This window comes from Hippichthys cyanospilos, chromosome 15, assembly GCF_059441005.1.
Source record: "Hippichthys cyanospilos isolate Australia breed blue-spotted pipefish chromosome 15, RoL_Hcya_1.0, whole genome shotgun sequence".
Classification (NCBI taxonomy): Eukaryota; Metazoa; Chordata; class Actinopteri; order Syngnathiformes; family Syngnathidae; genus Hippichthys; species Hippichthys cyanospilos.
Window position 1 is genome coordinate 1,292,044 of NC_142383.1, and position 288,358 is coordinate 1,580,401.

Below are 288,358 nucleotides of genomic sequence, written 5' to 3' on the forward strand. Positions count from 1 at the left end.
GCCGTTAGCTGCAACTCGCACTGGCTGCTCAACAGCCAACTAACATCCACCCTTTAGCTTGTCCTGTTACGGAAATAATTGTAAGGACAAATACGACCAATACAAAAATGCACATGTGTAGGTCTAAACTCGGCTTATGTGGCTGACAGATCAATTTTTAAAAAATCTTAATTTTTAAATTATCGTTGATAGGACGCACCCATGCTAGGCTCTTCAGTTTTGGGGAAAAAAAGTCTCTTATTTTTGGGGAATTTTGGTATTGATTGAAACGTTGCTGTTTACTTGACCAACTTGGTGCAAAATCTCTCCTGCCAAAACCCTGGACTGAAAACAAGTTAAAAAAAAAAAAAAAAGGGAAAAAAAAAACTTGGATAATATAGGCATGTATTTACACTTGCACAAGCGGTATGAGGGCAGTGTAGAGGCGGTAAGAGCTACCAGAAGTGGGCAGTCAGTCTCTCCGTTGCCACCAGTTGCTCATTTTGCCAACGAACTAACAAACCAGAAAAAGAACTTTAGGAAGTGTTTTTCATCTGTCATTGTAATTTTCAAGAGACATTTCTTCAGATGCCCGTCAGTCCGACGCCCACCTTTGCTGACGGAAATACGAGCCAATCATTTTTGTTTGTCATGATGCTTGCTTCCATTGGCTATGAACTGGAATTGCTTAATAGTCTTTGAGATTATAATCACATAATGCCACCACCAAGAAGTGACGTATGTCCAGTTAGGTGAATAAACTGCCCTGGTTCAGTACACTACTCATTCACAGATTTAACACAGCCAGCATGACTGATTCATGGTTTCATGAACCAAAATGCATGCTGTAAACAGTCTTGCTCAGCTGGATTTTGGACAGACTAACATATTAAAATACTTAGAATTAAGCGTTAAGTGATTATTTGTGTTATTTCACTTTTTAAATGTCATTTACTTAATACTTGCCGATAGTTGAGCAAAGCATTCTGTGATGCCTTTCTGCAGGCAAAGAAGTGATATCGTTCTAGTGACAAAGGGCAAATATCAAAGTGACAAGCTCACTCTGTTTTTAAATTCTCTAATGAAAGTTATTGTTTAGTAAATTCAAACTCAGCAATACCTTTCTTCTAGTTGATGTGAAAATATAAAATTTCAACATGTGACATTTTTTTAATGGAACCTGTAATGGTTGCTCAAGTGGTTAAAATTGAATGGCTTGAACATCCCGCACAGATTATATATTATGTAAAGCAGTGGTTCTCAAATGGGGGTACGGGTACCTTGGGGTACTTGAAGGAACTCGAGGCGGTTCTCAAGATTTTAAATAAAACAAACTAACAAACATGCAAAAATCCTTTAAAAATAAGTTGTTATAAAATGAGTTAATTTAATGTTTCAGGAAAATATAAGTTCATAAAATAAATTTTATGTTCTGTAGCTTATTAAATTTCATTATTTTTAAAACCCAGATATTCCCCTATACTAGAATGGTTCGACCCAACTTGGCACGTGCCAACACTCACCTGTTAATGATTTATTTTTTACTATGATCCCAAAAGAGCACGCTTTAATTGAATAATTTTCTGTGGACAAATATTTATTATATAATCATTTCTTTTTGAGAACAGGTCTGACACCTTATGTTGATTATTTACTCTGGACAAATATTTATTATTAATTTACTATTTTCTTTTTGATAACAGATCTCTTCCCTGATCCAAAAGAGGACACTTTATGTTGATTATTCTTTTAAGTTCAAAGGGTTCTAAAGTTGAATAACTCAAACACTGATGGAATGTTTTAAGTTTTCTTTTTTTTTTTTTTAAACTCAAAAATGCTTTGCACTGATTAAGGGGTACTTGGATGAAAACCAGTGATAAATTGCAGGGCCAGCAAAGTTTTTTTCATTTTTTATATTTTTTTGTAATTTCATTTTTTTCATATTCCATTAGTGTTAAAGAAAGAAAATGATCGTGCATATGATCTTGTTAAAACTTGTATGCTTCTGGTGGACTTCATAAAACTTTGTGGACAAATAACTTTAAATTATTATTTATTTATTTATTTTATTTATTATTTTAGGTTTATAGTTGTTTAAATGCGCCGGAAAATAGCCTGTATAGCCCAGGAATGCTTCTGAAGGGTCGAATCACTGAAGGCCTAAGTGTGAAACGCACTGACCGCCACTGACGAAAACATATTTAACAGGGGATACATCACTGAAAAAAGGTTGATAACCACTGATGTAAAGCAGGATGATTCCTCCCAGTGGACAATGAATGTTAATTGCAGTCTAGTCCTTTCAGCACACATGCAATTCAGTAGACGTGAGGTTTTATTGCAGCTTACTGTGAAGCGGCTTGGTTTGTTTTGACTCGTTGGCTTACTGAAGTTGCTAAATTTATATTTTTCAAATTACTACTACGAAATTTAAGGTCACTCCAATCCTATAATTACAGACAGATTACATTAGTGTAATGTGTTAATAGAACAACAGAGTTTAAAAAAGTTTTTATTGGGGGGGGGGGGCTATTTAGCGAGTTGATGTAGGAAGCTCACAATGACCGGGAGTAGTCTGACGGACTGAGGATTACAATTTTTGCCATGAAAAAAATATTGGACTGACGATGAAGGAAAGGGAGGGGGGCAGTCGACTGTCAGATCAGCAAAAAAATGTAAGATGTTTAATTTAAGATGTTTAAGTAAAATAAATGTCAGCTTTTAGAGAATAATAGGAAGCCCACACTATGAAGACATTTACAGTTTTAAATCTTTATTTTTTTGACGGTCTTTTTTCCTGTCTCAATTAATCACTTTTTTTTAAGTCTTAAGTTTATTCTGTTTGACACAATAAACCAAAAGCATAGTTTCTGATTGCTTATTTTTTGTTGTTCTTGTTGCGGTTGTTTTGTTTAAAAAACAGAAATCTGTTTTTTTGGGGGTGGTCAGAAGCATTACAAAGCTTTATGTTATTGCCTTTCTCCCATTTTATCAACTTCATCCGGTCAAATCTTGACCAATTTTCCTATCTTTTTTATTAGGTATCTCTCAGTGATGCGCATACTTCAGAGGACCTACAGAATGGAACCAGCTGGAAGCCAAGGCGTATGGGGCCTTGATGACTTCCAGTTTCTACCATTCATTTGGGGGAGTTCACAATTTGTTGGTATCAAGATTTTTAACTATTATATTATAACTAAAAAAATATTGCATTTTCCTCGGGTCAACCTAAAAAAAATGTCTTTTTGTTTATTTTATTTATATGAACAGTTAATAGCTTCAAACAGGAATTCTGTAGCTGGACTGTTAGGCACTTGTTATTCTTTCCTTACATCCCTTGATACTCTTAGCTAAGATGTTTACATAATTAAAGAATAAGTATACAATTGATCTGAGTGCAAACTCACAAAAAATCAGTCTTAAGAAGAAAATTTTTAAAATGGTCAGTGTTAATCAAAATCATAATTTTCATAACCTTGAAACCCCAACAGCATGGCTGCAAAGTCATTAATTACAGGCATGGGTTCATGCAATAAAATGCACACATATACTAACCCCCCCCCCCCCCCCCCCCCCCCCCCACACACACACACACACACACACACTCGTTTTACTAGCAGTAATTAATTTAAGTAAACAGTAAATGTTTAGAACTGTGAAGAATGAATGAGAATAGACTTGGTAGATGTATGTGCACCTTAGGTACTCAAAGAGCTATATACTGACTACCTACTTACCTACTCATTACACAGCATCATGAGCAACTGGGGATTCAGTTCTTGATCCAGGACACTTAAACGATGTCACATTGGTCAGGGGATCAAACTCATAATCTCTCGTTTTGGAACCACTCTACCACCGAGCCAGATTAATTTGCTGTTAAGATATAATGTGGTAAAAATAGCCATTGATGGCAGTACACAAAATGGCGTTGCTGTCAATAATGATCCCTCTGATTGGCTGTTAGCTAGTGAATCCGTTCATGAAATAGAATGAACTATAAACTAACTAACCGAGAGACAGTGTCTCTAGTGTCTGCGATCAGTGGGACATGCCTGGAAGACCTCACTAGGGAGGCGTCCAGGAGGCATCCCGAGCCATTTCAGCTGGCTCCTTTGTTGTAGAGGTGTGTCAACCGGAACAGCCTTTCAACATCCAGACCCTTTAGGAACTCTGAGAGGATTTCATCTACCCCCCCTGGGGCCTTGCTACCAACGGTATTCTTGACCACCTCGGTGACTTACGCCCCAGAGATAATAGAACCCTCTTTGGAGTTTCCAGACTCTCCTTCCGTAAAGTAAGACGTGTCGGTGGAATTTAGGAGGTCTTCAAAGTATTCTGCCCACTGGCTCATGATGTCCTGAGTTAGGTCAGCAGCACCACATCTCCACAATACACTGCATATTGTGTAATCAATCAAACCTTATAGAAGCAACTGAGTCACCTTATTTTGTGGATCTGCTCATGCTGAATACCTATTTGATGTTTTGGCAATGTATTAAGAACAGAATCAATAAATAAAATACCCATTTTTTTAATGTAATTTACAATGGACCCCTTGTGTTACAACGTCCCTGACTTACGTTATTTTCATGTTGCGACCTGAAATACTGAGTTTTTTCATCCCCTCTTTATGACATTAAGCCGGATTTGCGCCCAAAACAACTCATGACCCTAGGCGCTTGGCTGTATTTGTGTTGTTTTGTCTCCATCTGCAGACGTTTTTAGGTAATTACACCTTTTTTCAGTTGCTGTCCCTGCAACGCGTCACTACAATTCTGGTCTGCTATTTGTCGGAGTCTCCTCACGGAGATGGTGGTCTGCTATTGGTCAGCCTCATTTGTTTCAAAATGGCGGAACGGGAAAGCTTTGTTCGATTGTGAGCAATGTTCCCTCTAATTTTCAATGCGCCTGAGCATTCACACAAACTCCCTGAGCAGGCTTTGTACCACGGTGAGCACCTTCTGACATGCACACAGTGAGTCAACGTGCACATATTTGATGCTCCTAAAATGAGCGATATCACATAATTCACATTTTTTCATTCATGAGCAAGGAAGGAGGGGAGCTCTGAGTAATGTGCTTTTGGTTACTTATCCCGTCGTTTATGAAGGGGTAGCTGAGGTGAAAAGCGTTGTCCAGGACCAATAAGGGAGAACGATGCATCTGTGATTGTCATGTTTGTAGGAGCCAATTCACAGCATTTCACTTAACAGAGTTACTTTAAATTTCATTTTTTTGAGCTAGAAAGTTATTTATTTGTTTGTGGGTTGTTTTGTCTCACTGCCCAATGGACATTTATGTTACTGCCCCTTTAAGGCAGAGGGAAAGGTGCATAATACTGGCCCTTTAAGAGCCTTCAGCATCACAGGGGCAGTTGAGATTGATCGCAGATTAGAGAACACGGTTTCTTTACCGTAATGTTTACCTTTTATTTAAAGTATTTTTGTTTAAAGAGCTTTGGAACTACTATGGAATTACATTTATTATTTTATTGAATCAAAGATAGACCTGTGGATTCTTTTTTAAATTTTATTTATTGTATTTGAACCTGGGCAAGCATACAAGTAAACCAGGCAGCCAGAAGTCTCAACCCACACAATGTTGCTTAACAAATCACAACTATTTTTGTTTGTTTTCAACACGTTTGTAATTAATATTATTTTTTTTATCTTGAGCAATAAGTGTTTTAGACATGACAGTGTGATGTATATAGCACTTGTCCCCATGGCAATAAACGAGCCACGTTGTAAAAAAGAAAAAAAATCTCACTCACTTTCACCGCTTCTTCTTCTATTTGCATATACTGTACTCCAACAGTCATTCCGTCTTAAAAGAAGCGCACTTCTTTTTTACTTTCGCTGAATGAGTGGATGTGTCGCTGCTCGTTCGTTTCGCAAAGAAAAGAGGTTAGCATGTGCATCTCTTAATTCCGCACTGCTTTCTAGCTAACTTGCACTGGGTGTATATGCAGGGAACGTTTCTGTCCATGCGTTTGATTGAATGAATAGTGTAAGTGAAATTTATCGTATCATTGGCTGGCCACTTGTCACTCGTTGTCACGATGCAAAATGGTACAGAAAACAATATTATTGGTCTAATTAATCAGATAAGATGAGGTCTAATATTAGATATCACTTAATATGTTTATATTGCATTTTGTTTTATGCGCAGCATAGCTTTTCTTGTGCGCTGAGAACATGCGAGCAGTGCGCAATTTCGCACGCGCGCAGCTTAGAGGGAACACTGATTGTGAGTGTTTATAAAACCGTATTTATAGTTCATTTTACTGCTTAATTCAAAGTTGAAAGGGTTAGCCATGGGTCCCAAGATTGCTAGGGATGTTAAAGAGAGAAGTAAGAAGATGATTTTTATGGAAACGATGCTGGAGATAACACTTACTAGGGAATATGGGCATAACAAGCAGCATTCATAGGTAAATAATTCCTTTCTATATGTTTTTTATTTATGATGTTTTCTGATTGTATTCATTTATATTATATATATGTAGCTCTTACTATACTAATTTGGTACCAGTTTTAATATGTATACAATTTTGATGTTTTTACCTGGGGTTCTAAACGCTTCTAAATATAGGTTTGGCTTGCCCGCCATACGGTGAATTCGTCTTACGACCCCAACCGCGGAACGGATTAAGCCTGTAACACAGGGGCCCACTGTATTTAGTTTTGTCTATTTGTGACGATGTAGAAGTTTAAATCAATTCAACGTAAAATAATTAATAAACACTGTATTTTGCTGTTTCCAGATAGGTTGCCATATCACATATATGCCCTTAAAATTTAAACAATAAAAAAAAAAAAAGTAATACAAAAAAATATTTTTCTAACACTGATCTTTTTCCCTCGATTTCCATCAGTTAAAGGATATGATCGACCTGATTTCCGATAATGTGATTAGGATCTGGACATCCCTGGAAGCAACAGTGTTTATTCCAGTGTCACATCATTGATGGCGAATTTTTTTAAATTGCAGTTCTTTCTCCCATAGATCACCCAAGCCTTGAACCTCGGCACTTTGTTGACGAGTGTGTTGTAAACGAACATCATAAAGACTACATGTTTCTGGAATGCATCAAGTTCATTAATGAGGTGAGACGATTAAATGTTTTACATTTGCACAAATATGCATTTGGGAAAACACATCACGTACATTTATCACGATAGATACACGATCAATATTGATAGAAATAACACTTGGCATGGCGGCATGGCTCGGTGGTAGAGTGGTCTTCTCCCAGCCAAAAGGCTGTGGGTTCGATCCCCCGACCATCAAGACCATGTCTGAGTGTCCTTGAGCAAGACACTGAACCCCCAGTTACTCCTGATGCTGCGTCATCAGTAGGTAAATGACTAGTTAGTGTAAAGCTTGTACCTAAGGTAGAAAAGCGCTCAAAGTGAAAGTCCATTTACCACTCAAAATAATATAGACAATTAAAACAAAAATACAAAAAAGTCTGACTCCATCATGTGTGTGCTGTAGGCCGAGCACATGATGTCAGATTTATGCCAGATTTATGCCACAATATGCCGACCTGGCCCGAGAGTATTAGCGCAATGAATTCACTTGATTTGCAGGCCCAACACGATTTTTTTTTTTTTTTGAGGACTTAAGCGTCTGTGGCACCACACTCATATGTCGTTTAAATTTCCCTGACTTTCGTTTATTTGTAACTTATTTGTGCTCCATATCGTAATAGCGGGTCGAAAATATATAATGCATGCCAATGAAAAATATTAAAAAGACAGCAGCGCCACGCCTTCACCCTGCTTGGCTCCACACTCATACCGTTGCATGTTTGTCGTTTAAATTCCTCTGATGTCCGTTTATTTCTAACTTCTTTGTGCTCTATATCGTAATAGCGGGTCAAAAATATATAATGCACGCCGAGGCAAAAATGAAAAATACAGCGGTGCCAGCCGACACCCGCGCTTGGCTCCAAACCCTTACCGTTGCATGTTTGTCGTTTAAATTTCCTTGACTTTCATTTATTCCTAACGTCTTTGTGCTCCATAGAAATAGCGGGTCAAAAATATATAATGCACGCCAAGGAAAAAATGAAAAAGACAGCAGCACCATGCCTTCACCCGGCTTGGCTCCAAACTCATACCGTTGCATGTTTGTCGTTTAAATTTCCCTGACTTTCGTTTATTTGTAACTTCTCTGTGCTCCATAACAAAACAGCTGGTCAAAAATATATAATGCACGCCGAGGGAATATCAAAAGGATTGCGGTTGCAGCGCTCACAAGTGCATGGTTTCATCTGGGTCTATTCTGCGCTCTGCGGCTCCTGTTTAGTAGTTAAATAGCAATTAATAATAAAGCAATCTCTGTTTTATCAGATTTTTTTTTAATAACAAATATTTCTTAGTATAATATCCATCCAACACTTATATTGTATGAATAAAGTTTATATTCTATTAATAAAGTTTGATGACTTTGCTGATTGATTTTTAATACATTCCCTTTAGTGAAGCAACATCTAGTGGCTGCATAACGCAACTCTATCTAGTGGATGCATAATGCAACCCCAGCCAGTACTGTGATTTCAACTCTATATGCACCTTATAATCCGGTGCGCCTTATATATGGTGTTTTTTTTTTTTTTTAGAAATTTGGCCATTCATTGATGGTGCGCCTTATAATCCGGTGTGCCTTATAGTGTGAAAAATACAGTACATTACATATGACACTTGTTAACATTTTCACTACAGCTGTGAGATTAAGCTGTGATGTAATTATTGTGAGAAATCAATAACACAATCAGGGTCTTCACATAAACCGGTAGCCCTTCGTATTACTCAATACCAAAGAAGTAGCTCTTGGTTTCAAAAAGGTTGGTGACCCCTGCTTTAAAGTGGGGAAGTTCGAAATCTCAACAATGAAATTGGGCCAAAATAGGGATTTGGCCTCAACCCCAAAACAACTTTCCCGTTAAGCTTACAATTCTTTACCTGAGGCATCATCTGTTTACTTGTTTTACTGTTGCCACCTGTTTGCTTTACCGTTGTTTACCTGTGTGTGTTTTTCTTACAGCTTTGATGTTTTATCATGGATATTATATCTCCAACAGTTTTGCTTTTATTTGATTTTTCTCTACATTATAGACAACAGTATTCAATAATTATGAGTCAGTACAAATATGCACTGATTGCATTAGGGCGGGGAACTGGTTTTGTATTATGAGATTAATCCATTCCGCGGCTAGGCTCGTAAGGCGAATTCACCGTATAGCGGGCAATGCAAACTTAAGTTAAATAGCTAATGCATTAAGAACCCCAGGTAAAAACATCAAAATTGTACATACATATTAAAAATTGGTACCAAAATAGTATATAGTAAGTGCTACGTATATATAATATAAATGTATACAATCAAAAAACATCATAAATGAAAAATATAGAAAGGATTTATTTACCTTTGAGTGCTGCTTGTTATGCCCATATTCCCTAGTAAGGGTAGCCTAGGCTAGGCTATTTAGGTATTTCTTCATTATCTCCAGAATCGTTTCCATATAAATCATCTTCTTACTTCTCTCTTTAACATCACTAGCTAATCTTGGGACCTATGGCTATCCCATTCAAGTTTGATTTAAGCAGTAAAATGCACTCTAAATACGGTTTTGTAACCACTCACAATAGAACAAAGCTTTACCGTTCTGCCATTTGAAACGAGTGAGGCCGGCCAGTAGGAGACCACCATATCCGTGAGGAGACACCGACCAATAGCAGACCAGCATTGTAGTGAGGCGTTGCATGGATGCATTGACGGCAACAGAAAATAAGTGCAATTACCTAAAAATGCCTCAAAACAACACAAATACAGCCAAACCCCTAGGGCCATGACAGTTGTTTTTGTCGCAAAACCAGGAAAATGCCATAAAGAGGGGATGAAAAAACTCAGTATTCCACATCGCAACATGAAAAAAATGTAAGCCAAGGACTCTGTAACACGGGGGACCACTGTATGTTTATCTTCAGGTTTCATATTTTGTAGATAAAAGAGTTATATTTGATTCGTTTTAAGCATGTCAGTGGAAATGTGTGGTTTTAGCTCACTGTGTTGAAGACTGATTTGTCAATGACGTAGGCCTATGTGATGTCATCATGAGCATGATGTCATTGTGAAGCAATCAAAACATTACATTATTTAGGTGTAATAAAACTCTGTGCCATGGACGAGAATCCTCATCTTTTAAAATACGTGTGCCACCGAAGAGAATTCTCGTCAAATACTTTTTTTTTATATGAAAGGATAGCTGACACTCTTGAATAGTGTTTATTTTGATATTAAGCACTGTAGTGATGAACTGTGGCCATTGGGTGGCAGTGTTGCTCACATTGGGGAAGAAATCCATATGTACTACACACAAATTACATACTTGTAATTCGAAATAAGAAATGGAAATCAATCTTTCATATGAGACCACCCACGTTTACATTTACATAGCACACAATCTTCTGTCGGCCTTAAAAGATGGGTGAAAATGCTAAAAATTGTCTGGCACTCCAGGGCAATGGTTCTTAACCTTGTTGGAGGCACTGAACCCCACCATTTTCATATGCTCATTCACCGAACCCTTCTTTAGTAAAAAAATAAAATATGATTATTTTTACTGGAGCACGAAATGAATTGTGCATTAATATCACCTTGTTCAAATAACAAAACCAACACAGTAGGCAAAAGTACGCGCTCGGGAGATAAAAGGCTAATTCCGGTGTGTGGTCCCGACTGAGAAGGAGGTCTCACTCTGCTGCTTACCCAGCGCTCTCAAAGCGGACTGGCAGGGAGTCTCACTCAGACACATATACAGCCGGTCTGATAGGGAGGTCTCACTCTGCTGCATAAAACAGCAGCCTCAAATCGGAGCAGTCGGAAATCTCAGGGCAGGACGCTTTCAATGACTGTGCCCACTAAATGCAGACTAGAATGAGGGGTGGACCTCTGCGGCGGGGGCTCCACCGAACCCCTGAGACCGGCTCGTCGAACCCTAGTTGATCGAACCCAGGTTAAGAACCACTGCTCCAGGGGTTGCCTTTTCCGATAACGCTTGGCACTGAAAGAGTTAAATTTTTGGGGTACATGATTTTTCAGAAGGCATTTCAAAATGTTGACTTTTTTTTTTTAATTTGTTCTCTAATTTCTTACTCGTCTGACTTGCTGTTCTCTCTGTGGGAGGGACAATTGCTCTCATGTTATCAAGACATTGAATGCCATTGTGACAACTGCTTTACCTGACTCAAAGTAATAATTAAACGTAGAAATAGACTCATTCATCAAAGAGACCTCAGAACTGACGATTAATTAAATTTGGATTATTCAACAAAATTCGGATGCTTTGATGATCTGCCATGAGGTAAGGCAGCGTATACAGTATGTAGCATAAATATACAGCCGTGTTGGTATTCTAAATGCCTGTACGTGCGCCTAGCTTCTGTTTGATGCCTTGCTAATGTGTCACATCATGATGGTTTTGACTTATATTGCTTGCTATGTCCACATGGACACGCTAGCTTGGTTGACAGAAAAAAATACATTAATAACGGTGTCCATATTCTAGTAAGCCCTTATTTTCTTACACTTTGTTACAATTTCCACCTTTTGGCTGCTGGGAAATTATACGTGAGCTCTTAAGAGGTAGTTTTTGTCAAAATCTCGACATGGACATCACTGTACAAAATTCATATTTTCATCTGTAACTCAAAACTAATCTCTGTGACATACGTCTGAATTTGCGAAAACACATAAATTATAAAACATATGAATTATCCAGCTCCTGTTTTGTTTTGTGTGTTTTGTGCGTTTGTTATTAACTCTTTGCGTGCCATGGATGAACATTCTCGTCTTTTAAAATACTTACATTGTGTGCCAATGACAAGAACTCTCGTCAAATACCTGTTTTTATGAACAGGTAGCTGATACCCTTGACTAGTTCTTGTTTTATTGTTAAGACAATTGTAGTGATGAACTGTGACCATTAGATGGCAGTGTTGCTATATACAGTTGATTAAAATAACTATTTATTGTGCATTTTAGTGCTTATTTCAAACTTGAATGGGTTAGCCATGGGTCCCAAGATTGCTAGTGATGTTAAAGAGAGAAGTAAGAAGATTATTTATATGGAAACAAAGGTGGAGACATTCAAAATACGAAGAAAGCTAAAATAGCCTAGCCTAGGCTACCCTCACTAGGGATTATTGCCATAACAAGCTCGTCACATAAAGGTCAATACATCTTTTCTATATGTTTTATTCATGATGTTTATTTATTATGTTGTTTAATTTTATACATGTATATTATACATACTAGTACGTAGTACTTACTATACTATACTATACTATACTATTTTGGTACCAATTTGTAATATGTTTATAAAATTTTGATGTTTTTACCTGGGGTTTTACTTGGATTAGCGAATTAACATAGGTTTGGATTGCCTGCCATATGACAAATTCGCCTTATGAGCCCAACCGCGGAATGGATTAATCTCATAAACAGGGGGCCCACTGTATACACCACACACATTACATACTCGTAATTCTAACTAAGGCATGCTAATCAATCTTCCATATGATACCATCCTTATTTACAGTGGCGGCCGTGACTTTCACACGTACGCCTTCTGTGATGTCATACTCTCGAATACATAGCCCCCATGCACACACTTACGCATTACTGGGCTACACAGGCTATTTTCCGGAGCTTTAAAAGTCAATAAACCCGCATCAGCCATTAAAACTTGTCATTATATGTGATGTTGTCAAAACTTTAAAAAAATTAATCATTTGAAAAAAAATAAATATCCATGAAATTTTATGAAGTCCAAATTACAAATTGCAGTTAAATATAAAAAGTGAAATAGTTGATGAAAAGGTGTGTTTTATGACCGGTCACAACAATGTAATTACTCATTGTGCAAACACACCTAACCAATTTGAGTAAGTGCAAATGCATATATCAACTTAAAGATCATGTGTACGAAAAATCTTTGTTCATTTTAACATAGTTTACTAACCTTTCTTGTTCCAGCAAATGCGTCAATGGAAACCCAGACTTAGGCCAGTTTTCTTTTTCGTTTATTTTTTTTCTTTCGAGCATCGTTGGTAAGTAAGACCCGCTGTCTTTTACATGGGGATTATAATGTATAGAGGACCCTTTTCGTTATGTTGTTTTGTGGTTAAGTTATGCCATTTACCTTTCTTATCAAGGCTCATTAATTAATACATTATGTAATTTGTATTCCATCACTGTCTCAGCCTTTTGACTTATTTTGACTTTTAGAATGACAACATGTCAAAATTCAGGATAATATTTGAAGTTGGTGCAAATACCTTGTAGCTCAATGGCTAAATAAGATATTCAGGAAAAAGCAGACAGTTATTTAGGAAAAAGCAGTTGGATTCTGTTTCATGTCAGAGCAGGAATTGTACACTTTGTTTTTGTTTTGTGGAGGAAAAGGAGGGCAGGGAATTAGAGGGGAGGGTTGTTGGTAGAGCATGCTCCATCCTTTTCCTTCTTCCCACGCAGACACACTGCCTACTTCCCTCGTTCTTTTCCTCCCTGTTTCACCTATTCCGCCTTCCTCGCATTTCTGAAAGGATGCTGCTGGTGTGTCGAAGTAGCCTCCAAGTTACGCTATTGACTTACTACCTTTCATTGATCAGCCATACATCACAGAGATAATTCCAGAACACATTTTTGTGTTTTGTTCTGGTGACACAATCGTCTTACAATTTCAACAAGAACCGTCCTGCTGTCACAGGCTGAGGTAGTTGTGTGAGAAATACGTTTACTTGTAGTACTGTAATATCTTGACTTGCTCATTTTATTGATCATGAGAGGGAAATTGGTGCGAAGTTTAGAAGTTTAGTGCAATTTAAGCCCAATTATATGTCTGTATTTATTTATTCATTCATTCATCCATTCATTTGACAGCAATAACGTATCAGAGACTTGTAGCAGAAAATGTGAACGAAGCCTGTCAGTCATTGCTGTGCTGGCTCGCACAAACTGAGTCTACCATACACTGCATCATTGCGCTTAGTTTTCTAATTAGCAGATTTCTTTCCACAATGTTTAACGAATGTCTCAAACATCACTGTTCTCACCCTGTCTTTGCCTCTCCTATCCAGTGCCTTAGGAAAGTATTAGCCGCCTTTTAGCTTTTTGACCTTTTGCCACATTTCAGGCTTTCAATTATCTTCCATTTATCGTGACCGCTTTACCTGACTGGTGTCATGGGCATGCTGAGATTCAGACAAGAAAACATAAACTTGAATTTTATATTTTGTGACAAATTAGCAAGTGGCTCAATATGGTCAAATGCAACAGAATAGAACCTTTTGGGTTTTTTTTTTTTTTTTTCAAAAAAAATAAAAAAAAACAGGACATGAGAAACATTTCACCCCCTTTTCTTTCTGTGCAGTAAACTAACAATACAAGCAATACACGGAATATTTGCTATGTTGTTTAACACCCGCAAAGGTTTCATGTGGGAATATGTCTGTAGAGCAAATATTAGTCACACACTGCACAAATCTAGCATTTATGGTAGTGTGGCAAGACATAAGCCATTTCTCAAAGCAAAACATCAAATGTCCATTTTGAAATTCCCCAATAATTACCTAATAGAGCCAGCAGATGCAGAAGATGCTTTCGTCAGATGAGACCAAAATTGAACTTTTCAGCTAAAAATAAAATGTTATACTTGGCATAAAAGTCATACTCCCCAACAGCCTGGAAACACCATCACTGCTGTCAAGCATTGTAGTGGCATCAGGGTCTGGGGCTGCTTTTCTCCAGCCGGTACTGGAAAGCTAGTATTAATTGGGAACATGGAAGAAGCCAAATACGGGGTGATATTGAAAGAAAGCAATGAAATCTCGAGTTCTGAACATCCCTTTTTACAAACAATCCGCACAAAATATTAGGCAAAAAAAAAAAATCCTCTTTGTGTTCTATTTTCTACATACAAACAGTCTTGGGCGAGTGAATAAAGCTATGGTATCATGCACAACATTGCTATAAACTGAAAACTAGTCTTATACCTCCGCAGAATAAGGTGGAAACCCATTGCTTATGTAATGAATACCACTTTTATCATCCAATAATAAAAGTAATGGTGATTGTGTTTGTAAATAACCTGTTGGAAACAGTCAGGAAATCATATTATTTTGTCAAAAAATAAATAAAACTATATATAAACTATATCAACTATATAAATAAAATGAATACTGTATGTGACTTCTTGAACTGTTGTTTTTCTTAATAAAGAAAATGGTCTGGTTATGGTGAAATTGCAACAAAATAGCCGTAGAATGTTATCTCCAGGCGGAAGTTCGACCAAAAATTCACAATCAAAAATTAACAATAAAAAATGCCAGGAGAAGTTGCTTTTTGTGAATAACAGTGGAATTAGATCATATTTTGACATGTTGAACTTCTGTCAGGTTAGTACATCAAAGCCAATTCCTCCCCCAAAAAAGCAAAATTAACAAAAACTGTCCAAAAAATATGTACCGAATGAATCTCTTAAAATGGGGCATCAGATTAATAACTTCTGACCAATTAATTACAGTCATAAATGAAGTGTTTTTTTTGTTTGTTAGTTTTTTTTCATAATATTAATCAAATTTTTAATCTCAAACTTTATGCTTCCTGTATGCGGACTAGATTCGTTTTTATGTATCGGGATTCTTGTGCTTGAATTGTTAGGGGTTGGAAAACAAAGGTCAATTCCACCCTGAAGTGGGCACTGATTGGCTGTCATTTTTTATGGCATAACCTAACAGGCTCCTTTTGGGGATGGGAAGGAAAATTCAGAAGGGGAAGACTTGAAAAATGAAAAAGCATGGACTTATCATCCAGTGAATCGTAAATTTAGCTTTCATTTTTAAAACTTCAATTTACCATCGCCCTGGCTGCACCTTAGATGAAGGTAGAGTTACTGTATATGCATTTTTTGTAACAAGGAGCTTGCTTAACACAGAAGCAGCACACCACATAAATGCAAAGCACCCAGCTTTAACTGCAGCCCCAACTAATTATAACAGAGATGCTACTGTAGCATTTCTTAATTGTTTGGCGATTGACAAAAGAAAACAGCACCATTGCCCTTGCGCTTGGGACTAATTTCAAATATAGCACAGTTTTGACCTGCATCTGTTTAAGCCTGTTAAAGTAGATAAAAGACTGAAGCCGTTTTTTGTTGTTGTTGTTGCTGTTCTTGTTTTTGTCTGTCAGTTTTGTGATCTGCCACAATTACACAGTTTCAATATTAAATTTTTTATATGTCATTTAATTTTTTTTTAATTGTCTGCCAACAGCAACATCATCTCTTTACCAGACTGAACTTGCCTGCATGTTTAGTCCCAACATATTTATAGAAAATGGATGGATGGATATTTTCGGCACTGACAGAATACTGTTAGTTAAATAGCAGTTAAAAATCGAAATCAATATTTCAATAGCATTTTTTTATCTCCCTTTGTTTGATAGATAATTTTATTGAACATAAAAACACATTGCACACAATTCATATATACAACCATAAATACATAAATAAAATAATATATACTGTTTACTGTATATAAAATGTACACGTCACAAATTTACCCCAAATTTTATCCATTCTCTCATTTATTTGAGACATTTTTTATTTTTAATAATATATTTTTAAATCTCTTTTGGAGCACAGCCATTGATTCACATCTTTTCTGTTCGATTTCATAGTTGTTCCATAAATTGAAACCTCGAACAGATACACACATTTGTTTGCTGGTGGCTAGCAAAAAAATAAAAAACAACAGCTAAGCCGCACTGGACTATAAGCTGCAGGGCTCAAATCATGAGATAAAAGTCGCGGCTTATAGTCCGAAAAATATGGTGGTATGTCTTTTACAAGGCTTAAAACAATTATATACACATTTAATTCAATATAGTATGCATCCATTTTGGCGTGTTTGCTCTTTCAAATGCACCTTCGTCAAGCGCCGCCGTATTGCCTATTTGTTGTCAACAACGAGGCTGTGTTTATCATTTTCCCGGAGGACTTTGCCCATTATGAAAAGGGAAATACGGCTTAATTTGTTCGTTCAGAGTAAAAATGCTAGAGCGATGGCATGGCAGGCGTAGAGCAACCAAGAAACACAGCTAAGAGCAACTGATCTGATCGCTTCACGGTCAGCCCTTGGTTAAGAAATCTTTAGCAAAGCATTTCTGGAGAGCTTCATTTAATACAAATTGAATGGGCCGAACATGAATACCCGTGAAAGAGTAATATTGTGCGATGTTTGCGCAAATGACGAGCATTAAAGAGAGGACCAGGATTTAAATGGGGGGAGCTATTTGGCGTGTCAGATAGTGATGATGACTTAGATCTTTTCGACATTCATATTCAGCTGTCTAAAAAAAAACAAAGCATTGAAACTTCAAATCGTTTTATTGTTGTAGCATTAGTTTCAGCATTTGCATCTATGCAAGGCATTCATTGCCTTTAACTTGTCCCGTTTCTGCCCCACCCTCTCATCTCCAAAACCACAACAGATGTGTCTAAAATTACTGTAATTTTGTCATTTTAATAACCAACAATGATATGTGTAGCCACTAAATGTCATGACAGGCCATTGTGAGGAAAGAGGGGGACCCAAAAATGCAGGGAAGCCGAGAAGAAATAACCAAAAAACTGAGGTTTGATAACAAAATGAAAAGGGAGCAACAAATAACAAAAAACAGGACAAAGTAATAAACAAACAAGAATCTAACCATAACTCAGGAGAAACAACAGGGGGACAGCGACTGCACGACGAGGGAATATTTATAGCCAGGAACTAAAACACAGTGAGGTAAAATGCATGACAGCAAGGAAAAAAACAAGCAATGACCCGACAAGAAGTGAATGCAAACTGGGGACTTAAATAAACTTCACACTGAACGAGGAAACACGAAACAGCTGGAGACAGACAAAAGGTAGGGGAAACTGATTAGATGAGGAGGGCAAGTAAACAGACAGGTGGAAATGTTCAAACTAAAGAGACACAGACAGGAAAGGCAGGCGTAAGGGAACACAAGGATGAACTTAAGAACATGAACAAAAACCCACAAAACCAAAAATCCAACCAAACATGACACTAAATTCAGACTTGTACATGTGTTTTTGTAAAATTCACCCAAATTGAAATAAAAATTTGGGGGCTCAACACACGGAGAAATATGGTAATTAGATAAATTAGCATTTGTAATTAATATGTTGACATCTACTTTTAAATGAGTGTCAGCCCTTTTTTTTGTTTGACAGACATGTTTCTGTTAACCATAACTTGGGATAACAGGATAATTGGACACCCACGAGGCTCAGAGTCTCTCAGTTCCAACACGAGGTTTATTAACAAAAGACACACGCATTGTGTGTGTGTGTGTGTGTGTGTGTGTGTGTGTGTGTGTGTGTGTGTGTGTGTGTGTGTGTGTGTGTAGGGGGGGGGGGGGTTAAAATACTAAAAGTCGAAAGTACAACAGAAAAATGCACTCACTATAAAAGTACAACAAAGAGACACAGTGGTAATGAGTCTAGGTGATCACATCTAACATGGGAGAGGGGAGCGAAGCCAGACAGGAAAACGATGCAAAGTAGAAACGGAAGAATCCACAAAATCACTCAAAATAGAAGAGTAACAACTAAGGAAAAAAACTCAGGAGGGCACTTTCATAAGTCTCAGGATAAAATAAAGGCACAAAGTCACAGAGTCACAAAAATGGCCTAACACAGTTAGGCGGGAACATGACAGTTACCCTAAATCGACATGTAAAAAATAACAAAAAAAAATTTGAAAAGAAACAAACACAACATGAAAAACAGTTGCCCATAGTTAGTGGATAAAAGCAATAAATCTTTTTGTTTATTTTAAATTATTTTTCAATTTCCTTATAGTAGTGTCTTAGTTTACAAACGTGAGCCAACAAGTTTGTAACCTGACGGGTCCATTACAACAGCAAATATTTCTTCTGGTTAAAAAAATATTACCTGAATTAAAAACACTGCCCAAGTACTTGACAACATAACACATTTGATGTTGATTTCCAAATGTTAAATCTGTCTTTAAATGTGTAATAGGGAGACTTTGAATGTCCCCTCTCTCTTTCTTTGATTTTACTGTCCATCACATTATGTGGACTGTTATCATACAAATTCCATATGTGTACAGCTGTGTGTTCCTGTTTTTTACACATGTGGATACTTCAACACAAACTCAGATTTTGAATTCACACACAAGGATATGTGTGTGTGTGAGCATGCATCAGTCTAAACATGAGTCACTTCCTTCCCCACATGCTGCTGTGAATCATTCCTTCCTCCAGGGAATATGGGCTCTCTCCACCCCCTTTCCTCCTTCTTCCATGCCCCTCCTCCCTAATGTTCTCATGCGAGCCCATGGAAAGTCTCTAGTGCGGTGGGGGTGGAATGGAAAAAAGGAGGGGGTAGTTAGATTGATGCCCCCAGGGTCTGGGTTTGGGTTCCTTTGCTCTTGGGTAAGATATTTGCAAAACAGTATAGAACTTCATTCATGAATTTCCTTTTTTTCCTGCTTATTGAGATTTCCATTTTTACTGAAAGTGCTGTTACCCTTTGTTTTCTGTGTTTACACTTGCCTAAATCCTTCTGATACCCACCTTCTCAGCATATTTTAAAAATTTAGTGAGATGACTAACAGGTTCGCATAGTGTATGCGTGCTCTAGTGGTTAAGAGCCTAGACTGAAGTACGTATACACTATACAGTATGTCACCTGCTCGTCTGTACTTGCCTGCGCTGAAAAGTCAAGTTCCTTTGTTGTGAGCTGTTTTACAGGTAACACTGCAATTCTGTACTAGTGTACTACTTGTATTATATGTCAGTTGTAAAAAAATAATATGTCAGTTGTAAAAAAAATAAAATAAAAAAAAATCCCCCTTCATGAGCAGTAACCTTACCATGGTGGAGGAGGGGTTTGTGTGTCCCAATGATCCTATGAGCAAAGTTTTCTCGGGCTTTAAGCCCCTGGTAGGGTTACTCATGGCAAGCAGGTCCTAGGTGAGGCACTAAACTAAGCACGGCTCACAGACCCTTATGATGAGCAAAATTATTAGATCTGGTTTTCCCTTGCCCGGGCACAGGTCATTGGGCTCGTTGGCGAGTGCCTGGTGGCTGGGCCTGCACCCTTGGGTCCCGGCCAGGCTCAACCCGAAAGGTCCCCCTTCCCATAGGCTCACCACCTGTGGGAGGCATGCTCATTTTAGAGTTTACACAACTCTTTCCATACATTTTGGGCCATCAGTGAAATGTCATCAGACCCACAGAACACACATTTGTCAGCCTGGTTTGATAAAAAGTGGTGATTAAAAACAGCAACCATGTCAAAATATCTACATCAGAGTTTGCAAAAGTAATTTGCATCAATTTAACTGCCTCTGAAACATAATCTGACTGCTGTTTGGGGCACTGCTAGTTTGTGGCTAACTTATGCTAGACGGTGCGATAAACTGGCACCCTCCATTATCTCTACCACTTATCTTCACTAAGGTAGCGGCGGCAACAAGCTTGATACATTAAAATGTCATTGTCAATGTCGGTTGTTTTATAGTGCCCTGGATTGGTGAATGAACTTGATTTCAAAATAACTTTGTTTAAATCGGAAGTCGCAACTCACTCCATGAGAACAGTTGGTGCAGTAGGAGGAGTGAAGTTAATCATTGTCATGTTTCTGGCAAAAACCAAAAAGACAATTGTATCCATACATTATTTAGTAAGCTAAGGGTTATTTTGAAGCGATGGCTGGCCTTCTCACCACGTTTTTGGTGTGTTTAACTGCCATGCCAAACATTACCAAGCAAAAAAAAAAAGATCTTGTGCCGTGCATTGACAGGAAATCTCACGCCGTTCTATTCTCGCAAGATATTGTCAAATTAATAAAAAAATGAAGATGCCCCAATCAAAATCTGTGGTTGTATAACTTTTGCAACTACAGTGGGCCCCCGTGTTATGAGATTAATCCGTTCCGTGATTGGGTTCATAAAACGAATTCACAGTATGGCGGGCAATCCAAACCTATGTTACTGTAAATAGCTAATGTGTTTAGAACCCCAGGTAAAAATATCAAAATTGTACAAACATATTCAAAATTGGTGTTACGACTAATTCGTTCCACGGTTGGGGTCGTAAGGCGTATTCGTCGTATGACGGGCAATCCAAACCTATGTTAAATAGGTAATGCGTTTAGAACCCCAAGTAAAAACATCAAAATTGTACATACATATTAAAAATTGGTACCAAAATAGTATAGTAAGTGCTACGTATATATAATATACATGTATACAATCAGAAAACATCATAAATAAAAATGTAGAAAAAATTTATTTTTTGAGTGTCGCTTGTTTTGCTCATATTCCCTAATAAAGGTTATCTCCAGCATCGTTTCCATGTAAATCATCTTCTTACTCCTCTCGTTTACATTACTAGCAATCTTGGGACCCATGGCTAACCCTTTCAGCTTTGAAAGAAGCAGTAAAATGCACTACAAATACGGTTTTGTAACCACTCACAATCGAACAAAGCTTTACCATTCAAGCAAAACAACACAAATTCAGCCAACCCTCTAGGGGATTGTTTTGTCGCAAATCCGGGAAAATGTCATAAAGAGGGGATGAAAAAACTCACAACACGAAAATAACATAAATCAGGGAAGTTGTAACACGCGGGTCCACTGTTTTACCTTTGAGTGGTGCTTGTTATGCCCATATTCCCTTGTAAACTTCGTATTTCTTGATTGTCTCCAGCTTTGTTTCCTTATGAATCATCTTTTTACTTCTCTCTTTAACATCACTAGTAATCTTGGGACCCATGGCTAACCCTTTCAAGTTTGAATTAAGCAGTAAAATCCACTATAAATAGGGTTTTGTAACCACTCAGAATCAAATAAAGCTTTACCATTCCGCTAATTTGAAACAAGTGAGGCCGACCAATAGCAGACCAGCATCAATGGAAAATAAGTGCCATTCCCTAAAAACGCCAGCAGATGGTGGCAAAACAACACAAATACAGCCAGCCCCCTAGGGTCATGAGGGGAAGAAAAAACTCAGTACAGTGATCCCTTTTTTTTCGCGGTTAATTGGGACTGGAACCCCCCCCAATTCTGGACAAAAAAAAACATTCAAGAAGTCACGACATCTTATCAAATACATTGCCGCTATGTGTTAACTGCTGAGCCACAAATAAAGTATACAGTATTTCAAAAGAAATACAACACTTTTTTTTTTTTTAATAACAACAGGGATCAAAGCTGAATGTTTGGTAATGGCCCGGAATGTGACCCCCTGCCCATTGGGAATCTCTTCAGGACAATGAAAGGATTTTACCTGCGCTTAGCAGTACTACAATGAAGATGCCGATGCTAACATGAATGTTCCATTTTTTCACGAAAGTGATCAGCAATCTATTTGGCACAAGCATGGGAGCTGGTCATTTTGGCGTAAGTTGCAGATGCTGTTAAAGTAAGAATTTCTGCGTATTGTAACGTTCGTTGTTAAGAACGTCTGAGGATGAGGACTGAGTCAGCTGTTATTGAGGACCAGCGTGAGTTGCGACTGGCGACGCACTTGTTAACCGTTTTTTCTAGTTTTCTTTCAGTAAAAGTCATTTGACAGAACCACGACAGAGTGAATCCTTTAACACACAAAAGGGCATTACAGTACTATTGACAGCAGACTAATGTGTTCGGTCCTGTTTGTTTTTTGTTTTGTTTTTTTCCTCAGTGCTTAGCGGAATTATCTTGCGGACTAGAATGAACCCCCTTCGGCCCGCTGGTCGCACATATGACACTCCTGGTTTAGAGCAATTAACTTTTATTTACTGAAGTCAAACTAGTAGATTAGTGATGCACATTGCAGCTTTTTACGTGGCCGGTGCTGGTTCATATGCTGGGAAACTATTCGTTTGTATTGCTCCAATACCAGGTCCATGTTCAAGTAATGGAGAATCCACTTCAATCAGGGGTGATTTTTACAAGCTCTTTTTTGAGAAGCCCAAGGACCCCCGCTACTTGAAATATTACAATTAAACTATATCAACTGTAAAGTAAGGTGGCAGAGCTGCACATGCTATATGTTATGTTTTGTCTTTCATTTTTTATTTAATTTCTAGATGAAGACTGGTCCATTTGCTGAACACTCCAACCAGTTGTGGAACATCAGTGCTGTTCATTCATGGTCCAAAGTCAACCAAGGTCTGATTAGAATGTACAAAGCTGAGGTGAGTTTGCTATTTTTACTCTCCGGTTCTCCTAGATAATTAACTCTGAATTAAATGAATCCATCATGTTTCATTGAAATGTAGTTTAAGTTTAGTTATGTAATTTACTGATCCAAGCCACACTGATGAGAACAGAATGGAACATCAACACCTGATGGAAACACGGATTACTCATTGAGTCAGGTGGGAGGGTACATACAACACTTGAATTTAGGCTTATTAAAAAAACATGGACAGTTTTCATTTCATTACTAATATTTATTGGAAAAACAAAGCATGCTTTTTAAAAATAACACTGTCACGCTCAGATTCTTATTGTGTCATGCCAGTATATACAGGTACTACACTGAACTGAACTTGAGTTTGTTGGAAGCATAGGCAAAAGGTGTAATCAAGAGTTCTTGCTGGATTATCATTTGCTTGATATTTCAAAGGAAGGTTTTTAACCGTCTTCACATGTCTAATGTGTGTCTCTGAATATGCACTTGTGCTAACTTCCAGCCCACTTAACATGTCTGATTTTTTTAGACCAGAGTGGGATCACATTCACTGTTAACTTTGACTTGCTTTTCTGGTAGCTGTATAAGCACTGCTCCACTCTGTTCTTCTCTCTTCTGTCTGCTTCCTCCTCCCTCTTGGTTTCACCCACAGCATTAATGGGTTGCCCTCTTAAAGGAGCCACCCTTCTCTTTCAGTATTACTGTGTTTGGACTTGTCTATAATCTTTACAAAAAAAAAAAAAGGCAGTTTTCTGGTTCAAACCACAGGTTTCTTATGCAAGAATTGAAGGTATAGAAATAAATTTGATCAATTGCCAGGTATTAAGTTGTTTGTAATGTAAAAAATGCATGGAAAAATATTAATTTTTCATAATATAACTAAAATAAAAGATCATTATTATTATTATTATTAATATTTCTTTTTTGGTACCAAAATTAATTTCATCAATCCAGATTGTGTTTTACCCCGTGTCAAGCACAATTTGTATGAGACCAAACGCCCAGGTAAACATTCCGCCTCTATTACCTAGGCCGTCAGTGTGTGCATGTATGTGCTTACATGCATGAAGAGCAGTTGGTCAGTGGTTTTCACTTTGATACTTGAGGCGTTTTTTTCCCCCTTTTACTTTAGTGGGGGGAACGTGTTCTAGTTTATTTTATTTTTGTTCATTTTAAATTCAGTTTGTTGTGTTTAATTTTATGTTGTTTTACCTTTGTAGTTGTTTTAAAATTTTTAGATCATGATCCTAAGTCTCAAGTGGTCTATTGCCATTCGTTGTTTTGTCTCGTCTGTTGCCAAGTAGACTTTAATTTGAAATTAAACTCACAAGACTGCTGAAGAGAGTTCATTGAAACTTGACAAAAATGTGTAGCACCTGGCCCTGATCAAGTGTTATGAGCACTGTATGTACGTTTGATTACAGTTTTATGCTCTGACACAGACACAAAGAAATTATAATAAGAATAATAAAAGTACAGTGGGTCCCCGTGTTACGAACTTAATCCGTTCAGCGGCTATGCTCGTAACTCGAATTGCTCGTATGACGGGCAATCCAAACTATGTTAATTAGTGAATGCGTGCAACGCGTGCAAAAACGTTAGGTAAAAACATCACGACTTTACACACATATTAAAAATTAGTAACATAATCTACTGTACAGTTAAATTAAATAACATAACTATACAAAGGGAAAATGACATTTATCTTTGGGGTGACGAGACTTGAGCTGGGTGGAGGCGGAGGGGAGCAGAGACCAACCCGCAGAATTTTTTATTTATTTTCTTAAACAAGAACTTTTCTCAAACGAGAACATGTCACCGGCGATTTCCTTCTCTTTAATCCATAATAGAAGAAGCCTCTCCATTTTGTTGTTGACCGAGGTCCGTCCCCTGGCAAGGAAAGTCTTGCCCTTAGAAGATTGCCGAGCGGTTACGGCCATAATCACTAGCAAGGTTAACTATGTGTGCGCCTCCTTCGTATTTTTTTATTATCTCCTGCTTCGTTTCTATTGTCATCATCCTCTTACTTCTTCTTCTTCTTTACCGCCACTTGCAATTTTAGAAGCCATGTCTAACAGATAAAGTTTGCAAAGTCTTCACAACACACCGACCAGCTGTGCCATCAAGCTAGATGAAGGCGTTCGGCCAATAGCATATCGGCATTTCTGTGATTGACGTGACGCCGGCCAATAGCATATTGGCATCTCCGTGACTGAGACCGTGACTGTGACCTTAATCGACCAATAGCATCTCGGCATGTCCGTGACTGAGACCGTGACTGTGACCTTATAAGACCAATAGCATATAGTCGTTTCCGTGACATGTGAGTATAGTTATTTTTGTTGATGCAGCAAAGCGGAAAAAATAATGCGGACACACTGACCGGCATGTTGGATTGTTCGTAGGACGAAAGGTTTGTGCGTAAGAGAGCGACAAAAAACGCTGCGGTCCACGTTCGTCGGATGAAAAATTTGTAAAACAGGGAGTTCAGAAACCGGGGGCTCACTGTACAGTGTTCCCTCGCTACATCTTTCGAGCTTATAGTGCTTCGGTGTTGTTTTTTTCATTTAAGAAAAAAATATATATTGTGGAGAGGAGAGAAGTGCTGTGAAGGTTTCCTGCATGCAACACAGAAGAGTTAACTGTCAATGCACATGCCACGGGCACACCTACAAGACTCATCATTGGCTCCCAGCACAACATCGACTAATGAGGGCAGGAGTGAATTACAGCTGGGCAAGATTGGATTACACCTTCTGCCTTCATTATTTGATGCCACGCCAGGAGCCAATAACGTGTCTTGTAGGAGTGAGCTCATTGCATTGACTGATTGCCTCCATAGTCAAGTTGGTCTTGTACCTCAAGCAGCAGTCTCAGGGTGAAGCTTACACCCTGAGTGTGTACATACGGCAGAAGGAGTACGTTGAGAATGAAAGAGAGTGTTGAGAAGATGTTACATAGAGTGCTTTCGTAATGAAATGGAATTTTGAGTGGAAACTTTGCTTTCCAGTTGTCATGTTGGGTCAGCCACCTGCTTCACTCTAGGTCGACGTCAGAGGGGCGTTACTCTGAGGGCAACTCTAGTCCTCCTTGTTCACCAACTACGGCCAAGAGATGGAAGGGATAGCAATACAGTTAATGTGTAAGGTTTAATAATTAAGGATTTAGTAAATATGTCTCAAATATGTAAAGTATAAATACTTTTCACATTTAAAAAATTCTAGTACCCACATACACATGCATGAAAATTCCTGAGGGGGGACTTTTACTTCACAGATTTCACTTTTCGGTAGGGTTTTTGGTCCTCATTAACTGCAAAAAACAAGGGAAAACTGCATGTTCTTTATGATACCTTCCTGTATTTACTCAGATGGAGTACATTTCACAAAGCAACAAAACAAGGCTTTTCAGCCTGAAAATAAGGGAATGAAAAAGTATGCATTTTTGCAGTGTTTATTAAAAAATTATTGTCAGAGAGAGATTTATTTGTCAGGTATATCTCAGCATTTATCCTTTTTTAGTCAGTAAAGCAAAAGCAAAACAGGTGACCTGTGACCATTATTTGGTTTTGGATTTAGTTTAATGTTAAATTGATTTTTACTGCCAAAAATAGAGAATGATTCTGTGAATTCTTGTCATACTGTATTTTTTGATATTGTGTCTCATTGGTTGTTTCATTAGAAGTATTTCCAATTTGTGTTCCTTGGAAGAAAAAAAAGAACAATTTAGGTATCTGCTTTTCATTCAGTTTCATTAAGGAAGCTGTATTTTCTTGTAACTTTGTAAGAAAAAAAATAAAGACAACTGAAGATCTTTACTATCAGCAAGCAAGAGAAGAGCTATGAAAGGGTTAAGAGAGGAATAAAGAGAATGGAATTGTGTGTGTCCGTGTATGTGTGGGCGGTCTCGGGGGGTGGGGTATGGGGGAGATGTCTAAGCCTTCTCCTGCCTGCATGCCCACATCCTGTGTTTTCCAGAACACATGAGTCTTCCCAAAGAGCTGAGGGGACAAGCTGTCTGCCCCCCCTTCTCCACTGCCATTCCCTTCATTAAATCCACCCCTCCCGCTCTCCCGACCTTCCTCCAAGCCTGGAGCAACCATCAGCAGACTTGCATTCCTCACTCCCTCTTGCTGGCCCCACACAAGGTTTCAGGCAGACTTCTATTCGGCCTGGAGAAAGCAGGATCTAGCACTTTCTCTTTCTGAAAGGGCTGAATGTTTCCAAAGCCATGAAATGACACATTTGGGTTGAGATAGTTTCAAGCTTTGGATTCATTTGTGAGCTCTGATATTTTCATCTCAAATGTTACTTAGGAATTAGTGCCTCTTTCTCCCAGTTTACTGTATTTCTGAAATTGCAAGTGATACAGCATATAAAAAAAAAAAAAGTTTCACTGAGTCCAGCCATTATAAAAGTAACACTTTTGTGATTAAATGTCGTCAGAACCTTACAGTAATCCCGATCCCATCGTGTAAATTCCGGTGATTGGTATAGAGTGAAAAAGATGTTTTCCTATCAATCTTTATTTTTAGAGATTATGTATATGACTGTGTGATGGCATAAAAATCGGAACTCCACATGGATTCAACCAAAATCCTTGTCATTATTCAAGATGCAACTTTTAAGACTAGTTTTACAGAACCTATTCATACAATACCAAACCAAACCAAAAAGGAGACCAAATTTTACCTAGCATTACGGTTTGAGTTGATGGATTAAGTGGACTAGCCATAGAAAACTGGATCTGGGAATAAACTTGGAAGACACGTGTTACAGTTTGTGAGCTTGACGTTCTGACAAGGTGTCACTGACTAGGTTTACATGTCGTCATATTCGGGTTAATGTCATAATGTGTGTTTCTGAAACATTCGTGATATTTATTAAAACGATTGAGCAAACAAGGTTACTAGTTTAGCTCAACTGAACCCACGGCGTACGGATAACGTCATCATGCAAAAATAGTATAAAGTTAGAAGTGGAAATTATGTCTATTTGCGTAGTAAGTTATCTGTGCATAGTTTTAAAAACCCCAAATATGACCTTATACTGGTTATTGCATTTGTATACATGGATTGAAAAACCTGAATATTGCTGTTTGGGTTATTGACTGAATTTTAATGAAATTAATGAAAACCTAGAGGTAAAGACTCTCAGACATCAATCCTGCTTGACACTAAGCAAAGGAAAGGAACATAGCAACTGCATTGCAACTGATACATGAAGGAACAACCCTGTCATAATTAGTAACTACAGGTCCCTATATGATAAAGGCGACAAATACTTAAAAATGACAATGGGGACAAATACTTGACCATTATAACAGTAGACACAAAATACATGACCATAGCAATTTTGAAGAAACTGATATCAGAACGAAGAGCTTTGTTTGCAACTGCGCTCAGTTATAAATGGGATATTTTGCAGATTTTGAATTAACAAAGAATTTTTACTTTGTTTACATCAATCTTTAGCATTGCACAGCTATGTCATGAAAGATATTGCTTTTTTTTGGTTTGAACTACATTGACTAAAATTAAAGCCATATAAAAATGTATCTTGACTAAAATTAAAGCCACACAAAAATGTATCATTTCATGCATACTAAAATATATTAAAAAAAGGAAGCCATTTGAGCCCATTTGTAAATGCGCTTTTGCTTTCTTAATGTATAGGATAAAAGATCATATTTTTCAAAATTGAGCGAATTTGAATGATTATAGTGCAAATAAATGAGATCTGTACATTCCTGGTACCTTTACATGATGATGAGATCGTAAAGACCTTTATTGTGCAAAATCAATGAAGAGCACTACCATAGTCTGAATGTCTTGCCATTTGTTGGCTATATCACTTTGTAAGGAAACACCAATTGCTTGTTCTCCAAGGACTTGTCCAAAAAGTAAGTGTATCCGCTGGCTGCAAAAGCACTGCCATAAATATACACTCCTGGTGGTGTTTGGAGTGTTATCAAACTTGGGCCACGCTTACGCCAATGCCAGAAAAATTGTTCTCTTTTGAGCCCCTGTGTACTTGACAATGATATTTTTTGGTGTATACATCTAGAAATCAGTCTTTTATTGCAATTCTTGCCAATATTATCTCCTCAAACACTGAAAGCTGCAAAGCAAACAGCTCCAAAACAACGTGTATGTACAAAACATCACATTCATTCAAACAATTAGCTTGATAACACTTCTCCACCAAAAGGATACATTACTCCCATTGTGCAAATTCTCCATGCGCTGAGACTAGACTATTAAAAATTCTCTCTTTTAGTAGACTGAGGATAAGCTCTTGGCGCATGTATACTTCCTTCAGGCACAGCATGCTAATGACAGTTTCTACAGCCATTTTTAGTGCACCATATAAATACAAAATATTTTTGATATCAATAAACATCTGTATGAAGACACTATTTAGATCATACACGTATGTTTGGCAGAACTAAAAACATGCTGTCAGAGAATTTTTTTTCCTTCCCCTTTTTTAAGATGCATCTACAGTTGACCCCCAGTTTACGACTTCCCTGGCTTGCGTTTTTTTTCACCTTACATTGTCGACCGCGGCATTTTTTGTCCCCTCTTTACGCCATTATTTCTGCATTACAACAAAAACTCCCCAAACATGGCGGTCGGTGTGCGTGCATGACTGCAAGTCGCTTCACGCTCATACGTCGATACACGCGTCGCCTCCTAGGTCACTAGAACGCTGGTCTGTTATTGGTCGGCGTCACGACTTCCAAAGATACTAGTTTGCTATTGGTCGGCGTCATGGAAGCACTAAGATGCTGGTCTGCTATTGGTCGGCGTCATGGTTTCCAAAATGGTGGAACGTTAAAACTTTGTTCGCCTGTGCTTACAAAAATGTATTAATAGTGCATTTTAGTGCTTAATTCAAACTTGAATTGGTCAGCCATGGGTCCCAACATTGTTAGTGATGTTAAAGGCAGAAGTAAGAAGATGATATCTATGGAAACCAAGCTGGAGCTAATCAAGAAGTATGAAGAAAGCTAAGATAGCCTAGCCTAGCCATAACAATTGTCACTCAAAGGTAAATAAATCCTTTATATATTTTTTATTTGTGATGTTCTTTAATTGTATGCATGTGTATTATATATATAAGTAGCACTTACTATACTATTTTGATACCAGTTTTTATTATGTATATCCAATTTTTATGTTTTTACCTGGGGTTTTACATGTATTAGCTAATTAGCATAGGTTTGAATTTGCGTTACGATACCAACCGCAGAACGGATTAATCTCGTAAACCGGGGGCCCATTGTACTTAATATTTTTTTACAGTATGTTGTCTGTGTTCATTCTCTATAGCAATGGTCCCCAACCCCCGGTCCCCGGACCGGTACTGGTACATGGATCAACTGGTACCGGGCCGCGTGGGCTGCACCCGAAATAATGTTTTGGAGATGATTTAGTTTAATGGTACGCGCACACCGAACGCGAACGAGACGAAATTGTATTGTAGTCAACGGAGTTCACGTGACTGGGCGCGAAAGCACGTTGGGCGACGCGATGGACGCGAATGGAGCGACGCGAATGGCCGCACGCGGTCACGAGAAGCGAAATTTCGCCTTTCGCGTGAAGTTAATTTTTTTTTTTTTTTACTTGTTCCACATTTCGCATCGCGACAGCCAATCGACTTCAGGAACATTCAACGGCTCTCGCAGGGGACAGGAATGAATCATAGCGGCCGCTTTGCGGTCGCCGGGAGCGATCCAACACGGCCAGCTGAGCTTTCAATACAAAACAGAGCCAAGCAGGAGCACTCACCTGGCTTGTAGAAAGGCGGAAGTGAGAACTTGGGACAACTGGTATTGCTTCACTAAACAGCTGTTGAACCCTAGTTACTGTGCTAAGATAACGATAGCGCAGCATTGTCAGCACAATATTTAGCCCGGTCTCGGCCACTGTGAGAGTGCGACATTGCAAACTTTTGGTGCCGCCTCTGGCCGCTGTTGATATTACATATATTACATACATAGTGAGAAGGATGATATGGCTTTTAACCCCCCCCCCCCCCCCCCCCCCCCCCCTCCATAATATAAATGTAAGGTGTTGACCCGTCCATGGTGATCAAAAGGTTGGGACCATATATAGTACGATTTTACATGTAGGTGGCAATAATTCTACTGGCTTTGGGCTTTTATTCCAGAATTTAAACAATAACCCTACAATCCTCCCCCGTCTAGATATGGACAGGATGTGTGAGGAAAAGTATCGGGTGTATAAACTGATAACCAAATCATGTGAATGAGTCATTGCAGTTACATACCTTTGTTTCCATATAAATTATCTTCTTTAACACAACCAATACAACCAACCCCACACGTCATGACAATTGTTGTTAATTGTAAAGCGGGATAAATGCCTTATAGAGGGGACGAAAAAACTCTGTATTCCACATCGTAACATGAAAAAAACGTAAGCCAGAGAAGCCGTGAACCGGGGGTCCACTGTATACTTGTTTTACGTTTCTGTTAACATTTGTCTATCTGCAACCATTTTTAGTGTTTGGAGAAGTTTCCTGTGATCCAGCACTTCAAATTTGGAAGCCTTCTGTCCATCCAACCATCAAAGCCTTGACAATCATGGATGAATTAAAGGAACAAAAGTGGAAAGGCTACAATTCCCGTTCATCAGATCGCCTGTTTTCCCTCTATCAAAAATCCACTCATAGATTTACAGCTCTGTCCGATCTGGAGACAAATTGTCATGCCCCCAAATGTGATCAAGAAGACTATTTGGACCTGTCGTGTTCCAAGCTAACCAAATTGGAAGGAAAAGGGTGTGAAGGTCCTTCACGGGCATGCTCTCAACCACATCCAAGTCCAAGTCAACAGCTGTCCATCTTGCTTGCTTTCATGTAGAAGCTGCAAGTAAATTGCCTGTGAACCCAAGTTGTGTATTAAATGTGAACAGGATTCAACTATCCATCTCTTGTAGATTTGTTATTTCCGGATAATATTTCTACCATTGTTATTGTATTTACTGTACATCCTGGATAAACTTTGGGTCAGACTCCGCTCTGGAGGTGATGAAATGTTTTTTGTTTTTAATCAATTTTTGTTGCCTTCAGATTTGCGTCCTTAAGAGCAGGTTGACATTGAAAAAGACGTAATTGAGGCCGACCCTTTCATTGGCCGGCTGATTAATTCGACCTACGATGGAATTTGAGTGTCAATCAAATGCACAATCCTTGCTATATTTTTTTTATTTTCAGTTTTTATCTGTATGCTTTCATGCTATCATTTACACAGTTGCACAAGGTAATACTATTTTCATTCTTACACATCTGTACAACCTTTTAATCTTAAATATAAGTAATGAAATTTGTTGACAAATGTCATTCAATAAATGTCACCTCTTACCCAAAACCATTTTTTCACAAGCAATGTTTTAAGTGAAAAAGTAAAGAATTGAAAATCCAACTAAAAACACATTTATATTCAAAAGCATTTAGTTAATTGAGCCTGTCTGCAGCTTTCTTCTTTTTTCCTTTTTCCTGCCCCCCTCTTCCGGCTAGGAGAGGGGGCTAGCTAGATGCTGAGGGTTGACTGGACCGCCTCCATTTGGTCCTGCGCTGATCGACCATCGCGGGTTTGGAGATCGGCCGTCTGTGGTCCACGTGGTTGGAATGTGGGATGGTTCCTGCGCCAATGGCTTTGCCTGCTGTCAAGACATCACTGCACTATATAGCACAATATGTTTTCTGTAATCTATATTGTTTATGTGTATCTATTTGTCTGTATTTGGTACATGCAGCATCCACTTCAACATGTGGGCCTGGAAGGGGGCTCCTCCCACCTGTGGTCCTTTCTGGAGGTTTCTGATTTTCCCCTAATTGGGGTTTTTTGAGTTTTTCCTTCCCCTTCTGGGAGCTTTGACAGGGGATACTGTTGTGTACCCTACACAGAGAGGATGTCTCTGTATGACTTCTTTTTTCGAAAGAAGTCTGCACATGACCTCTTTTCATCTGCGAAGCCCTTTGAGACTTCGGTGATTTAGGGCTATGCAAATAAAATTTGATTTGATTTGTTGACCTGGTGGTCATATACACACACACACACACACACATATATATATATATACTGTATATATATATATATATATATACACACACACGTTCTTAAAATTTAATGCATTGTGCCATGCAGTGTCTTCTGGGAATTTTTTCCATGACTTTACAGTTTGCCCCCACTATCAATAGAAAATAGTGACCAAGCTGCCATGGATAGCATAGCATGATATTGCACTCAACTCAAGACTCTTGACAAGGACAAGAAAGTTCGATCATATTACTCGGATACTTGCTGACATGCATTGGCTTCCAATATAACTGAGATGTGATTTTAAGGTGTTAATTACTTACAAAATTTTACATGGTTTAGCTCCTTCCTATCTCGTTGACTTAATATCAATATATGTTCCGTCCCGACAACTTTGGTCACAAAATGCCGGTTTGCCCGCGGGATCAAGGGCTTTTTCCATCTGCGCTAGTTCTCTGGAATGCCCTACCTATGGAAGTTTGCGCAGCCACCTCAGTAGAAATCTTTAAATCCCAACTAAAAACATACTCGCAAGCCTTTAGTTAATGGATCTGTCTGCAGCTTTGTTCTTCTTTTTCCCGGATAGATGGCGAAAGATGATTTGAACACCCTCTTTTGGCCCTACGCTGATCGACCATTGCGGGTTATGAGATCGACCACCTGCAGTCCACCTGCCCTTTTCTGTGGGGAGTTTCCTGCCGAATGGTTTCGCCTGCTGTCAAGACATCTTTGCACTGGGCATCTCCTGCCTAATATGGCACAATATGTTTTCTGTAATCTGTATTGTGTATCTGTATTTGTATTGTGTATCTGTATTCGTCTGTATTAGGTACACACAGTTTCTACTTCAACCTGTTGAGCCTGGAAGGGGACTCCTGTCACCTGTGGTCTTTTCTTGAAGGTTTCTGATTTTCCCCAAATTGGGGTTTTTGAGTTGTTCCTTCCCCTTCTGGGAGCTTTGATAGGGGATGCTGTTGTGTACTTTACACTGAAAAGATGTCTCTGTATGACTTCTTTTTTCAAAAAGCCCTTTGAGACTTTGGTGAGTCAGGGCTCTACAAATAAATCATTCAAATTTTATTTGTTAAAGTTACTGTGACTTTTAGGGGTTCAGACATTTAAGCTGAGCAAGATTTTTTTTTTTTTTTTTGGTCTCATCCGGAAGAATTTTAGGAATGGGGTAGCTGTGTTTACATATAAGAACATGTCAGGTCATGAAATTCTGACATAAGTGGCGGAAGCTTGTGAAATAGAAAACCAAAGCAAACAAGATGTTGAAGAGAAGTAACTGTGATAGACACCCTGTGAACATTTATTCAATTTGTCATTGACTTTTTTGCAAAGTGTAGCAATATGTCTTTTGCCTTCGATGCAACGGTCTTTAATGCTTGGCTAAGATATACTGTACATTTCAGTAAAACCTGTTCAAAAGGGGGACTGGTAACAAAAAAACACTTGTTTCCTCAAAAATATAAAATAAAAAAATAGAAGTTGACGAGCAAAGTTGATATTTTACTCAGAAACTTGAAAGTCATCATTAGCATTTTGCGGGCCACATAGTAGGATGTGGCAAGCCGGATATGGCCCCCAGGCCTTGAGTTTGACATGATGCTCAACATGCCTTTTCTGAAAGAGTTAAGCAGTGTAGTTAAAAAAAAAAAAAATCAAAACAATTATCTTCAAATTCAGGGTTGCCAGTTCAAGGTCATTTTCCTGATACCATCAATTTTAGTCATCCCCCAAAGAGCGATTCAGTTTTCAGACTAACAATAATAATATCAAGGAAACACACGTCGATTAATTTTCATGTCTGGCATTTGACCAAAATATGTAAAGATTTGCTGAAATGAAAATTGCATTTTCTGCATTTTCTGAAATCAGGGTTTTGAGGACAAATTGTCCCTTGTATTTTTTTGTATTATTGTAAAACAACTCACAAATTAGGAGAAAAAAACCCACCTTCCCAATTCCCGATAATTTTCCGACCTCTTTTTTAATCAGTTTTATAATTCGGCCTTAACAATACAGGTGTAAAAATTAGAAATGCTTTCAAAACCCTCTATAAAGTGACTCATCAACAATAGTTAGCTCTCCTTTATGTCACTTTTCCTGCTAATTGTGCCCTTGTTCTGGGCATAGTTCTCCTTCCGCCAAGAGGGGGCGGAGTCACCGGCTGAAGACCTGACGGCAATTATCATCAAAGGCTTTTTAAGTGTGGTCGGTGCAAGACGACAACGCCAGTTATTCCTTTGCCACTCCCTGAAAAGTCCCGTGAAGCATCCAACGTTCTGTTCCTGAGTTTTCCTCCCTTGAGCATTTTTAGTTTGTACTTTGCCTTTTGCACTCTTGTTGGCTATTTTTGTTGAACTTTGTTTTTCAGTCGTCCTCCTGCGGACTCTGCTCCCTTGTTTCCCTGCATTTACTTGGACTCTTGTATTCATTGTATACATGTCTCTATGTGGTTGCACTTTGTAATTTTGTTTGAAGTTTGACGCTTTTTGGATTTTTTGGTTCCACGCATGCCGTGCGCTTTTTGTTAATAAACATTTTGTACATTGAACTCTTGTGTGTGTCTGGCTGGGATCCTCATCCCACTTGTGTCCTGCAGTTTGTCGTAACACTTTAATTCCAGTTCACCAATGTTCACCATGCCTTATGTAGGGTGGTTTTACCAATTGGTGCAAATATTTTTATATTTCTTTAATATTTGATCATTTTAATGATCTCAGACAGACATTAAAAGTTGCTGCATTGTCGTGAAATATTATCCATTATCGTCATGAAATGCTAAAAAGCATACTCTATGAAATTATGCAAATAACCTTGGCCTAATTTTTGAAATCTCTTTGGGGGTGTGTCAGACTCTTAATGAATATTCAACAACATGCAGCGTGTAGGTGTATTATCCTTTTTTTTTTTTTTTTTTTAACCATGAATCTATGACTCCACCTTCAAAATGCCCTAGCATCCCAATCAACGTTATACTTTCCTTTTTTATGTTTATGTATTGGATTTCATAAGCTACTGATTATGGTGACATTAGGCCTCTTATTTGGTGGAGAAATTGCAAATTTCTATGCAAATGAGCTTCATTGATAAACAACCCAAATAGCTTAGATCTGGTGTAAAAGTAGCGCTCCTGCAGTGGAAACTCACATTACGTCAGGGGACATCTTGAAGTGAAAAAAGTGCATCATTGGTTAATGTCAGAAAACAACGACTAATCGTTTTGAAATATGCCTACATCACTCTCTAAAAATACAACACTGCATCAATAGTTTTTGATCAATAGACATTAAATGAACACATTAATTAATATAAAAAGTGGTTGCAGCAACAACGTTTGTCCATGAACTCCAAATGTCTTGAAAGGACCCAAACGTTGCATATTGACAATTTATCCATCCAAAAAATATGATAACAACAATAATAATCATAATATTAATATTTACAATAATAACAGTCATAATAGTATCACATTTTATTTAAAAGTGCCTTCATTGGCACTCAACACACCATAGAACATCTAAAATTTGCAAAATATAATTGAAAACCACTGGCCTAAAGCAAGCATTTTACTTTGCCTTGGATAGTAATCAGTGGGTGTGTTTGCACTTGTCTGTCATCAACACAATAATCTTTGCAAATCGATCCTTAGGATGTAGCAAAGTGCAGGTTCAAATGAAGAGCAATTAAAGGTGCACTTCGGGTATTGGGTGCGATATTTCTGTTTGTGGATTTGGCCCACAATTGTTAACCCTGCCAAGCCTAAGCAACACAAAAAGAAGCACTGACATACATTCACAACTTTTCACAACAATTCAAATATTTGCTGAATTAAAATGTATTTTAACTGTCTTGTAATTTTATTTTGGATTGCCATATGCATGGAATCTGCCCAGGGCCTTCAGATTCAGTCGCGCTGTCTAAAATAACTATATAAAACCATGGTTGTCATTGACAGTGCTTTACAAAGCACAACACTATCACACAATAAGACCAGCGGTGGTAAACTACGTTGCGTAGCCACAGCTGCCCTGGGGCAGACTGACAGAGGCGAGGCTGCCATTCCACGCCATACGGCCCCCCCGACCAACCACTGGAGGCAAGGTGGGGGAAGTGTCTTGCCCAAGGACACAACAGCACGTGACTCTGACAAAGCGGGGATTGAACAGCCGACCCTTCGGTAACTGGACGACCCCCTGTACTGCCTGAGCCATGGCTGCCCATTGCGTCTGAAAGATATTTTATTTTGAAAAACCTTTTATTTTGATAACTGGCAGGATTCTCTTAGATTCGTTTGGGTCACTTGAGCACCAACATTTCACTCACAAATAAGTTAATGAGTAACAAACAGACGTCCTGTTAAGAGACAGGTGACGAGCCTTCAACTTTACAGAAAAAGAAAGCTTTTAACAGGCAATACCAGGAGTGCTACATAAAATAATGACTTCTTTGTTGTAAGGAGCGCTACTTCGTAGCCAAAAAGGACCCACAAATCGACAAGGAATGGATTCTTTACATTTTTGTTAACGAACCAGATAAGCTCGCAAATGACGGCAGCCTCAATATTTGAATAGTTTTGGTGATTTTCATAATTGTGGTGATGTAGTGTTAATAATGTCCAGGCAAGAAATGCACCACTCACTAGTTATTGGTGATGAATACACATTAATATAGGACTGCTTAGTTTTTTTTGGTATATTCAATCACACAAAGCCATGATACCATGTTAAGATGGCGGATGTAACTGTTTTCTTTCAATTGCTGAGGTGATGTCATCCACGCTGTAGTTCCCAGTGCTGCCACCTACAGGATTGGGAACTCATTTAATTGATCAGTATTTCCAACAGTTTTGTCAGATAAATTATATGTGTTTGCATAAATTATGTGTGTGTGTTTTTTGGATGCCTTTACATACAGAATTACTGCATCTCTTGGAGTGACCAATTTTATTTTCATGAGACAGGCTCTGGTTTGTATCACATCCCTCAGACTGATGACCTGTGCGATCTCTGCTGCCACAGACTCCCCCCTCCTAGTGCACCTATTCCGTGTAGTCCCCGTCCACACATACACACACGCCCTCCTTCTGCTGTCACATGTGGTCTCTGCAACCCCCAACATATCTACCCTCTCTCCTAACAAAGCATCTCCCTCCTCTGCTGCTCTTGCTATGCCCCACCCCCACCCCACCCCTCCCGACTCTGCCTGTTCTCTTGCCTTCCCCTCCTCCCGGGCCCACCCGTTCCACACACAGCACAACACGCACAGTCACTCTCACACTCAAAACAACGCACCCCCCATCATTTCACCACCTAGTATTGTCCTTTGTCATCAGAGGATAAATAAATAAATATATATAAATATATATACAGTATGTATATATATATATATATATATATATATATATATATATATATATATATATATATATATATATATATATATACAGTATATATATATATATATATATATATATATATATATATATATATATATATATATATATATATATATATATATATATATATATATATATATATATTTTTTTTTATACATATACAGGTCAAGACCATAGGTGAAGCCAGGAATGTAGATCGCCTGGTAAATCAAGAGCTTCGCCTTTTGGCTAAGTTCTTTCTTCACCACAATGGACCTGTACAGCATCTGCAACACAGCAGACACTGCACCGATCCGTCTGTCGATTTCCTGTTCTAGCCTACTCTCACTCGAGAACTAGACCCCAAGATAGTTAAACTCCTTTACTTGGGGCAGGACCTCATCCCAGACCCGAGGAGGGCACTACACCCTTTTCTGACTGACGACCATGCTCTTGGATTCATCCCAGTCACTTCACACTCAGCTGTGAACCACTCAAGTGAGAGTTGAAGGTCACGACATAAGGAGGCCAACAGCACAACATCATCCAAAATGGCAGTGATGAAATGCTGACACTCCCAAACTGGATCCCCTCAAAGCTTCAGCTGCACCTACAATTTCTGTACATAAAAGTATTTAGGCAGCCTTGGCGAAGTCCAACCCTCACCTGGAGAGGAGGGTCTGTCAGGAAGTAAAACCTCTGATTCAGGAGAATCAGTGTGGTTTTTGTCCCTGCTGTGGAACAGTGGACCAGCTCTACACCCTTGGCAGGATCCTCGAGTTTGCCCAAGCAGTCTACATATGCTTTGTGGGCTTGTAGAATTTGGGGGGTGTTTTGAGAGTAAGGGGGGTACCAGATGCCCTGATACAGGCAGTTTGGTCCCTGTATGACCAATGTCAGAATTTGGTCTAAATTTTCGGCGGTAAGTCAAATTAGTTTCCAATGATGGTTTGACTCTGCCAAGGCTACCCTATGTCACCGATTCTGTTCAACCAAAAATAGTTTATTTCAAATCAATCATTGTTAAAAATGTTGTTGTGCTGTATTTTTATAGTTATTTTATACTCATACAATATTTTAGTTTAAAATAGGATGTGTTCAATCAGAAATGCTAAATGAACTTTCACTTATACAGCACTTTTCTACCTTAGGTACTCAAAGCGCTTTACACTAACCAGTAATTTACCTACCGATGACGCAGCATCAGGAGCAACTGGGGGTTCAGTGTCTTGCTCAAGGACACTTAGACATGATCTTGATGGTCGGGGGACCAAACTCACTGCCTTTCGGCTGTAAGACGACCACTCTACCACCGAGCCATGCCGCCAACCAGCATCAGAAAGAATTTTATTCATGGGCAAAACCCGTTTTGTTCACTGAAAGTTTGTTTTGATTTTATTTACATTTTTTTGAAATTTTGCATGGTAAATATTTGTTATTGTAACATGCTGTTTTATAATGTGTTTTATTTAAAAATAAAACTGTTTTTATAATGTAGAAAATTGATATTTTTCAAAAGACGTTTTAAAATATATTTTAGAGCTGAAATTTCTATACCGTGACACCGTGATACTGTGATATTTTCTCTCAAGGTTATTATACTGTGAGAATCGTCCTTGCTTCCTTGTGACACTTCACAGACATGTCAGTGACCAATATTGTACGCAACATTATAGTGCTAAGAAATTTCCAATTTTATACACATTTATTTGGTACAAAATGTAAACTAAATGCGAGGAATGAACTGTGAAACCTATGATAAAAAGATGATCATGTTTTTCATTTCAAATCCTGTCTCCCTGAGCACTGATGCAAGCAGCTATTTAGAGAGACTTTCCACATGAGATGCGGCAGGGAGGGTGAGGTCATGGAACGTTGTGGACCCAAAATGCAGGGAAGCAGGGAGGCAGGTTACACTCAGAAAAAATACTAATTTTACTTTAAGATAACAAAGGGAAAACAATGTCAACAACTGCATATAAAATAACAAACAAAAAACTCAGAAATAAACTAACTACAAAAAGAGTATAGACTCGAGAATTTTCAGAAAACACTCACTCGCTTGGACGGCGACAGTTAGACGATGACCCAATGAGAACTGAAAGGAAACTGGAAACTAAATACACTCACAACAAATGAGACAACACGGAGCTCCTGGAGAAAAAACAATTGGAAGAAGGAACTGATTGGCCAAAACAAGGGAAGCAGGTTTAGCATACAGGTGGACACAATCACAATGACGAAGTCAGACACTCGGGGAACAAAATATAACAAAAGACAAAACAACCAATAACAAGAAGGAACAAAAAACGTGACACTATCCAAACCACAAACAGAACACCACAAAACTTATACATCCTCACTTCCTCCAAGGCAAAGCGCCCAGACGTCCCAGAAAAAAAACAAACCAAAAAAAAACACACATACACAAGCAGGCAGGGTGGAAGGGTGCCTGGAGGAGGGAGATGCCAAAAGGCAAATCAGAAGGGTGTCCAGGGCGTGGATGAGATGCGCCCAGTGGGGAGACTTAGAAGGGTATCCGGGGCGTCATCACAACATCTAGCTCTCGCTCGCTCGAGTTGTCTCCCCTCTGTCTGCAGACGCGTTACGAATGTGGCACAAAACGAGCCAATCAGAGCTAGTAAAAGTATATTGATTGACTGATTGGTCTCCAATTGAGATTGCTTGTTGTGTTCACCTGGAAAGAGCAAATGAGATCGCGTCACATTGACTTGGGCAGGAGAAGGTGGACTTCTTTGGAAACAATGTATGAGCATTATTTTTAATATTACTATTATTACTGTATTGTCTTATTTGATAGAACTAGCTAGTTAGGTTTTGTACTTAAATTATATAAGTCCACCTTCTCCCATCCAACTCCATGTGATGCAATCTTGTTTGCTTTTGTCTGTGTGAACTTAACAAGCAATCTAATTGGAGACCAAGCAATCAATTAATTTACTTTTACTAGCTCTGATTGGCTAGTTTTGTGGCACATTTGTAACGTGTTTGCCGAATTGAGCGCGCAGAGGGGACACAACTCGAGCGAGTGAGCGCTAGATGTTGAATGAGGGAGGGCTATCGTGAGCGAGGAATCACTGTGTTCCCCGACTTTATGTACCGCTAATTTGATTTAGTATGTAGTACAGTAGTTTCAGAGTATTTGCAAATAACATTGCAAGAATACATTTTCATCAAGCACCGCCAAATTGCTTCTTTGTTGTCAACAACAATGCATGGCTATTTTTTTTTTATGGCGGATTTTGATGCATTATAAAATGGAAAAGACAGCTTGACCTGACTTGACTTGACATGGATGTCGGCAGGTGGGGGGAGAAACAGCGAAAGGCTGATCTCACAACTGTCGTCACTTGGGTTAAGACCAACCCAAATAAGATAATCAGCAAATCATCTCTAAAAGACCTTAATTTCAAACGAATTGGACGGGTCTGAAGATGACTACCCTCGAAGGAAGAAGAGGATGCCTGTAAGTAAAATGGGAGGAGCTATTTGGCGTGTCAGATAGGCATGAGGGCTTTTCGAGGGCTGTGTGAAAAAAAATAAAGCATTGAAAATTCAAATCATTTTATTGTTGCAACATTAGTTACGGCATTGGTGTCTATGTGCATGTGCACATTTATTGCACATGCCTTGTACATTGCCTTGTCTCGTTTCCGCCCCCTTCCCCCTCCATTACCGCACTAGTATGTTACTCAATATATGATGTAGAAATGCCTCTGAAATTACTGTAATTCCATCGTTTTATTAACGCACACCATGTGTTTTAATTGGACAGTCATGATCTACGGAACCACTAACTTCAGGGATAGACTGATAATTGAGTTTTTGTAAAATTCACCCAAATTGCAGTTCAAAAAGGGGAGTCAACTTAGAAGCGAGGTCGACTTGTACTCGGAGAAATACGGTATATCACTTACCGGTACTTTATTGTCATGAGCACATTTCAAATTTAATCTGTCAAGAAAAAATACAAATTAGGTCCTTTCCCTCACTCCCACTGCTCCACAAACATAGAAAAGAGGAAGCTAATGCTGTCAGGGCGTGCACAAGTAGGTGTCAGTCCTCTTCGAACCAGATGGAGGAGCAACTGTGTGTGAGCTACCAAACAAAACATGGTCCACTCATTAATAGTACAGTACACAGGATGACAAGTTTGAAGCATTAGTTGCCCATTATTATCTAGGCTCCATACATCAATCCATGACAAGAAAAAGCCCCAGCCTTTCCATGATGACCCTGTATTATTTTTATTGTTGTTATTAATATTGTTATTATGTTTTGCCGGGGAAAAACGACACAGCTCAGGGATCAAAGTGCAACACGTGACATGTTGCGGTAGAAGCAAGCATCCTCGTTTGAGCAGAACAAGCAGCCAAGAGGAGGTGGGAGGATAAGTGTAGCAAAAGGAGGAGTAGAGGTGTAGATTAGGAGGCTGAGATTTAGGGAGGGCCTGACAGAGGTGCCTCTTTGCATACAGAGCCCTCGTGATCAGCATTCATTGATTTTAAAGAACACCACCAAGTGGCACATTGCAGAAAAAACAGGACTCCAAGATTTGTCAAACGAAATTTCTTCTACTTGTTTACATTTCATGCATATATTTACTCTTGTATGTAGAAACACACATTGGGCAAAAGTCTGGTAATGCAATTTATGCACGAAATGAGAAGGCATGAAAAATTGTCTGTGTTCAAAATGAAAATAACAAATACATTTGCTTCCACATTTGAATGTGTTGTTGAGTTGATTATTACAGAAACACACTTTTTTTTTCTTTCAGTTTTTTTTTTGGGGGGGGGGGTGTTCATATTCAAAACTGTATACACAATGTTTGTTTTCATCTCTTCTGAGTGTTGACTCCCCACGCTTCAGCTTTTATCATGATAATCATGTGACCCAAGTGTGGAAAAATACTAAATCAAGGAAATTACATACTACTGATAATCCATTGCAGAGGACGGCAACTCATTTTAAAGGTCAAGATCACCGCTTCACATTTTAGTTATTTTTCATAGATGATTATTTTAGCTACCACCAGTAATACAGCAAATACATGTTGCTGTATTTCTGGTGGTCAATCACAAAAAGGTGTCTTATCAGGGTCAATGCAGTCATGAAAATGTAAAAGAATACTGCACCTGGCATCATGTCTAATTTTTTTCTTCATATTCTACATTTTCTTCTTAAATTTGGTATAATTTGTTTTACAATATCCCACAAATTGCTGTGCTACTGCCAGTGTTGGACAAGTTACTTCAAAACTGTAATGCATTATTTATGTATTTATATATTTCAAAGTAAGTAGTTACATTACAATATTACTGTATTTGCAATGCAATGTATTACACTACAGTACTATTGTATTAGGGTTATATTATACTCACCAACCTAACTGGAAATATGGATTTGCCATTCTAAATGTAGCTCAGTACGCTCATTACACATCCAGGCGAAAGTTGTCTTAAGCCTAAATACTGTCCAAATCATTTGATCTGTATTGTATTGTAAACCTTAATCGACGTAATCGACGAGATACAGAATCATTTTTTGTATTTTATCCCTTTGTTACTTAGCTTCACAGCAAAGTGATGCATTGTTTATGATTTAGGCAAAAACAGTTAGTGCATTCCACAATTTCAATGTTAATATTCAAATTTAAGTACAGACAAAGACAGACGTTTCAAAAATAGATTATTTCGGTGGGGCTAACGTTAACAGCTAGCCTACATCATCGTTCTTCTCTTAAACGTACTGTTTAATAAGAGTTTTTGTATCCTTCATCTTCATGCATATTAACCAGAACTACAGCGAAAATTAGCGTTAGCTTATCTTGTCATTATTGCTACTTGCGACAGGGCTCTTGCTGACAAGCTTTCCAAATGCTGGTCAATCCACTGTGGAAAGCGGCAGCATATCTCCTAACAAATCTTTTAACCTCTTGATGTCAAAATGTCATCCCTCAGTGAGAGAGCGCAATCATCTGCGTGTTTTATTGTTTTTATTTTTGCTAACTTCATGTTAGTATAGCACCGCGCTAAATGATTTGTCAAATTACTGGTCCTAATTCGCTAAGTGGACAGCTTTTAGGTGTCACGCATAAAATGTACCAATGATTATATTTTTCTTGTCTTTATCTCTGACAAACTGAAAGTAATGGTCGCATGTCCAACTTGTGTACATATTGTCCATATTCAACCTGCTGTTTCATCTCAGCTGTAGTAGATCAGCAAGTAAACATTTTGCCCCGGACTTTTCTCCTTCGATCTTGTGGTGAATTTGGCGAATTTGGAGGGAAAAAAACACAACTATCAGTCTAGAAGTGCATTGTAATGCATTACTTTACTCTCATTTGTAAAGAGTATAATACAGTGGGCCCCCGTGTTACGAGATTAATCCGTTCCGCAGTTGGGGTCGTAAGGCGGATTCGCCGTATGACGGGCAATTCAAACCTATGTTAAATAGCTAATACGTTTAGAACCCCCAGGTAAAAACATCAAAATTTTACATTCATATTAAAAATTGGTTCCAAAATAGTTTAGTAAGTGCTACATATATAATATACATGTATACAATCAGAAAACATCATAAATACAAAATATAGAAAGGATTCATTTACCTTTGAGTGCCGCTTGTTGTGCCCATAAGGGTAATCTCCAGCATTGTTTCCATATAAATCATCTTTTTACTTCTCTCTTTACCATCACGAGTCATCTTGGGACCCATGGCTAACCCTTTCAACTTTGAATTAAGCAGTAAAATGCACTTTAAATACGGTTTCGTAACCACTCACAATCGAACAAAGCTTTACCATTTCTCCATTTTGAAACAAGTGACGCTGACCAATAGCAGATCACCACCTCCATAAGGAGACGCCCAAAAATAGCAGACCAGAATTGTAGTGACGACTGCAGATGGAGACAAAACAACACGAATACAGCCAAGTCCAAACGGTCATGAGTTGTTCAAGGCAGTTTCAGAATGCACTTTTGCACTTATTTTCAGCTAAATTTGTGTATAGTTGAGCGTTGTCGAGGTCATTTATATAGTCATTACTCGTCACAGGGTCTCAAAAGTGAACGAAATCACAAAAAACATCAAGAATTCACAATGGATTCCCCTTGAATAAAGCTCCCAGAAGGGCAAGGAAACCCTCAAAAGCCATCTGGGTAAAAATAAGTAACCTTGAGAAATTACTTCAGTTGGGAGGAGCCCCCTTTCAGGCTCAACAGGCTGCAACAGATAACACATTGTGCCATATTCAGCAATAAGTGTCCATTGTGAAGGTGACACGATGTAAACACTTTCTGGTAAGGTCCTCCTCATAATCAGGTGTGTTCGGTCCATCCCCGCAGAAGCGCTTTTGTAGGGGTGGCTCACCTGCAAACTGGCTCCAGCCGGTCAGCGCAGATCTGCATTTGTTCAATTTGTTCGCCTACTAACCTCCAAGCCAATTGTAAAACTTAATATGTCCACATAGTCTTCATAAAAAAATTGATATCAAACCCTTTCGGAAATGTGACATACAGTATTTGTTTAACAGTTGCCTGAATCTTTGTACTTCGTGACGGTCCACCATTTGCTAAATGCTAACATTAACCATAAATGCCTACCCCGTCATTGTCAACCCTGTTAGCATTATCGCATATGATAAGATAGGCAAAACACATGTTCATTGCCTTCTTGCTTTTCAGTTGGAAACAAAAAACAGCATGATATAGCCGCATCTACATGTTATACAGAGCATTAAGTTCAATGGAACATCTCAATTTTGGGGAGAGAAATCGGAACCTCTCAAAGGTATGTTATTCTGCAGACAATTTGACCCTTTGGCCCTCCTCAAAGCTGTTTTTAAATACAAACTTTTTAAATCATTGTCTTTGTTGACTCACCTAAGTAAATTTCTACAGTCTTGCAGTGTATTAGAACACACAATTTGTGATTATGATCATAATTATGAGTGACAAGGCCCTGCAATAAACCTCTTTTCCTTATAATATTCATTTTTCAAACCATGTACTAAGAATGAAGCTGTACTGGGGCTATCCCAGCTGTCTTAGGGCGAGTTGAAGGAGTGATAGTTTGGATGAATATTGATCACACTAATATATCCAATATGTGTAACAAAACAGGCCTTACAGTCACAACTGAGATTAAGGTTTTTATTATTAAGATTATACTTTTCTTCTGTTTTTACAAATACTTTCTGCAATGGTTTAACTCAGCAATATACTTTTTTTGTTTTGCACAAAAATCAAATAGCAACAAAATATGCAGAGAATGGCAGAATACTCTCTTTATTTTGGTACACATAGTGCTCATAAAACTAATGCATGTATTTTCAGGTTATGGCTAAATGATGAGTTTGCCTTTTTAAAACAAAAGGACTAACTTTATTCTTTCACAAAACAAAATAAAATTGACAGAACCAAGGCAATTTGGAATCACATATGACCTTGAATGCTTAAAATAACTGTAATAATAAAGATGACACTCCCAGTATAACGGTTTCCTATCAGGATTTGATTGTTGGCACTGGATCACAGTCTATGTACCTCAAGAAGAGTTTAGAGTGAGACGTTCCACGTGATAATGAAACTGCCAGGTCCATTTCAAAACCAATGTGTGAACAGCAGACATTCAGTCGTACTCATTGAACTTGCCATTTTTGACAACTGCAAGTAATAGTGTGCATTTATTTTAAGGCAACAGAAGTCAAACTGCCATCAGACTCACCCACATGCGTGTATCTCCCAATAGGAAGACATGAAGCCCTGCACGCCAGAATGTATATGACATCACTCCTACACGGATAAATTTCTACAAAAATAAAGTCATTTCCACTGACTTCGTCTGGGAAACTGCGCTCATTTACCACTGATCAGAAAAAGTGCCAGCGATGTCATTCAGTAGACATTGAAGAAAACGAGGTATAATTCTTCATCCCTTGTATTCAATACGCTGATGGTATTTGGCATTTTGTGTATTTGGCAGGTGTTGATGCCCGTTAGCCATAGTTTTGGTGGGATTCACTTTTAACCACACGTACCTCCCTTTAACTAACAAGTCACTATGCACGCATCATGTAGTGCATAAAACACATCCTAACAATATATGGAACACTATGCAGTATGGTTTCCATGAAGTTCTTCAACCTTCACAGTCATTTACGGTTTTGTTGAAGGTTGTAGATAACTCTCCATCACAATGATGTCAATATGACGCCTGTCCTTTTAAAATGTCTCCATCTACAGAACATTTGTAGAACCAACCCGCATGTGTTTTTGTCACCAGAAGTCCCTTGGGATCATTGCGCTGCTCACATTTGGGACCTTTCAATGTCGCTAAATAAATAAGCATATTTCTTCATTAGCGATGTGTTGAGAACGCGTTAGAACACACCTAGTGGGTACAGTCGAGCCCGATCTCCCCTGAAACAAAGTACTGTATTGGATTCAAAACGCCACAATGGCTCTAGTCCACGCTCCTAGACAGGCCAATGCCTGTTTGCTACAAATCTGCTCCAAGTCCGTCTGCCTGCTCAGCAGTCCCGTGAACCCCGAGCCGAAAATCGAAATCAGGTTGAAGATGTTAGAAGCGTCCGTGTTGTCCGGGTTGCAGTATGCGTACTCGTCGCGTTTTGCCCGTTTACGCGCAAGCGAAATATCCGACACCTCGTCAACGTCGCAAAAGCAGCATCCAAAGTCAACCTTTCGTTTCTTGCCCGGGGACTGCGCACCTTGTCCGCTTTGGAGCGCGTCGCAGCAGCAGTCCTGGTGGAGGTAGCCGTTTTCCACCGTGGTGACTACGTGCGTATCTAAGTCCAGTACAGTGGTTTTGTTGCAGTACGTGTTGTTGTTTACGGGGAACTGCTGACAATGTGGCACGTTGGAGACCTCCATGCAGCAGCTCCTGTAATAGGAGACCTCCGGTTCTTTGCAGGCATCCCCGAAAGAGGCGCAGCCGGAGAGCGAGCCCGCCGGACGGCCGATGACAGTCGCTTCTTCTACGCAGGAGGAAGCCCGCGTCAGCTCCTTGTTCTCGGAGTCCTCAGCGTCCACATCCAACGGGTTGAGCTCCTGGATCTCGTTGCAGACCGTCATCACCTCCTCGTATTGCTGCATCCTGCAAATCTCCGCGTATTTCTCCTTGATATAAAGCTGCCTGGCGTTTCTCAGCACGTAGGAGACCAGCAGGTTTTTGTGCAGCTTGATACCGCCTCTTTGAGTCCTGGAGTTGTGGATCTTCATGAGGGAAATAGAGATCAAGCTCTGCGCGTCAACGGCGCGATCCATGGTGTTAATCATAATTATGTTCCTTCAACGGACTCCGACTTCCAACCACCTCGGGAAGCTTCTCTTCGACTGAGGAGAAAGGTTCGAGTCAGCTCCGTGAAGAAACATTGAATGCGAGGGCCCTCTTTGGAGACTAAGCTGGAAATCATTTGCAGATGCTGAGAAACCGCAAAATATATAGCTGCGCACATGTCCCGCCCCCCGCATGCGAGCGAATCAGATGCCAGGCGACAGTTGAGTGACATGACTCAAAGCTGGAACGATGTCGCTCCCCACCAATCGGCTTCTGGCGGTTCCTCTGTACCATTCAAATTCCACACAAGCTGTTTAACAGGAATGTCCTCATTTCAGCGGCCCGGTAACTGAAACTTCCAAGAAGCGGTCGCTTCCTCGTCGTTGGATATGTATGAACCGGCTGTTCCGGGTTGACGTGTCGTAATACATCCAACCACGACCAAGGTTTATATGGTTTTAGGAGATAAACGCAGGTCGTTTTTCGACACAGACAATGGAATATTTACTATTTGGAAACCTTTATTTGTATGAAGATATTAGTGCAGGGGTAGGAAATTCCGGTTCCTCGAGATATTTGTGAAGAATCTCACATTACGACACACTTAAAATGACCAGGGTCGTCATCAGTTCTCCACAGAGCTGATTATCTGAAGCAGAGGTGAAAGGCGAGGAAGACATCGAAAATAGGCAGGGTATGGCTCTTGAGGAACCGGGACCGGATCTGAGATTTCCTCCCCTGCACTTGTGAGAAATTGGATTTCGTTGTCATAGCCACATTTATTACTAGTGTGAGCGTCTGTCTGTCTATCTATCTATCTATCTATCTATCTATCTATCTATCTATCTATCTATCTATCTATCTATCTATCTATCTATCTATCTATCTATCTATCTATCTATCTATCTATCTATCTATCTATCTATCTATCTATCTATCTATCTATCTATCTATCTATCTATCTATCTATCTATCTATCTATCTCGTATTGCTGCATCCTGTAAATCTACCTAGTGACAGTATATAGTATATAGCTATCTTAATTAGATATATGTTAGAAGGAAAAGTCACATTTACACTACTGAAAAATTAATTCAAACTTATGTAAAATTAAAATAAAAAGGCATTGCAGTATACCCCTTCAAAGTGAGTCATACTATATCGACTCAAATCATGATCAAATCATGTGTTTAAATGAATGGAATTGTTCCACTTTTGGATCAAACTGTCCTCGAATTAATTTTGCATTTGGCATATCAAAATTCAACAAATAATAGATTGATAAATTATTTTAAAATGGTTACTGCAGTTATATTTGCTTTCTGTACCTTTAATTTGTTTTACTTATTTGATGCCTGTTGTGAGAAATCTAAAGCGATTTGCATATGTCACAACGCCAAATGTAAATAGTTTATTTGTTTTATGTGTCGTGCATATGAACATAGTATAAAATACCTTGTTCAAGTTATGTCCAAGGTTCCAGTCATTTTTGATCACTTTGTTCAACACCTGTATTTTGCAGGAAAGGAATACATTTCTCAAAGAATCTCAAAGAAAGCTAATAGAACAGTCCTTGAATCAAAATTTTATTTTGATGGTTTTTACACCAATTCCAGGGTTTTACTGATACAGGCATCAGAGAAAATAGTGCAAGCATTAGAAAACATGTGATTGATGGTGATTAATTATAGAAAATAATTGTTGAAAATGTGAATCGCTTGACAAGATTCAAGAGTTTTTATTGTCATATGTATTGTATTATTATACCAAACTGAAATTCTTATTCCGTTCACTCCCCGAGTTGCGGACTACATTCCATGTTCGGGCAATAAATAAATTGATAAGTAATAAAACAAACAATGATACAATAATAAAACAAAAACAGAAACAATGGTGATAATAACTGTAAATATTATGTAGCGCAAAATATTAGTGCAAAATATTTATGCATGTAGAAATAGGCAGATTAGTGCGTGAGAGATTTGTTGAGAATTCGGATGGCTTGTGGGTAGAGGCATTTGCCAGCTTGCCAGTCCTGGCCCTCAGACTTCTGTACCGTCTACCTGATGACAGCATTTCGAACAGAGTTTTGTGGGTGTGTCTTGTCCTCAATGAGGTTGCATGTCCTCCGCAGAACCTTGGTGTAGTAAATGTCCTGCAGTGAAGGTAAGGCTGCTCCACAGATGCGTTGTGAGGCCTTGATCACACGCTGGAGAGTCTTCCTGTGTTTTGCTGTGCAGGTGCCGTACCAGACTGTGATAGAGGTGGAGAGGACCCTTTGGATTGTACATCTGTAGAAGTTGTTGAGAATATTTGCTGACCAAATTTCTTCAGTCTCCGCAGAAAGTACAGCCTTTGTTGGGACTTCTTGACAATCTGTCCAGTGTTGTGGGACCTGGTGAGATCCTCGCAGATGTAGGTACAAAAGAATTTGAAGGCTGTCACTCACTTTACCTCTGTCCCATTGATGAATAGTGGTGGTTTGGAACTGAGGTGGAGAGGGTGAGAACCTTCAATTTCTTCAGCACCAAGAATGAATGTATAAATTTTGCATATAATAAAAATATAAGATTGCACAATACAATCAATGAGATCAGAAGGCCATGGCAGAAAACGTTAGATTATATGTGTATGATGCAAAGAAGCCACAATGGTATGCAGGAGTGCAGAAAGGAACATTTTTTCTTCTTATGCAGCTAAATTAGATTTGTCACTGCCCTTAATGAGTTGCGCTGCTCTATCATATAGTCCATTTTGGCAGTGCTAAAACACACTTAAAAGGAATCCTTGCTCGACTAAATATGTCTTTCTTTCTTTCTTTCTTTCTTTCTTTCTTTCTTTCTTTCTTCCTTTGTCTTTCTTTCTTTCTTTCTTTCTTTCTTTCTTTCTTTCTTTCTTTCTTTCTTTCCCATGGATGGCATGGATGCTGCGAATGTGGTACGCTAAGGACACGCTATTGTCAGTCTAATCAATGTGATACAGACAGAAGCACGGGAGTGCCCCACATGGCCAGATGGTGACCTGGAGGGCTGGTGTCTTGGTGGGAGGAGTCATATTGCAATTCCAGTCTAGTTTGCCTCTTTTGCGTTTTTGTATAAATCGCAAGTTTTATAATTCCAACAATAGAGGTTACCTTGACTGTTAAATCAGCTCAATTAACGTTTTAGAAACACAGGCTACACGTTATGATTTAAACGTTATTTACTGTTGAATGACTTTTACAATATATTGATGATATTTTACATTTGCGACAGTTGTGTATTAAATACTTGACAGTAATTTGTTTTGTACACATCAAGTGCGATTTTTTTTACAGTGCGTTGAGCTTCTTTGTCACCATTTCATTATAACCATACAAGACAAAACAAAAAAAACGCATGCTAGACAACTCATACTAGTGCCATGAAAAGCCCGTCTTATTTTGTTTCATTAGCATTCTGACATACAACATTCAATTCAATATAAGCCGACTCCAAAGATAAAATGACCTAAGTTCCTCCCTTGCAAGTAATATAAATGACTTCTCAGATCAGTAAACAGATTTAGCTGATTGACCATGCATGATTCTATGTTTGTCAATGAGATACTGCTTATAGAAACTACTCAAAGGAAAAAAAAATAGTTGTGCGGAAGAGAATCCACAATGACTGAACGATCCAGTCAGCCGCACAGAGCCTAAAAACAGCATTGCAGTGGCCTTTCAAGATCAATCATAGCTTGAACTCTTTGCCAAATGAGTGCAATAACCTGTGTTGAACCTGTAGAGGCCAGTGCAGCTCTAGTTTTCTGCAGTGTGATTAGCATTTTGTGACCGTTCCTAAATTCTCCCCTTGAGGAGAAAGTGACTTTACACCCTGCAGAGCCCGCCCCAACATTTCTTTTCATACAGGATGAAGGGAGGAAAGCGTAGCAGCTCTATGAGCAACTTTGAGACACACGGTTGTCATTTTTCCTCTGGATGATGAGGATATGATGCAGACGGGGACTTACCAAATGGAAGCTCGTGAAAACGAAGGGGCTGATGCAACATGAAATGATCCCGAGAGACATATTTATATACATACATACTTCCAGTATGTGGCATGTTCAGTGAATAAAGCAAAGCTCCATTAAGCTCCATTAACTTACAACATTGAGGATGTCAGACAGTGAGACAGTTATCAAATATTAAAACAGATTTAAACTGCAATATTTAATTATAAAATGACGTACAGTATTTATAGTTTGAACTCATTTCACTCATATGGACCACAGAATGACTGGAACTGCATCCTTGTCGTTACCATGGCAACTGAGCTTTCCCTATATTTTGCTGTCTATAAAAGTGATGAACAACCCCATCCAACATGGGTTTGTGGTAATGATAAAATTGTACAGTGTTTTTACAAACTTTACCAACTGATGTTGTTAATGTTTGGAATGTACAGCAGGGGTGCCCAAACTTTTTTGACCTGAGATTTCCCAGTAGCTCACCTGCGATCCACCACTATTGTTGATGTGTTAAATTAATATCTCCTCTTTCGCAATAATATCACCATTGTTAGTAAACACCATGAATGGAGATACACATCTGGGTTGTGTCATTGATGTGTTCAGATTTGACCAGCTGCAGTGAGAGACAGTCTGACTCAGCTAATTGAGCGTGTCAATGTATTCATTCCTGAGCTTATCAGGAGCCTAATCAGTCACAATTCACAAGCCACAATATATTCCAGTCACAAGTTGGGTTACAGCGTCCCTGGGTCCCTGGCTTACATTTTTTTTCATTGATTAAATGATTTATGTTTTTTTTTATTGAACATATATATAATAAGCACATTAAAATAAAATGTGAGAACAAAATAAACAAAGAAAAAGCAAATAAAAGAATTGTCAGTATATGCTCAGTTCATTGAAATTTGCTATATATGTTCAAAAGGAGGAAGGAAGAAGGATGAAACTTACCTGATCCTACTCCTTGTATTCTATTATTGAGACATTGATATATTGTTTCACATCACAAAAACATTCATATAAATAAGCTAATGTAGTTCATTCATACAGTTATATTTCTAGATTAATATATATGCTTATATTGTATGTATATAAATATATAAAGATGCATACACATATATACATAAATACTAACACAAACATACTGCATATCTTATGTTTCACATGTAACAAACTTTTACACAAGATCTGACTCAGTTCATTCATAATCTTTGTACTTTTCCAAGACAATATTTTTAAAGCTCTTATGAACACAGCCATAGATGTGTATGTTTTCAGTTCCGTTTCATAGCCATTCCATAAATTGACACCTTTAACAGATACACACATTTGCTTTGTATTTGTTCTTATTTTCAATTTTTTTAAATCACCGGTAGCCCTTAAATCACAGGTAAGTTGTCTTTAACTTTTAAACATTTGGGGGAAGAAAAACAAACAATTTCTTATTCTCCAAATCTCTTTTGAACAGTTTTTGCCGGCTTCTGATATCAAATCTTGGTAAATGAGTGATCAACACACTTAAAATGTATTTCAATTCACAGTCATTCCAGCCCTCTGACAGAAACTATCACTATAATGCGGCCCAAAATAAAAATTTGTTTGATACCACTGCCTTAAATCATAAGCAGACCCTTTGCTAATTTTGAACAGCTTCTGTATATTGTTGCAAAGTTGGTTATTAAATGCTTTATACATTAATTTAGCTGTTTTAGCTTCAACTATATCATAAAATTTGAGAGCATTTAATTTGATAAACAATTTGTTGGTAGATTATGCATATTTTGACCGGTTGATTATTCGTATTGCTTTTGTCTGGAGTTTATGGACAGACTGTTTGTTTTATAGGTATTTCCCCCATATTTCCAAGCAATAAGTCACATAGAGCAATATAACGTATATAACTACTTTTGGTTTAAAAGTTATGTGGTTTTAAAGAGGATGCCTATAGATTTAGAAATCATTCTTTTAACATTATCTCTATGCCCCTTCCAGCATAATTTTGAATCAAGTATGACACCTATACATTTTATCTCATTTACTCTTTCTTTTTCTGTTGATTGTATTATAACTTCGACTGGAATTTTGCATTGTCAATTACCAAAAATAATAAATTTTGACATAGAGTATTTTAAAAAAATTTTTACAAGCACAGCAGATGTCGTTAATATAATTTGGGACCAAGCATAGACTCTTGAGGGACTCCATGAGTTGTTTTCAGCAGCTCTAATTTTCCATTATTAAATTGTACATACTGATTCCTACCATGTAGGTAACTCTTTATCTAATTTATCCCACACCTCGTATACCATACCGAGCTCATTTGTCCATTAATATCTTATGATCAATAGTGTTTAAAGCTTTTTTTTAAGTCAATTAAAATCCCTATCGTAAATTCATTCTTCTAGTTCCAATACAGCCAGGGTGGTCAATCTTTTTTCTGTGAAGCCGTATTGGTAGTCACTTAAGAGACTGCAGTATATTTCTCTATAAAATGATCAAGTGTGTGTGAAAAAAAAAAAAAATTCTAGAATTTTTGAGAACTGTGGAAGCAGTGATAGTGGCCGGTAGTTTGAAAGTGTTTGTTTCCACCTTTGTGGATTGGAGTTACTTTTGCAGTTTTCATTTGCGATGGGAAAGTGCCAGTTTGGAAAGACAAGTTACAGATATATGTAAATGGTTGTACTACATGCTCAATGATATCTTTTATGAATGTCATATCAATGTTAAAACAAGCTGTGGATTTTTTATTTTTTTTAATGTTTTGAGAATATTTAAGATTTGTGTGTCTTGTTAAATTCATTTGTTATGTCTGTTATTTTGTCAATTGTTATATTATTTTCATTTATGAATTATTCAGGATGATTAGTTATTTTATTGCTATTATTGATTATATAATTTACTATTCTCCATGTCTCCTGCATATTATTCCTGTTCTGTTCTAATAATGAATGGTAATAGTCTTTCTTAGTTTTCCTTTTAATATTTACTAGTTTGTTTTTGTACTTCAGACTTTTCTGTTCTTGATTTAAAAAAATGTTTATATAATACATTTTTCTTTTTACAAGCATTTTCTATCCCTTTCGTCATCCAAGGTTTGTTTGAAACTTGATGCTTCCTATTACTTGTTTTAAGTGGACAGTGTTTATCGTATAGAGAAAGTATGATTTAAAAAAATTCTTGATATGCGAAGTTAATGCCATCTTTTGAGTACACCTCTGACCAATTTTGTTTTTCCAGATCTTGTTTGAAGGCAACAATGGCACTTCGTGTTCTTATTTATTTTTTTTATGATGTACAATTTAGTTGTTTTACCTTTATGCTGTGGCAATTTTGAATGATTACAAAGATCGGCAAGTGATCGCTTACATTATGTATTAAAACTCTACTTGCTAATCCATACTCAATTTTGTTATTAATGTGGCTGTTTCTGTTGTTATTCTAGTAGGCATCATGATAACTGGAATAAGGCCATTGCCATGAATAATATTAATGAAATCTGTTGTTTTTTGATGGTACATTGGGTTCAACAAATCAATGTTAAAATCCCCACAAAGTATTCTTTTTTTTTTTTGTTTATCATTATGATGATTAAGCATATTGGCTAGGGTATCATTAAAAATATCCAGACGAGCTCCTGGAGTTCTGTATACATAGCCTATGATTATGTTTGGTGCTCTTTCAATGTGTATTTCTACTTTTAAACATTCCATAATATTATCCATAGCAAAGGTCGACCCAACAATATCACTACCTCTTAATGATTTATCCACATATAGTGCAACTCTTCCTCCTGTCTTGTTTGTCGTGTTCATTATAAAGCGTGAGCCTTCAATTTCCACTTTTCTTGTCTTGTCGGTATCTAGCCATGTTTCTGATATTGCTATTATTTGAAATCTTTTCATCTCACATAAGAGTTCTTTAACATTAAAAATATATTTTTACAGATACTTCTGCTGTTAAAGTGTATGATTGAGAATGCTTTATCCATGCTTATTTGATCGCTAAATTGATCATTTGTGTAATACTCACAGCCAAAATTAGTTATATTTTTATAGTAGTAACAGTCTGCATCAAAATCATTTTACGGATCAAAAGTCTTGTGTTCAGTAAGTTGGAATATTTGTGTAAGATAAATTAGTAATAAACTGGCTGTTGCACTGGTGCAGCAGCATTGTGCCGGCTCCCTATTGTCTATGCATAGCCATGGGGATGTGTGATTTGTAAACAATGTTCAAAGGGGCGACCGGAACCTGCCATTTGCTCAATAGCCATTTGGTGCCACAGGTCGAAACATGAGGCCCGCCACGACCCAGCAACAACTTTTCAATAAAAGGCTGCAGCCCGAGAGCTCGTGGAGAAAGACTTTGCAACGAGGCTGACACACAGTCACGCTCTCCTTCGAGCTCTCCCCACTGCAGTGGTAAAACTAAATCTCTGACTCCTGTGTTATTATTTACACCTCTCCTTGGGTCATTTGTGGGGTATCGAGCCCACTTCAAACCCAACATTTCGACTCTTCGGTTTGCATGTTCGCCATGTTGTATGTTCACCAAGGGGTTTGGTTAATTTTTTGACCATGTGTGGTATCTGACCTCACTGTTTGTTGCTTGTTTGTGCTGGGAATTTTGGAGCTGTTGGTGTGATAGTACGGAGTGAATTATGAGTTTATCATAACGGAAAAATGCAGTCTCTCCTCTATTGTGTATTTGTGGAAGGAGTGCTTTCCTTTTTTGGCGAATTGCTTCTGTAAAGTCCTCATTGATATGTATGTATGTTGGATCCCTTGAGGTGTTTTGTTCTCTGTAAAATCCTTTTTTTATCTTTGTATTTTTCAAGTCTCACTACGATTTGCATGGGTCTGGCCCTTTCAGGTTCAGATTTTCCAATGCGGTGAACTCGCTCAAACTCAAATTTATCTTGCAGCTGTAATTTTTCTTTAAACAATTTTGATACTTTATGTTTATGTTGTGATGTGGAATACTGAGCTTTTTCCTCCCTCTTTAAGGTATTTTCCCAGCTTTCTGACAAAAACAACTGTCATGACCCTAGGGGGTTGGCTGTATTTGTGTTGTTTTGTCTCCATCTGCAGGCGTTTTTAGTCAAGTGAAGTCAAAGTCAAGTTTATTGTCAATTTCTTCACATGTGCTTAACATACAAAGGAATCAAAATTGCGTTTCTCACTATCCTCTGCGTTTTACATATACAATAACAAAGTGCAGGTGCGCAAGACGAGACAATCCTAAAAACTAGATTCTTATCTATAGTAATAGTGTAAAGTGCAGTATATTTGATCTACTTTGCCTAGTGTTGCTAAACTAATAACTAAAACTAAAAACTAAATACAAAAAAAAACAGGTATGGCAAGATTACCCCAAGACAACACATGAGTAGCAGCATATGACAAGACAGTCCAACAGTACGAGACAAAGCAAGACAACTCTGACTGTGGTTGTCCCAGTTGTGTGCATTTGAAGTAGTTGTTATAGTTCTAAGTGTAATCACTAGTGCAATAGAAGTACAATGATAAATAAATATGGCAGCAGCAAGTCTGTACAAATTTTGCAAGTGCATGAGCAAAGTTTGAGTTTAGGTGGGGGGCCAGCTAGGTGTTTCTTCTGGCTGGGGCTGAATGTGGGAGAGAGGAGGGGAGAGAGAGAGAGAGAGTTCAGCAGTTTCACGGGTGGGAAGGGGGGAGAGTCCAGCAGTCTCACGGCCCGGTGGATGAAGCTGTTCCTGAGTCGGGTGGTGCGGGAGCGGAGGCTCCTGTACCTCTTTCCGGAGGGCAGGAGGCTGAACAGACTATGTGCAGGGTGGCTTGTATCGGTGACAATCATAACAGCTTTGTGGCTGAGGTGGGTGGTGTACAGCTCTTGCAATGAGGGGAGTGGAGCACTAATATTCCTCTCAGCTGTCCTCACGATGCGTTGTAGAGCCTTCCTGTTGTAGTCAGTGCAGCTCCCGCCCCACACGGTGATGCAGCTGTTGAGGATGCTTTCGATGGTTCCTCTGTAGAATGTGGTCATGATGGGTGGCGCGGCACTTGCCCGCTTCAGTTTGTGCAGGAAGTAGAGACGCCGCTGTGCTTTCTTGGCCAGAGATGCAGTGTTGGTGGTCCAGGAGAGGGCATCGCTGATGTGCACCCCCAGGAACTGGGGTGCTGCTCACCCTCTTTACTGCAGCACCATCAATGGTCAGTGGGGGGTGTTGGGTGCGGCCTCTCTGGAAGCTGACAACCATCTCTTTGGTTTTGCTGATGTTTAGCAGGAGGTTGTTGTCTTTGCTTGAATTTTCCTTCCCTTCAACCTCCTACTTGCACTGTGATTTGTATGTAAAAGAGACATAAGCTCCAGTGTTTACTGCACAGTTCCAGTCAACAACCGAGACAACAATTACATTGACAACAATTCAAGGACAGACATTTAGTATGTCTTGAAGTTAGCGCAAACAAAGTGAATGGAATGATAGAGTAAAACATCGCAGTTGTGAAAGCAAGTGCATGAATTGGAAATGTACAAAGGGAGAGGTAGGGATAATGAGAAGACAAATGCACCTGAAATTGATAACTTTTAATTTTGTCAGTCTGAAATATTTCTGCCTATTATTTTCATCACAACAAAAGAAATAATGATTTAGTGAGGCTATATTCAAATCTTGACAGTAGCTTAAAAACTGCAAATGATCTTATTTTTCAAACATATTTTACAAGATCTCAGTTTAAAAAACACTAGAGCTATTTCAAATATTTGGTTCCCTCAACCAACTCAATGAGGAAGTATTTAAATAGATGACCAATTCCGTTATTTTATGTAAGGATAAATTCAAATGGAAAAACTGCTATGGCCATTTTTGGTGATCCCAAATTGCATTTAATGTCTGTATGAAGAAGCAAATTGTAATTTTGATGAGCGACTGCTTCTGTTGAGATTCAATATTTTGTTACAATGTGGTTGATCTTTTTCAGAGGTGGGCAATTTACATGGCTTGATGGAAGAGTGGTCGTCTCCCAGCTGAAAGGACATGGGTTCGATCCCCCGACCATCAACACCATGTCTAAGTGTCCTTGAGCAAGACACTGAACCCCCAGTTGCTCCTGATGCTCCTGATGCTGCATCATCAGTAGGTAAATGACTAGTGACTAGTTAGTGTCAAGCGCTCTCCCTACCGGCTCCAACATCCCAAATTCAGATTTGCAGCACTGTATCACCACAACACACAGTGTTGTCCCTCCTGAGACGCCGAATGGTGGACTCCTCAAAATCATTCGGAAGTCGTTTTTCATGGCCCGTCATCTGCCTCTGGAGTCCCACAGGCCAAAAAGGCCAAAAAACACTCCTTCTTCAGCTTGACAGTATACTTATGCATCAAGGGTTGATGCTAAAACAGGTACTGACCACAGCAGACCCTCACAATATGTTTGGGTCTGCCAGGTTGGGCCCGCATCCTCCTCCACAATCAAAGCGCACAGACCATCAGCTCTGCCCCTCTCTTTACCCAAGTGTCTAAAATATGCGGCTGCAAATTTGCATGTTGCTTGCAATTTTGTTCCACTGTTCACTATTAGGCACAATCTGAGTTGGCTATTGAGGAAATTCCTTCTATGTTTACATTTTCACGCTAGATCGATCATTTTGTTGCTGTCTTTTCTCCCTTTCTTTGTCCTGGTTTGAGGTTTCTTGGTAATAAGAGCATTCTGGGTGCGTTTCCACTGCTAAGCGGTCACGCTTTCAAGTAACCAATGAATGCAGAACATATTTCCATTCTTTTTCTGATTGACTTCTGGCCAGGAAATCAAAGCTAGAAGTTTTTTAATTCCCTAATCTAAGACTTTTTGTTTGTTTGTTTGTTTTTTAAGTAATTCCAACCTCAGCAATACTTTGTTTTGCCTGTACTGTATGTAAGATGAAATTTAATAATGAAACCGTCTTCTATAGTCTTCTTCTGTAGGGCAGGCAGGTATAAATGAGAACTGACATCCACCATTTAAGTGTCATGTAAAGCATGATAATGCCATTCAGTGGACATGATTGCTAATTGCACTCTCGTCCCTCAGATGCGGGATAGTAAGCATTATGGTGTTTTATAGCCAAGGGGTAATCTCCTTAGCTGGCTTTATTTTCATGTTACACTTATATTACAGTGTTGTGTTTCAATTGCAGTGTAACTGTAGACCCACAGACATGGTGTTAACTTTGAGTGTAAGTACTAAAACAGAAAAAAGAATTATTCGAGTGCTGACAGAAGTAGACCATCGCCTGACGAATTGCGAATCATTAAAAAAAAAAAAAGCCAAATTTCGTACTCTAATGGTGGCAGAATGTTGGGCAAAAATACACCGATGGAATGATAATTACAATTGCGTCTGTCTTGAAAAATGATGGACCGATGATGACGGAAAGGGGGTTGCTGACGAATGTCGAACCAGCATAAAAATGTAAGTTGCCCACCTCTGCAGAAAACAAAATATTGAAAATTCATACTTGTCTGTTTACTGTAAACACTCTGTGAAATAGCTGAGGCAGTGCAGACAGTAACTCGTTAAGAGTGCCTTATTCTTTTTTTTTTTTTTTTAAACAGCACTTCATAAATGTATATGTTGGAGCACATTTGGTAAAGGTAATGACAAGGCAAACTTTGCTAAGAGAAAATACAGTCCTGGTGGAGCAGCCTGTGCTCCCTCTCACCCTCCCCACCATTCTGTACTTTTGCTGGATCTGATTTCATTCCACACTCCTCCCCCGTTGCTCCTCCATCCCTCCATCTTTCCTCTAAAGAATAGGGGTCATTGCACAAATGATTACTCAGACCTCTGTCGCCATGGCAATGCTGCTGAGTAACAGACGACAGGCATGCATTGACCACGGCAAAGACGGCGATCAGTAAGCTGGCGATGGAGAGAGCAAACGATGCCTTTGTGTATCCCTGTTTTGCCTCCATTTTTTAAGGTTGTCTTTTTCTGCGTGTCTCCAGATAACTCGGAGGGGAGGGGAGCTATGCAACAGAAAGAAACCCAGCAAACATTCTGCTCGCAGCCTTCCAGCTTTGTCCAATTCTGGCTTGTCTTATGTGTCTGAATGAGAACTGCTGTTGGATGCTTTCAACAACTGTTCAAAAACTGTTTTAACGGTTCTGTTTGAATTTCATCCAAGCTGAGCTTCAATTTACAGTTAGCGTTTTCACCAAGACTCTGAACCGAAAATCATTCGTTCAGCAAAAATAATAACTGCTTCAGCAAGCACGAAGTTTACTTTGGGCCTATACTCGCCTTTTGATCAATCTATGTCTAAGTAAAACAATAGGAAGTGGTACTGGTTCCACTTAAGTACATCAAGACTAAATGTGAAACAAGTATTAAAAAAAAAGTTCATTATTACAAATGAATCTTAATCAGAATGTCATGCAAAGAGGAACAGTAGTAATACTGAAAATCAGTACACATAATACAGTTATAAATGAAACGCTTTGGGATCCTAAGAAATATTTTTAATGCCCTTCTTCTTGCGACATTACATGCTTTAGTGCATGAATACATTACTATATTTTACGTTTTTTTTCTCATGATTTGAGCCCTGCTTTTTATTTATTTATTTATTTTCTCGCTAGCCAGCAGGAGACAATCCATGGCCAGCATGTGTCATATATGCATAAGTGTTAGTAAAATACCAAGAAAATCACAACATTCTATCATCTGTAAACCTTTTTGCAGAAAAAGTCTGTGGTCTACACATTGGTGACACCTGATCCATGTGTGTGTCTCTTCAAGCTGTCAATTCATGGAATGGCTATGGAATAGATAAAAAAAAAAGATGTAAAAATTGAAAGAAAGGAAAAAAAAAAAAAAATATATATATATATATATATATATATATATATATATATATATATATATAGTTCATCTCTGTGTTCATCTCTCAGTTCAGGGAGTCCCTTTGCCTACTGCTTTCCTGCCAGCAAGCCTGTGACCCTTGTGAGGATAAGGCTCTAGAAAATGGAATGTATGGAAAATGGAATATATATATATATATATATATATATATATATATATATATATATATATATATATATATATATATATATATATATATATAAGAATTATAAGATATATAAGAATATATAATATATAATATATAAGAATAAGAATTGTATAAACTTATGATTGTACATAGGAATTATTTGCAATGTCTAAAATCATCAATCAAAAAAAGACAGACAAAACAAGACGCTATGGAAGTAGTGATTTTGAGTTTGAACTGCTATTTAACTGCTGTATCCTGTTGGTGTTATGTTGGAAATATCCATCCATCAATCCATTATCTTCAAATCTGTTGCTGCTAAACATGCAGGCATGCTCAGTTTGTTGAAGATAAGATGTTGCTGTATGCAGGCAATTTTAAAAAATGTAAAAAAAAAAAAAAAAAAAAACAACAAAACCTTCCATACACCATTTTTCTGCGATGTTATAACCTGCAGCTTATAGTCCAGTATGTCTTATCTCTGACAAAAATTGCACAATTTCTGCTGCTGCGGCTTATAGTCTGTAAGTAAGAAATCTCAAACTCAATATTTTTGTCCACATGATCAGTATTTGTCATTGACACAAAACTCCGTTAGCCAGATATAGAACAGTGCTATTGACCATGCTTTGTTTAAGCAGCATGTGTTACAGCCTGGATAAGAATGAAACAAATGAACACACGAACACAGATGCCTCCTCTTTCGTGGCTCAAACAAGAATCACTTTTATCCACTGGATATAAGAATTGTTACAAAACAAACTTCAGTACACAGAATACAAACACAAAACTAAACAGTATTAACCTGGGCAACCTACTGTATCTTTAAAGGAACAATATTTTAGATAATAAACATCAATCTGACTTCAACTTTCTGTTCACAAAATGTCCGTTCACACGTTATGGTCGCCGAGGGCGATTTTGGCCGACATGGCGCCAAGTACAAAAAAACGATTCGAACACACTCAAAACGTTGCTGTAATTCAAAACGAACTTTTTCTTTCTCTTCTCTCCACGCTTCTTCATGTCAATGAATGTTTTCAAAGATAGTTTCATACCTGGATAAGAATGAAACAAATGAACACACGAACACAGATGCCTCCTCTTTCGTGGCTCAAACAAGAATGAGGCATCTGGCCGTGAGTTTCCGCGTTCTTCCGGTCCAGCAGACATGAACAATCGATCAGTCAGAGACCACACTAGTTGATCGTCAAACCCATTGATTGGGACTAATACAACTCAATTATTCTTACACATGCACAGTTGTACATAAATAATCATTCTAATACAACTCAATTATTATTGCACTTGCACAGTTGTACATAAATAATCATTCATTACACATGCAGAGCATAATTTGAATATAATGGCAATGAAATAAATTGTGGAGTTTGCTTGTACTCCCTGAGCCCACATGGGTTCTCTTTGGGCTTCCTCCCACACTCCAAAAACATACATGGCAGGTCATTGGACATACTAAATTATCCATAAGTGTGATTGAGTGTGTGAATGGTTGTTCATCTCTGTGTGCCCTGCAATTGGCTGGCAACCATTTCAGGGTGTCTCCTGCCTACTGCCCAAAGCCAGCAAGGATAGGCACCAACAAGCCTATGACCCTTGTGAGGATAAGGCTCTCGAAAATGGATTGATGGACGAAATAAATTGTCTATAATTATTTAGAGAAATTTTGGATGGGGAAAAAGGCAGAACCAGAGTGAGGGATTTGATTGTTAATCCATCCATCCATGTTTTCAACCACTTGTCCTCATAAGGGCCATGGGCTTCGTGAAGCCTATCCCAGTTGTCTTTGGGCAACAAGTGAAGTACACTCTGAACTGGTTGCCAGCCAATTGCAGGGCAAACAGACACAAATGACCATACATACTGACAAACACACCCAGGGATCATTTGGAGTGTCCTGTATGCCAACAATAAATATTTTTGGGAATGTGGAAGGAAACCAAAGTACTATGTAATACGCACTCTCCACTCAGGAAGGCTGTAGCTGAAATCGAACCTGTAACCTCTGAACTGTGAGGCAAATGTGCTAACCAGTTTCCCATGCTTGCTGTGCATGTCATGATCACTCAGAAATTGTGATAAAGCACCCAGGACAACTACTGTATATGTTACAGTCCACCACATGATATAAACTTAACACAAGCGCATTGAGCTGCATTGGAATTTCTGAAGTTGTGAAAATTGTGAAAAACCTAATTGATCTCAGTTTGGTGGCGGAGCCTCAAGATGTTGGATAATTGTCACCGCATCCCAGCAACCAAAGATGTAGCTAAGTACAAGGAACGTTTTGGATTTATAACTCAGCCGTACTCTCCATTCTGCTTAATGGCTTGAAAACATGGCCCCTTAGCAGCACTCTGGCTGCAAGAATCGATGGCTTTGATAGCCGTGCTCTCAGAACCATCAAGAACATCAGGTGGCCCCAGTGAGTCTCCACTGAAGTGCTTAGATCCCGTACGTGCTCTGGTAACTTCCCTGGTCGCACAATACCCCTAGACCAGTGGTTCTTAATCTGGGTTTGATCTTTGGTAAGTAGGTCTCAGGGGTTTGATAGAGCCTTCCAACTCATCTTGTCAATCCATTATTACACGGGCCGCTTTTTCACTAGTTGCAGATTATCATGTTCCATTACTTGGCTCATCAAGTAATGAATTTAGTGTGTAATTCAGTATTGAAGTCAACACTGATGTGGGAGTGTGTCATGTGATATCTGTGTTAATGTTTTCGTCCATACGAACTACATTGAGCAAAAAACACAAGTGGTGAAAGTGACGAAAATGTCAAACATGGGTTCTGCATGATTCTGCATGATTTGCAATCCCAAGTTGAGCCAGTAAAAACAGTAAAAAAAAAAAAAATCCTATGCCTTGAATTAAAAAAAATATGTTTTTAATTTTGCACTCAAAAAGAGTTTGATGAATATGCACATAAAAATGGTGGTGTTCATTAGCCCCTAAAAAGTAGAGAACCACTTCCCCAGACCATCCAACAACAGCCATTCTCCAGTTCGACTCAAAGGCCGCAGGTCGGAGATAACCATAAGCCAAAGTGGGCCAGATTTGGTGTGTTAAAAATGTAAGGGGGCCAACCTTGGCAGGCGTTCTTTACATATAACAACAATTAAATACATTTCAGCGAAACCTCTGTGTTTAACGTGCTTTTTTAATTTCAGCTATCTTAAGCATGTGTTTTGGTTAATTTGAAACATGCATATAAAAAATGAATAGACATTAAATATTGAAATTGAATATTGACCACTTTTTTTAACACTTTAACTTTTTTTGTAACAGTTGAACAGAAGTAATTGTACTCTTAGGTGCAAATTACATTTGAAACATAAAAAAATATCTCACCATGGCAGTTTAATATTTATAGAATTTTTAAACACAATAATAGAGAAATGAACAAGTAAATCATCATATCAACAGGTATGATTAGTGAAATTAGTAACTATAAATATTGACTGGATTTTTAAATGGTTATCATTCTGGAGCAAAAAATTAAAGAACAACGTTTTCAAACTTATCGTAAATGAAAAATGACTTGTCCGCATGAGTGTGATTGGTGAAACTGAGATCTGGAGTGCAGGACAAAGGCCAGGTGTGGCTCTTTGACAGTAGTATGGATGTGCAAGATGTCTCGTAAGTGAGAGTCCATAGCATTTTCTTACCAAATGCTCGAATCTCTCGGAAACTTGTCCTTATCCAGCCGTCAGTAAAAGTTGGCGATATAAAGCTGCTGGTGCTGACCGCAGCTCACTGCGTCACACTGCAGCTCAACTTTCCTCCTTTTGTTGATTGTCACCATTTTAGAAAATTAGGGGCTCATACAATCTATTACTCATATACTAATTTGCTCTTCCTAAATTAGCCTATAGATAGCAGCATTTAGCACACGCAGGTAACAGTGCTGCTGCCCAATGTAATAATTCTCCATGCGGGCCAGACGTTATTGATTTTATGACGGAGGCTGCGAGCCGGATGGAAATTGACCATGGGCCACATTTGGCCCCCGTGCCGGACTTTGGACATGTCTGCCATAAGGGAAGTCCCACACACAATGGCTGGACATCGTTGCGGCCAACAACATTGTGGAGGAAGCAGAGCAGCAGGCACAAGATTGCCAGTACTGGAAGTCCCTCAACTGATCAGCTCAGACAACTCGACACCCGCTGGAGCCTTAAAGAGAGAAAAGAAAGAAGCTATGGTAGATTCCGGTACTAACAATAAATTGAACATTCTCAGTTTATTGGTGAGACTAGATGACCTTGGCCTACTGTCCCTGTATCCCAGCAACCAAAAGATATAGCTGGGTAAAAAACTTGCATCCACTTTCAGAGGACCCTATGAGATTGAAGCACTGGTGATGCACATAATGGAATGACGTAATATACATTTCAGATAATACAGTTTACTCTTTTCCAGTTTTCCCAATATTTCACCCATTTATTTACTCATATACCTTGTTTTGCATTAAAAATCGGGGCGTTGGGAAGCGCACACCGATTTCATTGCACAAGACTCACTTGTCGCTGCATGACATATTGGCGCATGTTCACACGACTGCATTGCCTTGTGGATGATGGCTATGCATGTGACGTGCAGCTAGAGAGCATATTACAACCACAGCTGTGCGAAGCACGATCCAGCGAACCACCTACTTCTCCCCTACACCTCCAATTCCGATGTTATAGTAAATCCAATTTTTTTTGTGTTCAAATTTTCAAATATATGCAACCTGTACATGACCCGTGTTTTACCTCGAAACAGCCCAAAAATTCAGATACAGGGTGGATAGTGGCAAAACAATTAGAATTGGGTTATTCAGGTTGCAGTGTGAATCTAGTCCAACTCCTGGATTTCACATACTGCCTTGTGGCTCCTTTCCACTGCGTCATGCGCAGCACTACGAATGTTATGCTATGTTCACATGCTACGCTGATTCGGTAGGCTTTCGGTTGCCAGCTATTAACTGCAGGTATTTAGCTTGTTCACATATTTGTGCTAGGGGTGGGGGGGTGAGCTTGTTGTGTACTTTACAGTGGATATGGACAGGAGAGCACTGCTTAGAACTTTCACTTCTTTTCTGGACTGTTTAAAGCCAATGTTTTCTCCTACAGCACCTTCATTCTTCATTTTTTGAGTTGCGCGTCTCCGTTGCGCATTACTCACTTTGCGGCAATACTCATCTGACAGAAAAACATGGCAATCAAGTGGCCGATACTGTGCGAAATACTGTGCAGTCAATGTTGCCCCATCGCTATCTTGGCACAGTAACTACTGTTCAATAACTGTTAAAAAAGGAAGTACATGCTGCACATACCTGTTACCCCAAGTTACTCCTCCACCATTATACAAGTCAGGTGAGTATGAAGTATAGAAAACTTCGTTTTTTTTCAATTGCGCGAGTTAGTAGTCGCCGCGTAAGCACAGTATGACCTTCTACGGACTCTGTGATGCAGCGCAGCGGAGCACAGATGCATGGAGTAGGCAGGTTTGTGCGTTGTCGTTGTGGTGGCGCTACGCAGCAGAGCGGAGATGCAATGCAGTATGTGGAATCCAGGAGTAACAATTAATAATTGGGAGGGTAACACTGTGACTTTAACATGCATCACTTTACAGCCACTCTGCTTGTTTCGGTCAAGGCCCTGGTGATTTTTCTGTCGGGCTCTTTGTAAAGCAAAAAGGTACAGCGTACTCGCTAAATTGTCTTCAACATGTAGATAAATCTTTTGTTTTCCATCACCGGTAAGGGCGTATATCTTTGCCTTCAATAAGGACAGGCTGATTAAATTTCCTCCGTTGTTTGTATTCATGTGGCCAGCCTCACAAGCTTGCTCCAAAGGATACTGCATGGTGACATCATGACACAGCACCTCTCAGATATAGTACGGAAGCCAACAGAAAGTGGATTCATATTTATAATATTAATTTGGGGACATTTTAAATTGATTCTGAATCGTAGAAATGAGAATCCTGTCACAACTTGACATGGTAGTGTAAGGAGCTGTGGGATGTGGGAAAGGTGGAACCACCAAAAAATGCAGGGCTTAGAGGGATGAGGCTCAATAAATTGCGGGTTTAATGCAAAAACATGAGAGAGAACATGTGAGAGAAGGAACCAAAAAATGCAAAGTAAAACCTAAACGCTAGACAAAAACTCAACTTACGGGGGGCTACGAGGAACGGGAGGCAACACGTGATTGTTGCGTGTCCGGGAAGTGCGACAGCGAGGGAAGACATACAACACAGGTGTCAAAGTCAAGGCCCGGGGGCCAGATCCAGCCCACCACCTCCCTTTTTGTGGCCCTTGAAATGCTGATTTGACTTCAGGTTTCTGACTAAAATACCAAAATTGCAAGTTGTCTTTAACTTTTTAAAATTTGGGGGAAGAAAAACAAACATTTTCTTATTCTCCAAATCTCTTTTGAACAGGTTTTGCTGGCTTCTGATATCAAATCTTGGTAAATGTGTGATCAACACACTTAAAATGTATTTGAATTCACAGTCATTCCGGCCCTCTGACAGAAACTGTCACTACAATGCGGCCCAAAATAAAAATTTGTTTGACACCACTGACATACAATGACCCGACAAGAACTAAATCCAAACTGGGCACTTAAATAGACTACACACATAACGAGAAGACACAACACAGCTGGGGAGAGACAAAAGGCAGGGGAAGTTGATTGGATGACAAGGAGGGCAGTTATACAGTCAGGTGGAAACAAATCATGCAAACAAGGCTCGACGCAAGGGAAACCAAATGAGAGCAAGACACAAGAACAAAAAAGAAACCCACAGCTTGAGAATACCAAAATCCCCCAAAACAGAAAACCCAACCCGAAATCACAACAGATACATGACAAATCCAGGTTCTTACGTGAATCCATTTTTTAATTACTACAATATATTATTACACTATACTATAAACCAGGAATCAATTAGAAATTAATTTGTCTTTTGAATAAAACAGGTTAGACTATAACTTTCCATACAAAAAATGTGTATACTGTACCAATATACTGTACCAATAATAGCTTTGACATCTCAGGTATCTGAAACATTAAAAAACACTGCATACCTTACCTCATTCCTATTCTCATATATATGCAAACTTAAGATAATTAATTATATTTGAGAAAAGGATTTGCCATTATTGGAAACGTACAGTACCAAAATATCATTCCGATAACAAAGATAATTGAAAGATAAATGAGCGGCATGTTCAGTGTTCCTTCAAGAATCTCATGCACAGCTTTTTCCACATTTGCTGTTCACACTGGCGTGTTTGTGAATGCTTCTGTCAGATTTTCCCCAGAACGACACCCCTCCTGCTTTTTCCTATATATTTTTTTTCTTTTCCAAGGGAGGAGAGAGAGGCTGGAGCCAGGAGTCTGGAACAAGCATGACAGAATTTGAATTATAGAAGCAGCAGAGCAAGGGAGGAAGCGTAGGGGGTGGGGTATGTCTTTATATATGGCGTTATAGTTGTGCCACAATTACGCACGCGCGGAAAAAAAAATTGAGCGGAGAAAATCAAACTGAGCGAGCGAAAACAGATTTTGAGAGCAAGAAAAAAACTATTGAGTATGGCGTTATATTTGTGCCACAATTACGCACGCGCGGGAAAAAAAATTGAGCGGAGAAAATCAAACTGAGTGAGCGAAAACAGATTTTGAGAGCAAGAAAAAAACTATTGAGCGCGTAATGATAAGAGTTTGAGCGCGCGCCGATGGAGTTTGAACACAGAAAAAGAAATTGCTCGCTCAAATTTCCTCTTACTAATTTGCTCTTCCTAATTGAGCCTATAAATGGCAGCATTTAGCACACGCAGGTAACAGCGCTGCTGCCCAATGCAATAATTTTCCATGCGGGCCAGACGTTATTGATTTTTTGGACATGTCTGCTCTAGTGGCCTCCGGGCCACAAATATAGCCACTAGTATTAATTGGTAACATGGAGTTGACCAAATCATACGCCAAAGTTTTCCCACGAGTGTGCAGTATCGTGAGAAAAAATGGAGTAAGACACAGTTATTCTCTAAGTGCATTGAACTTCAAAGCGCATACTAGCACATGAACCTAAACCTGGATATGAAGGATATTGAATACTGCTAAAATAAATCAATAGTTGTGGAAATAAAGCAGAAAGTTGTTCAGGAAAAAAAAAAAAAAAACGCTACTGACCCACACCTCAGCCATCAGACTTGTACCCATGAAAGCGCGCCAGTGATTTGTGTTTTAAGAATGTGGCGATTGAAGACGACTGTTTTGACTTTAGTGCCAGAGATGCTCCTGGGCCTCTGGCCCTGAGAGGAGAAGGATGGATGATGTCGTCGATGGCACCGGCGCTGCTGCGCTTTCTGTTTGCCGTGGCGTTCTCCCACGGGGGATCTGGCTTGTCCCCCACCGGTGTACTGTGTGGGCGCGCCCTACCAACAAGAGGAAGACATCCTGCGGCACACTTGGGCTCAGGTAATGCCAGGGCTTTTTCCTGGTCAAGTCCCTCAGCTTGACGTTGGCGCCGAATTTGATGACCAGCAGGCAAATGATGTTCATGTTGCTGTGGATGGCGGCGACGTGAAGTGGCGTTTGGCTGCATGAGGACCTGGCATTTATTTTTGCACACCGTACACTAAGTACACTAAGCAGCAACAATATTTTAGTATGGGGTTGATGCTGCCCTTATTTTAAGAACTCAGTACTTGCGATACATTTTGCTGACAAGTCAATCCTCTCATATGCAAATGCGTTTTTTTTAATGACTAGATAGATGACACCGGTGGCCAGCCCTCCGCTTAACATGAAACCAATCAAGCACTGTAGTAGTGTAGTTATAAATGTACATCAACTGTTATTTTGCCATCAAAAACACATTTTCATTGTTTTTGTTGATGTTTTCAAGGAAAGGGAAGGATTGTTGAGAACTTTCAGATGCGCCCAATCCAATAGTGTCAAAGTCACTGAATAAAACATCTTTTAGCAAAAAGCTCATTTTCTCCTTTAGTCCGAATAGCTTAGTGTCTCTCAAATGACCTATTTCCAAACAGTGATTACTAAAGAACAGAATAAGGTAGAATCTTACTTTCTTTTTCTAGGTAATCATATCCAAACTTTCATATGGTAGCACCTATGTGTACATGGACATACATAGTATTTTCTCGACCTTGAAAGATCCGTCAAATCGCTCAAAATAGGTTGGCACGCTTGGGGTTGCCTTTACGGATAGAGGTGCCTTGGCACTGAAAGAGTTAACTTAAAGGGCCTATCATAAAAGTTCAACTTTTTGGATATTTTTGCCCAATGTTACCATGTTGATTTCTCACCCTAAACCCCCCAAAGTGTTATTTTCCTTTATTGAAGCATTTCTTAGCATTCCTCGAGTCCTCGCTTATTCTGCGCCCTGAGCAACAAGGAGATAAAAAAAAAAAAACAACCGTATTAAAATCCTTTAGTTTCGTAGTTTCAAGAGGTTTTGCACCGAGTCGGCCAAGTAAACAGCATACAGTGATCCCTCGCTACTTCACGCCTCACTGATCGCACCCTCAGTGTATCACAAGTTTTTTTTCCATTAAAAAAAAAGAGCTACATTGCAGAGATGCACTGAACGTTCCCTGCATGCCAGACAGACAAGTTAACTGTAAATGCACATGCCACAGGTGTTCCTCAGACATCTAACTACTGCAATACACATATTTACTTAAATCTTAAATGATTAAACCTTATACAGTAACTACTGTTTTCCCTTTCCTTCCCATCCCTTTGGTTGTAGTCTCACAGAGAGCCGCTGTTATGTTCATGGCGCCCGTAAGTTGAAATAGAGTGAACCCTGTAGCTGACCAAAAATGATTACAAGCAGAGTTTACACTTGAAATTCCAATGTATTACAAACAAAAATTAAGGTAAGAGATTTACAATGCTCTGCTATCACAATTAAAGGGACCCGACATTGGATGGATGGATGCATGGATGGCTGGATGGCAAAACTGTGAATCAGTGATGAGAAAAAGACCACTTGCCATGGTGAGCTAACCTATGAAATGTGTTAAACATGAAAATAAGGACTTGAGTAGGAAAAAAGGGGGGTCTTGGCCGATTGGCGATCCATTTAATATCACACAAGTCTGGCTGGAACCACATTAAAGCAGAGAATATCCAGCTTTGAAGAGCAACATAGACAGGCAATATCTTGATTACATTTGAACAAGAAAGAACGCTCTTCTGTGCTATCGAAAAATTTACCTGTTAGACAGCTGACCATACTGAGATAACCGAGCAGCCCTGCAGTCTCTCTGATGCAATGTGATATTTTCTTCATCTTGCCATTTTCATTGCTGGATTTCGAATTAGAGGTTCTTTCTGGCTAAAATAAATATCCACGTTTGTCCATTTCTTCAAAATACTAAATTTTAGCAATACACCAAAGATCATTCAGTGGGGCAAGGATTCGTTCACCCTGACGTCACTTCCATTCTCAAAATGGTGCCGTTTCATAAAACTAACTCAGGTGATTTTAAGCGAACTGTTTTGGCAAATACAAGGCAAAACACAAAAATTGGAACACCAGCAACATTTTAATATTTTTTAATTTTTTCTAATATTGCTCCCATTGCTTTACCCATCAAGACCTCAAGTTGGGATCTTCTCGTACTGTATGCTGTGATTGGCTGGCAATCAGTCCAGGGTGTCTCCCTCCTATGGCCCGAAGACAGCTAGGATAGGCACCAGCAAGCCAGCGACCCCAGTGAGGCTAAGCGGCTATGGAAAATGGATGGTTGGATTGTACTGTATGTTCAAAAGTAATCTGTAGCAACAGCAACTGTGGCAGGATGTCAGCATCAATTTATGTACTCATTTTTGTATGGTAAATTGCCTATAAAAAGTAATCTGAATGCTCTCGAACTCTCTCATGTTGCTAGCTAGTGGCTAATGTAGGCTATAAACACTGCGGTAAACTCTGGCAATAGGCGCTATGTCAGTGTAATTAAGTTGTTTTTTATTGCCCTGAATTGGCTATAAATTCAGATATATGTGACTCAGTAGATATCTCATGGAGTTTTAGTCTCACGAGGATGTCATACACTGCACTTGGGGCCCAGCCACAAGGGATTTTCTTAACCCTTTTGGCCAGCCTTCTTACCTGTTGGCTGTGTGTTTTGCTGTCATGCAATGTATTCTCCCATATGGATTCTACTGCTCTTGTGACCCAACAAGCAAAAAAACAAAAAATAAAGGCTTTGCAGGGACTAGATATCTTAAGGAGTTTTAATCTTGCGATGATGTCATCTATACCCCTTAACTAGATATAGCAGAGCGCTCCTTAGAGCCCTACACTCACCTTCCTAAATTGGAAGGCGTGTCGGTGGAATTAAGGAAGATTTGCAAAAACTCACCCCAATTGACAATGTCCCTCTAAAAGGTTATTACCACCCAATACCACCAGTTTCATGCAGGTTGAGAGCAGCCATATACTGCATGTGTATATACTTCACGATTGGCTCAGAGGAGGAATTGAGACGATGAACTTGCATTCGAAGTTAGCTGTCATTACCACCAAGCTATCCTGCCATTACGCTTCTTTTTTACCCTGTCACAAAAACACCAGTGATGCGCCCTGAGGGGCCAAAGAAGCATTCTTTGCTGGCCTATACATGAAGAAAAACACATTTATTCATCAATATTTTCAAATAAGGCAGCTCAGTGAGGCAGTGGTTCGCATGTCCGCCTCATAGATCAGGAACCCAAATCCACCTTGATCCGGCCTTCCTGTGTGGAGTTTGCATGTTCTCCCCAAACCCATATGGGTTCTCTCTGGGCTCTCCGGCTTCCTCCCACACTCCCAAAAACATTCTTGGCAGGTGTGTGTGGAGGTTTGCTGTTCTAAACATGAAGAAAAACACATAAGTATTTTCAGATAAGGCAGCTCAGTAAAGCAGTGGTTAGCCCGTCTGCCTCATAGATCAGGAGAAGATTTTTATTTTTACTGATATTTACCATTGCCATGGCTCAGTGGTAGAGTAGTTACCTGCCAATCAAGACAACGTGGGTTCAATCCCAACATTAGTGTGACCCTGTTGTAATGTCCTTGAGCAAGACATTGATCACCCAGTTGTCCCTGATGTTGTGTTATAAGTAGATAAATGAATAGGCAGTGTAAATTGCTTTGACTACTGAACAGAAAAGTGCTATGTAAATGCAAGTTTTACCTTATGTAGCGAAATATGTGCTTAAATTACGAATTTCCACCGTTTTTTGATATTTGTTTACTCAAATTGTTCTTAAAAGCATTGAGAAAAGAAGCCTTGAATTTGGTTTTCTTGGCAAGAAAATAATTCTTACCCTTGGCAGATTTTTAGGAATCTTTTTCTTCTATTAGGTACGGCACGTTTTGCGGTGTAGGTTTAAGTGGCTGCGTGAATAGTTGTTTGTCTCTGTTTGCCCTGCAATTGGCTGGGAACCAATTCAGGGTGTCTCCTGCCTACTGGCCCACTTTATGTCGTGAATTGTACAGAATCACATCTTTCTTATATTGTTAAAGTCAGTCCAAAACATTCTAGTAATCAGGTCAGATACCCTTTATTGTCATTACCTGCAGTACAAGGCAACCGAATTTTGACTAAACAATTTTAAACTGTTCAACATAATACTGGGGGAAATGGAGCTTCAACTTTGTCTCAAGAGCCAGTTGTTATATTCCTCTCCTCTAGAGAGCAATGTTGATTTGAAGAAAGGAACTTTAAAAAAAAGTCAGTGTACTTTTAGCCCTATATGTAGAACAGAGAGTGCCATCTAGAGGAGTCAAAAAACACAACTGGAGCGTGAAGCATATTGACGCTTCAGTTTTTAATCATTGTATTCTAGCGGTACTACCCCGGTATTTTCCACTTCAGTCAGAGATGTCCTTTCTTTTCTTTTTTTTCCAAGATAAATTAAGATTGTGGCTCGATATACGTACAGTTGTAAGATACATCTGTTTGATATGGTTCATGTGCTTATTGGGCAGTTGTGACGACTTGGCAGCTCAATCTACACGCAATGCAGGCAAATACACACACACACACACACACACACACACACACACCTACACAGACGAATATATGAACCCACTAATTTGCCAAAGCACCCCCATACCAAATCCATCCTGTCAGAGAACTGTGCGTACACGCGTGGGTGTGCCGGGTGTACGACTGTGTGTTTTAAAGGGGAGGGGAGACTTTTCAGGGTAAGCAGACAAAAAGACAAACAGAGAGGGACACACACCATTGTAATGGCATGCAACTCGATACTTTTGCATAGTGAATGTCCCCCAAGAGGCCTTTTTCCATCAGCCCAGAATGCTGAAGGCATTTAGTTGATCCGCCCCAGCTTTCCTCGTTTCTGCTTTCGCTCCCTCTTCTTTTATGCTTTTCACACACACACACACACACACACACACACACACACACACACACACACACACACACACACACACACACACACACATGCACACACACACACACACACACACACATGCATACACGCACACACACGCACCCATGCGCACACACACTCAAAACACACATACACACTGCAATATAACCTTTTGCAAGCCCCCGCCTTTCCCACTCCCCATCTCAAGGAAGTTGGCTAGCCACTTTACTGCCAAGAAATATGAAAAACTGGCAAGCTGCCCATTTCATCAGCAAACACACAGCAAAGCAAGGGAGGGTGGATGGAAGCAGCATGAGATGGAGGGAGGCAGGGGAAGGGAGGGAAGGGTGGATGTGACAGAGGAGAAGGAAACGCCGCTGTGGTGCTTTGCCACGAGGAAGAGAAAAAAAATCAAAGGAGCAGGGTGAAATAAACAGAAAAAAAGCTGCAGCAAGATAAGGGTGGAATTTACTTGCAGGGAATGAAGCTACAGACTCAAGATAACCCATATGTGAACATTCGCTTTATAGCGCTCAGTAAAACCCTTATTTAGACATAAAATGAAAGAAATTCATGCTCCATAGTGCAGGTGGAAACCAATGCTAGGATTTTTTAATCCTATTGCAGTAGAAAGCTGATGTTTTTTTTACCTTCCCACATATTGACAGGTTTAAGGTTTCTTTCCTATTTAGTTAGGCTATTTAGTCAGAGTACCCACCGTTTTTGGAGTCCTTGGAGGGTGTGATCAAGAGTGCACCCTCTGGGGGTTCCCTCCTTCTGCCGGGGGACTTCAATGCGCATGTGGGCAATGACAGTGAGACCTGGAGGGCGTGATAGGGAGGAACGGCCCCTTCGATCTGAACCCAAGCGGTGCTTTTTTATTAGGCTTCTGTGCTCGTCATGGATTGTCCATAACGAACACCATGTGGTGTGCTGGCTTTGATGGTGGGGGAGGTTGCAAATGCAGATCTGGCAGACCCAAACGTATCGTGTGGGTCTGCTGGGAACACCTGGCAGAATGCACTGTCAGAAGGGCATTTCAACTCCACCTTCAGCAGAATTCCTCCCACATCACAGGGGTCGCGAGGACATTGAGTCAGAGTGGACCATGCCTTCATTGTAGACATGACTGATCGGAGTTGTGGTCGTAAGTGCCTGTCGTGGTGACAATCCCCGCTGGTGGGCACGAGTGGTGAGGGATGCGATCAAGCTGAAGAAGGAATACTATCAGGCCTTTTTAGCCTTTGAGACTCCGGAGGCAGCTGATAGGTACCGACTGGCCAAGCAGAGGATGGTTTCGACCGCCCCCACGGCAAAAACTCATGTGTGGGGGGAGTTAGATGAGGTCCTGTCTGGTCCCTGTATGACTGATGTAAAAGTTTGGTCCGCATTTCTGGCAGTAAGTCAAACTCCGCCAAAGCCACTTTTTGTCACAGATTCTGTTCATGACTTACAGAATTTCTAGATGGAGCAGAAGTGTCCTGAAGTGTGCAGCATTGCAACTCTGCTATTTGGTGCTGTTGGCTTCTTCAGTCCATGACCACCAACTATCACTGGAGCGGTTCGCAGGCGAGTGTGAAGCAGCTGGGATGAAGATCAGCACATCAGCACTATGTTCCTCAGTTGGAAAAGGGTGAAGTTCCCTCTCAGGGTCAGGGGTGAGGGCCTGCCCCAAGTGAAGGAATTTAAGTATCCTGGGGTCTTGTTCACGAGCCAGGGTAGAATGGAGCAGGAGCTCGACAGGCAGATTGGTACAGCATTTGCAACACAGCAGACGATCTGTTGCTGTAAAGAAAGCTGAGTCGAAAGGCGAATCTCTCGATTTATCGGTCAGTGTACAGTATGTTCCTGCCCTCATGAGCTGTGGGTTATGGCCGTACAACAAGATCCTGGATATAAGCGGCAGAAATGAGTTTCCCCCAGTAACAACACAGCAGATGCTGCACCGGTCTGTTATGGTAAAGAAAGAGCTGAGCCGAAAGGGGCAGCCGTGGCTCAGGCAGTAGAGGGAGTCATCCATATCCGAAGGGTCGGCTGGTCAATTGTCGCTCTGTCAGAGTCACATGTTGTTGTGTCCTTGGGCAAGACGCTTCACCCACCTTGCCTCCAGTGGGTGGTTGCAGAGGTCGTAGGCGCAGTGTCGTAGCCTCGCCTCTGTCACTCGACACCAGGGCAGCTGTGGCTATGCAACGTAGTTTACCACCACTGGCACTGTGTGATTGTGCAGTGCTTTGTAAAGCACCTTGGGTTACTTGAAAGGCGCTGTATAAATGTAAGGCATTATTATTATTGTTATATACTTAGGAGCATGTAGGTGTAAAAACAGTCTAAATAGGTAGTAAACATGCTTACATGCACTCAGGAATACAAAGGACCACCGGGTTACAGCGTCCCTGTCTTACGTTTTTTTCATGTTGTGATGTAGAATACTGAGTTTTTTCGTCCCCTCTTAACGGTATTTGCCCCGCTTTGTGACAAAAACAACTGTCATTACCCTAGGGGGTTGGCTGTATTTGTGTTGTTTTGTCTCCACCTGCAGGCGTTTTTAGGTAATTGCACTTATTTTCTGTTGCCGTCAATGCCTCTATGCAACGCCTCACTACAATGCTGGTCTGCTATTGGTCAGCCTCACTCGTTTCAAAATGGAGGAATGGTAAAGTTTAATTCTAAAGTGAGTGGTTACAAAAGCGGATTTATAGTGCATTTTACTGCTTAATTCAAATTTGAATGGGTAAGCCGTGGGTCCCAAGATTGCTAGGAATGTTAAAGAGAGAAGAAAGACCATGATTTATATGGAAATGAAGCTGGAGCTAATGAAGAAATATGAAGCTAGCCTAGCCTAGGCTACCCTTACTAGGGAATATGGGCATCACTCAAAGCGTCACTCAAAGGTAAATAAATCCTTTCTATATTTTTTATTTATGATGTTTTCTGATTGTAAACATGTATGTTACATGTACATAGCACTTATTGTACTATTTCTGTACCAATTTTTAAAATGTATGTACAATTTTTATATTTTTACCTGGGGTTCTAAACGCATTAGCTATTTAACATAGGTTGGTATTGCCCACCATAAGGTGAATTAGTCTTATGAGAATTCAACCGCAGAACGGATCAATCTTGTAACACGGGGGCCCACTGTACTAGATCAGTGCATTAGAATGTAGCAATTGCTATTAAGAGAGAATGTGTCTTTAATGTATTGCAACGAACAACAGTTTCTCTGCATTGAAGGTTGCAAGCATTCCTGGGAGGTCAATGTTTGTGCTGCTTTTCAGAGACAGGGTTTTGAAGAGCCAAAATGCATACTGTTCACAATCTTGCTCAATACGTTCCTTGCACAGCTCTAAATTAAAAAGCAGTGTTTATAATTAAGTACTAAGAGTTTTGTGGTATTTTGCTTTTTAAATCTGATTTGAGTGAATAAATCGTTTGTACAGTTGAGCAGAGCATTGAGATGCCTGAAAGAAGATGCCAATGGGCACATCACAAAGTGAATATCTTACTGAGATTGGCTCTTAGACAAGAAATGCAAGCTAGAAAGTTTAAAATTCCCTCTAAAAAGCATTATCTAATAAATTAAGCTCAGAAAAAACATGCTTTTTATATGTAATGTACAGTATGTGATAGATGACTTTTGGTCACGTTGTGATGGACACTAGGACCATTCCTACTGGGTGAGAGACATGGTCCTAATGTCCGCCACAACGTGAATTTTGTTTTATGTAATGTTATGTAATAGTAAATGTTTTTTGTTTTGTTTTGTTTTTCAAATAAAGACAAAGATTGCTTATTGCAGTCTTGTGCCAGGGAAATATGTACATTAAAATTGACTAAAACAAAGACTGTAAAGATTATCTCTTATAGACTTTTATTTTAGGATCACCAGAGGTGTGCTTGATACAACTACAGGTATTCTGAAAGCATATTTTTAATTCAACTACACAATGCACGCTATATTCGTAGCTGTGCTTACACCAGCCTTGATGTGTTTGTTTTTAGCATCATTTTTTTAATCTTTATGAGTCAGGTAGTTGGTTTCGGTATAACGAGTATCTTTTGTGACATGCGGCTAGCACAGGTGACAATTTAGTAGCAAAATGTCTTCTGAAGTACACACCATACACAACATCTAAGGTATTCTAATGTGATTCTAGTGAATTTGATCAATTTACAGACAGATTCTTATGTCCGCCTAAATTCATGGTGGAAGTCAATGAATTTCATTCATTAGTTAGACAACGGCATGCATTTTACTCTCTGAATCATTGTAGAAATCAAATCAACACGTTATTGGTGGTATTGCCGATTTTATAATTTTAAAATCATACCCCTAGCATAAATATAGACCAGGCATGGGCAAATTACGGCCCACGGGCTGGATTCGGCCCTTTGGTCATTTTTATCCGACCCGCCTATGATTGCACAGAATGAGACAGTGAGAGAGAGAGCGAATGCAATTATCGCTCTTCTACTGGTCATATCAGAACCCATCTGCAGCAATGTCCAAGGAAAAAAGGAAAAGTTGGCATCTCTCTCTCTCTCTCTCTCTCTCTCTCTCTCTCTCTCTCTCTCTCTCTCTATATATATATATATATATATATATATATATATATATATATATATATATATATATATATATATATATATATATATGTAAATTTAAAACAATATAATAGCAGCTGTCACTTGTCTACCAAGGTGTCTAATTATCAATCAATCAATCAATCAAATTTTATTTGTATAGCTCTAAATCACCGAAGTCTCAAAGGGCTTCACAGATGAAAAGAGGTCATGTAGAGACCTCTTTCGAAAAAAGAAGTCGTACAGAAAATCACGGAAAATCAGAAACCTCCAGGAGGGACCACAGGTGGAAGGACCCCTTTTCCAGGCCCACAGGTTGAAGTGGATGCTGCATGTACCAAATACAGACATACACATAAACAATATACATTACAGAAATAAAACATATTGTGCTATATGCAGTGATGTCTTGACAGCAGGCAAAGCCATTGGGCAGGAACCATCCCACATTCCAACCAAGTGGACCGCAGACAGCCGATCTCCTAAACCGCGATGGTCGATCAGCGCACGACCAAATGGAGGCGGTCAAGTCAACCTTCACCATCTAGCTAGCCCCCTCTCCCAGCCGGAAGAGGGGGGCAGGAAAAAAGAAAAAAGAAGAAAGCTGCAGACAGGCTCAATTAACTAAATGCTTTTGAATATAAATGTGTTTTTAGTCGGGATTTAAAAATTTCTACTGAGGTGGCTGCGCAAACTTCCAAAGGTAGAGCATTCCATAGTACTGGCGCGTGAATGGAAAATGCCCTTGATCCCGCGGACTTCTTTTTAGCCCGTTGGGGTCGATAGCAAACCGGCATTTTGTGATCGAAGTTGTCGGGACGGAACATATGGTGATACTAAGTTGACGAGATAGGAAGGAGCTAAACCGTGTAAAATTTTATAAGTAATTAACAGGACCTTAAAATCACATCTCATGTGTATTGGAAGCCAATGCAGGTCAGCTAGAATCGGAGTAATATGATCGAGCTTTCTCGTCTTTGTCAATAGTCTCGCTGCTGCATTCTGTACAGACTGCAGGCTTTTAATGTAGGACATGGGAAGTCCAGAAAACAAAACGTTACAATAGTCTAGGCGCGACGTAACAAATGCATGAATTAATGTTTCTGCATCGCTAAGAGAAAGAATAGGGCGAATTTTAGCTACATTGCGGAGGTGAAAAAACGCCGTTCTTGTCATGTTATTAATATGTGTTCGAAAGGAGAGAGTTGAGTCAAATATCACGCCGAGAGTTTTTGCAGAACTACTTTGGGAAATGTAAGATAAGTTAATTATAAACTGGCTGTTGCACTGATGAAGCGGCATTGTTTCGTTTTCCCTATTGTCTATGCATAGACATTGGGATGTGTGAGTTGTCAGCAATGTTCAAAGGGTGAGTAGAGCCTGCCATTTGTACAATAGCCATGTGATGCCACTGATTGAATCATGACACCCACCACGACTCAGCAACAACTTTTCAATAAAAGACTGCAGCCGGAGAGCTCGTGGAGAAAGACTTTGCAACGAGGCTGACACACGGTCACGCTCTCCTTCGAGCTCTCCCCACTGCGGTGGTAAAACTAAGTCTCTGACTCCTGAGTTATTATTTACACCTCTCCTTGGGTCATTTGTGGGGTATCGAGCCCACTTTAAACCCAACAGAAAATAATACAGTTTTCCAGGTTCAACGTGGTATTCTTAAGCAAGTGCTGATGATGAGCAAGGCCAGTAATTAACATCTCTGTTTTACTAGGGTTGAGAAGCAGAAAATTGGAAGACATCCCAGCAACTATTCAACACAAGAACTTACTGCTACCACTGACAGTGTGCAGGCTTAACAAAACACCTTTATTTGAGCAACTGCCATCCAAGAAGCAATGCGGCCCCCGAGCCAAATAGTTTGCTCACCCCTGATATGGGTGCAAAGTAGTCTCTTGGATAAACTGTGATGTGAGGGCCAAATTATGTACAGTCCACAAGCATCTGCTTTTGTTTCAGGGACCGCTGAGGAGTATTAAAAGCCCAGATATGACATGAGTAGAGCCATCAGGGAGGCCAAGAGACAATACAGGCAGAAGTTGGAGGGCTATTACTCTACCACTGACCCTCGAAGCATGTGGGAATGACTTCAACACATCACGGGCTATCGACAGAGGAGCAGCGCAGTCACATCCAGCGAAGCCACGCTGCCAGATGAGCTGAATGACTACTACGCCCGCTTTGACGCTAAAAATCCTGATCAGCAGAGAAGGATGCTGGGCGTGGTGTGTGCACGTGACCCTCCTCTCATAGTGACACCAGCAGATATGTGCAAGGTTCTGAGCCGAACAAACCCACGTAAAGCAGCCGGTCCAGATAACATCCCGTGATTCAACATCCCGTGCACTCAGGGTTTGCTTGTCAGAGCTAGCTGATGTGTTTGTGGACATCTTTAACCTGTCCATTGTACAAGCCTCTGTCCCCACCTGCTTCAAGGCCACCACCATAGTGCCTGTCCCCAAACAACGCACCTTGACCTGTCTTAATGACTACCGTCCCATAGAGCTCACCCCAATCACAATGAAATGCTTTTAGAGGATTGTCATGACTCATATCAAAAAGACCATTCCAGGCACCATAGACCCTCTACAAATTGCATATCATAAGAACCGGTACACGGATGATCAAGTCAACGCCGCCATCCACAGAGCAGTCACACACTTAGAGGGCAAGGACACGTATGTAAGAATGCTCTTCATCGATTACAGGTCAGCATTCAATACAGTCATCCCTGACAAATTGGCAGATAAACTCCTTACACTCAGTCTGGAAAATAACCTCTCCAATTGGGTGCTAAACCTTCTCACAGGTAGATACTAATTAGTCAGAGTCCACAACCAAACATCCAGAACATCAGAACTGTATGCACATCCCAGGGCTGTGTGCTGAGCCCCTTGCTTTACACACTCTTCACCTATGCCTGTGTCACCTCCCACAACACCAGCATTATTAAGTATGCAGATGACACTACAGTCATCGGTCTGATCACTGGTGGGGTCAAAACAGCATATAGGAAAGAGGTGGTAGACCTTGTGGTCTGGGGTCGCAGCAACAATCTCCACCTCAACACAGACAAGACCAAAGAACTGATCATAGACCCAAGTCGGCAGATGGAACGTCAAGAACCACCACTATTCATCAATGGGACAGAGATGGAATGGGTGAAAGCCTTCAAATTCCTCGGCACCTACATCAGCAAAGATCTCACCTGGTCCCACAACACTTGACAGATCATCAAGAAGTCCCAACAGAGACTGTACTTTCTATGGAGATTGAAGAAATTTGGCATACCAGCAAAGATTCTCAACAACCTCTACAAATATACAAACCAAAGTGTCTTCTCCTCCGCCATTACAGTCTGCACAAGACAGGAAGGCTCTCAAGCAGGTGATCAAGACCTCACAGTCTTCTGTGAAGTTATCTGTGAAGCTGTCTTCCCCTCACTGCAGGACATTTACCACACCAGGGTTCTGCGAAGGACACACAACCTCATCAGGGACAATACTCACCCACAACACAACACAATCTGTTTGAACTGCTGCCATAAGGCAGACGCTAGAGGAGCCTGAGGGCTAGGACTGCCAGGCTAGCAAACAGCTTCTACCCACATGCCATCCGGATTCTGAACAAATCCCTCACACGCTAATCTGCCCCTTACCACATGCAAACATGCACCTTACAAACCCTGCACAGTGCAGGAAAGCTGCTAAATACATAATATTTTGCAACTACATGATAGAGTATTTTGCACTATCGTCCTCATATGTATAAAGTTGCTCCCTCTCAATCTACTCCATAATATGCTCAGAATGTAAGTCTATTAATTTATTAGTGGCCCATTATTACTGCCCTTATTGCTCTATCAATATGTTTTTGTTTTATTGCCTACCTTATTATTTGCTCGATTTGGAATGTAGTTTGGCCGGGGAAGTGAACAGAATAAGAATTTCATTGTGTGGTATTACTGAGCGTTTGACAATAAAACTCTTGAATCTTGAATTCCCCACAACACATACACATTTGAATCTGCCAGTGTATTTGTACAGAGTAAGGTAACTGTCAAAAACACATATACAGTGGGCCCCCGTGTTACGAACTTAATCCGTTCAGTGGCTACGCTCGTAACTCGAACTGCTCGTATGACGGGCAATCCAAACCTATGTTAATTCGTGAATGCGTGCAACGCGTGCAAAAACCTTAGGTAAAAACATCATGACTTTATACACATATTAAAAATGAGTAACATAACCTACTGTACAGTTAAATTAAATGACATAAATATACAAAGGAAAAATGACATTTACCTTTGGGGCGACGTGACTTGAGCTGAGTGGAGGCGGAGGGGAGCAGAGACCAACCCGCAGAATTTATTGATTTATTTTCTTAAACGGGAACTTTTCTCAAAACTAGAACATATCACCGGCGATTTCCTTCTCTTTAATCCATAATAGAAGAAGCCTCTCAATTTTGTTGTCGATCGAGGTCCGTCCCCGGCAAGGAAAGTCTTGCCCTTAGAAGATTGCCGAGCGGAGCGGTTACGGCCCTACTCACGAGCCATGCGTGCGCCTCCTTCGTATTTTTTTTTTTTTTTAATCTCCTGCTTGGTTTCTATTGTCATCATCCTCTTACTTCTTCCTTTACTGCCACTAGCAATTTTAGAAGCCATGTCTAACAGATAAAGTTTGCAAAGTCTTCACAACATTCCTTCCTTCCGTTTTTCACTCATTTTCTCTCCTTCCTTCTGTCCAGACCAGCTGTGCCATCAAGCTAGATAAAGGCGTTCGGCCAATAGCATATCGGCATTTCTGTGATTGACGTGACGCCGGCCAATAGCATCTTCGTGAGTGAGACCGTGACTGACATCGTGACTGAGACAGTGACTGTGACATTGTAAGAGCAATATCGTTCTACGCTCCCGTGACAGGCTTTAACTACTGATTTTGATGACGTGGCAAAGCGAAAATATATGAACAAATACAATGGCCGGCATGTCAGATTGCTCGTAAGGCGAATGGTCTGTGCGTAAGTGGGGGACAAAAAACTCAGCGGACCACGCTCGTAAGTCGAAATGTTCATAAAAGAGGGTGTTCGTAAACCGGGGGCCGACTGTATGTGAATAACGATTCGCATTGATAATAGTAATAATTTGTGTGCTTGAAATATTTTATTGCAACTACAAATCCAAATTGTGTGGGTTTGGATCTGTGAATGCGAAGTTTTCAATACAACAAAAATTTATGACAGTACAGCTTCTTTAAGATATGAAATTCACTACACATGACTTCACCTCTGCACGAGCCTCTAATCTGGATTGCTGCCTGTGGGTACAAATCTCTTCTTTGGATTGCCTCCTGTGAGTACAAAGCATAATATGCAAATTGAAGTGACGTCATCCCCTCCGTGACCCGTCTCCTTAACGTCGTGGAGGGGTGTGCATGTTCCAGTGATCCTGGGAGCTGTTGTCGGGGGTTTCATGCCCCTGGTAGGGTCACCCATGACAAAAGGTCCTAGGTGATGAGTACAATAATTGGATCTGGTTTTAATTATAATAATAATTATTATTATTTTATAAACAGTACTGTTCTTATTTCTTATACTTCTTTTTCTTATACTTATCTTTTGACCATGTTTTTGCATTTTCCAGTGCATATACAGTACACGTTCTAAATACTGTAGTTTTTGGTTAGTTAAAAGGTTTTGGAAAATATGTTTTTGTGTTTTATTGTACTGTATTTTGTTAACATACTTGAACGTTCACACAGGACATGTACCTTTGATTTTTTTTTTTTTTCCCCCTCTGTTTGCCATTGTGCTGGAGCCTATTCTAGCTGTCTTCAGGCAGAAGTCGCGGGTTCGCTTCCGGCTCAAGCCTACTTGTGTCAAGTTTGCATGGTCTTCCTGCTTGGGTTTTCTCCAGGTACCCGATACACTCCCAAAGTAGGCAGGGTACACCCTGAACTGTTTGCCAGCCAATCAAACAGCAAAGTAAGACAAACAACCACAAGCACATTCAAGGACAATTTAGGGTGTCTAATATACCTACCATGCATGTCCTTGGAATTTGGGTCCAAATCAATAATAATAATAATAACACGTAAATATTATTTTTAGTAGTAGTAGTAGTAGTAGTAGTAGTAGTAGTAGTAGTAGTAGTCGTAGTAGTAGTAGTATCTAGCTGGCCCAATAAATTTGACTCTTGACCATATACATGGATCTGTCATTGGACCGTATCACAGATCAAATCCTAAATACTTTTTATCAAGTACCTTTCATATATAAATCCTAATGACAAGAAAGTGCATTGTCATCCTAAAGATCACAGCCCCCAAAATTAGAAACCACAACAAATATAGAACCCATCGCTGTAATAATAAATCACTTCAGCTAATTGCAAAGTTCAACCACAACACTGCAACTTTTTGAGCAGTCACTACGATAGTCAAGAAAACATACTTGCAGCAATGGCTTAAGGATTTTACATTGATGCAGTGTGAAGTTAATGAAGCTGTAATGGGAGGGATAAAATGCTTTCTACATCTTCAGAAGTACCGAGGATCTTTCATGGAACATCTGGGAGATGAATCTTTTTGCAAGTCCTTCCTGTGGTTTTCTTGCCTGCAAGAGATGTCCTTCCTGTCTGTTGCCTGGCAACAGAGAGCGAGAGAAATAGATGGTGATGAGTGAAGGTGAGCAGGGGTAAATTGGAGGAGAGGAAAAAATAAGGGGGTGATGAATATGAATTTTATGTAGCAACAAAATAGAAGGGAGCAGTACTATACTATACTGCACTATAATGTACAGTAGAAATGTTGAACATTTTCAGTATGAATTAAACTAGATACCAAATTTAGTCACCTTATAACGAACCTCTCCATTCATGCATGATTGTGAAAATCTTTGATTGGAATTATAAACTTTTAAGGTTGACGACCCTTGATCTTTTTCAGTGGCGTAAACATAAAAACATAACTACATAGTTTCACACAGGCCATAATTAAGATGCACGTCGTCATGAGGTCATTGAAATTGCAGAACCATGTAGCAGGAGACTGGGACAAAGCACACACAGGAACTATAAATATCTACGTTTCCTATTGTTTAGGAGCTTCGTTCACTTTTATCCTATTATATCATACATTATATCATAAGCATAAATAAATGATTAACAAGTCCTTATCATTTGTCCAGAGACACCAGCCATAAAGAAATTAGAATTTTACCAAGCTCGTTTTCAAACCATCATCTCATTAACCCGTTCTTATGCGAGTATGGTATAGACAAAAAGTCACATTTCTTGGTTGTGGTCACATTACAATCTGCATATACCAAAATAGTGCAGAATTTTGATGCGGAAATAAGGCAGGAAAAATGCCGGTGACTTGGTATTGCTTACCTGAATAAATCACACGTAAAAAAATTGTGGCATTCAAGGAATTTGTTATACATTTTTGTTAACTCATCAATGACAACAATAATAATAATTATTATTATAATAACAATAAATTCTACAAATGTCAAATTAGTCTGCAACTGTAACATCCAAGGGATTGCATGATAGAATTAAGCAGAGGTGGGCACTTTGTTAGCACTGACGGACAGTTTGTCAGTCCATCACCGACTGACACCCATTTTGCCGACAGACCGACGTATAATGGGAACGCGTAAAAAAAAAAAAAAAAGCTTAATTAAAAATGTCAGAAAAGCAGTTTTCATCCATCATTGTAATCGTAGAGATAGGCATTACGTTAGACGTCCGTCAGTCCACCATGTCCCTTTTGGCTTACTGAAGTATAATTCGACCAATTTGACTATGTTCATCTTCTATATTGCTTCATCTTCATGGTACAAACTACAATCACCCTGCAGTCAATGTGACAATAGTCACGTTACAGGACCACCAAGCAGTGGACAAATATGTTCAGTTGAGTGAATAAACTGGGTTGGTTCAATGCACTACTCGTTATTCACAGCTATAACACAGCTGACTTTACCAGAGTTTTATTGGTAGTTGCTCCCTTTTTTTAGTCCTAGAAATAACGCTAACTAGAACATTCTGGAATGCTTTTTCCCTGCAAGGTGGTCACGCTTCAACTAACCAAAGGGTGTAGAACAAATTTGCATTCTTTTTCTGATTTGCTCTTGGCCAGGAAATGCAAGATGGAATTTGTTTTTAATTCCCTAATTATATGTTTTTTTAGTAAATTCAACTTCAGCAATACTTTGTTTTACTTGTAGTGTATCTGATGGATGAAACTTAAATAAATGTCGACAGAATTTGAATGAAAAGTTTTGAAAACCTTCATCTAAAAAAGTAATCCAAGCAGTTAAAAATGAGAACCGACATCCACCATTTGAGTATCATGTAAAGCATGTTTTTGCCATCCAGTGAACATAATCGCTAATTGCATTCTCATCCCACATGCATTCCCTGAGATGCAGGCTAGTAAACATGATGCTGTATTGTAACCTTGGAATAAACTCTTTAGTTAGTTTTGTATTTGTGTTACTTCTATTACTTTGTTTTATTTCAATTGCAGTGTAACTAGAACAACAGACATAGTGTTAATATAAACTGTGAGTTTAAAAAAGAGAAAAAAAAATAGTGTAAGTGCGGTGAGCCATACGTACAGACAGACGTAGACCAGCACCTGACCAATGAGAACGCAGAACAAAAGAGGTCAAATGTCGCCCTATAGTGGTGACAGAAGGTTGGGCACAAATACACCGACGGACTGCCAGACCCATCAATTACAATTTTGTCTGGCTTGAAAAAAATGAAAGACCAATGATGACAGAAAGTGGGTGGGGCTTGACAAATGTCAGTCAAGCAGGAAAAATGTAGGTTGCCCACTCCGGGAATTAAGACACATGCTGGGAAGCTGGGAGACAAGGAGCGCCAAAAACAAAACACATACAAGATTCAAAGCAACAAAACACAGAACATGGACAAGGGTGCACAACAACTTATTGCAGCAGCAACAACAGAAGCAACAAAAAAATTAATCAACAATTACTGAAAAAAACAGGAAACTAATAACAGGCAAATTGATCAGACAACAAGGAACACATGGACACGAGTGGTATGGGGACTGATGTGATTTACACACAAACCAGGCTGATAAGAACAGGTGGGGAAAAAGACTAACAAGCAAGACATGAAAAAAGCACACACAAAAATAACACATAACATGGAACAAAATTTAAAAATGTGATCTAAAACAACATAAACAGCGAATGACAGTAAAAGAAGTTACGACTTGGTAACAATCGGAAAATGTGGGTCCCAGGTTCACAATGTTTGAGAGTCAATGTTCTTTCAAAATCAGTTATCCTGTTTACAGTTGTCAGAGAACTGTATATTTTCTAGCTGGCTTTAGTCAAAAGGTAAAGTCACAATGTCGCTGTGAATGAGACATAAGGAATCCAGGGTCAAGACCTATGAATCTAGTTATGTGTACTATTACACTAACAGTATGATATGGAATGCAAGAAGAATTTAAAAAAAAATCCTATACCTTTTCATATAAAAATCAGTGACAGGAATGATTTTGCACTGAAGCATTTCCTGGACGCTTCGACAAGGAGCTGGAAACAATAGCACATTATAGAAAAGAGTCCTTGATTCCATCTAAATTCTAAAAATTCTGTCCCAAAAGAGAAGATTTCCCTAGTTTCCAGTGACAAGTGAGAATAACTAAATTAAATAGAGGTAGTCTCCGCAAGGACGATGATGGGTGGAGTCTAAAAACTAGTGAGTGTGGGTGGAGACTGACATGAAAGGATCAATATCTAATTTCAGTGCTGGACTCACCGTGGACATTTTTCCAATAAGACTGAGACAGAACAGAAAAGTTTGAATAGCAGTGTATAGCTCAGTCTGTCTCATTGTCTCTCTTTTTGTTTTAGCTTTCTTTCTGCTGGCATCTGCATTCAAACATCCGACCCCTGAGTCAAAGCAATACAAGAAAGATCTGCTTTAGGTACATGATCAAGGTTGTACATAAACTTTTTGTAGTCTGAGGTTTTATCTTTGGTCAATATCCTATTTTGATCGTTTCTTGGTGACAAATGTCCTGGCACACAAGAAGGCCTAATGCAAGCTATTATGATTTTTTTAAGCGTACAACATACAACTAGCACACTGCACTGCTAATTCCCAGAGGCGGATAATACAGTATGTCGGGCCGACGTACTGTTCGTCCATCCATCACAGACAGATTCCTGCTTTGCCAATGAATGATGAGAAACCTAAAAAGACAACGAAGAACACTAAGACACACTAAGAATCGTTGAAAAGGTGCTTTTTGTCCATCATTGTATATGTCAGTCCCTGGCAGAGGAGGCGAGTCCATTAAGTAAAATTTATTTTACACAAACCAAGAACAGCTTTGACTTGAACCCACAATCCTTGGACCCTTTTTTTGCTCTGGGACACAGCTTCACACCAAAAAGAAGTGCCAGGGCACAAGTGCATCAAGCAGTAGAAAAAAAAGGACAGGCTTCTTACTGGCACGTAACATAGGCTGCATTAAATTAATGAGAAAGGAGAGTGCTCGTCTTTTCCATACACAATCAATTTCTGAACACGGTGTTGACGAATGTTGAACAAAATGTCTACGTTTCATTGTTTTTTATAGTTTGGAGTTTCTAAGAGCAGGGGTTCTCAAAGTGTATTGTAGTGACGCATGGCATGGAGACATTGACGGCAACAGAAAATAAGTGCAATAAGTACCTAAAAACGCCTGCAGATGGAGACAAGACAACTTAAATACAGCCAACCCCCTAGGGTCAGGACAGTTGTTTTTGTCGCGGGAGAATACCTTAAAGAAGGGACGAAGAAACTCAGTATTCTACATCGCATATACATATATAAGTCCGACTATATCTAGTTGGAGCTTTTCTGCCTCACAAACCATTTCAGGCTCCACTCCATTCCATGTCCCAAGACATAGGACATGAATGACAAGAGCTTCTGCAACCAGGGATTGGAGCCAAGGTCCCCGCCTTCGGACAAAGCTCAGCTCACATTGCACCCGACCCATATGGCTCCTCCCACAGGTGGTCAGCCCATTAGAAGGGGGACTCACTTTATCCTTTCATGCTGAGCCCGGCCAGGCCCAATGGGTGCAGGCCCAGCCAACAGGCGCACGCCAATGAGCCCCACCTCTAGGCCTAGTTTCAGAGTGGGACACGGTTAGCACGCATCTGGGCAAGGGAAACAGGTGTCCAAAGTTTTTATTCAACATAAGGGCTATGTGAGTCATGCTTAGTCTGGTCCCTCACATCAGACCTGTTTGCTACGGGTGACCCTACCAGGGGCTTAAATCCCCAGACAACTTAGCTCAGAGGATCATTGGAACACACAAACCCCTCCATGGTAAGGTGACAGCTCATTGGAGAGGTTCACCAGACACAAATGTGACTAATTGTCAGCAGTCTGGACCAAATTCTGACATCAGCTGTACAGCAACCCTGTATTCCCAAAGGACACGCCACAGAAATGGTCAAGAGAGACACATGGAATGGTTTCTCCAAGTCCACAAAACATATACAAACTAGTTGGACAAACTCTCTCTTAGCACTGAGAACCATGCCAAGGAAGATGATTCGACTTTTCCACAACATAAACCACACTGCTCCTCCTGAATCTGAGATTCGACTTCCTGATTTACCGTCCTCTCCCACATCCCTGTTTAGACCTTACCAAGGAAGCTGAGAAGTTTGATCCCTCTGTAGTTGGAACAGATAATCTTGTCCCCTTTTTCAAAATCAAACTCATCCCATGACTTGATGGTGATCAGGACATACAGTACAATTTGATGATGCAACTACAAAGTCAATCATTGGACAGTGACTCAAGGTGTCCTGACGCAAGGTGCACGTATGAACACCCTTATGTTGGAACATTGGAACTAACCTGTTCCCTCACCCGAAATCAGAAGGAAGTTACCGTCTCACCCAATGAGGTGAACATAGCACATAGGTGCCAAACCAATGCGCAGTAAGTATAGGATTTAGGGAATACCAAGTTACCAAGTTTGAATGCCAAGTTTGATGGCTGTATTCATCATAAGAGGTCTTTGAGCCATTCTTTGACTGGCCCTTCACCTTGGACATGTTTGCTATGCATGCTCCTGCTAGGGTCAGAGAACCGAGGGACAATGTCGCCTCCTCAGATGTCTGGGACTCACAAACACCTCCATAACAATAAGTTGAGGGCTCAAGTAGGAAAGAGGAACGTGTGTACAGGTTAAATAAATTTAATATGGTTGTTTCTTTTCGCTGTCCATCAAATAATTTCAGTCTTTTTTATGAATAATAATGACAGATGGTCCGTCAGGGCCAGCAAGGCCTTCTGTGCTGGCCTAACATAATCTAGCAGCATTATTATAACTATAATAAATTATAAAAATTATAATCACTATAATAAAAGTCGATTTCATGTGTAGTTTATTTTTACTAAATATATATCTTTTATATATAAAATCATCCTCTATATTCTATTATTTTCCTGTCATATTATATACATTTGGTTACGCTCCTTCCAGTGTTATAGTTTTAAGGTTAGAGTTTTTAGCCAATTAGAATACAGCTAACTTGTGTTGCCAGGCTGTAGGAAATCTGCCTGCAGTCAGACCCATTTGAGAGCATTCGCAATCGACAGTTGTGGGCTTCTGTGCACTGTGCAACGAGTCCTTGTCCATCTCACCCCTTGGCCCAGCTGTTGGATTAGATCAGCGGAGCTCGGCTGGCTTTTTGTTATGTCTTGTATTGTGTAATGCTTTGCTGAATAAAAAAGCGAGCAAGGGCAGCAACTCACTTCCACGAGAGTGGAAGCTTAGTCCTCCCTTGCTGGCTAGAAAAGTCAATCTTGGCTGGTCTGAGTTACTATAATACAGTCTAGTCTGGGTTTGTCTTAGTCTTCTTTATAGATTTCTCTGACAGCGTACAGCAAAGCCAGATCCGCGGACATTTAGTAGAAAAATCAAATCTACTCACTTTTTTTTTTACCCACAATAGTTGAGTAAGAGCAAAACGTAGATTGGACAGACCCGACTTTCAGCATTAGCCTGTATGTCAATATAAAGAGATTATTGGAAATGAAACTCACAGACGTACTTGAAGTAATTGAAGTCTTTCTGAGAAAAGAAGAAGAATGGATTTTGTACTGAAATAAGTGGGGGACAGACGTTTTGGTGATTCAAGCATTTATTTATTTGTTTCATTTTTAGCATATTTTTGTAATTTTACTCGTTCATATTCAATTAGTGGTAAAGTAAATGAAGTAAAATGAAGTTGTAATATTAAACTGTGATTTGTGATTTAGCGTACAATCTTATTAAAGCTCGGCTGCTGTTGGTGGACTTCATAAAACTTTGTGGACAAATAATTTTAAAATATTATTAATTATTTTAAATTTTGGCAGTATCACGTTTAATGATGAGTTTTAATTGCTGATACAGATTTATTGATGTTTAAATGCTCTGGAAAATCGCCTGTGTAGCCCTGTAATGCGTACGTGTGCTTCTGAGGGGTATTTATTTGAGTCATATCACTGAAGGTGTAAGTGTGAAACACAGGGGTCGCCATTGATTGTAATGAACTAGCCTGGCCAATTTGAGCAGGTTTTAAAAGGGTCATAACATCGTCAAATATAAATATAGATTTACTTTCCACCCCTCAAAGAATTCAGTGGCATTTTCAGACTAAAAAAGAGAGAAAATGAGCTTTTTGTGAAAAGACTCGTTTCAAGTTCAGCTTAGAATTTCACATTAATATTTTTTTGACAGTAATTAAATATAGCACAACATAAACAACACACAAAATGAGGTTGGATATCTAAGTAATGTTTATTTGCAAAATAACATGATACATGATGTTCAAATAACTGACATCTGGAACGGAACTATGAATTTGTGAGTTTTGGACATTCTGCTGGGCAATGCACAGCCTTTAAATTCCAGATATATGATAAATTAACTCAAAATACTGTATGTTTTGTAACTGTAGTGTGAAAAAAAGATTTCCCTTTTTCGTGGTGTTCACTCGACCACTTGTTATTCTCTTCATTGATGCAGTCATGTATAGAAAAATCCGTGATGAAATAAAAATGTTGTTACAGCTGCTGTTTGTATATGACTGGTCCCCGATTGTTCAAGCTAAGAATTAGTTTACCTCTCAGCTGCTCCCTGTCATATCAGGCCGCCATGGCGCATGCGTGTATCTTATCGTCATCGACTCCTTTGTATCTTGGGCAATTATGACATTTTCTACATAAACACTCCTCCGTTGTCACTTGTCTCATGCTCTCAATTTTTCTCCATGTTTTTCCTCAAAGTTTTTCACTCTAAATTGTGTTCACAGACCTCACAAGCCTGCACATTCCTTTTCTTGCTTAGTATTCCTGGAGTGCGCTCGTTGTTCATGCTGCTCTCTGCTCAAATGCTCTTCTGCCACATAGTGGCTGTTTTTTAGTAGCATTAACTATATTTTAAACCTCTTTTGCATGTGAGCTACATCAAATAATTGTGATACCTCTTGTGCAAAAAAACAAAATAAAAATACACACGCTCTGTCAGCTGATTGAATGTCAGAACAAGGATGCCTTGACAGTTAAATCTACTACTACTACTACTACTACTACTACTACTACTGCTGCTAATGCTATCTGTTGCTTACATCTGCTGTTGCATAATCTAGCTGAGTGTAAGATCATGGGTAAATGCATTGTGTGTGAGTAAGTGCAATAAATATATAAAATTGAGCTCTGTCCACCATCCCTGCTCTGTCTACCCTTCTGGAGGGATTTAGTTAGGCTAATCAATGCTGGACAGTTGTAAACCACAAACTAAGCAGTGTGGAGGAGCACATGAATGCCGATCAAAAATTGAAGGTCATTGAGGGCAAACACCAACCAAAGAATGTATGAGTGGAGCCAGACGACAAGTGGAGTACAGCAAAGGAGTAATCGAAAGCCCGGAACTAACGGGGCCTTTGACATGTTCAACAGTCTTCACAACAGTGAGTAAAACTGTGTATAGGTATGAGACTAAATCTAAGCTAACTGAAGCAAAGTCAAATTAGTGAAACCTGACACTGCTTAGTATTACCACTGCACAGACTTTCTACCTACAAAGTGACTTTACTGACTGTTCTTATTCAGCGAAAATAAAATGAAAGTCAAACTGGATAATGAGCATTTAAATCAAAGGCATTCAAACACACATCAATACTTTAGAACATGGATAAATAAATCGTCTTCATATGAGTGCTGAACAATTATGAGAAGTTGATTCCTCAAAAGAGTTAACAAAAGTTAAAAATGATTGATATAAACACCTGAATGCTATTAATGATTAGATTAATGAATTGGGTCACTTAGAGCCAGTGCATTGTAGAGCCACTATTCTTGCCTGTCCCAGCATGGTTTGTGCTATGTAGGAGTACGCGAAGGAGTCTCATACACCCATAAGCTTGCTTAAATTCTCTGGGTGTAGGAGGGACTATTAGCACTCGCCAGATTGTCTCTATGCACCACGCCGAGCTTTCCAGCACTTCCTCCTGCCTGTCTGCCTGTTCTCTGAGCCTGTCTGTACTTGACCACCCAAAAGCCTGCAGAGTTGACCTGACCTTTAGTTCCTTGACCCTGCCTGAATCCAGCCACCCGATTGCCTGCTGACTTGACTGGACCTTTGGTGCTTCGACCCTGCCTGTATCTGACTGCCCGCTAGCCTGCCGCTCTAACCAACCTGCCCAAGCCCCCGTCCAGTCCGCTTTTCCTCGCCCGGCTGCCAGCCAAGCTCCAGCTCCCCTGATTCCGAACCACCCACCACTATGCCACGCTCCAGTCTGATCAGGCTTCGAGATGGGAAACATGCAGCCATCGCGGACATCAGCAAGAGGAACAAAAGGTCCATGTTCATAAGTTCTTATGGAAGACTCACCAAACAATGAGACTGAAGACGTTGCTATCCTAAGAGTGAACATGAGAGACAAACCAGCAGGATGTTTTACACAAGTAGCCATGCGAGACTGCAGGATTGCCCTTGTTCTCAAGTATGGTAGAAGTGAGACAAGTCAGCAATGATGACTCCTACATAGACCACACCATCACAGTGCCTGGACAGGGTACTACAAGGGGTGTAGAAATTACTCAGGGAAAGAGGATTTCACCTCAAGCCCTCGGTCTGGTTCAGTGGAAGGCAGGATGGTAGAGACTCCAAGTTTATGTCTTTGATGTTGCCTAACCAGCTGGGTGTGGGAAATAATAAAGCAGGGGTGGCTAAGTACTGTCCTCGAGAGCCACAATCCAACATGTTTTTGATCTTTCCCTACAACCAAAACACTTGATTCAAATAATGACCTCATCGTCCTTCTTCACGGAATTCTGATAACGACCCTGATTTGAGGCAGGTATGTTGATCAAAGGGAAAGATCGAAAACAGGCTGGATTGTGGCTCTCGAGGATCAGACTTGGCCACCGCTGAAATAAAGCCTTGGGGGTTGGCTACCATGTGCACTAAGACTTTTTGGGATTGTCTCCGTTAACTTCTCTGCAAGAAAGAAAAAAGTAAGAACAAAGATTCTTCTTGTGCAAAATAAAGTGAAAAAAGTGATCCTTTCATTTGCTAAGTCCGACTGAGCCAAATCGCCAGATAATATTTCCCAATAGGTCTGGTGATGCCAATGAAGCAAAAGGGAGTCATTCTCTCGAAAAGAGCCTACCTACCAGGAAACTGGCAAGCTTACGAAAGACACCTGAGGCATACCTCTTTCTGATGAACCTTGAGTGAAGGCAGTCTAGCTGTTTAAAGAATACACTTCCCTAAAACAGGATTAACTTTCACAGACGAATCATGCCCTTTGGTTGGAAAAACAAACCTAGGGGTATTACATTTTCTGATGGAAGCTGCAAGTCCTACTGTGCTGAGCTGTGCATGCAATGGGAGACATCCTATGATGTGGTCAAATGGCTGGTGTGTTTGCTGTACGCTTAAAAGTAAACAGGATGAAGCATGGGCAGTTGGACATGGAGTAATAGTACAGTATTACTTCATTGATCATTGATCATCCAGAGAGAGATCTACGGGTTCCAGACATATTTCACAAATAAAGTGGAGGAAATCTAGATGACTAGGCTTGTAACCAACTGGTGGAGGATCCCCGGTGACATCAATATTACTGGTCTAAATACAAGGGGATGTTCTCCCAAACAGCTGAAAGAAAATCCTGCATGAAAAAAGGGGCCTGAGTTTTTATTTGCTCTAGATAAAAATAAATAAATAAATGAATAAATAAAAACAGCAATAGAGCAGTCAGGGCAGTAATAATGAACTGCTAATAAATGAAAAGACTTACAATGAGCATATTATGGGGTAGATGGAGTGGAAGAAAATACATACATATGGGGCCGATACTTCAAAATATCATGTAATGCAAAAGATTATGTATCTAGCAGCTTTCCTACACTGTGCACGGTTTGTTAGACGCATGTATTCATGTGGTAAGGGGCAGACTAGTGCGTGAGGGATTTGTTCAGAATCCGGGTGGCCTGTGGGTAGAAGCTGTTTGCTAGCCTGGCAGGCTTGGTCTTCTGGCTCCGGTAGCGTCTGCCTGATGGCAGCAGTTCAAACAGGTTGTGGGTGAGTATTGTCCCTTATGAGATTGTGTGTCCTCCGCAGAACCCTGGTGTGGTAAATGTCCTGCAGTGAGGGGATGCTCCTCCACACATGCGCTGTGAAGTCTTGATCACACGCTGGAAGTCTTCCTGTCTTGTGCTGAACAGTTGCCATACCAGACTGTGATGGAGAGGACACTTTGGATTGTACATCTGTAGAAGTTGTTGAGAATCTTTGCTGGCATGCCAAATTTCTTCAGTCTCCTCAGAGAGTACAGTCTCTGTTGGGACTTCATGATGATTTGTCGAGTGTTGTGGGACGATGTGAGATCCTCGCTGATGTAGGTGCCAAGGAATTTGAAGGCCTTCACCCTCTCCACGTCTGTCCCATAGACAAATAGTGGTAGTTTGTGTGGCTCCATCTGCCGCCTTGGGTCTATGATCAGTTCTTTGGTCTTGTCTGTGTTGAGGTGGAAATTGTTGCTGCGACCCCAGACCACAATGTCTGCCACCTCTCCCCTATATGCTGTCTTGACCCCACAAGTGATCAGCCCAATGACTGTAGTGTCGTCTACATACTTAATTATGCTGGTGTTGTTTTTTTTTTGTTTTTTTTTTTGGGGGGGGGGGGGGGGGGGCGACACAGTCAGCAGAAGAGTGTGTAAAGCACCTGGTGTCCATACCATCATACCTGCTGCATTCACCAATTGTCACCTCAAGGAGAAATCACTCAAAAAGATGCGGAAAGAGGGCAGGTCTTTTGGTGAAATACAAAACTCTCATGCGATTCCTCTGCTGGAAGGATCATCGCTTTTCTGGATCCCATCTGCTTCGAGAATCTCGGTATCTCCATTGCATCCAACCTGTTGCCCCTCCTGACTAGGTGGTTGGCGCACGCTCCCTTCACCTACGGAGGTGCCCCCTCCAAGACGGGTCCACAACGGTGGTGTGGACTTCAGTAATCTTCGGCTGCTACCTTATGTGTCCTCGTAGGCCTGTGAGGATTTGATGCTTAGCCTGGCTCTTGTGAATGCTAGATCGCTAGCATGTAAGACTTTCATTCTAAATGACTTCTTTAAGTCATGTGAGCTGGATTTCCTGTTTCTTACTGAGACATGGATGCAAGCCGGTGAATTCATTCATTTTTCGGTGATGGTCCCGTCGAACGGCCTGGTTTCTAACTCCCCCGTACCACTGGCTGAGGCGGGGGAGTAGCTTCCCTCTTCAAATCTAGCTTTCAATGCCGACTACCACTGTTGATGTCTTTTTCCAGCTTTGTATTGCTGTTATTTACTTTAAATCTCCACGCTGCTACACCCATCCTGTGTGCTGTGGTTTACCGTCCGCCCCAGATAAATAAGGATTTTATAAATAACTGCATACTTTATTCCGGGATTAATAGTGAACTATTTTCAATTGTCGAGGTCTTTAATATTCATGTCTGTTGTGAATCCCACCTGCTGGTAAAAGACTTTCTTAATATGATTGACTCTTTTAATCTTGGGCAACATGTGTGTGGTCCTAAGCACGAGAAAAGACACACTCTAGACCTCATATTATCATTTGGATTGCAATTGACAGTCGCTGAAACCTGTCACACATATATTCGATCACTTTGCTGTTTTATTCATTATTTCTCTGCCTCTCCCACTTGTTAAACCATGCGCCATGGACCGCCAAGTGCGCACATTTAACTCCTTACTGCCTCTGAGTTTTCGACAGCCTTCAACCATTCTGTGTTGTGTACACAGGACTACTACAGAAGCCACACTCCCGATAAAATTGTGGACATTTTTAATCGCACCTGCACAGACATTTTAGAATTGGTGGCTCCTATTAGTTATAAATGTTCCAAGCCAGTCTTAGAGTCATGGCTTAATGACACTACTCACACTTTAAGACGTGTATGTAGACGTGCTGAGAGAAGGTGGAAAAAAGATCATCTCCAAGTTTCTTCAGAAATCCTAAAACAGAGTCTGCTGGAATATCAAAAAGCGGTTGAAGCTGCTAAACGCCAGTTTCTTTCCGAGCTTGTGTCAGTCAAGAGCCATTAACCTCAGTTTTGTTTTTAAATACAATGAATACTCTTTTAAATCCCAGGGACCAAACAGGTGCTGCTCCTTCACGTAAACTTTGTGAAGACTTTTCAAAGTTAAATCCCAGGGACCAAACAGGTGCTGCTCCTTCACGTAAACTTTGTGAAGACTTTTCAAAGTTTTTTAGCGAAAACATTTTTAATATTAGGTCTTCTCTATCGCCATCTAGATCAGATCCTGCTGTCTCTCCTATTTGTCCTGCTATTTTTAAGTGTTTTAAGCAAGTGCCTCTTTCAGTCTTAACTGATATAGTACAGCAGCTCAGGCCTTCCTACTGTCCCTGTGACAGCATCCCTCCTTGTCTTTTTAAGGACGTTTTCTGGACCATTGGGCCCTGTGTTTTAGATTTAATAAACGCATCTTTGACCAGTGGCTGTGTTCCAGCTGCATTTAAACATGCTGTGATCCAGACCCTCGTCAAAAAACACAACCTGGACCCCACCGTCTTATTTAACTTTAGGCCCATCTCCAAGCTTCCATTTCTTTCTAAAGTCTTGGCGAAGGTGGTGTATGACATACTACAGTCATTTACTGAAGTAAATGGCATTTCTGAGAAGTTCCAATGTGGTTTAAGATGCGCATAGCACAGAAAGTGCGCTTTTAAGAATTTTAAATGATCTCTTTTTAGCAGTTGACTCCGGTAATTCTGCTGTCTTGGTCCTTCTGGATCTGACAGCTGCTTTCGACACAGTTGATCATAAAATTAACTGTCACGCTTGAATACTTATGTGGGCATTGATGGTACTGTTCTGAAATGGTTTCAATCCTATCTCTCATACTGGAGCTTCTCTGTCCAGCTGGGGCAATATTACTCGGATAGGTACCCTTTGAGCTATGGGGTGTCCCAAGGTCCTATTTTGGCCCCTCTCCTTTTCTCAGTTTATATACTGCCTTTGGGATCAATTTTTAGAAAACACAATGTCTCATTTCTTTGTTTTGCGGATGATGTGCAAATCTATCTGCCCTTAAAGATAAATGTACCATCTTCTGTCAAGGCCCTAGTAGATTGCCTTAGTGACACGCGGTAATGGTTGGAAGGAAATTTTCTTTCCTTAAATAAAAGCAGAACAGAGCTAATTTTATTCAGCCAACAAAATCTCCTTGATGGCTATGACAGTGCCATTGGGAATCTAAAGTCTCACTGTCATCCTTTTGCAAGGAAATGCAACTGTCTGCAAGTATAGACTTTAAATGAGATATATTTGTGGGTCCACATGAATCCTTGAGTAATGAACTCCTTTTTGAAACATTTGGCTCAAGCGATTCAATGCCTCAGGGAGTTTAATCTCACCAACACTACTGAACCGCAACCAACAACAGAGTGACAATTACAAGAATCTGACAAGACCTGAAAGGATACAAGGAACTTCATACAAGCCAACAATTAACACCTGGACAAGACACGTGGTGCAGGGAGCTAATGGGCTGGTGAGCAAAGGTGGACACTATGAAATTAAACAAGACACTTACACGAAAGGACAAGTTAACATGAACAAACTTTAATCCAATCAAAACCAAGATTAATCGGAACCAGATTATGACACACTCTAACTTTAATACAGAACAGGCACCACCACTTGATAATCAACAAGTGTGACCCAGCAACTACAATTGCATATAAAAAATATATATTAGATTCCTCTTCCATGGTCAAAAATTGATGCAACTGACATGAAGTGACTACATGTCTTGATGTAAATATTGTTTATATATGTTACTTTGGCTTTTATATCACTCTGATTCTAAATGAATGAAAATTGGGAATTTTGAGTTTGAAAAGAGACATCTATTAGATTTACGCTTTTTGACACATAATTAGGTTAATGATGACCTTAGACATTGTTAATCTTTAATTCTTGCAAATTTTAATAAATTGCACCCTTGTACCCTTAAAAAATAAAACTAAAGTAAATATAGTGCCTCCCTCTCTGATCAAAGAAGCATTTTTTTTTTACATTTCGAACCAATTCTGACAGAGGACTCTGCAAGATGTTCACAGCAGACCCTCACAATATGTTTGGGTCTGCCAGGTCTGAATGGCATCCTCCCCACCATCGAAGCCACCACACCACGATGTAATCAGTTGACAGCTCTGCCCCTCTCTTCACCCGTGTCCAAAACATGTGCACAAAATCCAATGATAGAACTACAATGTCGAACCGTGGCCTTGGTTGCCCTGGTGCCACATGTACATATGGACACATGGTGTTCGTGATGGAGAATCCGTGACGAGCACAAAAGTCCATTGACAAAGCAGAAGACGTTTCAACTCCCATCTCCGGCAGAATTTCTCCCATGTTCCAGGGGAAGTGGAGGACATTGACTCTGAGTGGTCCATGTTCCGCGCCTTTATTGACTAGCCACTCTCCCCTCTTGTCTTGCGTGCATGTCAATCAAACGCGCTAACACATTAATTAAAACAGGAACCAAATGTGAATAAATCAAAACACAATACATACTAAATAATTTAAACATGCTTCATTTACAATGGGTGAGTACGTACATACAACGTTCATTTTTACTTTGAAGTGAATTAACTGTATTGCGACTCAAACAGTAACATATATTTGTACATACGTTAGTGCCGATTAACAGGAGGAAAGCGTTGGCTCCTTTTGTCTCGATGGCAATGGCACAGACGAGCAGGAGCTTGCACTCGCTATTGCCTACATTCAATCAATCAGCAAAGGAGAACACAATTTTGCTTTTGTAACCAGATGTAGACCACGCTCTTTTTCCTGATTGGTGCTTGCTTAACTGTGGAGTTGAGGCAGCGGCGTGCGCGGCAGATCCGATTTTTCAAGTCTTGCGTAAAGTTGACAAACCACGGCGGACCGTGGCGGAGCGGATCTCGGCAGACATGATGGAATCGCTCTCATGAATTAACATGGGTACGTCATGCTATGGCACAGCGCAACGCAACGGAGCGGACGTGGTAGAATCGCCCTGTTATTGCTTCGTCACGCTCCAAGCACCCTTCTTATATCTCCTGCTTTCTCATCCTGCATTCTTCTTCGTCGAGTCACTTTGGGTTTGTACTTTGTGACTTTGACTTGATGCTTTACCTTTTGGGACTGCTTTTTTTTTTCCATGCCTGATGCCATTTACACTGTGTACAGTGGAGATGGGGCGCTGCTGACTTCAACTTGGGACGTAGTGAACTGGTGGGCAGAATATTTTGAAGACCTCCTCAATTCCACTGACACGTTTTCCTCTGAAGAAGTAGGGACAGGAAACTGTGAAGCGGGCTTTCCCATCTCTGGGGCTGAAGTCCGGGGTAGTCACAAAACTCCTTGGTGGCAACGCCTGGAAGGTGGAGTTGCAAAGGCTCTGGATGTTGTAGGGCTGTCCTGGCTGACACACCTGTCCAACATCGCATGGACATTGAGGACAGCACCTCTTGATTGGCAGACTGGAGTAGAGGTCCTCCTTTATTAGAAGGGGTATTGGAGGGTGTGTTCCAACTATAGAGGGATCACACCCCTCAGCCTCCTTGGTAAAGTCTATTCAGGGGTGAACCTTTGATTCAGGAGGAGAAGTGTGGTTTTCGTCCTGGCTGTGGAACAGTGGACCATCTTTACACCCTCTGCAGGATCCTCGAGGGTTCGCCCATCTTCAGGCAGTGACCTCCAACTCTAACTGGAGCGGTTCACAACCCAATGTAAAGCGTCTGGGATGAAGAGCAGCACCTCCAAATCTGTGAGCATGCTCATCAGTCGTAAAAGGAAGAAATGTCCTCTGTCAGGGATGAGGTCCTGCCCCAACCGTAGGAGTTCAAGTATCTTAGGGTCTTGTTCACAAGTCACCGTAGGATGGAACGAGAGATCAAGAGGCGGATCATTACAGGTTTTACTGTAATGCGGACTCTGTACCGGTATGTCGTGGTAAAGAAAGAACTGAGTCGAAAGGCGAAGGTCTCTATTTACTGGTCGATCTATGTTCCTGCCCTCGCCTGTGGTCACGAGATGTGAGTCATGACCGAAAGAACGAGATCCCAGATACAAGCGGCCGAAATTACTTTCCTCCGCAGGGTGTCAGGGCTCTCCCTTAGAGATCAGGTGAGAAGCTCATTCAGGCGGGAGCGACTGTGTCGAGCTGCTGCTCCTCCGCGTTAACAATTCACACACCCAATCACACCTGAGGACAATTTAGACTGCAAAGGTGTCGAACTCCCAACAAACCTGATTCAAATAATTAGCTCATCAGAAAGCTAAACTGGAGCTTGAAAATCACCCTAATCATTTGAATCAGGTGAGAGAGAAAGTTTGAAAACATGCAGGATACCAGCCTTCGAAGACTGGAGTTCGACACCTGTGATTGAGAGTGTCCAAAACACCTGCCATGCATGTTTTTTGGAATATGGGAGGCAGCCGGAGTGGCCTGAGAGGACCCACGCGGTCTCAAGGAGAACTTGCAAAGTCCATACAGGAAGGCTGGAGCCAGCTGTATTTGAACTCGGGACTCTCACCTGTGAGGCAGACATGCTAACCACTCTTATTATTAAAATAATCGCTAGTTGCCGCCCAAATGATTGGAAATGTGAATATTTATAAGTCGAGTTGTGATTCATGTGCACCCAAAAACATTTTACTGGCGCACATAATACTTGCAATAAGCAATATTATTGTAAGGAATAGAGGACTCCAAAAGCTACTCAGGGCTTCCCTGACAACATTCGCAGTCTCTACTGATAAAACAAATGCATGGGAGTACAACACATGTCCCATTTTCCTTGCATTATATGTTTATAATCACCACAATTCGAACGTGACGTCTTTAGAAAATCAGAAGTCTATTTAGGTAAAGGACACAGTGAAGGTGAACCCATTTGGGGAGACTTGTCTACGTACAGTACAACCGACAGGGGACGCGCGTCTCTGTCTTTTTGTTCTTTAGGTCCCAAATAAGGAAATGACGTAGAGCACACGCAGCCATGCTTGTGAACCGAAAACTGGAGACCTGATAACCGCACTTAGACTTGGGTTCGAACGTGTGATCGGGGCGCGGATAGGGGACGAGGTCAATATTGCTCAATTATTTAAACTTTTCAGATTTTGTATCTTTCAGGAGATTTTATGTATTTCAGGAGAAACAGTTTTCCATCGGCTAACGAGCCAGATGCAACATCCAGTGATACAAAAACTACTGCAAGTACTACTTCAAATTATTTCATCCACGGTTAATCAGTCACATGGAAGTATCCATTGAGGGTGTATATTAAACTAAAACAAAAAAAACGTATGATGGTTAAAAATAACTCGCGTTCAGTTGTAGTTGTCGTTATTACCGCATGTGTTGGAATATTTAAAACGTAGAATTCCCTACATGGGTGCCACTCGATTTTGATTTTCCATAAAATGTTTTTTGCATGCGCTGTCTTTAATGTTGACTCTACAATTTTGATCACCGAGTGTTTGTTTGAAATACGTTTTGGTGATCTTGTTCCAAAATTAGAACAGTGCCAGGGGCGTAGTAAGTTTTTTTCTATTTTTTTCTCACGAAGGGTGGCCATAAGTGGTAGTGTGTGTGCGTGTTGGGGGGTAAGGGATGTACCGTATTTTTCCGAGCACAAGTCGAGTTTCTTGCCATAAATTTCATCCCCGTTAGTAGGGGATTCTACTTACCGCATCACTCAAAACCAGACACATTTTCTCAACAAATTTGTGTTTGTACAACACTCATTCGATTGCGGAGTAATATCCTGTTACCTCTAACATCGCAAATATACACTGTCGACAAGTGTTGCAATCTTGCTTGTTTATGTTCGAAAACGAGGCTGCGTGGCTAATTTATTTGGCTGACAGACTCCACGTTGCGTATGAAAAGGGAAATAACGTACTACAAAAGGTATTTTACCATCGATAAACTCGCATATTACACTGGTACTGAACAAACATGGCCGCCTGTTTGGAAATGTGCACAGCCAAAGGTGGCAAATTCCTCGAAAAGTTATTTTTTGTTATTTTAATAACAGAAACCCTCATGTGTTTTGATGAGACAGCCATGATATAAGTAAATAAGTCAACCCAGCGTAATATATTTCTCTCTTCAACCATACAGGAAAAAGAATGAATTGCCATGTTGGCATTTTAGGTGTAAATATAAATGTATCAGCATCTAACATGGTTGTATGCGATGTCACAGGAAAACTATGAAGTCATTTCTGTGCAGAATACCTACAGTATATTTACTGTAAATGTAATGTATGGAGCAGGCTTCAAGACTGTTGAAGTCATTTACTTTCACGTCTAATTTTATTGTGAGTGTCTGTTAACACATCCTAATATCACTGTCAAACTTCAAACACCGTTAAAAATGGTACTAAAAAGATGTAGTTAGTGTCTTTGAGAGTGAAATACACCGCTCCTGGTTTAGTACTGATGGACTATGCAGCCGTTTCAGGTATGTTTCAGTGCAGTGCAAGGAAGTATGTAAACCCATTTCTTAAGTTATTGCATGAATTGCTCATGTATTTTAGTATGATTGTCATCTAAATCAACAATAAACAGTCTGCTTTGAGTAGTATAAAATAAACAATTCCATGTAACTGTATCACTGTTTTTATGCAAACTATGTAAATATTCACAGGACAGTGAGGAAAATGTTAAGAGTGGAATTTTCAGCAAGCGTGTCATCTCTCAAGGAGTCTTTGCAAAAAAATGCAAATTTTCCTTCCATTTGTTTTGGTCGGGTTACTAATCAAGAATTCCACTCTATTGGCCATTGTAACTTTGTAACCCGGGCAGAGAAATTCATGGCGAGTTAATGGCATATTCAATTGCAATAATGGTTAAAAAAAAAAAAAAATCACAGTTGGATTATTTGCAAAATCACTCAGCCCTAATTGGAACTATTATGAAGAAAATACTTATTTTTAGATCATTGATGTTTAGGCATCCTGTGGGTAAAACATGTTTGTTTTGCTTCTTCCAGCAGGATGGGTGACGGGTCAGGGGAGACAAACTTCTACTCCAATGCTGAGGACTACTGGAAGGAGGTTCCGCCCACCGTGGACGGCATGCTGGGAGGCTATGGGAGGATCTCAGGCATCGATATCAATGGATCCAAGGCTTTTCTTTGCAAATTCCTCGGGGTAAAAAAAAAAAACTAACACAACAACTCTAAAACTAACGTGAACTAACCATACTGTATACATAATTATAGTCATGGGCCAATAACCGTAATAGCAATCACGATTTTGAAAGTCACGGTTATTTAAAACCAGTGGTCCCCAACCCCCGGTCCGGTCCGTGGATCAACTGGTACCGGGCCGTGTGGGCTGCACCCGAAATAATGTTTTGGAGATGATTTAGTTTAATAGTACGCGCACACGAATGGCAAACGAAGGCAGGGTTGAAAGAACCAAAATATACAAAAACAAACAAAAACGCTAAATGCAAACTTACTGGGGCAACAAGGAACGGGAGGCAGCACGGGAAGGATGTGATCAGGGCAGCGTGAAGCAAGACAGCCAAGGGAAGACGTACAATGACCCGACAAGGGACGGGGCAAAACACTGGGGCTTGAATATTAACAGAACTAAAAATACGCAAGACACCTGGGAACAACAGTGGGCGGGGAAAGACTGACTGCTGGAAACACTAGGCTGGAACACACGAGTGACAGGTGAGGCTAATTACAGCGACGACAGACGCGGGGGAAACACAGAGAACCTATAACTGAAACTACACAACCCTAAAACTCCCAACAAAAACTGATAGAATGTGACATAATTCAGTGGTCCCCAACCCCCGGTCCGCGGACCGGTACCGGTCCGTGGATCAACTGGTAGCGGGCCGCATGGGCTGCACCCGAAATAATGTTTTGGAGATGATTTAGTTTAATGGAGTTCGCGTGACTGGGCGCGAATGCACGTCGGGCGACGCGAATGAAGCGACGCAAATGGCCGCGCGGTCACGAGAAGCAGAATTTCGCCTTTCGGGTGAAGTTATTTTTTAATTACTTTTTCCGCGTTTCGAGTCGCCACAGCCAATCAACTTCGGGAATATTCAACAGCTCAGGCAGGGGGCAGGAATGAGTCATGACGGCCGCTTTGCGGTCACTGGGAGTGATCCAACACGGCCAGCTGAGCTTTCAATACGAAACAGAGCCAAGCAAGAGCCCTCACCTGGCTTGTCGAAAGGCGGAAGCAAGAACTTGGGACAACTGGTATGTGCAGCGTTTGCTTCACTTAACAGCTGTTGAACCGTAGTTACTGTGCTAAGCTAACGCTAGCGCAGCATTGTCAGCACAATATTTAGCATGTTCTTGGCCACTTGATTGCGACATTGAAAGTTTTATTTTTTGGCAGGCGAGTATTTCCGCGAAGAATAAAGGTGCTGTTGGTGAAAATATTGGCTCTGTCACATCCCAGGAAAGTGAAAATTCTCAGCAATGCTCTTTGCGGATCTACCGTAAAGTGCACAGTAAGCTCGCTCCACTCCCCTCCCCTCTCCTCGCGCGATAAAAATGTGGACAAAAAATACAACAGCGACAGAAAGCTTCGTCCATACGTTAGTGATGTGGTTTTTTAAAGCAGCCCCCCCGGTGCGCAATATAAATCAATATTTTTACTTTTTGAGACACCTAAAACTTATAAAACAAAAACAAAGACTGAGAAAGAGTTTCTGAAGGGAAATCAATTTATGCACCACTGACTCATCACATGAGTCAAACATCTGTGGCTTTTTTATACATGCTAATAATAGACAGTGGACAGACATCTTGCCTCACACAATTATTGACAGCTGTGGGTACTTGTCACTGCCGCAGGAAGGGGAGGGCAAGACGAACACTGGCTGCGCGCTGGACTGTGGCGCGGGTATCGGGAGGATCTCCAAGCGTCTGCTGCTGCCTCTTTTCAAGACGGTGGACCTTGTAGATGTGACGCAAGACTTCCTGGATAAAGCAAAGTCGTATTTGGGGGAGGACGCCAAGAGAGTGGGCAATTACTTCTGCAGCGGTCTGCAGGACTTTGTACCAGAGTGTGGACGCTATGATGTCATTTGGATCCAGTGGGTCATCGGTGAGTCTGGTGAAGTCGCTCTTTTTGGTTGTGCTTAACCCCTGGGGGAAATTTTGACCCAACTCGGGCTTTTACATGTTTTTGGTGTGTGATATCTAAGGGAAAGCATACAAAAAAAGACACTCGGAGGATAAAAAATTGCATATATCATAAAACCTTGACAACTTTCAATATGCCACACTGTGCCATCTCTTCTAAATGGACTTGGTAAATGGACTTTCACTTATATAGCGCTTTTCTACCTTAGGTACTCAAAGCGCTTTACACTAACTAGTCATTTACCTACTGATGACGCAGCATCAGGAGCAACTGGGGGTTCAGTGTCTTGCTCAAGGACACTTAGACATGGTCTTTATGGTCGGGGGATCGAACCCACGGCCTTTCGGCTGGGAGACGACCACTCTACCACTAAGCCATGCCGCTCCTAAACCAGCCTTCTAAACAGTGGCGGGCCGTGACTCACATGTATGCCTTCCATAATGTCAGACTCTCGGATAAATAACCCCCCATGCGCACAGGTACGCATTACTGAGCTACACAGGCTGTTTTCGGGAGCTTTTAAAACTCAATAAACCCGCATCAGCCATTAAAACTTGTCATTGTACGTGATAGTCAAAACTTTAAAAAATTAATAATAATTTAAAATATATATCCATGAGTCCAAATTACAAATCAGTTTAATATAAGAACATCGTTTTATTTCTTTACTTTTAATTGAATATGAACAATATAAAATAACACAAACATATATATATATATATATATGTATATATATATATATATATGTATGACAGTCAGCCCAAGTTGGGTGATAATAAGGCCAGGCTTGTAAAAAACACCTCCTTGGACACCCAGGTCCGAAGGTTGCAATCGTGACATAAATTTTGATTTTTGAGTTACCATGGAATCTGATGCCATTCTGCAGGCCACCTGACCGACAACCACCTGGTGGAGTTTCTGCGACGCTGCCAGAAAGCCTTGAGGCCGAATGGCCTCATAGTAATCAAAGACAATGTTTCGTACGAAGGGGTGGTTCCGGATGAGGCGGACAGCAGTGTGTGTCGAGATCTGGAAATAGTCCGCAGTCTGGTGAGCAGAGCGGGTCTGAGCGTCATCTATGAGGAGCAACAAGTTAACTTCCCAAAGGAGATCTTCCAAGTCCACAGCCTGGCTCTCCGATAACAGTTGCCATGTCGGATATTTCATAAGATGTTTCCAGTCAACAGTTCTTGAACGGATGTGATCTTGTTCTCTATGTTTTGAGCATCAGTGCAGAGATCTTCATCTTGTATGATTTTATCTTTGCTGCGGGTCTTATTTATTGTTTAACACATTTGTTTGTTCTGGGCTAAGTCAGATCATTTTAATTGAAGCTGATGGAGGTACATTGAATAGACAACCACAAAGTTTTAGCATATGCAACTTAAATCTGAAAGACAATTACACTTTTATACATCACATTTAAGTGGAGACCTTTCTCTGGTTATTGCTTGAATCTTGCATTTCAGACCACTGAATGTTTTTCACAAGATCAGTTATACATACCATGTTATCAGCTAAATCAAAAAGCAGTCTGTTTCTCACCATGTGTTATCTTCTCCACGTTGCAGCTGACTTTGGGGACGAAACGAGTTTACACCAGGGATTCACCAGGGAGTTTTTGTACCCCTTTTAAAAAGCAAATTTTCCAAGGACCCCTCACTGCAAATGTTTGCGGAAACAAAACAACAAAAAATCATTTAAGACAAACATAAATGCCCTTTTTATTCACCAACATATTCAATTTGACAAGTAAATTTGTTTCTTTTCAACCATACTGAAGTTTACAAAATAAAAATTGCAAATTGCATCCCTCCTTTTAACCAAGCGGGTCAATTTCACCCCAAGGTTGCTGCCAATTATTTAGTTCAATACAGCATGATGAAATCAAATGCCTCTTAAGCTTTGCTGACTTCCTCGCCTTTGAAGACACAATTGGACGCAATTGGAGACACAAAACGTACTTTGAGTTTCAAAATTATGACAATTTGAAAAATATATGAAACTGGTTGAATTGATTTATTTATTATCAACACAAATACTTTCACAATTCAATATAAAATGAAATTAACTCGAATAAATCGTTTTTATTAATAACCCAAATTATTTTACAGACCCCCTCCAGTCAGGCCATGGACCCTACTTTGAGAACCACTGGTTTACACAGAGTGAAGATGTTGTCAACGAGCTGATGTACTTTTTGACAGCTGGATTGTTGCAGCTTGGAGGAGCCAATAGAAAATAGCACAAATGATCAATATTGACATCAATACAGAAAAACATATTTTTTTTTCTCAGTTTATGTCAAGTTTCCTCACGGCTGATTGAGGACATTCAATATATTTTCAGTTAAAAGCATATCCAAAACACCAGTTTAATCTAAACAGTAAAAGCAAATATTATTAGAACAATCAGTAAGGAAAATAATTCCAGATTGCAGATGGTGAAGTAATGTGGTCAGAAATGTTTAAAAGGTGTTCATTTCTGTTTATGGCTGTATTTTGCTGCCTGTAGTCGACATGTGTCTATGCTGCGTGCACACCAAACGCGAACGAGGCGAAAAAGCGGAGAGTTTTGTTTTGTAGTCAATGGAGTTCACGAGACTGGGCGCGAATGCGCGTCGGGCGACGCGAATAGAGCGACGCGAATGGCCGCGCGTGGCGAAATTTCAACTTTTGCGTGAAGTTAAAACTTTTTTCGCGTCGCAACAGAGCCAATCAACTTCGGGAACATTCAACGGTTCAATTTTAATTGAATGCATACACAGATGCTCCTCACAAGAATGTTGCATACTGCAGGGCTTCAGTCGATGCAAAGTACAACACATGCAGCGGTGCAATGTGAACACATCTGATCAGGACCAGGTCTCTCTCTGGAATCTTCCGGACTTCTGCATGGACGCCAGCATCATCTTCGCATCCTCAGCGGTGAGGCCTCCTTCCCTTTGGAACACTGCCTTCAACGCGTCACACACACCATTTGGCATGTCTTTTGCATTTCTGAAAAACAAAAAAAAAAACAAAAAAATCACAGTTAGGGAGCATTCACATACGTTTCAGGTGTGACCAATAGACATTCCAAAACCTCACCCAGCGATGTAGAAGTAGGCCCCTTTATTTGCGATCAGGTCCCAGATGAGTGATGCGTTCTCCTGCACACGCTGCTGCACATAAACCTTTTCCTCCTGGAATGACAAATAGTTTCTAACTTTGAATATGCATCTATATAAAGTTCAATTGTTTTACAAACCTGTGGGAAGCAAAGCTCGTGACTATCACAAAGTTGCATCTTTTTCAGGTGGGTTTAGAATGGAAGCCTTGATAAACAGCTTGTATGTAATGTGCCTTCCATGAAACCCAGACAAATAGCAGCTGCACAGCAAAAGGGATAGAGAATAAAGAAATTGGGGAAGTAATACATAGTGGTTCTCAATGTGGGGTCCGTGGGCTGACTGCAGGGGGGTCAGTGAAATAATGTTTCGCAACCAAAGTATTTGATCTCTTAACAGGTACAGTTGTGTGCCTTGTTTGGCTTGGTCTTTGTTTTTGGCTCCTCTGGCCACCGTTAGTGTATTTTGTGGTGGGGAAGGACGGTGTGGCTTCAGCGGTTGCTGTCGTGCGCACGGGTTGTTCCTTTGTGAGATGTGGCCCACGCGTGTCTGTGAGTTGTGTTTTCTTCGTTGGACTGTTGTCATTTATGCTAATATGCCCAAAATAAAGTCGTTTGTTGGTCCATCTTGTGACTGTAGATATAACATGCCAGCTAATGTTGGTTTTTATTTTCAGCGTGATATAGTACGTATATCACTATGCTCGTTAGTGTTTTTGTTTGGGCTAGGGTATTTCCTTTTGGTAAATGTCAGCAAACGTTTTGCATTGATAATCGTACTTGTTTGCATCCAATTAGCTTTTTGTATTGAAAGGAATATCATTTGTAATTCACTTATGTGATTACCTTAATCCATGCAATTAGTGTACATTTGGTAAGATACACAATTTTTGAAGAAGGGACTTACTTGAGTTATTTGGTGTTTTTTTTTTTCTTTACAGTTTTACAAATTAAATGAGTGAGAGCTTTACTACTGACACAACTAAATTAGAGTTACACACATTTGCTGTTCACTGTCTGAAAAATAAAGTGTATTCGTGTACGCTTTATTTTATATTAAATTGAAAGTATTTATGGCTCTCTAATAAGATAATCCATTCAACCAGTTTAATACATTTTTCAAAATGTAATAATTTTGAAATTTGTTAAAATGTGTTTTGTGTCTCCAACTGCTTCCTAACGAGGCAATGAAGCCAGCAAAGCTATAGCAGCATTATTTTTTATTTTTTAAGTAATGCTGTTTTTGACTAAATATTTGGCAGCAACTTTTAGGGCGGAAATTGACCCGCTTTGTTGTCAGTAGGCGTGCAATTTGCAATTTTTATTTTGTGAACTGTATAGCTGAAAAGTAACAAATATATTTCAAATTATATACGTCAAATAAATTATACGTCAAATCGAATATGCTGTTGAATAAAAAGGGCATTTATGTTTGGCTTAAATGATTATGTTTGTTTTGTTTCCACAAACATTTGCAATGGGGGTCCTTGGAAAATTTGCCTTGTAAAAGGGGTCCCTGACTCCAAAATGTTTGAGAACGACCAGTATAACATAAAAGCATAAAGAGTGACCTGGTCCCGAGAGAATGCAGTGAAGAGGGTCAAGCATCCAGCTTTTGTCATCTCCTCCCACTCGGATCTGAAGTAGAAGTCTTTGGACTCCGATCGACAGCCAAAGAACAAGACATTGGCTGTGAAAACATCATGATGAATTCATCTCGCAAAATAATGCGGTAATTCCTTAGAGGTGAAGTGCTCACCAGTTTTACCCTCTGCAGTTCTCTCTTGTAAAGCCGATCTGAAAGGTGCCACTCCTGTTCCTGGCCCAACCATGATCACTGGGCTGTTTTTTTCCGTGGGAAACCTAAGAGTTCCATTTTTTACCCAGAGAGGCACGTAAACATCTGTAAGACAATGGAGAAAGATTAGGCCTTTGCGAAGAGTGGTGAGGGTTTCGCTGATACAGCAACACTTCAACTTGTATAAAGTGTTTTAATATTATGAAAAACGTTTCTATTTCATCTTACTATTGAAAATAGAGTACAATATTATTTAATAAATTTATTGAAAAAAAAACACTGAAAATCAAATACCACATGACCAATGACCGTATTTTCCACACTATAAGGCGCACCTAAAAGCCTTATTAAAAAAAAAAAAAAACGGATGGTGCACCTTATAATCAGGTGTGCCTTATAATTAGGTGCGCCTTATATATGGGTCAGTGTTGAGATTGAGATTCGTAGACGGGGAATGAACTGATAAAGTAAGCTTTACCTTTTGTGTGTTTTTTGTGTGTTTACAGTTGAACAAGGTTGGTCATATTGACATTGAGTTATTATGCTATTGAGAGTTTAGAGTTATTATTTGAGTTATTACTTTGAGTATTACTATATTGTGATTGAAAATGTTTTAAAATATGTCATTAATTGAGGGTGCGCCTTATAATCCGCTACGCTTTACATATGGAAAAAGTTTAAAAATATGTCATTAATTGAGGGTATGCCTTATAATCCGGTGCGCCTTATAGTGCGGAAAATACGGAAATTATGAATGACCAGGCGGCTCGGTGAAGCAATGGTTAGCACGTCCCCCTTACAGTTCAGGGACCATAGTTCAAATCCAGCTCACTTCGGCCTTCCAGTGTGGAGTTCGCATGTTCTCCCCGAGCCAGCGTGGGTTCTCTCCTTCCACACTCCAAAAACATGCATGGCAGGTGTATTGGACATACTAAATTGTCCTTATGTGTGATTGGCTGTGTGAATGCTTATTCGTCTCTGTGTGCCCTGCAATTGGTTGGCAACCCATTCAGGTTGACCCCCGCCTACTGCCCCAAGTCATCCGGGATAGGCACTAGCCTGCAACCCAATGCAGCACTAGAAAATGGATGGATGAATATGAATTATCTACTTATCTACATTTTTTGATAATTATTTGTTTTTTGCAATTGGCTGGCAAGGAGCACACGGGCACCGGGACTTGCCCTAAGAGCGAAACGGCATTTTGGAGTCGCTCTTGATGTTCCTGGGAAAGAAGAGAGCAGCATTAATTCATAAACTGCAAACCCTTATTATCACAAATGGATTGCTTGCATTGTTGCCAGGTGTATCTCCCAATCCTTAAGGGCAGCAATGGCTTTTTGTAACCAGGGCCAACTCAAATGAATAACTGATGAGCGGCCGTGATGATTTGAAGTGAGACCGGGAGATCTGAGAAGGTGCAGGTCCCGGTCCGCTCTCCTCATGGGAAAAAGCTAGTTGTCGTTCTTCTTGTTTGTTGTTTATTAAATGTTCTAGGTTGCCTGAACCTGACAAAAATGAATGGCTGGTTGGCCCTTTTTTAATTGTTTTTATTTTAACCTTAATTAAAACTGCTCAACAGCACACTATTTTTTTCTCTAGAAGCATTAGTGAGATTTTGGACTAATCACTCCCAATACTGTTTATTTTGGTTTATGGGTCAAAGTAAACAAAAACCACAAAGGTGATGCTGCTGGTGTAGGCACCAGATCCACAGGCGGTCAGAAGGGCTCAGGGGGGGTTGCAACCTGCTGATGACAGCATACTACAACAACACTACTTGGACAAACAGCATGTGCATTCATCACAGTTTTTGATGATTTCTGTCTCGTCTTCTGTCCATTTATACACACACACATATATATATATATATATATATATATATATATATATATTTTTTTTTTTTTTGTGTGTGTGTGTGTGTGAATTTTGATCTGACTTTTGTTGTGTTAGGCTAAAAAAAAGAAAGACAAAGGTGAGCTACATTGAGTTTCTTTTACTGTATTAACAGCGACCAACAGAATTGCAAATTCATTTTCGTCTGTCAAATCACAACAGTGTCATCACTGTATGCTCTGTGCTTGAACAAATTCACTACTGTGGATCACGCCACAGCTTTAATTGCACAGCATAATTATAAAAATGATTTTTGAAAAATAGTTGCACTCTAGATCACTCTTTATTAAGAGGAAAAGTCAATCCCCATAAAATATTTACACTAATTTCATGTTCTATCCATCCTTGCCAGTTTAAACGCACTATTTTAATTATTATTTTGTTTGTCGTATATGAATTCAGCAGCGAAAAAGGCCCCTCAACTCAAGAGCCCCCTTTTGCCACTTGCTATTGACCAGAAATTGCATCAGTGACTCAGGGCTGGCATAACAACCACTTAGGGCTTAGCTTGTGAACGTCACATGACCAAACTCAGAACAGCTGACCTGTGATTGTTTTATTACCTGACCCCCAAGCAACTGTAATGCCATTTACAGTCGACAACAAGTGGCTAAACTGCTGTCACATGAGTTGGATAAAATCGATATACAGTCGGCCCCCTGTTTACGAACACCCTCTTTTACGAACATTTCGACTTACGAGCGTGGTCCGCGGAGTTTTTTTGTCCCCCGCTTACGCACAGTAAGTAAGCCTTACGAGCAATCTGACATGCCGGCCATTGTATTTGTTCATATATTTTCGCTTTGCCACGTCATCAAAATCAGTAGTTAAAGCCTGTCACGGGAGCGTAGAACGATATTGCTCTTACAATGTCACAGTCACTGTCGCAGTCACGGTGTCAGTCACAGTCTCACTCACGGAGGTGCTATTGGCCGGCGTCACGTCAATCACAGAAATGCCGATATGCTATTGGCCGAACGCCTTTATCTAGCTTGATGGCACAGCTGGTCGGGACGGAAGGAAAGAGAGAAAATGAGTGAAAAACGGAAGGAAGGAATGTTGTGAAGACTTTGCAAACTTTATCTGTTAGACATAGCTTCTAAAATTGCTAGTGGCGGTAAAGGAAGAAGTAAGAGGATGATGACAATAGAAACCAAGCAGGAGATAAAAAAAAAAATACGAAGGAGGCGCACGCATGGCTCGTGAGTATTGCCGTAACCGCTCCGCTCGACAATCTTCTAAGGGCAAGACTTTCCTTGCCGGGGGACGGACCTCGATCGCCAACAAAATTGAGAGGCTTCTTCTATTATGGATTAAAGAGAAGGAAATCGCCGGTGATATGTTCTAGTTTTGAGAAAAGTTCCCGTTTTAAGAAAATAAATCAATAAATTCTGCGGGTTGGTCTCTGCTCCCCTCCACCTCCCCCCAGTTCAAGTCATGTCACCCCAAAGGTAAATGTCATTTTTCCTTTGTATATTTATGTTATTTAATTTAACTGTACAGTAGGTTATGTTACTCATTTTTAATATGTGTATAAAGTCGTGATGTTTTTACCTAAGGTTTTTGCACGCGTTGCACCCATTCACGAATTAACATAGGTTTGGATTGCCCATCATACGAGCAGTTCGAGTTACGAGCGTAGCCACTGAACGGATTAAGTTCGTAACACGGGGGCCCACTGTACTGTATTTTTCGGACTATAAGCTGCGACTTTTTCCTCATGATTTGAGCCTTGCGACTAATAGTCCAATGCGGTTTATCTGCTGCTTTTTCCCCACTGGTCAAGCAAATGTGTGTATCTGCTCAAGGAGTTGGTTTATGGAACAACTATTAAATAGAACTGCAAAGATGGCAATGGTTGTGCTCAAAAAGAGTTTTAAAATATATTATTGAAAATATTTTTTTAAAATGTCTAAATTGAATTATTAAGATTATTCTGCCCTTCAGAAGTGCAGTACCACCTTTGTTGTTGGAGATTTGTACATAGACTTAGAGCACCCTGTTCTGGTCACTTTGAAATATTATTTTTCTCAGTAGACGTGAGTTATCCAATGTGGAAGCAGGCAAAGACAACAGGTTAATGTTCGAGCATTGTTGATCTTATTTTGTTTTGCCTTGGACGAGAATTATTCGTAAGTACACAAGTTGTCAAAATTGACACTGTTCATCTGTTTTGTTTATCGTTAGAAACATTGGAAATAAGAGTATTTTTTCGTTCCTCGTTAGCTCGAGAGGTGCTATTTATCATTAGCTGATTACGTGTTTTATTTTTCTAGTTTTACGGCGACCTAAAGAGGGTAATGGTCAATGGCCATTGTTCAAATAAAGCAGAGCAAAAGGAAAGACAGTCTTGTTGTTTGTTGTTCGTTATCCAGCCGTCTAGGTGGCGAAAAACCCGACGCTTCGGAGTGAAGACGGCATAAAGATCTTGTATAAAAGTTTGTGTTTTGATTATACAGCACTGCAAAAAATAAGTCAAGAGCCCAGTATATATAACATTAATATTTAGGTAAGGATGCTTTATAAAAACGGAAAAATATCTTCATGATGAGTATTTGATTTGACTCCATCAAAATTAATTAGAAAAAATTCCAACAGAATCTTTGTGTGAAATATCCATAGCAAAATTAAGTTTATGTCTTTAAAATAAATTCATATTTGACTCACAGATAACATTGCTTTAATATTTGTAAAAAATAAAGGTATGTTTCAACAAGATTTTTGAGAATGTACTACAAATATCAATTAACTTTAAGTACGTGTTATTATCAAACAAGTCAACTCAATTTTCAATCAAGTAAGAAGAATCGACGCATTTCCGGTTGGGGCAGATTTGGAAAAAGCGATCGACGCTCTGGCGTGCACAGCGGATTGACCTTCCTATCAACTTGACCAGACGGTAAGTGGCTGATTTTGAATGTATTACGAGAATGTATTTTTTTTAATGATGCATAAAGTTACAAACATTACCATCACAACGAAGCTATTCCTCACTAATTGGCCTTGTTAGAACACTAATTTAATTAACCCTTGTGGCATGCGTTTTTTTTTGTGACACATTACATGTCAGTGTACATTATTTGGACGTGAACCTGAAGTGTGATAACGCAGTCATTTATGAATATTTTTTGACTTACAACCACTCAAAATGTTCAGTGGCATCAGACCTATTCATACACATATACTTTTTCATTTATTTATTCCCCCACCCGCCCCTTAGAACAGTACAAGTCCTAAAAGTGACTATAAAGAAAACTAACTGAACTGTGTGTGTGTGTGTGTATATATATATATATATATATATATATATATATATATATATATATATATACACACACACACACATACCATTTCTAGGTGAATTTCTTTGAATTAGTCAAATTGTAGTGACATTATTTTTTTTCAATCCATGCCAATTTTTTTGACAATAGTAGTTTCCCCCAAAACCTCGCACATTTCATGTCAGTGTACATTATTTGGACGTGAACTTGAAGTGTGGTAACCCAGTCATTTATGAATACGTTTTTACTTCCAACCACTCAAAATGTTCAGTGGCATCAGACCTATCCATATGCATATAGTTTTTCATTTAATTATTTCTCCCCCCGACCCATAGGACAGTACAAGTCCTAAAAAGTGACTATAAAGAAAACTAACTGATCTGTATCTATATATACATACAATTTCTAGGTGAATATTTCACATGGCCTAATTAGATCTTTGAATTAGTCAAATAGTAGTGACATTTTTTTCAATCCATGCCAATTTTTTTGACGATAGCAGTTTCCCCAGAAACCTCACACAATTCATGTCAGTGTACATTATTTAGACGTGAACTTGAAGTATGATAACTCAGTCATTTATGATTTTTTTTTTTTTTTTACTTCCAACCAGTCAAAATGTTCAGTGGCATCAGACCTATCCATACGTATGCAGTTTTTAATGTATTTATTTATTCCTCCCGCCCTTTAGGACAGTACAAGTCCGAAAAGTAACTACAAATAAAACTGAACTGTATATATTTATATAAATACTTTAAATTTCCAGGTGACTATTTCATATGGCCTCATTAGAGCTTTGAATTAGTCAAAAAGTGGTAACATTTTTTGCAATACGTGCCAATTTTTTTGACAGCATTTTCCCCAGAAACCTCACACAATTCATGTCAAGGGTACTTTATTTGGACGTGAACTAAAAGTGTGATAACTCAGTCATTTATGAAGATTTTTTTTTTTTTTACTTCCAACTACTCAAAATGTTCAGTGGGAACAGGCCTATCCATACATATGTAGATTGTAAGTTATTTATTTATTTACCCCTGTCTTAGAACATTGTCATAAAAAATGGTTGTATGGAGAGAACTGATTGTATTGTATTTAAACAAACACAAACTATATTTTTTCCCAGCTCTGCAGCCAGGGAGAACGATGTAAAACTAAAAATATCCATTGTCAATGTGTGGCCGTCTAGATTATTGCATAGTCACAGCACCACTCCCATGCCAACGTTTGGTTCGCGCTGAGCCCCTGGAGCCTTCCCGGTGTATACCTCCAAATTGAGCACATAGGAGGTGAGGACATGACACGCTGCCCACACTTTCAGCCCCTACTTGGCAGGCTTGCTTGGTAGGTATTGTTTGAACGAGCAGCGGCTCCAAAACGAGACCAGCTGCTCGTCCACGTAGATGTCCCTGCCGGGGTAAAACATAATCTGCAGGCGACTCTACCACTTGATCCACACATCCTGGATCGGTACGAGTTTGCTAAGATAATGACGTTATGGCCGGTGCAACTTGTCATCAGAGCGCAGGGCTCTGTTGATCAGGTCTAACTTGAAGACAGATATCGTCATCAAGACAACATCGGACCCAGTTCCTTGTCCCACAAAGTTTATTTTAAGACTCGTCTTTTGATTTTTACATTTCAGCTTAAATGAGAAGTCCGCAGTTTGCACGGAGTTGCTGTGCGGGTGATCGTGGTCAAGCGTTCTCTGCTCTTGTAAATTAGTCATTGCAACTATGTGATTAATAATTCTGTTGGCAAAAAATAAATAGAATGCGGTGACGGGGCTACTGATGCGTGCAATGACGTACGAAGTTGGCCCGGGTTTGGGCAGTGTCTGAGGCACAAAGCGGCCGGCCACTTAGTTTGATGGACACCACATGATTTTTTTTGTGAACATGCCCACAAATGCTTTTGCTGTGCTAAGAGGCACATACGCATATTCAAGTTCATAACACTAGATTTTGCAACAGCAAGGTACTTGCGCGACAAATCTTTTGCATTGCTTTGCAGAAATTTCTGCAATGCAATGCAAAACAATTGTCGTGCGCGTGCATGAGCGTCTACGCGCGCGTGCATGCGCATCCGTGCGTGTAGTGCGCGCCACATGGCGTGCAATACCAGCAATCACCGTCAAGCATCACAGGACTGCAGTCAGACTGGAATCCTGCAGTCCGTGGTTTGCAGGCAAAATTATAATTTGGGCTTTGTCGCCACCAGCTGGTGTAGTGGTGTAAACACTCAAAAAAACTTCGCATACAGTTGACTCGACGGCACTGAAGAGACAAATACCAAAATTCCGGGAAATGCAGTGAAATACACCAGGTTTATGATATATGAAAGATTATGAATTATAATGGATGTCTATACGTCCAAATAATGTACATTGCATGTTTTGAATAAAGTATAAGCGTGCATGAGTGGAGAGGTAAATTGTTTGGATTTATTAGTAGCAAAGCACAGCGTATATTAATTCCAAATTATGGTAGACATTTTCTGGGAATAATGACTATATGTATATACCTGCTGTAGCAGGTAACAGATTTTTTTTGTGGTCACATTTTTTTGTTTTTCCTTATGTTGCAGAATCAGTGTGGAAGTCACAGCAGTGCACAATCAAGGAGGGAGGATGAACAACAGAAGGCCACTTGACCCATGCAGATCATCACCCACACTACTTATTGCATGATCTTTGGCCTGTGAGCTGCTGATGCTCCCTATAAACCCACAGTAAGGCAACAGTGTATGGAATGGCACTGCAAGCTCTGCACATTTGTGGCATCATTGAAGGGGGGACTTTTTAAACAAATCCGCTTGGAACCTCGCGAAAAAAACATAAAGTGACCGCCTTCTATTGGGTACTTGCAGATGTGCCTTCAGAATTGCGATCCCAATTAACATCAATCAATCTGGCACTACTTTGCAAAGGTAATGATGGTAAGAAATTTGGCTACGAAACTGTCCTGGAGCCTCTCTTGAAGGACCTTATATTAGAGGAAGAAGGCATTTTTTTCCCTGCCATTGGCAAAAATATCAGAGGAACATTTTTTTTTTTGTTTCAGCGGATAATCTGGGTGCCCATTCTTTTGAGTGGTCTGGTGCAAAGTTTTACTGGGCATTACATATGTCGATGTTGTATTGGGGACCATTCAGACTACCAACAAAAAGAGGTGCATTCTGGATTTTTTTCCACCAAGAACAAAGGAAAATTATGCATCACATGTGCAAGCTGTAAAGGAAAACCTAAATCGGGTACATTGTTATGGTGTAAAGAAGGTTTGTCCCTTAACAGAAAAATTGAAGCATTTCCATTTTGTGACAGGGTCCCCCCCAGATGTGCTCCATGACCTCTTAGAAGGTGTAATACCATTGGAGTTAGCACTATGTCTTAACTTGTTTGTAAGAAAGCAATATTTCACTCTGTTACAACTGAACAATTAAATTAGAGTTTCCATATAATTGGACCGACAAAACTGACCGGCCTCAACCAATCCCACTAAATCTTTCTTCTCGCAGATCTATCGGTGGAAACGCACATGAGAATTGGACACTACTGAGATTGCTACCATTCATAATTGGTACAAAGGTGCCATTCACTGAAGTTCTCATGCCCTTAAAAGAAATAACTGAACTTGTGGTGTCCCCTGTTCATACCGAGGACAGTATTAGTTATCTCGATAAGTTGATATCTGAACATCGCCATGAACTGTTAGAAGTGTTTCCTGGATTTAAATTAACCCCGAAGTTCCATTTTTTTAGAACATTATCCGGACATTATAAAAAACTTTGGACCTTTGGTTTGTGTCTGGATGATGCGTTTTGAAGCAAAGCATAAGTTTTCAAGCGTGCTGTTAAGACACACCAACAGTTTCAGAAACATTATACTCACTCTCACCACAAAGCACCAAATGATGCTGGCTTATCATTTACATGCTGATGCGTTGAAACCTGCATTAGCTGTGAGTAAAGTAAGTAGTATTCTATTGGCATTGCTGCATGAAGAGATACAGGAGCCTTTTAAAAAAGCATATCCAACACAAACCACAGTGTAGCTGACAAGTGCACTGTCATATCATGAAACCAGATATGCAGTTGGGATGATTTTGCCCCATGGATCTACCGGTGGTCTACCCAATTTTGTGGAGATTTCACAAATTGTGATTGTGGGCAGTGATCTAAACTTCATTGTTAAGTTACTCAACAGCTGGTATTATGAACATTTCAGAGGGTTTGTTTTGGAGCACTCTTGGATGGTGACCCTGCTGGGCATAGAGCCACTTAGTGGTACATACCCGCTGACACCATACTGTGTGCATTGAGAAAAATGCATGGTCAGTTTAAAACGACAAATTATTCTCCAGTACTAGGTCAGTAAAAGCCTTAACTGTATTTGTTTTTGTTCAGATGGACCCTATTGTTGTGAAGGTGATTATTGATCATCGTAGTGAGAAGCTCACACTGTCACCAGGGATTCCAGATACGGTGGCAGAATTGCATAAGACTGTGAAGGACACTTTTTAGATTCATGAAAAATTCATTCTTTATTACCTTGATGAGGACTTTGATGAGATTTCTTCACAATTCATTCTACTAAGGATGTTACACATAAGGGGACAATCAAAGTGGTTGTCATTCCTTCCATAGTGCCCACAGTAGCAACACCAGAGACTGAAAATGAGGAAGATGTAAGTGATGTGAGTGACACTTCCAGCTTGACTTCAAAACGGTCTTCTAGTTCTGTATACTACCAGTCAGATGGCACATCATCATTTTCATCACAAGATACTATATTGCTGAGTCTTGAAAGGGCATTGTGGCCAAATAAAGTTGAGATTCCATTGTTTTCAGTTGCAACAGAGGCAGTACTCAGGAATGCAAATGAACTGTTTGTGAAAAATGGCACTGTCCTCAACAGCACCCGGGTCAAATCTGAAATAATGGAAAGGCTGGCAGATTACATGTACAGTTACACTGCCTATCCCACAGGCCTTCAGGTTGGACAGGTTGCAGAAGCATTAATCCAAAAACATCCATGTCTAACAGAACCCGGAAGTCACAACGGATGGATTGGATGGATGTACAGCCTCAAATACAAAATGGGCAACTATAGGTCCAAGTTAAGAAATCTTGGATTTCCCAAAGTCATGTGCAATTCTCTTAAAAACAAATGTCCTGGTGAGAGGAACCCAGCCCAAAATATTAAAAAGGCACAGAAAGGGGAAGTTGTGTATCTCCCACCTTATCCTTCAGGAGAAAGCAATGAACAACAAGAGACACAGCGGCTCACAATCCTGTCCGAATTCAAGAAGGGAGAGAGTGCGACCGTCAGTGAATTGAAGTCTAATACTTTTGCTCATAGAAGACAGGACGTTGTCAGTCTTCAACTGAGCATCAGAAAGATCAAAGAAAGGTGGCCTGCCTTGTTTGACATGTCACAGGAGATTGAAAATCTGTACAGTTCTATGCAAATGCACCTTGGGCAGCTAGTTTTAAACCCAAATATGTAAATTGGGCCTTTTGTTTTGTCTTTTTTTCAGGTCAACGCTGAGTTCCATCGAATTACCACTGTAAATCTTGAGGCCAAATTCATGTTCACGTTAGACCACTACATCCCAAAACTGCTTGCCATCTTCCAAGCCAAGAAAGGTGCTCCTGCAGAGAGACACCATGCAAAGATGAATATTTTACTGCAGGTACTTTTGTTTACTCCTTTGTTAAGATCATTTTCCCCCCACATTTGTCATCATTGTCTGTTCTTTTCCACGACACGTATTTTTCATCTGCTTTAACCATCTATTCCTTCATATACAACATACACTTCCTAGTCTTGGTTCTCTACCTATTTGCCTACTATAATCCTGAACTGTTTATTGTTACTGTTTCAGTGAAACTGTATTCTGAGCTATATATCAAAAATTTATCACATGGCAAATATGACTTCAAGGTGCCAGTGACTACTTCAGATACGAGATGAATGATAGAATGAATGTTCATAGAAATTTTTATTTACCAATTGCTTTGGTAAATTTTGTTTCATTTTTCCAGTGTAGTCAAAACTGTTATCTTTAAAGTTGAATGGTCAAAATGTACACTGAGAGTGATCATTGTATCTTGCCAGCTGTTTTTTTTTTTTTCTCATTCTCCTCAGAGAGGAATTTCCATTGAGAAAATGAGAGAAGTTGTTATCAGATGTCTCATTGATCATCTGGGAAAAGACGTGAGTGCCTTAATCAAGGAGTTTGAGGTTAGTGCAATAAAACAGCTGCACTTTGCATTTTTGTGCCTATTGGAAAGAATGCAACATTGCTCTTGTAGCTTATATCTAAATCAGATTGGATTTATCAAACCTAATACATTGAATATTAGCAAAAGTCATTCTACATTAGCATGCAATTCATTTTATTTATGTAGTGCCACTTGTGTAATCTCAAGGTAGCAAACTTTAAACATGATGGGATGTTGGACATAATTAGGACTGAGGCATGTGGTTGAGGGGGGAAAACAGAAGGGTAATAGGGCCTGAATGAGGGAACTGTCACAGAGGAGAGTCGGTTGGGTGGGCAGTTAGTGCAGAGAGATGAAGCTCTCAAGGGTGTTTGGAAACAAAGAGATGACACCAAGCCCAAACTACATCAACTATGTTCAAAACGTGCATGAAGAGAAGGAGAGGACAGGACATGGCTCCGCACTGAAATGATCAAAAACTATTTGCATACCCTTTCACACACCTGTTGGTCATCACGTGTGTCTTACTGGTATGCTTTTATAATCATAATGCCGAACTTAGTGGTTAAACATAAAAACTACATATAGTGCCAACAGTTCACTTGGTTTAATTCAATATCGCTGTGATCTGGCTTAATAAAGCGTATGTACCTTCATTAGTGTTTAAGTCATCATTATTCTAATTATTTTCATGCCTATTCATATCATTCAAAGTTGTTATATGTGCTAGTTAAAATAATAGACAACTTAAAACATTGTTTGTAGAGGTGATTTTGTGTATTTGGTCATTTATTTGATTCTGGTGACATTCTGCCTGCTCTAAACCACTTTTCTTTACAATTTCTACAGACTTCTGATGATTCAGCCGTCAATCTGTAAGAAGAGCTGGGAGGAGAGATGATGGCTCTGTACCTTGTGCGAAGTGAAAATGGACAAATCAGGGACATAGGGATTGTCATTGAGGGTTCTGTCATACTCCACCACCTTGGGGATCTCAGCAGAGACTGCTGCTGCTTGCTTGGGCTAACTTATGCCTTGGATTTGAAATACCCCCAAACTCTGAAGTACACTTTTGAAGTATTTCAAAAGGTGCTTGTTGAAGTGGATGCTGGGAAACTGTCAACAAAAGTGCAAAGACTGAAAAACAACGTGATGATATAGTTGTCTATTGGGTGAGTAACCCAGATCTGGTACGTGGTTATGGTGTAACGAAAGGTTGGTCCCTTAATAGAAAAAACGAAACATTTCCATTTTGTGACAGAACATGGCAAGTCTGTCTCGTCACAGACTGTGCGTCAATTTTGATTCATTTTTTATTTTATTGATTGCACTTTAATTTTATTTTATTTTTTAGTTTCGAGGCTGTTTTCTAGAAATAACTTAAATACTGTTCTTTTAAAGAGAAGGTTTATGTTTTAGGTAAATGTTAGTTTGTTTAAACCCTCTGTTATACAATTCCAGTTTTTGTGGAGAATTTTGAATAACTGGGTAGGGGGGGTTAGACCTGCAATACTAATAATGTTGCTGCTAGTTAGTGCAGATGTTTGGGGAAAAAAAATAATTTTCTGTCAAAAAAAAAGTATTAATAAAGTTTCCTGTTTTGTGAGGTCTTTGTCATATGTATTTATAGTTGCTAATATCCTCAAATTAAAAAAAAAAACAGTCAGTGCATCACATTTTTTAGAAAGTCATAGGCAAATTTGCAATTATCACCTATAAATGTTTTCAATTATATTTAATGGTTTTCTTTAGTGTTTTCTACTCAGGGTTTCCATATGATGAACACAGAATTTCAGTGACATTTACCTAATTTATCTGGTATTTAAGCAAAGTCAATTCATTCAGACGTACTTGAAAATATTACTTAGATTTACTCGTTATTCATGTTTTGCTTAAACTGATTTGAGAGCTTTCAAATGAACTCAATATATTTGAGTGTAAAAATGTTTCACCAATTGTATTAAGTAATATGCAGTATTACCTTTTAGAATGTACAGTACATATGATTGTATTTATAATATTATGATTGTATATTATTTAGGAGCAGTGTGTGCAATGTTCACTAAATTCATCTATCAATTAAACAATGGGAGACAGAATCCTGTTAGAGAGAATGTTGCAGTTGGTAGAGAATTATATATATATATATATATATATATATATATATATATATATATATATATATATATATATATATAACAATTACAGCATCCATATGCAATCTTTTTGCATAATTATATATATATATATATATATATATATATATATATATATATATATATATATATATAACAATTACAGTGTCCATATACAATCTTTTTGCATAAATATCTGATGTACTTGCGGCTTATAGTCCAGTGCGGCTTATCCGCGGCAAAAGATGTTTTTTGGTCAATTTTTGCTGCTGCGGTTTACATACCGATGTGGCTTATAGTCCGGAAAATACAGTAATTTCTTGCTTTAAATCATATTCCACAAATCAAATATTATTCAGAATGTCGTGTATAGAATAGTGAGGCCAAAGTGAACATAATATTGTAAATAACATTTTGGGCTTGACTTCTCAATTAATTAACAGGCTATGATGTTTTCACGTTTGCGACTAAAAAAAGGTAATGGAAAAACTGGATGCTTATCTGTTTGTTCCATGGCCAGGTAGACATGTATGGAACTGCTTCCCTTGTCTTTAATGATGTTGTAATAGCTGATGAAAGCAGCAAGATGAATTCTGAAGTGTTTTAGCCTGCTCAAATTCAGCAAACATCTACAGAACCTGTTGGGTGATGTTTCACAATGCAGATGGACAATGACCCAAAGCTGACTGTGAAAGCAACCAAAGAGATTACAAAAACCTATCCGTACATTACCCAAGCCGCTTATCCTCACAAGGGGTCGTCCTGGGGCCTATCTCAGCTGTCTTCAGGTACTTTGCGAGGTTCACACTGAATTGAATGCCAGCCAATTGCCGCACACACAAAGACAACCAACCTTTTTCATGCACAAAAAAACCATACAAAAATTTTGTTTGTCCCATTAATCTTCCCTGTAAGTTTTTTCGATGTGGTAGGATACCTGAGTGGCTGGAGTTAAACCCACACAGGCATAGGGAGAACATGCAAACTCCACACAAGAGGGCGAAAGTTGAAAGCGAATGCACGACTTCAACATTTGTGGCGGACGTGCTAAACAGTCTGCCAACATGCACCCAATGACACAAACCAAATAGTAAAATTTTACAGACCATATTTCTGAGTACAAGTCGACGTCACTTCTAAGTGGACCCCACTTTTTTTTTTTTTTCTTCAATTTTTACTTAAATGGTTGAATTTTACAAAAATGTGATTCTAAGTCTACCTCTGACTTTAGTTGTTACATAGATCATGGCTGTCCATTCATAACACATGGTGTGTTGTATTAAAAAATGACAAAATTTTGGTACGTTTAGACATATTTCTTCATTGTATATCGAATAACATACTGTTGCAGTTATGGGGGGATGGGGTGGAAACAAGACAAGTGCGAGGCAATGTGCGCGAAGACGCAAATGCTGAAAGTAATATTTTAACAATAAAATGATTTGAAGTTTCAATGCTTTATTTTTTGACAACAGCTGAATATTAATTTGTCGAAAAATTGTATTCTTGCGAAGTTCTGTCCAAACACTCTAAAACAGATTCATGCTATATTAAATTAGAAGTATATATAATCATTTGAAGCCTTGTGCATGAGATGATATGACTTATTGCATTCTAATTGTTAATCAAACACAGATATGTGGAAAAAAATGGGTCTGTTTTGAGTTATGCTGTTATGAGTTGACCCCCCCTAATATGGGGGTTGAAAATGAGGGGGAAAAAAATTACTTGTACTCAAGAAATACAATAATAGTCCAGCACCAAACCTTAATTGGGATGTATTCTGAATGCACTTTGTGAACTAAACAGAGACGACATAACGACAAGCAGGAACTGAAGGTAGTTACGCAATCACAGTTATACAACTACGTCACAGGGAATACTTCCAGCGTCTGGTGATGTCTGTTTTCGAGATTTGAAGCTATAATTGACTGCGAAGGATACAGTCAAGCATTAGAAAATGAAAGTTTGATTTATGATTGTTTATTTGTCCCATTACTTTCGGTCTCACAAAAGCTAGGCAGCACATAACAACAAATGCTTGCAGTTCCTACATGGACTCAAATACCCTGATAATAAAGATGAAAGTCTACAGTAGCTGTGTTAAATCTTGTTTTGCTTTTTTTTTTAAATTTCAAATCTATTGTGGTGCTATTTGGGAATTGTATCCATGTCCCGATATTATAGCTAAAATGCTTTACAAAGCTAAATTATCTTCATGATTGCGAACACACTTGGGAATAAAAAAAACAAAATAAAGCAAATAACCTTTTGTGGGATCAAGGGAGGCCAACCAGGTGGAGCAGTGACCTCTTCGTGGTTTATACAGCTTGGTTTTGTATTTCACCACAGCTACCAGGATTTGTAGCCTGTGTGGGTGAGCCTGTGTGTGAAATGGAATATGCCAGTAAATTTAACTAGACAATCCAGATCCTTGTAGTGATTTATCCTAGCAATTAAGAGATGATGCTTTTGTCCTGTGTACCCGGAGAGAAGAGGCGATGGAAAACGAACGGGGCTGGATCTCAGGGAAAAGATCCAGCAGGTAGTCTACTTTAATTTGTGATGTTGTGTGGGGGAAGTCTGCCAAGACCTGAAGAATCAGAGTACTTTCAGTAAAAGGTCATGGACAGGCATAACTATAGGTAATATTCATGAGGGATTATAATCAGTAGAGCACAAAAAAAAGAAAATAAAAAATGAGGCAGTAAGCATAAAACACCTCATCAAGCCTGAGCGATTACCTCCAGTGCCGTGCGTCGTGGTCGATTGCAGTAGGTGTGTAGTTCCTCCTGGCCTTCCACTGAGCTGAATTCAGACAACTTTTCACGCTCCAACTCATCTTTGGATAGGGTGGCGAGCAATTCAAAGAAGGAACGACGAGGAACGGCTGCAATGTCCAAATAGCTTTCCACCAGGTAATGCAATGTGCATGGCTGATGAAGCCGCGCAGGAACTGAGGACACAGCGGTTTAGGTATTAGTTGATATTCACAGAAATTAGTTCATTCCGGAACAACAATGTTTATACCATCGTTAAAATGGTGATGGTGAAAAATGCAAGGAGTTTTGATAGTACAGAAGAATATATTTACAATTTACAAATAAAATGACTGTGACCTAATTCGACCTATAGCATATCGGCATCTCCGTGACTGAGACCGTGACTGAGACAGTGACTGTGACATTGTAAGAGCAAAAGCATATCGCGTAACCGCGACATGTGAGAACAGTTGATTTTGTTGATGGAGTAAAGCGAAAAAAATAGTACGGACATATTGACCGGCATGTTGGGGCATGTTGGATTGTTCGCAAGACTAAAGGTTTGTGCGTAAGAGGGGGACAAAAACGCTGCGGTCCACGTTCGTAAGATGAAAAGTTCGTAATAGAGGGAGTTAGTAAACCGGGGCCCACTGTGTGTATATATATATATATATATATATATATATATATATATATATATATATATATATATACACAGTGGGCCCCTGTGTTACAAACTTAATCCGTTCAGCGGCTGCGCTCGTAACTCGAACTGCTCGTTTGACCGGCAATCCAAACCTATGTTAATTCGTGAATGCGTGCAACGCGTGCAAAAACCTTAGGTAAAAACATCAGGACTTTATACACATATTAAAAATGAGTAACATAACCTACTGTACAGTTAAATTAAATAACGTAAATATACAAAGGAAAAATCACATTTACCTTTGGGGTGACGTGACTTGAGCTGGGTGGAGGCAGAGGGGAGCAGAGACCAACCCGCAGAATTTATTGATTTATTTTCTTAAACGGGAACTTTTCTCAAAACTAGAACATATCACCGGCGATTTCCTTCTCTTTAATCCATAATAGAAGAAGCCTCTCAATTTTTTTGTCGACCGAGGTCCGTCCCCCAGCAAGGAAAGTTAGAAGATTGCCGAGCGGTTACGGCCATACTCACGAGCCATGCGTGCGCCTCCTTCGTATTTTTTTTTTTTTTTATTATCTCCTGCTTGGTTTCTATTGTCATCATCCTCTTACTTCTTCCTTTACCGCCACTAGCAATTTTAGAAGTCGTGTCTAACAGATAAAGTTTGCAAAGTCTTAACAACATTCCTTCCTTCCGTTTTTGACGCATTTTCTCTCTTTCCTTCCATCCCGACCAGCTGTGCCATCAAGCTAGATAAAGGCGTTCGGCCAATAGCATATTGGCATTTCTGTGATTAACGTGACGCCGGCCAATAGCATCTCCGTGAGTGAGACCGTGACTGACACCATGACTGAGACAGTGACTGTGACATTGTAAGAGCAATAGCATCTCAGCGTTACCGTGTCATACAGGAGCAGATGCTTTCGTTCATGTAGCAAAGCGAGGTCAATTGTACGTTCACGTTGACTGGCAACGCGTGGCGAAATCATAGTTAAAACCATCACGAATTTACACACATAATTAAAATTAGTACTATAATCTACTGTGCAGTTAATATAACAAGCATGGATAAACAAAGGATAAATGACATTTTCCTCTTGGGCGACGTGACTTGAGCTGAGTGGAGGCGGAGGTGAGCAGAGACCAACCCGCAGAATTTATTTATTTATTTTCTTAAACAAGAACTTTTCTCAAACTAAAACATATCACCGGCGATTTCCTTCTCTTTAATCCGTAATAGAAGAAGCCTCTACATTTTGTTGTCGACCGAGTTCCGTCCCCCGGCAAGGAAAGTCTTGCCCTTAGAAGATTGCCGAGCGGTTCCGTCCATACTCACGAGCAAGGTTAACTATGCACGCGCCTCCTTCTTTTTTTTTTATTATCTCCTGCTTGGTTTCTATTGTCATCATCCTCTTACTTCTTTCTTTACCGCCACTTACAATTTTAGAAGCCATGTCTAACAGATAAAGTTTGCAAAGTCTTCACAACATTCCTTCCTTCCGTTTTTGACTCATTTTCTCTCCTTCCTTCCGTCCCGACCAGCTGTGCCATCAAGCTAGATAAAGGCGTTCGGCCAATAGCATATCGGCATTTCTGTGATTGACGTGACGCCGGCCAATAGCATTTCCGTGACTGACTCCGTGACTGAGACAGTGACTGTGACATTGTAAGAGCAATATCGTTCTACGTTCCCGTGACAAGCTTTTACTACTGATTTTGATGACGTGGCAAAGCAAAAATATATGAACAAATACAATGGCCGGCATGTCAGATTGCTCGTAAGGCGACTGGTCTGTGCGTAAGTGGGGGCCAAAAAACTCCGCAGACCACGCTCGTAAGTCGAAATGTTCGTAAAAGAGGGTGTTTGTACACCGGGGGCTGACTGTATTTCAAAATAAAAAATAATTTAAAAAATGTGCCAAAATGAAAAAAAAAAATGGAAAAATGCAAAAAAGTACATTATACAGTACTGTATTCATCAAATAACTAAGTAATATTAGTTAATAACTATGTTAAGAATTCTTCAAGCCTCGGCTAGGCTCGCTTAGCCTTCTTTGTATTTCTTGATTATTTCCATATTAATTTCCATACAAATCATCTTCTTACTCTCTTTAACACCACGAGCAATCTTGGGACCATTGGCTAACCAATTAAAGTTTGAATTAAACACTAAAATGCACAATGATTACCATAGAGAATGCAGTCTCAAACGATATCAAGTCTTTAGGCAGCCATCTTTGTGACCCTGTCCGCCGACCAATAGCAGACCACCATTGTGGTGATGTATGAACGCGTTGCCCCTATTAGACACGCGGCCACACAGATCGTCATGTTTGAGGTGTCGTAAGGTGAAAAAAATTGCGTAAAGAGGGGACAAAAAAAACTGCCTTCATCTGCCTTAAATAGAAGTCAGTTTTGTGCCAAGGTTTCTGCCTGTTAAGCCAAAGCAGTCAGCTGGCCCCATTAGAATGAAGCAGTGAAGAGGTTCAAACGTCAACTGAAGCAAGCTCTTACCCACTGCTTCACAATAACCGCCCTATTGAGTGTGCTTCGGAGCTTTAGTGTTACAGGTGGCATCACTCCCCCAGTGAAAAGGCCTGCTCTGCCTGCCTGACTACAATTCTGCCTAACTCTGATTGGACTTCATCTGCCTGGCTCTCACCTCCTTCCGTATGAAAGCCAGCCACTGTCACTCTCCAGCCCAGTTGTCCTGCAGCTAAAGATCAGCTGTTCTCCACTCCAACCTGTCTCTGTGTGCTCATGGGTGCCCGCTCCGATTGTGTTATATCCATTTGCTTTACTGATCTTGACTAAATCCTAAAATTTCCACAACTGGCATCTGATTGGTAACAATTTACTGACATACATAAATACATTGTAAACACACATACAGTACCTGGGGCGCCATCTTTCGCAGTAAGAAAGAATCTGGCCTTTGGATCTAATCTCAGCAGTTGACAAAATTCCTGAACATCTTCAGCTGCGTTGCAAGAACGCATCACAACAATGTCACCTGCAGTAAAACTAGAGACAGCACCACCCACCACCAAAGGGTAGGATAGTGGAATTAATTCTAAAATATACAACAGCATTCAGTGAGGCACATTTGGTCTGAAAAATGAAGTAGGCCAAGAGGATGCCAGTATTAAATATTATACGATGACTATCTAGCAAATTCAAAAACATGATGCCAAGGCCAGACTTACTCCATGTTGGATCCCATGATGTCAAACTCAATGTGCCTTACATCTTGAAAATGTTTCGGATGAGTTACTCTTTCGTTGGACATAAGTTTAGCAAGAAAGGAGTTTGATTGGGAGAGGCCAGTTTGTTGTGTAGGAATTATTTGACCTTCTGCCTTCTCATTTACATCTACCAGGAAATGAAAAGTATATGTTGGAGGAAGCCTGTTGAGAAATGAGATCAAATCTATTTATTCGTGGGACAAAAAACATTTTTGATGTTTGAAAAATAAATGAATTAAATGACATTTTGGATATTGAAAGGAGAATACTCACGGCTCATCTTCCGTCAGTGGGATCAGATCTGCTAAACATGGGTACAGAGCAACTGCTTTTTCCCAAAATGATGTTAGCCAGACATCAATCACCGCATTGGGCCTGTTGAATATACAGTAGACATTATGATATGACTATATGACGTAGGATACGTGAATAACTGCAGTCGCACATGTAGTTTTTAATAAATTTACCACACACGGTAAGGATTATACCACGTTGCGTATGGAGAGCTCACCGAAATGTTATTGTATATTAGTGGTCGCCGCATAGATACGTTTTCATCAGAGCTGATATTGATTATTAGTGTTCAAGAAGGGTGACAACAGATATTGAGAGCTGATATTGTCAACAAAAGGGAAAATAAACATTTTTCAAAATAAAAATAAAAAACCGTTCAGTTAAACATTGTTTTATCTGAAAACAAACGGCGCAAAATACAGAATTCTCAAGGTCAGCAGCATCTCTATGAAGTTTAGTGAAAATTTAATGAATAAATCCCTCATTTAAACTCAGTTTTAAATTGATTACTTATCAGCCATCAGATATAAAAAATAAAAATAACTCGCATTGGGTTTAAAAAAAAAAACGTGGAAAGAGCACTGCATTAAACCACAGACTGACTTTGCTCTTATTTATATGTTAGTGCTAAATTACATTTTGCCAAGCCTCCCCTCAGAAAGCTAGAACATTTCACCCCCCCCCCCCCCCTACTTGCCAGACCGACCATAAATAAGATTATTATCTAGAAAAATGGTATAACTATACCTAAAACTGTATCCTTTTTGTCTGGTTTAGTCTAAACTAGGAGTGGCAAACATACAGCTAGCACATGAACATTGTTTTCTGAAGCATGCCTCTTACCCCAGCTCATGTTGGTCATCAGCAAGGCCAACAGGCAGCAGCAGAGTGGCACCCAACTGCGCAATACGCTTGTGCAGTTTCTTGGCCACGAAATTGAACCTACAAAGCATAAATATGGTATACTTGAAGTTGGTAATGAGTAATTTTGAATGAGCATTATAAACAGAAAAGTGAACTTACTTTGGGTAAGAAGAGTCCCCTAGACCCAGTACAGCATAGTTTAGCTGACACAGAGATCCAACCGGTAAAGATTTTCTAAAAATAAATCGCCAGAAATTCTTCGGCGAGAGACATATATCACCCGAGTTAATGAATTGTACTATTGGCTCCGGACTTCCTGTGTGGAGTTCGCATGTTCTCTCCGAGCCCGTGTGGGTTCTCTCCGGGCACTCTGACTTCCTCCCACACCCCAAAAACATGCATGGCAGGTGAATTGGACATACTAAACTGTCCTTAGGTGTGATCGGGTGCGTGAATGGTTGTTCGTCTCTGTGTGCCCTGCAATTGGCTGGCAACCACTTCAGGGTGTCGCACGCCTACTGCCTGAAGCCAGCTGAGATAGGCGCCAGCAACCGCGACCCCTGTGGGGATAAGCGGCTCTAGAAAATGGATGGATGGATGGACTTTACAGTGGCTTTTTTTCAGTAGTATGCCATCAGGACCTTCTACTCTGCAAGCCAAACACTGAAAACGTTGAGGGGAGAGGCGCTGAATGCTGCAATGTTTGAATGTCTTGAATCTGTGAAGTATTTGAATATTACAAAGTTGGAACAACTTAAATACGCCAAATAATGTAGAAGAGACAAGGGAATATCTGAAAGAAGTGCAATAATGGGAAAATGTTGAATTGTGGGAAGAAGAAAATGGATACACCCATGGAATGGCGGGAATCGGGGAATGAATTAAAGTGGGAATGGGGTAAATCAGATGGCGAAGAAGGAAGGTTACAAAATTGTGCGTATGAATGAGGAATTATGTGTAATAATATAGAAATAGTTATGAATTATTGGAATGTGTGAATATTAGTAATGACGAAAATGTGAAAGGAATGAATTGAATGATGTATATGTGAAATGGGGAAGCTTCAAATGTGAAACGTTAATTATACCATTGGGAATGAATTATGAATTATTATAGGTGCAAAATATGGAATTATGGGAAAATATTAATATTTATGAATTATTGGAATGATGGAAATGGTCCCTAAGGTGAAATGAATGAGTTAAATGTTGTGAATGTGTATTGGGAAAGCTCAAAATGTGAAATGTTAAAAAATTGGATGTGAATATTGGGATATTGAAGTGAAAATATGGAATTTTGGGAAATATTAAAATATATGAATTATTGGAATGATGCATGAGGTGAAATGAAAGAGTTAAATATTATGAATGTGAAATGGGAAAGCTCAAAATGTGAAATTTTAAAACTCCTATTGGGAAAGAATGGGGAATCCTCCCATTGAAAACAAATTGTGAAATATTAAAAGGGTGAAAAATTTGGAATTATGGGAAAATATTGGAATGTATGAATTACTCCACTACAATCCACTACACCTGTCATGCATGTTTTCGGAGTGCAGGAGGAAGCTGGAGTGCCCGGAGAGAACCCACGCGAGCTTGGGGAGAACATGCAAACTCAGCACAGGAAGGCCAGAGCGAGGTGGATTTGAACTCGGGTCCCTGAACTGTTAGGTGGACATGCTAACAACTGCTCCACCTGTTAATTAATTAATTAATTAATTAATTAATGTGCTTTAAGATTGAAAGCCTACAAAAGTGCCTGACCCTACAGTACAGGTGTCTAGCAGGAACACTACAAATTGCATAGTGGAGGACCATTAAGGTAAGACATGCACAAGTTGACCCGAGAAGGATTCATCATACAAAACCTATCACTGTGGCTCATACTCGATGAAGCTGGGCATTTTCCTGGCCAGTGCTTCATTTAAGACGGAGTTACTTTTCAATCACCCTACTAAAGACTGTGTAAAGGCTGTCATGTAACTTTTATTTATGTATTAATTCATTCATTTTATAATCTATATTATCCTTTTTACACAGAATGGAATAGTAATATAATCAGTGTTGGGCAAGTTACTTCATAATTGTAACACATTTATTTCTTACTATTTATTATTTATTACTTTCATTTCAAAGTAATTAGTTACATTACAATATTACTGTATTTGAAATGTAATGCATTACACTACTATTGCATTACTTTTATATTACTCTTACCATCATAACTAGAAATATGGATTTGCCAATCTAAATGTAGCTCATTACGCTCATTAAACCAGTGTTTCCCAACCTTTTGATCACAGCGGCACAGTCAATGCCTCCTTAAATTTAGTCCGCGGCACAATTTTTTTTTTTTCAATTTTAATCCCTTTATAACTACACTTCACAACATAGTGATGCATTGTTTATGCTGTAGACAAAACATTAAGTGCATTTCAAAATTTCAATGTTAATATTTAAATTCAAGATCAGTTGGCTAGGTTAGAGACTTATGTTTCAAAAATTAGATGGTTTCGGTGGGGCTAATGTTAGAAGCTAGGCTACAACATTAAGGTGTTTTAACGTACTGGCTAACATGAGCTTTTTATGCTTCATCTTGATACACATTGTCCAAAACTATTTATAGACTATTGTTAATAGCAATTGTTCAATGGAAATTCGAGCTAGTTTACCTTGTCATTTTTGCTAGTTGCGACAGGGATCTTTCTTGTTGACAAGGTTTCCAAATGCTGGTGAATCCACTGTGGAAAGCCGCAGCACATCTCCTAAAGAATCTTCTGACCTTTTGATGCCGAAGTGACATCCCTCAGTGAGAGAGTGCAATCCTCAGCATGTTTTCTTTTCGCTAACTTTACGTTACTATGGCCACGCTCTAAATGGTTTGTCAAATTAATGGTCCTATTTAACAAAGTGAACATCTTTTTAGGTGTTGCGCACAAAGTGCACCTAACGATTATACTTTTCTTGCATTTATCTCTGACGAACTGAAAGTAATGGTCATATGTCCATCTTGTGTACGTATTGTTTACATTCAACCTGCCGTTTCATATTCCTGCCGTAGTAGATCAGCAAGTAAACATTTTGCCCGGGACTTTTCTCCTCCGATCTTGCAGTGTTTTGGGTGAATTTGGGGGGGTAAAAAATACCACTTTCAGACTAAAATTGCATTGTAATGCATTACTTTACTCTCATTTGTAACAAGTGAAATATTACTAATTTTTTGTACGAAACATATTACATTACTGCGTTACAGTATAAAGTAATTCATTAGAGTAATTACATTACTTTTGTAAAGCATTACTCCCAAAACTGAATATAATATAATATGAATATAATCAATTTAATATAGTGCTTTTCTGGACAAACAATTTAGAATATAATGCATTTATTGTCATTGGACAGCAAGTATACAATGAAATTAGCGCATATTAAATAAATATGAACACTAAACAGAATAGAAATTATAGTTTCACAAGAGTACAATCGTTATTGAACTTTTTTCCATGTGTTCTTGTTTTGTTGTTGGTCATTGGGTTTGCAAGATGATTTTAGATGGACATTCCAAGCATGTTTTTTTTCAAGCTACAGTATTCAAGTTTCATAGGCCTAGCAGATAAGGGAACTAGATTTCTCATAAATTTTCCACATGTAAATACTGTAGGTTTTGCACCTATTGGATCACTGTTTCCTTAATTTGAATATGAAAAAAAAGCCCTTGGTCTGATTGGAAGTACATTATACCCTCATCATCTTTCATCTAATTTTATTATTAATGCAGTATATTTAAAAAAAAAAGTGTATGCAAGTGAGCTGGAGTATATTGTCAGTCTAATGTGTGGTTAATGCTATTGCTAGCCTGATTCATAGTAAGGTATTCTAGCCAAAGGGAGCCCAAGCTATACACCCCGACTGAGTTTAATTGAAGCACATTTTCAGAACAAAATTGTGCAGGACACAGGACTATGAAGGTGAACTGTCCACAGCATTGCCGCAGTGACATTCTTGACAAGTCTTTACCTTCATGTTGTCAGGAGGGTCTCCTTGGCCAGTAGTTGAGCAGACAAAAACAACCAGCGACTCTGAGATTAAATTAGCCTGTCATTTTGAGAGGAAACACAATAGGATAAAGCCATTTAGCATAGGTTTATTACCAGTGTTGTAACTACCAGGCAAATTACTGAACCTCATTTATCCATTTGTTGGCTGTGTTCTCCAGCAATTGATAAAACAGTTAAAATAAAACCTGAAACACCCTGAACTGGTTGCCAATCAATCACAGCTAACTGTAATAAATGTATTTTACATTATTTATTCAGTTTTTTAACAATCAGTACATTTATACATTGTGTAATATCAGGTCGGCAAGCTAGCCTTCAAAATCACAAGTGACACATTATTGGGAAATTTACTTCATGTGCTACAGAGCCCGAACAAGAGTGAACCGTACCATTTTTGCCATTTTTTAAAACAGTTACAAATACAAAACAGAACTTACAACAGTGTAGTCATCAAGTGTTGACAAATGCACTTGAAGCCGCCTCCTGGTTGCCTGCCTCGCAATCCTCTGGGCTGTGTCCTGAGCCGTCCCAGTCTGGCTCCCATAGAGAATAAGCAAAGCAGGGACTGACATTGTGCCTGAAAATGGAGTCATATGATAAATACCAATCCACTTTAATATATAGCAAGATGTACACATTTTAGCAAGTCACTACAAACTAAATTACAAAACTGACTACAGTATCTTGTATAGTAAATAGCAAACTATTAAAGGGGAAGCCAAGTCAAACATTTTATTTACAATCTGTTTTATGCACTCTCACTAATTTAAACATGACTTTGTGATTAATTATGTGTTCATGGAATATACATTTAGCTGAAAAATACATTTGTTTTTTAACCATCTAAGGGGGCAGTCATCAGTCATATCAACCAAAATTGCATCATAGTTGCTCAGAAAAAAAGAGAGAAGGCTTTCTCTTTTGGAGGACTCCACACCGAAGCAAAATTTTGTGTCATGTTCCCAAATGATTCAATTTGAGTTTCATTAGTCCACAAAGTAGCGTGCTAGAAGATTTTTGGAGTGTCCAAGTATCCTGTTGCAAACATTAAACACACAGCATTGTTTTTTAGACAGCAATGGCTTCCTTCGTGTAGTTCTTCCTGACCAGGGGTCTTCAAGGGCATGATGCAGACAATGCTTCTCATCAAGGCACAATTTTTACAAGGTCTGTGTTTTATAGAGAGCTGGGCAGCATTAAGTGACTCCTCAGTGATTGGACACACCTTGACTTAAATTATTTGGAAAAACAATGGTTTCAATTGCTGTCAATGTTTCCCTGGGCAAAAAAAAAATGCTGTTATTTACTCCTCCCCCTTTTGTCATTGTCCATCCATCCATCCTTTTTAAAGGGGCACGGGCTTGCTAGTGCCTACCCTAGCTGTTTTGAGCAAGTAGGCAGGGGACACCCTGAACTGGTTGCCAGCTGAGAGGAATTGTAATTAGTGATGCTTCCCATAGCCGTTGAAAACCCAAATATATTGTGCAACCATGGTTATATATGCTGTTTTTCACTAACTTGTTCTTGGTCAGGACATTTGACCGCTTTACTATCTTGCTACCATAACAAAGAAGAACATTATCGTGGGAAGTTGACAGATATTATTGTACAAGATGTTTTTGAGCAAGATGTTTTTCAGAGCCTGAAGGACACACTTAAGTGTCAATATCAAATCGGGAAACAGGTGTTGCGGCGCCAGGGCGGACGGGTAGGCCACCCGCCCTTCCTCGCGCACGCAACTAAAAAATACAAAAGAGAGATGCAGAGTACAAACAAGTAGAGTCTGCTGCGGGTTACGTACGGACGCCCAGCCGGTTGACAAGCGGAGCTCTACTTGGGTGTTGGCTCTCCACCTTCTCGGCATAGGTAAGAGGCTCATATGATGATTTCACGCAATGTCAACTATTTGAGAACTTGCATTTGGTCAAAATAAATATGCCAGTTGTTTGGGCTAAATAGCATTTGGGAACGTTGGCCTTTTGTTGAGTGTTGTCTTTGTCTCCTGAGCGCCGACCGGCACCGATCCTTTCAGCAAAACACCAGCTAACTGCAGGGCACACAGGGACAAACAACAATTCACGCTCCCACCCCCACCCCCCCCCCCCCCCCACCCCCAGATAACCTTACAATGTCCAATATACCGACCATGCATGTTTTTGGAATGTGGGAATAAGCTGAAGTGCCCCGAGAGAAACCACATGTCCACAAAGAGAACATGAGAACATGCAGACTTCACAAAGGAAAACTGGAGCAAGCTGGAATTGAACTTGAGATCTCTGAACTATGAGGCAGATATGCCAACCTGTCTTCCGTTCTTCTCAAAGTCTGAACTTTTAAATGTTTGTGTGGATTAAGACAGCTACACTACTTTTTCATCTGTGATATTGATAAAGCCCAGATCACCGTTGATGGTGATTTTATGCAGAAATGTGATTAACTTCCAAAAGCTTCAAATATTTTTTCGTGCCACTACACACAAACACACTTCAAATTAACACCACTGGATAATATTGGAATTTGCATTTACGTTTTTGGAGTACTACAATTTACCTGTATATGAATCATCATAATCTAAAGCGACAATAGTAAGTATAATTTTCTCAGGCTGAAGAACGTCGGTCATTCACGAACTCGATTAAAACCGTACACGTAATTATAAGTACTTGGGCAGTAATGACAACAATATCAGCCTTATTTGAATGTACGACATGCCACCGTGTTCGATGAAGAACAATATTATTAGCAACTAGCAGGATAGCAAAAAAAAAAAAAACTTTATTTTTCTCAGATAATACACGTAAAACAAAGCATCAAAAATAGCAGCTACTTACACTTTCTGACACCAGCAATGATGACGAGAATCCCTAAAATATCAGTGAAATTGCGTGTTCATGTGAAGCTCGGTGCTTATCATTCTCGATATGATCGTCACACTTTACGGCAAAAAAAGTCATGCTGTGGTTGGTCAATAAATTGACGCTGCGTTCAATGTCTCAAAAGAGGAGCGGAAACTTTAATAAACAGCGTTTTGTGAGACCACAGCTGTACCATGATTTCAATATTCACACACAAATGGCATCATCATGATCACGTTGAAAAAAATGCAAATTTCAATTCCCACTGCTATAGTTACAGCTTTATATACAATATTTACAGCAAAAATAATATATGATTGAAATCATTTTGAAATAATGATGCCAGGTCAGTGACTGGAAAGTAGTGGTAGGTGATAGTATAGCCAGACAGCATATGAAGGTGATGTGTAGGATAACCCTGATGGTGAAGAAGATGAAGATGGCAAAGACAGAGGACACTTAAAAAGGAATATTGTTGGTTGACTTTTAGGAAGGAATTGAGACAGGCTCTGAATAGCCAAGAGGCACTTCCAATCGACCGGTCAACTATAGCGAAAGTGATCAAGGAGACAGGTAGGAGAGTACTTGGTGTGCCATCTGGAAGGAAAATAGATATGAAGACATGGTGGTGGAATGAGAAGGTGCAGGAGTGTAAACAGAGAAATAGGTTAGCTAAGAAGTGAGACGCTGTGATGGGAAGATGGAAAGAGTACTTTGAAGAGTTGATGGATGAGGAAAATGAGAGAGAACAAAGAGCTGAAGATGTGACTGTGATGGAACATGAAGTATCAAAGATTGGTAAGGATGAAGTGAAGAGAGCATTGGATGGTGGCAAGGCACTTGGGATTGATAATATACCTGTATAGGTATGGAAGTGATAATATACCTGTAGAGGTATGGAAGTGCCTTTGAGAGGTAGCAGAGTTTCTGACTTGGTTGTTTAACAGTATCTTAGATATTGAGAAGATGCCTGAGGAATGGAGGAGAAGCATGCTGTGGCCTATTTTTAAGAATAAGGGAGATGCACAGAGTTATGGTAACCACGAGGAATAAAGTTAATGAGCCATTAAGTACGGTTTCATGACAGAAAAGAGCACTACGGATGCAGCATTTGCTTTGAGGATGTTGACAGAAAAGTACGTAGATTGTCAGAAAGAGCTACATTGTGTCTTTGTAGATCTGGAGAAAGCCTAGGACAGGGTGCCCAAGGATGAACTGTGGTATTGTATGAGAAGGTCTGGAGTGGCAGAGAAGTATGTCACAACAGTGCAATAATCATTGAACAACATCATTGGTCTCACCTCAGTCTTGTACACATTTCTATTCATTTTAGCTGAAACTCTTGCATCATATGTCATCTGACACTATTCTCCCAACTGTTCCAGCCTGCCTGCATGTGCTTTTCACCTCTTTTCTACACCCTCCATTACTCTGCGTTGCTGATCCCAAATACTTAAAATCCACCACCTTTATCTCTTCTTCCTGAATGTTCACTTTTCCACTTGAGTCCCTCTCATTCACACAAATATACTGTCTTTTTGCGACTAACTTTCATTCGTCACTTTTCCAGGGCCAACCTCTACCACTCCAGCTTCTCCATCTGTTACCTACTGTCACTACAGATCATAATGAGTGCCACTAAAGAAAAGACAGGAGGCACAGCTGGAGGTAGCAGAGAAGAAGATGCTGAAGTTCTCTTTGGGAGTGACCAAGATGATTAGGGTCAGGAATGATTACATCAGAGGGACAGCACATGTTAAGAGTTTGGGGAGATCAGTCAGAGAGGCCAGACTGAGATGGTTCGGACAAAAGGTTCGGACAAGAGAAGAGATGGTGAATATATACTGTAGGTAGAAAGATGCTGAATTTTGAATTGCCTGGCAGAGGGTCTGGAGGAATACCAAAGAGGAGGATTATAGATGTAGGGAAAGAGGACATGAAGGTAGTGGTGAGTGAGAGGTGGATGCAGGAGACAAGCTTAGATGGAGGCAGTTGATTTGCTGTGGCGATCACTGAAAAAGCAGAAAGGAGAAGATGCCAGCATTTTTATTTTTTTACTCTTAATGGGGTACCATAACTGCAAGTTACTACTTCACCCTCACCCAATTGAATCATTTGTAAGAAAACAAGATGGCTAATCTGTCGTTTTATTTGTGTTAAATCATCAATTTCATTTCCATGTACAATTTTGTAACACAACAACAGGAATGTCACCATATACAAACCGGATTCGGTTGAAGTTGGGAAATTGTGTAAAATGTAAATGAAAACAAAATACAATGATTTGAAAATCCTTCTCAACCCACATTCAATTGTATACGCTACAAAGACAACATATTTAATGTTCAACCTAATCAATTTAATTGTTTTTTGCCAAATAATAATTAACTTAGAATATCATGGCCGCAACACATCCAGTAGAAGTTGGGAAAGGTGGCAAAAAAATAAAGAAAGCTGAGAAAAGCTCATCAAACACCTATTTGGAACATCCCACATGTGATCAGGCTAATTGGGAACAGGTGGGTTCCAGGATTGGGTATAAAAGTAGCCTCCTCAAACTCAGTCTCAGTCATTCACAAGCAAGGACGGGGCGAGGTTCACCAGTTTGTCCACAACTGCGTGAGAAAATAGTTCAACAGTTTAAGAACAACATTTTTCAAAGCAAAATTGCAAGGAATTTAGGGATTTTAACATCTACGGTCCATAATATAATCGAAAGGTTAAGAGAATCTGGTGAAATCACTGCACGTAAGCGCCAAGGATGGAAACCAAGACCGAATGACCGTGACCTTCGATCCCTCAGACGGCACTGCCTTAAAAACCGACATGAGTGTGTAAAGGATATCACCAAATGGGCTCAGGAAAACTTCGGAAAACCACTGTCTGTAAATACAGTTCGTCACTAAATCAGTAAGTGAGGGTTAAAACTCTACCATACAAAGCAAAAGTCGTTTATGAACAACATCCAGAAACACCGCTGGGTTCTCTAGGCCCAAGCTAATGTAAAATGGACCAATGCACAATGGAAAAGTGTTTTGTGGTCCGATGAGTCCACTTTATAAATTGTTTTTGTAAACACTGGATGCCGTGTCCTCCGGACCAAAGAGGAAGCAAACCATCCGGACTGTTAGCAACGCTTAATTCAAAAGCCAGCATTTGTGATGGTATGGGGGTGCATTAGTTCCCATTGCATGGGTGACTTACTGAAAAGTACATACAGATTTTGGAGCAACATATGCTGCCATCCGGTGAAGTCTTTTTCATGGACGCTGCTGCTTATTTCAGCAAGATAATGCCAAGCCACATCCCGCATGTGTTACAACAGCGTGGCTTCGAAGTAAAATAGTCCAGGTTCTACCCCTAGTCTCCTCTCTTCCAAATCGTTTATTGAGTGTTATTAAAAAGAAAGGTGATGTAACGAAATGGCAAACATGCCCTTTCCCAACTTCTACTGGATGTGTTGCAGCCATGAAATTCTAAGTTAATTATTATTCGGCAAAAAACAATTAAGTTTATCAGTTTGAACATTAACTATGTTGTCTTTGTAGTGTATTCAATTGAATATGGGTTGAGAAGGATTTTCAAATTGTTGTATTTTGTTTTACATCTCACACAATTTTCCAACTTCAACTGAATCCGTTGAATTTGTACACTGATTACATAGCATAAAAGTGATTATATATATATATATATATATATATATATATATATATATATATATATATCATTATGACATATAACGTGCACATTATGTAAGAGCACTTGAGAGGGGTTGACTGCAAACAGGTTAGTCAATATATACCGTGCATCACACATACGAGGGCCATGGTGGCAGACCTTGAGTCCTTAACCTTATCTACGACTGCATACACTTTTAAAACTTAGTTGGTTTACCATTTATTTCGTGTGTTGTTTTCCAAAAATGCACAGTCATCACTAAAACACTACAAACCAGCAAGCATATTTTTTAAGGTGCGTTCAACTTTTTTTCCCTGATCCCTGAATTTATTTAAACTTGAAATGGTAGGAGTAACAACTTGTCAATTATTGCGTCTTTGTAAGCAATAATTGATAGTATAAATAATAGTACAGACTGAAATGTCTTTTCCAAAAAATAAAAAGAATGCTGAACATATATACATAAACTATCATCTGTGAAAGAATTTGTTTGTAACTTCAATTTTGCACACTGTGTCATATGGTCACCAAAAAAAAAAAAAAATTCCCATTCATTTTCCACCTTAATTTTGCATATTAGAATAATATATTGCCATAACCCATATTTGGAAAATTCACAGTGAGTGACGACACAGCATTAGTGACAACTGAAGGGCTCGGTTTCTTTCCTACGTAAAAACCAGCAAGGTTAAAAACTGATACATGGCCAATTCAACCAATCAAACACTGTTCCCCCTCATAAAAACGGCGAACGTTAAACAATGTGAACATTTGCATACATGTACACAGTAAAATTGGGACAATGGGGTGATTTGGTCACTAGGATAAGGCCAGGGCATGACATAACGGACATTGATACACAGCCTAAAATCACACATAACTAACCACTACATAATGACCCCTTGCACAAAATAATTGTATGTATTACAAGAACGTCATCAAATATTGAGCTATTACTGTTACAGTATGCAATTCTCATTCCTAATGGACACTATCAAAGATGTATTCAAATAAAGTGTGTTTATTATTTTGGTTGAATTTTGCACACTGTGTAAAAATTCACTGCATCAAAATGAGAGCTGTGTCTGATATTTTAGGTAACTCAAATATTAACGTGAGCCAAATATAGTTATAGGTCTCAGTACTATGCAATACATTTCTAAACAACTGCAAACTACAACCACAAAAACAGACATTGTTATAACAATTTAGCATATTTTTTAAGTGAACATAATCTTTTTTCAGATAAAATACTTGACACAGCTCGTATAATGACTTATAATGTGCAAGTTGTCATAAGGTAATGGCTCATCCGGGTTAAGTGCAACTACATAAGGTAGGCATGTTTTTCTGATGTACAGAAACAAAATTTAGTCAGAAGCAAAAAATAAAACAATGTTTTCAGAAAAAAGGCACATATTTATAGCCATTAAAACAATTAAATGAATTAGACAACTAAGTAGTTGCTTTTTGCACAATACTGCACTATCAACTTTTTGGTTAACACATGAGAGAGGCTCAGTATTTTGAAAAGCTACTCAAAGTGTGTCTTAATGTGAACTCAAAGCAGGAATATCACTATGCACATTTATTTAAAAGGTGAATAAGTCAAGGTTACGTCTAAATGTGATAAAGGCGTATGCGTTGTGATATGGTTCCTCGACACAGAGGGCAGTTTTGCAGGGTGTCACTGCAAATCTGACAACAGCAAACGTGGCCGCACAGCAGAAAGATGACTTGAGCCTGAAGAGAAGTTAAAAAAAAAAAAAAAAAAAAAAACCCAGTTCATTAAACATCCAAAAGTTCATGCAGTTTTTGATGAGTGTATGAGATTTATTTATTTTACCCTTTTCTCCATGCAGACTACGCACTCAGAACCTCCTGGTCCTTCCACCGGGCTCGGGGCTGATGGCGTAATGGGGGTACCAGGAGTGAGTGGTGGGCTTGGGCTCATGGTGCTGTTGGGAATTGATGGAAAGAAGGAAGAGGATGGCTCTGTAGGGCTGACTTCTTGGCTTTGCTCCATCACCTTACATGCACCTAAAAAAGGTGATATGTACAGTATATGGAAAATGAATAGTCAGAAAACATGTTGGACAGAAAATGCAGATATGCACAAATATACGCGCTCCAAAACCTTTAGCTTGTGAGATATAGTTATTGATTTAACCGGAGTTCTATTATCCCTTTGGCCTACTGACCTGCTGAGATTGTGATGGCAGTCAAGTAAGACCTGAGTAAACGACCACCAAAAATAAAAAACTAAAGATTCATTGTGTCTTGTATTAATATTGTTCGCCATCATGATGATTATTAATAAATGTATAAAATTCAGTCATCTAAAGTGCGGATGTGTGTTCTACCTTCAGGCTTGCGTTCCTGAGCCCAATTCAAAAGGGCTTTTTGTATGCCAACTTCAGTAATGCCGACCTACAAACACAAAATCAAAAATTATGAGCCAAGAGATCATAATACTTCCAGTTGAATATGAATATGTTTTGCATACATAAAGGACTCGTCGAATCACGGGAGTTCAACCTTAGGGAGATTTTAACACTGTTGATTTCTCACCCTAAACACACCTAATGTGATTGTTCCCTTCATTGATGACATTTCTAAGCATTCCTTGCCTATTCTCCACTGCACTGGCCCCACCTGAGCAGATAAATATGACTTGTGAGAGGCCTGATGACAATATCAAGCCTTTGTACCACCTGTGAAAGTGAACCTTCTCCACGTCTTTTAGTTTCGTTTTGAGGAGATTTTGCACCAAGTTGGCCAAGTAAACAGCAACATTTCTTCTAATGGTTACATTTTACCGTTAAAAATGCCCAAGTTGCAAAAACGTGTGTTTGGGAGCATGTAGCCAGACAATTGACATTCAGTAGGAAAAACATTCACCAGTGAGTAGAAATGTTGTTATGAATACAAGTTTCCCATGAGACTGATTTAATAGAAGAAATGGCTTTTAGTGAGTGCAACCTCTTGACACTGTTTTGCATTTGAATGTTGGTAAAGTGCTTGTTTTGGCTCCTTCATTCACACCGCTGGGGTAGTCTCCAGAGCGCTGCAACCCTCATGAAGATACGCCGTTGACATGATGTATGGATGAATGTTCAGTGGTTGGCTAGCATTGGACGACATCTTAAAAAGGGGGGAGACCACCCCATGGTGGGAGGTGCAGCTTCAGTAAACAAGATGTTTCACTTTCTGGTTAGAAATATTGCTACCTTTCATTGTTACCCATTTATGCAATCCTAGTTCATTTTGACCCTGTCCTTAGATAGAGCTGTTGACGCACGAAAGTGTGAGCCGGGACCTTGGCCCAGCTGTCGGTGGCGCCCGGCTGGCTCTTTTGTTGTGTCTTGTAATCTGCTATGCTTTTGTTCAATAAAAGCCAGGGGGGGACGGCTGGGCAGTTGAATTAGCGTTGGAAAACCCACGAGTTCATTTGCCCAAGCTTTTTCCCTATGCCCGGCATAGAAAAGTCGATCTTGGCTGGTCTGAGTTACTCTTTTTGCTGTTTAAGCAGCTAGGCTTGTCCTAGTCTTCTTTAAGAGATTTCTCTGACATTCTAACTTGGTCCGTTCGAGCCGGATGGTTAAGAAGCCTTCTCTTCGGTGGACGATCGACGAAAGCTGAACCAATCGGTATACCGTCGGAATCCGTTGGATTCTGGAAGCCCTCCTTTCCACGAGGCCAGACGTCGGACACCGCTCACCGGAGGAACGCAAACACCATCCAACGAACCAGAGCGACTCGACCAACGGAGAGATTGCAAGAACAAAGGTCAGTCTGACGAGTCTGAATGGTCCACCGGATTTTAAACGAACGGTCCATCGGACCTTAAACGGCTGGTCCATTGGACCTTAAACAAACGTCTTAACGAGACTGAACGGTCCATTGGACCTTAAACGTGCGGTCCATCGGACCTTAAACGAGCGGTCCATTGGACCTTAAACGTGCGGTCCATCGGACCTTAAACGTGCAGTAGTGGTCAGCCTGACGAGTCTGGCAGGTTCAGTCTGAACAGTCCATTGGACTTTAAACGGCATGGTCCATCGGACCTTAAACGAACGGTCCATCGGACCTTAAACGGCTGGTCCATTGGACCTTAAACGAATGTCTTGACGAGACTGAACGGTCCATTGGACCTTAAACGTACAGTAAATTGGACTTTAAACAAATGGCCTTTCTTAAAAAGAGAAAGTTTAACATCCGATGCACAGTTACTGATCATTTCTGTGATGTATGAGTGTGGAATGAATGTGGAGTGAATGTCCTGACTGACGGGAAATCTAAAACTGGTGAAACGGTCGTGAGTACAAACACCTGGGGATATCTGCCTTTCGAGGTAGAAACTCGGTATCCGACACGCCACCAGGCACTTAGCATTTTTCCCGTAACAAAGGAAACATAGTCAATCATGAGGAACAAAAATAAGTCCTCCGAGGTCGCAACTCGGCCCAAGGAGGCAGAATGGGAAAAGGAATGTTGTTACACTGTAGAGGAATTGAAAGAAAATGTACGTTTGGCAGAAGTAGAAAGTACTAAGTATGTGGAAAAATGGAAAAACCAATACGGCTTTTCAGGGGACGTGGATGATTGTGACGAATTGGAGAAAGTGTTGAGGAAGTTGTCTTTGAAAGATAAAGAGAAGAAAAAGAACAGGGAACATGGAAAACAGTGGTTTAAATGCAAGGCTTTAGTTGAGCCAAACTGAAACCAGTATGGAAGGTGGCTGAGAAAAAAAAGGAAAGCAGATGATGATTTGACCGCAGCCACTAACCTGTCGGCAACTAACACAGCCAGACAGGAAACCCAAATTGACGGTGGAAAACAGACACCAACAATTCGTACCTAAGTTTACCACCATATTCTTAATTCCAGACACCTGATGTTTTCAGAGGCGGAGTTGACAACCAGGCAAGACCGTGGCCACGGCAGTAAGACCCTTTTCGGGACTGGGTCTCAGCTCCACATCTGAGTACTGAGGGTTGACATGAAGCCAAAGGAGTGATGCCATTTGAGATGGTGAGTGCAAAAAATGTGTCTTGTACGTGCTTAATAAAGTCTGCATATACGTTGTAAACTGTATGTTGTGTGATGTGGATCGGCGTGTGTATCTGTCAGTTTGCTGGTGTAACTATTGGTGTGTTACATGTTTGTATGTTAGATTGTTAGAAATAAACAATGATATTTGTTGAAATTTGGCTAAAAGACATTGTTAGATCAGGCTTGATCTAGTCTGCGTGGTTAAAAGTCAAAATGACAAATTTTAGATGGTTTCAAACCTGAGGTTTGTGGGCAGAAACTGGTCCATTCACAGGGTTAATTCTAAGCACACAGGTGAAATGAGAAAAATGGAAAAATGTGTTATGGGATCAGTTGAGACTAAATTATGAATTAGGATGTTTTCAAACACTAGATTGACAGGCAATGAATAATTAGTGGTTGAAACACAGATAAAATACATAAAGTTGTTGTGTTATATGTGAGGCTATGCCAGGGATGAATAGCCAGATGATGTTGAATTAATTGTAAATGTTGTTTTTTCATAGCTTAATAACATGTAGGCATGTTGTCGTATGATAGCCAGCTTGGGAGACTGTTGTATGAAAATGAGAAGTGATTGTGAGTGTAAGCCTGTGAAGCTTGCTCTGTTGAAATTTTCACACAGTTTGCTGCATGTGTTGCTGTTATTGTTGTTGTCATAGTTGTGAGAATTGTCGTTTTTGCTAAAGTTGATTTTGTTGGTGTTGCTTTTGTTGTTCTTCAAAGTGGAAAATATTTGAAATTGGCAAATTGATAGAGACCACTGAATTTGGTAGAACAAAGCTGAAGAAAAATTTCAAATAGCAAAATCGATAAAAGAGAAAAAGTTGAATCTGGAAATAGCAGCAGCCACTAAATGACCTGTAGAGAAAATAAAACAGCCAAGTAGACACCAAACAAAGCTGCTTGCGAGAATTGCAGATAACGGGACAAAGCAGGGGCGCGGAGCAGGGGTGGCAATCAGAGGCCTCTGCCTCCCTCTTTTTTTTTTTTTACAGCAACTGCGACTTATTTTCTTAATTTATCCTCCACTTTCTGAAAACAGAAATTGGAGGGCAGAATTATTTTTGTATACTGGCCCTGCTCAAAAAACAAGTACGCAAAAGTGGAACAAAGCCTAGCACCTTCCAAAATATGAATTTAAAAGGTAGAAGATTGATGCCTTATATGTAAATATTGTTTGGAGAGATTAGCATGATAGGATTAGAATTTACTGTAAAATAGATTCAACTGCGCAAAAGGAGGATGAACCAGTTGATATGTTAATTGTTTGATATAGTATAGATGGCAAGAGTTTTCTAAAAACAAATCGCATTATGGTAGATAATGGATAAACAGGCTGAACATATTGACAGCAGCTGAAAAAAGCAATGGAACTATACTACAAACAAAACATGTAGACGTGAGTGACCTCCAACACTCAGAGATTAGATAAATTGACTATTCAGCTGAGAGTGGAGTAGTAGAAGAAATGTATGAATGTAAGAATGTAGGGGAGAAAACAGACATTCTGGTGTGATGGAGAAGAGGAAGTGCATTGTGTTGGAAAGAGGAATTGTGGTAGCGGAAAAGAAGGATGTAAGAGAGAGTTGAAAGACAGAATTGAATGCATAAGAATGTTGGCGTTGTGGCAAGAAAGATTTTGGGCAAGTGGAAACAAATGGAAGAAGGTTGGCAAACTAATGAGATAGGATGGCAGAATGGTTATTGACAGACAAAAGGAGGCCATTGCGAAAGCCCAAAAACTCAGAACAAAAGACAAATGATGTCATTTTTGAGGCTGAATGAATTATTGTAGCATATGGATTCCAAAAAATTGTTTTGAATTGACTAGGCCACTGTTTGATACCTAGTGGATGAAAAAAGTGTGAAAAAAGTGTGAAATTGGAATCGATTAATTCATCTGTATTGACACTACCGGATTACAGCAAACCATTTGAGCAAAGAGTGACCGCTAAACAGGGATTCATGACTTCAGTTTTGTTGCAGAAGCATGACGGGAAATTGAGGCCAGTCAAATTTTATTCGGAGGAATTGGATGCAGTTGCTGGGCCAACCCCTGAAGGCGTTCAGGTGGTGCTGGCCGCAGCATTGGCAGTGGAGGCTTCAGCAGAGGTTGTGTTGTTTCACCCCCTCACGTTGAGGGTTCCCTATGTATTTGTTTTGTTGCTGGAAACCTCCCCCAATAATGACACTCTTATCGCCTGCTTGACATTTATATTGCACCGCGTTACTTGTATCACAGGGACACATTATAATTGTTAGATGTGGAGCATCAAAACCAGCGACACTTTTGCCCACACCTGTAGACGGCACCCCACTCGACTGTGGAAGCCACGCCCAAATTTCCACCAAACCAAGATCTGACCTGAATGACACCCCTTCTCCCGACTGGAGAAGTTTTTTTTTGATGGTTCAGCTAGCAAAGGGGAAGACGGCCGCAAAAGGGTAGGATATGTAGTTACTACATATATGAAAATTTTGTTTTAAGGAACATTAAAATTGACATGTTCATTGCAAGCAGATGAATTGGCCGCGCTAATCAAAGCAGGTGAAATTTTTGAAAGCAAAGATGTTACAATATGGACAGACAGCGAGTATGGCATGTGTTTTATCAACTTTGGGCTAACCGCGGCTTCAAAACCACAACAAGAAAAGAAATGACCAAATTACAGCAGGAAACCGATTAGGCAAACAAAGCAGCCAAAGAAACAGTCATAGGTGTGCCCACAGTTGCCAAAGCACAAGACAGCCGCGTTGACACACTACATGATGAACAAGACACACAGACCATCTTGATATTAAGGAAAACATCAGCTCCTAAACTGGAGCAGGAAACCGATTAGGCAAACAAAGCAGCCAAAGAAACAGTCATAGGTGTGCCCACAGTTGCCAAACCACAAGACAGCCGCGTTGACACACTACATGATGAACAAGACACACAGACCATCTTGATATCAAGGAAAACATCAGCTCCTAAACTGGAGCAGGAAACCGATTAGGCAAACAAAGCAGCCAAAGAAACAGTCATAGTTGTGCCCACAGTTGCCAAAGCACAAGACAGCCGCGTTGACACACTACATGATGAACAAGACACACAGACCATCTTGATATCAAGGAAAACATCAGCTTCTAAACTGGAGCAGCAAAAATGGCTAAATAAAGGAGTATAACAAGATGTTGAAGAAAAAAGTAGATTGGCAGTCAGAAAAACATGGTTACTAAAATTTTCATTTGAATGAACAGCAAAGTTGACACATGAGCTTTGCCATGTGCCAACAGGGGGGAATATGTATGATCAGTTGCATATGGGTTCACTTTTTATACTCAAAATTTTTTTGTTTTTTGTAAATGTTGTGTTATCTGTTTTTGCAATAATGTGCAAGTTTATTTGTGACCACATAGAGGCAAATTTCCAGAACCACCCGAAGCATTTCATATGATATATATGGATGACATCAAATAAGGCATTAGGAAAGCAATACTGTTTCGTCATATTAGATGCATTCTTAAAGTGTGTTGACTTATTCCCAACAGCTCATTGTGATGCAAAAACAGTTGTCAAAGCATTGTGTGATCGAATCATACTGACATTCGGCATTCCGAGAGTAATTACAAGGGACAATTGATTATATTTTGTGAAAAAAAGCTGTTACAAAAATTGGAGAACTGTTGATTATCAGAAGGGCTTGTTGAAAGAACAAATGGGACAGTCAAGGCCATACGCATAAAAACAATGCAAGTGATAAAGAGACAGCGACCAGATTGCATTCCTATTGTGGCCACAGGAATGAGAATTGTTCCGCTGAAGAAAAAACTTTATCACCATTTGAAATAATATATGGAGGACTATACGGACTAGCAGACTTAACCCATGACCAGCCACCTAGTGGATGTTCATGGAGGACGTGACGGGTGGATCCACCAGTCGCAGTGCAAGATCCTTCGACCCCCTGTTGACGGGCCTAGCAACGCCAGTTCCTCGAAGTGAGGATCAGCACCCCCGAGTGCACAGACGGTGCGCCAACGAAAGACCACAGTGGGAGAAAGGGTTTTTGTGATAAACACACCCCTCTCAGGAGAATGGCCTGTCCGCCAGCACTCCTCCGAGCAGCATGCTGCTTGATGCTGGGCGGCGCCCTTGTGTCCGGACGACCAACAACGCCTACCTCAGACAGACAGCGTTTGCCCACCAGCGTCATGGGCAACCTCCAGCTCCAGACAGACATCACGGGAACAGCGATAAACACTACGTTTGTTCCAGTGTTGAGAACTCCACCCATTGGTCCAAATGCAACACTGACAAACCACCAGTCCCAATCACCAGACAAACTTCAGTCTATTTTTGATGCGATTGGCATGCCTTGAAGCATTCCTGACAAAGACAAATTGATTGACAAAGCAAATGCAGCGGGTTCGCATTTGCCATATTTGGTGCTCTATTTCCCGTGACTGTGTACAAACACACCGATTTTTTCAATGATGTCAATCATAAAGTATACTCGTCGACTGATATCACCGACGCACCGTCTACGCACACAGCTTCACAACTACATGCTACTTCACTTATGACTATTCAAAACAGACAGGCACTCGACATGACTTTGACAGAAAAGGGTGGTGTGTGCAAGCTTTTGCCATCAGGTGAATGTTGCGCATTTATTCCTTCACACACTTTGTCTAATGGCTCATTGTCTGAGACACTGACACTGCACTCAGGGAGTGCAGACTGAGGACTCTAAGTATGACCTACCATGAAAAAAAAGTATCCATGCATGCATGGAAGGATGGACAGACGGACGGATGGGTGGGTGGATGGATATATGGAAGGCCAGACGGACGGATGGATGCTGGTGCATGCAAGGTCAGGTAATTTTAAAAAAAGAAAGCATACAGACCTTCTTAACGTCAGATAAGTTCATGTGGCGAAGGGCCTCAGTAGTCACACGATGGTGTGCCATGATGGGCAAGTAATGCTGTGCTGACAGTTTGCACAGTAGATTTACTAACTCTTTTTCCAAACCAGCTTCCTGTGATATACACAGATCAATGACATTACTTTTCAACTGCGTCGACAAATAAGATGTGTTCTATGTGGCACGGTACCTGCATGCGCAGTGACAACGGCTTGGCATCTAGCAGTCTCTGGTACTGAATCATCCAGTAGTTCTGCTGGGTGGACTCCGACTTCAGCTCCATTTCAGCCTAGAAATCCAAAAATGACAAGCGCTATTATTTAATGACTTTACCTCAGAAGAATAGAGGAAATACTATGTATATTCAGCATAACATTTTAACATTTACAGCCACCACACAAGTATTACAATGATCTCAATACATTGTATTATCATGGAAAATTTAATTTAAAGATCATTGCAAAAGCAAAGCGCATTTAGGGTTATACTGGACTTTAAATTCGGACCTTAATAATGTTCATATATAGCCTGTACTAAAAATACTTACTGTAGCTGGTAAGAAAGCAAACCTCTGTCATTAAAAAGGTGCACCTAGCAGTTCAGCTTGCTCACCAATACTTGCAGTAGTTCTTGCTCTCTCTGGTGCTTCTGTTTCAGAAGTTGCTGCAGCATATCACCTAGAGCTGTGCGCTGGTCCACTAGTACTTCCTGTATGCACACACGCGCGCACACACACACACACATAAAAACACACACACACGAATGCATGCAAACACAAGATTGTGTGCATTTATTCATTTTGATGCGGCCATTCACACACAATTTATTAACTAGAGCCTCGTGCCTAAGGTAGAAAAGTGTGATATAACTGTAAGTCCATTCATCATTTAATAAATCAAAATTTGATCATCTTCTGCAACTGTTTATAGAAGGTATGACCGAAGAAGGTAAAGCTACTTGAATGGTGGTGAAGATGCAATTACAGTATGTCATCATAGTCCCCAATCCAAGGTATCATAATCACTGTGATTTTAGAGGTGTTTGTGTCTAATTAAGCTACTGTATACATAACGTGTTTCGAGTTTGAGCTTAAGCTACAGTGCAGGAAAGCTGCTAAATTCTTATTATTTTGCATTATCATCCTGATGTATACAGTTTCTTCCATTCCATCTACTCCATAATATGCTCAGAATGTGAGTCTATTCATTTATTAGTGCTTCATTATTACTGCTCTTGTTGCTCTACTACTCTTTTTTCCGTTTTATTGCCTACTTTATTATTTATTCGACTGTGGGATGCTGTCGGCTTGGCTAAGTGAACAGAATAAGAATTTCATTGTGTAGTATTACTATGCATATGACAATAAAACTCTTAAATATTGAATCTCTTGACTCTTGAAAACCAATTCCAATAAATTAGGATGTAGTACTTTACATAAATAAAAACAGAATACTGTACAAGGATTTGTAAATCATGTTCAACATATATTTAATTGAATATACAACAAGAAAAAATACTTTATTTAATGTTCAAACTGATTAACTTCATTGTCTTTAGTAAGTGATCATTAACTTAAGGGTTTCATAGTTGCGATACATTCCAACAAAGCTGGGATCGGGTTATATCACCTTTTCTTTTAATGCTATTCAATAAACATTTGAGAACTGAGGAGCCAATTTTTTTAAGTTTGGTAGGTCCATTTCTTGTGTCTTATACATTCTTGTGTGATATACAGGTTCAGCAATTAAAAATTCTGGGGTCTCAGTTGGGTCTCAGCACAAAAAAAGCTTCATAATCTCCCTTTGGCGATTTGTCACAGATACTTGCTTTAAACCTGAGCTCATTAGTAATTTGACAAAGAATGAAGCCTGGGTTCAATTTTTCACACTTTCTAGAGAGAGCTACCAAGTGATTTTTGGTCGAGTTGTGGCACAACAAAATCAAAATGTTTCCTAATTTTTGCTTGGTCAAAAAGTTTTAAACACAGTAGACCAAATAACTAATTATGATTAATGACTTTTTTTTTTTAAACTTGAACTACTTTGTAGCACATTACATTCATTTCCAGAAATATGAATGAGAATCTAAGGAAATTCAGAAGGAAACTACAGGAGGAATGTTGCCAGATGAAACAGCACATTTTAGTCAGCCTGGTTTGTTATAAAGTAATCTGTGAGAATGAAAACTATGTAAGGCTTTTAGCAAAATGTGCAGTCATTTACATGTGTTAAATTGCCTGTGCAAGGTAATCAGCCCGCCCTTCACAGCCTACAATATATGGGGTGCTTGCTAGCAGCTCATTTATGCTAGCCGCTGCTATAATGCTGCAGCCACCCGTAAACTCTGACAATACAATGTGTAAATAAATTGTTGGTGGCCTTGATTAGCTATTGAACAGTTTGTAACAACAGCAGAAACACGAGTCAAGTAAGCTGTCATGCCATTCTGAAAATAACTTCAGAATTACAGCATACCCACACTTTCATGTACACATACAGTATTACTTGGTATGATAAGGTTCATTTTAAAGATGGTTAAAGTTTTAGTTGTGTGTTTTACTGTCAAGCAGAGCATTATCCTGTGTACTACTTTTGGCTCAACAAGCCAAAAGAAAAAAAAAAACAGCTTAAAAAAATAATCTTGGTATGCAGGTATGAGAAATCTTGTGACGTACTAACTGTGCAAGATCTCGTACTTGTGGACCCACTTTGACAACTCATATTGAAGCACAAACTATACTGCACCCTTACTAGTCAGAATTGCGTGTAAAGCTTGGCTCAGCCAATAATACACATTTATTCCCTTATTGAAAATTTACTGCTGATATTAGAATGTTTTTGAGAATTATTTATATGTTGTATTGCAACCAAATAAGCAATCCATGCAATAGAACAAAAATATAATATAGTAGTAAAAAAAGGAAACAAAAAACTAAATGAATGTCAGCAAATCAAAATAGGGGGTGACACCTACCTGCAGGGACTCAGCATCCAGATTGCGTCTTTTAACTTCAAGTTTTGTCAGCTGCATTAGTTCACCCTCAATAAGCTTGATCTGGAACAGTGAAAAAAAACAACAAGAAGCTAGCAGATGAAAGCAGCATGCTGTGGACTGCAAAGGTTAGGATGTACAACCACGATGAGTCAATGATGTGTTTTCAGTTTCAAGGGTTGATATATTCAATTTTATAAAGACGACTGGAGGTGCTTGTCATTGAAGTAAAGCAGAGGTGCAGATACTGTCGTAGAATCATATGCGTGAAAGTTGTATCCCCTCTTTACCGCCACCAATAGGCTCAGGCCACAGCAATTTGACACCACTGGCAATTGGGGTTTGGTTCAGTTTTTTTTTTGTTTGTTTGTTTTTTTTCCCTAGGGAGAGCTACTGAGTGACTTTTGGTTAAGTTGTGTTCAGGAAAACGAAAATCCAAATTTAAGGCTTCAATCAGATCCTATGATGGAGGCGAATTGCAAATACCATAATTTAGGCTTGGATTCACTTGGATAATTTTGAAGGATATACAATATGGCGATATGAAACCTCTAACTAAAATGGCATCTTTGCAAAATTCCATAACGGAGGACTACCTTGGTGCAGCATGGCAGTGGTTGTTAAATTTTTTCAATAACATCCAAGGAATCTAAGTAAAGCCCTCACATTTCTGTATTCAGCCCCCCCCCCCCCCCCCCCCCCCCACACACACACACACACACACACACACACAAGAACAACATATTTCAAAGTAAAGGGAGCTTTAAGCATTTTAGGTAAAACTGCTGCCCATAGAAACTACAGGAATCAACACATTGTACGTTGTGAATCGAGGTCAAGCTGGACCATCACTCTAACCATTCTGCAGCCCTCCATACAGACCTGGTTGCGGATATAACCATGGACAGAATCTTTCTGCAACTGCAGTGCTTGGAATGCTGCTTTCTGCATCTCCTCCTGTAAAGTGTTCAAATTGAAGTTATGAGCGTTCATTGAGCTTCAAAGATTATCTTTGGTTTCAAATCAATAATTGATTTCACTAGCAAATACAATATAAACACCAGCATTTGGTCTTTGAAGACCTACCTCCTGTAAGATGTGGACAATGGCTTTGGATTTGTCCAAATCTTGGATAGATAGCATCTTATCAAATTTTTTCTCCAGATTCTCCATACTGTTACACAACAGGAACAAAGGATTGTCAAACATCATAGCACTTTGCTCAGTTGGAACACACTACAACGTTCTTTCTAATGTAGGCCTGAGTGCATTTTAAACCTTCTGTAAGCCTCCGACACCAAGCATTTTCGACGATAGTCATTGGCCTCTTGAAGCAGGCTCACCGCACAGCTATCTGACAACATTTTCTGCATGGCCACTATAAATGATTCAGAGGAAAGTAGAAGAATAAAGACAAAATCAAAAGTGATGCATTGCGAAGAACTACTGTTTCTAAATCAAGGGTCTACTTTTTTTGTCAACCATGATCACAGATGAAAGTTACCCTAATCATCCATCCATCCGTTTTCTATAGCTGCTTGTCCTCACAAGGGTCGCTGGCTTGCTGGTGCCTATCCCAGCTGTCTTTGGACAGTAGGCGGGGGACACCCTAGTTTCCAGCTAATCACAGGGCACACTGAGACAAACCATCCACACTCACAATCACACCCCAGGGGCATTTTGGAGAGTCCACTACGGTAGTTGTCTACCATGCATGGTTTAGGAATGTGGAAGGAGACCGGAGTGCCCGGAGAAGACCCACAGCAGCACAGGGAGAACATGCAATCTTTACACAGGAAATGGAACTGAAACGAGATGGAACTGAACCAGTGACCTCTGAACTGTGAGGCAGGTGTGCTAATATGTTTTACTGTGCTGCAGTTACCATAAGATTATTTATATTTTCTGTTTTACAGAAATGCAAATATACAGTCATAATCAAAATATTTTGAACATACAGTATCTTTGGAAACACCCCCTAAGTCAGTCATAGTTCTTTTTATCTTTAAAAATTTTCCTAATTTTTTAATTTCTACTTAAGTCATCAACATTAAGAAGTATTGATTGATTGATATTTGTAAAAAAATATTCATCAAATCAAAATAATTAAAGCAATTAAAAGATTTGATTGTTTGAATTACTTATAATATACAATATACTCTATTTACGTTGATTTTTTTTTCATATGACTGTAAAATTATTGCTCTGAGGGAAATTTGGAACATGTTTGCTAGATTCAAGTGTTTTTGGCTTTTCAGTATTTCCTGTATTACATTCAGCGGCCTACCGCTTCCAAATCCTAGTCGTCGCTCCAATAATTTCTTACAGTATATATCTTGCTCAGTATATAAATATACTTGCATGTTCTCATTTGCATGCCGCTAGTTTTTTGCACATTGGGTAAATCCTGACCTTGGATTGGGTCGCAGTCACAAAGTGCCTCAAGCTCTCCAGAATACCTGCCCCCGCTGCTGAAAAAAAATCCTATTCGAAACACTGCTCTGCTGTTATTATTTAACTGGAAAGGTATGTATTCTTGGCGGCTCGGTGGAAGAGTGGTTAGCATATCCACCCCTCAATTCAGAGTGCCAAGTTCAAGTCCACCTTGCTCGGGACTTCCTGTGTGGAGGTTGCACGTTCTCCCCCAGCCACATGGGTTCCCGACGAGCATGCCAGCATCCTCCCACACTCCCAAAAATATGCATGGAATGGGTATTGGACATTCTAGATTGTCCTTAGGTGTGATTGGGTGCATGATTGCTTGTTTGTTTTTCTGTTCCCAGTGATTAGCTGGCAACCAGTTCAGGGTGTTCACCAGCAAGCCTGTGATTGTAGAAAATGGATGGATCGAAGGATGGTATGTATTCTTATTTTTGGGGGTCCCATAGAAATATTATTCCTTTAAGCATATCAAAAATCACAATGTTTCTTAAGAAGTAATACTGTTTAAAATTCTTAGAAAAAAAGATAGTATCAAAAATTTGATTAAGTATGATTATGTGAACCCTAAAAGACCACATACCAGCTACCTCTCTCTTCCTCAGAGAGTTAGCTTCTTCCTGTGTAATAGCAGTGAGTTGTTCCATACGGATCCTGCCAGAAAAACAATAAAATGTGTCAACAGATTTTAATCAAATAGCCAAAAAGGTGGTATAATTATCATTGCACATGTAAATACAGTTTACTGATCCCATGTGGAAAAATTAATGCATTGCAATGCTTGAGTAAATTATTAGCCTTTAAGTACAAACCTGATTCTGTCAAAGTTGGGAAATTGTGTAAAATGTAAATAAAAACAAAATACAACGATTTGAAAATCCTTCTCAACCCATATTCAATTGAATATACTACAGACAACATATTTAATGTTGAAACTGATAAACTTAATTGTTTATTGCCAAATAATAATTAACCTTAATTGAGGAGTCACACGACGTAAGCGGTGAAGATGGCTGCCTAGTCCGAGAGCTCTGCCGAACATGTGGTCTAATTACTTTTAAAAGGAGCATATGTCATCGTAATTCGCCTACTTGTGGTACTTTTAAACTCAGGGAGTAAATAGCTTATCCACGTTTAGCCTGAAGATGCCCACCCAACAGAAACTTAGGCGCCGTCATCAAGATGGCGCTAATGCTAGCTCGTCCAAGTCTGCTGACACGACACTTGGTGTTAGCGGCCGCGACTCAGGCAGATATAGAGTCCTTGCAAAGGAAGGTGGACAACTTGGAAAATAGAAGCGGGCGGAACAACCTTCGCTTTGTTGGCTTTCCGGAGGGCTCCGAAGAATCCAACATCCTGTCCTTCATGCACTCAACAATTCCGTAGTTGCTGGACGTCGAGTTTCCTGGGGGCCAACAGGTCAACCGCGCGCACCGGAGCCTGGGGAGGCGTAAATCGGATGGCCAGCCCCCGAGAGCCATCATTGTTCGGCTTCTACATTTCCAGGACCGTGAGCGAAATGTGGACACCACGCGCAAAAAAGGAAAGCTGCACTGGAACGGGCACCATATGATCTTTGCGGACTACTCAAAGATGGTCATCGACAGGCGAGCGGAGTTTCGCCAGTGTAAGGTATTGCTTCATGATAAGATTCCATTTTTCTTGATGTTTCCAGTGGTGCTCGTTGTCAGGATGGTGGGAGCCAAACGTGAGTTCACGATCCCAAGAAAGCTCTGGACTACATTCGTGCTTTACCAAGTTAGTTACAGATTGGTATAGACTCGCTATGGGGTGTTATTATGCCATTACTTGTTCTCGTTTAATCATTTCTCCCCCTTGTTTGTTTATCATTCTTTCTTTACTTACTAGCACTAATCTGCAGTTAATTTTGCAGTTGCCCGTTTAATGATTAATTCGTTCAGCTATCAGCTCCTTACCCGTTTTCTTCTTTATTTTCCGGTTTGGTTCTACCACTCCATGTGTCTCTTGACAGGACTAAATATACGCTACGGATCGTACCATTATTGTTAAACATTTTCCCAGTTACAAAATTGTTGTCATTTTGCTCCTGTATAAATTTCTGCTGCAATTTAGAAATTTTACAGTGGCTGCATGACTGCTCTCTTTTGTTCTGAAATGCTGTTTGTGTTCATGTGCCTAATCGATTTTGGTTTTGCGTTGGTTGGTGCGTTTTTTTGTGCACCTGTGGGAGACTCTAGTTCGGTGTCTCCCCACCTGTTATGTTAATTGTGTGTTGGTGATTTGGTTGTTTTCTTCGAGAGCTCATTTTGAATGTCATTCAGTGAGGATCTTAGTTGTTAGTCACAGCGTCTACTTGCTTTGCATCCTTATCATAGTTTATTATGTCGGCTGACAGTGCACGCTCACTCAGTTTTATGACTTGGAATGTCAACGGTCTCAACCATCCGATCAAGAGAAAGAACGTTCTAACGTTCATTAAATCAAAAAATGTGATATAGCTCTACTTCAGGAAACACACTTGGATAGTGCTGAGTCCAAAAAACTTTGCAGGGATTGGGTAGGCCCCTCCTTCGCATCACATGGCAATGGCCGAAGCAGGGGTGTGTCAATATTAATCCACAGGAACCTGCAGTTCAGGTACATTAAAGCGGTCGCAGATGATGCAGGACGCCTTTTGTTGCTCCTTGCTGAGATACAGGGCCAGAAATTCATAATTGTTAATGCTTATGCTACGAATATAGACGACCCTGCCTTCTTCAGTCAAATAGAGCACCGGATAGCTGACATGGGTTACTATTCTGTCATGGTGGGTGGAGACTTCAATCAAGGTATGGATAATATTTTGGATCGCAACACGCCTCCACAACAACCACTTAGGGCCACTACCTTACTAAAATGAATGTGCAATGCTTTGGATCTCGTAGTCTCAGAATGTTATTCCAGCGATCAAACTGGATGATGAAACCCTGGTGTTTGATCCCGGTGACATCAACAACAGGTAGTTGTTTCAGGGAGTTTTACTGGGCACTCTACTCATCAGAATCAAGGGCTGAACCCCATGAGTTATACTGCTTTCTGTTCTCCCTCTCCTTGCCATCTCTCTCGAGGGAACAAATTCATTCACTCGATGCCCCTTTCACTAAAGAGCAAATATCCAAAGTTATCAGAGGTCTTCCAGCCAGCAAGGCACCAGGTCAGAATGAGTTGCAAGTTCTATGCAACGTTTGTAGAGGAGATCTCTCCTTTGCTCCTCAAGGTGTACAATGAGGCAATGAATCGTGGGAGTCTTCTTCCTACACTGAATGAAGCCCTTATTACTCTGATTCTAAAAGGCAATAAGGATCCTCTTGATTGTAAGAACTACAGGCCAATAAGTTTAATTAACTGTGACTGGTAAGATCCTTTCTAAAATTTGGCAACTAGACTGGTCAATGTGATTACCAGTCTAATACATTCCGATCAGGCAGGATTCATCCGATCCCGCAGTACCACTGACAACATACTGTAAGGCGTTTGGTGGACGTCATGTAGGCTATCCAAAATGATCCCACTCTTGAAGATCTTGGCCGTGCTGCAGCCCTTTCCTTATATACAGAAAAAGCATTTGACAGGGTAGAATGGTGTTACCTTTTGGTTACTTTGGAGGCCTATGGGTTTGGTAAAAAACTAATTTCCTGGATTAAACTTCTATATAATAACCCCAAGGCCTCTGTAATGACAAACCGGTTTATATCACAGCTATTCAACCTCTCTAGGGGCATGCACCAGTGCTGCCCCATAAGTCCTCTACTTTTTGCCTTGGTGTTAGAACCTCTAGCAGTTTCTATTCGCAAATACCCCAATTTCCCTGGGCTCAAAATTGCTGGAAGTGTTCAAAAGATAATGCTATATGCTGATGATGCCCTAGTGCTGGTTACACAGCCGCAACAGTCTATAGCTGCACTTCTACGAGTAATTAACTAGTTTTCTCGCGTGTCGGGTTATAAAGTGAATTGGACCAAATTGGAGGCCCTTCCATTGATGCCTCGCTGCCTGTGGAACTCTTTAGACCTGGCAATTTTACATGGCCACAGTCAGGCATAAAATATCTTGGGATTCTGTTTCCTCAGTGTCTCTCGGACTTAGTCCGGGTCAATATTGAACCACTATTGGATTCTTTTTAAAGCAGATGTTGAACGGTGGACTCCTCTGTTCTTGTCTTTCTGTGGTAAGGTTAATGGAATTAAAATGATTTGCAGCCCAAGGTTCAATATCTTCTGCAGACACCCCTGTAAGAATTCCGCGTAGTTATTTTCGCCAATTCGACAAGATTTGTAATCAATTTATATGGAATGGTAAACGTCCCAGGATCAAGTTGCTGCATCTGCAGAAGCATACAGACCAAGGGGGACTAGGTGTTCCTAATCTGCTCCTTTACCACTATGCCTTTGGCCTGAGACATCTGCTTCACTGGGCCCTCCCACCTGAAAAAGCTACTCTCAAAGGAGCTGAGGACACGCCTTGTACAATTTAAGTTACTTCATAGAATTTATTGAACACCCTATAAATTGTATCAAGGCAAAATCTCACAGTCTCCATTATGTTGGAAGTGTGGGCTGGAGGAGGGGACACTTGTCCACATGCTCTGGAGCTGTCCGGTGATTCGGGACTTTTGGTGTGAAATCCACCAGTTTGTCAGGCGGATCATAAAACATTATGTACCCTTTTCGAAAAGGCTGTATATATTAGGAGATCCATCACCTTTAGACACACTTCCCTGCTTTTGCAGACTGCTTTGATAGCAGGTCGCAAAATCATCTTATCCAATTGGAAATCTTCATCCGCTCCTCTTGTCAGAATCTGGCATCAGACCCTAGGTAATTTAGCAGCATTTGAGGAGCTTTCATTCAAACTCACCGACAGTCGGACAGGACAGTGGTCCCCAACCCCCGGTCCGCGCACCGGTACCGGTCCGTGGATCAACTGGTACAGGGGCTGCACCCGGAATAATGTTTTGGAGATGATTTAGTTTAATGGTACGCACACACCGAACGCGAACGAGGCGAAAAAGCGGAGCATTTTGTATTGTAGTCAATGGAGTTCGCATGACTGGGCGCGAATGCACGTCAGGCAACGCGATGAACGCGAATGGAGCGACATGAATGGCCACGCGCTGTCACGAGAAGCGAAATTTTGTCTTTCGGGTGAAGTTACATTTTTTTTACTTTTTCCGCGTTTCGCGTGGCCACAGCCAATCAACTTCGGGAACATTCAACGGCTCACGCAGGGGGCAGGAATGAATCATGGTGGCCGCTTTACGTTCACCGGGAGGGATCCAACACAGCCAGCTGAGCTTTCAATACAAAACAGAGCCAAGCAAGAGCACTCACCTGGCATGTAGAAAGGCAGAAGCGGAAACTTGGGACAACTGCAGCGTTTGCTACCTTTTTTAACAGCTGTTGAACCATAGTTACTGTGCTAAGATAACGAAAGTGCAGTATTTAGCACGGTATCAGCCACTTGATTGCGACATTGATTTTTTTTTTTGGCAGACGAGTATTGCCGTAGAGCGAGGGACAAGCAGTGTAAAAAAAGGAAGAATAAGAGTGCTGTCTGAGAAAATATTGGCTCTGCCACATCCCGGAAAAGTGAAAGTTATCAGCAATGCTCTCCTTTCCCGATCCACTGGAAAGTGCACAGCAGGCTCACTCCCCTCCCCTCACGTGACACTGATGCGTGAAAAGTGAACTTCATCTTGACCTTGCGACAAAACGCCTCGCGTAGAGCATAAACAACGTGCTCCACCTGAACGTAGCATTAGAGCATATGATTCTTTATGGGAAGTACTGTGCCACCATAACAGGTCATTTGAGTGACTAAACCTATGAGGCCCTGAACAGACACACGTGTTCACTGTTTGGGAATTTGGCACACCGTTTTGCGACCCATCGAGTGGTCAGCAGACAAGTATGTTAGACCAGTGGTCCCCAACCTTTTGATCACCGCGGCCCCGTTAACGCCTTAGATTTAGACTGCGGACCAGGGGTGCTGGCTGCTCTAAATAACACATAATTCTCACTACACCTCAGATTTATATTGATTTATATTGCGGACTGTCGGCGGTCGGGGGGCCTGCTTTAAAAACCACATCACAAACGTATGGACGGGGCTTTCTGTCGCTGTTGTACCTTTTGTCCACTTTATTATCGCGCGAGGAGAGGGGAGGGGAGTGGATCGAGCTTGCTGTGCACTTTACGGTAGATCCCGGAAAGAAGAGCATTGCTGAGAACTTTCACTTTTCTGGGATGTGACAGAGAAAATATTTTCACCAACAGCAACTTTATTCTTTGCAGCAATAATCGCCTGCCAAAAAATAAGTTTCAATGTCGCAATCAAATGGCCGTGACCGTGCTAAATATTGTGCTGACAATGCTGCGCTAGCGTTAGCTTAGCACAGTAACTACGGTTCAACAGCTGTTAAGTGAAGCAATTGCTGCACATACCAGTTGTCCCAAGTTCTCGCTTCCGCCTTTCAACAAGCCAGGTGAGGGCTCTTGCTTGGCTCTGTTTCGTATTGAAAGCTCAGCTGGCCGTGTTGGATCGGTCCCGGTGCCCGCAAAGCGGCCGCCATGATTCATTCCTGCCCCTTGCGTGAGCCGTTGAATGTTCCCAAAGTTGATTGGCTGTGGCGACTTGAAACGCGGAAAAAGTAAATAAAAAAAATAACTTCATGCAAAAGGCTAAATTTCGCTTCTCGTGACCACACGCGGCCATTTGAGTCGCTCCATTCGCGTCCATCGTGTCGCCCGACGTGCCTTCGCGCCCAGTCATGCGAACTCCATTAAACTAAATCATCTCCAAAACATTATTTCGGGTGCAGCCCACGCGGCCCGGTACCAGTTGATCCACGGACCGGTACCGGTCCGCGGACCGGGGGTTGGGGACCACTGTGTTAGACTGTAGCTATAACGAGGTTTAAGTTGTGGCACAGTTTGTTTAATGTGACTTGGTAGATTTGATCAAGGTGCCAGCAGACAATCTACAGAAACTACTACTCACTCAATTACACAATAAGGGACAAAAAGTTTGCAATGCACTAACAATCAGTAAGCAAATTAGATCATGGTCACACCCATGTATGCGCACAAACATACACACAGACGACTGCAAATGCATACATATTCAGAATATTACCCAACACAGTGAAGCTGGAACAAATGTTCGTAAAAAGCAATGTTTTGCTGAACTTAAGACTTAGAAGCTTGTGTTTATACTTCTATACTGGTTAGCACATTTGGCTTACAGTGTAGAGGTCCCGGGTTCAATTCAGGCTTGCCCTGGACTTCCTGTGATGAGTTTGCATGTTCTCCCTGTGCTCCCTTGGGTCTTCTCCAGGAACTGCAGTCATTTCCCACATTCCAAAAACATTCATTGTAGGTGTATTGGACTCCCAGATTTGTCTTTAGGTGTGAATGTTTGTCTCTGTGTTCCCTGCGATTGACCTGTGTGTCTGCAGTAGGTCAGAGTGGGCAATTCCAGCCCTCGGGGGCCGGTGTCCTGCATGTTTTGCAGTTTTCTCTCCCAACACACCATCAGCTCATCAACAAGCTCTGGTGAAGCTTGAAACTAATCCTAACCATTTGAATCAGGTGTTTTTGAGAGAGAAAACCCTCAAGGGTCAGAATTGCCCACACCTGGTCAATTACCACCACTCTTAAGGTCCTTGACGAAATACAATTAGCCGCTGATAATAGAAAATTACGTCTAGCATTATTCATTGATCTTGCTAAGGCCTTCGATACGGTAGATCACAATCATCTCCTCACCATTATTCAAACTATTGGATTCACCACTCATTAATGTGGTTCAAAAGTTACTTCACCGATCGTGTCCAGTCTGTCAGGCTTGGTACAGAAATATCAAATCCATTAACCCTAAGGGTCAAGGGTCAGTTCTAGGTCCATTACTTTTCTTAATCTATATTAACAATATCTGTGATAACCTTAGGTTCTCCTCTTACCATATGTATGCTGATGATACCATTCTATACACTTCATCAACTTCTCTTGAGTCAGCCTTTGCCAACATTCAACTTGACTTTATCTCTTTGCAATATTCCCTGATAAATGCAAAACTAGTCCTCAATACAAACAAAACTAAAATGATACTCTTCAACCACCCCTCCATCGCTGACCTACCCTCAATTACAGCCCTGGACGGCTCCGTAATTGAGCTGGTGGACTCATATAAATATCTGGGTATATGGTTGGATAAAGACCTAAAATTCAAACATCACATTTCCCAATTGTCAACTAAACTCAAATTTGTAGTTTTCTATACAGATCCAGATCTTGTTTCTCTACTTCCACACGAACCTGTCTTGTCAAAAGCCTATTTCTATGACAACTTGATTATGGCGACACAATCTATAGCGGGGGTGTCAAAGTCAAATGGACGGAGGGCCAAATAAAACATTTGGCTACAAGGTGAGGGCCCGACTGTCCAATCAATATTTTCTTATGACTGTCAGTAATTTTTAATTTCAGCAGAAACAAAATACAAATGTCCTTTATAAAGAAATACTCATAACATGAACATTAAATGAATGAAGTGATATTATTCAAGGCACTATCAATATATTCTCTCATTTAGCAAAAGTGGGCTGAATTTAGGCAACTTCAAAAAATAAATTTCTATCAATCTATCAATTTTCTATCATTCACTCAACTGAAATAATTTCAGAAAAAAATATTGCATTGAAATACAATCAAATAAAGTGCAACACTCTCTTAACCAAAAACAAGACTTTCTTCAAGGAAAAGTCATATATGCATATTTAACTTTTAAACTTGAAATTACAGTAAAATTAGAGTAAATGAAAGTGAAAAAGTGAAAAAAAGTGAAATTAGAGTAAAAACTCCAAATATGTAATTGCACAGTAATGTTCACTTTTTTGAGGCTGATACTTGGTGGTGTCTCATCTTTTGCACAAGTTCAGGTATCTGTAAGATAAGTTTTACTGTTATGCTAATGTGATCATGTGTAATAATATCCTAATAAATAATTAAATGAAGCCGCCTCCCGCTCGGTGCTTCCCCATTGCATTGTGGGAAATGTAGTATTGGTGCGTACATTAGACAGTATCTGTAGGCTGCTGGTTTGCAGCGGCCCGCGGGCCGGATCTAATAATAAATTAATATCATCACGGGGGCCAGCTAAAACCCTCTCGCGGGCCTAATGTGGCCTGCGGGCCTTGACTTTGCCATGTGGGATCTATAGAATAGCATAGCTAAGCTAACCTTAGGGAGCTGACACGCAAGAGGGCTAGACAACCTGTCTAGTGCAAACAACACTAGCTACTCGGACATAGTGATACACGTCGGCTCCAACGATACTAGAATGAGGCAGTCTGAGATTACAAAGAAGAACATAGCTAGGACTTGTAATCTCGCTAGAAAGATGAGTCGGCATCGAGTTATTGTCTCTGGCCCTCTGCCTGCGAGAGGCAATGATGAGAGGTTTAGCAGATTATTCTCGCTTAACCGGTGGATGGCTGGTTTCTGTAAAGAGCAGGGTTTCCAGTTTGTAATAATTGGCCCTCTTTCTGGGGCCGGCCCGACCTGTTGAGGACGGATGGCCTTCACCCTAACTGGGAAGGCGCCATCACTTTTTTTTCTAGAAACATAGATTACTGTTTGAGCCTTCCATGACTTCCCACATTAGAGCATGTCGGGTTGCAGGCGAGTAGCGAGCCTGCTAGAACGGGTGTGGAGTCGTTAAGGCTAGAGTTAACCGGCACTAGGCTGGACTGTTACAACACACATAGCATATTTAGTCTAGGTCACTGCAATCCACACACTGTTTCAATACCTAATGCTGAATGCCCTAATGATAAGATTTCTGCTGAGGTGGTGTTGATTAAGGAAAACAGCCCTGCCTCTTTAATCAGTAAGACAAGTGACAAAGTGCCTTGGCGGAATATTAATATCAATATGCGCGCTGTAGTCGTCAACAATCGAATTCCTACTTTACTAACATTGCGACGAGGTTTTAATTACTCAAAATACAGAGCAAGCCCCAGCCATAAAAATCTTGTTGGTATTAGTACTACCAACACGAGGACTCAGAATAGTCCGGGAAAAATTTCCCAGTTTAAATTCGGTTTCATAAATATTAGGTCACTCCCTTCAAAAGCCCTTCTTGTAAATGATCTTATTACAGATCAAAATCTTAACGTGCTTGGTCTCTGCGAAACCTGGCTAAAACCAAATGAATTCTTACCATTACATGAGGCCTCACCCGCAAACTTTGTGGGCTCACATGTTGCCCGTCCTTGTAAAAAAGGGGGGGGTGTCGCCCTAATTTTAGAATCTGATTTTAGGCTTAGCACGAGCACGAGTCACACTTTCAAGACATTTGAGGCTCTCGTTATGCGATCGAGCTCCTCACCACCATTCTATGTGGTAGTTATTTACCGTCCTCCCGGCCCATACTCTGGATTCTTAGATGAATTCCCTGAACTTATGGCTGACTTAATAACTCACACAGATAATATATTAATTATGGGTGACTTCAATATTCATATGAACTCCCCATTAGAGCCACTTACTGTAGCTTTTCAAGCAATAATCGATGCATTTGGTTTTACACAAATAATAAAAGCAGCAACACACCGGAATGGTAATATCTTAGACTTAGTGCTAACCCATGGCCTAACTGCCTCAAACGTCACAATTCTGCCGCATACTAACGTTATGTCTGATCATTATCTTATAACATTTGAAGTCCTAGCTCAGTGTGGTCTTGTTGTCCACAACCAAGGCTTTAAGAGCCGTGATATTAATTCTTCAACCACTGCTGCACTTTCTGAATAACTGCCTTCCGCAACAGCTGCCTTTCCGTCTTTCACTGGTTCAGTCGCTAAGCTCGCGAATGATTTTAATTCGGTTCTTTTAAATTCCCTAAACTCTATTGCGCCGCTGAAACTTAAAACTCGTCCGAAGCGGCACACACCGTGGTTTACGGAGGAAACGCGTACGTGTAAATTGTTAAGTAGACAACTTGAGCGTAAATGGCGAACAACTAAACTCGAGGTTTTCCGTCAGGCCTGGTGCGATAGCTTGCTGAAATATAAAGAGGCTCTTAGGTTAGCAAAAACATATTACTTTTCCAAAATGATTAGTCTTAATAAAAACAACCCAAAATATTTATTTGAGACGGTAGCGCAGCTAACACAGCAGCAGCAGGTTAATCATAATTCCCTCCATTCAGCACACGATTTCATGCAATTCTTTACTCAGCGGATTCAGCTAACAAGGGAAGAAATAAAAAAAGGCAGCGCCGCTAACCCCCTCGACTGTGATTGTTGATGCTAGTTCGGACAATCAGGTTCATGAAAGTCTGGTTACCCTGTCCCAGTTTGATTTAGTATCCCTGGAGTGTCTTACACAACTGGTTAATGCAGCAAAGCCGACGTCCTGCATGCTCGACCCGCTTCCAGGCAAACTCTTTAAAGATTTATTCCCGGTCTTAGGGTCATCTGTCTTGAATATTATCCACCTGTCACTCTCCTCTGGCATTGTACCTGAAGCATTTAAGACAGCAGTCATTCAACCATTACTTAAGAAACCTCACCTAGATCCTGAAGATCTCTCTAACTATAGGCCAGTGTCACACCTTCCGTTTATCGCCAAAATTCTTGAGAAAGTTGTAACACAACAGCTTAGCGATTTTATGATAGACAACAATAGATTTGAACTCCTTCAGTCAGGTTTTAGGGCCAACCACTCAACTGAGACAGCCCTAGTAAAATTGACGAATGATCTTCTCTTAGCCTTGGATTCCAACATCTCATCAATATTATTACTGCTTGATCTTAGTGCCGCATTTGACACTATTGATCATCATATTCTTATAGAACGTCTTAGATCATGTGTTGGTATCTCGGGATCAGCACTTTCTTGGTTCAGATCTTACATCCTGGGAAGGACGCATATAGTCTCTTATGGCGATGCGATCTCTGAGTCTTTCTCCGTCTCATGTGGTGTCCCGCAGGGGTCAGTACTTGGTCCCTTACTGTTCAACATCTACATGATTCCTCTCGGCGATATTATACGTAAACATGCTATTAGTTTTCATTGCTATGCTGATGATACCCAACTCTATATGCCCTTAGAAATAACGGATCCGGGCAAGTGCAGTAAACTGGAGGCTTGCCTTGCCGAGATTAAACAATGGATGTCTTCCAATTTTCTTCTTCTCAACCTTAATAAAACTGAGATGTTATTTATTGGCCCTGCTCATCAACAGCACTTGCTTAAGAATACCACGCTGAACCTAGAAAACTGTATTATTTCCCAAAGTAGTTCTGCAAAAAATCTCGGCGTGATATTTGACTCAACTCTCTCCTTTCGAACACATATTAATAACATGACAAGAACGGCGTTTTTTTCACTTCCGCAATATAGCTAAAATTCGCCCTATTCTTTCTCTTAGCGATGCAGAAACATTAATTCATGCATTTGTTACGTCGCGCCTAGACTATTGCAACATCTTGTTTTCTGGACTTCCCATGTCCTACATTAAAAGCCTGCAGTGTGTACAGAATGCAGCAGCGAGACTATTGACAAGGACGAGAAAGTTTGATCATATTACTCCGATTCTAGCTGACCTGCATTGGCTTCCAATACACGTGAGATGTGATTTTAAGGTGCTGTTAATTACTTATAAAATTTTACACGGTTTAGCTCCTTCCTATCTCGTCAACTTAGTATCACCATATGTTCCGTCCCGACTATCGACCCCACGGGCTAAAAAGAAGTCTGCGGGATCAAGGGCATTTTCCTTTCGCACGCCAGTACTATGGAATGCCCTACCTATGGAAGTTCGCGCAGCCACCTCAGTAGAAATCTTTAAATCCCGACTAAAAACACATTTATATTCAAAAGCATTTAGTTAATTGAACCTGTCTGCAGCTTTCTTCTTTTTTCTTTTTTCCTGCCCCCCTCTTCCGGCTGGGAGAGGGGGCTAGCTAGATGGTGAGGGTTGACTTGACCGCCTCCATTGGGTCCTGCGCTGGTCGAACATCACGGGTTAGGAGTTCGGCCGTTTGCGGTCCACCTGGCTGGAATGTGGGATGGTTCCTGCCCAATGGCTTTGCCTGCTGTCAAGACATCACTGCACTATATAGCACAATATGTTTTCTGTAATTAGGGCCCGAGCAGCTACCGCTGCGAGAGCCCTCTTGTTTTTCTCCGTATTATTATTATTATTATTATTATTATTATTATTAGGGCCCGAGCAGCTACCGCTGCGAGAGCCCTCTTGTTTTTGTCCGGATTATTATTAGGGCCCGAGCAGCTACCGCTGCGAAAGCCCTCTTGTTTTTCTCCGGATTATTAGGGCCCGAGCAGCTACCGCTGCGAGAGCCCTCTTGTTTTTCTCCAGATTATTATTATGGCCCGAGCAGCTACCGCTGCGAGAGCCCTCTTGTTTTTCTCCAGATTATTAGGGCCCGAGCAGCTACCGCTGCGAGAGCCCTCTTGTTTTTCTCCGGATTATTAGAGCCCGAGCAGCTACCGCTGCGAGAGCCCTCTTGTTTTTCTCCAGATTATTATTCTTATTATTAGGGCCCGAGCAGCTACCGCTGCGAGAGCCCTCTTGTTTTTCTCCAGATTATTATTAGGGCCCGAGCAGCTACCGCTGCGAGAGCCCTCTTGTTTTTCTCCAGATTATTATTAGGGCCCGAGCAGCTACCGCTGCGAGAGCCCTCTTGTTTTTCTCCAGATTATTATTAGGGCCCGAGCAGCTACCGCTGCGAGAGCCCTCTTGTTTTTCTCCAGATTATTATTATTAGGGCCCGAGCAGCTACCGCTGCGAGAGCCCTCTTGTTTTTCTCCAGATTATTATTCTTATTATTATTATTTATTATTATTATTTACTGTGCAGCGCTTTTCCATTTTTGAGGGCCTAAACATGCACGAAAAGTCACCAAAATTTGCACATTTGTCGGGCCCGGTGAAAAATTGGATATTTTTGTGTTTCCCAAAACAATGCAAAAAAAATGGCTCTGCAGCGCCACCTAAGGTCGAAAAAGTGCACCTGGTCCCGGCCCGTTTGACCTAGAGCTACGAAAATTTTTAGCCATATGTAGGACCTAGAGACCTACAAAAAAGTCAGCGCGAGCCATGTGCTCAGATGTACAGAAAAAGAGTTATGAATTTTTGAATGTGCATTTTTGGCCCATTTTTGCACGTTTGTAGGTCCCAAACTGCTCCTTGTTTCTCCTAAACGCTTTACTCAATCACCTTCAAATTTGCTGTGGTCCATATTCACACGTAGGGGCACAAGTGGGCAAAATTTGGTGCAGATCTGCTGGCATATATGATAGGGGCGTGGCTTCAAATTATGTGTTCAATTTTTCCTTCGCCAAGAGGGACAAAAACCTTAATAACTTTGATGTACTAGCTTAAAAAAATCTAAAACTTCATAGACACATGGAAACTTATGTCTTTAACACCTTTAAAAAAATTTTTTTTAAATACCTACTAGCGCCGCCTAGTGGTTGATTAAAATGTCATTTTTTACACTTTCACGTATTGTGCTCAGTCTGTTTGAGTACAACAAATGAAAATTGGTCAGAATATCAATAAGACATGGTATATTAAGGTTTCAAAATTTTATGACTTTTCGATAATGGGCGTAGTCTGCACGCCACCTCAAAGTCAGATGACTCGCCAAAACGAAAAAAGTGCCTGTAATTGGCCCCAAAATGGCCTTATGAGTGGAAAATAGCCTCTCACTCCCGGCCCGTTTGACCTAGAGCTCCAAAAATTTGTAGCCTTATGTAGGACCTCGAGCCCTACAAAAAAGTCAGCGTGAGCCATGTGCTCAGATGTACAGAAAGAGAGTTATGAATATTTGAATGTGCACCTTTGGCCCGTTTTTGCTCATTTGCAGGTCCCGAACTGCTCCTTTTTTCTCCCAAACGCTTGACCCGATCGACTTCAAATTTGCTGTGATGTTTTATCTGACTGTCAGGCACAATTGTTCAAATTTTCGTGACAATCCGCCATCAAATATGTTGGGGCGGGGCTTCAGATTAAGCCTTTGATGATTACTTTGCCACATGTGAAACAAACCTTTATAACTCAGCTTTCCAAGCTTGGAACAATCTGAAACTTCACAGACACATGAAGACTCAAGCCCTTAACACATGTGTTTAAAAAAATCTTAAATTGCTTATAAGGCCACCTAGTGGCAAACAAAAATGTCAGTCTGATTTCTCGCAAAAACGAACAAAGTTGCTGTATTTGGACCCAGATGGTCTTATCTTTTCTAAACATTACATATTTGATGGATTTCCAATGCGGAATACACCTATCAACGTATTTTTTTCTATAGTGTGAGCGCCACCTAGTGGCAGCCAAAATTATAGCATTTTTTAAACGTTTTTATGTGTTTAGCTGAGCCCTTTGAAGTAATATCGCTGAAATTAAGTCTGACAAGGCTCTAGAAAGCCTTGCTGACCTCCACCAAATTTTACAAAGTTTCGATAATGGGCGTGGCCTCTATGACCATTTTCATTCCGAAGCTTTATCTGTCCAGTATAAGTTGCTGTAATTTGACCCAGATGATCTGATCTTCTCAAAATTTCACACATTGGATAAAAATATTCTCCTGAATATAGCGACAAAAATATATTCCAGTTTAAAGCTAGCGCCACCTAGTGGCTGCAAAAAATGTCATTAGTCGAAAGATTACAGTCAATCCTGTTTGGTTTGACCTACAGCTATGAAACTTTGTAGGCTAATGAAGGAATGTAAGACCTACAAAAATGTCAATAGAAGTGATGTGCTAGGATGTACAGAAAAATTGTTATGAATTTTTTTAATGTGCAGTTTTGTCCCATTCTTAGACATTAGCTGGTCTCAAACTAGTGCCTTTTTCTCTTAAACAAGTCACCCCATTACCTTCAACTTTGGCATGAATCATTATCCAACTGAGGGGCACACATAGTCCAAATATCGTGAAGATCTCTTGACATAAAAGATGCGGGCGGAGCTTCAAATTATGTTTAATACTTCCTTCGCCATGAGTGACAAAAATCTTAATAACTCAGCTATGACTGCTTCAAAACATCTGAAACTTTCCTGGGCCTTTAAAAGTAATGCAATAATACAGCTATGTGATGAACTTTCAAATCATTTACAGCGCCACCCAGTGGCGGACAAAATTCTAATTTTTTATACTTTTATGTACTGTGAAATGCCTGTTTGACTAAATGAACTCAAAAATGGTCAGAAAAGCTATGACACATTGGAACATTAAGGTTCTCAACTTTTATGACTTTTCAATAAAGGGCGTGGCCTCTATGCCAACTCAAAATTCGATGTCTCGCGAAAACGGTAAAAGTTGCTGTAATTGGACCTAGACGATCTGATATTTTTAAAACTTCATATATGGGATGGGAGTCCAATGTGAAACACACCTACAAAACTATTTTTTATCATAGTACGAGCGCCACCTAGTGGCAGCAAAAAATATAGCAAATCCTTAATGTTTTTATGTACTCTGCTGAGCCCCTTGAAGTGATATCCCTTAAATGTTTTCTGAAAAGCCAGTGGCCATGCCTTATGCCCTCCACAAATCAGTACAATGTTTCGACAGTGGGTGTGGCCTATATGGCATCGAAAGTCACAAAATTGGAACAATAAAAGCTGCAGTAACTCCACACACATTGTCCCACCTTGTCTAATTTTTACATATTTGGTAATAGTCCTGCACTGAAGTGATCTACAACTACTTTTTCATCATTCATAGTCCTTGTTCATACCCCGACCTGTTCATACCCCAACGTGCACAGGTCTGCGAGGGCCCTTTATAGCTGCTTGCAGCTCTAGTTAAGGCCCGAGCTGCTACCGCTGCGAGAGCCCTCTTGTTTTTCTCCAGATTATTATTCTTATTATTATTATTATTATTATTATTATTTACTGTGCAGCGCTTTTCCATTTTTGAGGGCCTAAACATGCACGAAAAGTCACCAAAATTTGCACATTTGTCGGGCCCGGTGAAAAATTGGATATTTTTGTGTTTCCCAAAACAATGCAAAAAAAATGGCTCTGCAGCGCCACCTAAGGTTGAAAAAGTGCACCTGGTCCCGGCCCGTTTGACCTAGAGCTACTAAAATTTTTAGGCATATGTAGGACCTAGAGACCTACAAAAAAGTCAGCGCGAGCCATGTGCTCAGATGTACAGAAAAAGAGTTATGAATTTTTGAATGTGCATTTTTGGCCCATTTTTGCACGTTTGTAGGTCCCAAACTGCTCCTTGTTTCTCCTAAACGCTTTATTCAATCACCTTCAAATTTGCTGTGGTCCATATTCACACGTAGGGGCACAAGTGGGCAAAATTTGGTGCAGATCCGCTGGCATATATGATAGGGGCGTGGCTTCAAATTATGTGTTCAATTTTTCCTTCGCCAAGAGGGACAAAAACCTTAATAACTTTGATGTACTAGCTTAAAAAAATCTAAAACTTCATAGACACATGGAAACTTATGTCTTTAACACTTTTAAAAAACGTTTTTTTAAATACCTACTAGCGCCGCCTAGTGGTTGATTAAAATGTCATTTTTTACACTTTCATGTATTGTGCTCAATCTGTTTGAGTAAAACAAATGAAAATTGGTCAGAATATCAATAAGACGTGGAATATTAAGGTTTTAAAATTTTATGACTTTTCGATAATGGGCGTAGTCTGCACGCCACCTCAAAGTCAGATGACTCGCCAAAACGAAAAAAGTGGCTGTAATTGGCCCCAAAATGGCCTTATGAGTGGAAAATAGCCTCTCACTCCCGGCCCGTTTGACCTAGAGCTCCAAAAATTTGTAGTCTTATGTAGGACCTCGAGCCCTACAAAAAAGTCAGCGCGAGCCATATGCTCAGATGTACAGAAAGAGAGTTATGAATTTTTGAATGTGCACTTTTGGCCCGTTTTTGCTCATTTGCAGGTCCCGAACTGCTCCTTTTTTCTCCCAAACGCTTGACCCGATCGACTTCAAATTTGCTGTGATGTTTGATCTGACTGTGAGGCACAATTGTTCAAATTTTCGGGATGATCCACCATCAAATATGTTGGGGGCGGGGCTTCATATTATGCCTTTGATGATTACTTTGCCACATGTGAAACAAACCTTTATAACTCAGCTTTACAAGCTTAGAAAAATCTGAAACTTCACATACACATGGAGACTTAAGCCCTTAACACAAGTGTTTAAAAAAATCTTCAATTGCTTATAAGGCCATCTAGTGGCAAACAAAAATGTCAGTCTGATGTCTCGCCAAAACGAACAAAGTTGCTGTGTTTGGTCCCAGATGGTCTTATCTTTTCTAAATTTCATATATTTGATGGGTTTCCAATGCGGAATACACCTATCAACGTATTTTTTGTTATAGTGCGAGCGCCACCTAGTGGCAGCCAAAAATATAGCATTTTTTAAACGCTTTTATGTGTTTAGCTGAGCCCTTTGATGTAATATCGCTGAAATTAAGTCTGCAAAGCCTCTAGACAGCCCTGGTGACCTCCACCAAATTTTACGAACTTTCGATAATGGGCGTGGTCTCTACGACCATTTTCATTCCGAAGCTTTATCTGTCCAGTAAAAGTTGCTGTAATTTGACCCAGATGATCTGATCTTCTCACAATTTCACACATTGGATGAAAATATTCTCCTGAACATATCGACAAAAATATATTCCTGTTTAAAGCTAGCGCCACCTAGTGGCTGCAAAAAATGTCATTAGTCGCAAAATTACAGTCAATCCTGTTTGGTTTGACCTACAGCTATGAAACTTTGTAGGCAAATGAAGGGCTGTAAGACCTACAAAAAAGTCAATAGAAGTGATGTGCTAGGATGTACAGAAAAATTGTTATGAATTTTTTTAAAGTGCAGTTTTGTCCCATTCTTAGACATTAGCTGGTCTCAAACTAGTGCCTTTCTCTCTTAAACGATTCACTCCATTACCTTCAACTTTGGCATGAATCATTATCCAACTGAGGGGCACACATAGTCCAAATATCGTTAAGATCTCTTGACAAAAAAGATGGGGGCGGAGCTTCAAATTATGTTTAATACTTCCTTCGCCAAGAGTGACAAAAATATTAATAACTCAGCTATGACAGCTTCAAACCATCTGAAACTTTCCTGGGACTTTAAAAGTCATGCAATAATACAGCTATGTGATAATCTTTCAAATCATTTACAGCGCCACTCAGTGGCAGACAAAAATCTCATTATTTATACTTTTATGTAATGTGAAATGCCTGTTTGACTAAATGAACTCAAAAATGGTCAGAAAAGCTATGACACATTGGAACATTAAGGTTCTCAACTTTTATGACTTTTCAATAAAGGGCGTGGCCTCTATGCCAACTCAAAATCCGATGTCTCGCGAAAACGGTAAAAGTTGCTGTAATTGGACCTAGACGATCTTATATTTTTAAAACTTCATATATGGGATGGGAGTCCAATGTGAAACACACCTACAAGCCTATTTTTTAATCATAGTACGAGCGCCACCTAGTGGCAGCAAAAAATATAGCAAATCCTTAATGTTTTTATGTACTCTGCTGAGCCCCTTGAAGTGACATCCCTTAAATGTTTTTTGAAAAGCCAGTGGCCATGCCTTATGCCCTCCACAAATCAGTACGATGTTTCGACAGTGAATGTGGCCTATATCGCATTGAAAGTCACAAAATTTGAACTATAAAAGCTGCAGTAACTCCACCCACATTGTCCCACCTTGTCTACATTTTACATATTTGGTAAGAGTCCTGCATTGAAGTCATCTACAACTACTTTTTCATCGTTCATAGTCCTTGTTCATACCCCGACCTGTTCATACCCCAACGTGCACAGGTCTGCGAGGGCCCTTTAATAGCTGCTTGCAGCTCTAGTTATTATTATTATTTACTGTGCAGCGCTTTTCCATTTTTGAGGGCCTAAACATGCACGAAAAGTCACCAAAATTTGCACATTTTTCGGGCCCGGTGAAAAATTGGATATTTTTGTGTTTCCCAAAACAATGCAAAAAAAATGGCTCTGCAGCGCCACCTAAGGTTGAAAAAGTGCACCTGGTCCCGGCCCGTTTGACCTAGAGCTACGAAAATTTTTAGACATATGTAGGACCTAGGGACCTACAAAAAAGTCAGCGCGAGCCATGTGCTCAGATGTACAGAAAAAGAGTTATGAATTTTTGAATGTGCATTTTTGGCCCATTTTTGCACGTTTGCAGGTCCCAAACTGCTCCTTGTTTCTCCTAAACGCTTTACTCAATCACCTTCAAATTTGCTGTGGTCCATATTCACACATAGGGGCACAAGTGGGCAAAATTTGGTGCAGATCCGCTGACATATATGATAGGGGCGTGGCTTCAAATTATGTGTTCAATTTTTCCTTCGCCAAGAGTGACATAAACCTTAATAACTTTGTTGTACTAGCTTAAAAAAATCTAAAACTTCATAGATACATGGAAACTTATGTCTTTAACACCTTTTCAAAAAGTTTTTTTAAATACCTACTAGCGCCGCCTAGTGGTTGATTAAAATGTCATTTTTTACACTTTCATCTATTGTGCTCAGTCTGTTTGAGTAAAACAAATGAAAATTGGTCAGAATATCATTAAGACATGGAATATTAAGGTTTTAAAATTTTACGACATTTCGATAATGGGCGTAGTCTGCACGCCACCTCAAAGTCAGATGACTCGCCAAAACGAAAAAAGTGACTGTAATTGGCCCCAAAATGGCCTTATGCGTGGAAAATAGCCTCTCACTCCCGGCCCGTTTGACCTAGAGCTCCAAAAATTTGTAGCCTTATGTAGGACCTCGAGCCCTACAAAAAAGTCAGCGCGAGCCATGTGCTCAGATGTACAGAAAGAGAGTTATGAATTTTTGAATGTGCACTTTTGGCCCGTTTTTGCTCATTTGCAGGTCCCGAACTGCTCCTTTTTTCTCCCAAACGCTTGACCCGATCGACTTCAAATTTGCTGTGATGTTTTATCTGACTGTGAGGCACAATTGTTCAAATTTTTGTGATGATCCGCCATCAAATATGTTGGGGGCGGGGCTTTATATTATGCCTTTGATGATTACTTTGCCACATGTGAAACAAACCTTTATAACTCAGCTTTACAAGCTTAGAAAAATCTGAAACTTCACAGACACATGGAGACTCAAGCCCTTAACACAAGTGTTTAAAAAAATATTCAATTGCTTATAAGGCCATCTAGTGGCAAACAAAAATGTCAGTCTGATGTCTCGCCAAAACGAAAAAAGTTGCTGTGTTTGGTCCCAGATGGTCTTATCTTTTCTAAACTTCATATATTTGATGGGTTTCCAATGCGGAATACACCTAACAACGTATTTTTTGTTATAGTGCGAGCGCCACCTAGTGGCAGCCAAAAATATAGCATTTTTTAAACGTTTTTATGTGTTTAGCTGAGCCCTTTGAAGTAATATCGCTGAAATTAAGTCTGAAAAGCCTCTAGACAGCCTTGCTGACCTCCACCAAATTTTACGAAGTTTCGATAATGGGCGTGGCCTCTACGACCATTTTCATTCCGAAACTTTATCTGTCCAGTAAAAGTTGCTGTAATTTGACCCAGATGATCTGATCATCTCACAATTTCACACATTGGATGAAAATATTCTCCTGAACATATCGACAAAAATATATTCCAGTTTAAAGCTAGCGTCACCTAGTGGCTGCAAAAAATGTCATTAGTTGAAAGATTACAGTCAATCCTGTTTGGTTTGACCAACAGCTATGAAGCTTTGTAGGCAAATGAAGGACTGTAAGACCTACAAAAAAAGTCAATAAAAGTGATGTGCTAGGATGTACAGAAAAATTGTTATGAATTTTTTTAATGTGCAGTTTTGTCCCATTCTTAGACATTAGCTGGTCTCAAACTAGTGCCTTTTTCTCTTAAATGATTCACCCCATTACCTTCAACTTTGGCATGAATCATTATCCAACTGAGGGGCACACATAGTCCAAATATCGTGAAGATCTCTTGACATAAAAGATGGGGGCGGAGCTTCAAATTATGTTTAATATTTCCTTCGTCAAGAGTGACAAAAATCTTAACTCAGCTATGACAGCTTCAAACCATCTGAAACTTTCCTGGGACTTTAAAAGTCATGCAATAAAACAGCTATGTGATAAACTTTCAAATCATTTACAGCGCCACCCAGTGGCAGACAAAAATCTCATTTTTTATACTTTTATGCACTGTGAAATGCCTGTTTGACTAAATGAACTCAAAAATGGTCAGAAAAGCTATGACACATTGGAACATTAAGGTTCTCAACTTTTATGACTTTTCAATAAAGGGCGTGGCCTCTATGCCAACTCAAAATCCGATGTCTCGTGAAAACGGTAAAAGTTGCTGTAATTGGACCTAGACGATCTGATATTTTTAAAACTCATATATGGGATGGGAGTCCAATGTGAAACACCTACGAGCCTATTTTTTAATCATATTACGAGCGCCACCTAGTGGCAGCAAAAAAATAGCAAATCCTTAATGTTTTAATGTACTTTGCTGAGCCCCTTGAAGTGATATCCCTTAAATGTTTTCTGAAAAGCCAGTGGCCATGCCTTATGCCCTCCACAAATCAGTATGATGTTTCGACAGTGGGTGTGGCCTATATGGCATTGAAAGTCACAAAATTGGAACAATACAAGCTGCAGTAACTCCACCCACATTGTCCCACCTTGTCTAAATTTAACATATTTGGTAAGAGTCCTGCACTGAAGTCATCTACAACTACTTTTTCATTGTTCATAGTCCTTGTTCATACCCCGACCTGTTCATACCCCAACGTGCACAGGTCTGCGAGGGCCCTTTATAGCTGCTTGCAGCTCTAGTTATTATTATTATTTTCTTTCTTTTTTTATACTGTCCTCCTTTCCTCCCCTCTGAACCTTTGTTAACTTTTGCTTTCTGTAAACCCCTCTCCAGGACATCCTTGCAAAAGAGATGCAAATCTCAATGGATTTCTTCCTGATTAAATTAAAAAAAAAAAAAAACTTGGGATGACTGGTATGTGCAGCGTTTGCTTCACTTAACAGCTGTTGAACTGTAGTTACTGTGCTAAGCTAACGATAGCGCTGCATTGTTAGCACAATATTTAACCCCCCCCAAGTTTTTTATATTATTGTATTTATTTTAGCTGTTGTTTTTGGTTTTTTTTTAGGTTTGTTGTTCTTTTGGGTGATATGTTTGCAGAAGGACTTCTGCCAACCCATGTTTTTTCTTGTTGTTTATTGCTTTGTACTATGCTTATATATATCTGTACTATTTGTAATTTTTTTTGTTGGAATAATAAAATACAATAAAGTTCAAATGACAAAAAAATAATTAACTTTAATTAATTATTTAAATTAATTAATTTCATGGCTGCAACACGTCCAGTAGAAGTTGGGAAAGGGCATGTTTACCACTTTTCCTTTTAATAACACGCAATAAATGTTTTGGAAGAGGGGAGACTAATTCTCTTAGCTTCTCATGTTTGCGTTGCTAACATTCCGGATGGTCAGTTTCCTCTTTGGTGCGGGGAACAAGACGTCCAGTGTTTCCAAAAACAATTTGAAAAGTGGACTCATCAGACCACAAAACACTTTTCCATTGTGCCTCAGTCCATTTTACATTAGCATGGGCCTGGAGAACCCAGTGGCGTTTCTGAATGTTGTTCATAAACGGCTTTTTTTTGCATGGTAGAGTTTTAACCCTCACTTACAGATGTAATGACAAACTGTATTTATTGACAGTGGTTTTCTGAAGTTTTCCTCAAACCGTTTGGTGATATCCTTTGCATTGAAGGATCGAAGGTCACGGTCAGTCAGTCTTAGTTTCCGGCCGTGGCGCTTACTGTACGTGCAGTGATTTCACCATATTCTCTGAACGTTTTGACTATAGGCCGTAGATGATGAAATCCCTAAATTCCTTGCAATTTTGCTTTGAGAAATGTTGCTCTTAAACTGTTCAACTATTTTCTCACGCAGTTGTGGACAAAGCGGTGAACCTCGCCCCATCCTTGCTTTTGAATGACTGAGCATGTTTGGGGAGGCTCCTTTTTTACCAAATCCTTTTATACCCACCTGTTCCCAATTTGCCTATGTTGTCTTTGTAGTGTATTCAATTGAATATGGGTTGAGAAGGATTTTGAAATCGTTGTACCGTGGAACTCCCGGGTTACAGCATCCCTGTAGGCTTACATTTTTTTCATGTTGCGATGTGGAATACTCAAGTTTTTGCATCCCCTCTTTACGGTATTTCCGTCGCTTTACGACAAAAACAACTGTCATGACCCTCGGGGGTTGGCTGTATTTGTGTTGTTTTGTCTGCATCTGCAGGCGTCTTTAGGTAATTGCACTTATTTTCTGTTGCTGTCACATGATGGAGATGCTGGTCTGCTATTGGTCGGCCTCACTCGTTTCAAAATGGCGGACTGGTAAAGCTTTGTTCTATCACGAGTGGTTACAAAACTGTATTTATAGTGCATTTTACAGCGTAATTCAAACTTGAATGGGTTATCCATGGGTCACAAGATTGCTAGTGATGTTAAAGAGAGAAGTAAGAAGATGATTTATATAGAAACGAAGCTGGAGATAATTAAGAAATACAGAGCTAGCCTAGCCTAGGCTACCCTTACTAGAGAATATGGGCATAACAAGCGGCACAAAGGTAAATAAGTCCTTTCTATATTTTTTATTTATGATGTTTTCTGATTGTATACATGTATATTATATATACATAGCACTTACTATACTATTTTGGTACCAATTATTAATATGTATGTACAATTTTGATGTTTTTACCTGGGGTTCTAAACGCTTGAGCTATTTAACATAGGTTTGGATTGCCCGCCATACGGTGAATTCGCCTTACGAGCCCAACCGCGGAAAAGATTAATCTCGTAACATGGGGGCCCACTGTATTTTGTTTTTATTTAAATTTTACACAATTTCCCAACTTCAACCAAATCCGTTTTATAGATTGCAAATTTTGCAGCATCAGAACTGAATGATTATCACCCACTCACCGATCTTCTTCCATTGCTTGGAGAAACTCTGCACTCTTTTTCTGCCTGCAGGGGACAAGACAAGTACTTCATTTATGAAGAGGAATCAAGCATCTTCACTGTGATATACTTGTACACCCACACACTGTACTACCTGTTATTATCCAATAGCATGTTGCTGATGCGACTGCTGATGTCGTCTTCAGCATGTCTTACTTTTTCTAACAACAGTAATCTCTCAGACTCCTGGGCCCGCTGCTGCTGGGTAACCCCCTGCTCAAGACGCTCCTGCTCCTAAACAGTGCAAAGATGGGCAGTTGAAGTTCATTTTAATTTCTGGTGGCAATTTATTATTTGATTAAGCTCTTATTTCAAAGGTAAGCCAGACAAAAATAAAATCTTGACCAGAAAATGATTTATAGAGAAGGGGAAAATGGGAATGACCAGTCACGCCAATAAAGTTTGAGAACGGCGTACCTGACGAACTGAGTTGAGGATGTTTACTTTACGAGAGGTATTCATAAGTAGAAGTTGGGTGTGCTCATCTTGTTTCTCCTCTCTGTGTCGCTCCAAGGCGAGTTTTTCCGCTTGCTTCTGAATCTGGTAAAAGGTCAAGGATCATTTGTTTTGCTGATGCAAAAGTAACTGTTTCTCCATATCAATTTTTAACATGTTCGTCTTTCATATTAGAACTTTATTTTATTTGTTTACTCGTTTTGAAAGTTGAAACAGTGCTTTCCCCTCCATAAACAGATACCTTACCGTGGTGGAGGGGTTTGCGAGTCCTGGTGATCCCAGGTACTAAGTTTTCGAGGGATTTATGCCCAGAGCCAGGTCACCCATGGCAAATAGGTCCTAGTTGAGGGACCAACCAGAGTACAGCTCACAGACCCTTAAAAATTGAGTACAAATTTGGGATCTCGTTTCTCCCCCTCTCGAGCCAGGCCTGGACGTGGGATTCGCTGGCCAGCCACAGTCCCAAAAGGTAACGTGGGTCCCCTTTCCCATAGGCCCAGCACCTGTGGAAGGGGCCAAAGGCATTGGGCATCATGTGAGCTGGGTTTCGGCCAGAGGCAGGAATCTTGGCACAGAGCAAGGGTGGGCATACTTATTGCCCCCCTGCTAAGTCTATGTACATTGGTGTTCACCCTCTTGGGCGGCAAGGTATAATCTCACCGCCTTTGGGTCGGCCCAACCCAGTAGGAAGACAGGACCTGGATGTTGTGCATATTCTTCAAACAGCAGTTCAGAGTATTCACCCTTTTTAGAGTTCTTGGAGGGCTCTCTCAGGGACTCCCTTGTTCTGCTGGGGGACTTCAATGTTCACGAGGGTTGGCTCGGTGGTAGAGTGGTCGTCTCCCAGCTGAGAGGCTGTGGGTTCGATCCCCTGACCATCAAGACCATGTCGAAGTGTCCTTGAGCAAGACAGTGAACCCCCCAGTTGCTCCTGATGCTGCATCATCAGTAGGTAAATGACTAGTTGGTGTACCATATGTGCACTTGGCACTGAGACACCACGTATGCCGATGATCGACTTTGTGGTCATATCATTGTATTTGCGACTGCATGCTTAGGACACTGAGGTGACAAGAGAAGTGGAGTTGTCAACTGATCACCAACTGGTGGTGTGTTGGCTCCGAAGGTGGGGGACAATGACAGTCAGATCTGGCAGACCAAAAAATATTATGAGGTTCTGCTGAGAATATCCAGCAGAGTCCCCTGTCAGACAGAGTTTCAACTACCACCTCCAACAGTTTAGTCTCTACAACATTGAATGGACTTTAGGGACAGTGCCTCTAGATTGGCAGGCTGGGTGGTGGGGCCCTCTTTTTAAGAAAGGGGATGGGAGGGTGCATACCAACACAAGGAGAGGTATCACACAAATCAGTTTCCCGGGTAAGCTCTACTCAGAGGTGCTGTGGAGAAGGTTCGTCAGGAAGTTGAACCTCGGATTCTGGAGGAGTAGTGCGGCTTTTGTCCCAACCATGGACTAGTGGACCAGTCTACACATTTGCCAGCATTCTCGAAGGTGCACAAAAGTTCACTCCACCAGTCTGCATGTGTTGTGTGGACTTTGAGACAGCATTTGACCATGTCCCTCGAAGAGTTCTGTGGTGAGTTCTTAAAAGGTATGGTGTAATAAACTCCCTGTTCCATCCCACTACCACCAATTTCAAAGCTTGGTCTGTATTGCCACCAGTAGTTCAGATTAATTTTCAACGAGGGTTGGACTCCGCCAAGGTTGCCCCTTTTCACCGATTACGTTCATACCTTTATGGCCATTATTTCTAGGCGCAGGCCAAGTGTTGATAGGATCCAGTTTGCAATTGCATCTCTACTTTTTGTGAATGATGTGGCGCTAAGATCTCGAACTCTCACTAGAGTGGTTCACAGCTGACTGCGTAGCATTTGGGGTGAAGATCAGTGCCTCCAGATCTGAGACCATGTTCCTCAGTTGAAAGAGGAAAAAATTGGGCTTCAGAATCCTGCCGCAAGTGGGGGAACTCAAGTATCTCTTGTTCACAAGTGAGGGCAGGATAGAGTGAGAGCTCAACAGACAGATTATAAATATGGTCAAGGACAGGATCAGGATCAAACAACAATAGAAAACATAGTTCATAGAATAATTAATTGTAGGGTAAAGGCTTCTACAACTTTAACTCTATAAGGGTCATTCTAGAATTGACAGACATTTTGATTTCAAAATTTTCAAAAAGTAAACCTTCCATTTTTCTGATTATCTGCTACAAATTCATTAATAATAGGTAATCAATTATCATAGGTTTGATTAGTTAATCTTACAGATCAATGCTGCATACAGTATTTTATTACATCATTTAAACATTACATAAATTCATTTACTCTAATCACAAGAACAGGGTTACAGGTAATAAACATGCGTTAACTTTTTCTCGTAAGTAGAAATTATCTTTTTCGCTAGCTGTTATTGCTAGCCAAGAGGACAATATTACTTTTGTAAAAGAAGAAAAAAAAACAGTCTTATGCTGATTTTATGCATAACAGGGTTGTGTGTGGTAGAGTGAGACAGTCAAGTAGGGCTAACTATTTTATAAAAATATGAAAAGCAGAAGAGAGGACGTACCCTTGCTGTACGTATTCTTTTGGAAAACTGTTTGATGATGTCAAGTCCATCGTATCATCTGATTCACTGCTTTCTTCTTCTTCTACCAAGCTAAAAGTGTTGCGGTAACAGGGCTGCATGCATGTTGTGGAACATACGTTCCATGAATAATTATAATTTGAAATATATTACATATTAATAAATTATTTGAAACAAATATTTCCACAGTTGCAAGAGACAGCAATAAAATAAATTATACTAAAACAATTTTGAAAAGGAGGAGGTACTCCAGACCTATTTAATATCTTTAAAACTATTTTCAAGCTCTCCTCCTTGTTTTTAGATTTGGTCTAAGGCAGTCGTTCTTAACCTGGGTTCGATCGAACGCTAGGGCACAGGTGTCAAAGTCGAGGACCGGGTGACAGATCCGGCCCGCCACCTCACTTTTTGTGGCCCTTGAAATGCTGATGTGACCAGGTTTCTGACTAAAGTACCAAAATTGCAAGTTGTCTTTAACTTTTAAAAATTTGGGGGAAGAAAAACAAACATTTTCTTATTCTCCAAATCTCTTTTGAACAGTTTTTGCCGGCTTCTGATATCAAATCTTGGTAAATGTGTGATCAACACACTTAAAATGTATTTGAATTCACAGTCATTCCGGCCCTCTGACAGAAACTATCACTAAAATGTGGCCCAAAATAAAAATTTGTTTGACACCACCCTAGGGGTTCGGTGAGTCGGCATCATTATCAGCACAATACTAATTGTCAGCACGATCTCAGCCACTGCGAGATTGTGATCCCCCCCAGTCAACAATATAAATGTAAGGGTTCGGTGAATGAGCAAGTGAAACCGGTAGGGTTCGGTGCATTTTAGCATTTTATATGTGGACTATTTAAAATTTGATGGGCGGGATTTAAAATGTCCTCCAATTCTGTGATGACCCATGTATTGCACTTCTACTTGATTATAGTTAAAGCTTCAGTTTTAGTTCAGTGAGCAAGAAACCTGAACTCATGCTTCTTTAAGTTGAAGGGCCATCATACCTTTCTCTTTTCATAATCACTGAATTTATTCTGCAACAAAAAGAAAACATTGAATTTGAGAAGTTTACAGGACTTATAAAACAATACACAACAGCATAATGAGATTTACTATTGTACTACAGAACAGGGAGTGAACTTACCTGCCAAGCTTCATCCAAAGCATCCACCCTGTCACAATTTTGTTTTCCACTGTCACGTTCTAGCACAGGCAAGAGATACTGGGATGGAGGGCAGTACTCCTCACCTAGCTCTGGGGGAAAAATATTTTGTATTCATTACTAAAGTGTAAAATCACAACAACTCCTGAAGTCACACAATTAGAATTTGACCAAAAGTAAAAATAAATAAATAATCTTAAAATAATCAAATTTAAATGGACACAACAGGGAGACTTGACTAAATATACAGTGTGACGAAGAAGTATTGCCCCCTTCTTAATTTCTGTGTTTAGTTTTGCATATTAATCGGCTGCAAATGTTTCATTTCATCAAACAAATATTAAAGGGACCCTATCCCGAGAAGTCAGCTTTTTTGAGTTTTTAACCATGTCACAATGTTAATTTCAATGTTACAATGTTCTTTTCCATCATTTATGCATTTCTAAGCATTCTTTGCTATTGACAGAAGCATTTCATATCTTCCCTACACCCCCGCCATATCGCCAGGGCAAAAGTAAAATACACGACAACCTTTACCACGTCCTTTAGTTTGTTTTGGTTCCGGAGTTGAGAAGGGGAGATTTGGCACAGAGTCGGCCAAGTAAACAGCAATGTTTATTTTTCATTAGTTTAAACATTTTACTATAGAAAATGACAAAGTGGCCAAAATATATGTTTTGAAGCACACAGCCAGACATTTAACATCAGTAGTAGATAATTTACCCCTGGGTGTAATTATTGTTATTGATACTGGGTTACGTGGGGACTGATTTGAAGAGAAACAGGTGTTGGTGAGAACAGTGTATTGACACTGTTTTGCATTTAAATACCAGTAAAAAGTCTGTTTTGGCCCTGTTATTCACTCTTTTGGAATAGTCTCCATCATCAGTGAGCCTTGTGAGGATGAACGATCAAGATGATAGATGGATGGTTGTTTTGTGGTTGACCGCCATTGAAAGACATCACCAAGGGGGTGAGACACCCACACGGTAAGGTGTGCTGCCCCTGCAAACACTGTGTTTTATCTTCTAGTTAGAAATGTCGGTACCATAAAACTCATATTTAGTAAGAAATGAAATCACTGATGTGTCAAAATTATTTTAGATGCATACTGTAAATAACCATATGCTTAGAATTTACGGTCATGTTTTCCTCTGAGATTTTGATGCCTGAAAGGCATCTTCCGGTTTGTGTTGGACACTTAATTTTCCTTCGCACTTCCCGGTTTTACAGTATAGGTAAAAGGTAGCTTGATTTGGCAGTAGGCACAGAGCTTTGAGTTTGAAAGTTAGCAAGCAAGTCCCTCAGAAGAGGCAAAAGGTTCGTTTTTATTACCTATTTCTTTTCATTTCATGTATGTTACATTATAATCGAACGATGTTTTGAATTCACCTTTGTACATGTTTGAATATTGTTTTCAGCTCTTACGGTAAAGGTGATCCAGGTGTATGTAATTATGCTGAAAGTGAAGATGACTGCAATGAAAGACAATGTCGCTCATCGATAAAAATAAAAAAATTACCAGTAAAGCGTCAACCTTTATCGGGGGTGTCAGCTACACATACATTTAACTATGGAAAATACCGTTATCACATTAATATAACACATCCCAACACTATACAAAATGCAGTTCCTAAATAATTTTGTTTACCAAAGGGAGAAAAAATACCAACCTATCTTATCCTATGTGAAAAAGTAATTACCCCCTGAACATAATAGTGAATTTGGCCACCTTTGGCAGTAATAACTGAAATCAAATCACATATAAGATAATTGGTGATGTGTATTTCACACCACTGGGGAGGACTTTTGGACCAATCATTGAAGAATTGTTTCAACTGATCCTCTGGTAAAAATATCGGAACCATAAAACTCATATTTAGTAAGAAATTAAATCACTGATGTGTCAAAATGATTTTAGATGCATACATTTAACTGTGGAAAGTATCATTATCACATTAATATAACACAAACCAACTATATATAAAATGCAGTTCTTAAATACCTTATTTTTCAGACTATAAGCCGCGACTTTTTCCTCATGATTTGAGCCCTGCGACTTATACTCCAGTGCGGTTTATCTGCCCAAGGAGTCGGTTAATGGAACAACCAATAAATAGAACTGCAAGGATGTGAATCAATGGCTGTGCTCAAAAACGTTTTAAAATATATTTTTAAAAAATGTCTACATTGAATTATTAAGATTATTCTGCCCTTCAGAAGTGCAGTACCACCTTTGTTGTTTAAGATTTGTACATAGACTTAGAGCACCCCCTTCTGGTTACTTCGAAATATTGTTTTTCTCAGTAGACGTGAGCTATCCAATGTGGAAGCACGCAAAGACGACAGGTTAATGTTCGAGCATTGTTGATCTTATTTTGTTGTGCCTTGGACGAGAATTATCCGTAAGTACACAAGCTGACAAAATTGACACTGTTCGTCTGTTTTGTTTATCGTTCGAGACATTGGAAATAAGAGTATTTTTTCATTGTGCAACTTGCTTGTTAGCTCGAGAGGTGCTATGCATCATTAGGTGATTACGTGTTTTATTTTTCTAGTTTTACGGCGACCTAAAGAAGGTAATGGTCAATGGCCATAGTTCAAATAAAGCAGAGCAAAAGGAAAGACAGTCTGGTTGTTTGAAACGTCGTTATCCAGCCATCTAGCTGGCGCAAAACCCGATGTTTCGGAGTGAGGATGGCATAAAGATCTGGTATAAAAGTTTGTTTCATATACAGTATATATGATTGCATTTATAATATTATGATTGTATATATTATTTAGGTGCAGTGTGTGCAATGTTCACTAAATTAATCTATCAATTAAACAATAGGAGACAATGCTGTTAAAGAGAGGATGTTGCAGTTGGTAGACGATTTTAAAAACATATACCGTATATATATAAAAAAAAAAAAAATAAAACTTTCATATACCATTTTTTTGCATAAATATTTGATGTTATGACCTGTGGCTTATAGTCCAGTGCGGCTTATCCGTGGCAAATGATGTTTTTTGGTCCATTTTTGCTGCTGCGGCTTATATACCTGTGCGGCTTATAGTCCGGAAAATAAGGTAATTTTGTTTACGAAAGGGAGAAAAAATACCAACCTATCTTATCCTATGTGAAAAAGTAATTGCCCCCCTTAAAGGAACATAAGGGTTTGAGCTTAAAGTAGTTCATTAGATGTTGCTACATCATGTGTATGAGAGTGTGAAACTGTAAAGTGCTGGGCGTGTGACTGGTGGAGCAAGACAGAATGTGTGTTGCAAGAAGGTGCAAGAGTGGAATGTTGCAGAACAAGCGGTGGTGGTCGCAAGGAAGATGCAGGAACGAGATAACCCCGAGGCAGCTGAGGGAAAATAACTGTGTGGAGAACTACAACCAGGAGGAGCAAGCAAGCGATTCTGCAGGGGATGAAAGACCAATGAGAGCAAGCTAAAGTTAACTGCAGTCTACACATAGCCAATAGAATAATGCCAGGATACCTTTGTTACTGTGCCATTTGCATATTGTGCAGTATAACTCTTTGCTGGGCAACTCGGATGTGACGTACGTCTGCTGGTGGCAACAGAGGCGTACAGAGCTGTATTGAGAGGGACCCGAGATCCAGGTGCTGTGTGTTAGGAATAAATCCACTCGTGTGTGAAAATGCCGGCTTCCTGATACCTTTCTATTGCAGAACGAGCGCGCAAATTGTTGGATGAGTGGCAATTAGGTAAGGTCACAAATTGGAGTCAGATTACTAACTTGAGTTTATGTTTATTTAGAAATAAAATTCCAACACCCTGAACATTAGTGAATTTGGCCAGCATTGGCAGTAATAACTGAAATCAAATTACTTATAAGATCATTGGTGATGTGTATTTCACACCACTGTGGAGGACTTTTGGACCAATCAACCAGAATTGTCTCGACTGATCCTCTGGTAAAAAGCAGAATTCATTTTTTTTCCCATCGATCACAGTAGGTTGTCCTGGTCCTGAGGAACAGACCTGCCACACTTGCCACAGCCATACTTTACTCTTGGTATGATGTTTTTTGTTGTTGTTGTTTTTTTGTTTTTTTACTCAAATGCGGTGCCATTTTTAAGCCAGATGTAACAAGCTGCACACCTTGAAGATCTATTTTTGACTAATCACGCCACAGAACCTACAGTATCTCCAAAATTCTTGATGATTAACAAGATGATTTTTGGCAAATGGCAGTGGTTTTTGCCTAGGAACCCTCCCAAAGATGCCTTTTTGTCCAATGTCCTTCTTCTAGTTGAGCCCTTGAACACTGACCTTAACTGAGGCCAACAAGGCCTGCATAGCTTTCAAAGTCTTCCTAGGTTCTTTTGTGACCTCCTAGATGAGCTGCCATCACGCTCTTCTTGGACTGATCTTTGTTGGTCGACAACTTTTGGCAAGGATTGCACTGTTTGCAGTTTTTCATTTGTGGACAATGCTCTGACAGTGGTTCGCTGGAGCCCCACAGCTTTGGAAATGGCGTTGTAAACATTTATGGCAAATAGTTTTCAAGCACTTTTTTTGAGTAAATTCCTCTGAATTTTTTTTGGATCATGGCAAGATGCATTTGATCTTACTGAACTTGAACTGAACTTTACCAAAACTGTGGTCAGTCACACTTGTTTTATGATTTTAGCAATGAAGGGGGGCAAATACATTTTCACAAAGATGCAAAAATAAATAAATAAATAAAAATAGGTAAGGGGAAAAATACTATTACTATTATTATATACAGAAGACGATAAAGAATGTCAGTTACATTACTTTGGTTTAGGATAATACTAAGGCACAATATTTTAATATTTTGCGTTGTGTTTACTCGATAGAAAAATGACAAAACAACCCTCAAATGAAACGCCTGAGCACAGAGAAATCATGTTGCTAGTATGTAACACAAACACAATGAAAACAGAATGAACATTAATCATACTGAGTCATTGCTTCATCCTGCTTCTAACCTCCACAATATAGCTTTTTAAAGATTTGAATGAGAGGTAGAGAAGGAGAGAGAGAGAAAGGAATATGTGTAATAATGATATGTTTGGTGGTAATTAAATACCAGTGGTGGTCCTGCATTTCACACTTAGGCCTTACTGGGCTATGCAGGATATTTTTCCGAGCATTTAAACATCAATAAATCCGCATCAGCAATCAAAACTTATCATTATATGTACCAAAACTTAGAATAAGTAATTAATTTAAAATTATTCATCCACAAAGTTTTATGAAGTCCACCAAGAGCGGGCAAGCTTTAACAAGATCCATCCATCCATTTTCTTGAGCTGCTTATCCTCACAAGGGTCGCAGACTTGCTGTGTACGCTAAGTAACAAATGGCAATTTAATATAAGTGTCACATCTGGGCATGGTGAGTTGGGAGGAGAAAGGAAGGGGACCCAAAAAAATTCAGGAAAACTGAGAGATATGTAGCTCAAAAAAGGAAGTTTTAACAAGGAAATGAGGCAGGACAAAACTGGGACAAAATATCACCAGAAAGGTGGAACAAATCAAACTAATGCGAACGCAGACAATAAAGGCAGAAGCGAGTGGAATAGAAACATTCACAAAACCCCGCAAACTCACAACAACCAAACCCAACTAAACATGACAATTGAATATGAATGACATAAAATGACAAAAAAACATGAACTCACCCAAAACGGCTGTCCTGAAGTTATTTCAGTACAAAATCCATTCTTCTTTTTCTCCTCAGAAAGACTTTCATGACTTGCTTATAGAGTTTGTCTTTGCGTTTCATTTCCAATAATAAATCCTTTTGTATTGACATGGACGCCAATGCTTAAAGTCGCTTCGGTCCAATTTCCGTTTTGCTCTTCTTCAGCCATTATGGTTTTAAAAAAAAACAGCGTCCGCCGGTCTGGCTTCAATATACGCTAATGCTAACATTAGCTTGTTGAGCAAATGTCTTTTTTTTTTTTTTTTAAATACCTTTATTTAACTACTTCCACCATTGAAGATGGTTGATCTATAGCACCGCCTTCCTGCAGTGAGCGTCCAGTTGCGTCACGTTCTACGGGAGGCCTTAGATGGCGATCTTAAGACTCGATTGGCTATTACAGTTGTCTAACAAAAATATGGGCCCGTACACAATATGTCATTGCACACTGCACAGAAGCCTTCAACTGTTCAGGCAAATGCCTGAGCGCCTAGGGGCTAAGGCAGACATAAAGTCTGCTTAGCGACACACATTTGCTGAATTCTAACTAAAAACTGCAGCACTTGTAGGAGTGTGTAACCATATGGATATGACTCGAAAAGAACAGAATATGGAGAATAATTAGATATATAAAATATATATATTTAGTAAAAATAAATTTAAAATTAAATGAACTTGTTTTATAGTTATTATAGTTTATTTTTGTTATGATTATGTCAGGCTATATTAGGCCAGCAGAAAAGACATTGCTGGTGCTGACATCCTCACCTGAGCACAGGAACTCCTGGATGCTTGCTGTACCTTCCAGACACACAGATGCAGGAGGATAGGTCATTGTACCTGCATCCAGTATGAGGTTCTGTCAAAGGGTGTGTACACACACAGCAAATAATCACACACACACACACACACACACACACACTTGCTGTTATAAAATATTTTGGGTGTATGTGTGTGTTTTTGTTTTCATACGCTATAGCGTGAATTAAATTTCCAAGGAGAACATGTTACCTCCAGTGTGCGGATGTAAGCAAAAGTTTTGGGAATCTGGATGATGAGGTTGTCACTCACATCCAGAGTGCGTAAACTGCACAGAGAACTAATTGTAGACGGTAAGTCACAGAGACAGTTGCCTGAAAGGATGAGGAAGATACCACAGTAAATTAAAAGTGACTTTAAAATTACATTTAACAATTGGACACAAATAATAACAATTTTACCTTTCAGATTGAGTGTCTGCAGCAGCTTTAACTCCCCAATAGATTCTGGAAGGACTTTTAAACGGTTCTTCTCTACATTCAAAATCTAAAAATATACAAATGGCAACATAAGAAAAAAAAGCAGCATTCATTAACTACTGAAATGAATGTTTCAATAGTTTAGAGTAGCTCTACCTGCAAAGATGTCAGATTCCCGATGTCTTCAGGGAGTGAATTTATCTTATTATCATGCAAATCCAAAACCTTGATTGAAAGAGAGATAGTGACAATTACCGTACTTTCCGCTATATATAATGCGTGCTGGATTATAAAGCACTGGATTATAAAACACACCTGCAATGAATGGCCTAATTCCTTTAAAACAAAACAAAAAAAAAATCATATATAAGGCGCACCAGAATATAAGGCACACAGAGTTGAAACTACCGTACTGGCTGGGTCTGCATTATGCATCCACTAGATAGAGTTGTGTTATGCATCCAATAGATGGTACTGCACTAAAGAAAATGTATTAAAAACAATCAGCAAAATCATCAAACTTTATTCATATAATATAAACTTTATTAATACAATATAAGCATTCTCATAACTGCCAAAATGAATAAACAGCTGTTTTATTTTAGTACTATCTTAAGAATGGGGGGAAATACCTCTTCATTACATGAAAAGACTGTTTAGATAAATGCCAAAACGAATCAAGATTTTAAAAAGAATGTAATTATGATTTAATATAATAAACCAATATTTTAATCAAATTGCAACCAAAAACCTTAAACTATATTGTTTTGTAGATTTGAAAATTGCTATTACACAAAGATTAGTTTACGAAGTCAGCGTCCCTTGTCAGCTTTATTTTGAGGTGCAGTCAGGAAATCGCTGTGTGTTGTCTGGTGTATTTCTTTAAAATTTGGAGTGATTTCTGGCCTAGCTGCTTTTCCGGAATCTGCCGCTGGGCAATGCTGGTTGGTGATGAAAATGAAGACCTCTTGGACTCAGGCATCTTGGTTGGAAAAAGATGTATTCTATAGTTTCATAATGCTGATGTTAACGCCAGCTCAGTCAAGATGGCGAGTGCCCACATGGCATTTCATGTTCTGGCAAATGTTCATTGATCAAGAGGTCAGATGGTCAGGGGTCCAGCAACCCTGAGCCCCCAAGGCAGACCCAAGGAATGCCTTTGTCTCTGTTATCTGATTTAAAAGTTATACTGACAAATCTATTGCAATGATGCTTTAGCGAAATACTGAAGAAATTAAAGTAAATGAACATCCTAAAATAGACTTCAGTTGTGACTTGTGTGAGGTGTCCCAACATTTTCTGTGCCAATGGGTAGGAAAAGCAGAACTGGTACATTATACTGTACTGTATTCCTTTGGTAGCAGAACAGCCGACATGCGTTTATTATTCAAGCCTCTCCAAAACTTTCCCCGTCTCTCGTCATCCCCCTGACGTCATTGCTCCCAGACACTTCCCTACAATCCAGCAGTTACCATAGCATGAAGGCAGTGCTCATTCAGACGACTCATTCAGGACTCTTCCGAAAGCAATGACTGTAAGTCTGTCTTTTTATGTATTTTTGACATACTGTAGCTGTTGCCACATGCTGTTGACACTTGCTGTATATGCATCATACACATGGCAATGATCTAATTATCATATGAAAAGATCACGACCATTCTTGTTTAGCAATGCAATAGCTAACGTTGGCATCGATGCAGATCCCTTCACATGGGTTATTTGTGGCGCATTGTTTGTTTAGTAATGGACTAATGCTTAGTTAGTTTTTACTTTTAGTATAACTATGCATGTTAGTGAAGCTCACCACTAAATTGAGATAAAGATGCTCAGTTAATGGTTTGTGAGATATCACAGTGGTCTTGTTGTATCATTTGATATGATCGATATATTAGACGCACCGGATAATAAGGTGCACTGTCAGCTTTTGAGAAAATATGAGGCTTTTAGGTGCGCCTTATAGTGGGGAAAATGCAGTATTTAAAAAAATTGCAGATAAGACAGACGTTTGTCTCCTTTAATGTCAACATTTGAAAGGTAGATTATGTTTGCATTTAGACACGATCTTGTTCTTTTTCTTTGTCTGCTCAATAAAAAGAAAACAAATTAGAAAACTGGAAAATTTATATTGGACATTATTTTACAGTATATTACAAATTTTGCAAAAATCTCAATTCATCTCGTGGCCACAATCTTGTCTCAGGGAATTTGTGTTTCGTCCCATACCTAAACTAACCCATATTATCGCACATGCTGTATTTTTGTGACTTTGGCGACAGCTTCTCGCTCCTCTAAAACCAGGTAATGGGCCTGAGCAACACTGCTGCATTGCTCAAAATTAATTAAGTGTCACCAAAAACTCAACTTGATGTAGAAACGTGCATAGGCCAACTATGAAGTTGTGTGTGACAGTCATTCCACTCTTTGTTGTGTAAAATAGCATATAATATGATTTTGAGCCCACACACCCATTGTACATGAGTGACTTTACCTTTAGAGTGCCAAATGAGATGATGTCAGTTCCTTTTGGAAGCAGTGACTTGAGCTTATTGTTGTGGAGAATGAGTACCTGCGCAACACCAAAACAAGAAATGTCTGTTCAAGTTACATTAAACAGTTAAGTGTTAAAATACAGAAAACATGTTCTGTTTTCGGTTATTTTCTTACCTTCTTCTGGAGAACTTTGCAAATCGAAAAGGCACTGGAAGGAACCTGTGAAAAAACATAAAAGAATATTCAACTACATACATGATATTACAAAAACATTATTTGGTTACACTGCAAAAAATGTTAACAGCTGAATTTGATTTTTTTGTTGGACACTGACTGGCTCTGCACATTAAAATCCTTGTTGAATTCTCTTTCGTGAAGATTGATCCTGTAGTTCCTGAGACACAGGAGTTTAAAGGAGGGCCACACTACTTGACAAAAATGTAAAAATTCCATTTGTTCCAAACTCCTTTGACGGACTTAAAGTTTTAGATTTTGTGTTGTGCTAGCACAATGAACAAGCAACAAATTTTGTAAAAATCTAAATCAACTTTGGTTGAACCCATCAGTGATTTGGCATGAATTACACTAGTGAGTTAGACAACGCCACACTACACAAGTCGTATGACTTTAAATCTATGCAGGAACAGCGACATGGTGGATGGCTCGTTAGCACGTCTGCCTCACAATGCAGAGGTCATGGATTCAGCTTTGGGTAAGGCCCTCATGTGAGGTGTTTGCATGTTCTGCCAGTGCCTCAGTGATGGTTGCACGTTCGCAAGGTGCCAGGTATTCCGGGTTCTTTTCATATTCCAAATACAATGCATGGCAGGTATACTGGACACTGGGATAGGCTCCAGCTTGCCCACGACCCTCATGAGGATGAGCAGTTAAGATAATGCTTGGAAGGCTAGATGAAATCCCAAATTTTGGATTGGGTTGGCCAGGACCAAGAGAAGCAGCAAGCAATTGGCTTACCCAGAGAAGCAGCGAGCAGGTACTAGTAAATAGTAAATATGTGAAACGTGTAATATGTAATGTATATGTCATATATGCATAATCGATAGTAAAATTCCTAGAAAATCGCAATGTTCTATCACTTGTAAACTATTTGCAGAACAGGTCTGCGAGCTTCTCATTTGATCTTCGGGGGTACCCAGTGCCCGCAGGCACCGCGTTGGTGAGGCTAGATGTCAAATAATACTACTGATTATTCGTATAAAAAAATCTAAATCCTGAAGTTTCAAATCAGAATCAAATTGAAGAATCGGAATCTAGATTTAGTAATAATTAGTTAAATGATTACAGTTTTGAGTAATAATAACTATGTTATAGTCACATTCTGAGCTATGTTCCCACCACTGGTCTCCTCATTTAAGACTATGTTGCCATGTGAATGTAACCAGCAAGGCTTGCTTTGACTATGTTCAGTGAAATACACGTATACTGTACTGGTACTTTACCTTCCTTTGCATATCACATAAGATCCTTATTAGCTTTTGTGGTAACTGTTCTCAATACGAACTCATAGCTTATGCTGTGCCTAGGCAGCATGAAGAAAATGCACTGAGCCTTCTCACCTCTGTCAGCTCACAAGAGGAGATGTCCAGGATATCATCAGCACCTGCTTCCTTTGACTGAAGAATAGCAGTTAGTAGGTTATGCATGCATTTCAACATGTTTTAAGTAACAACATAAACATACTGTATAAAGATACATCACTTCTATACAAACAAACAATGAAATTGCCATATACTGTACTGTTCAGACCAGAAGTGTATGATCAGTTACGAGGTTTTACTTTTATATGCTACCACAACCTAAGTCAAATATATCCCCAGGGATGAAACTGAGAAATTGGAGTCAGTCTTTTGGTCACCCCTCTAACTTTAGGCAGCAATTGACAGCAAGGGATATGCATTTAATGTCATGTTTCTGTCTGTCATGTGTTTTCTGTGGGTTCTCTGTATTGACTGTCGTGCCTAGGCAGGGTTTCCATTGTGCCACGAGGGGGCTGGTGACCCCCCTGTGGCGCCAGCCTGCCGCACCTGTTCCCCATCATCCATCATGGGCTTTTTAAGGTTGGCTGCTGCAGGAGAGCAACACTGGGTTATTCCTTCGACACACTCTCATCGCTTAGTGAACTCTCCTGCCCTGCGCCCTTCTCCCTAGCTATCTTTTGGTTTGTACTGTGTTCTAGTTGCATTTTGCTCACGATGTTTTCTGTTGTTACTTTGTTTCTAGTCGCTCTACTGCAGCCTCCGCTCCCTCGTTGTCTTCCTTCCCAGTCAGACTGATCTAACTAGACGTTCTCGTCTCTTCCTTATTTGGTACTTTGTGAATTTTGTATGTACTTTCCAGTTTCCTTTTCGGACACTCTTGTTTTCCAAGCCAGAGTGTTATAATAAACTCTTTGGACTAAACTCCTTGAGTGTTTGGTCCGGGTCCTTATCCTGTTCGGGCTCGGAGGGTACTCGTGACATTTAAGTATTAAAATGTATTTATGTTTAACATATATAATTTGGCGAAACCTTCCCAAAATCTATACTTCAATCAGATCTTAATGGTTCTATTTCAAACCGACGGCTACTCATTACTGAGTGTAAATGTAAAATTATACTGTACATAGCATGCATATATATATATATATATATATATATATATATATATATATATATATATATACATATATGTATGTATTTAATGAAAGTGCATGCAAAATTAGGGGCTTGACATAGTATTCTCACAGGATGGGAATCAACTTTACCTTTGATCATGGAAATTGGATGGTACGAGATAAAAAGTTGACAGATGTAGAAGGGAGCATGATTATACAGTAGGAAGAAAATCAATATTAACTTTAGTTTTTTTTTGTTAGTTTTTAATGTAGCTAAGCTCGATAATATGAACAGTGCGGGAGTGGGGGTCATTCTGAACGGGAGCAAGACAGGGATGGGAGTCATTTTTAGAGGGACAGGAGAGGATTTCTTTTTTCAAACTATGGTACAGAATTGGAAGGAACGGGATATTATCTGTAATTGTAGGATGGGATGGGAGTAAAAATTCATGTGTCATCCTCTAATATAAATATTTTTTTTGCGAGTGACCGTACAATCACTGACAAACACTCATAATACACATTTAATGACACTTGTTTTGATACCCGACATAGCTGATATTCAAGTCTCTTCCTGGAGTCATCACTTGATTTCTTCTTTTTGAAGAACAGAGGCATCCTGTATCCTCCCTATACTGTTTAGGTTGGGCCTTCTGGGTTTCACTTCAGTCGGTCCACTTTCCCTGAAAGGCTGATGGTCCAGTTGGAACACACTTAAGACTCTTCTTGTACTCTAAAAAGAAGCAACAATGTTCATAGGTTCAGTACTTCAGAAGACAAAATCGTTAACCTCAGTTGTTATAGCACAAGGAAAAGCCAATCTGATTCGACTATTCAAACAAATCGAAAAAATGGCATTATAGAACCATTGTTTTTCTTCAAATTGAGTCTCCTCTAAACATTATAATTCGATTTACTATCACATGATAAATCTTTTTTTTTTTTTTCTAAATTTGAATTCTCCTTTACATAAAGATCGTATTGCAGTAATTCGATAATGAAAGGGTGTGTCTACACTAGAGATGGGATGGGGTGGGGGATGTGTCTACACTGAAGATGAGTGCCCTTGGCGATACAGCCTTCTAAACATCAGGCGTTCTGTGCTACATGCTATCTTGTAGACATATACGTTAAGTTGTAAACGAGCGTGCCCGACGTAGCTCGAAGCATCGTAATTTTAGTTGAAGGTCAGACTTCCATCTGCGAAGTGAAGTGGGCGGGTCGTTTACGCAACGCAGATTCCCGGAAGGGTATATATAAATAATCAACAATTACATTACATTAATCCTGTCATCCTTAAAGCAAATGTGCGAAGGTTACTGTATTTTTTCACATATAGTTGGTTACTGAGCGACAGGGATACGGCTAATCAAAAGCGCCTTTGCCTTACAGGGTGTTAGCAAACATGGCTAACCTCCAAGTATTACGAACAAAATGCAATGTTGAGTAGCGTTTATACTCACACTGAGTTCGTCCCCACTCTCGCCGATAGATGTATCTTGAACTAAAATAAAAATTGTTATAATTAACAACACTTTTCATTGACTACCTAAAGAATGACGCAAAGTGGGAAAAACATCGACCGCTTGATCATTTCTAAGTGCCTACTTCTTAAAATCGAACATTTACATTCTAATCATTGACACTAGTTCTTGAATCATCCCTTGACTCTTTTTGGTCTTGACCACGAGTAAGTAGGAAAGATCAAACTACTGTCAATAAACACATCCTTGTACTTCTTTGTTTTAAAATTTCGCAGACCAAACTTCAAAGTGGAACGTTAGTGCCAACTACTGGCCACTATGACTGCGTAATTCGTATACTGTACATAGGAAGCTATTAAATGGTGCAGTACAGTACTTCCATGTATGAGAAGAAAATAAATCGCACTTTACAAATTAATATCGTTTGTATGAATGAGGGTCTCGCAAAGGTTCACTGTTTTCCCATTTTATCTGCAAAATATTCCTTCCAAACCAACCGGAAACTTTTCAGACGGTTTGAAATAGCTACCCTTAAACATAGATTAAATGGCTATATTAACATATAGGTCTCACAGTTTTACTGTCCCGACTACATCCCAGTGACGAATGTACCTTTTTTTTTTTTTTGCAGTGCACTTTTTTTTTTTTTTTTCAGTCTTGAGGACTGCATGTGTTGAGTGTTCCCAAAAAACGCGCTGCGGGATGGTTACTGACAGCTGTATCTTAGTTCTGTCTTTGACACAATATTTCAAACTTGATAAAGTCTAAAACGTAACTAACGTTGTGTTTTAAAGAGCACCACTCCAATACACTTCAGTGGCTCTGGATCTGCAGCTCGCTACGTTGTCCACTAGATGTAACCCTCTACTTATATTTACGCACAATTGCAATTTTTTTTGTACCCTGTGTCTGATTTGATAGATGCATACTGCATACTGTTAAACTCATCGCTCTTCCGGGACTCGCCTCCGGGACCCGATAATAGGTCTCGTATTCCGAGGCAGCTTTGAGTTTCCTAAAAAAAGCGATTTTGGTGATCCGAAGCTTTCGGGCATCAACAAAAACAGTGAAACATATTTTTTTCTTTTTGCTTGTGTTTAAAGTAGAATTGACTCGCTCTACCATTGGATGTCAGGCAATCAGTGTATAAAAAAAAAATCGGAATTACCACTAACTGTACCAATATATATATATATATATATATATATATATATATATATATATATATATATATATATATATATATATATATATATATATATATATATATATATATATATATATATATGCGTTATTTGGTTGGTTTGGTTGGTTTGTACTTGTTTTTACTTTGCCCTGGTCGCTCTTCTGCAACCACCGCTCCCTCGTTGCCTCCCGTCCCGTTTGAACTGAACTACACAGACGTTGTCGTCTCTCCCTCATTTGATACTTTGTGAGTTTTGTTTGTACTTTTCTGTTTTCTGGACACCATTTGTCCAGGCAAAGAAGCCAGGCATGTTCCTGGGTGATCAGATTTCCAATGACTTTTGTACACAAAATTTTCAAACACCCTAATCAAGTAGATATGTGTTTTGAGTTGTGTCTTGATATTTTTTCCCCTTATCCCTCAAAAGGAAATTAACGTGAATTGAATTGGAACAGTCAAAAACTGTACCATTAACCTAGAGCATATACAACATAAGCATTAGCCAGTGTGCGAGCGCCTTATAAACCAAATTATTAACCAACTTATGAACCAATGTTGTAATTTGGAATGATGTGAGTGAACAAAATGGTACTGATGTATTTTTAAACATTTTAGGAGTATTATTCTTTTTGACACAAGCCATTATATCATCAAACTGTCAGTCATTATTTTTTTTAATTTTTTTTAAATGTCTAAATATGGGTGGGCAGGGTATAATGAGAGACGAGTTAGCAAGATAGCAGACTGGTTAACCCCAAAATTATTCATGGTAGGCATATTGGATTCCCTGGATGGATGGGTGGGCAGATGAATGGATGAATGATGGATGGGCAATTGACTGAACCCTGAAAAGTGTTGAGTATTAACTCATTTATCATGAAAAGCCTAAGGTCATAAGGCCACCTTGTTAATCAGCTACAGTAGCTCCATGACTTTTATATTACTCATTTTTGCTCTAATCAACTTAGTAATCTTCAACAACTTTTAACGTTTACTGTGGAAAATTACGGTAGATCAACCGTAAAAAATGTTAACACAAACCTCAAAATCTATTTCATTTCTGTAGATTGAAACTGGACTCATAAATATTAATTTCGTCAATGGATTCAGCACTACAGTGGAAGCTCAATATCAAAGTCAGAAGCATAGCTCAGGTGTTTGACTGGTAATTTCAAACAATCGATGTATTTCCGCCATTGCTTGGTTGAAAAAGTACCAAGCCACCTAATTTAAAAGGGGAGAGTGGAAAATGTTGGGTAAAAACACCTGTTTCAAAATGAGGGAGTAAAAGCCAAAAGTACATCAACAGAGCATTATTATGGTTCAACAACATTATTGTGGTTCAACAAAAAAATAATATAATATACTTTATCATTTCGCTACGTTGATAAAAAGGTGATTGAAATAAGTATGATGTTTCAATACGATTGAGAAAAGCCGCGCCTCTGAGAACGTAAGTGGCTGAGCGAGTAACGATGACGTATTTAACAACGCCTGCAAGCGCTCACGGCAGCTTTACTTCGCAGTGAAACAGCGTTTGTAAACAGACGTAAAGAACTTGAAAGTGGCCGCGCGTTTCAAGAGAGCGCTTGCGCTTTTTTTTGTATTCTCCAAGAGAGTGGACAAAAAACGTTTGGCATTTTGAAGATTTAAAGTAAGAGCGACAGAAGAAGTGACCATTTTATCATTTTCTCCATCATCCTCCCGGGGCCAGTGGTGTAAGTTGAAAAATTTTGACTGAAAAACTGTTTTCTTATTTTTATATCTAGAGAAACAGCAATACGATGTGATATGTAAGTTTAACTGCATTTATTGTCAAGAACGTGTTTCTCGTTTTTAGTTGGTTATATTAACTAAGATTCCCATATTAAAATGATCAATTTAAATGCTTTTCGATAGGGAGTGGGTACTTCTATTTATCAAATAAGGTTTACGGTACATCAGTTATAGTGGCTCCTGGTTACTAGCCACGAGACGGGGATGCTGTAGAACAGTGGTACTCAAATGGGGGTACTAGTTCCCCTGGGGGTACTTGAAGGAACTTCAGCGGGTACTCAAGATTTTAAGTAAAACAAATATACAAAAATATTTTTTAAGTAATTATTGAGGTAATCAATTGTTTATGGAAAATATATGTTCATAAAACAAATTCAGTAGGTTATTCAATTTCATTATTGTAAAAACTCAGATTCTCCCCAGAACTAGAATGGTTCGACCCAACTTGTCCTGTGGCACCTCTTGTCACCTGTGAAGTTATCGATTTATTTTTGTGAACACAATTCTACTATGATCTAAAAAGATGACACTATAAGTTGAATATTATTCTATGGAATTTTTTTGGAATGACCTCAAATTTTCACAGCTTGTGTAGAAACGTTTCATGTTTTTGTGTGTAACATTTGGCAGCTCTACAGTATCTTTTCAGGTTAAGAAATGCCGTTCACTTCAAAAGAAAAGGCATTTAGAGTATGTCCGGACTCAGTCACCGAAGACAGTGCAGCGTGCCTTCTTCAAAAAGTTAGCAAAGAAGGCGCCAACTATGAAACAAATTAGGACTTGGCACCATACATTTCAAGAAAAGGGCTGCTTATGTGTACGTAAATCGCCAGGACGGTCATGAACATGTGCAGTCACAGGTGGCGCTCATATTGAACATTTATGAAAATCTGTCATAGAACCAACAAATATTTGTACTTTTCTTGGTAAATCTAACCAATAAAACATATGACCAACAAAAAGTGTATTTAGTTTCATTAAGATCCATCAAGTACTTTCCGAGATATGGTCATTTGGAATGGGGTCAACCATTTTGGAACACCCTGTACTTTTTGATGTTAACATCTCGTAAGTGTTATTTTTGGGATTTGAATGATAATTACTTTCCTTTGTTCTTTTCTTTTGCCCCTTTGCTTTTTGGTATAAAATGCTTACATTCATGACACTTTGCGGCAAACACAGGTACAATAGCTACCTATAATTAAGGTGTTGAATGTGAACTTTGAACAAAATTAGCAATACACCCTAACATCTTCGTTCATTAAGTTAGACATGTAACAATGCCAAGTGGCATTTAACTTTAACTGAAATAGTGAATTGGCCACTTCGTATGTTAGACTCAGATACACCCTAGAGAAGCAACTTTCCCGTCAATCCTCTTGACTCTACTGTAAAATAAGGATTCACGGAAAACGGAAAATTCTTTAATGCAATCACTGCTCACAAAAATCCCCATGTGGATTTTGCGATTAGTTTCTAATTACAGTGTTATGTTCTATTTTACATCACTGAAAATTTGCATTTTTTCTTTTTTCCAATGGCAAGTGCATTAAAGTTCTATACTGAGCACAATGTTGTTGCCAGAGAGTGTATTTCTTTTGGTAGAAAATACACACATTATTTGTGGGCATGGTGAGTGGAGGTGTGGAAGGAGGGAGACCCAAAAATGCAGGCAACTGCAGTGATTTTTTTTTTTTAATTAGTAGGCTGAAGACTTCTTAAAAAGACTAGTTGTTAAAGATCCCTAATATTCAGTACATCAATTCACCATCGTTGGAGATGTCCTCTTGAGTGGGGTGGAATTTGGCATTGACCACGTGGTGCGACCAGCCCGCCACATCATCAGTTGTTTGCCCCAAGCATCAATGGGTGTTTTGGCCACTTACAACATATCCCGCCCCGGGATGATCAGCCCTGTGTGTAGCGTGCGGTGACACCACACGGTCATTTGGCATCCCATGTTGCGTTCTTATGTTTCAGCAACAGCCAGCGACTGCTCCTTTTTGCTGCAGTGGCAAATTCTTTAATTGCTGTGCGTTGGGCCTGCCCTTTGATCCCTACTTCCTTCAGGAGCCTTGTGGTGGATCTGGCTACAAAGCCTCCACAGCCGACCTCCACTGGAAACACCTTCACGTTACAGCCCCGCCCCTCTGCTTCAGCTGCAGGTCGGCATACCGCAGTCTCTTCTGTTCAAATGCCTCATCGATGGTATCTTTCCATGGGACGGTCAGTTCAACGATGAAGATACGCCAGCAAGACTTGGACCAGAGGACAAGGTCTGGGCGCAGGATGGTAGCTGCAATTTTTGGTGGGAAGGCGAGCCTCTGGCTGAGGTCCAGCCCCATTTCCCAGTCTCAGGCTGCTATCAGTGGGCCTGGATCTGGAGCAGATGACTTGATCCCTCTTTTTCCTCTTTTCTCTCCGGATGAAAGATGTTTTCCATAGGCCGGTAGGTTGGGGGTTTAGAGGCATGGCATTGGTGGTTACTCTCCTGCTTTCGAGTTCGGCAACCAACCACTTCAACACCTGGTTGTGACACCTAACCCGCCAAGACATAGCAGAGTAAAATGCATCTATGCAGAGGAAAAATATCATTCAAAATTTCTCATAGTAGAAATAAATTTCAAGGTATGTACTATACAATGTTTTTGTCTAATCTCTAATGGATGTGTAATCTGTATGTTGCTTGCGTGTGCACGCGATAATTGAAATATTGTCCACCCTAACGCTACGCTCAGATGGAGCGCGATAGCGGACTGTTTTGTATTGTAGTCAATATAGTTCGCGCGACGGGCGCGATGACGCGTCAGGCGACGCGATGGAGGACGCACGGCGTGTAATTACACGTGACGCAAGAAGTAAAAAATGTTTAACTTTTGTTGCGTGTCGTGTCGCGTCAGCCAATCAGCTTCGGGAACGTTCAACTGCTCACACGGGGAGCAGGAATGAATCATGACGCCCACCCGGAGCTACCCAACACGGGCCAGGTGAGCTTTCAATACAAACACGGAGCCAAGCAAGAGCACTCACCTGGCTTGTAGAAAGGCGGAAGGGAGAACTTGGGACAACTGGTATGTGCAGCGTTTGCTACCTTTTTTAACAGCTGTTGAACCATAGTTACTGTGCTAAGATAACAATAGTGCAGCACTGACAGCACAGTATTTAGCACGGTGAAATTTTATTTTATTTTTTTATGGTAGACGAGTATTGCCGTAGAGCGAGGGACACGCAGTGTAAAAAAAAAAGAATAAAGGTGCTGTCGGAGAAAATATTGGCTCTGCCACATCCCGGAAAAGTGAAAGTTATCAGCAATGCTTTCCTTTCCCGATCCACTGTAAAGTGCACAGCAGGCTCACTCCCCTCCCCTCACGTGCCACTGATGCGTGGAAAGTGAACTTCATCTTGACCTTGCGACAAAACGCCTCGCGTGGAGCGTAAACGACGTGCTCCTTTTGAACGTAGCATTAGGGCATATGATTCTTTATGGGAAGTACTGTGCCACCATAACAGGTCATTTCAGTGACTAAACCTATGAGGCCCTGAACAGACGCATGTGTTCACTGTTTGGTAATTTGGCACACCGCTTTGCGACCCATCGAGTGGTCAGCAGACAAGTGTGTTCGACTGTAGCTATAACGAGGTTTAAGTTGTGTCGCAGTTGGTTTAATGTGACTTGGTAGATTTGATCAAGGCGCCAGCAGACAATCTACAGAAACTACTACTCACTCAATTACACAAAAAGTTTGCAATGCACTAACAGTCAGTAAGCAAATTAAATCATGGTCACACCCATGTGTATATCTGAAGTTTTGCATTCCCTAAAGGCTTTAGATGTTAAAAAATCGGCAGGGCCTGATTGTCTTGACACATTTTTTTCTCCAATTATCTGCTACAATTATAGCACAGCCTCTGACTGATATCTTCAATTTATCTATCTCTACCCAAAAATTTCCTCAGGAGACCCCTCTGATTTGAACAATTACAGACCAATTTCTAATCTCTCAAGTCTTGCAAAATTGAGTCCCTGGTTTCTACCCAGCTTCGCCATTTGCTAAATTCGCACAATATCCTTAACCCATTAGACCTAGACATAGCACAATTACCACCACTCTTAAGGTCCTTGAAAAAATACAATTAGCTGCTGATAATAGAAAATTACGTCTAGCATTATTCATTGATCTTGCCTTCGATACCATTATTCAAACTATTGGATTCAGTCACCACTCATTCATGTGGTTCAAAAGTTACTTCGCCGATCGTGTCCAGTCTGTCAGGCTTGGTACAGAAATATCAAATCCATTAACCCTAAGGGTCAAGGGTCAGTTCTAGGTCCATTACTTACTTTTCTTAATCTATATTAACAATATCTGTGATAACCTTAGGTTCTCCTCTTACCATATGTATGCTGATGATACCATTCTATACACTTCATCAACTTCTCTTGACTCAGCCTTTGTCAACCTTCAACTTGACTTTATCTCTTTGCAATATTCCCTGATAAATGCAAAACTAGTCCTCAATACAAACAAAACTAAAATGATACTCTTCAACCACCCCTCCATCGCTGACCTACCCTCAATTACAGCCCTGGACGGCTCCGTAATTGAGCTGGTGGACTCATAAATATCTGGGTATATGGTTGGATAAAGACCTAAAATTCAAACATCACATTTCCCAATTGTCAACTAAACTCAAATTCGTAGTTTTCTATACAGATCCAGATCTTGTTTCTCTACTTCCACGCGAATCTGTCTTGTCAAAAGCCTATTTCTATGACAGCTTGATTACGGCGACACAATCTATAGAATAGCATATCCCAATACCCTGGCAAAATTGGATCCTATTTATCACTCTGCCCTGAGATTTATAACAAATTCATCCTTCAGAACCCACCACTGCACCCTATATTCCCTTACAGGACTATCATCCCTCAACAATCAAAGACCATCACAGTGGTATCAGATGATTTAGAAAGCTGCTTCTGGTGCCCTTCCACAATACATCTGCTGCAAATTAATAAGGTTCATTCCACTTCAAACCTCAGGTCAAACAGCTGGCTGAGTTTTGAGGTTCCCACTATTAGGACTGAGATAGGGAGAAAAAGTTTGTCCTATTTTGATCCATGGGCATGAAATGATTTGCAATTCCACTTGAAATTCAGCTCTCCTATCTTTTGCTCAATTCAAACATGCTGCCTCCAAACTCCTTGTTACTAGTTGTTCTTGCAAATAATTTACTGTACTGCTGCTTTTAACATTTTTGTTTTTCATTGTTATTATTTTTTTCTTTTCTTTTCTTTTCTTATACTGTCCTCCATTCCTCCCCTCTGAACCTTTGTTAACTTTTGGATTCTGTAAACTCCTACCCGGGACATCCTTGCAAAAGAGATGTAAATCTCAATGGGTTTCTTCCTGATTAAATTTAAATAAAAAATTAGAGATTAACATTTTTTTTAACTCACTATAAATTTCAATAACAAGCAGATTCAAGATTCTAGATTTTTATTGTCATTTGTATATGTAGGGGAGGGGGGGAGGGAAGCTGGCCAAAACTTGTCTGTGTTAAATCTTAATCTTGACGTGTCTTATCTTTCTGAAATGACACCGTTGTGGTGAAAGATTTGGAGAGTGTTAGGAGTCAGAGCGGTTGACTGTCCAGTGAGTTTTACTGACTGCAATCAGGGAACAGGTGTGCCCTGATTCAATTAGGCTGTGGTTTCGCCACTTCCTCCATGGGAGAGGGGCACCTTAAACTATGTTAATTTGAACAGGTAGTCATAGAATGTTCATCTAAGGGTTGTACAGTATATTCAATGTACATGTACCTATTGTTATTCATTGATATCTATTTATAACAACATGTATATAAATAGGTTGACTTGAAAAAAAAAAATAATAATATATATATATATATATATATATATATATACATAGGTAGATTGACTTGTTCCACAATGTTGTGTTAGTTGTTGAGGCTCACTTCAGTTTGGTTTTATTTCTTTCCTCTTTTTGTTCTATTTATATTTTACTGGGGTTACATATTGTATTATTATACCACACAATGATTTTTTTTTATTCATTCTTCCCGGAGCAGCTGACTACATCCCATAATTGAGCAGATAAATTAATAGCAATATAACAACAAACAGAAACAACGGTGCGAATAATATTCCCATGCCAACCGTCCTGTGCCTCCGTCTGCGTTCTCGAATGCCACCCGTCTGGTAGAGTTTTCCCGTTTCTCCTGCCTGCAGGTATTTTGGACTTTTCCGCTGTGTTCTTTGTTTTCTCTGCTGTTCGTTCCTGCCTGCCGTGTCAAAAATGAACTATGGATTATTACATGCATCTTCTGCCTTGGAGCCTCTCTGCTTTTGGGACCTCTATCCCTGCGATCATGCCAGCGTTGCCACCCAAACTTGATACATGTCGTGCAAAATATTATTAATGCTTGCAGTAAGAGGCAGATTAGTGCGTGAGGGATTTGTTGAGAATCCGGATGGCTTGTGGGTAGAAGCTGTTTGCCAGTCCGACAGTCCTGACCCTCAGGCTCCTGTAGAGTCTGCCTGATGGCAGAAGTTCAAACAGATCATTTTGTGGGTGTGTCTTGTCCTTGATGAGGTTGTGTGTCCTCCGCAGAACCACGGTGTGGTAAATGTCCTGCAGTGAGGGTAGGGCTGCTCCACAGATGTGCTGTGAGGACTTGATCACACGCTGGAAAGCCTTACTGTCTTGCACTGTGCAGTTGCCATACCAGACTGTAACGAAGGAGGGGAGGACACTTTGGATTGTACATCTGTAGAAGTTATTGAGAATCTTTGCTGCCATGCCAAATTTCTTCAATCTCCTCAGAAAGTACAGTCTCTGTTGGGACTTCTTGATGATTTATCGAGTCATGTGGGACCAGATGATATCCTCGCTGATGTAGGTGCCGAGGAATTTGAAAATGTTTAATCACGTCAATATTTTTTTTTAATAACAGGAGGTCACCAAATTTCACTGTCCAGTCTGAGGACTGGACTAGAGACTCAAAGGGAAATTATTTAATAACAAAAAGAGCACGTAATACATGAAGCAAAAATAAATTACAAAGTACCAACAGAAAAACACGTTAGAATTAGCACTGTCGCAAATAAATGACTGATTCCAAGATGGCGGCGCGTGTAGACGCAGCGGCCACTCGTTCTTCCGAAAATGTGTTGTTTTTCCGGTCAGTTTACGCCACAATACGTGTACAGTCGACGGGTCTTCTTATACATCCGGAGAAGCAAGATTTGCCAAGTTTTAAACACGGAACTGGAGAACTCCCTAAGGGAACTGGGGCTGCTACGACGGCCTGCTAATTCAACGGACTCGCCTGCTACCCTTCCCCCGGAAAGGAGGCGCCGGAAGCGGTGCAAGGAAGTGGGGCAAGCGCGGAGGCATCCGAGCTAGGCTAGAGGCTAACCCAACCTGCCCTGCCATACCATCTATTCTTTTGGCGAACGTTCGATCACTGGACAACAAAATTGATGATATCTGACTTCTGAGATCAGCAAACCGAAAAGTGAGTGACTGTTGTGTGTTAGTTTTCACTGAAACATGGCTAAATAGTAACATTCCAGACTCCGCTATACAACTACAGCAGCTAACATGCTACAGATCCGACAGGGCTCTCGCAGATGGGTGGAAGTCGCACGGTGGCGGCGTGTGTGTTGACATCCGCGAAGCGTAGAGCCGGGATGCCTCTGTAGTATACAAACACTGCTCACCTCTAGCGTAATTCATGAATGTGAAGTGTCGCCCCTTCTACTTGCCAAGGGAGATAAGTTCAATCCTGCTGGTCGCTACCTACATTCCCCCAACTAACAACAGCAACAGAAGTACGACGCTGAATGAACTGTACCAGGCTGTCAGTGAACAACAAATAGCACAACCAGACGGGTTCATCATCCTCGCTGGGGATTTCAACCATGCTGATCTGAAAACTGTTCTTCCCTTGTTTCATCAACAAATCCATTTTGCAACAAGAGGACATAACTTTTTGGACTGTGTCTATACTCAGCACAAAGGAGCGTACATAGCCACCCCCTCCCCCACATTGGTGACTCTGACTACCTCACCATTATGCTAATGCCTGCATACAGACAAGAGTGTAAGTCATCAAACCTGCACTGAAAGAAGTAAGGGTGTGGCCAAAGGAGGCGACCTCAGCCCTACAGGACTGCTTTGAGTCAACAGACTGGGAAGCAGCCACCTACAACAGCATCATAGATATTGAGGAGTACACAGACACAGTGACCTCCTACATCACCAAATGCGTGGACGACGTGACCCACATCAAGAGGATCACCACATGGGCCAACCAGAAGCCATGGCTAACAGGAGATGTCCACAGGCTGTTGAGGGCCAGGGACAAGGCCTTCAAAGCTGGGGTTAAATTAGCCCTGAGAACAGCGAGAGCCAACCTGTCCCGTGGCATCAGGACAGCCAAACAAGAATACACAAATAAGAAAACATCCCACTTCAAGGACAGCAAGAATGAACACAGCCTATGGACATTCAGGCTATTACAGATTACAAACCTGCACCACAAACCTGTGAGAGCGACATCACTCTGCTCAACAACCTAAACAGTTTTTTTGCATGCTTTAAGGAACAGAACACCACCCGCCCACAGAAAACACCACCACCTTCGCACGACCAGCCTCTGTGTCCATCTGCTGCCAGTGTGAGGAGGACACTCTCCGCCATCAACACTCGAAAAGCGGCAGGTCCAGACAACATCCCTGGCAGGGTGCTGAAAGACTGTGCAGAGGAGCTGAGAGATGTTTTTACAGATCTTTAATACCTCCCTGAGACAAGCCATTGTGCCATCAGGCTTCAACGCTGCCACCATCATACCGGTGCCAAAGAAATCCTCCCCATTCTGCTTCAACGACTATCGTCCGGTGGCACTGATACCCATCATCATGAAGTGCTTTGAATGACTAGTTCTGTCACACATAAAATCCATCCTGCCCCCCAGACTGGACCCGTACCAGTTCGCTTACAGGGCAAAGCGATCCACAGATGATGCAATCTGCTTCTGCCCTCCACACGGTACTCACCCACCTGGACAAGAAAGACTCATATGTGAGAATGCTGTTCATAGACTTCATCTCAGCGTTCAACACCATAATACCACAACAACTCACCTGCAAACTGGACAAACTGGGCCTCAGCACCTCACTCTTCAACTGGCTGCTGGATTTCCTCACGCAACTTGTGGTGTGTGTTGGCAACAAAATTTCAGGTATGATCACCCTAAGCACAGGGGCCCCACAAGGCTGCGAATTCAGCCCCCTCCTCTTCACCCTATTGACACACGACTGCACAGCAACCCACAGCTACAACCACCTCGTTGTTTGCTGACGACACAACACTGGTGGGCCTCATCTCCAACGGTAACGAGACCCACTACAGGAAAGAAATGGAGCTTCTAACCAGATGGTGCAAAGACAACAACCTCCTGCTAAACATCAGCAGGACCAAAGAGATGGTTGTCAGCTTCCAGAGAGGCCACACCCAACACCCCCCACTGACCATCGACGGTGCTGCAGCGGAGAGGGTGAGCAGCACCAAGTTCCTGGGGGTGCACATCAGCGATGACCTCTCCTGGACCACCAACACTGCATCTCTGGCCAAGAAAGCACAGCGGCGTCTCAACACTCGTCTCTGGCCAAGAAAGCACAGCGGCGTCTCTACTTCCTACGCAAACTGAAGCGGGCAAGTGCGGCGCCGCCCAGCATGACCACATTCTACAGAGGAACCATCGAAAGCATCCTCACCAGCTGCATCACCGTGTGGGGCGGGAGCTGCACTGTCTATAACAGGAAGGCTCTACAAAGCAACGTGAGGACAGCTGAGAGGATTATTGGTGCTCCACTCCCCTCCCTGCAAGACCTGTACACCAACCACCTCAGCCAAAGCCATCACGATTTTCACCAATACAAGCCACCCTGCACACAGTCTGTTCAGCCTCCTGCCCTCCGGAAAGAGGTACAGAAGCCTCCGCTCCCGCACCACCAGACTCACGAACAGCTTTATCCACCAGGCCGTGAGACTGCTGAACTCTCCCCCCTTCCCACCCGTGAAACTGCTGAGCTCTCTCTCTCTCCCCTCCCCCCTCCCACACTCAGCTCCAGCCAGAAGAAACACCTAGCTGGCAGACGAAGTTTAGTTCATTGGAGTCCCCCCCACCTAAACTCAAACTATGCTCATGCACTTGCAAAATTTGCACAGGCTTGCTGCTGCCATATTTATTTATAATTATACTTCTCTTGCACTAGCGATTACTCTTAGAACTATTACAACTACCTCAAATGCACACAGCTGAGACAACCACAATCAGAGTTGTCTTGCTTTGTCTCGTACTGTTGGATTGTCTTGTCATACGCTGCTACTTATATCTTGTCTTGGGGTACTCTTGCCATACCTGGTTTGTCGTATTTAGTTTTTAGTTTTAGTTATTAGTTTAGCAACACTAGGCAAAGTAGCCCTAACATACTGCACATTACTATTGATAAGAATCTAGGTTTTAGGATTGTCTCTTCTTGCGCACCTGCACTTTGTTATTGTACATGTAAAACACAGAGGATAGTGAGAAATATAATTTTGATTCCTTTGTATGTTAAGCACATGTGAAGAAATTGACAATAAACTTGACTTTGACTTGACTTTGACTTTGAAATAAACAACTAAGAGTGTCCTTGAGAAAGTCAATAGAATATTGTATACTAAGAACCAACTACTCACTGGGAAGGCAGAGCAGCCATAAGATGTCATCGCGAGGTCACAGGAGGCATCAAAAGTAACAACAGAAAATGCTCACGCATAATAACTTGGAGAAAAAGGCAAAGTATCAACTAAAGGCAAAATGTAAAATACGGACTTGACAAGAAAAAACAAGAGTATGCAACAAGGAGCTCAGGAACAACAGGGAATAAGCAAGAAATAATCCGACTTCATCTGACAGTTCCGGCTTCACATAAATAGTCTTTAGATCACAGATAGGTGACAGGTGTACAGCCACTGAGTCCATTAAAATAAACTATATTTTTGGCATCAGACAGAACCATAACCACCAAATTTTGGTGAATTTAATCTTTTTTCAAAAGATTTTGTTATTGGTTACTCCACGTATGTGGTTGTTAAATTTACAAATTAATGACCAACCTAAAGTCTCTTTCACAATGCAATGGTAATGGGAGAACAAACATGTCATTTTTTAAGTCTCCTTAAAAGTGAATATTTTGGAGATGCAAGGATTCCAGCCAATGCCAGCAATATGCAAAAGAAAATTAACTCAATCCTTTTCTAGATCTCTGATCCTCATTAAGACATTTAGAAGCGCAGTATACCCTGAACTGGTCACAATAATCCTATGGCACGTAAAAACAAACCATCAATTACATCTGACAGTTGACTCCAAGTAAAAATGTTTTTCAAATGTAGAAGGGAGCCTGAGGATGAAGATAAAGACTTCACACTGGCAGGGCTTACCCTGAGTTTGAACCTTTAACATCAGATCTGTAAGGCAGATGTCCTGTATGCAGTACACAATTACTGCATATTGGTTTGTATAAATTCTTCAAGTATATGCAGTGAATTAAATTCTCAAATTTAAGTGCGAAAAACAATGACTGCAATTCTAATAACATTTTTTTTTCAAAATGTGTGGCATGGACATTAATTTCAGGAAATCTTGTTCAGATCTGTACTTTTTCCAGTCCCTCTCTAGGTGTGATGGTGAACAGCAGGTTGGAGGTGCCCACAGTGGGTGTGATGGGGGTAACAGCAGGCCAGTCCTGTGCGGGATGCGGAGGTCGAATTGCAGACCGCTTCCTCCTTTTTTCCATGGAGCAATACTGGCACACGCACTGCCTGAAGTGCTCCTGCTGCCATGCTCAGCTGGGCCAATACAGCAGCACATGTTACAGCAAAGGGGGCATGATTCTCTGCAAGAATGACTACTTCAGGTGAGTGTGACTCATGCTTTGCAGAACACGCATGTTTATAACTGAATGTCGGACTACTAATATGGTAGCAGAAATTGATACATTATTTAAAGATATCTATCTTGATGACTTATCTGATGTTGGGTCATAGGGGCAGCAGCTTTAGCAAGAAAGCCCAGATTTACTCTCCCCAGCCACTTTATCCACCTTGTACATGGAGATCTGAAGGCATTCTGAGGCCATCCTTAAAACATGTCCTGGGTCGTCCCTGGGACCTTCACATGTTGGGACATGCCCGTAAGACCTAACCAGGGAAGCATCCAGGAGGCATGCTACCCAGATGCTCTCAATGTGGATGAGTAGCAGCTTGATTGAGTTCCTTCTGGATGACCGAGCTTCCTATCCTATTTCATTAAGGGAGAGTCAGATACCCAGGAAAATTCATTTTGGCCACTTGTATCCGGAATCTTGTTTTTTCGGTCACTACCCACAATGAGTGACTATGGGGGAGGGTAGGAACATAGATCGATCGGTAAATTGAGAGTTTCGCCATTTGGCTCACCACTGCAACAGACCAATACAGAGTCCATATCACAGCAGACAATGCAAAGATGATGCAAGATCCATCTGTAGATCTCCAGCTCCATTCTGCCCTCACTACTTGAAATAATTAAATTCCACCACTTGGGGCATGATCTCACCCCCAACAAGGAGAAGGCATGCCGTTTCTGGCTGAGGACCATAGTTTTGGAATTGGAGGTGCTGATCTTCATCACAACCACTTCACTCTCGGCTGCATACCTTTCCAAAAAGAATTGGAGATTGGAACTTGACAAAGCCAACAGTACCACATTTTCTGCAAAAAAGCTGAGATGTGATACTGAGACTACCAAACTGGACCCCCTCAATGATCTTCTTCGCATGGAATTTCTGTCCATAAAATTAATGAATAGAATCTATGTCAAAGTGTAGCCTCGCAAACTTCACCGGAACCAAATCTGACTCACTGCTGACAATGCAGACCAAACTCTGACACTGGTGGTACAGAGATCAAACAGCCCCTAACATGGGCATCTCCAGCGCTCCTGTATGGACCTTAAAGAGCATTTCAGGAGTTGATTCCTCAGTAGTTGGAAGAGACCCTTAAGTAGGGGGACCACCACCCCATTCTGCCGATCCAGAGGTACTGTCTCTAGTGTCCATGGGATGTTGATGTATGACAGCCAAAACAGCCCCACAACATCCAGAGTCTTTAGGAACTCCAGGGGCCTGGTCCCTGAGGAGCTTTTAACCTTCCTTGGTGACTTCAACCCCAGAGAAAGAAGAGTCCAACTCAGAGTCCCTATACTCTGCATCCTCAAGGGAAGACACATTTCCTCCAGTAATTCTTGACAATCCAAATCGGGGTCAACAGCACCCCATCTCCACTGTGTTAATGTTACACTGCTTCCCTCTCTTGAGACACCAGATGGTGACCCAGAATTTACTTGAAGCCATCTGAAAATCGTTCTTCATGGCCTCTTCTGTCATGGTTGTGAGGCATGTTGGTGAGGAGCGTGTGAAAGGTGGAACCAATAATTGCTGGGGCTGATAGGGTGAGGTTCGAAAAGATGATTTAATCAAAAAACTGAATAGGATGGAGAAGGCGCAAAAAATTAATATAAAGTACAACAGAAACACTCAGAACGAAAATAAACTTAGAGCCTGGTGGGGGCTATACAGGGAAGACCAGGGGCAGAGCAATGGCAAGTCAGCTCGGGCAAGGCAGCAGGGAGGTAATATTAACGACAAGGCCTAGGTAGCACAGAAAATAACGGGTCCCAAGATTGCTAGTGATGTTAAAGAGAGAATAAGAAGATGATTTACAGTAATCCCTCTCTGTATCGCGGTTCATCTTTCACGGGTTCGCTGCTTCACTGATTTTTTACAGTGTGGATTTTTTTTGTTTTACAGCGCATTGTGCTCTGAATCCTGATTGGCTCAGGAGCTTTACTGTTGTCTCGAAATAAAATATTGACGCTATACTGTATTGGTTTTTCACTTGTCAATTTATTACTAAAGGCAAGAGGATCCAAAAGCTTGCTCCTGTAACTGCCATGTGTGAACTTGCTAGTAAGCACATTGATTGACAGCTTGGTCTCTGTGAGCCGATCACGTGACTCATAGGCGTGCCGAGAGCAAACGCACACACCCGGTCTGTGTGCTTACATAGAGAGCAATGGAGAAATGCACAGCTTTGGAAATCTGACTTTTACCTAGATTTATCTTGTAGTAAATTGAAATTTCAAGTGTATCATTATGATATAAGAGGCTTCACTTTATTTCGATGTCCGGGCATATCAGTTTATAAAAAATTTCTTGCTCAGAAAAAGAAAGCCCAAAAACTACTCATTTCAATCTGCAGGTTCAGGACGAAGAGACATAGCTGGGACTGTGAAATACGCGAGTGACAATGTTTCCAACTTTGTACTACTATATTAAAATGATTGTCTTAAACGAATTTGGGGCTTTAAAACAGGTTTTGATTTTTGGTTTTAGTCTATAGTTTAATATTGCCTTGTAAAATAATTAAAATAAATAAATAAAGTTGGCTACTTCACGAATTTCACTTTGCGCAAGTTATTTTCGGAAGATAACCCCTGCGATAAATGAGGGATTACTGTATATGGAAACGAAAATGAAGATATTCAAGAAATCTGGAGCTAGCCTGGGCTACCCTTACTAGGAAATATGGGCATAACAAGCGCCACTCAAAGCTAAATAAATCCTTTCTATATTTTTTATTTATGATGTTTTCTGATTGCATACATGTATATTACATATACGTAGCACTTACTGTTCTATTTTGGTACCAATCTTTAATATGTATGTACAATTTTGATGTTTTTTCCTTGGGGTTCTAAACACATTATCTGTTTAACATCGGTTTGGATTGCCCACCATTTGGTGAATTCGTCTAACAAGCCAAACCACGGAACGGATTAATCTCGGTAACACGGGGCCCCACTCTGTGTGTGTGAGTGTAAATATATATATATATATATATATATATATATATATATATATATATATATATATATATATATATATATATATATATATATATATATATACAGTCGGCCCCCGGTTTACGAACACCCTCTTTTACGAACATTTCGACTTCGACTCAGCGTGGTCCGCTGTGTTTTTTGTCCCCCACTTACGCACAGACCATTCACCTTACGAGCAATCTGACATGCCGGCTATTGTATTTGTTCATATATTTTCGCTTTGCCACGTCATCAAAATCAGTAGTTAAAGCTTGTCACGGCAACGTGGAACGACATTGCTCTTACAATGTCACAATCACTGTCTCAGTCACGGTGTCAGTCACGGTCTCACTCACGGAGATGCTATTGGCTGGCGTCACGTCAATCACAGCAATGCCGATATGCTATTGGCCGAACGCCTTTATCTAGCTTGATGGCACAGCTGGTCGGGACGGAAGGAAGGAGAGAAAATGAGTCAAAAACGGAAGGAAGAAATGTTGTGAAGACTTTGCAAACTTTATGTGTTAGACACGGCTTCTAAAATTGTAAGTGGTGGTAAAGGAAGAAGTAAGAGGATGATGACAATAGAAACCAAGCAGGAGATAATAAAAAAATACGAAGGAGGCGCGTGCATAGTTAACCTTGCTCGTGAGTATGGACGGAACCGCTCGGCAATCTTCTAAGGGCAAGACTTTCCTTGCCAGGGGACGGACCTCGATTGACAACAAAATGGAGAGGCTTCTTCTATTATGGATTAAAGAGAAGGAAATCGCCGGTGATATGTTTTAGTTTGAGAAAAGTTCTTGTTTAAGAAAATGAATAAATAAATTCTGCGGGTTGGTCTCTGCTCACGTCTCCACTCAGCTCAAGTCACGTCGCCGCAGAGGAAAATGTAATTTATCCTTTGTTTATCCATGCTTGTTATATTAACTGTACAGTAGATTATGGTACTAATTTTAAATATGCGTGTAAATTCGTTGTGGTTTTAACTATGATTTCGCCACGCTTTGCCAGTCAATATGGACATACAATTGACCTCGCTTTGCTACATTAATGAACGCATCTGTTCATGCATGACACGGTAACGCTGATATGCTATTGCTCTTACAATGTCACAGTCACTGTTTCAGTCACGGTGTCAGTCACGGTCTCACTCACGGAGATGCTATTGGCCGGTGTCACGTCAATCACAGAAATGCCGATATGCTATTGGCCGAACGCCTTTATCTAGCTTGATGGCACAGCTGGTCGGGACGGAAGGAAGGAGAGAAAATGAGTCAAAAACGGAAGGAAGGAATGTTGTTAAGACTTTGCAAACTTTATGTGTTAGACACGGCTTCTAAAATTGCTAGCGGCGGTAAAGGAAGAAGTAAGTGGATGATGACAATAGAAACCAAGCAGGAGATAAAAAAAAAAAAAAAATACGAAGGAGGCGCACGCATGGCTCGTGAGTATGGCCGTATCCGCTCGGCAATCTTCTAAGGGCAAGACTTTCCTTTCCGGGGGACGGACCTCGATCGCCAACAAAATTGAGAGGCTTCTTCTATTATGAATTAAAGAGAAGGAAATCGCCGGTGATATGTTCTAGTTTTGAGAAAAGTTCCCGTTTAAGAAAATAAATCAATAAATTCTGCGGGTTGGTCTCTGCTCCCCTCCGCCTCCACCCAGCTCAAGTCATGTCGCCCCAAAGGTAAATGTCATTTTTCCTTTGTATATTTATGTTATTTAATTTAACTGTACAGTAGGTTATGTGACTCATTTTTAATATGTGTATAAAGTCGAGATGTTTTTACCTAAGGTTTTTGCACGCGTTGCACGCATTCACGAATTAACATAGGTTTGGATTGCCCGTCATACGAGCAGTTCGAGTTACGAGCGTAGCCGCTGAACGGATTAAGTTCGTAACACGGGGGCCCACTGTGTGTATATATATATTTATATATATATATATATATATATATATATATATATATATATATATATATATATATATATATATATATATATATATATATATATATATATATATATGGGGGGGCCCTGGTGTATTCTGTGGCGGATGCCAACATTATCAGCAAAAAATTGTTGAGTCCTTGGATTGGCGTTCTCTCGGTCCAATCACACACCAAACGTGTGTCCACTCTCCATGCACATGGCAGGTAATCACCAGGAGCAAATCCAGTTCCATATCCTTGACCATCCAAACATCCCTCTGATCCTGAGTCGTCCCTGCCTCTGTCGTCACAAGCCCCACATCGACTGGGAGAAGGCTGTCGTTCTCAGCTGGGGTCCATCATGTCATCTTTCCTGCCTCCATCAAGCCACTGTCTCTGCACCCTACGTCGCTCCACCTGCCTCAGTGGACATCGCTGGTGTTTCCTGTGAAAATCAATTCCTCTGCGTCGCTCCACCTGCTTCAACGGACATCGCTGGTGTTCCCTCCGAATATCATGACCTCAGTCAAGTCTTCAGCAAGGCGCAAGCAACGTCCCTGACTCCTCACCGACCATACGATTGCGCAGTCGACCTGCTACTTGGGGCGACGTCCCCTAGGGGCCGCCTTTACTCCTTGTCTGGACCGCAGTGGCAAGCGATGGAGAGGTACATAAATGACTCCTTAGAGGCAGGCATCATTCGCCCTTTGTCCTCTCCTGCGGGCGCAGACTTCTTTTTTGTGAGCAAGAAGGATCACACGCTGCGTCTGTGTATTGACTATCAGAAGTTGAACAACATTACCATTAAAAACCGATACCCTCTTCCCCTCATGACCTTTGGCTTCGAGCTTTTCCAAGGGGCTTCGTATTTCACCAAGCTGGATCTTCGCAACGCCTACCATTTGATTCACAGTGGAAGACAGCATTTAACACTCCCCTGGGGCATTACAAATATCTGGTAATGCCCTTTGGACTTACAAATGCTCCCACAGTGTTCCAAGCCCTCATCAATGATGTTCTGCGAGACATGTTGGACCGATATGTCTTTGAATAGTTGGATGACATCTTGGTGTTTTCTCAGACGCTAGAGGAGCATGTGCAGCATGTTTGCTCCATCTTACAATGTCTGCAGGAAAACTCCCTGTATGTTAAAGCTGAAAAATGTGAGTTCCATTCCGCCTCTATTTCCTTCCTGGGGTACATCATTTTTCAGAACCACATTGGCATGGACCCAGCTAAGGTCTCAACAGTCACCTCATGGCCAGTGCCAGACACCAGAAAACAGCTACAACATTTCCTTGGCTTTGAACATTTCTACAGGAGGTTCATCAGGAACTTTAGCACCATAGCCCGACCTTTCACGTCTCTAACCAGCATCAAAACAAAGTTCCAATGGATGCCCACGGCTGAGGAGGCCTTCCAGGCCCTGAAGAATCGCTTCACGTCAGCTCACATTCTCCTAATGCCTGAACCAGAACTGCAATTTCTGGTAGAGGTGGATTGCTTCCGAAGTTGGGATTGGAACTGTTCTTTCTCAGCGGTCTGCAAAAGATCACAAGCTCCACTCTACTCCCGTTGCCTTTCTCCTGCCGAGGTTAACTACAGCATCGGGGATCGTGAACTGTTGGCTGTGAAGGCGGCTTTAGAAGAATAGCGGCATTGGTTTGAAGGTGCCAAAGCTCCGTTCCAGGTGTGGACGCACCACAAAAATTTGGAGTACATATGGCAGGCCAAAAGATTGAACACCTGTCAAGCACGGTGGTCCCGCTTCTTCACCAGGTTTGACTTCATCCTCTCCTACCGCCCTGGATCCCAAAACATCAAACCAGACCCCCTCTCTAGGCAATTTGACTGAGAGGACACCCAGGGCAAAGAGCCCGATACAATCCTTCCTCCATCTTGTGTGGTCGGCCTTCTTACCTGGGAGAAAGAGTAGAGGATCAAGTCTGCAGTTACGAACCAGCCCACACCCAGCGCCTGTCCACCTAGATGCCTGCCGGTCCCTGACTCTCTCTGGTCCGAGGTGTAGCAATAGGCTCATTCCAATCAATCACTCAAATTTTATTTGTATAGCCCTAAATCACCAAAGTCTCAAAGGGCTTCACAGATGAAAAGAGGTCATGCAGAGACTTCTTTTGAAAAAAGAAGTCATACAGAGACATCTTTTCAGTGTAGGGTACACAACATTCCCTGTCAATGCTCCCAGAAGGGGAAGGAAAAACGCAAAAACCCCAATTAGGGGAAAAATCATAAACCTCCAGAAGGGACCACAGGTGGGAGGAGCCCCCTTCCAGGCCCACATGTTGAAGTGGATGCTGCATGTACCAAATACAGACAAATAGATACACATAAACAATATAGATTACAGAAAACATATTGTGCTATATAGTGCAGTGATGTCTTGACAGCAGGCAAAGCCATTGGACAGGAACCATCCCACATTCCAACCAAGTGGGCCGCAGACGGCCGATCTCCTAACACGCGATGGTCGATCAGCGCAGGACCAAATGCAGACGGTCAAGTCAACCCTCACCATCTAGCTAGCCCCCTCTCCGAGCTGGAAGAGGGGGGCAGGAAAAAGGAAAAAAGAAGAAAGCTGGACAGGCTCAATTAACTAAATGCTTTTGAATATAAATGTGTTTTTAGTCGGGATTTAAAGATTTCTACTGAGGTGGCTGCGCGAACTTCCATAGGTAGGGCATTCCATAGTACTGGCGCGCAAATGGCAAATGCCCTTGATCCCGCGTACTTCTTTTAAGCCTGTGGGGTCGATAGCAAACCGGCATTTTGTGAATCTAAGTTGTCGGGACGGAACCGAGATAGGAAGGAGCTAAACCGTGTAAAATTTTATAAGTAATTTACAGCACCTTAAAATCACATCTCATGTGTATTGGAAGCCAACGCAGGTCAGCTAGAATTGAAGTAATATGATCGAACTTTCTCGTCCTTGTCAATAGTCTTGATGCTGCATTCTCTATAGACCGCAGGCTTTTGATGTAGGACATGGGAAGTCCAGAAAACAAAGCGTTACAATAGTCTAGGCGCGACGTAACAAATGCATAAATTAATGTTTCTGCATCGCTAAGAGAAAGGGCGAATTTTAGCTATACTGCGAAGGTGAAAAAACACCGTTCTTCTCATGTTAATAATATGTGTTCAAAAGGAGAGAGTTGAGTCAAATATCATGCAGAGATTTTTTGCAGAACTACTTTGGGAAATAGTACAGTTTTCCAGGTTCTACGTGGTATTCTTAATCAAGTGCTGATGATGAGCAGGGCCAATAATTAACATCTCTGTTTTACTAGGGTTAAGAGGCAGAAAATTGGAAGACATCCATTGTTTAATCTCAGCAAGGCAGGCCTCCAGTTTACTGTACTTGCACGGATCTGTTATTTCTAAAGGCATATACAGTTGGGTATCATCAGCATAGCAACGAAAACTAATAGCATGTTTACATATATACAGTAATATCACCAAGAGGAATTATGTAGATGTTGAACAGTAAGGGACCAAGTACTGAGTCCTGCGGGACACCACATGAGATGGAGAAAGATTCAGAGATCGCATTGCCATAAAAGACACTATGCGTCCTTCCCAGGATGTAAGATCTGAACCAAGAAAGTGCTGATCCCGAGATGCCAAAACATGATTTAAAACGTTTTATAAGAATATGTTGATCAATAGTGTCAAATGCAGCACTAAGGTGAAGCAATAATAATATTGATGAGATGTTGGAATCCATGGCTAAGAGAAGATCATTCGTCAATTTTACAAGGGCTGTCTCAGTTGAGTGGTTGGCCCCAAAACCTGACTGAAGGATTTCAAATCTATTGTTATCTATCATAAAATCGCTAAGCTGTTGTGCTACAACTTTCTCAAGAATTTTGGCAATAAACGGAAGGTGTGACACTGGCCCACAGTTAAAGAGATTTTCAGGATCTACGTGAGGTCTATTAAGTAATGGTTGAATGACGGCTGTCTTAAAAGCTTCAGGTACAATGCCAGAGGAGAGTGACAAATTGATAATATTCAAGACAGATGACCCTAAGACCGAGAATAAGTCTTTAACGAGTTTGCCTGGAAGCGGGTCGAGCATGCAGGACGTCGGCTTTGCTTCATTAACCAGGTGTGTAAGACACTCCAAGGATACTAAATCAATACTGGGACAGGGTAACCAGACTTTCTTGAACTTGATTGTCCGAACTAGCATCAACAATTACAGCCGAGGGGGTAAGTGGCACTGCCTTTTTTATTTCATCCCTTATTAGCTAGAATTGCATGAAATCGTGTGCTGAATGGAGGGAACTATGATTAATCTGCTGCTATTGTGTTAGCTGTCCTACCGTGTTGAATAAATATTTTGGGTTGTTTTTAGTAAGACTAATCATTTTGGAAAAGTAATTTGTTTTTGCTAACCTAAGAGCCTCTTTATATTTCAGCAAGTTATCGCACCAGGCCTGACGGAAAACCTCGAGTTTAGTTGTTCGCCATTTACGCTCAAATTGTCTACTTAACAATTTACCTGTACGCGTTTCATCCGTAAACCATGGAGTGTGCCGCTTCGGACTAGTTTTAAGTTTCAACGGCGCAATAGAGTTTAGGGAATTTAAAAGAACTGTATTAAAATCATTCGCGAGCTTATCGACTGAACCAGTGAAAGACGGAAAGGCAGCTGTTGCGGAAGGCAGTAATTCAGAAAGTACAGCAGTGGTTGATGAGTTAATATCACGGCTGTTAAAGCCTTGGTTGTGGACAATAAGACCACACTGAGCTAGGACTTCAAATGTTATAAGATAATGATCAGACTTAGCATTAGCACACGGCAAAATTGTGACATTTAAGGCAGTTAAGCCACGGGTTAACACTAAGTCTATGATATTACCATTCCGGTGTGTCGCTGCTTTTATTATTTGTTTAAAACCAATTGCATTGATTATTGCTTGAAATGCTACAGTAAGTGGCTCCAATGGGGAGTTCATATGAATATTGAAGTCACCCATAATTAATATATTATCTGTATGAGTTCCATCAAACTGACCTGCCACCCTGGGGTTCATCGGACCTTGGGAGTTCTCAGTCAATGCTTTTGGTGTTCCACAATGGATCAGGATGTACGTGAGTTCATCAAGGCCTGTCCAGTCTGCAACCGACATAAGTCCAGTCACACGCCTCTGGCCGGCCTACTCCATCATCTGCCTATCCCACGCCGACCTTGGTCCCACGTCTCACTGGATTTCATCACCGGCCTGCCCCTTTCTGACAGCAACACAATTATGTAGCCCCCTCTTCCGGCTCGGAGATGGGGCTAGCTAGATGGTGAGGGTTGACTTGACCGCCTCCATTTGGTCCTGCGCTGATCGACCATCGCAGGTTCTAAGAGATTGACCGTCTGCGGTCCACTTGGTTGGACTGTGGAAAGGGTCCTGCCCAATGGCTTTCCCTGCTGTCAAGTCATCATTGCACTATATAGCACAATATGTTTTCTGTAATCTATATTGTTTACCTGTACTTGTCTGTAATGTGTACCTATTTGTCTGTATTTGGTACATGCAGCATCCACTTCAACCTGTGGCCCTGGAAGGGGGCTACTCCCACCTGTGGTCCCTCCTGGAGGTTTCTGATTTTCCCCAAATTGGGGTTTTAGAGATTTTCCTTCCCCTTCTGGGAGCTTTGACAGGGGGTGCTGTTGTGTACCTTACGGAAAGATGTCTCTGTATGACTTCTTTTTTCGAAAGAAGCCATGACATGACCTCTTTTCATCTGTGTAGCACTTTGAGACTTCGGTGATTCAGGGCTATACAAGTAAAATTTGATTTGATTGAAACTGGGGTTTATATCCATCAATTGGGGTCAATGTAGACAGTTCTTCTCAGTCCTATTTTTACAAGGCTTCACATCAAAAAGCACTTGCCAAAAGTGCAGAAAGGCTCGCTTTGAAGGCCATTGTCCAGCTCTGAGTTTAGGATTACTACTAGTTTAGGATTAAGATGTGCCTATTTTTACGAACAGCACATTGGCTCACCTCGAGAAATAGGGCCCACCTTTTCTCAATGCCAAACAAGCAAAGCCTACCCTTCATATCTCCCAAGTGTGCGTCTGAAACCACTCAGGCACTTTGTTAGGACAGTAACGGCTTCACTCTCTTTTTCTAAAATGGAGTTCAGGAGTTCGTAGAGATGCTTGAATATAATAGAAGGGTGTTCACGAAAATTTAAAAGGAATAGTCAAAGATGATTTGTGCTGCAAAAAAATGAACAGGTTACAGGTCAGTCTAAAACTGAAAAAAATAACCTCGATGCTAAGACTACCCCAACATGAGATGTGCTCCGGCTTTTCCATTTACTCTCTTATTATCTTTTTTACTCCTTAAACAAATAGCATAGTTGCTGCTGTAGCTTTTGATGATAATAAAACAATTTTGCTTGTGCATTTCCACAGGCTGTTTGGACACAGTGGCACTTGCAGTGCCTGTGGACAGGCTATCCCCGCTAACGAAATGGTCATGCGGGCACAAGGAAACGTTTATCATCTGAAGGTCAGTATGTTTAGCATTGATCACCTCAACATCCATCCATCCGTCCGTCCATCCACACTTACAAGGGTCGCAGGCTTGCTAGTGCCTATCCCAGCTGACTTCGGGCAGTAGGTGGGGGACACTCTGAACTGGTTGCCAGCCAATTGTAGGGTACACAGAGACAACCATTCACGCACCCAATCACACCTAAGGACAATTTAGTATGTCCAATACACATTCCTTGCATGTTTTTGGAGTGTGGGAGGAAGCCAGATTGCCCGGAGAAGTACCCACACGGGCTCCGGGGAGAACATTCAAACTCCACACAGGAAAGCTGGAACGACAGCATATATACCATAATTTTCCAGGAATAGGCACCACACTACATCGTTCATCCTGCAACATTTTGTTTATTGTTATTGGTGCTGAACAGTGGCGTATGATTGTCGATGAAATGATTAACAAGTCATATTTCAGTGTTTCATTTGTACTATCTGTCGAAACCGCCTGGTCCCCGGCGATCGCTTTCGTTACATCAATGGAACTATCTTCTGTGAGCACGATCGACCAGGAGGTGGACTACTTAGTGGACACCGATCGCAAATGCAAGCTAATGGCATTATGGCTGACCAGAAGGTGAGAAGTATTTCAAGTTTGGTGCTCATTTGTGTAAAAGAAATCACAACAAGCACTTCACCTCTCAGCTGTGTCATCATCATGTCATGTTTCACTCTCGTTCTCTGAGCAGGGTAGTTTCACTCCTAGCTTCTAGTAGAAGTTTGATTCATTGAAGATGACATCACGGTGGATTAGAATCCTCCTTTTCTCTTCATCATACGTTCTTCTCTGCCCTCTCGACATGGTCAATCCAGATTGAGAGCACTTGAGACAACCTCCATAAATTGTACCTGTTTTAACTAATCTGTACCTCATTTTGTGTTGTAATTGTTATTGCTTGTTTTTAACTCATTTGTATGTATTTTTAATTTTGTTGTAATTGTCTTTTTGCTGCCTCTTGGCCAGGGCTCCCTTGAAAAAGAGGTTTTTAATCTCAATGGGATTTCCCTGTTTAAATAAAATAAAGATATCTCTTGTTTGCACATCCTTCACAGCTTTTTTTGTCCAGTTTTCTTCTGGGATATGCGCATAAGCAATATTGCCATAACCTTCATGTGGCTCATGTCAGGTTTATTTACACACCTTCATGTGGCTCATGTCAGGTTTCTTTACACACCATCTTTCATGGGGTGTCTCTTTCTTCAGAACAGCAGTGGGCAGCATGTTCTGTTGCTACAGCCTATGCCCAGAACATTTTTGATAACTTTGCATGTGACAACATGCTTCTGGCTGCTTCAACGAATGTCCTGGGTTTTTTTTTTTCTTTCTTTCTGCAACACGATTTTTCTGTGGTGATTAAGACAAGTCATTTCATGTTGGATGCCTTGACACTTCAAATATTCTTGAAACTCACTTGATGTGTATTCATCACCATTATCAGTCCTCAGCTTTGTGATGCTTGTGATGATAGCATGTTCCTGATCATAGATGACACAGGGCATAAAGAATGCATCATACGGAAGAAACGTAGACGATAGTAAATTCAGTGGCGGGAAAAGCATTCAACCCTGGGCCTTCAGTGATGTCATTATTTATTCCACCTAGATCCTTATGCCTCATGATAACATCAATATGACATCAGTACTTGCAGATCCAGACATATACTGTATATTACATAACCCTTAATACAGGCTAATCAAGCAACACCTAATTTCTAGAACATTTAAAATCAATATTTTTTTTTAGTATTTTTGACGTTTAATTTTGTTACCATTGATTTAAAAAGATTTTATAAGATGCACAGTAAATCTCCCTTAACCCTCGTGCAGTATTGTACAGTCTATTGGTCTTTACATCAAAAGCATGCCGCATCAGAGCAAAAAGATTTAAAGAAGGCTATAGAAAGCTAAAATTTCACCCAGATGGTGACAGCATGTCAAAGTTCAACATGGCACGATTCCCTAGATTTTACACTTCCGGGAATGTGCCATCCCTTGGGTAAAATACTACGAGAATGATTTGGAAGAAAATGACCCAAAAATTATCAAAATATTACACAAGAGTTATAGAATATAGCAATATTTAATTTCAAGAGAATTTAACATACATTATTTTTTAATATATTTGACATTTAATTTTGTTGCCATTGATTTAATTAATACACATGGGAAAAACCTATTGAAAATACAAATAAAATCTTTGCAATCACCAATGTGGATCGTACAGTGCGATTAGAGTTGATGAACCTGGTATGGATCTAAACCCCAAATTGATCAGATGCAAACAACAGGCATTCCCAGCAATATCATTTCTGTTTCTCAGAAACTAATCAGCCACCGGTACCATTCATAGTTGCTTGTATGAATCTAATGGACAAAAGCTGCTGGGACAGACAACCAGAGTGTCATGCGATCTCTGCTAACAATATTTAGGTTTTCTTGAAAGGCCTGTCGCAAAAATAGTGCAAAAAAAAATTCATGTACAATCAAATCACTTAAAAAAATAATAAAAAAAGTGTTGTTGCAAACAAATCTCCTAATTTAAATTTCAAAAAAATGACACTGTCATGGGAGCTTATCCAATCACAAGATAAGTATGTGTTGATTTATACATTGGCTAGTTAGCTGCACTATAAACTAAACAGGCTGTGTCAATGCAATTATTTCATGCAATTTTCATTCTGAGGCCTTTGGTGGATTTCAAGGAACCTCACAAACACTAGCCACCTGAAATATGATTGAAAATCATTTTTAATCGTGACTTTTTAAATGGAAAAACTCTAGTACCATTTATAGCACTGGAAGTACTGCAAAGAAGCAGATATAATATATCACACAGAGAACAGATCAGGGAGAAAAACATATTTAAAAATATTCATAACGAAATGTGTTTTTCTGAGTATATTTGGTCCAGCAGCAAAGGCCTTGCCGGCCCTCAGCACCCACTACTGGATAGTTATTGAGTGGAAATAGGCCTTTAGTAGAAGCAGACTGATGATCTTTGTGTTGAATCAAAACAAAAATGACACATTTGTAAACATCTTTTTTTACTGAAAAACAATGATCAGCTTTTTTTGTTGTGATGTGACAGACCAAACTAACAACTGAATCATATTCAATATATGTTCACGCTTTTTCTGCACTGTCAATTTCAAATAAAGTCTTGTTTGAATTAGAATATAGGATGCAAAACATTTTTTTCAACCGAGGACCAGAGACAAAAATTGACTCAATCAATATTTTTTTAAAAAATCGCACTTGGAAGCCTATGGTGTATTTACAGTGCCTTGCAAAAGTATTTCGCCTCCTTGAACATCTTTAACCTTTTGCCATTTTCAGGCTTCAACCGTAAAGATGTAAAATTGAAATTTTTGTCAAGAATCATCAACAAGTGGGAAACAACCATGAAATGGAACCAAATTTATTGGATATTTAAACTTTTTGTAACAAATAAAAAACTGAAAAGTGGAGCGTGAATTATTGTTCGGCCTGTTTTCTTTCAGTCCAGCAAACTCACTCCAGAAGATCAGTAAGGATCTCAGAATGACCCAATGTTGTCCTAAATGACTGATGACGATAAATTGAATCCACTTGGGTGTAATCAAGTCTCTGTGCAAATACATCTGTTTTGTGATAGTCACAGGGTTCTGTTTAATGTGGAGAGAGCTAAGGATCACAGCAGGTAGGTATGAGATACTGTTGTGTACAAGCTTTAAGCCGGATTTGGACACAAAAAGATGTCCCAAGCTCTAAACATCTCAAGGAGCACTGCACAAGGAGTCATATTGTAATTGAAGAAATACCAAGACCTGGGCTGCCCTAACTTTCATTTCAAACAGGAGAAGACTGATCAGAGATGCAGCCAAGAGGCCCATAATTACTCCAGATGAACTGCAGAGATCTACAACTGAGGTGGGAGAGTCTTTACATAGGACAACAGTCAGCCATACACTGCACATTTCTAGCCTTTATTGAAAGTGGTAAGAAGAAAGCCATTTCTCAACGATATTCATAAGGTTTACCATAGGACACCTGGGAGACATACAAAACATGTGGAAGAAGGTGCTCTGGTCAGATGAAACTAAAATTGAACTTTTTGGCCAAAATTCAAAATGATATGTTTAGGGTAAAAGCAACAATTACCCAGAACACACCAATCCTAACCATCAAACATGATGGTGGCAGCATCATGGTTTGGGCCTGCTTTTCTTCATCAGGGACTGGGAAGATTGTTAATATTGTTTGATGGATGAATATGTTTGATGTTGATGGGAAGATGATGAAGCTTAATAAAGGACCGTTCTGAAAGAAAACCCGTTAAAAAGACCTTAGACTGGGATGAAGATTTAGCTTTCAACAAGACAATGATCCAAAACATGAAGCTAAATCTACAATGGAATGTTTTATATTTAATATTGCACGCCCCACTTTTCAGTTTTTCATTTGTTAAAAAAGTTTAATATATCCAATAAATTTCGTTCCACTTCACGATTCTGTCCTACTTGTAGATTCTTGACAAAAACTTTAATTTTACTTCTTTATAATTGAAGCCTGAAATGTGACAAAAGCTTAAAAAGTTCAAGGGGGCTGAATACTTTTGCAAGGTACTGTACATATACTGTATTCATATCACATACATACTGACTATATATTATTTACAGGTCTGCTGAGAAACTGGATGGGAAAACGGAATCCCCTCTCTTTTAACTCTTCAGCCACTTCTTCAACTTTCTCTTGTAAAGCAGCTTGTTTTAAAGTAGCTTGTTTTAGAGTCTACATGATGAGAGAAGGCTGCATTATTGTTTTATTTGAGGGAGCAGGACACTAAGGACTGATGGACCACGAGTCGTATGTCTCTAATGAACTATGTCAAGCAATATTGTGAAGATCAGGTATTGCTAAGAGGAAGCAAACAGACACTGACATTTCATAGCAGTGATTTCAGTAAAAATCAGTATGGCCTTTGCCCCCTCTTCCAACTGCTTCTGCCTCTTTTCAACACATGCAGAATGTCTATCACTCATGACTTTTATTTTATCCCTACTGACTGACAGAGACATTCCTGAATGCAACAAATGGTCACTTCACGTATGCACAGTTTGAGTATGCATACCAATAAAGTCACATGTAACTTTCAAACTTATCTGGGTGAAGATAGGTTACGGTGTCACCAAAAGTTCATTTCCCCTTCTTTGTAAGTTGTTCACTTTTTATTGGATTTGACTCTACCCTGAAGGACAAAGCAATTGTCCATCATCGTCATTGTTCCATCGTTGATAGCCTTGTGACCATGTTGTCAGGCGCAGCAAAGTTTCGCTGCCCAAAGGTTGTAACAGTTTCAATTCATGCGTGACAGATAATTTTGTGCCACCAGGGTAGGTTCTGTGGGCCGTCACCTAATTGTGGTGCAGGGGTTTGTGTGTTCCAGTGATCCTAGGAGCTAAGTTATCTGGGGCTTTATGCCTCTGGCAGGGTCACCCATGGTAAACAGGTCCTAGGTGAAGGACCAGACTGAGCACGCCTCATAGACATCTGGGATGAACATAATAAAATGGAGTCAGATTTCCCTTGCCTGGAGGAGGGTCACCAGGGCCCCCATCTGGAGGTGGGGCTCGCTGGCGAGTGACTGGTGGCCTATACCCATGGGGTTTGGCCAGGCTCAGCCCGAAGTGGCAACATCAGTTCCCCTTCCCATGGACTCACCACCTGTGGGAGGGATCATAGGGGTCGGGAGCAGTGTGAGCTGGGCGACGGCCAAAGCCGGGAACTTTGGCGCTCTGATCCCCGGCTGCAGAAGACCGATTGAATCATTTCCTGAATGTGCCATCTTCATTCACGGACATCCCTTCTCTGCGTTTTCTGTGTATATTAGAGAGGTGACAACTTGCTAAAGAGATAATGGAGCGCTCTTTGGTTGGACAGATTAGATTTGGCAGCAATGCATGATGCTGTCATTGTTAAATTGCATTCCTGACATTAAGCCAGTTAGAAATTGTGCTTTTCGTCACCAATAGCAGGGAACAAGCCCAAATTCATTTTCAATTATACATCTACCTAAGTGTAGTCCTTTTCTCTGAAATGATTACCAATAAACACCTGCACAAATGTTACCAATTTTGTTTTACGTTTATGAATAGAATAGAATAGAATAGAATAGAATAGAATAGAATAGAATAGAATAGAATAGAATAGAATAGAAAGCCTTTATCATCACAATACACAGTACAATGAGACTGGGTGCTACTCCACTGGTTAACATTGTAAAGAATAAAATTAAATACATAATCAATACACAGAAATTGTGGTCAAGTGCAGGAGTTCAGTGTGGGGGGTGTCATTTGTGTTACAAGTGCAAGTGTGTTGTAATGTATGGGAATACATTTTTCATAAATCTGGTTGTTCCAGATTTGATAGACCTGTAATGCCTGCTGAACAGAGACATTTCAACTAGATGATGACCGGTATGAATTGTCCTTCATGATAATTTTGGATCTTAAGAGGATTTGATAATTGGCAATGTCTGAGCAAGAGGGGAGGAGGTCACCGATGATTTTTTTTTTCGATGTGCAAATGTTTTTTTGTAATAATTTCTTGTCCACAGCTTAGCATCCAACAAATCACACAGAGATGCTATGTTGTTTAGATTGAGTACTGTCTGGATGCACTGTTGTGCTTTCTTCACTGCTGCCGATGTGTTACTTGTCCATGTGATGCTGTCAGTGATATTTATCAGGGGCGATGTAGACAGCTGTCAAGATGACAGCTTATAGTTCTGTTAGCAGGTAAAAGAGCCTACACAGAATTGACAGGGACTCAAGATCACGTGAGCAGTGGATGTTTATAACATGACTTTATGTGCACCAGTAAATGTTAACATACATGCTTAGCCCCCCACGTCTGCTCTTACCATGTCACAGGTCCTGTCCTGTCTATGTAGCATACTATTGGTTAGCCCAGCAGCATTGCCTGGGATGGAAGAGTTGAGCCATGTGTCTGTGAAGATCATGGTCTTAGTATTCCATATGACGTTATTATTGGCTAGCAGAAGCTCCAGTTCGTCAGTCTTGGGTATGACAGACTTGGGGTTAGAGAGAAAGAGTCTAGGGCGGGGCTCGGCAACCCGCAGCTCTCAAGCCGCATGCGGCTCTTAGGCTAGTGGCTCCCTGAACATGGAAAAAGATGAGGGAGAGAAATATTTTTTTTGTTTTAATGTGGTTTCTGTCGGAGGAATAACATGACAGAAACATTCTTAACACTTTACAATGCTGTAAAAATCAACATTTTCAACATGTCTGTCAGCAACGAATTACGTCATAGCCTGCGACACGCGTTTCTATTAGCAGGGCGGGATGCTTAGCAAGTGGCCATTGTAAACAAACCGGCGGCCATGAGCCATGGGCCAAAGGGAAAAAGAGAAAAATAACTGAGGAGAACAGAGGATTCAATGTTTCTTGGACCAAATCATTTGCGTTTCTTGCCAATGCAGAAGGATTGCTTGAATGTTTGCTCTGTTGCGAGACATTGTCAAATAACAACATACAACATGACAAATAACAAAAGACAAATAACTAATAACAAAAGAGCGGAAGGCATTTTCACGGAAGGCATGCTACATTTGCAGCCGAGTACCCAGGTGGACGCGGGAGAAAATTTGCGATTGCATTACATAGCTTGCAAGTCCTGTGTCAGGATTAACGTTACATTTTACATGCCCGATGTTGAGAAGCTGACCAGTGACGTCCGAAAACAGAAGTCACATTAAATGGGTAAGAACACAATCCTGTCATAGGCACATATTCAGTAACAAAGTGTCAGTTTTTATAGCGATATCTGATTTTTGTAAGTATATATTTGGAATGACACTTAGGAGTATTGGTGTGTTTTGTTGCTCAGGTCCAAGGATAGCTGTGGTTGGTTGGTTACATGTAAAAAGAGGATGCTTCTTCGTTTTACCCTGGGACTGACTTGTTGGTGTTTGCACAGACATCAAAGCTGAACTGTATTGATTTGATTCTATGTACTCTACCTTTTCAAAAGGCTGATGTTTTCTTTTTATACTGTAATTGCAGGTTGCATTTTACTGCACTGTGTTGCCCAGATAAGGGGCATGTTATGCACGTTCCATTTTGTTGTTATTTTGAATCCTTAAAATAAAAACATCAAAAATCTGATTTCTTTATTTCATTTATTTAATTTCATCAAAGCAATGAAACATAATTTCTTAATATTGAAATGAAGTTAAACTTGAGGTGGCATCGGACAACAGAGAAGCACGTGGTGCAACATTATCAACAGGATGCACTGCAGTAAAAATAAACATTTAATCATGAAGGTTCATTATGTATTTGTAGTTAATAGTAGGCTAACATAGCGACTATCGATACAGTACATACAACATATGTTGCCTTCTTTATAAGGCTTATATAAGGCTTTTAATTTTAATTTTTTACGGCTCCAGACATATTTGTTTTCTGTTTTTTTTGGTCCAATATGGCTCTTTCAACATTTTGGGTTGCCGACCCCTTGTCTAGGGATTGGTGGTTTGGTGGATTTTTTTTTGTAGCCAAGCATAGAGGCCCTGTAGCCCTGCTTCTGCTTCCTTTCTCTAGCATCTGCATCATTTTTCCAGGATGATAAGCCACAGTGAGCCTGGAGCGATGACGTCAGTAATGGAGAAGCCAAAAACACACAAATAAATACCAGCAAGGAGAGTGAAGAGCCACTGCAGTCACGCGCACCGCCTTAATGCTAAGGTTAGCAATGCCTAGGTTAGTAAGTATACAAAGATCAGGATCCTGGGCTGTTTTGTCATCTAAAGCTGCGTTCACACCACATGCGAACAAGGCAAAAAAGCGGAGAGTTTTATTGTAGTCAATGTAGTTAACGCGACAGGGCGCGATGGCGCGTCGGGCGAAAATGCATCGCAAACAACGCGAAATCAATCGCGGCACGAAGTATCTAATTTTGCCTCGTCATTTGATCTTCTGTGAATGCCTGGAAACCAGTAGAATGTGTACCCCTCTTTTGGGCCAAAGTCATCTGGGTTCAGCTCTACCTCATGGATAACCCTAATGAAGACAAGCACAATAGAAAATGCACAGGCATAAATTATGCACTTTTGGATGAATTAACAAATCATTTGAATGTAAATTTTAAATGATTTGCATCCAATGCTTAACATGAGCTAGCACTTTTTAAATTGGATTTGCTGTGATAAAATTGAATTTTTTACTTTCATTCATTTCTGGTAGGAGATCTTTACACAATAAAAAAACATTGTAATTAGGAGCCAGACCTCAATGTCACACCTCATCAGAGTTCTGTTAACAGAGCACAAATCAGCTCAGGATGATTTGCATCATATTTTATACACAACTCTGTTGACCACTCATCCTTATTGATTTGTTACATTTTCTTTGGCCATCTTTGGCCAGTTCTGCTCACGCGTTACGTTTGTGCCACAAAACCAGCCAATCAGAGCTTGTAAAAGCACTTTGATTGACAGCTTGGTATCCAATGAGATTGCTTGTACGCTCTCCATTGACGCACTCTCGTATGCCCTGTGTTCACCTGAAAAGGGCAAACGAGAGTGCGTCTACACGGACTTGGGCTGGAGAATTACTTTTAATATTATTATTATTACTGTATTGTATCATTTGACAGAAATACCTTGTTAGTTTTTGTACTTTAATAATATAAGGCCACCCCTCCCGCCTACGTCGATGTGACGCACTCTCGTTTGCTCCTTCCGGGTGAACACAACAAGCAATCTCATTGGATACTAAGCTGTCAATCAAAGTGCTTTTACAAGCTCTGATTGGCTGGTTTTGGGGCACAAACATAACGCGTGAGCAGAACTGAGCGAGCGCAGAGGACGACTCGAGTGAGCGAGAGCTCGATGTTGAGCAAACACGATGTTGAGCGAGGGAGAGAGGAGTATCGTGAACGAGAGCGAGATGTTGAGCGCGAGATTATATATCCACATCAATATTATCTTTGTTTAAGTTCTCAGAACCGAACCAAAAGTCTATCCTTGACTGATTTGAACCTGACTTATTGCTCCTATTGAATGAGTTATTACTAGGATATTTACCTCTCCAGATATCCGCAAGGCTGAATCTATCCATACAGGCTTTTAGATTAGAACCAGTTCTATTTGTCTGACCAGGAGGTGATTTATCCATACTGCTATCCAAGCTAATGTAAAAAATCCCCTCCTAATAATAGAGTTGCATTTGGAAATTTGATTAACCAGCCTATCAAAATGTTCACTATAGATAGAATGAGATTGTCATTTTCTATTCTTGTGTTGTATCCATAAATATTGGCTATCAAGAATACTAGGTCATTGAATTTAATTGCTTGACAAATCAAGTGTCCATCTTGATCATATTCTGTAAATAGGACATCACCAGTAAACCTGTTTTTTAAGGTAGACACCCCTGCTGAACGCTCTGTACTGTGAGAGAGCAAAATGGAATTGCCCCACTGACATCTCCAAAAATTGGTACTATCTAAGATGGAATGAGATTCTTATAAATAAAAAAAATCTGACCTAAACTGCTTGGCAAAAAAGAAATAAAGCTTTTCGTTTAACATTAGTACGTAATCCCCTAGCGTTAGTGATACAAAAGAAAGTTAACAGAATACAACAAACAATAATGAACAAGCAAATGTAGAATTATGATAGAGATAAGCTTGATTGGAACGAAGTGCCGAGATCAGCACGGCAATTGTATTATAATAACTAAGCAAGTCTGACTGAAAATCAAGGTAAAGTTGGCTGTATTTCTTCACATTTTAAAGTGGATTAACTAAATATTATTCCCGTAACGTTAATAAAGAAGTAAAAATAAAACAATAACTAGATATAAGATGAAGTGTCAGACTTCAAGTCTCAAGTGAAGACTTCAAGTGAACCTAAGAAATCATATAGGCTAAGATCAAACCTGTGGCTTTATCCTTGAAATATATAGGCTGTAGTAATTACCCATATCTAAGGAGGGATTTCTGCACCATTTATGAAACCTCTTCCTCCCACAAAGTAGGCTTGCTTGCCCTCCTCGCATGCTTTCTTTATAGCCGGCCACAGTCTGTCTGTTCTCTATCGTCAAGTCCTTGGTGAAGCGCAGTCCCTTGTTCTGAAGAAAAGCGTTGTTCTCGGCCGCTTTCCAAACAGCATCTCTGTAACGGCGCACAATGAACCTAACGCTGATTCTGCGGGGTCTCGGGTGATTCGCGCTGTTTCCCGACATGATGAGCGATATCTATGGCCTCTGCCATCTTCTCCCTCTCGGACAGCAGTACCCTTGACATACGTTGATCATCTCTGCACGCACATATTCCTTTTCACCTTCTGGTACACTATAGAGTCTCAAGTTCCATCGGTGACCAGAGCCTTCCAAGTCAGACACGAGACTCATGCATTTCACGGCTGTTTTCTCACTTCTCTCCACTCATTTTTCAATGGAGACAATCTTCTCTTTCATACCTTTTAGCTCGGCCCAATTTCTATGTACGCCCCAATATAGCCGCAGTAACCATGAACAATCCTTTTTTTTTTTGTATGTTTTGCGTATTTTATTTCCTTTCTCCTATTATTTAACATTACATTATCCTTATTAACATTATTGTATATTCATAAAATAACTAATATTACTTAGTTTGTTGAGAATTTGTTCTCAGGACTGGTTATCTGCACCAAGACTCCGGTGAGAGAGAGTACGCAAGTCATCACGTTGAACTTCACATTTATTTTGGCTCATGTATGGTGCAACATGTAGTATCTGTTGAATAATAAAAAAAAAACAACAACATCTTAAAGTCAATAAACTAATATATAAACACTTGGCGAACTTTAATCTATGAATTTACTGTATTTTTAGTCGACATTAGTGGGTTAGCAACAACTAACAACAACTACTAACTATAAAGTGCAACCTCTACACAAACGAACACATAAAAAGAATAAACACTCATCGCTTACTAAACATAGGCACTAGCGTGCGTTATCAACATAAATGATAATAAACTATAAAGATGAGTGTACGTTGTCATTCGCTACGTCACTGTAACGAGCCGAATGACGTACAGAGAATTTAAAACAGGAAGCGGAAATGCAACGCGACCCGACAAATTAAAAGCATTATTTCAAAATAAGATAACAAACGTCACGAACTCTAACGCTTGAGGCATTCTTAACATAGTTATTAACTAAGATTACTTATCATTTGATGAATACAGTACTGTGTAATGTACTTTTTTGCTTTTTTCAATTGTTTTTTTACATTTTTGCACATTTTTTAAATTATTTTTTATTTTGAAATATTTTTAATTTTTCCTGGAAAAACCAGCTAAGTACTGAGACCACGATATCTGAGACCGCGAAGTAGGAGGGATCACTGTATAGTCAAAACAGCATAATAAAATAAAATGCCGCTTTAGCTTTGCTGGCTGCATCACCTTGTTAGCAAGCAATCGGACACACATAACGCATTTTGACAAATTTCAAAATTCTTACATTTAAAAAAAACAATAAATAACTGGTTGAATTGATTACTTTATTATAAGGTCATGAATACTTTCCTAATTTAAAATAAATAAAATGAAATTACCACCAATATATATATTTTTATTACTAACCCAAATTATTTCACAGAGCCCCTTCAGTCAGATCACAGAACCCCAGGGGTCTGCGGACCCCACTTTGAGAACCACTGCTTTACATTACAAATTCATCTTGCCAGCCGTTTTAAGTCCATTCCTGGGCCAGAACCGGGCTGTATGTTTGACACCCCTGTTATACGCCATAGTAGATTTTTTTTTTTTTTTTTTTTTTTTTACAAACATTGTCCAATATATCGTAATACACCTTTGCTGTGTTGGAGTGTTGCAATATCTTTTCAAGTCACAATACCCAGCACTAATAAGAATGTTTGTAATGATTGTGGTGATGATGATGATGATGATGATGATGATGATGTCATGGAAGTCTGGAGTCAGAATTACTTAAAGAAATTGACAAGTGGACTGAGGAGACATAAACAGAATATGACTCAAATTTCACACCCTGATGATCAGCGACATGGGAAACATGAGCAAAATTGAATGCTCTTCCCACACTGCAGAATCATCTGGTCAACCTTCTGTTTGCTCTTAAAATGATTCAATAGCTTTTAATACCCAAACGCAATTTCCCACAGATGACAATCCCGTTAAGTTAAATTAAACTGCATTATCACGCATCCTATGAAGAGACTTAACTACTCAACAGATGGATGCGTTATCATTTGTAAATGTGAGTTGTGTCTCCCTGGATCATCCACGTTTCCTCATTTATTCATAAATAGATCCTGCATCCTTGACTGTAGAATCTGAAGGTTAAACAATAATAATTATATTTTGTGGTGTAATTACATTCATAAGAAAACCAAATAAAAATAAATGTTTGCTTTAGCAAGGATAAAGCTTGCTGAAAGTTTTTTTTTTTAAATCTTTTTATTCAAACATTTCGAAAAACAATGGTGCTTTACATACAGCATATAACAAAGCCTCATACATGTATATCCGATAAACGTGTAAACAAACTTAAAGAGTGCAATACCAGGCATTGCATGAGGACAAGAACCAGCATTTGGTAACCAGGCATTCTTCAGCAACCATTTTAACACCAAACATCCATTCATTCCACTCCACGCATACAAATGTCACATAAAATAACCAAAAACACACAATGTATTAGCAAGTACAACTGTAGCCAAAGGATGAATGGGGAAAAAAAAGTAAAAAAAATTAAATAAATAAATACATAAATAAATAAAACCACTGAAATAATTACACGCACACACACACAAAAAAAGGGGGGTCTTCTCGCTGTCTGGGCAAATCACGACATTTTCTAAATATTTGTAGAAGTATTTCTATGTCTCACTGAAGGTGGGATTTGCGCCTGAGAGTGAAAACCTCATCTTTTCCCACTTGATGTGGGTCAGAACTTCTCGAAGCCAGCTATTGTGTGTCGGGGGGGAGCGTGATTCCACTTAATTAAAATTAGGCGCCTTGCCAGCAAAGTAGTAAAGGCCAGTACGCGCCGCTTAGCGACCAGCAGGTTAGGTACTGAGGGGGGGGGGGGGGGGGGGGGGGGGGGGGGGGGGGGGGGCTACCAAAGAGAGTGGTGCACAGGTCCAAGTGTAGGTCAACCCCAAGTGCCACTGATAAAGTACAGAAAATCTGATGCTAGAAGCTAGGCAGGAAAAAAAACATATGTGTGTGGTTATCCGGCGATTGGTTACATCGATTGCAACTATTGCTAACCCCAAGGTAAATTTTGGCAAGCCTCTCATTTGTGTAATGCACCCTGAAGAGAATCTTGCTTTGAAGTAGACCATGCCTTGCGCAGACCGAGGAAGAATGTACAAGTTTGCAGATTATTGCCCATTGTTCAGCTAATAACGACACTCCCAGCTCCTCCTCCCATCTTTGTTTTAAAAGCTCTAATGATTGAGGGCTAGAGGATCCCATTAAATTCTAGATTATGGAAATTGCACGCCTTTGTCCGGCTCGGTGGCGCAGTGAATAGCACGTTCGCCTCATAGTCCAAAGGTCCCGGTTCAAATCCACCTGGCTCCGGCCTTCCTGTGTGTGAGTTTACATGTTCTCCACGAGCCCGCGTGGGTCCTCTCCGGGCACTCCGGCGTTCTCACACTTCCCAAGTGAATTGGACATTCTAAATTGTCCTTAGGTGTGATTGGGCGCGTGATTGGTCGTTCGTCTATGTGCCCTGCGATAGGCTGGCAACCAGTTCAGGCCTACTGCCCGAAGCCAGCTGAGATAGGCGCCAGCAAGCCTGCGACCCCTGTGGGGCTAAGAGGCTATAGAAAATGGATGGATGGATGGAAGAATGGATGGATGGATGGATGGATGGATGGATGGATGGATGGATGGATGGATGGATGGATGGATGAATGGTCTGTGTCCACTATGAGCACCTGGTTCAACCAAGGATTCAGCCGGTTTGTTGGGAAAATTCGAATAGGCAGATTGAACGAAATGCCTGATCTGTAAGAAACGGAAAAAGTGAGACTGGGGGAGCTGAAACCGACCGGAAAACTCCCCAAACTTGGCAAAATGGTCATCTATATAGAAATCACGAATCTGCACCAGGCCCTTGCTTTGCCAGCTAGCAAAGGTAAGGTCAGAGCCGGCCGGTATGAATAGGTGGTTCCGGACAATCGGGGCAAGAGTCGATGGTTCAATCAGGCCATAATTTTTCTGCCTCGAGGATCTCAACTCAATTTCGGTCCAGGAGGGACGTGTGTCGAGACCTCTGTCCAACCAGAGAGTAAGTTTCACGATATTACATGCCCAGTAGTACTGAATAAAACTAGGTAGCGCAAGGCCACCTTGACATTTTGGTAATTGTAGCAAAGCCTTTTTGATGCGAGGGGGCTTGGCCGACCACAAAAATTATGAGATCAAACGATCGAACTGACAGAAAAAATGTTTTCTTATAAAGACGGGGATGTGTTGAAACAGATAAAGAAATTTGGGGAGCACCACCATTTTGACAAGGTTAACCCTGCCCGACAGAGAGAGAGGAAGAACCAACCAGCGGGTCAAGTCCTGCTTGCATTTCTCCATTAAAGGACGGAAATTTGCATCGAACACGTTATCAAAGGCTGGAGTGATGAACACGCTTCAATAACGAAACCCACGCGGCGTAACCTTGAACGGGAGGGCGGCTAAAGATGTCTTACATGGTTGAGTGGAAGCAATTCACTTTTACTATAATTCAGTTTGTAACCTGAATATTTGCCAAATTGAGTCAATATGTCTATGACAATGGGGACAGACGTAGAAGGATTTGACAAATAAAGCAGCAAATCGTCAGCATAAAGGGACAGCTTATGAGTGATGTCGCATCTTGAGATACCCTCGATCCTCTTCTCAGATCAAAGCCAAATAGCCAATGGCTCCACAGCCAAGGCGGGGAAAGAGGGCAACCCTGCCTGGTACCCCGATGCAAAGTGAAGGTGGGAGAGCTCACACAGTTTGTGATGATGCGTGCGGTTGGTGACTCATAAAGCAATCTGATCCAGGAAATGAACTCTTTGCCAAAACCAAATGTTGCCAGAACATAAAACAAGTATTGCCACTCAACCCTGTCAAACACCATCTCTGCATCCAAGGAGACCGCTACCTCGGGCAGGCAGGATCCGGTGGAGCCAACGATATTGAGAAGCCATCTTGTATTGTACGAAGAACACTGTCCAGTCATAAAACCTGTCTGGGCAGCAGAGATTAATGTGAGCAATGCTTGTTGTAACCTCATTGCCAAAACTTTGGCCAGGATCTTCTGGTCAACATTTAAAAGACTAATGGGTCTATAGCTACCGCATTCTAGGGGTCTTTATCTTTCTTCAGAAGAAGAGAAATATTAGCCTCACAGAGAGTTGAAGGAAGTCTACCAGTGGAAAAAGCCTCGTTATAGGTGTTCACCAGGTGTGGAGCCAGAGAGTCCACAAACGTCTTATAGAACTCCACTCCAAAGCCATCAGGACCTGGTGATTTACCCTTATGCAGCTGCCTAATTGCTTCACGCACCTCCATCAACGCAATAGGAGCGCCTGTCTTTCCAGCCAAACCAGCATCGACTTTTGGGTAAGCAAGCTTTTCTCGAGGGCTGTGACCCTCCCGGAATCCCGGCACACACTCTGATTTATAAAGGGCTGAGTAGAAACCTAAGAAAATGTCATTAATCAATTTAGGATCTGCAGTGACTACTCCAGAGGATGACCTTAGGCTCGGGATTAGCCTAGAAAGTGCCGTTGTCCTGGCTTGATGAGCAAGAACTTTTCCAGCTTTGTCTCCCATCTCAAAGTAACGTTGCCTGGTCCTCAACAATTTTGCCTCCACCTTCACTGTTGTTAGACTGTCATATTCAGCTTGCAGTTTAAAACGTTCATCATAAAGAGCATGTGAGGGGTCAGCGGCATATTGTCTGTCAATTTGCAAAATACACTCTGAGAGCCACGCCAGCCTGCCTGTTTCTACCTTCTTTCTCTGAGATGAAAACGAGCTAGCTTGCCCCCGCAAATATGCCTTGAATGACTCCCATAGTATGCCTCTTGAAATGTCCGCCGTGTCATTTATTTGAAAAAAAGTAGTGATTTCTTCCTGGAAAAAAGGCGTAAAATCCAGATCGCTTATTAAAAAAATGAGAAAGCTTCCATTCAATAATTGGAGCTATGGAATTTGGAAAGTTCAAGTCCACCAAGGTAGGCGCATGGTCAGAAATAACAATGCTGTAAAATACACTGGTGTTCACCCAATCCAGTAACGTGGTGTCTAAAAGGAAAAAGTAAAGCCTTGAGTAGCTATGGTGGCTAGGGCCGTCCCCTGGCAAGGAAAGTCATGCCCTTAGAAGACTTGCTTGCTTTAATGGTTTCCTTGTTCTTGAGAATTGTATCGATTGTCGAGCGGTTACGGCCATACTCACTAGCAAGGTTAACTATGCGTGTGCCTCCTTCATATTTTTTTACTATCTCCTGCTTCGTTTCTATTGTCATCATCGTCCTACTTCTTCCTTTACCACCACTGCCATAGCTAACAGATAAAAGTTTGCAAAGTCTTCACAACACACCGACCAGCTCGTGCCATCAAGCAAGATGAGGGAGTTCGGCCAATAGCATATCGGCATTTCTGTGATTGATGTGACGCCGGCCAATAGCATATCGGCATCTCCGTGACTGCCTTAATCGACCAATAGCATATCAGCGTTTCTGTGACATGCGAGAAAAGTTGTTTTTGTTGATGCAGCAGAGCGAAAAAAAATAGTGCGGACACACTGCCTGGCATGTTGGATGGTTCGTAAGACGAAAGGTTTTTGCGTAAGAGGGGGACAAAAAAAACGCTGCGGTCCACGTCATAAAATGAAAAATACGTAAGACGGGGGATTCGTAAACTGGGGGCCCACTGTATTAAGGCTTTTGTCACTTGCGGGGAAGGAAATTTGAAACACGTATTTTGAAGCCCCGTCCCAATCATATATGTTAGCCGATCTTGACGAAATTTTGGCCAGTTGCTGATAATGTCAGATAATGGAGCATATCAAATGTGAAGTTGATCGGGTCAAGGGTTTCAGTACTGAAAAATTTACAAAAACGGGCCAAATGGCACGTTCAAAAGTTAATAACTTTGGTTCTATACATCCTAATACATGGTGCTCTATAATGTTTTTGTAGGTCTTGATGTCCTACATATGCGTAAAAAATTTCGTGGCTCTAGGTAAAACGGGTCGGAACTGGCTGCTGTTTTAGGATCATCTGGGCTCAATTAAAGTAAGTTCTGCCACCAGGTGTCGCTATTGGTAATTTGGAAATGTATCATGTAGAAGATTTAGATCAGTGGTCCCCAACCCCTGGTCCGTGGATCAACTGGTACCGGGCCGCGTGGGCTGCACACGAAATCATGTTTTGGAGATGATTTCATTTATTGGTACCCGCGCACCGAACGTGAACGAGGCGAACAAGCGGAGCGTTTTGAATTGTAGTCAATGGAGTTCGCGTGACTGGGCGCGAATGCACGTCGGGCGACGCGATGGACGCGAATGGAGGGACGCAAATGGCCGCGAGCGGTCACGAGAAGCGAAATTTCGCCTTTTGCGTGAAGTTATTTTTTATTTACTTTTTCCGCGTTTCGAGTCAAATTTTGGTAGCTGTAAGGCGAATCAACTGGGTGTGGCTGCAATCCTTCGACTATAATGACATTTTTTGCTCCCACTAGGTGGCGCTCTCAGTACAAGAAAAAAAATGGTTAGTAGGTTTGTTTTACATTGGACTCCCATCAACTATTTGAAATTAAGAAAAGATAAGACCATCTGGGTCCAATTACATAATGTTTTTGTTATTGGTGAGACATCGGCATTTGAGACGAGGTACTGGCTGCTGGTACTGGACTCAATTACAGCAACTTTTGCTTATAATTAGTAAAAAACTTTTGCTTATAATTAGCCACTCTATTCGGTGGCTTCAGTTGGGAGCAGCTGCTGTCGATGCACACACGTTGTTCCTTCGTGAGATTTGGCCCACGAGTGATTGGTGTTTTCTTTTTTGGAATGTTGTCATTTATGCTAATATGCTAATGCTAATTAGTCATTTGTTGGTCCAACTTTTTCCTGTAATGTTTCTAATGTTAATCTTTATCTTCAGCACGTTATATCTTAAACACGTTGTGTTTGTGATAGGTATTTTTTTTGGTAAATGTTAACATATGCAAATGTTTGCATTTACATAATCATAAGCTCGTTGATGAGGAGTATGCGTCGGATCATAACAACTTCATTTTAGATTTAATAACTTGTTTGTGGCTCCCAGTGCTGTCATATCCATGGAAACGGTCAAAATGGCTCTTTGAATGTTAAAGGTTGCCAACCCCTGACCGAGGTAGAAGCCATTGGAATATCTAGTTAAGACAGAACATTGGGTTATTAATTAAAAAAAAAAAAAGTATTAATTTCATTTTATTTTATATTAAATTGTGAAAGTATTCATGACTTCATAAAGCAATCAATTCAGCCACTTTATATATTTTTTAAAACGTAATAATTTTGAAATTTGTCAAAATGTGTTTTTTTTATCAGCAATTGTTTGCTAATGGTGCGATGAAGCCAGCAAAGCTGAAGTGGCATTTTATTTTATAGTGCTGGTTTCAACTGATTGGCAGCAACCCATATGGGGGAAACTCAACTAGTTTGTTATAAGGAGGCATGCAACTTGCAGTTATTGTTTTCTAAAATTCAGTACAGCTGCAATGTAACAAATGTAATTTGTTGTCAAATTTAATATGTTGCTGAATAAAAAAGGGCACATATGGTTGGCTTCATTTTTTTTTCGCGCACACATTTGCAAAGGGTGTCCTTGGAAAATGTGCTTTCTATAAGGGGTCCCAGAATTCAAAAAGCTTGAGAACCCCTGTGTTAGGGAAGACTGGCGGTAGTGAGGACTAAAAGGTGGGACATGTCTTCTTTCCGGAAGAGGCGGTTTTGGAGTAGTTGGGGACAAGCTGGGTCAAGACATGAGCAGGACAGAATGGTTGAAGGGCAGACTAGTGGTTGGGGGCAGATAGGGTCTAGGCACAGGCAGGCAAGATGAATTGTAGTCTTGGCATTGGAACCCAAGATAATCTGCTGAATACTGGCATACTGAGATTTATGCGGTGCAGGAAAGTGGTTGCACCTGGCGGTAATTTGGACTAATTTATTGGAATGTTGTCAAACTGGTTTGTGATAAAGAATGATGTGGCCGATGAGGCAGGCCGTGACAATGACATTCATATTCCTGCATTGTCAAAGTATTATATCACAGTCATAAAAATTTAATTCACGAACAGAGTCTACGAGTTGCTGTGATGTCGAACTGGTGTTTGACAAAAGAGATCCAACTTGGTGATTGTTCATTGACAAAAGTATTGTAGTTGCGTGAGCCGTTCCGGTCATGTATATCAAAGCTGCACATGTAACAGTTTAAATGATATGCGGTCTAACCGCCAAACCAACGAACCACTTCCTGAATCAGTCACGTGGTATGTGCTTCAGGAAGGTTCAAACATTATGTCATGTCACCGATCCACGTGCAGAATTCAATCAATCAATCAAATTTTATTTATATAGCCCTAAATCACCGAAGTCTCAAAGGGCTTCACAGAATGAAAAGAGGTCGTACAGAGACAACTTTTCAGTATAGGGTACACAACAGCATCCCCTGTCAAAGCTCCCAGAAGGGGAAGGAAAAACTCAAAAACCCCAATTTGGGGAAAATCAGAAACCTCCAGAAGGGACCACAGGTGGGAGGAGCCCCCTTCCAGGCCCACAGGTTGAAGTGGATGCTGCATGTACCAGACACAGAAATTACAGAAAACATATTGTGCTATATAGAATTGTGCTTCACTTAGTGGCTGCACTGAATTACTCAACACAGACATGCTTCGAAGTCTCTGTTCATGTCACCCATCACTCTGAAAAAGTGGTTGGCTAATGCATAGATTACAAACATATGCCATTGTCCAGATACCATGATGGCAAATTTGTAAACAACACAGCTGTACTTATGTCAGTTGTTTGTTTGAGTTTGTGTTAGAGGAAGACATCTGGGATAGACACCAGCAAGCTAGTAACCCCAGTGAAAATAAGCAGCTATTGGTGGATGAACGGATGGATGGATGGATGGATGGATGGATGGATGGATGGATGGATGGATGGATGGATGGATGGGTAACATTGTGGTGTATGTTTTGTTACTTGTAGATGTGTCGAGCCAATTCATTTGTGAGAAAACATTTTAGTCAAAGAACTCTAGAGAGACACAAGTAACAAGAATGCACAAGCACAATGCATGGTTTACAAATCCTTTATTTTCATACAATTATACAAGTTTAACTTTTTGGTTGCTGGGAAATTAAAACAGCAACCTAAAAGAAGGAATCCCAACATCAATATTCTTGTCCACTTAATGTGTTTTATCATTGATGCCCAATTTTATCCACCGACGTGGACCTTTTTGCCAGTGGGTCACATATTTGCTCACTAATGATATTTTATGTTGCTTCACATTTATTGATTATAGGATTCTGATTAGGAAAATAAATTAGGTTTGTATTCGTGTACAATTTTCTTCAGTGTAATTCCATTCGACACAGTGTGTTGTCGAGCTAAGGTAACTTATGAAAGCCTACCTGCAGCAAATTAGTCACTGTCTCTCAATTTAGTTTGTCAGGAGGATGTAATATAAATTAGTCCTGCTGCACTTGGGCAGTTGAATTTTTGTTTTTATAGAGAATAAAAGTGAGCATGCTGGACTTGAACTCAGGAGTCTTGCTCTTTGTCCTCTAGTTCAGAAGGAAATGCCAAACTAAGGCAGGGTCCTTCAACGTTACTGATTCCACGTTCAGATGGAGAGCGAAGAGCGGACTGTTTTGTATTGTAGTCAATGGAGTTCGCGCGACAGGCGCGACAACGCGTCGGGTGACGCCACAATTGCGAGCGTGCAAAAAAATTTTGAGCGTAGAAAATCAAACTGAGTGAGCGAAAACAGTTTTGAGCACAGTAAAAAAAGTATTGAAATGAAGTTCCTCGCTCCAAATTTGTTTTTGCTCGCTCGCGATAACCTTCTCTCGCTCAACGTCTCGTTCTCGCTCATGATACTCCTCCCTCCCTCGCTCAACATCGTGTTCGCTCAACATCGAGCTCTCGTTTGCTCGAGTCGTCTTCTGCCTGCGCTCAATTCTGCTCACACGTTACGTTTGTGGCACAAAAGCACAATAGCCAATCAGAACTTGTTAAAGTACTTGACCTCGCAACAAAACGCCTTGTGTAGAGCTCCATCTGAACATGGCATAATTCATTTACAGATCAAATTAGATGGATGGAGTCCTTGCCAATATTAAAACAGGGAGGGGTAGATTGTTGCCAGCACTACAGGACTTTTAATTACCACTCTGCCTCCCATACTTGCTGATGTCTGGGGAACCAGTTAATTAAAACCCTCATTATTTTACTTGTAATTAGTCCCCCTCTTTTTTTGTTTCCCTGCACCATATGGCAGTGATCCGTAGTCAAATCAACTTAATTAAATAATTAACTTGATCAGTTCAATTATTCAAAATACTCTGGATAAAATATCTACTACACCTCATCAACCACAAATGCCTGCTTCAAATGCCTTTCTTAATTATTCATAATACAGTGGGCCCCCAGTTTATGAACCCCCTGTTTTATGTATTTTTCATCTTACGACGTGGACCACAGCGTTTTTTTGTCCCCCTTTGGCAAACCCAAACTGGCTGGGAGTGGCTGATTGAAACCAATATTTTCCAACAGAAACAGTCCTACACAAACCAGAGACCAGAAAGAAAAATTCATGAATGTTTGAAATGAAAAACAAGATATTGCAATGTTTTCGATATCTTAGAAAACATTCCATTAAAATGCAGTTTTTTTTTTTTTTGCTTTTGGAAAAAAAAAGTAGAAATTCAACACATTATTATGCGGCATAAGAATAAGGTTTTTAAGAAGCATTTGTGTGTGTGTGTGTGTGTATATGTGTGTGCGTGTGTGTTTTTATTAACTTCCACAGTCATATTATATCTGAACAAGACAACACAGTGATACGTACAATAAATTTTGACGTTTCTTGTGACCATTACTTATTGCTGGTAAATTAGTTGGAAGAACTAAAAGCTGTTAATGTTTTTACTGCATTTGTTCAACTCCTGCTTCAAATACTGTATTTGAGATTCATTATGAATGTCATCCATTTCATCTCACTTTTCTTTTTTAACATCCAGAAAAATAATTAGCTAGTGTGTGCTAGAGGTTCATCCGTATTATATATATATGTACTTATACTGAATAGCAGGTGTCTCTAAACTCAGTCCTCGAGGGCCGCTGTCCTGCATGTTTTCCAGGTTTCTTTCCCCGACACACCTGATTCAAATGATCAGGTCATCAGCAAGCAGAAACATGATGATGATCCTGATCATTTGAAACGTGTCGGGACAAGAAACCTAGGAAAACATGCAGGGCAGCGGCCCTCGAGGACCACGTTTGGAGACCGCTGCTGTATATAATGAACATTAAAAATACAGTGAAAAAAATGTTCCAATATACAGTGGGCCCCCATGTTACAACATTAATCTGTTCTGTGGTTGGGGTCATAAGGCGAATTCGTTGTATGACAGGCAATCCAAACTTATGCTAAATAGCTAATGCGTTTAGAACCCCAGGTAAAAACATCAAAATTGTACATGCATATTAAAAATTGGTACCAAAATAGTATAGTAAGTGCTACATATATATAATATACATGTATATAATCAGAAAACATCATAAATACAAAATAGAAAGGATTTATTTAACAAAGCTTTACCGTTCCACCATTTTAAACAAAGTGACGCCAACCAATAGCATACCACCATCTCCATGAGAAGATGCCAACCAATAGCATTGAAGTCACGCGTTGCATGGAAGCAGTTAGACAGCAATTGTAAATAAGTGCAATCACCTAAAAACGCCAGTAGATGGAGGTAAAACAACACAAATACAGCCAAGCCCCGAGGATCATGACAGTTATTTTGGTCACTTAACCGCGAAAATGTCATAAAGAGGGGATAAAATACTTAGTATTCCACGTCGCAACATGAAAATGACGTAAATCAGGGACATTGTAACATGGGGATCCACTGTATTATAATCTTTTTTAAACTTGTAATCGCTTTGAACATATGTGAAAATATGTGGGTTGACAACTTTTAACCAGCTGAAAAAGAAGAGCGGTGCTGCAGGAGAGTCAGGCCTTGTCTGCATGTAAATTCTTCTTGTTGTTGTTTATTTAAAGAAGCCGGGTCTACACGAAACCGCACAGTGCGGTTTCAAATTCGTGAACAAGCATGCCAAGTCGCTAGGCAAACGTAATTTGCCAAATTCTGTCCAATCTGAAAAAACTTCTGCCTCTGACGTCACCTGTATCTGCTTCTATGGTGTAAAAAAAAAAAAAAAAGTAGCGCGATGACCCTACATGTCTACATGTATACAAGGCCTCAATGATGGCTAGCAATGTTGCACTAGCTAACAAGTTACTGGAGGATGCTGCATTAGGCCTGGCCTGGATTGAAAAACTCTATTTTTTACATTTTTGCTAAGGCTTCATCGTTTTACATTGTTTCTTTTCTTGTTTTTTTATTTTTGGGTGTTGTTTTTGTCTTTGTTAAACATGAGTCGATGATGGCACCTTCGTACATTCTCTCACTGTCCACTTTTTTTTTCAACTCATGGAGTGTCATCAAGACTCATTGTGACTGACAGATGCCAAGATCAGATTAATGAACAAATGATCATTTTCACCCCTCTCCCATCACTACATGATTAACTTATCCCAAGCTATTCCATACTGTACTGGCTACACCGGCAATATTTACGCCTCTGCATTCTTCCATGTATCTTATGAGGCGCCTTATTTTGTAATACAACTGTATATAAGCTGATTTAGGGCACTAGGCGGGGGACACCCTGAACAGGTTGCTAGCCAATTGCAGTTTTTTTTGATGCATGAACGCAAACAAATATCGAGAAGCTAAAGAACGTTGAGCACAAATCAATCGCTGTGAAGAACTTTGCTTCAGGCGCAACATTGATCTGGAGAATATGCGGATTTGGCATTTCAATGAGACCATCCTGGATGATGTTATTCACTGCTCTAAAATCAAAACAATAATACTCCTCTATGTCAACATAACTTTTAATAACAAATATGAGGAAGCCCTGCATCAAAGCAAACAACAAGTTAGTTCTGTATTTAAATACAGAACACAACACGGTGAAGACAAATAATCAGTATTACCTGTATAACACACAATAATCAGGTGAACAGCTTCACACTACTACAACATTAATATTCCTCTTTGTCGGACGTGGCACAGATATAAATCCGGTAAGCCATAAACAGTCTAGCAGACTCAGTCCAGCACCCAGTTTCTGGCTCGTAGCACCTGGGAGGCCTCCTACTGTAGTATGGCACGGCCGAGCAAATGGGGTGGAGGTGGCGACTTGGGACAGGGTCACCTTGGGACACAAGGTCAGAGACCACCCCATCATACAGCAGGAGTACAAGCTAGCATCGAGAGGTCCAGCACTTGACTGAGGGCCAAACCTCTGAGTCACAGGGTTGGGTGGGACCATGGGTGGTGGGGACTGTGCCATGGCTTGCTCCCGTGTGAAGTGGGTGGTCAGCGTGTTGCTATGGAGTAAGCGCCGGTTATGAAGACGCAACTGACCTGACCCATCCACCCTGACCCAATACCAGTGGTGGACCGTCAGGGCCTGCAAGGCCTTCTCTGCTGGCCTATTATAACCTGACATTATCAAAACTTTAATAAACTATAATAATTATAATAATTATAAAACTCCATTTAGATCATTTTTTTAAGATACATATTTAATGTATAAAAATATTCTCCATATTCTGTTCTTTTCCTGTCATTTTATATTCTTTTGGTTACAATCATTCAAGTGCTGTGGTTGTGTAGAAATTTTTTTAGCAAATTAGAATTCATCTAACTTGTGTCGACAGGCTGTATGTAATCTGCCTGCTCCCGTAGACGCTAGGGCATTCGCTTCAACGGTTGCGGGCTTCCTCGCATGCGCAAATGGATAAGTGAACGAGCCCATTATTATATTGGAGTTGATAGACGGCTGCAATTGAGTCATAAGACCGCCATTTAGAGGCCTCACGTTTAACATGATGTGAGTAGGAGCTCACTGCAGGAAGGCGGTACAATGCTCAACAACCAAGCAACGTGGTGTTGGCTTTGGCTGATTGCATTAAAGGCGTAGTGTAGCTTTTAGCTAACTTGTCCCGAGTTCTGCTGGGAATGCCTTTTGTTTGCAAAGGATCGGTTTGGTGTTTGGAGCTACACTGGATTTGCAAACTTCAATTGTTTAACCAAGGCAGCAACGAGACACCAAAGCATGGCTGGAAACATGGGCTACGGTGCTTTTACAAACTTCTTGGGATACCCAAGTGGATATACAGTATTATACATCTTAGTTAGAAGGTAAAGACAGCTCCTCAATGCGCCACGGTGCTTTTAAAAAACCTTAAGGAACACCCGGGTGAATACACTGTACAATGCCAAGAAAAAGAGAGCATGAAGAGGTCAAGAAAAATCGTGACTTCATAAAATTTTGTCGATATTTATTTTAAATTATTATAAATGTTTTAAAGTTTTGACATCATCACGTATAATGATCTATAAGTTTTAATGGCTGGTTTGGGTTTATTGACATTTAAAGGCTCCGGAAAAAAAGTCTGTGTAGCCCAGTAATGCATACGGGTGCACATGAGGGGTATTTATTCGAGAGTCTGACATCACAGAAGGTGTAAGTGTGAATGTCAAGGACCGCCACTGGAACATATGTTCCGAATAATCGCGGAACCCGAGTAGATTCATGACCCCAGCCAACCACACGCAGAAGTGGATAGTCAATGATAGTTTATTAACTGAAAGGACATGCCAAGCGTGGAAACAAAGACAGTGTGGCGAGGCGAAGAAACCACACGTTGCTGTGCTAGTGGAGATCTTTACTCTTCGCAGGCCATCACAAAAACTGATACAACAAAGTCCAAAACAGCAAAGACAAAGCCAACAGGTTCAAAGCATCAAAGGATCATAGCGACATGCCTACTGGGTGAGAGACATGGTCCTAGTGTCCGCCACACAGCTCCCCCCCGAACACCCAGAAAGGCATAACGGAAAACCCCACAGGGTATTCACCAGTCTGGCACCCTGACTCACATTCCGGTCCTGGGCGGTGTATGTGACACCAGGGCCCCAGGTGCGACAGGAGTAAGGGTGAGACGCTCAGCGTGAAAACCATGAGGTAGCGTTGGCAAAGGGATGTTCTGAAGTTCCGCAGGAGCCGGAGTGGCAGTGCTGACCTGCATGCTGGCAGGCACAGTGGCTTCCGAGGGACGGCCGGTCGCGGCTGCGTCCCAGTCTGTGCCTGGGCGTGAACCTGCTGCGGCACCAACACCAGCTGACCCGCTCCGATGTATACTCGGACCATACCTGCGGGCATGGTGAATCGGAGGGGCGGCTGAATGATGGTGGTTGGAGGCCTACTGCTGAAGCCGGACGGACATCGGTAGTAGATGAGGCCACCCGGCTGGAAGATCCCAGTCGACGGCCAGGGACTCCTAAATTGGACTGCACAGCCGTTCTCACCAGCGCCCGTACCAGCCTGTTGTTGGCTGGCTCGATCCCTGGGGCGCCAAGGGACTGGGCGACGGGTGAGAGGACCCTTGTCGGGGTGCTGGCTGGCTGACGTGGTACCAGCTTGCTGCATTGCCTGACGTATAGTAGGCTGGTGGAGGGATGCCACGATGTGGGACGTCTGCGGTGATTCCTCGCTGAAACATTCTGACGTCAGGGGTCACCCATGTGGCGAGACTACATCTCCAACAGCCTGACGAAACTTTCTAACGTCTGGGATAATAATATGGCAAGATGACCCATCCGGGGTCACCCATTCATCACGTCGGGGTCACCAATCTGGCGAGGCAAAGAAACCACACATTGCTGTGCTAGTGGAGATCTTTACTCTTCGCATGCCATCACAAAAACTGATACAACAAAGTCCAAAACAGCAAAGACAAAGCCAACAGGTTCAAAGCATCAAAGGATCATAGCGACATGCCTACTGGGTGAGAGACATGGTCCTAGTGTCCGCCACAACAGTCCCAAAAGGTAAAGTATCAAATCAAATTACAAACCCAAAGTGTCTTGATGGATGAGAAAGCAAAAGACATTGCAAGGGTGCATGCAGCGTGGCGAAGCAATAACCTGGAAACAAACTCTCCTGCGCCAGCCGGTTATAAAGCCTTCGTGGTGGACTGTGAAGTTAGCCTAAAAGGCATCCTTTATGACAAGGGGACTGTGAACTATATATATATATATATATATATATATATATATATATATATATATATATATATATATATATATATATATATATATATATATATATATATATATATATATATATGTAAATAAATTACTCCACTTCAGATTCTTCCAATACACATCAAGGAATGCAAGAAGGATGAAGTGGATTTGTATCATTCAGCTCTATATTTGTTTAGAATACAGTGATCCCTCGTTTTTCACAGGTAATTGGGACTGGAACCGACCCGCGATAAGTAAGAACTGCAATATATGCCCCCCCCCCCCCCCCCCCCCCCCACACACACACACACACACACACACACACACACACAATATATATGTATTCTTTTTTAATTTTGTAAATGTGAAAAGTCTTCATTCTATGCATATTATTTAAGACGAATATTACTGCAGTACTGTACACATATTTACTTAAATCTTAAATGATAAAACCTTATACACTAACTGAACAGTAGCTACCACTTTCCATCTTTTGAACTCTCGCGAGCAGATGCCCGCACATCGATTTAAAGTGAAGCCTCTTAGATCATAACAATATGCTTGAAATTTAAATTTATTACAAAAGAAATCTAGGTAAAAGTCAGATTTCCAAAGCTGTGCATTTCTCTGTTGCCGGTGTGTGCTTGCTCTCGGCACGCCTACAAGTCACATGATCGGCTCCCAGAGAACAAGCTGTCAATCAATGTGCTTACTAGCACGTTCGTAATGTGTGCATGTGTGCTGAGCTGAGCGCACACAGGCGGTTATAAGAGAGACACAGGAGAGACGAAAGCAAGCTTTTGGATCCTCTTGCCTTTTGTAATAAATTGGAATTTAAAGTGTAAACTCTGCGTTTTAATCATGTTCGGTAAGCTTCTTGTTAGTCGCTCTAGTCGGACATCCGAGGAAGTGATAAACGTATAGGCACATGACTAGACAAGGAAGACACGGAAAAGAGAGGGCATACCAGTACATTTATGATATAATGTGTAATCATTTAAGATTAAAGTAAATATGTGTACTGCATTAGTAGTTCGACTTCCAAGGAGTGCCACTGACAAGTGCATTTATAGATAACTTGCCTATCTGGCACGTCTCTCTGCAATATAATTTGTTCCCCCCCCAAAAAAAAATCTGCAATGCACTGAGAACGCGATAGGCAAAGTGCAAAGTAGCGAGGGATCACTGTATATATATATATATATATATATATATATATATATATATATATATATATATATATATATATATATATATATATATATATATATATATATATATATTGGTCGGCCTCACTTGTTTCAAAAATGGCGGAATGGTAAAGCTTTGTTCGATTGTCAGTGGTTACAAAACCGTATTTATAGTGCATTTTACTGCTTAATTCAAAGTTGAAAGGGTTAGCCATGGGTCCCAAAATTGCTAGTGATGTTAACGAGAGAAGTAAGAAAATGATTTATATGGAAACGATGCTGGAGATAACCCTTATTAGGGAATATGAGCATAACAAGCGACACTCAAAGGTAAATACATCCTTTCTATATTTTTTAATTAGGATGTTTTCTGATTGTATACATGTATATTATATATACACGTAGCATTTACTATACTATTTTGGTACAAATTTTTAATATGTATGTACAATTAACAATACAATGCCAATTTTGATGTTTTTACCTGGGGTTGTTTGTGCACACTCTGCACTTTGTTTTATTATTTTATTAATGTGTTCAAAATGTATACTATGGTGTAGAGTTTCTTCTTTTTAATGCCTTTCTTTCTTTCTTACAGCCCCTGGGTGTGTGCCCTTTGATTGATGAACCCTATTGCAAATGTTTTTTCATCTGAGTTAAAGCGCCTTGCGCATGTTAATACTATACAAAACATTAGCTGGAGTGATCCCACTGATAACTCCCACTTGGATGATTCCATCAGTCATCTCTCTGATGCTCAGCATGACTCCAGGAGACAGACAAGGTGGAGGACAAAAGGAGGGGAAATTGAGAATGTTATACTCATGCTGGGTTTTTTGTAATTCTTATAGCAACTGTCATAGCAAATGTTTTTGCATTTGAAACAAAACATTGGTTGATGAATAATTGCTTCTCTTGCTTCTTTTTTTTATAAGATACTGCAGTGAGTGATGAATTTCAGGAGCATTTTTTTGGGACAAAAATGTGAAGTGCGTAATGAAAATTGTCAGTCTTTTGGGTGCAATCACCCTCTTGTAACTAAAAAGGTGGAAGAGAAACAGGTAAGGAACTAAAGAATGGAGCTGTATGAGAATGGAGCCTAATTAGCTTTTTTCTTTATATTTCTTAATTTGATACTAAGAAATTCTGATCCATTATTTGAGCTGTGCAATCTGTAAACCTGAGAAGTGGAAGGAGGAAGCTTCTTGGATTCCCTGAGGGTAAAACCGTGATTCCTATTTCTGCTGTCTTCCTACTAAATACCTCAAAACGACAGGACCAATGCCTAATCAAGTCTCTTTTATTTTTTTTCCTCTTTTACGACAGTCTTGCTCAGTCACACCACTGCCTCTCTTTCTTGCATGTAACTCAAATGCTTTAACTAAGAACACATCCATTCAAAACAGAAAAAAAATGTAAATAAATGAAAACACCATACATACTAAATAACATGTTACACAATCTATCAAAACTAAGAGTCGCTGTTGGAGCGAACACTTTCCAATTCCATTGAATGCTTTGTGACTAGAAGCCAGCTATAAGTAAACGATGAAAAGGACCATCTGCACTAAAGCAGGCTGCGTGTTCTTTTCGGGAGCTTCCATGGTGGAGAAGACACCTGCGGAGACAGGCACTGCCAGCAGGAGCAATTTCCATGTGTTCCCCTTCGAGATGCAAAGCTTTCGGGGTATTGCACGCCGCACTCGGCTATGGCTGTCTGCTGTAAGTCTGCTTCAATGTATTCTTGCTGCGTTATGTATGGTGTTTTCCGTGATCCGACGCCCGTTTGCATCAACAACGAGAAGTAGAAGGGAGGAGAAGACGCTTTGCCAATGCGTCTGCTGACGCCTGCTCTAAGCTGGCAGGCTGGTGTTTCAGCGTCTCTTGGCATGTTGTTTATGACAAAAAGCTATACAAAATAATGCAGAAAATGATCACTAAATGTAGTGGATTTCTGTTCCAGGTCACCAGGAAGTAAATCTTCTTCAGTCGATGTTATGTCCCTGTGTTTGTATTTTTTTTAAAGCTCTGCGCAACACAAACACGCTTGCTCATGGTGGGCATTCCTGTCAGCGACTCGTCTTTTCTGTTAGTTGAAGCAAATTGGAGTTGGATGTCCTCTTCTCCGTCAATACGAAGTAGAGTCTGTACCAGAGCACTCATTTACCTATCAATTTTCTCTCGTTCCACATTTTTAAAATACTAAATTGGCCACAAAGCCTAACGGCAGCTGCTGATACTGAAACAACACAACCCTGAGTTCAACCAACCAATTAAGAGTTAGTTAGCACAGCACGCCCCCCTCGAGCTACCTGGGTAGCTCACCGAAGACCCTAGTCGCAACTAGGAGCTGAAATGGTTCAGGGTAGAGGTTTATCTTGCCCTACCGGAACGATTTTTGGTGTGGAGGGAAAGGGGAACTAAAGCGACCCGGGTAGCGCGGAAGAGTTCCTGCGGTGTGAAAGGGGCTCATGTTTTCAAGGTTTTTCACCCCAAAACACCTCATTCAAGTAATTAGCTCATCAGCAAGCTATGTAGGAGCTTGAAAATTTTTCAGAACATTAGAACCATGTGTGTTTTAGAGAGAAGCATTGAAAACATGCAGGATGCCAACCCTCTAGGACTGTCGTTTGACACCTCTGCAGGCTTCCTTGTTCTGTGCTCTCCGGCTGGGACGAGGAAGGCTCTCAAACCGTTCTCTACACTGACCCTCTTCCACCCATGCAATGTAAACACACACCCACATTATGCATGCAGCCGTGCCTGTTTTTATGTTCGGCTTTAAAACGGAAGTGGAGAGAAGAGATTTTCCACCAAGTCGAAGTGGCGAAAATAGCCCCTTTTCACACCATAGGTAGCCTGAGTTCGCCTTTACATTCACACAAAAAAACGTTCCGGGTGGGTAAGGTTCCGCTAAGCCTCTACTCTGAAACTTCTAAGGTCCTAGTTGCAACGAGAGTCTCCGCCTCTGTACCCGGGTAGTTTGAGATGGAGTGTTGTGCTAACTAATGCTGATTGGTTTGTTGAGGCAGCCATCATTACGCTTCGTTTTCACTGTGCTCTGTTTAATACAGTGGACGCCCGGTTTACGAAGTCCCTGCCTTATGTTTTTTTACGACGTGTACCGCGACGTTTTTTGTCCCCTCTTTACGCCACTTTTTTGCCTGCGAGTCACTCCGCACTTATATGCCTATACACGCATCACTGCTTACGTCACTAATATGTTGGTCTGGTTTGGGTCGGCATCACTACTTCCTAAGATAGTGGTCTACTATTGATTGGCGTCCCAGAGGCACTAAGATTCTGGTCTGCTATTGGTGGGGGTCACTCATTCCAAAATGGCGAACTGTTAAAGCTTTGTTCTCCTGTGAGTGTTTTCAGAAACATATTTATAGGGCAATTTAGTGCTTAATTCAAACTTGAATTGTTAAGCCATGGGTCCCTAGGTTGCTAGTGATGTTAAAGAGAAAAGTAAGAAAATTATTTATTTGGAAACGAAGCTGGAATAATCAAGAAGTACGAAGAAGGCTAAGCTAGCCTAGCCTAGACTACCCTCACTGTGGAATATGGTCATAACAAGCTCGTCACATAAAGGTAAATAAATATTTTCTATATGTTTTATTTATGATGTTATTTAATTGTATATATGTATATTATATATAAGTAACACTCACTATACTATTTTGATACCAGTTTCTAATATGTATATACAATTTTGATGTTTTTACCTGGGGTTTTACATGCATTAGCAAATTAACATAGGTTTGGATTGCCTACCATATGGCGAATTCAAGTTACGATCCCATCCGCAGAACGGATTAATCTCATAAACTGGGGGCCCAATGTATTTAGAAATAATGGAAGGAGAGGAAATTTATAGACGGGTGGGTGCTCTGGAACAGAGTCTACTGAGTATTGACGGAGAAGAGGACATCCAACTCCAGTTTGCTTCAACTATGAGAAAAGGCGAGTCGCTGACCGGAATGCCCATCATGAGCTAGCACGTTTGTGACGCGGAGCTTTAAAAAGAAAACAAAAAAATTAACATAAGTACAGAACACCGACTGAAAGAGATTTACGTCCTGGGGATGTGGATCAGAAATCCGATACATTTGGTGCTCAGTCTGTGTATACTTTTTATAGCTTTGTGTCGTAAACAACATGCCGAGTTACGCTAAAACCCCAGTAGCAATTTGATTGTCTAAGGCAGCCGAAAAGTATGAGTCACATCAAAAGGAGGCTCCCATTTTATGCTACAATTGCCCCGTGTGAAACAATTACTTGTATTTAGCGACAACCCTACAAAAAAGGTTGTAGCCAGTGGATGTACGTTGATTTGAAATTATTCATTCTTTGGCAAAAATTATGCGTCACGGATGCAGGGACACAGGCGAATGAGAGCACTGGTCTAAATAACTTAGTAACAGACAATTATAGCAACCTGTTGAAACTTATGTTCCTTCAAGGTCTCTCAGATCATCTGCTTGTCAACTTCTCCTGGCTATTCCAAAATCCAAATTAAAGATTCAGGTTTTTACAGCGGCAGATTCATAGCTGAGGAACAAGCTTGCAGCTGCCTTTGTTTGTTATGCAAGCTGGAATATTGCAGGTGTTAAAATAGCGCCTAAAGACGCATTTTTATTGCTTGGCTTTTTAAATACAGCCTAAATGACTACTTGTGTGACACCATGTATGATATACTGCACGTGTTATTTGTTGGTTTTATCTTTTAACTTGTGCAGCACTTTGTTTCAAATTTGTTGTTTTGAATGTATTACTTAAATAAAGTGGTATAGCATGGCATGGCATAGAATTTCATGGCATGGTCTGGTAGTAAAAAAGCCCTGCATAGGTCCCTCCATATACTACATCACTTATTTTATTTCTACTGTTAACTAACATGCAAACTCTACATATGAACGCCGGAAGCAAACTGAAGTTATGAGATGGACGTGCTTACCAGTCTGCCACTATGTTGCCCACAATATCATTAACGTAATGAATATTTTTTTTTTTTTTTAATTGAGAAAAAAGTTAACAGTAGTTCAGTGCTTCTCAATCATTTGTAGCAAAGTCAACCCCAGGAAAGAGAAAATGAGAAAGTGAAAGCTCACCACGATTGACTATAAATGAGAACATTATCTAAAAAGATGTGCAAGTATATCTAAATGTTTATCCTTTTTAAGATCAACAAAAGAAAAAAAAAATATGAATTAACTTTGAACGAATGTTTTAAATTTATTTTCAAAAGGTTTATACAGGTTACAGGGTAGTCTGAAATTGAAAAAAAAAACTGCATCAAAAAGTGCATCAAAGTGCCTTAAATCAACAGAAAACATTTTTGACCAATTGTTTAATTCTGGCGGGGGAAAAAAAAGAAATTTATAAATTATAATAAATATAAATTGAACTGTAACAATAACACAAGAGCACCAGTATCTTAAACATTCTAACCAAAAGAATAACGTATAAAACAGCGTGCTATTTTTTTTCCCAGTCACATTAGTCAGTAATGTGATTTAGAAAAAAACATGTTGACAGCAATCTAAAAGTTTATAACTCCAGAACAGACTTTGAAGACCACCTTGCCCTAGATGTGGGATTACACTAACAAACAAAAGCAAAGCCTTTTCCCTGGGTTGATATAGAACTTGAATATTTCCAATGGAGAAAGAGGGAGGAGCGTTGACAATTTGGAAAATAAAATCTGTAAGATGTCCTTAAAGTAGGATGTCCTCATAGTGTGACATTTGAGTTAAAATTTCCTCCTCTTAATGGACCTTTAGTATATTCGGACGATCAGCTGCCATTATCTCGCCACATCTCTGTGAGTCTCTGCAGTTAAAGCCGCATGGAAAAAGCGCCTCGGGAGTGAAGCAAAGGGCTCGATTTCTATTAATGACTTAATGTGCCCACCCTTACTGTGTTCATTTCAAAACAACCCAAGCTCAACTTCTCCCCACTGGGCGCCTAATGCAATTACACCCTTGTATCTGCAGGGGGCTCCCTCTGTCTCTTCCAGCCTTCCGTCAGTCTACTACTATGACTTTTGTGTGAGTCCGCCTAGCGTGAAGCAAGAGGCAGAAACAGCGACTGGTAGGTCTCATACCCACAATACGGTTAATCAATCATCGCGCCGCCTTAATGACACCCTGCTGTTTCCCTAATGTCCTCTGGCAGAGGCGGCCTGCTGCTGGCACAGAGCTCATGCAGGCACACATATGGTTGTCTCAAATTGACTGACAGGACCCCTTTCATGTGTGCTGCCCTGCACGCCGGATGCCATCAGCCACATATAAACGCTGTTGGCTCACTGAGCGGTCTGGCGAAGGGGGGAACCACGAAATAAAGGAAGGGAGGAATGATGGAGTGATGCGCCCAACAAAAAAAGCTATTATTTCTCACCTGACTGGGTCCCTCTCCATGGCTCCCAAAAGGCACTTGTCAAGAACAAAGTAGCCCGACTACGTAGTGTACCCTGACTATATGGCGGTTCATGGTTTGTGCTTCCTTCATAATGTGGCTTTTTAAGCAGGGTTTTCACAGTAAACTATATAGAGAAATCTAAATTTGGATTAGGTTGCCTTCAGTTTAAGGTCAGTCCATAGAACGAATCTTGGCATCATATTTGACTATACTCTCTCTTTTCAAAAACTGTACCCATTAAATTTGAAGATATTACAAAATCTGTATTTTTTTCCCCCTCCACAATATCACAAAACTCTGCCCTATTCTATCTCCTAGTGATGCAGAGATAGTTTTGTTATGTCTCAATTTAAAAATTGCAACATATATCTCTGGTCTTTACATGTCGAGTATTAAAACCACAAGTCAGTACAAAAGGCTGCAGCTAGACTGCGGTCACAGTCTGCCTGTCCAGTTAGCTCATTCTCCATCCTATTTAACCTGTTTAACCACATTCAATTCAGTCAGTCTGATCAGCACCAGGTGCAACCATTCGTCCATACAGCATATAAGCCTGCGCTTTCCTGACAGATTGTCTGCATGCTAGGGCCTCCCTGTTCTGGCTACTTGGATTTTAACCTTTGCCTGTTCCTGACTATCCGAACCCCTGCTGCCCCAATAAGAATACCTGCAATGATTTTTTATTTTCTCTTGAATTTCATGGAGAGTGAATGGGTCTCTCATACAGCTCAACATGCAGCTGCTTTGCTCTCTCCCTGGCATGTAATATCTGATAGATTGTAATTCCTATTTTTCATCTACAAAAGCAGAACAAAATAATTCCTGGAAAATTCGGTATTCCTAAATGCTGTGTCTTCTTTTAAAACTAAGACAACCTTAACCGGATCAAACACCCTCGAGTTGCACACCAAGGATAATGACTGAAATAAAAATTAAGGAAAGCAGCCTTTAAGTAGAGAAGACAAAATTCTCACTGTCCTGTAGAAAAAATGTTTTTGTAATTTTAACTAAGAGTTAGTTAGAATACACATCACTTTTCTGAAATCATCAGTAATATGTTGAAACTATTTGCTTCAAGTAACAACAAAAATGTTACTTTTTTGCTACTAAGAAAAAAAGCCTTGCTGTTAGTAAACTCTTAGGGCCCAGTTTCTGTGCCCAGCAAGATTCTAAGCAAAAAGTGGAGACCAACAATGCACATGAGTGGAGAGTTCTTTGTGTATTTTGCTATACTTACCAAAATAGATTACTTTTCGCCGTTGTGGCATGCATTTGCAGAAATTGACTTGCTGGAGTCAGCGCATGAGATTGGTGCGCACAAAGAGCATTTCTACATGTAAAGAGCAAGATCTCCCTTGACAAGATGATGTTGTCTTTTGAGAATCATTGTTAATTCACTGTCACCAAAGCTAATGTATATTATCGTACAGCAGCCAGGACAGGCACATAATGTACTTTACCATTTTATGTTTATGTTTACCAATATTGCATGATTGTCAAAACCTGTCAACTTTGAAAATGCCACCCTGCTGTCCCTTCTAAATGCTTGCTAACAGGAGATCGAAAGGTACATTCTGGAGATGTCAAATTGAGCCCATGTCAGGTTCATTTACCGCCATGAAAAATTGGAAACATATTGAAAACCGGATATTTTATTTCCGGCTGCTCGGTGGCGCAGTGAATCACAGGTCTGCCCTCACAGTTCAAAGGTTCTGGTTCAAATCCACCTTGCTCCAGCCTTCTTGAGTGGAGTTTGCATGTTCTCCCCAAGCCCGCGTGGGTTCTCTCTGGGAACTCCGGCTTCTGCCCACACCCCAAAAACATGCATGGCAGGTGAATTGGACATAAATTGTCCTTAGGTGTGATTGGGCGCGTGATTGGTTGTTCATCTCTGTGTGCCCTGCTGGCAACCAGTTCAGGGTGTCACCCGCCTACTACCAGAAGCCAGCTGAGGTAGGCCCCAGCGAGCCTGCGACCCATGTGGGGATAAGCGGCTATAGAAAATGGATGGATGGATATTTTATTTCCTCAGATTTTTGCATTAATCCTTTCAATGGCAACTCGCACACAGAAATTTTTGTTTTAAGACCACAAAAACCACCGGTTTACGCTCGCAGACAATTTATGACATTTACAAGCCTTTCAATGACTTCATTGAGAGGCTTAGCCTGACTCCCGTAATGCAAATGTCTTGTTGTTTATGAAAGGCTTAGGTCCAAGAAATAAATGTTGCACGAAAGCTTTTATTTTGCTGCAGGAAATCGTCTGCAAAATCTGCAGCATTGAATAGCTGTTAACTTTTTTTTTTGTTTTTGTTTGTTTTTTTAATCACAAAATGAAAATTATTTTAAATGAAAAAGCCATATATATATATATATATATATATATATATATATATATATATATATATATATATATATATATATATATATATATATATATATATACACACACACACACACATATATATGATGTATTATGGCTGTTTCATTTATATATATATATATATATATATATATATATATACATACACACACGTGGACAAAATTGTTGGTACCCCTCAGTTAAAGAAGGAAAAACCCACAATTCTCACTGAAATCCCTTGAAACTTACAAAAGTAACAATAAATACAAAATTATTGAAAATTAAATAATCAAAATCAGCCATCACTTTTGAATTGCTGATTAACATAATTATTTTAAAAAACAAACTAATGAAACAGGCCTGGACAAAAATGATGGTACCTCTATAAAAGATTGACTGCTATTTTGACCAGACTGATATGATTAACTCAGGTGTGTCCTTTAATTGACATCACAAGTGTTTCCAAACTCATAATCAGTCAGTCTGCCTATTTAAAGGGAGACAAGTAGTCACTCTGCTGTTTGGTGAAAAGGTGTGTACCACACTGAACATGGACAACAGAAAGCGAAAGAGAGAATTGTCCCAGGACATCCGAAAAAAAAATGATAGACAAACATCTTAAAGGTAAAGGCTATAAGACCATCTCTAAACAGCTTGAAGTTCCTGTGACAACAGTGGCTCATATTATTCAGAAGTTCAAGACCCACGGGAAAGTAGCCAACCTCTCTGGACGTGGCCGCAAGAGGAAAATTGATGACAAATTGAAGAGACGGATCGTTCGAATTGTATCCAAAGAGCCTAGAACAACCTCCAAAGAAATTAAAAGGTGAACTCCAAAGGCCAAGGTACATCAGTGTCAAATCGCACCATTTGTCGTCGTTTGAGCCAAAGTGGACTTCATGGGAGACGACCAAGGAGGACACCACTGCTGAAAAAAAATCATAAAAAAGCAAGACTGGAATTTGCAAAAATGCATGTTGACAAGCCACAAAGCTTCTGGGAGAATGTCCTTTGGACAGATGAGACCAAACTGGAGCTTTTTGGTAAGGCACATCAACTCTATTTTCATAGACTCAAAAACCAAGCAAACGAAGAAAAGAACACTGTCCTTACGGTGAAACATGGAGGAGGCTCAGTAATGTTTTGGGGCTGCTTTGCTGCATCTGACACCGGGTGTCTTGAATGTGTGCAAGGTAAAATGAAAATTGTAGACTATCAAGGCATTCTGGAGAGAAATGTGCTGCCTAGTGTCAGAGAGCTTGGTCTCAGTCGCAGGTCATGGGTCTTCCAACAGGACAACGGTCCAAAACACACAGCCAAAAACACCCAAGAATGGCTGAGAGAAAAGCGTTGGACTATTCTAAAGTGGCCTTCCATGAGCCCAGATCTGAATCCCATTGAATATCTGTGGAAGGAGCTGAAACATGCCATTTGGAGAAGACACCCATCAAACCTGAGACAACTGGAGCAGTTCCCTCATGAGGAGTGGGCCAAAATACCTGTTGACAGCTGCAGAACACTCATTGACAAATACAGAAATCGCTTAATTGCAGTGATTGCCTCAAAAGGTTGTGCAACAAAATATTAAGTTATGGGTACCATCATTTTTGTCCAGGCCTGTTTCATTAGTTTGTTTTGTTAAATAATTATGTTAATCAGCAATTCAAAAGTGATGGCTGATTTTTATTATTTAATTTTCAATAAATTTTTATTTATTGTTACTTTTGTAAGTTTCAAATGATTTCAGTGAGAATTGTGGGTTTTTCCTTCTTTAACTGAGGGGTACCAACAATTTTGTCCACGTGTGTATATATATATATATATATATATATATATATATATATATATATATATATATTTTAACAGTGATCCCTCCTACTTCGCGGTCTCAGATATGGCGCTCTCAGTACTTCAGTACTTCACGTTTTTTTTACAGGAAAAATAACAAATATTTCAAAATAAAAAATAATTTAAAAAATGTGCAAAAATGTAAAAAAAAAAACAATTGAAAAAAGCAAAACAGTACATTACACAGTACTGTATTCATCAAATGAATAAGTAATCTTAGTTAATAACTATGTTAAGAATTCTTCAAGCGTTAGAGTTCGTGACGTTTTTTTATCTTATTTTGAAATACATGCTTTTAATTTGTCGGGTCGCAGTGCATTTGTTTCTTTCCTGTTTTACGTTCTCTGTGCGTCATTCGGCTCGTTACGGTGACGTAGTGAATGACAACGTAAGCTCATATTTATAGTTTATTATCATTTATGTTGATAACGCACGCTACTGCCTAAGCGATGAGTGTTTATTCTGTTTATGTGTTGGTTTGTGTAGAGGTTGCACTTTATAGTTAGTAGTTGTTGTTAGTTGTTGCTAACCCGGTAATGTCGTTTAAAACACAGTAAATTCATAGATTAAGTGTTTATATGTTCGTTGACTGACTTTAAGATTGTTGTTGATTTATTATTCAACAGATACTACATGATACACCATATATGAGCCAAAATAAATTTGAACTTCAACGCGATGACTTGTGTCCTCTTTCACCGGAGTCTTGGAGCAGATAACCAGTCCTGAGAACACATTCTCAACAAACTAAGTAATATTAGTTATATAGTGAATATACAATAATGTTAATAAGGATAATGTAATGTTAAATAATAGGAGAAAGGAAATAAAATAGGCAAAAAATACAAAAAAAAAAAAAAAGAATTGTTTATGGTTACTGGCTATATTGGGGCATACATAGAAATCTAGGAACTGATACCCTACTTCGCGGGTTTCAGACTTCGCGGGGGGTTGACAGCCCCCATTAACCGCAAAGTAGGGGGGGGATCACTGTGTACAGTGGGCCCCCGTGTTACGAACTTAATCCGTTCAGCGGCTACGCTTGTAACTTGAAGTGCTCGTATGGCGGGCAATCCAAACCTATGTTAATTAGTGAATGCGTGCAACGCGCGCAAAAACCTTAGGTAAAAACATCACGACTTTATACACATATTAAAAATGAGTAAGATAATCTACTGTACAGTTAAATAAAATAACATATACAAAGGAAAAATGACATTTACCTTTGGGGCGACGTGACTTGAGCTGGGTGGAGGCGGAGGGGAGCAGAGACCAACCCGCAGAATTTATTTATTTATTTTCTTAAACGGGAACATTTCTCAAACTAGAACTTATCACCAGCGATTTCCTTCTCTTTAATCTATAATAGAAGAAGACTCTCAATTTTGTTGTCGATCGAGGTCCGTCCCCGGCAAGGAAAGTCTTGCCCTTAGAAGATTGCCGAGCGGTTACGGCCATACTCACGAGCAAGGTTAACCATGCGTGCGCCTCCTTCGTATTTTTTTTTTTTTTTATCTCCTGCTTCGTTTCTATTGTCATCATCCTCTTACTTCTTCCTTTACCGCCACTAGCAATTTTAGAAGCCATGTCTAACAGATAAAGTTTGCAAAGTCTTCACAACATTCCTTCCTTCCGTTTTTGACTGATTTTCTCTCCTTCCTTCCGTCCCGACCAGCTGTGCCATCAAGCTAGATGAAGGCATTCGACCAATAGCATATTGGCATTTCCGTGACTGACACCGTGACTGGAACAGTGACTGTGACGTTGAAAGAGCAATAGCATATCAGCGGTACCGTGTTGTGCGTGAGCAGATGATTTCGTTGATATAGCAAAGCGAAGTCAATTGTACGTACACATTGACTGACTGGCAAAGCGTGGTGAAATCAGTTATAACTATCACGAATATACACACATATATAAAATTATTGCCATAATCTACTTTGCAGTTAATTAAATTAACATGGATACACAAAGGATAAATGACATTTTCCTCTGGGGTGACGTGACTTGAGCCGAGTGGAGACGGAGGTGAGCAGAGACCAACCCGCAGAACCGTGACAGACAGTGACTGTGACATTGTAAGAGCAACAGCGTTCGACGTTGCCGTGATAAGCGTCAACTTCCAAATTAGTTGACATAGCAAAGCGAAAATAAATGTTCGAACACAATGGCTGACATGTCATATTGTTCGTAAGACGGGAGGTTTGTGTGTAAGTGGGGGACAAAAAATTCCGCGGTCGAAATGTTTGTAAAAGAGGGTGTTCGTAAACCGGGGGCCGACTGTATATATATATATATATATATATATATATATATATATATATATATATATATATATATATATATATATATATATATATATATATATATATACACACAGTGGGCCCCCGGATTACGAACTCCCCCTCTTACGAACTTTTCAACTTACGGACTTACGAGCGTGGACCGCGGCGTTTTTTGTCCCCTTCTTACGCACAAACTTTTCGTCATACGAACAATCCGACATGCTGGTCAATATGTTGGTAAAATTATTTTCGCTTTGCTGCATCAACGAAATTAAATGATCATGCTTGTAACGGCAACGCTGAACGCTATTGCTCTTGCAATGTCACAGTCACTGTCTCAGTCACGGTGTCAGTCACGGAGATGCAGATATGTTATTGGTCGATTGAGGTCACAGTCCCGGTCACAGTAGGGTCACTCACGGAGATGCGGATATACTATTGGCCGGCGTCACGTCAATCACAGAAATGCAGATATGCTTGGCCGAACGCCTTCATCTAGCTCAGTGTTTCCCAACCTTTTGATCACCGCGTCACATTTAAAGCCTTGAGGGTGCTGTCCGCGGCAGTCAATGCCGTAAATGTATACAGCGGACCAGGGGCGGGGGATGGGGTGGGGCTGTCCGCAGCACAGTCAATGCCGTAAATTTAGACAGCGGACTGAGGGGATAATTTCCCGCGGCACAACTGACAACTGCGCGCCGCGGCACACAGCGGTTGAAAAACATGGATCTAGCTTGATGGCACAGCTGGTCGGTGTGTTGTGAAGACTTTGCAAACTTTATCTGTTAGACGTGGCTGCTAAAATTGCTAGTGGCGGTAAAGGAAGAATTAAGAGGATGATGACAATAGAAACGAAGCAGGAGATAATAAAAAAAATACGAAGGAGGCACACGCATTGTTAACCTTGCTAGTGAGTATGGCCGTAACCTCTCGGCAATCTTCTAAGGGCAAGACTTTCCTTGCCAGGGGACGGACCTCGGTCAACAACAAAATGGAGAGGCTTCTTCTATTATGGATTAAAGAGAAGGAAATCGCCGGTGATATGTTCTAGTTTGATAAAAGTTCCTGTTTAAGAAAACAAATAAATAAATTCTGCGGGTTGGTCTCTGCTCCCCTCCGACTCCACCCAGCTCAAATCACGTCGCCCCAAAGGTAAATGTCATTTTTCCTTTGTATATGTTATTTAATTTAACTGTACAGTAGATTATGTTACTCATTTTTAATATGTGTATAAAGTCGTGATGTTTTTACCTAAGGTTTTTGCGCGCGTTGCCCGCATTCACTAACTAACATAGGTTTGGATTGCCCGTCATACGAGCAGTTCGAGTTACGAGCGTAGCCGCTGAACGGATTAAGTTCGTAACACGGGGGCCCACTGTATGTATATACACTGAAGTATGTAGTGATAAATGATATATTTGGACAATAAAATGTAGGCTACTGCACCATTCTAGAACAAGTGATTAATGCTCAGCTAACCAGTTTTTTTCTTCTTCTCTTCCTTCTGTTGTTCTTTACGTTTTTGTTGTCCGAGCTGTCTGAAGAAAAGTCTCTTGGGGTTCAAACCGAACGCCTTCAGTCTCTGTTTACTAAAGTCTTAACCTCTTGACCTCTGAGCATGCGCACAATAAAAGGCGCAGTGAGCAAAAGCTTACAGCGAAAGTAATGGCGAAAAGCTGTCAGGTACTTTTCTCATGGCTCAAGAATTTAGCTAATCACTTAGCGATTGTGACGCGTATAACTGCAGCAAAGATGGCCAGTGCAACAGGTTATGGTCCCAGTCAGGCAAGCCAAAGGTGGTTGAGACTTTTATTCAACAGACGAGAAAGTTTAAGAGCTATGAGAGATGAGATTCCTGGCGCACTTGGAGTTGCGTGGCCTTGGAGGACCCAGTTGTTGATGAAGAGGATGAGGAAGCTATTGCCGAAGACGAAAGGATGAACGATAAGGCATATGTAGAGCTTGTGCAATGTCTGGACAATAAAAGCTTGTCTCTGGTCATGAGAGACACTAAACGTAATGGGCGGAAGGCAATGGAGATTCTCCGCGAACAATATAATTAGGACAAGCCTCGTGTTGTGAGCTTGTATTGTGAACTTTCTTCACTTCACAAGGCCAGCAACGAAACGGTAACAGATTACATTATTCGGGCAGAGACTATATTTACCTCACTAAGGAGAGCGGATGAGCACATTAGTGACGGCGTCAAATAGCAAAGATAGTAAAAGGGCTACCCAACACATTTAAGCCATTCGTCGTGCACATCACACAAACAAATGAAGTTTTGACATTCAGTGAATTTAAAACGTAACTCAGAAATTATGAAAGCACCGAAAAATATGGACACACTGACGCTAATGCGGAAGAAGACAGTGTGATGAGGACAAAGGGACGCCGTAGTGGCGTGGAAGAGGACAAGGAAAGAGGACAGACCTGTGAAATATTGAGTGCTATGCTTATGGCAAAAAGGGGCACATGACCAGAACATGCCCCGACGAGCAAAAGACGTCAAGAGACAGCTGGAAATGGGACACGACACAGCGAGGACGAGGTCGCAGTCGTGGACGAGGCCATGACCATGTGAGAAAAGCCAATGAAGAAACAGAGGATGAACCTGCATCATTTTGTTTTTTCAAAATGATTAATTGCTCTACTCATCAAGGCAACAAGAAGGGAGTAAATATGAACTGCTGCGCCACAACTTACATGATTAATGATGCAACAAAGTTTAACACAGTCGAGAAAAGCTCCAGACCTGAAAGTCACGTAATCGAGGTAGTTGATGGAACAGAGGTGAGCGGCTTGGCGAAGATGAGAGGAAACGCTGAAATCTAATTTTTGAACAGCAAGGTGACGTAAGGTGAAAACAAGGCTGAAGTCTGCACTGTACATCCCATCGTTTCCACAAAACATCTCAGTTAAAGCGGCAACTGCCAGCGGAGCAGAGATTCACTTTAAAGATGGAAACGACTGGTTGATGCATAAGAACGGTACAAAGTTTAAGATGGACGCGTATTAACACTATTGATGATGATGTTGACAAGGTGTGTGTTAGCTATGACATTCAAACATGGCATAAGATACTAGGTCGTTGAAATTTTGATGACATTACAAAACTTGAACTGAACTTGAACTTGACTTTCCAAAGGAAATAATAAGTCCAAGCAAAACTGTGAAACATGTATAAAAGGAATATTTACACAAGAAAGAAACAGGGAGGCAGATGTTAAAGGTAAAATGGGTCTAGAGCTAGTCCACACAAACCTATGTGGCCCTATAGAGTCAGCTGACAAAGATGGGTACAGATATGCAATAGCATTTACTGATGATCACAGCAGGATGATTTTTCCATACTTCAAGGCAAAGAGTGACACTGCAAACGTTACGGAAAAGTTCATTGCAGATGTAGCACCATATGGAACAAATAAGTCTATCCGATCAGACAATGGTACAGTGTTTACTGGACAAAATTTTCAATCTTTACTCAGGGAGAAAGGGATGAGTCACGAGACTAGTGCACCCTACTGGCCTCATCAGAATTGAAGGAAATTCATATTTTTCAAATTCAATATATCAATAAAATAGTGTGTACATGGAACTGTGTTATTCTAATAAAGATTGAGACGACGTAACGTCAGTATAAAGCAGATATGGTCCTGGCCCAGGGGAAATAAAGACAAGTCGGCACCTCCAAAAGGAACAGATGGCATCCCCCGACCAACATTCCACCATAGGCAAAAGGCTAGGTGTGGCCTTCAAGAGAAGATATCAGTCAGGGTTTTATGGTGCTCAGACTTCCTCCCGCTTCAAAGAATGGCCGGCAGAACAAAGACTTTTGAAGACACCATCCCCACGCAAACAGACCCCCACGCACGCACACACGCACACACCGACAGGCACGCACGCACGTGCACGCACACACACACACACACACACTTGCATTCCACAGTGGGACTAGATGCCCCAAAAGGGTATAAGAACTGAACGTTGAAGGTGAAACGTTGCCATTTTCTGCTCCGACCCATGGCAGGACTGGCCCAAGGCCTCGTGTACTTTCCCACTCTGTCTGGATTAAATCAATTGTTTCACTATGTTGTGGTATGGGCGATCTTTCAACAAAAACAAACACGCTAGGAACTAGTTTAAGGCAAGAAGCTTTTTTCTAGATTCCTTCAGAATGGAACTGCTGAAAGAGGTTGGAGAACATTATTTGAGATGTCAAGATGTGTGCTTTTGGACAGTTATCTACAAAAGTGTTTATGGACATGCTGTACAAACAGCAGTGCAAATGTTACAACAAAGTTCTTAAACAGACACCTTACTGTGTTTTTACAGGGAAGGTCCCTAATTTATCGCACATTAAGATTTTTGGTTCAATCTTCCTGGCTTTTCAGGAGTCAATAACTCTTTTAGCCTTAGCAAATGAAAATAATGAACACTCAACTGTTGTTACTTTTAATTTTTTCTCTTTCAATTGTTATAGAAGGAAAATGTACATTGATGGATATTACCATCAGAAGTCTACCTGCCATAGGGAACATAGCAAATATTAAGCGACAACTATAATAACTCTTTAACAGGAAAACACAATTGAATTACAATACAAACCCAATACAGGTTATTAATAACCCTACCACATTTGAAAAACTGAGATATATTGGTGAGATATGATACCATCGGATAGGCGAATTTTAAATTGATCAAATTTAGACAGTAGAATATTATGATTGACAATGAAGACTAACACTTTTCAAAGCTCTAAAAAAAGTGAATCAATGAAGAATTTGGTTGCATTACAAAATGCTCAGTTGCATTTGCATTTAAATGGCAAGACATTTTTTAAAATGATATTTCAACACAAATGTGTTGCAAGGCAGTACACTCAACTCATCATTTAGAAGTTTTCTTCATCAATTGAGATTTGGGATTCTGGAGATAGAGTATGTTTTTGCAAATTCCTGCCAGAGCAACAAACACAATCAGATTGATATCTGTTTCTCCATACTGATCAAGGGTGTACAATACAATAGTCAGACAATTTTAAAGTGTCTCATATGACTTGTAATGTCTGTCATGAATCACTTCAGCTCTCTTTCCTCACTCTGTGACTGTCAAAGTAAACCTCTACTGAGATGATGGATTGCTCTTTTAATTCTAGCGTTCCACCGCAGACACATCCATAGAGGAATAAGCTGTCATCAAATGACAACAACAACTAACCATTCCAGTGGCCAGATGGGCTTCCGACAGCATCCTGCATACACATGCATTTCACCTCTTCGATGTCACAGGTATTGCATGACTTATCTGCATAGATAAGAGTTTGGACTGGTCATGCTGTTAGCTGTGCCAAGTTTGTGCCACGGGAGGTTCAACTTTGACTGAATTCCAAATTTATTGTGAGGTCTTTTTTTTTTTTTTCTTGTCGAACACTTGGCTTTGCATGGGAAACACGAGCATTTGGGCAGATTGTCTTTTTTCTTCATTCATATGGGGCTTTCTCGTGGACAGCCACAGTGGTGCAACAAAACCACCTCAATTAGGCATGGCAACATATAAAAACAAAACAAAAAAAAACCTCAATACTAAGCAGTACTCAATACTAGTAATACTAAATTTAATTAACCATTTTCAGCATTTAAAGGTTTATATTTGTTTATAATAAATTGGTGAATTTCTCTAGGCAACGCAGATTGGGGTCGGAAAATAAAGACTTCTCAGACATCTTGGTTGGAAGATTTTATTCTGATATCATGCAAGCTCTTTTCCCCCAAAAAATGACATTAACTCATGGCTCTTTGTGCAAGTGTCTTAAATTTTTTGCCTTTCTTGCTTCTAGTCAAATTTCACATCTCAGCATCATTTTCCAGATCATTTTCAGGGTGGTCAGGGCTCGAGTCACCTTCAGTCTCCAGAGCACTTCCTCTACAATGGAATGTCTTCGTCTTCTCTCTGACTGAGCTCTCTTAGGAGAGTTAAGTTGACACCACTACCACAATGAGACTTTTAACACAACACTAAAAAAATTAATAAAGGTTAATGAAGATTCAATGACCACATCTTTAACCCCTGGGTGTCCGGGTAGTTTTCACTAACCGTCGCTTCATTCGCGTCCATCACGTCGCCCGACGTGCATTTGCGCCCAGTCACGCAAACTCCATTGACTACAATACTAAACTCTTTTCACCTCGTTCGGTGTGCGTGTACCATTCAACTAAATCATCTCCAAAACATTATTTCGGGTGCAGCCCAAGCGGCCCGGTACCAGTTGATCCGCGGACCGGGACCGGGGGTTGGGGACCACAGAGGTAGATGACTAGCCCCGAAATCGTTCACATGCCAGGTCCACATTAGTAAAACAACAATTTTTTTTAGTAAATTAACAAATTATCCATTTTGGTGAACATGAGAAAAGAAAGAGTAGTCCCAATAATTTGGATACAAAAAGTACACTGGGTCAGAGACACTAAAGTACTGATGGACAGATTTGAATTACAGTACAGAGCTGATTTGTTCAGGCTGGCAATCTGTCAGAGAAATCTCTATAAGAAGACTAGGACAAGCCTAGCTGCTTAAACAGCAAAAAGAGTAACTCAGACCAGCCAAGATTGACTTTTCTATGCCGGCATAGGGAAAAAAGCCTGGGCAAATGAACTTGTGGGTCTTCCAACGCTAGTTTCACTGCCTAGCCGTCCCCCCCTGGCTTTTATTGAGCAAAAGCACAGCAGATTACAAGACACAACAAAAGAGCCAGCCGGGCGCCACCGGCAGCTGGGCCAAGGTCCCGGCTCACACTTTCGTGCGTCAACAGCTCTATCTAATGAACTAGGATTGCATAAATGGGTAACAATGAAATAAGCACATAATGATAACAACCTAATTAATGATTCCCTTCACACAATCTTAGGACAGGAGCGATCTAGTGAAGTGTCTTTGAAACAATTGAATTCTTCTCCCCAAAATTAATGAATGTGAATTCAAATCTGGTATCTTAGGAAATTTTTTTTGGAAGAATTTCACTCAAATTTGAGCGCATAAACATTAACCAACGGTTTGTGACCAAGCCTGCCAGATACAACAACAAAACGGCCATTATAATCTTAAATAATATTGGATCTTATCAATGATATGTTTTGATCAATCAAAATAGCTGCACCTCTGGCTTTTGCTCTGAAGTTAAAACAAAACTACTGCCCAGATCTTTTACGAATAACCGCGGAGCCCGAGCAGATTCAGGACCCCAGACAACCACACGAGGAAGTGGATAGTCAATGATAGTCTAGAACACAGGTGTCAAACTCGAGGCCCGGGGGCCAGGTCCGGCCCGCCACATCATTTCACGCGGCCCGCAAAACGCCCATTCCAAGTCAAAATATCACATTTGTAAGTCAGTTTGAAATTTTTTGGGGGGAAAAGCAAGCGCTTTTTGCCCTTACCTTCTCTCTGATTTCAAGTGTGACAAATACATCCAAAATGTATTCTGACAGAAACTGTAACTGCAACGTGGCCCTCGATAAGAATGAGTTTGACACCCCTGGTCTAGAACATAGTCCAGACGTGGAAACAAAAACAGTCCCAAAAGGAAAATTATCAAATCAAAGTCACAAAGAACAAACCCAAAGTGTCTCGACGAAGAAGAACGCGGGATGAGAAAGCAGGAGATATGGCGAGGGTGCTTGCAGCATGGCGAAGCACTCGCGCCTCATAAATAGAATTTTCCTTACAGTCACTTTTGTGACCGATTGGTTGAAAGGGGTTAATATAAGTGTAACGTTTGGACATTTGGTGAGTTGAGAGGAGGAAGGAAGGGGACCCAAAAAATGCAAGAAAACTGAGAAATATGTGGCTCAAAAAAGGAAGTTTTAAGAATGAACTGAGGAAGGACCGAACCGGGTGCAAAACTGGACAACGTGTCACCAGTCAATGCCAAGACCAATCAAAAAAATTTTGCGCGTTGTCCACCAAAAAAACTGAAGCATCTCAACACCAAGCTTCACGTCAAACTTACCGAAGCTTTTTCCAACGCAGCAGGCCTAGTATATGGGCCTTCGCTGACACCACCTCCACCACTTCCACCACCACCTAAACATGCTTACCTGTCTGGATATAGCATGCTGTTTTTAATCCCCTGGATACTCCTGGGATGCTCATCGCTCCTCTCTGCCCAGACACTCGGCTCCTCGACGCAAGCTAACGTTAGCTTCCTGCTACTGCTCTCCACCCTGACCATGCCGCCGCTCCACTCTGCCTCAGATCATCATCACCACTCGCGTCCGACATCTGGTACATTCTGGAACAACCATCCTCCACACAGTCGCTCGGGTCGCATGTTTTCATTCAACTTCACGTCACAAAACTCCATTCATTCCTTCTGGTCCTCCTGCCGTCCTGCAACTTCTTCATTACGTCATCACAAGAAAAACCATGTGTACCGGTCCAATCTCCGTCCTCTTTCTCAATCCTCACAGCCAACCACAAAGCAACACCACCTGAAACTGGCTCTGTTCACCAGCTCACTCAACAACAAAAGCTTAATACTGAATGAACTTATAACGGACAATAATCTTGATCTCTGTCTAACTGAAACCTAGGACAAACCCTTGGACTATTTCTCATTAAACCAGACCACTCCTCCCAACTTCACCAACATTACAAAAGCTCGCTCTGAGGAGCGGGGAGGCGGTGTTGCAGCAATATATAGAAAGGACAATAAAACAACCTCCATCTCCATTCCTGACGTCCCCTCATTTGAACACACTGCCTTCAAGCTATCCAGCCCCACTTCTCTTGTCACTGCCATCATTTATCGCCCCCCCCCCCCCCCCCCCCCCCAAAAGCCAAACCCCTCATTTCTCTCTGATTTTTCTGATTTTCTGACCCAGCTCTGCTCCATCTTTCCTTCTGTTCTTCTCCTTGGTGATTTCAACTTCCATGTCAATGACTCCAACAATAAACCTGCTACTGAGTTCCTGGACCAACTACATTGCCTCAACTTCACACAACATATCAACTCCCCTATTCACACCCGTGGTCACACCCTGGATCTCGTCTGCTCCACTGGCCTCACAATAAATCAGCTCTCCAGCCTCAACCTCAACATGTCCGATCACCTTGCAATCCTTATGAACATTAACATCACCATTCCCAATCCCAAAGATCAATTCAAAATATTCTTCCGCAACATCAAATATACCCCCCCCCCCCCCTCTGCTCTCTCAGCCTCTCTTGCCGCTAAGATGTCTGCCTCCCCTCCCTCGTCACCTGACAATCCCTCAGACCTTGTGAACTATTACAGTCATACACTCTCCTCCTGTCTTGATCAGCTAGCCCCCATCAGACCCAAAACAGTCACTTTCACACACTCAGCACCCTGGTACACCCGTGAACTCCACAAAATGAAATCCCGTAAACGCCAACTCGAACGACTCTGCAAGAAAACTGGTTTAAATGTCCATCAACTCGCCTACACTGATCACCTCCACCAATAAAAAGATGCCCCCAACTCAGCTTGGTCCACCTACTACTCCAACATCATACACTCTGACTCTTCTAACCCAAGGCTCTTTTCACCACAATAAACAAAATTCTCAAAACCAGCGACATCTCCAACTCCTTCACAGACACCAAGTGTAACACCTTTCTTTCATTTTGCCAAAACAAAATTAACACCAATTACAGTAACCTGACCACCTCCACCACTCCCTCCACCTCCACACCTGTCTGCCCCCCCTCCACCACTCAGCCCTTGTCTCACTTCTCTCAGTCCCCCGGTGCTGGTGTCCAGACTCTTGGTGGGCATGGAAACCTCTTCCTGAGCTCTGGACCCCATTCCATCCACATTTGTCAAAAACTGTCTCCCAGCCATCTCGTCACTCCGTCAATATCATCAACTCCTCCTTCAGCTCTGGCTTAGTCCCGACACCCTCAAACTGGCAGCTGTCACCCCTATCCTCAAAAAGCCTGGACTCAACCCTGACACCATGAACAACTTCCAGCCCATTTCCAACCCCCCTTTCCTTTCTAAAATTCTGGAACGTGCTGTCGCCACTCAGCTCCTCACCCAACAAACCTCCAATGATCTGTTCGAACCTTTTCAGTCTGGTTTCCGCTCACGTCACTGCACAGAAACAGCCCTCCTCAAGGTCACCAATGACCTCCTCCTCTCCTCAGACTCTGGCCACCTCAGCATTCTCCTACTCCTTGACCTCACAGCAGCCATCGACACCATCAGCCATACCATCCTCCACTCCCGCCTGGAATCATCCCTCAACATCACTGGCACTGCCTTCTCCTGGTTAAAATCATATCTCACAAACAGACATCAGCATCAACAACTGCACCTCCTCCACTGCCCCTCTGTCACAAGGCGTCCCTCAGGGTTCGGTGCTTGGGCCATTTCTCTTCATCCTTTACATGCTTGCTCTTGGTAACATCATCTGCCGTCACCACCTCCATTTCCACTGCTACACTGACGACGTCCAACTATACATCTCCACGAAATCCCTCACCACCCTGACCAACTGCCTCACTGAAATTAAATCATGGATGCACTCTTATTTCCTCCAACTCAACTGTAATAAATCTAACATGCACATCTTCTGCCCCAAATCCCCCACCAAAGCCATTCCCAACTGCACTCTCACTGTCGACAACTCCACTCTGTCTCCCTCCACTCACATCCGTAACCTCAGGATTATCCTGGACAGCAACCTCTCCTTCCAACACCACGTCAACCGTATCACAAGAACTGCTTCCTTCCATCTCAAAAATATCTCCCGGCTCCGTCCATCACTCTCCTTCTCTGCCGCTGAAACCTTGATCCATGCGTTCATTACCTCCAGACTCGAATACTGCAATAGCATCCTTTATGGCTCATCTTCGAAAGTCCTCAATAAACTTCAATACATTTAAAACTCCGGCGCACGCCTTCTCACCCGCTCCCGTGAGCACATCACCCCAGTCCGCCAGAAGCTCCACTGGGTCCCCATCCCTCAACACATCCACTTCAAAATCCTCCTCCTCACCCACAAAGCCCTACACAATCAGGCCCCCCTGTTATCTCACCAACATACTCCACCGTACCACCCCTACCCGCAGCCTCCGCTCCTCTGACGCCAACCTCCTGTCCCATCCGGTCAGAACCAAGCACCGGACCTGGGGTGACAGAGCCTTATCCATGGCTGCCCCCACCCTCTGGAATTCCCTCCCCAAACTCATCCGTGACTGTACAGACCTCCCACTATTCAAATCCCATCTCAAAACTCAACTTTTTAGAACAGCTTATTACTGTACCGTGTCATGTAATGTCCTCTTGTTCTGTCCTGTGTCTTGTAACTATTCTATGTGTACTGCTTTTACAATTTTTATATTACTGTCTCTTTGATTGTTTTTAAGTGTACCACTTTTACAATTTTTGTACTACTGTAAAGCGTCTTTGAGTGTCTAGAAAAGCGCTATACAAATAAAATGTATTATTATTTATTATTATTAGGTGGACAAAATCAAACTAACGAGAATCCAGACAATAAAAGCAAATGCGAGTGGCAAAGGCAATTAAAACTTATCCTTATACGTTCCAAAACTTAGGAAAAGTCATAATAAATTCAAATAATTTGTCCACGAAGTTTTATGAAGTCCACCAAGAGCAGGTGATCTTTAACAAGATTGTACGCTAAATTACAAATGGCAATTTAATATACTGTAAGTGTCACGCGAGTGGAACAGAAACATTCTACGTGAGGCCTCTACTGTAGATGGCGATCTTATAACTTGATTGTCTAACAAAAATATGGGCCCATACACAATACGTCAATGCACACTGCACAGAAGCCTCCTACTTGTTGAAGCAAATGCCTTAGCGCCTCTCAGCTAAGCAAACATTAAGTCTGTCTGGAAGTCTGCTTGGCAATACACATTAGCTCAATTCTAATTGGCTAAAAACTCTGCACTACAACGGCAGCACTTGGAGGAGGGCAACCATATGGATATAATACGACAGGAAAAGAACAGAATATGGAGAATATTTTTTTATATAAAATATACATATTTAGTACAAAAAAAATTAAAATGAAATTGACTTTTAGTATAGTTATTAAAATTATTATCGTTTATTATAGTTATGATTGTGTCAGGTTACGTTAGGCCAGCAGAGAGGGCCTTGCTGGCCCTGACGGACCACCACTGTGTATTTGTAATATTCTGTGTGAACCAATCTATCTGTGATTTTGTTCTCACTTGTGAAGCCATTTGAGACTGTGATGATTCATTGCTATACAAATACAGTAGACTTGACAATACTATTCACTCAATAGAGGCAGAAATGCTTCCTACTCATCTAAAAGATGAGGTTTCTGAAGGCTTTCTGAAGACTTTCCTTCCGCATATACATGCTAAGAGACACCAAAGCTCATTTCAGCACGTACATGGACTTTGAGCAAGCACTTCTGGCTGCCATTAATACTTCACAAACTGGATTTGGAATTCTTTAAAAATTGCCATGATTAATTTTAAATGTTAAGTTATCGAATGCACTATTCAAGAGGTTTAAGTGACACACAGTCTGTGTCTGTGAAACTAGATCTATATCTAAACTAAATTGTGGAAAATATACTATATTATAAAAGAAACTATATTATATCTGTGTTTATATAATACCATGCAGTTTTTGGCATGTTTTTTTGTGCATCTTTAAGAATTTTTGTATCATCTCCTCTGAGCATTGATCTTATGCATTCTGTGTAACAATGACGAGAAATCATGTATCTTCATTAAAGATACTTGAAGTTCAATTTCTGGCAGTACTAAAGCTGTCAATGGGTAGCTTCAAATGTTTACATTATTTCTTCAAAGAAAAGCATTTCCCCCCCCCAAAGGTTTCCATGCACACATGTTCCATACTGCCAAATAAGAGAACGGGTAGGACATCAGCCTGCTAAGATTCTTGTTAAAACTTGCACAGTCTCTAAATATGATCTGAGGGCCTCAGTCACAGAAGTTTCGGGAGCTGGCAAACTGGCAACTTCTCCATTGGAGAGCTCATGGGCTCAATCTCTGGGACTAACACAGTCCCTCCACGTAGAACAGGAGGACCTGTTCAGTTTTGCTGAATTTGTGGAAGGATGTTCTGGTGCAATGCAAAAAGACAACTTTGTTGTATGGATTCAGTGTTCCCTGTGCTTCAAAGGAAGAGAAGGTCTGATAGAAGAGGTCTAGGTAATGGTGATAAACGTCTTTGCACATCCTTTCAGTTCTGTGCTTAGGATAAAATTGACATTGTCAATTTGTGTGACATTTTAAAGAAATACACTCATCTGGTTATATTGTGATCCAAATATGTTTTTACCGCTGGTTAAGGATGCTTCTGCCTGTGATGTGGGAATTCCTGTCAGTACCTCTGCTCCTGATCATGAACTCTGCCACATCTGCATTCTTTTCCCCTTCATCAGACCGGACTCTTGAAGGCAGCCCATACTGATTAACAGCAGCAACAAAACTTGCATACGCAAGCTTGCAGTCATGTGACCCAGAAGGCACCGCACTCAAACGGTCTGCGTAACTATGAAAATAACTAAACCACACTTGAGACTCTAACAGACAATGACACAACAATTTTGGGCCTTTTATACAGTCTAACTGTCCTGTTCATCAATAAACACACAAAACAAGCGATTTCTTTTCAGCTTCTAATTACCTGCAGGAAAATGTCAACATAGTGAAAATCTAAAACGAATCAATTTAAATGTTCCGAGCGGGATTTGAACCTGCGCAGACGAATAAATAATTGTCGCACTTCCGTTGAAGTTACCAGCCAGACCAGTGGTCCCCAACCCCCGGTCCGTGTATCAACTGGTACCGGGCTGCGTGGGTGGGCTGCACCCAAAATAAGGTTTTGGAGAGATTTAGTTTAACGGTACGTGCACACCGAACGTGAACGAGGCGAAAATGCGGAGAGTTTTGTATTGTAGTCAATGGATTTCACGTGACTGGGCGCGAATGCACGTCGGGCGACGTGATGGAAGCAAATGGAGCAACGCGAATGGCCGTGCGCGGTCACGAGAAGCGAAATTTCGCCTTTTGCGCAAAGTTAATTTTTTTTTTTTACTATTTCCGCGTTTTGCGTACGCGACAGCCAATCAACTTCGGGAACATTCAATGGCTCACGCAGGGGGCAGGAATGAATCATGGCGTCTACATTATTACCGTTGGCCTCTGGCCGCTGTTGATATTACATACATAGTGAGATAGTGAGAAGGATGATGTGGCTTTTGTAGCAGCCAGCACCCACCGCCCGGTCCACAATATAAATGTAAGGCGTTGACCGGTC

At 40.3% G+C, this 288,358-nt stretch overlaps 7 protein-coding genes and 2 long non-coding RNA genes across 24 annotated transcripts in view; 5 read left to right on the top strand and 4 right to left on the bottom strand.

The window, feature by feature from the left end:
• Positions 1 to 35,904, top strand: part of ptpa (protein phosphatase 2 phosphatase activator) — a 47,447-nt gene extending 11,543 nt beyond the window's left edge. Inside the window, exons 7-11 of one of the 4 annotated variants that reach the window (XR_015868045.1) lie at positions 3,021 to 3,145; positions 6,991 to 7,091; positions 23,170 to 23,277; positions 33,931 to 34,245; positions 35,484 to 35,904. Coding sequence is in view for 3 of the 4 variants with exons in the window: in XM_088435750.1 (XP_088291876.1) it covers positions 3,021 to 3,145; positions 6,991 to 7,091; positions 23,170 to 23,277; positions 33,931 to 34,173 (577 nt within the window). In the remaining variant the exon portion in view is untranslated. Of the gene's footprint in view, positions 1 to 3,020; positions 3,146 to 6,990; positions 7,092 to 23,169; positions 23,278 to 27,253; positions 31,307 to 31,806; positions 32,230 to 33,930 lie in introns of those variants that run through there. The other 3 variants (XM_088435750.1, XM_088435752.1, XM_088435751.1) reach the window with 3 other exon arrangements.
• Positions 35,905 to 46,893: 10,989 nt separating this feature from the next.
• Positions 46,894 to 49,177, bottom strand: ier5l (immediate early response 5-like). Its single transcript, XM_088434181.1, has one exon. The coding sequence runs from the start codon at positions 49,050 to 49,052 to the stop codon at positions 48,201 to 48,203; it is 852 nt and encodes a 283-aa protein (XP_088290307.1). The 5' UTR covers positions 49,053 to 49,177; the 3' UTR covers positions 46,894 to 48,200.
• Positions 49,178 to 58,194: 9,017 nt separating this feature from the next.
• Positions 58,195 to 64,372, bottom strand: LOC148411308 (uncharacterized). Its single transcript, XR_015867882.1, has 3 exons — positions 63,711 to 64,372; positions 62,740 to 62,825; positions 58,195 to 59,361 (listed from the first exon to the last, which is right to left on the bottom strand). It is a non-coding gene; the product is annotated as an uncharacterized LOC148411308 (long non-coding RNA).
• A 41,343-nt stretch (positions 64,373 to 105,715) lies between these two features.
• ntmt1 (N-terminal Xaa-Pro-Lys N-methyltransferase 1) lies at positions 105,716 to 119,128 on the top strand. Of its 8 annotated transcripts, none has more exons than XM_088434345.1 (5): positions 105,738 to 105,822; positions 105,890 to 105,950; positions 107,740 to 107,896; positions 109,576 to 109,828; positions 110,754 to 119,127. In XM_088434345.1, exons 2-5 carry the CDS (start codon positions 105,922 to 105,924, stop codon positions 111,008 to 111,010), a joined length of 696 nt encoding a protein of 231 aa, XP_088290471.1. In that variant the 5' UTR covers positions 105,738 to 105,822; positions 105,890 to 105,921; the 3' UTR covers positions 111,011 to 119,127. The 8 variants fall into 8 exon arrangements, with proteins under 8 accessions (XP_088290475.1, XP_088290471.1, XP_088290472.1 ...); XM_088434348.1 differs by having other exon boundaries at positions 105,785 to 105,822; positions 105,890 to 105,954; positions 107,737 to 107,896; positions 110,754 to 119,128; XM_088434349.1 differs by lacking the exon at positions 105,890 to 105,950 and having other exon boundaries at positions 105,716 to 105,822; positions 110,754 to 119,128.
• ndor1 (NADPH dependent diflavin oxidoreductase 1) lies at positions 111,868 to 143,134 on the bottom strand. Its single transcript, XM_088434342.1, has 15 exons — positions 143,013 to 143,134; positions 140,619 to 140,758; positions 140,141 to 140,218; positions 136,284 to 136,381; positions 136,104 to 136,202; positions 135,240 to 135,341; positions 134,928 to 135,128; positions 134,618 to 134,745; positions 131,055 to 131,266; positions 130,796 to 130,903; positions 130,579 to 130,693; positions 114,735 to 114,878; positions 114,547 to 114,665; positions 112,957 to 113,051; positions 111,868 to 112,866 (listed from the first exon to the last, which is right to left on the bottom strand). The coding sequence occupies exons 2-15, from the start codon at positions 140,751 to 140,753 to the stop codon at positions 112,722 to 112,724; spliced, it is 1,779 nt and encodes a 592-aa protein (XP_088290468.1). The 5' UTR covers positions 140,754 to 140,758; positions 143,013 to 143,134; the 3' UTR covers positions 111,868 to 112,721.
• LOC148411311 (uncharacterized) lies at positions 124,888 to 127,542 on the top strand. The gene is made up of 4 exons (XM_088435400.1): positions 124,888 to 124,944; positions 125,488 to 125,643; positions 126,099 to 126,198; positions 127,056 to 127,542. The coding sequence occupies exons 1-4, from the start codon at positions 124,888 to 124,890 to the stop codon at positions 127,334 to 127,336; spliced, it is 594 nt and encodes a 197-aa protein (XP_088291526.1). The 3' UTR covers positions 127,337 to 127,542.
• On the top strand, positions 140,631 to 239,596 carry lmo4la (LIM domain only 4-like a). Of its 6 annotated transcripts, none has more exons than XM_088434354.1 (5): positions 163,318 to 163,534; positions 163,622 to 163,747; positions 219,668 to 219,916; positions 231,297 to 231,393; positions 231,850 to 232,472. In XM_088434354.1, the coding sequence occupies exons 3-5, from the start codon at positions 219,684 to 219,686 to the stop codon at positions 232,114 to 232,116; spliced, it is 597 nt and encodes a 198-aa protein (XP_088290480.1). In that variant the 5' UTR covers positions 163,318 to 163,534; positions 163,622 to 163,747; positions 219,668 to 219,683; the 3' UTR covers positions 232,117 to 232,472. The 6 variants fall into 6 exon arrangements, with proteins under 6 accessions (XP_088290482.1, XP_088290480.1, XP_088290481.1 ...); XM_088434358.1 differs by lacking the exons at positions 163,318 to 163,534; positions 163,622 to 163,747 and adding exons at positions 207,654 to 207,863; positions 239,322 to 239,596 and having other exon boundaries at positions 231,850 to 232,008; XM_088434357.1 differs by lacking the exons at positions 163,318 to 163,534; positions 163,622 to 163,747 and adding an exon at positions 207,654 to 207,863 and having other exon boundaries at positions 231,850 to 232,008; positions 232,121 to 232,472.
• Positions 145,170 to 205,222, bottom strand: lrsam1 (leucine rich repeat and sterile alpha motif containing 1). The gene is made up of 25 exons (XM_088434341.1): positions 204,939 to 205,222; positions 204,022 to 204,208; positions 202,439 to 202,495; positions 201,036 to 201,080; positions 200,860 to 200,937; positions 198,528 to 198,596; positions 198,354 to 198,438; positions 198,145 to 198,266; positions 197,902 to 197,992; positions 191,431 to 191,540; positions 191,291 to 191,320; positions 187,640 to 187,762; positions 187,317 to 187,456; positions 187,184 to 187,228; positions 162,699 to 162,769; positions 160,955 to 161,054; positions 160,763 to 160,850; positions 160,559 to 160,633; positions 159,659 to 159,739; positions 157,298 to 157,393; positions 156,876 to 156,974; positions 156,668 to 156,799; positions 149,078 to 149,144; positions 148,561 to 148,754; positions 145,170 to 148,457 (listed from the first exon to the last, which is right to left on the bottom strand). The coding sequence occupies exons 2-25, from the start codon at positions 204,091 to 204,093 to the stop codon at positions 148,335 to 148,337; spliced, it is 2,193 nt and encodes a 730-aa protein (XP_088290467.1). The 5' UTR covers positions 204,094 to 204,208; positions 204,939 to 205,222; the 3' UTR covers positions 145,170 to 148,334.
• A 20,466-nt stretch (positions 239,597 to 260,062) lies between the features above and the next one.
• LOC148411314 (uncharacterized) lies at positions 260,063 to 280,045 on the top strand. Its single transcript, XR_015868044.1, has 7 exons — positions 260,063 to 260,146; positions 261,711 to 262,173; positions 262,254 to 262,834; positions 267,112 to 267,208; positions 267,293 to 267,611; positions 279,194 to 279,326; positions 279,906 to 280,045. It is a non-coding gene; the product is annotated as an uncharacterized LOC148411314 (long non-coding RNA).
• Positions 280,046 to 288,358: the final 8,313 nt, after the last annotated feature.

Bases quoted from the DNA above. Each gene is read 5' to 3' on its own strand.
- ier5l (XM_088434181.1), bottom strand. From the start codon at position 49,052: ATGATTAACACCATGGATCGCGCCGTTGACGCGCAGAGCTTGATCTCT.
- ntmt1 (XM_088434344.1), top strand. From the start codon at position 105,922: ATGCAACATCCAGTGATACAAAAACTACT. The intron at 105,951-107,736 runs GCAAGTACTACT...TGCTTCTTCCAG, and splicing joins CCAGTGATACAAAAACTACT to CAGGATGGGTGACGGGTCAG. The intron at 107,897-109,575 runs GTAAAAAAAAAA...TCACTGCCGCAG, and splicing joins TTCTTTGCAAATTCCTCGGG to GAAGGGGAGGGCAAGACGAA.
- LOC148411311 (XM_088435400.1), top strand. From the start codon at position 124,888: ATGGAAAGGCTGGCAGATTACATGTACAGTTACACTGCCTATCCCACA. The intron at 124,945-125,487 runs GTTGGACAGGTT...TCTTTTTTTCAG, and splicing joins CCTATCCCACAGGCCTTCAG to GTCAACGCTGAGTTCCATCG. The intron at 126,199-127,055 runs GTGCAATAAAAC...TCAATCTGTAAG, and splicing joins AATCAAGGAGTTTGAGGTTA to AAGAGCTGGGAGGAGAGATG.
- ndor1 (XM_088434342.1), bottom strand. From the start codon at position 140,753: ATGTCAGTCCCTGCTTTGCTTATTCTCTATGGGAGCCAGACTGGGACG. The intron at 114,879-130,578 runs GTTATTTGCTTT...ATTGTCTTACAG, and splicing joins CTCCCTTGATCCCACAAAAG to ATGTTTACGTGCCTCTCTGG. The intron at 114,666-114,734 runs GTGAGCACTTCA...ATGTTTTCACAG, and splicing joins AACTGCAGAGGGTAAAACTG to CCAATGTCTTGTTCTTTGGC.
- lrsam1 (XM_088434341.1), bottom strand. From the start codon at position 204,093: ATGCCTCTGTTCTTCAAAAAGAAGAAATCAAGTGATGACTCCAGGAAG. The intron at 191,321-191,430 runs GTAAGTTCACTC...TTTTTGTTGCAG, and splicing joins CTTTGGATGAAGCTTGGCAG to AATAAATTCAGTGATTATGA. The intron at 148,458-148,560 runs GTAAAATAAATA...ACTTCTCTTCAG, and splicing joins TAGTCTGCATGGAGAAAAGG to GCTCAAGTCATCTTTCTGCT.
- lmo4la (XM_088434356.1), top strand. From the start codon at position 219,684: ATGGTGAACAGCAGGTTGGAGGTGCCCACAGTGGGTGTGATGGGGGTA. The intron at 219,917-231,296 runs GTGAGTGTGACT...GCATTTCCACAG, and splicing joins TGCAAGAATGACTACTTCAG to GCTGTTTGGACACAGTGGCA. The intron at 231,394-231,849 runs GTCAGTATGTTT...GTCATATTTCAG, and splicing joins GAAACGTTTATCATCTGAAG to TGTTTCATTTGTACTATCTG.